At 37.8% G+C, this 259,909-nt stretch overlaps 9 protein-coding genes, 1 long non-coding RNA gene and 5 other non-coding genes across 21 annotated transcripts; 5 read left to right on the top strand and 10 right to left on the bottom strand.

Moving 5' to 3' along the window:
- Positions 1-11,705: 11,705 nt before the first annotated feature.
- Positions 11,706-23,931, bottom strand: LOC119782940 (alpha-N-acetylneuraminide alpha-2,8-sialyltransferase-like). Its single transcript, XM_038284157.1, has 9 exons — positions 22,998-23,931; positions 19,225-19,302; positions 19,065-19,130; positions 18,510-18,566; positions 18,305-18,379; positions 16,528-16,672; positions 13,061-13,173; positions 12,885-12,977; positions 11,706-12,795 (listed from the first exon to the last, which is right to left on the bottom strand). The coding sequence occupies exons 1-9, from the start codon at positions 23,081-23,083 to the stop codon at positions 12,324-12,326; spliced, it is 1,185 nt and encodes a 394-aa protein (XP_038140085.1). The 5' UTR covers positions 23,084-23,931; the 3' UTR covers positions 11,706-12,323.
- A 143-nt stretch (positions 23,932-24,074) lies between these two features.
- LOC119782929 (alpha-2,8-sialyltransferase 8F-like) lies at positions 24,075-42,065 on the bottom strand. The gene is made up of 7 exons (XM_038284146.1): positions 41,450-42,065; positions 34,086-34,160; positions 33,874-33,948; positions 33,324-33,468; positions 25,409-25,521; positions 25,233-25,325; positions 24,075-25,159 (listed from the first exon to the last, which is right to left on the bottom strand). The coding sequence occupies exons 1-7, from the start codon at positions 41,548-41,550 to the stop codon at positions 24,682-24,684; spliced, it is 1,080 nt and encodes a 359-aa protein (XP_038140074.1). The 5' UTR covers positions 41,551-42,065; the 3' UTR covers positions 24,075-24,681.
- Positions 42,066-61,995: 19,930 nt separating this feature from the next.
- Positions 61,996-78,881, bottom strand: LOC119782921 (alpha-2,8-sialyltransferase 8F-like). Its single transcript, XM_038284134.1, has 7 exons — positions 78,702-78,881; positions 74,144-74,218; positions 73,964-74,038; positions 73,590-73,734; positions 63,574-63,686; positions 63,402-63,494; positions 61,996-63,322 (listed from the first exon to the last, which is right to left on the bottom strand). Exons 1-7 carry the CDS (start codon positions 78,791-78,793, stop codon positions 62,842-62,844), a joined length of 1,074 nt encoding a protein of 357 aa, XP_038140062.1. The 5' UTR covers positions 78,794-78,881; the 3' UTR covers positions 61,996-62,841.
- Positions 78,882-86,466: 7,585 nt separating this feature from the next.
- Positions 86,467-91,713, bottom strand: LOC119782906 (alpha-2,8-sialyltransferase 8F-like). Its single transcript, XM_038284113.1, has 7 exons — positions 91,574-91,713; positions 90,064-90,138; positions 89,900-89,974; positions 88,677-88,821; positions 87,479-87,591; positions 87,306-87,398; positions 86,467-87,219 (listed from the first exon to the last, which is right to left on the bottom strand). The coding sequence occupies exons 1-7, from the start codon at positions 91,660-91,662 to the stop codon at positions 86,742-86,744; spliced, it is 1,068 nt and encodes a 355-aa protein (XP_038140041.1). The 5' UTR covers positions 91,663-91,713; the 3' UTR covers positions 86,467-86,741.
- Positions 91,714-96,562: 4,849 nt separating this feature from the next.
- rpl19 (ribosomal protein L19) lies at positions 96,563-99,258 on the bottom strand. The gene is made up of 6 exons (XM_038284122.1): positions 99,107-99,258; positions 98,652-98,758; positions 97,340-97,462; positions 97,137-97,257; positions 96,909-97,019; positions 96,563-96,757 (listed from the first exon to the last, which is right to left on the bottom strand). The coding sequence occupies exons 1-6, from the start codon at positions 99,181-99,183 to the stop codon at positions 96,634-96,636; spliced, it is 663 nt and encodes a 220-aa protein (XP_038140050.1). The 5' UTR covers positions 99,184-99,258; the 3' UTR covers positions 96,563-96,633.
- A 6,143-nt stretch (positions 99,259-105,401) lies between these two features.
- Positions 105,402-152,257, top strand: cacnb1 (calcium channel, voltage-dependent, beta 1 subunit). 6 transcript variants are annotated; one of them, XM_038284080.1, is made up of 15 exons: positions 105,403-105,655; positions 115,779-115,865; positions 134,474-134,593; positions 134,709-134,831; positions 137,507-137,643; positions 137,912-137,979; positions 140,362-140,390; positions 143,688-143,768; positions 143,848-143,906; positions 144,004-144,113; positions 145,421-145,429; positions 146,607-146,758; positions 148,334-148,429; positions 148,575-148,760; positions 150,247-152,257. In XM_038284080.1, exons 1-15 carry the CDS (start codon positions 105,563-105,565, stop codon positions 150,787-150,789), a joined length of 1,893 nt encoding a protein of 630 aa, XP_038140008.1. In that variant the 5' UTR covers positions 105,403-105,562; the 3' UTR covers positions 150,790-152,257. The 6 variants fall into 6 exon arrangements, with proteins under 6 accessions (XP_038140016.1, XP_038140008.1, XP_038140002.1 ...); XM_038284064.1 differs by lacking the exon at positions 140,362-140,390 and adding an exon at positions 139,831-139,991 and having other exon boundaries at positions 105,404-105,655; XM_038284088.1 differs by lacking the exon at positions 145,421-145,429 and having other exon boundaries at positions 105,402-105,655.
- Positions 152,258-156,251: 3,994 nt separating this feature from the next.
- Positions 156,252-158,087, top strand: arl5c (ADP-ribosylation factor-like 5C). Its single transcript, XM_038284057.1, has 6 exons — positions 156,252-156,442; positions 156,663-156,723; positions 156,816-156,963; positions 157,149-157,232; positions 157,675-157,826; positions 157,914-158,087. The coding sequence occupies exons 1-6, from the start codon at positions 156,397-156,399 to the stop codon at positions 157,960-157,962; spliced, it is 540 nt and encodes a 179-aa protein (XP_038139985.1). The 5' UTR covers positions 156,252-156,396; the 3' UTR covers positions 157,963-158,087.
- Positions 158,088-162,208: 4,121 nt separating this feature from the next.
- LOC119782859 (plexin domain-containing protein 1-like) lies at positions 162,209-181,911 on the top strand. 2 transcript variants are annotated; one of them, XM_038284046.1, is made up of 14 exons: positions 162,209-162,433; positions 171,254-171,402; positions 171,637-171,777; positions 178,225-178,294; positions 178,409-178,531; positions 178,614-178,732; positions 178,831-178,930; positions 180,503-180,598; positions 180,673-180,754; positions 180,831-180,891; positions 180,973-181,090; positions 181,171-181,197; positions 181,275-181,432; positions 181,518-181,911. In XM_038284046.1, exons 1-14 carry the CDS (start codon positions 162,355-162,357, stop codon positions 181,629-181,631), a joined length of 1,437 nt encoding a protein of 478 aa, XP_038139974.1. In that variant the 5' UTR covers positions 162,209-162,354; the 3' UTR covers positions 181,632-181,911. The 2 variants fall into 2 exon arrangements, with proteins under 2 accessions (XP_038139974.1, XP_038139964.1); XM_038284036.1 differs by having other exon boundaries at positions 162,212-162,433; positions 171,634-171,777.
- Positions 173,159-173,230, bottom strand: trnac-gca. The gene has a single exon. It is a non-coding gene; the product is annotated as a tRNA-Cys (tRNA).
- trnac-gca lies at positions 173,954-174,025 on the bottom strand. Its single transcript has one exon. It is a non-coding gene; the product is annotated as a tRNA-Cys (tRNA).
- Positions 174,777-174,848, bottom strand: trnac-gca. Its single transcript has one exon. It is a non-coding gene; the product is annotated as a tRNA-Cys (tRNA).
- On the bottom strand, positions 177,198-177,269 carry trnac-gca. Its single transcript has one exon. It is a non-coding gene; the product is annotated as a tRNA-Cys (tRNA).
- On the bottom strand, positions 177,627-177,698 carry trnac-gca. The gene has a single exon. It is a non-coding gene; the product is annotated as a tRNA-Cys (tRNA).
- Positions 181,912-184,646: 2,735 nt separating the features above from the next.
- On the top strand, positions 184,647-222,642 carry lasp1 (LIM and SH3 protein 1). Its single transcript, XM_038284028.1, has 7 exons — positions 184,647-184,948; positions 199,862-199,956; positions 206,602-206,686; positions 213,041-213,148; positions 215,009-215,084; positions 217,657-217,757; positions 220,136-222,642. The coding sequence occupies exons 1-7, from the start codon at positions 184,880-184,882 to the stop codon at positions 220,307-220,309; spliced, it is 708 nt and encodes a 235-aa protein (XP_038139956.1). The 5' UTR covers positions 184,647-184,879; the 3' UTR covers positions 220,310-222,642.
- Positions 222,643-224,156: 1,514 nt separating this feature from the next.
- Positions 224,157-226,056, top strand: LOC119782786. The gene is made up of 2 exons (XR_005280706.1): positions 224,157-224,403; positions 225,638-226,056. It is a non-coding gene; the product is annotated as an uncharacterized LOC119782786 (long non-coding RNA).
- The last annotated feature ends 33,853 nt before the right edge of the window (positions 226,057-259,909 follow it).

Below are 259,909 nucleotides of genomic sequence, written 5' to 3'. Positions count from 1 at the left end.
CTTAGTCAAACCAAGATGTCCCTTTGAACAGAAAAAGACTGTTGAATACAAATAACTTCGTAAATAAAGAAAATCTTTGTTTCTTGCCTTTTAAATGTCTGGCTTAATTCATTTGGCTCTATGGTGCATGTAACTATAACTTTAAAGTTTGTCAGTTTCGGTTTATTGGTTCCAGTCTGTTTAACATAACATGTAACCATACATAGTTACGGTTATCAGTCTGCAGCAAATACCCTTTTCAGTTTTTCCAGCTCATCTTGCTGAGTCATCAAAGCCTTTGTTCACTATCGGGTTATGGGAAAAGACAAACAAAAAAAACAAACATAAAAGAGGTGGTTTTAAAGCAAAGCGAAGCAAGAAAAACAGTTGAACAAGTAGATTTAAGGAGAATACAAAGCACTCTGTTCCACATAATCATGTTTTAACTGTTTGCTCGCACTATTTGTGTAACACTGCTCAGGATTCTAGAGCAGTACATGCAGAACGAAGCCAGGCAGATGTTGTATTTACATCCTTTGTCCACCATGTCACAGCTACTTAGAGCAATATTCGTAATTTACGCACTTTTGTTTATTTAATGAAGCACCAATTCAACTTTTGCGTGACATGTGCAAAAGAGAGCTGTGTTTATTTAATGAGGAACAAAATGAGAAAACTATGATTTTATTTTCTTTAACCAGTTGTTGTGTTTGTTTTTCTTCTTTTAGCATGTGCGTTTTTTATGAATAACTTTTTGTATGTGTACTGTACTTTATTTATGAATATCTGTCGATGTACACACTCACATTTAAGATATACCGGTAATTTATCCAACCTTAATCAGTCTGAACCAGTTGCCACTGATTTTACAAATATAAGTATTTCAATAAATACTAATACATTTACAAGTAAGATAACCTATAAAAAGCTATTTTCCTCACAAAAACCTTGGTTGAGGACAAAATAAGTAAAACCTTTTCATTTTAAATTGTGGTAATTTCTTTATATGCGGACTGCATATTCTGCAGTCCCTGTCCCTACTCTGGGATTCTGTCTTATTGCTTTTCCTGTTTTGCTTGAAACAGTTAACTAGCTGAAGCATCTTTATCGCCTGACAAGCTGCAGTTTCATTCGTTATCAGGAGATCTGTTACGTAATCTTACATTTTATTGTCAGAAGCAGCATTACAAGTTGAAACTGAGCAGTCACATCCTGTCAAAACCATCTTAAAGGAGTATCGGGAACACAGTAAAATAAATATACTCAGATTTGGATGTATTGGTAATGCAAAAGCTCAAAAACCAGATTTGCATAAAATAGATTTATGTCCAACTGTAGCTTATATATTGATATTACATACTGGTTACTTATTAAGCCATGCATATATTTAAATTTGCATAAGGTAATCAAGACTAAATAAAAAGGAGTTCCACAATACGTTATTGTACAAGAATATATATTCAGACGTTTTTTCATCTCATTTGCTGATGGATCCAAAGATCCAGAATCACTACTGGGGCAGCAGTGTATAATCATCATCTAGACAAAGGAAACAAAATATTAATAGGTTTAAACTGGATTGAAAAACAATACGGTCAAAATGTTGTAGTCATGTCTGATAGTTTGGCAGCTCCATTAAGTACTGAATCAAATAATTAAAAAAGAAAAGATATTATCAATGGTATTTATTATAGTGTATATATAAACTCCATTTAAATTATATATTAGAATTTGTTTGGATTCCAGCACGTGTTGAATTGGAGGGTAATGTAATGAAAGCGCTGACATTTTCGCTAAACAGGTATTAAAATATAAAGATGCTGACATTCATATACCATCAAGCAAGGAGGATTGTAAAATGCTAATATATATTAATGTTAACAGGAAACAGGAAGAAACTTCAAAAACAATGTGGCTGATACAAGAAAAACAGGAAGAAACAGGAGAAATGAATCAACCGTTTCACATTGCAGAATAGGTCATACAGGTTCAAATAATTGACTTAAAGTCATTCGAAACATGTGACAGGTGCGTGTGAACGTTGTAACTTCCCTGGAACTGTAAAACGTGTTTGTGAAATTCCCTTCATATGAAAATTAAAGGACAAAGTATACTTTTGAATATATTTTTAGACTGAGTAAATTTTGTTTTTGAAAACTACAAATTTATTAAAGAGAATTTTGTTTTTTGTTGCTTTTTTTACTGTAAATCTCTTGTAGAAACTCCAGTCCAATTGGTGGCGGTGATGACCTTCGAAGTTGTTCTGCTAACCATCATAAAACACAAGAAGAACAACAAGAGACAACCAATATGTGTACTTGTGCGTGTCACTACCCGATCTGTCCCGGAGCATAATCCGTCCTGCGCATGCTAGAACATATGTTCATCGGGGTGTTCATAAACACTGTAATTATGGTACTAAAACTACTTATTACTATCCTTAACTCACAAAAGAATGCTAATACACATCTTTAAAAAATGTTTTATAAAATATGTGAGTCAATTTTTAATGCTTTTTAAAAAAAAATCGTTAAACTGCTTGACGTCTGACGTCATCATCAGACATGTTCAGAGCAGTCAGGCAAAATATGATTAAACCATGTTTATCTGCATTTTATTTGTTTCTTTCTTTAGATTACGCACTATATAGCATAAGGCTAAAACAAAACGAAAACATAAAACTAAAAAAGACTTAAAAGGTTTATGTTTAAACCCAAAGCTGAAAAAGTTAGCCACCGAAAGTAGCTTTGGATCCCATTTCCGGTGCAGATTGGGCAGAGACGACTGATAAAACAGAAAGGATTTTAAGACATTTATTTTCTTAGGATATACATTGTTAACCTTTAACACATTATATTTTAGTACGTTTACTATTTTTGGTGAGGAAAAACGTAATTTAGGTATTTTTAACAAAATAAAATCCAGGAAGACCCGGATGTGCAGAACGGATGGTGCTTTCGGGACGGACCGCGAATGGGAAAAGTCTGCAGATGTTGTTCTCACCCTCCCTATTTACAGAGTATGCATCAGACAAGACTTGTCCATTCCTGAGATTGACAGCTGTCCCAGCATGCACTGCGGCAGCATCAGCTTCCAGGTTAGCTCTTACAGAGCTCAGAGTATTAAGTTAAATGTTTTCTTTTCTGTTGCTGTTGTTCAATAAAAGTGCATTTTAAGATAATTTGAGGCGAGAACAGTATACTTTTGAGTGTCACTATATGGCCCATTTAGCGATTTAACCCTGTAATACCAAATGTGTCATATTTGATACATACGGTTTCTGAAATGTTTTGCGTCTGACACCTTTTGCATAATTTAATGGTAAAAACTTTGCTCAAAATCCTATTGTACACAATCAGATATACCTGATAACAGAGGGCAGAAGACTACACAAAAAATAATCTTGACTTATCGCATAGTAATAAATTATTAATATCAAAAATGTATTTCTGTTTTTTTCTTTTTACATATTTTGTTAAAAGGCCAAAATAAGGACTTCAAACCAAAAAAAAAGTAATTTTCTGTTTTGTTTTATTCTTGGATCGGGCTTTAAAGGGTTAATACAAAAAATTGTCGAAGTTGAGAGGACCGTGGCAACCAGCGGACTTCCGAGGGTAACAGCAGCCAGGTCTCATCATAGCCCTTCTGCAGCAGCCCTCTCTCAGCCTAGCCGTGTGTGAAGTACCGCTGGCTCTGATGGCGATTCTTTTATTTTATTTGGCAAAATGTTCATTTGATTTGAGTTTATCTGACTGTATTAACTATTATTCCCCCAATAAATATAAAAAGTAGCAATTTAATATTATCTAGAGACTATTAATAATAGGGGGTGAAATGCAGCTCCAGACGAGCCGAGCATGTGGTGACGTTACGAGTACGCTTCTGTTCCAATTGACCCATATTTATGCTGCGTGCTCCCGTTCTCCCCAAGTCCATATTTTTCTGTGTTCTTCTCAAAAACATACTTGATGAGGACACAAGAAAATCCATTCTAGCTACTAAATCACTATATAGAGTGGGGAATATATAGTGGACTTTGCAGTGAACTCCGTTAACTGGCGGTTTGGACAGATGATCACTGCTTTTAGCTCCCTGTTGGTCATGCACAGTGATGTTTTTGACAGCCATCTTTGATTAATTCTTAGTTTCCACTTCAGGAAAAAAAGTATTATTAGTTTTAGTCACATTTTAGTCATTACAATATGTGATAGTTTTAGTGGGTTTTGGGACTCAAACTAAAACACAAAAAGGTTTTAGCCTAGTTTTGTTCAGTTTTATGTTGCACTTCAAAAACAGCTAACCTTTACAATTTCAAATAACAACCAGATTCTTTACCAGACTGACGGCTCTTGCCCAGATACTACAATTGCTGGGTAGAGAATGCTGCCGTGAATTTCATCATTGCTATTGGGAAGAACACTTTGATTAACAGAATTCAAACTTTTTTATGAATTAATACCCTACTTTATACAAAAATGTCTCGCAAAAGTTGTGAATATAGCAGATCTAACTCAACACAACTTCCAAGAGCACATCTCACGACTTCTTATTTCAGGCATGGATGAAGAGATGCTGAGTTTGGAAGTGGAGAACAAACCAATTTTGTATGATCCTAATTATCCCGAACGCAAAAAAAAATATTTGGGCATAAACGTGTGATTCATTCTGAGTGTTTGTTTTAATTATGTCATATTAAATTAAGCATTAATTTCTAAATGTTTTGCTCCTATGAATTTAATAATATTATCACTCATGCTCTCTTCTTAGTGGCGCAGTGGGTAGCAGTGCTGCCTTGCAGCAAGAACATTCTGGGTTTGATTCCCCACCTGGGGTCTTTCTGCATGGAGTTTGCATGTTCTCCCTGCGTGGGTTCTGTCCTCTTCTCTTCCTCCCATAGTCCAAAAACATGACTGTTAGGTTTATTGGCTTCTACTCTTGGCCTCTCCCGGATGACTGCATGGCCATCCTGCAGAGAAAGCTCAATTCAGCTGCTTTCATCTGGCATCTTGCTCTTTTCTCTGTGATCCATATTCCACAACCAAAGGTAAGGGATGGAATGTAAAGGTTCAGCTCTCTCATCATTTACAGGAACATTAAACAATGCAAACACTGTCATCTATCCATCTGCCCCTCCATTCTCCTCTCATTCATGAACAGGACCCAAGATAATTGTACTCTTCCATTTATCCACACAAGCCACCTAGTTCTGGTTTAGAACCATGGCCTTGGACTTGGAGGAGCTGATTCCCCTCCTGGATGCTTCACACTTGGCTGCGAATCAACCTCGCTGAAAAAATGTTTGAACCTGCCAAACTGGCAGAAGATAAGATGATGCTTTGGTGTGATAACAGGGGAGATAATTATCTGCTTTACTACTAAGGTTTTATTTTTTGTAGGTGTAGGACTGAAACTAGCAGGTAAGATCAACCTGTAAAATAAGGGGTAATAAACTTATAACAATAAACAAACAGAATTGATCAGATACCTGTTGACTTTTATGAATGAATCGATTCTTTTAAGTGTCTCTTACATTCCTTTGAGATCCATTCTTCTGCGAGCTGCCAGTGGAAGTATAAAAATATATATTGTAGAAGTCAGATATTTAACATCCAATACATTTACCTGAATGCACAGAATAATAGCTGCAGGGAGGAGCTAAGGGTAAAAAAAGGACAACACAGTAAAACAACACAGCTGCAGGCTAGAGGAGTGTCGTGGTGTCGACTTGGCAAACATTTTTCAATCCACAGCTAAACATTAACATTTTTTTGATGTCGATTATTGAAAGGAGTCAATAATCCAAAAAAATGTTTTGTTTGATTTGAGGTTTTCTACGTTTATTCTTTTGTCTTGCTGTATTGTTATGCTTGTTTGTGTTTAGATATTTAACAGTAATAGCCAAGATACCATTCTTAACACATGGAAATTAAGGAGTTATATCATTTTTATTTTGTTAAGAATTCACTTGCAGTCAGTACGATGGGAAAGTTTACTATACACTCTACTCCTGTTAGGCCTCTAACTGTGATTGTATGCTTCTTTTGGTTCCTTTATTTCACAAAAAAAAATTGCTCAAGCAGAAGAGCTGATAGATGAGTCTTTTCTTAGTTAGACTCCTTTATTTCAAGGTTTCTTTAATAACCCTTCTGTTACAAAAACAAGGTAGTTCTGAGAAAAAAAAGAGCCTCTGAGTCAGTGTTTTTGACTGTTTTTGAAAGGAATGGCTCCTCAAGAACTGGCTACCTGCAAAGAGCACTATGACTTAAAACTGTTAAGGTAAAAAGGAAATGACAGATTTAAAATGTTGTGTATCTAGCCATTTCTTGATAAACTGACATGTTTGAGACAAACTTTCTTGCTTCAAAACATCTTAACACTTATTTTGTGACACTCTTAGGGTATAAAGATAACAGATTCACCTTTATCGGTTACTGCCGCCTCTATTTGAACAACGTTCTGCAGCTGTACACAACCAAACTTAAAAGAAAAACAAATAAACACTGGTTTGTATGATTTTAATCTTTATTAGAAAATCAAACTTGCATTGTTGAGACTGAATCCCCTCTATTGATCTTTGGAATAAAGAAACACCATCTATTGTTGACTTATGCATTATGCATTTATTAGTAGTTTTCAAGTTTACATTTTCCTACATTCCATATTATGTTCAAGCCACAAAAATTTTAATGCTTTCTTTAAGAAAGAATGAACACTGGCAGCTGTACATGTAATCAATAATGTTTTGAATTATCCAGTTCACAATACAGAAAAAGGAAAAAAGGGAATTACCCAGATTTTAAACTTTAGAAAAATACACAATGCACACAATAAACTAAAGCCAGAGCATATTTGCCAACACCTTTAAGGCTTTGAAAAAAAAGACAGAAAAATGTAAATTGTACATAATCTTGCACCTTGATGCACATAACTTATATAATCTAAGTACAGGACTTTAAATAGAGAGTTGTAATGATGTAATAAAGAAAAAAATAGATAGATAGATAGATAGATAGATAGATAGATAGATAGATAGATAGATAGATAGATAGATAGATAGATAGATAGATAGATAGATAGATAGATAGATAGATAGATAGATAGATAGATAGATAGATAGATAGATAGATAGATGATAGATAGATACACTATATTGCCAAAAGTATTTGCTCACCCATCCAAATTATTGGAATCAGGTGTTCCAATCACTTCCATGGCCACAGGTGTATAAATTCAAGCACCTAGGCATGCAGACTGTTTTTACAAACATTTGTGAAAGAATGGGTCGCTCTCAGGAGCTCAGTGAATTCCAGCGTGGAACTGTGATAGGATGCCACCTGTGCAACAAATCCAGTCGTGAAATTTCCTCGCTCCTAAATATTCCACAGTCAACTGTCAGCTGTATTATAAGAAAATGGAAGTGTTTGGGAACGACAGCAACTCAGCCACGAAGTGGTAGGCCACGTAAACTGACGGAGCGGGGTCAGCGGATGCTGACGCGCATAGTGCGAAGAGGTCGCCAACTTTCTGCAGAGTCAATCACTACAGACCTCCAAACTTCATGTGGCCTTCAGATTAGCTCAAGAACAGTGCGCAGAGAGCTTCATGGAATGGGTTTCCATGGTCGAGCAGCTGCATCCAAGCCATACATCACCAAGTGCAATGCAAAGCGTCGGATGCGGTGGTGTAAAGCACGCCGCCACTGGACTCTAGAGCAGTGGAGACGCGTTCTCTGGAGTGACGAATCGCGCTTCTCCATCTGGCAATCTGATGGACGGGTCTGGGTTTGGCGGTTGCCAGGAGAACGGTACTTGTCTGACTGCATTGTGCCAAGTGTAAAGTTTGGTGGAGGGGGGATTATGGTGTGGGGTTGTTTTTCAGGAGCTGGGCTTGGCCCCTTAGTTCCAGTGAAAGGAACTCTGAATGCTTCAGCATACCAAGACATTTTGGACAATTCCATGCTCCCAACTTTGTGGGAACAGTTTGGAGCTGGCCCCTTCCTCTTCCAACATGACTGTGCACCAGTGCACAAAGCAAGGTCCATAAAGACATGGATGACAGAGTCTGGTGTGGATGAACTTGACTGGCCTGCACAGAGTCCTGACCTCAACCCGATAGAACACCTTTGGGATGAATTAGAGCGGAGACTGAGAGCCAGGCCTTCTCGTCCAACATCAGTGTGCGACCTCACAAATGCGCTTCTGGAAGAATGGTCAAAAATTCCCATAAACACACTCCTAAACCTTGTGGACAGCCTTCCCAGAAGAGTTGAAGCTGTTCTAGCTGCAAAGGGTGGACCGACGTCATATTGAACCCTATGGATTAGGAACGGGATGTCACTTAAGCTCATATGTGAGTCAAGGCAGGTGAGCAAATACTTTTGGCAATATAGTGTAGATAGATAGATAGATAGATCGATAGATCGATAGATCGATAGATCGATAGATAGATAGATAGATAGATAGATAGATAGATAGATCGATAGATCGATAGATAGAATAACATACAATAGATAATTAATTAATTAAAATGGTAATTTTAAAAGTTTAGTAAATCAGATATGTTTGGTTTATTGAAGATTTTAACTGTCCCTCTGCAAAAGTGTATGGTTCACATTTAAGCACAGATTCCAAGATCTGTGCAGTGTGAGAACTACAAATCTAATATATCTGATGGTGGTATTGCTGTTGAAACTCCTGAAAAATGAAATTAGCATCCATTTTTTGCCTGCTATGTGTATAAAGAGAGGTCATTAACAAAATGAAAAAGAAGCTGTGGTTAGAGAGCCATCTGTCTGTCTCTACTGTATGTATGTCTTTCTGATCCATTCTTCTGCCAGTGGAGGTAAAATAATAAAATATTGTACATTAGAAGTCGGATGTTTGACATCCATTTACCTGAATGCACAGAAGATCAGCTCTGGGGAGGAGCTACTGTATGGGTAAAAGAGGGACAACACAGTAAAACAACACAGCTGCAGGCTATAGGAGTGTTGTGGTGTTGACTTAGCAAACATTGTTCCATCCACATCTAAACATTTACATTGTTTTGATGTGGATTATTGAAAGGAGTCAGGCTCTAATCAGGTTCTCGAACGGATTTTTGTGAGGTTTCCGATGATTTTTCTGTTGTCTTGCTGTATGGTTATGCTTGTTTGTGTTTAGATATTTAACAGTAATAGCCAAAATACCATTGTTAACACATGGAAATTAAGGAGTTATATAATTTTTTGGGGGGGAATTCACTTGCAGTCAGTGAGATGAGAAAATATATTTCCACTCCTGTTAGGAGTGGAGTGTAAAAACTGGGATTGTGAGCTTGTTTTGTTTCCTTTATTTCACAATAAAAATTGCTCAAGCAGAAGAGCTGATAGACAGAGCTTGATGTGAGTCTTATCTTAGTTAGACTCCTTTGTTACAAGGTTTCTTCAATAACCCTTTTGTTACAAAAATAAGTGACATTCTGAGAAAAATGTGACTCAGCCACTGAGTCAGTGTTTTCAACAGTTGTTTGAAAGGAATGGCTCCTCAAGAACTGGCTCCCTGCAAAGAGCACTATTACATAACACTATGGACGGAAAAACAAAATGAGAGATTTAAAAGTTAGTGTATCTAGCCATTTCTTGATAAACTGACAGGTTTGCGGCAAACTTTCTTGCTTCAAAACATCTTAAAAACTTATTTTGTGACACTCTTAGGGTATGAAGATAACACATTCACCTTTATCTGTTACTGCCGCCTCTATTGCAGCAAAGCTCTGCAGCTGTACACAACCAAAATTAATAGAAAAACAATGAAAAGGGAACAATGAAATAAGGAAGATTTTGTTAACAGTGATTTGTCAGAATGAGTGAGTTTTGAATTCACGTTTTCTTTGATAAAGCCGTAAAGCTCATCATGATAATTAAAAACTTGAGGATTCATTAGTTTCAATAAATGTTGATCCAAACACCATCAGAATATCTAAGTTTATGATTCTATATTCTTTGTTTTCCCAATACATTCCATTTTTCCACAATACTGTTTCGACTGTGACCACGATGTCAAGAGGGAGTTATATGTTGTTTTTTTTCTAAAACAATTAATAAATAACTTTAAAATTAATAGTTGAAGCTAGAGATAGTTAGCTTAAAGTTGATCATTTCACATTACATTTACTACTTTATTTCAGTCCCTCTGTGTATAATTTAGCCTTTTTCTTTCGCTACACATCATTTACATATTCATTAAAAAAAAAACTAATATGACCGGACCAAAGAAGACCTACAGCAGTTTAAAACAAAACATAAGAACGTTTTGGAGACTGAAAGTATCTTTATAAAATGTTGACTATAATGTACAGTACGTATCTAGTATAACTTACTGGGTGCCTTAACACATATTTGATCCTCTTTCTAATTTTAGGGGTTAAAAAGGGATGAAATATCTGGTGCAGGAAGCGGCCCACCTTTCCCAGAATTCATGCTTTTTAGAAATCTGGCTCTTCATCAAAACAAAAGGAGGCCTCATTTAGAAGAGTCAAAGAGAGACAGACTCTGGACTCATGGACTGAGCCAGACCACTTTGGCCATGTGTTCCTGAAGATGCATCACAGATCATCTAAAGCAATAAAATGTGTTAAGATTTTTACTTTGAATGTTGGAATTTTCTGCTAACATAATTATCTTCATATGCTCCAGAAGGGCATTATATCTTATTGTGTGTGCAGTCCAGAGCACCAACAGCATAAGGAAATCCTGAATCATGAAAATAAAACAAGTAGTTCAACTATTACAAAGTTTCCTAATGATGTTTCGCCTACTGTAGAATCGCTCCTTGTTTTAGTTATTCTTCTAAAGCACCAGGATTATCTAAACTTGGCTGTTAGTCTGATCTGGAGCAGGTAACTTATTGGTCTCTACTTTTGTTGAATCAAGCTAAATGAAGCCAAAATATCCAGAAAATCCCAACCTAATCCTTCTATTTGTTTCTGTGAAATAGCCGTCTGCTGATATCCAACTATTAACTAAAATAAGAAAAGTTTTGACTATTTCTGTGTTTTTTTTGTGTGGAATTTTTTTCACTGTTTTAATTGTGACACATTTTTAGGAAGTTAGTCATTTGAACATACCAGCAAAATAAATGTTAGTCTGAACATAACCAATAGTAAACTTGTTGACTTAAAAGTATGGTCTGCAATTATAACCCGACACAATTTTATTTTTTTTTCTATTTCAGCAAATATTTCTTTCCACATTCTGTGATGGCTGTTCTGTTTGGGAACTTAAAAATATAGAGGTGTTCTTTATCAGTAGTTAAAGGTAAAGGCAAGTAAATAGAGGGAGGACTTTTCATTTTCCCACTACAGAAAAATTCACTTCACCAACAAAACATCACCACATGTTTCAGTAGTGACTATTTTCAGTAGTGACTATTTTAGATCATTTTTAACCAATCAGAGATGCTGACTCGACAATGCAACACTACAACATCATAACTTGTGCAATGTATAATGTTTAATTACTATTTAATACCCTGTGCAATAACCTGTTTCTCTATATTTGACACCCAGTTCAATAACTATATATATAATATAAATATCCATCTATATAAATACCTAATCAAATTTCCTAATTGTGGGACAAAAAAGGTATTTACATTTACTTAAACCCAATTTTGTCTTTAATTGGACTATTGTAGGATTTTAGTATATTTTCACAATATGCATGCCTAAAGTATTTCTTTTTGGGGTTTTTTCAGAGGGAAGCAGGCCTTCAGTATAATATCCCATACATAACTGTACATGTATACAACAATCAACTAAATATGTTAAGAGGCACAGATGGTTTTGACCAGAGATCTTGATGACCATTTTGAAGAGTTTACCTGCTGTTCTGCAGACTGCTCTGTTTTTTCTCCTTCTTTTCTACTTGAAGACATCTGGGGGTTTTTTTGTATATAGACCAGAAACTGATATAAATACAGGAAAAACAGACTTAGAGTGGCCACAAAATGCAAAAATGATGTGCATAAAATAATAACTTTTGGTTATAAATGCACATGGGTAAAATTGTGTTGTAGACATTTTACTTTTATTACATTCATGTGCTTTTAAACTTTTATCTTATGGTATTTATTCAACTAAAACTTTACTTTATCATGAGGATAGTTCAAGTTTTTGCTGTTCGGCTCCCGGTGATATCGTAAAGAATTTCCCAAGGGATTATAAAGTAATTCTGATTCTGGTGAAATAGTAATTGTGGTTAAGAAACATGGACATGGTGTAATGAGAAGCATAGACCTGAAACCCTAATAATATAATGTATTCTTGAATTAAAGTCTTTTCCAGACCGGAGTTGCCTAAATAATTTATTTGTTTGGCTTGCACTCCCCAAGGTGAAGTTTTAGTACACCTTGGCTGTGCAACTGCAATAAAAGCTTAAACTCTTCTGGAATAAGGTGCTTATTTGTAGGTTTCAAATCGTCATAATAGTGCGCAGTCAGATCTTGGAAGCTGTGGGGATGAACACTATAGGGCCAGAATCCATACAGATGAACATTGTCACATAGCTCCAGTGCCAGGCTTGTCATAATGAGACCAGTGGTGATACGTTGTTCCTTCAATTTAAAAGATTTCCAAAACACATTTAGACTATCAATGTAGTTTGGATTAAAGAAAACAGGCTGGATGGGCAATTCAAAGTCCTCAATGGTATAGAAGGCCCGCATACACAATTCTGTGTGACCAACATAGGAGAATGCAGGAAGGAACAACTTGGAGTTGCCATACTGGCACAGTCTCTCAACAAAGACACGCCGACTTCTTAAAAGAGAGTCATGCCTGCAATAACAAACCAACTGTGAACTGGGAGTTTGGAGAAATTCAACTAAAAAAAAAATAAAAATAAAAAATTATATCTGTTTGCTCACCAATGGGAAATGATACTGGGGTTTGCCGTCACAATATCCGTTTTAACACCGACATGTTTCTCGTATCCATTTAACAAAGGTGCTAAGTTACACCTGAAAAGACAACATGAAACATTTTTTGAATTTGCTTATGTTTTAGCATCCAAGATGCACAATACTGTTGAGAATGTTTTTACCTGATCACAAACTGAGCTGAATCAATCATTTTTCCACAGCTGCTGTTTGCCAAGATGCCTCCATTCCCAATGACAGCACATGTATGCCGTCTTTTATTTAAGGCCGGGTATGTCTGCAATCATTTTCCACAGGAAATTCAAAAATATATTAGAAAATGAAATTAATTACTCAGACTTTATCCCAAAACATCCACCTTTACTTGATGCAGGGATTTATGGTTGTTTATTAAAATTCCGCTATTACATTAAATCACTGCTTCAAACTTAAATTATCCATATGTGAGAAGTCAGCACATTATTCATTTTGATAGATATCAAGACAACACAATATTAAAGAAAGTAACTCTGAGCAAGTTCTTAGAAGTGTTTTTTTTCCCCTCTTTTGGTTGATACTTTGCTATATGTGTGTGTGTTGATCCTACTATCACATTGTCCTGTAACTGTTATGTTGTTGCACTTACAGTGCCTGGCAATGGATTCAGGGCCCCTTTAACTCTTTGACCACTTGCCACATTTCAGGCTTCAAACATAAGAATCAACAACAGGTGGGACGAGAAGAATCAACAACAGGTGGGACATGATCATGAAATGGAAAGACATTTAATGGATATTTGAAAGTTTTTTAACAAATAAATAACTGAAGGATGGGTGTGCAAAATGATCCTGGCCCCTTTACTTTCAGTGAAGTGAACTCTATCCAAAAGTTCAGTGATGATCTCTGAATGATCAATGTTGACGTAAATAATTGCTGATGATAAAAAATACACCTGTGTGTAATCAAGTCTCTGTATAACTGCACCTGCTCTGTGATAGTCTCAGAGATCTGTTTAAAGGGCAGAGAGCATTATGAAGAACAAGGAACACACCAGGCAGGTCAGAGATACTGTTATGGAGAAGTTAAAGCTGGATTTGGATACGAAAAGATTTCCCAAGCTTTAAACATCCCAAGGAGTATTGAACAAGCAATGATATTGAAATGGAATGAGTATTAGACCACAGCGATCTACAAAGACCCAGCCCCATTTAGCTCTCAGCTCAAACTAGGAGAAGACTGATCAAAGATGTAGCCATGATGCCCATGAACACTTTGGATGAACTGAAGAGATCTACAGCTGTGGTGGGAGACTGTCTATAGGACAACAATCAGTTGTAAACTGCACAAATCTGGCCTTTATGGGAGAAAGCCAGCAAACGTGGAAGAACCGGGTCTGGTCAGATGAAACCAAAATCAAACTTTCTGGCAACAATGCACAATGTTATGTTTGACGTAAAAGCAACACTGTTCATCACAATGAACACACCATCTCCACTGTCAAGCATGGTGGTGGCAGCATCATAGTTTGGGCCTGTTTTTCTTTAGCAGGGACAGGGAAGATGGTTAGAATTGATAGCAAGATGGATGCAGCCAAATACAGGATTTCTGGAAGACAACGTGTCGGAGGCTGAAAAAACCTGAGAGTGGGACGTAGATTTATCTTCCAACAAGACAATGATCCAAAACATTAAGTAAAATCTGCAATTGAATGGTTTGCAAATACACATATCCAGGTGTTATTATGGCCAAGTCAATGTCCAGACCTGAATCCAATCGAGAATTTGTGGAAAGAACTTAAGACTGCTGTTCACAAATGCTCTCCATCCAACCTCACTAAGCTGGAGCTGTTTTGTAAGGAAGAACTGGCAAAAATCTTAGTTTCTCGATGGGCAAAATTGATAGACATACCTCAAGTGACTTGCAGCTGTTATTGCAGTAAAAGGTGCCGCTAAAAAGTATTCACTCAAGGGGGCTGAATGGTTTTGCACAACCAATTTATTTTGTTTTTTATTTGCTAAAAAAGGTTTAAAATAGCCAAAGAAAAGATTTTCCACTTTATGATTGTGTCCTACTTTTTGTTGATTCTTCACAAAGAATTATAATTTTACATCTTTATGTTTGAGGCCACCAAAAGGTCAAAAAGTTCAAGTGGACTGAATACTTTCACAAGGCACTGTATGTATTCAGCTGGGTTGTCTATCTCTGTGTTTGAATCCGGCAGCTGCCTCCTCTGAAGCCCAGATTAGTCAGCCAATTATGTCAGAGCACAGCGCTGGGGCCTGTTTGAATCTGAAGACTCCTTCATATGCGACTGACAAATGCAGCCTTTTTTTGCCCCTCTTTAAGGACAGGTACGTATTATTCGTGATTATTTGAGCAAGCCAGCTACTCTGTGCTTAGAGGAAAAGGGGAAATGGTGACGAGTAGTAGTGAAAATTGTATGTATAGGTTAATATAATACAAGTATGTGAATAACTTTGCATTTATTTAGTGAAAACAGTTCATTTATATGGTTAGTAAGTCAGATATGTTGCGGGTAATGTTTGGTTTATTGAAAAGTTATCTGTCCCTGTGCAACTATGTTTGGCTGGCACTGAAGCATGGATTCCAAAATGTGGGCATTGTGTGAACTACAAATCTGATATCTGTGACGGTGGTACAGCTGCAGCTCCTCAAAAAGTAAATTAGCATCTATTCTTTGTTTGCTTTGTGTAACAACTGTTTTGGTTGCTGGGCGACAGAGCTTAGTGAGGGGCAGTGACAATTAGACGACCTTTTCAAATCTATAGCCAAACTCTTCCAGCCTCCTCATTTTCACAGCTTACAAGACACTCAGTCCAGATGGGCCAGGTACCATCTGAGGATGCAGCCGCCGGACTTGAACACACCCTATAAAAAACGCTTTGGTGTAACACAGTTTGGTCTGTAAGTATTCTTTGTACCAGACAGGCTAAAGGTTAAAGGCCTACATGATTCACACCCTTGAATAAAATTAGGTTTAAATTTAAATGTTCCGTTTTACAACTAAGTAGGAGTGGGCAATATAGCCTAAAAGCCAATCCTCAACATAGGTTGCATGTATTGTCTATATTACTGCCATGGACAAAAATAAATTTGTATTTATTTATTCATTTTTTAGTTTGTTGTTGATAAAAAAAGAATATAATTAAGGCAGTTTCACAGTTGTTAGGAGTGTGGCTAACCTTTCCTTAGCACTAACTCAAAATTGAATCAGATAAATATATAGACTATATAGACTGAAGATTCAACTAACAAGTAAAGAACGTTGTAACCTATTTCATTCAAAAAACACACAAATATAAAGTCTCTGGGCCAACTGTGTTTGTCATAGAAAATTGGAATCATTGATGTGAGTTAATGTCAGTTGCTACCAGATGAAATTCTGAAGTGGAGTCGAGAAGAATAAATTACAGAGATGTAGCATATTTTTGTGTCTTTTTCTTGTAAACTGTACAAGACATTGCATAAAACAAATATCATATGAAATTAAGCATATGTTTCATAATCGAAGTGCAAACTATAACCTTTCTGGTAAAAATAATCTACTGTGGTATAAAAATACCAAAAAGAAAAAGTCATTGTAGAAATATTGTCAGCAAGAGTAATCAGTGAGCAATTCTAAATAACTTACTTTGGCAAATCTATTAAAATGCTCTGAGTTCACTGTAACTGATTTCGTCTTCTGGGAATCATAGACAACTGTTGCTCCCAGTGGAGTGTTTTTCTGGGTCATGATGGCATTCTCAAAGCCATTGCACTTGAGGCTAAGCTGAGTCCTGGGAAACCAAAAAAATACAGAGAAATAAAACAGTTTGCTTGGATGTAAGGAGTGCAGAGACAGAGGAAACTCTATATAATGCGTATTACTAAGGCTATGCTGGGCTGACGTGATATGCTGAGCTGACAACACCGGACTGGAGCAGAGCAAATGGTCATCCTAAAAGTATTACTTTCTTGTGATTGGCTTATACAAGGGAGATATGTGATTGGTTGCAAATCATTCCCTGTATAAAAAAAAAATGCATTTGTGTATCGAGGCACGTCAAGAGAGTCTTAAAAATCCAGACACAAATGCAGTGAAGCTTAAAGACCAATAGTACTTTGTAATTTAATTTATAATGTTTATGGACCAGAAATACTTTGGTGAATGCACGTGTGAGAATCTTGTATGCTTGCGTGAATCATGCTGTGTGGAGCTGGTCTTGTGCATGTATGAATCACATATGTGTATTTGTGAAAACTGAGACCGATTTAGCTACATATATAAGCCTCTTCATAATAGACAATCTGCATTATAAAAGAACTATAAGAAGATGGCCACAAGAAGCTGAAGAAGCTTTGCAAGGTTGTTTGGAGGCTACAGCACTGTTAGCCACATGGAGAGGATATCAAAGCAATGACTGAGTTTGCAACTGACCACATGGACTTCTGTGTAAGGAGGCACACAGAAGGAGGCAGAAAAGCAACCTCCAGCAGAACAATATCAGAGATGTGTGATCAGGGAAAAAAGACCACAATCAAAATGATGATCAGCAGATGGTAGTCTGGACGGGGTCAATGAATTGAATACCTTCTTCAACAGGTCCAGTTCAGGAACAAGCTCAGCATCCTTCTCTCTTGCCCTCAGTCACATGGAAATATTGCCCTCCTCTGCCATTGACTCTCCTGCTTCTAGAAATTTGTTCTCAACCAAATCTGAAAAAATGCTGCTGGGTCGTCGGGCCCTCGATTGTTCTCGTCTGCTCTTCTCTGGTGGGTGTGGCCATCCCTTTGTCAGCCCTCCTTAAATCTCAGGGATTTGGGGTTCCCTTGGATAACCAGGGCTCGGAGTGTGTCTTTTTTGGTCGTGGACGAGTCTGTGGCTGTTCACACCTTCTATTGAGTGCATTTTACTTTTGAAGAAGCTTTCTTTTTTTCTCTCTGTCTGTTTGTCTGTGCATCCATCCATGTGACTCAATGTAGTCAGCTAAGTTTTGTTAGGTAGAAAACTTTTAACCTTAATCTGACTCTATGATATGATTGAATTGGCTTCGTAAAGAGTCTTGAGATGACAAGTGTTTTGAAATGGCGCTATATAAGTAAACAGAAGAATAATTTATGCATCTACATGGCATCCAATTATCTGAATAAAAACAAGACTGAATTAATCATTTTTGGCACAAATGAAGATTGAATAAATGTCAGCACATAGATTCAGTTATAAAATAAAGTTTTAAGTTTGGCCTTTTACTACAAGAAGGAACTTAAATTTCACTTGAAATGATACAAGTGATGATGTGCTTATCATTTCACAGAACTTGTTCCATTATTAGGGGTTATTTTATACATCAATATTTCATGAAACAGCTTACCAAATGCATCTCTGTTCATAACAAATAAATGATGACTGTTAAAGACCTTGACTTTACCTGATTGCCTCGTGCCTGCTTTCATTTTTAACCCAGGGTTTAGAGTAATTCTTCAGAATTTCATCTATTGTCTTCCTGTTGTACATCAACAAATGCATTTACCCAGTTAGGTCTTGGAACATTTCTTATATTACTTATATTGAGTGAAGAAAATGCAGAAATAGAATTAAAGGCAAGGGATAAAAATTGTGTAGCTTGATCTCACCTGCAGTCTTTGCAAGAATTAGAGGACTTAGGAGGCCGTGGCTCAGGTTTCTTATTGCTGTAATTCAGAAAAAGAAAGGATTCTGTATGTGTCAATGACTTCTTAAATATAATTACAAGATTTTATCATTGATCATACTGTATGAGATGTTTAAACATTGAGATGTTGCTTCATTTTAAATGTTTAAACAACTTTTTCACTAACATGCTGCTGTGTACCCTGATCCTTATGATGGAATTTATTCTCCATTCCGCCTAAAGCTGTCACAGAAGAGTTGGATTTATAATAAAATTAAATAACACAAATGTAGACTTTTTTAACTGATTAGGTTACTTCTAAAAGGAGCTGGACCCCCCTAAATAACATGGGTTGGGAGAAAATGGAGATCAATAGAAATATATATAGCACTCCTCAAGTGGTAATTGTGAAAAGTTTTGATCTATTTTCTCTGACAAAATATTATGCTCTGCTTTGACTTTCCACTCAAACTCCCAATCTATTTCTCAAAATCAGTCTCACAAATTCTTGGTATTTTAAAAAAAAAGATATACTTACTAGATATTTTGAATTCTTTCTTTCCACGCTGGAGAGCAAACCTTCAATACTTTGTTACTTTTAAACCTGAAACACACAGTGCACCACAGTACAAAGTAATAAAAAAGCTAAATTGACATTTAATTACATGAAATTGAAAGCAGTAAGAGTCTGTTCTCACCTGTCCCACTTATACAAATTTGTGGTTTTGCTCTGTACAAGGAATGACGGAAGCTGTCCGTTAAGAAGATTCCAGTCACTAACAAAAAGAAAAAAGTGATCTTATTATTTTATAGTTTTTCCTTAGATTTAAGTGTGGTTACTAGTTTAAGTTGTGCTTTAACAAAAAAATACCCTATAATATACTGCTGTTTTAATAGTGGAATGGAGTAATAACACAAGAATAATCACCTTTACTCCTGATTGCAAAACAATCTATCCCTTTAGAAACATTAAGCAGCAATTGAGGAATATTGTCAAGTTAAGGGTCTTTCTCAGGGACCCTGAGTTATATTCCAGGGTTTGAATCACCAATCTTGTAGCTTCTCCAAGACACACATGCCCTCCTCTCTGACCACTGGACAACCATGAAGGCTCCCTTTCAGTAAAGCAGTCTCTTATTTTAGTGGATTTATAGGTAAAATTCTTTAAAACTCTTTTTGCTATCATTATGAGAATTCATTGTAAAATAAATAGAAATATAATATCCCTTTATTGTCCCACTATGGGGACATTTTTGTCTTACAGCAAAAGCATAACAGCAAACATCTTCACACAAATGTGGACCTTCAAAAATGCATAAAAATAACAGTAAGTGACAGTAAAAAAAAAAACAAATACTGTATCGTGTTTTTTCAATATAGATGCTGTGCAATCATCTGAAGAATAAACAATTAATATACAGCTGTGGACATTTTTTAAAGCAATGGATATGTGAAAATAACAGCAACACCGGATATGTGCAATTATTATTGCGATGTTGATAATACTCTAGATTAAAAATACAAATTTGAACAAAACAACAATTTTAATGGTTGGTTATTATCAACAAATGAATTTTGGGTTGTCACAAGTTGGACCTAACCTAATTTGATTCACTGCTTAGTGACTAGTTGTAGGATACAGTCTTTGGTCAAAATGCTAACATTATGGTTTTGAGAATAATTACATATTGGAGGTTGTACCTTTCTCCTTCCTCCTTCACTGCATTTGAGGCTTTTTCACATAGATAATTTACAAATATATGTCGAGAGGCTTGGAATTTCTAAAATAAAACTGCATAATTACTGAGACATATGAAATGGCTTATCAGAAATTATTCAAACCCCTATGCTTAGTTCTCAATGACAGTTTGAAAGATGGCGTAGTTTAATTTGTTCCTGTACATCTGCCTTCTACACTGCTTTATCCACCTCCCAACTGCATGTCGTTGCCACACTTTAAGAGCCACACTTAAGCTGGTTGAAAATCACCCAATATGTAAAGGCATTCTTTGAAGTTTTCTCTATACCAGATGAGAGTGGTCATCAGGTTTAGATTCAGGGCACACCCCTTGTAGAGGCTAAGCCAAAGCTTTAAGCCCCTGAGGTGGTACACCAGGGTAAAGTTGACACGCCGATTACTTAGCCGCTTAATTAAAATGAGAGCCGTCCTTGATGTTAGTGCAGGTAATCCATTTATTTCCATGACTCGGCAATGTTGACAATAACACCGCATACATAGTTTCTGAGATCCACATAGCTTTCACTTCAATATCGGTAGCATAGCATCACGTTAGTATTGCGTTGCGTTGCAGTCAAAAACTGTTTCCCCCTTTCGGGTGGAACACACCTGTCCTCATCAACACCGGATCATACCTATATAGACAGCTGACAGATCATGTGACCCAAACCATTTGGAATACAGAAATTCATAATCTGCTCCTTAACCCCTTATGAGTTTTCCTTTTCCTGCTGTTTTCAACTGCTTTTTAATTCCATTTTATGTCATGTGACTCAAACTGTTTGCTGTCTACTTTTTGTTTTGCTCTCTGTCATCTAAGATATTCCCCTGTCTCTTGTACCTTGACCCTATTTGAATTTTCAGTAATATTTTGTTAGATAACTCATATTTCTTAAATTATTTTTTCTAAATTTTTGTCATAGGAGATGATTTCTTATAACAAAGTTTTGTAACTTGTACAGAACGCAACAATACAGACAGTCAAAGGTTATGGTTTATTCACTCATTTTTTAAATACAGGAACTAGAATAAAATAAAAAAAATAATAATTTCATCTCAGTTCATGTTCAGTTTAAAAGCTATATTAATAATCTCGTAAGAAAATCTACTTTCGGTTTCGGGTAATGTTCAAATGTACTAACTAAGCAGTCCGTAGAAAAAGCTGTCAGGGCAATTTAAGACAAAGACCCAAAAGTATTTTCATGGTAAGTGACAAACACAACATTTGTCCAGTCCTAAGAAAACGCTGTTATCACACCTGTCATACAGGAACAGTGTTGCATGTGGGCCCCTTAACAGGGAGCTAACCAAGCAGGACAAAAAGAAAATGTCTATCACCTGTAAAATCATTTCACCAATAGTTTCCCGTGGATTGTTTATTGATAATAAAACCTGCTCAAAAACTTGAATATCAAGACATTTTCTGTAAATAATTAGCCAAACATTAATGTAAAAGGTTGAGCCAGTAAGGTTAGTTGACCAAGTCTTTACATATAAAATGCCATTGAAAACAAACCGCTCAATGGGATCTTATAAACACAGTGACCTTTGAATATGCTAACAAAGGTAAACCTTAAACACATTTTTCATCTCCTGTAATAACATATAATGTTAAAGGAACCCTCTGTGTTTACACCTTGAAGCTTTCTCTCTCCGGTTCTTTTTCCCGAAAAGAGTTAACTCAGAACAAACTCTTTAACTAACACTTCATTATGTATATGTGTTAAATAACCATTAGACATGTAAACAGACTTTATAGAAATTATAATCTTACTCAGATCAGAGAAGTTGCTTATTGTTACAGAAGGCAGCACTTACCAACCAGGCAAACATCTCATGAATTGGGCCCTGATTCACCGTTACACAAGCTTTTTATGCATCTCCAGTCTGCCATATCATCACATCATTTCATCATTCATGTTTGCAGATGAGGAGACATCCGTGGCTCCAGCATTATCAAAATATTACACTTTGTTCTTTGCTGAGGGACACCGCTCTCATTCCATTCCCAAATATTTGCCATGTACTGAATGAAGTTTATAACTGGTTATCCGGACAGAGGAACTCTCCTAATTAGATAAACTACTGGGGAAAACATCATTTCTGACATGCAACAGGCATGTAATATTAGGGTGTGACAAACTCAAACATAATCAATGATAATTATCCTAACACACACCTTCTGCATACAATAATTGCCTGGATTCTCCCTTGACATAAAAACAGCACAAGCAAAAAAAAACAAACAAACAAAAAAACATGCATTATCTTCCTGCTCCCAGAGGGAAAACAATGATACAGAAAAAATGAGACCAAAATAGTTAATTGCTAAAATAATCAGCAAGTACCAATCTAGAACTAAATCACCAGCTTTTCTTTCTATTCAAATTGAAAGCTGAATCTGTTTGGGGATTGCTGTTAATCAAAATTATGATGAAAAATGGAAATGGAAACTTCCACATTAAAACCTCAAAATAATTCTCTAGTTGTATTTCACACAAAACAAATTGCTTCTCCAAGACAGTAAATGTTTGCATTTTTTATTGATGCTGGGAAATACCTTCTTTTTTTTTCATTAGTTGATTAAAGGAGTTTATGAATAAAAAAAAATGTATCACTTTAGGAAAAAACACTGCAGCTCCTCATATTCCAGCAACAGTATTTTCTGTCATCAGAAAAACTGACACTTGCACACAAAAAAGACTAAAGTATGCTACTATTGAAGAAACTTACTTGCTGTCGAATGTTGTGCAGATTAAATAAGTCAGCAGGATGCCCAAAACAAGCGAAGGCAAATGTCGTACGAGTTGTCCCCTCATATCTTCTTGTTCTGTTAATCACACTGCATGCTCCTCCACTCGACCGCTGACTGATTGTCATTCCTGCTGTAATGTCAGAGTTTCTTTCTACGTTGTATTCCTGTAAAACCAGCTTAGTTTAGTAACACCTACAGCAATTCTCCGACAGTAGGGAACTTTGTCCTCTGGCCCCATAGGAGCTCACTGAGCTGACCTGGGGCAAAGCGGTATTAGTCTGAGGTTTGGAGGACTGAACTGTGAGTTCTCTCACCTTTAAATTCGGAAGGATATCAAAACTAAAAATGGGACTTTTGCTTCTCATCTTCTGTCCACTGCAAATATAACAAATAATTTAATGCTGAGGGCCGAAAAGAATTTAGTGAATGTGAGATGTATATACCATACATAAGAGATAGTTGCTTTAGTATCATAAATACTACAAGATTTTTGCACGCTTTTTCCTTGTTTTCACATTCCCTGTAAAACCCTTGAAGTTTATTATACATGAAAAGGAGAATAAATAGTTACTTCCTGACTGGATCCATACATTTTCATTAAAGAAAATAAGTTTTATTTTAGATTATTATCACTTTATTTGAGCTGTTTTTTTGGAGCCTTTATATTGATTTAGCTTTCTATTTTTTTTTTCTTCAAGGCATTTCTATTTTGACTACATAGGAATATGTTTTTCCTAACCTAAAACAGCATTGTTGGAGAACAGAACATGTGAATTACTCTTTTCTCACAGTCAAAAGCAAAGAAAAGACACTCATTCTACAGGAAAACTTACCCTACCACTAAGTGGCAGTGTAGTTGTTTTTTCTAGGCAGTATTTTCAGGGAAAACGAAACATAAGAGACTTCAAAGACTTAAAATAAGAGCCATTGAACTGCAGACATACAAACGGATTTGGTTCCACCCATTTAAATACATTTGCCCATTTTTAAGAATTCGAAACTTTCATTTAAAACATTTATTTGTTTTAGGTCTATAAAGATTAGTCTGACAAGTATTTTTTTTTTAAAATCAATTGGGATGACTTTATTTAAGGCAAAAAAAGGCACCATACTTCGTCCTCAGTCTGTCAGGGTGAAGAAAGAGGTCAGTGTCTGAAAAGTTCTCTGTTTAAAATATGTGTTTTGTTTTTACTACAAACTAGGCACACATTTCAGAGTGGTAAAAATTCTCAAAAACGGGTACATTCAGTTTGCTGGTCTTATTGTTTAGTCACAAAGTTCTTAAAAAGGAGGTAGTTTGCTACTGTACTATTAAAACACATTAAAACACACTCTACCAAAAAAACAGGGTAATATAAGTCCCTAATTGCAGATGGCCTCACAAAGGCTCATGTTACAGAATAATAACTTCTTCTGAACTCCATCCAGAACAAAACAATAAATAAAGTTGCAGAAAAAGATACTATCTTGTTTACAGGCTGTGTGTTTAGATTTCAATCTCAGTGCATATTTTGTAACTGCTGATAGACGTGCTGAACTGTATGGCTATGATCAGTGTATTCTAAACAGTCCATTTATTTACTAGAAGATTATATGCATGTTGATGACTGGTTTCATCCTGAAGCAATGGAGAAAGGCACTTTGCTCTATGTGCTGAGGAGTCTAGTTTCCCTGTGCTTTGCAGTCTCCAAGGTGTAATTTAAGCACACCCTGGCTGTGCAACCTCAACAAGTGGTTAAACTCCTCTGGCATGGCATGAAACTTTGTTTTGGTTTTTCTATCATCATAATAGTGGTTAGTTAAGATTTGAAAGTTGTGTGGGTGAACGTCGAAGGGCCAGAATCCATACAACTGCACATTGTCGCAGAGCTCCAAAGCAAGGCTTGTCATTATAATACCGGTGCTGAGTCGTACTGTTTTTAGGCCCTGAGAGCGCCAGAAAAGAGCCAGACTCTGGAGGTATCCAGGGTTGAAGAAGATAGATCTGATGGGGCTTTCAAAGTCCTCAAGCGTATACAAAGCCCGGAGAGACACAGGAGTGTTGCGGCCAAAGGAGAAAGCAGGAAGCAGCAAAAGAGAGTGGCCATAGCTGCGCAGACTCTCCACAAATTTCCGTCGCCGTCCCATCAGAGCCCCAAACCTACAAATAAAAAACTGATCAATTAAGAAAAAAAAGGCTAAAATTATATTATTTAAGGTGGAAAGCTACTCACTTTTCTATGAGGATGCTTGGGTTTGCAGTCACAAGGTCCGTCTTACTGCCAACATGTGTCTCATACCCATTTGACAAGGGAGGTAAATTGCATCTAACAACGGAACATGAGCACAAATACTGTTGGATAGAGCTTCCAAATGTCAAGTTTCATAGAAACTTGGAAAATGTTCTTACCTGATTACAAAGTCAGCTGAATCAATCTCTTTGCCACAGCTGCTGTTTCCCAGGATCCCACCATTACCAACAACAGCACACGTATGCCATGTTTTATTTGGAAAGGGATGCTCCTAGAATCATCACAACAGAAATATCTAAGATTTCATTTCCAGGCATAAGGAAACTTTCCTCAGATCTTTACCTTTAAAACCTTAGAATGTTAACACACTATTACATAAAGATTCATATTTTGACAAGTGCTTTGACAGAGAGTGGACAGATTTTTAGAAAAAATCTGCATCTCATCTATTGTCATTTTAGATGCAGCAAAAGTCCTTTATGGCTTTACAAAAATGTACATTCATATTGGAGGGGAAAAAAAAAGATTTCACATACAAACAAAAAGAATGTTGTTGGATCTTAAGAATAAATTTGGAACTTATTATCATTGTAATAAGTCTAGCACACATCTTGTTCATCAATTTAGAAAGTATAAAAAAAACAGTTTCAACGATACATAAAAGTAACAGTACACCAAAAGACAATCTTTCTTATATTGATAAAATGATATTGATTGCTCCAACTTTGGTGTTAGTTATTTTCTTACATAATTGTCCTAAATTAAAGAAGGAACAGAAAACAGTTGTTTGGTGTTTTAAAGGAGGCCTTGTGGCAAAGCTCCAGATGCTGGCTTTCTTGCAGAGTTAGATGGGATTCACAGCACAATATACCTTTTAAATGTTAATCTTTAAATGACCAGGAAGAAATTGACCAAAAAGCTTAAAAAAATGTAATCCCATATATTCAAGTTCAAGCCCCACACCCACAGACTGCCACTCTGGGTCCCTGAGCAAAGACCCTTAACCCCCAAACTGCTTCCCGGGTGCCTCACAATGGCAGCCCACTGCTCCCCAAGGGGATGGGTTAAAATGCAGAGAGTTCATTTCTTGGCTCTGTAATTGTGACAGTGTAAGGACAATAAAACCCTGGAAAAACCCTCCAGAAAAAAATATATAATAAAAGAAAACTTCTCAGGCTAATAGACTTTTGCAACATACAAAAATAAAGATTATATAATTGTGTCATTGGAATTTCTATTTGGTTCTTTAAATAGATTTGGACGTTTTTTGTTTTGCTAAGATTGCTAAAACGTTAACCTATACAAACCAGTGGACTTCTCAGCCCTTCTCCAGACTGTATTCATTGAACCAATAGTCTCTCTAATAGAGATAATATCCGCAACTAATAGGATCTCAACTATTTCAAAAATTGGAAAAAATCTAGATCCCTTCTGCTCTAATACTAATCGTCTGCAAACAATCCTTTACAGACTGGAAAATATTGAGTAACTGGTTGTCAACATTTCTAACAGGCTAAATAATTCAATTCAATTTAAAATACTTTATTTTTCCTGAAGGGAAATTAAATCTTGTAGTAACTCAAAGTTTTTTTTTGTTTTTTGTTTTTTATCCAATGGTAGTAGGGGTTGATAGATGTAAACAGGAGGGATCTTCTGTAGCTTTCTGTCTTGCACTGAATCTGGAGAAGCCTCTTACTAAGCACTTTGTTGTTGTTTAAAAATCTTGAGATCACCCTCACTGCAACAGATTTATAGAAGATATGTAGAATCTTGCTTCAAATGCTGAGGGTCCTAAGCTTCCTTAGAAAGTACAATCTACTCTGTCCTTTCTTGTAGATGGCTTTACAGTTGTGTCTCCAGTCTAGTTGTCTAAGTGAACACCAAGGTATTTATACTTCTTAACCATCTCTACTTCTTCTCTCATGATGTGAACAGGATTCAACTTGTACCCGTTTCTTCAGAAATCTACAATCATCTCCCTTGTTTCTTGACATTCAGGATCAGATGATTGTTTCAGTTCTTTTTAATGCAGAACAGGATTGTGATCTAGTTTCCCAGAGATGCATGAGTCATTGACAGTTGCAGTGTAGCAGAGAGTAAGGTGTGGTTAAAATCAACACAAATTGCCACAAATGCATTTGGCTGTTGTTTCTGTAGCTTAGAAACAATGGAACTTATTACCTGGCATGCAGTGTTGGCAACTGCAGAAGGTGTGATTTAAATGGTTACTAATATATCACTGGTAAACTCTCTAGGCAAAAAATATAGTCAGAAGCCAACTGCCAACGGTTCAATATCTTGGCTGCAGTGACTCATCTTCACAGTAACATGTCCTGGATGAAATGACACCATCTGTTATTCACAACGGGTTGTTCTCATCAACAATCTTCCGATGTCTCAATCATCAGGCACATTTATCTCACATTTAGTCTGGTTTATCAGGCTACCCTGGACATGTCAAACAACCAAACCTTTAGAGCCATTATCAATCACATAGATTACAGTACGTCTTAGAATTGATTTAAAAAAATCCTTCAAATAGCCTTTGGATAGACCTGAATACTATGAGAAGAAGTAGGTTTTTCTGATATTCAGTTTAACAGACCTTGAATTTTGCAGCATAGCTGTTGTTAAAGCTCTAATAGGGCTTGGGATCCGCATTGCATTGTGGGACGTGGCGGCCATGTTGATTGCTACGCGAACGTAAACATAGCTCTGATACAACGTTGTTGTTGAACGAAGAGACGTAGAAGTAGAGGGAAAAGATGTTAAAATCTCGAAAAGGATCTGGAATTTGACGGGACACATTAAATAGAGAAGCCAGGGACCGGTATGTTGACAAAATCAGCATTATTAATGATTTGGATCCATATGATGAGTGAGCGTCTATACTTCAAAACAGTTCCGAAGCTACAAGTCCTTGGAGTCTCATGTGCAGTTCATGAATGGATGGGTTCAGGAGCTGCAGATCATAAAGCCAGCAAACAGTGCGAACACAGTAATCCGTACGAAGGTAAACTGTGCTTAGACGGGCTCTGGAACCTGCTAGTTTAGTAATTGCTAACGGTTAGTGCTAACAACCACTCACGCATGTAATGTACTTTTAACTATCTGCTATGTGTTTCAAAGGTGTAATTAGTAACGTTAACTGCCAACCCTCCCTAAACCCTCTGGGTTTCTCACGTATTTGAGCCTTTTCCCGCTACTGTTTTTATTATTTTCCCGTAAAAGATCCCAACCTTGAAGGAAAGAAACAATGTAGGCTATAAAATAAAACCGTGCATCTTTAACTTACCAGAATGAAAATGCAGGGAACACACTCTTGTTTACATCGGGATACTGTGGAAAGTTATGTTCGGTCGTCTTACAGCCGCTATCCAAGCTAGCCAACGACTCTTAAAGGAATAGTACACCCAAAACATGATAAGCCTTCATTTTCTACTCACCCCCATGCTGAACAACACTCTGGAGTACTTTTTTGATATCTCAAATGCATCTGGAGATCTGAGAGGCTTCTTGCTGTCTGCTGACATTCAAATAATGGAGGTCTATGGTGCCCGAGGCAGAAAGGTCCATAAAAGTCCACAAAAAACGTGTCAATATTCCTCCATACTGCTCGTCCAATGCATTCCAAGTGTCCTGAGTGGGTAGCGTCCATAATTTACTCGAAACGAAGTCATTTAGAATGTTTTTAGAGCATAAACAGTAGTGTATAGGATTTCCTAAAAGCGCGTTCACGAGTCTACGGAAACCGCGGCAGACCAAACCAGACGAAAGTGCGCATTCAGCTCGGCAAAGAACTCATGCTCTTCCTCAACACTGAAGTCCTCAGACATTTTTCTTTCGTTGTTTCTTTCTTTGCACAGGTAAACAGCACATTTCTTCTTCTACGCTTGCATTATCGGCAGAGCAGACGCTGAATGCGCACTTTCGTCTGGTTTGGTCTGCCGCGGTTTCCGTAGACTCGTGAACGCGCTTTTAGGAAATCCTATACACTACTGTTTATGCTCTAAAAACATTCTAAATGACTTTGTTTCGAGTAAATTATGGACGCTACCCACTCAGGACACTTGGAATACATTGGACGAGCAGTATGGAGGAATATTGACACGTTTTTTGTGGACTTTTATGGACCTTTCTGCCTCGGGCGCTGGGCATCTCCATTATTTGAATGTCAGCAGACAGCAAGAAGCCTCCCAGATCTCCAGATGCATTTGAGATATCAAAAAAGTACTCCAGAGTGTTGTTCAGCATGGGGGTGAGTAGAAAATGAAGGCTAATCATGTTTTGGGTGTACTATTCCTTTAATCTCTGACACTTGGTCTCCATGGTTGCGCCTCCAGGCAGGAAAGCGGTGGAAAGTTAACCCATTTTCTATGCTTTTCCCATGGCGATCATGTGTTGAGCTGTTACAGCCCACAATACAGCAACGGTTTACCATGGTTGAAATCAAGTTAAGGTGAAATTAATCAAATTAAAACACGGCTGAGAGGGAGTACGGTACGCTGTAGTCGTAGGCAGTAGTCTGAGCAGCGATAAAGCCATCAACATGGCGGCCACGCAAAGTAATTACGCCATGACGCCCAAGCCCTATACCAGTCCATCCCTTACAGGCTAGAGGGAGTATATAGTAATGAGTTGATCTTCAGTTCCCCCATGGAGATGAACACCTACAGGTGCTGGTCATAAAATTAGAATATCATGAAAAAGTAGATTGATTTCAGTAATTCCATTTAAAAAGTGAAACTTGTATATTATATTCATACATTACATACAAACTCATATATTTCAGATGTTTATTTTGTTTAATTTTGATGATTACAAATGACAACAAATGAAAATCTCAAATTCATCATATCAGAAAATTAGAATATTACTGAAGACCAATAAAAACAAAGGATTTATAGAAATGTTGGCCAACTGAAAAGTATGAACATGAAAAGTATGAGCATGTACAGCACTCAGTATTTAGTTGGGCCTCCTTTGGCCTGTATTACTGCAGCAATGCGGCGTGGCATGGAGTCGATCAGTCTGTGGCACTGCTCAGGTGTTATGATAGCCCAGGTTGCTCTAATAGTGGCTTTTAGCTCTTCTGAATTGTTGGGTCTGGTGTATTGCATCTTCTTCTTCACAATACCCCATAGATTTTCTATGGGGTTAAGGTCAGGAGAGTTTGCTGGCCAATTAAGAACAGGGATACCATGGTCCTTCAACCAGGTACTGGTAGCTTTGGCACTGTGTGCAGGTGCCAAGTCCTGTTGGAAAATGAAATCTGCATCTCCAAAAAGTTGGTCAGCTGCAGGAAGCATGAAGTGCTCTAAAACTTCCTGGTATGGGGCTGCGTTGACCCTGGACCTCAGAAAACACAATGGACCAACACCAGCAGATGACATGGCACCCCAAACCATCACTGACTGTGGAAACTTTACACTGGACTTCAAGCAACGTGGATGAAGTGCCTCTCTTCTTTTCCTCCAGACTCTGGGACCTTGATTTCCAAAGGAAATGCAAAATTTACTTTCATCAGAGAACATGACTTTGGACCACTCACCAGCAGTCCAGTCCTGTTTCTCTTTAGCCCAGGCAAGACGCTTCTGACGCTGTCTGTGGTTCAAGAGTGGCTTGACACAAGGAATGCGACAGCAGAAACCCATGTCTTTCATACGTCTGTGTGTGGTGGTTCTTGAAGCACTCACTCCAGCTGCAGTCCACTCTTTGTGAATCTCCCCCACATTTTTGAATGGGTTTTGTTTCACAATCCTCTCCAGGGTGCGGTTATCTCTCTTGCTTGTACACTTTTTTCGACCACATCTTTTCCTTCCCTTCGCCTCTCTATTAATGTGCTTGGACACTGAGCTCTGTGAACAGCCAGCCTCTTTAGCGATGACCTTTTGTGTCTTGCCCTCCTTGTGCAAGGTGTCGATGGTCGTCTTTTGGACAACTGTCAAGTCAGCAGTCTTCCCCATGATTGTGTAGCCTATAGAACTAGACTGAAAGACCATTTAAAGGCTTTTGCAGGTGGTTTGAGTTAATTAGCTGATTAGAGTGTGGCACCAGGGGCCATCAATTTTGAACCTTTTCACAATATTCTAATTTTCTGATATGATGAATTTGAGATTTTCATTTGTTGTCATTTGTAATCATCAAAATTAAACAAAATAAACATCTGAAATATATGAGTTTGTATGTAATGTATGAATATAATATACAAGTTTCACTTTTTAAATGGAATTACTGAAATCAATCTACTTTTTCATGATATTCTAATTTTATGACCAGCACCTGTATATGTAACATCCCAGATATTCTCCATGTAAAAAAGGGCTAAACTTTTCAACATAAGATGTAGATGAATTGGAAGAGTCATACTCAATTTTCTTTTTTTTTTATTTTACCTACTAAAACTATTTAATTTAGAATTAAACAAATAATGTCAGAACCTCCTCAGGCATATCTAGCTTTCTTAAAACTTTATCTGCCTGTACTTGTAAAAATTGCCTGTAAAAATTACGCAAACAATCTTACCTCCTACTGGCAAGTAGGAAATTTACTTACCAGGAGAGATATTAAACATTCAAACTAAAATCTTTATATCAAACTGAAATTGGAAAAAAAATAAAAAAGATGCTCACATTTAGCACAAATAATGATAAAAAAAAAAAACTTACAGCTCATAAAAGAGTTTTGGAGGAAGTCTAGGCAAACTTATCAGGTCTAAAAACCTTTAGTCAAACACAACTTAAATTTACTATCAACTGCAGGGTTTTGAGCATGAAAAGCTGTTTAACATCAGGCCTTAGCATCACAGCTGGCTTTAGTTCCAGACTTTAGCCAGGCCACTAAAAAAACAAAAAAACAATGTTCATTTAATCTCTTTGAGCCCTTGGGCAGTGGCCATGCTTTCAATTTTTTTTTTTTTTTTTTTTTTTTTTATAACTGAGGTGTTATTCTGTTTTAGGTTATAATTAGATGTCTGCACATTCTCCTTCAGAATTTTTGTGGTAAAGAGCAGTATTTGTTATTCCCTCAAATAAATTACGTCATCAGGGCTGTGGAACAGCAAAGCATTCAAGACCATCACATTACAATTACCAAGTTTAATAATAATAATTGAACTTTTTTGATCTCACATTGGAGGAATTTACCTCTTTATTTAACCCATCCCATTGGGGGAGAAATGGGCTGTCATTGTGCAGCGCCCAGAAAGCAGTGTTGGGTTAAGGGCCTTGCTCAGAGACCCAGAGTGGCAATCTGTGGGAGTCGGGTTTGAACTCAGAACCTCAGGATTCCAAGATCTTTGTCCTAACCACTAGGCTGCTACTCCCCTCAACTCCCCTTTAGATGTTAAAATTTTACTTTTCTTAGATTTGTTCATTTTCTCAAAGATGTAATTGGACAAACACCTTTCGCAATGTTGCATCTTAGTATTTTACAACTAACTATTATAAAGTCTTAGGACCACCAAGAAGTTGTCTTGTCAAAGTTGAAATGGGTCTTTTTGTTCAGAAGTGCTTTTGGATCTTGGAACTTTTCCATTAATGGCTTTTTGCCAACTATTTTTTTTTTTACAACTGAGTAACAAACAGTGAGCTTTTGAGAGGCGAGTGACGCCTACAGTGCTTTGGAAGTTTTTCTTGTTTCATTTTTTTCTTGTTTTTATAAACTATTAAATAACGACTCATTAAAAGACATCAAACTACTGATCTGTTCTTATATTTCTTTACATCAGTGCTTGAGGCAATGTTTTTAAAGAGCTTTTGACCAATTTATATTGTCAGATTCTATAGAACTGGGTAATACTTAAACATTGGTGTAGCTATTGAAATTGCACTTAAAATATTTTTTTCACAGAAGGCCAGGTGGATTTGGATAATTCTTTATTTTTACATTTCATTTGATGAAAAAAAGCTATTTGTATTTATTCTGATTATGTTATGATATCAAAAACTTCCAGAGCACTGTGTCATTCAGATAGAGTATAAAGGGTTTTATATCATTGGTACAACATTCAGGTGCAGAGCAAAAGTAAAAAAAACATGATTTGCTGTTGAATAAAGACAGAAAATGACCTACTTTGAAAAAGGTGCTGAAAATCTCCTGGTTCACCTGAAGGGTTCGCTTCTTCTCTCCATCATAAACAAGTTTTGTTCCCACTGGAGTGTTCTGCTGGGTAATGGTGGCCTTCTCAAAACCATGGCACTTGGAGCGCAGCTGTGATCTGGGGAGCCATAAGGACACTGCTGACTCTCACAGTGCAACGAACAATTGAGGATATCCGATTTAACATAAAATATGCTTGAACTTATCTATTATTTGCGTTTTAAATTTATTTGATTCTCCTTTAATTAAGTATTTTTATTCCTAATAGCTAAAGCTTTTAGTAATATTTTGTGTAACAGTTTCTTTAGTTTAAAGATCATGCATTCTATTTCCAATTTCAAATTACCTATTTAAATTATATGTTCCTTCATGGTTAAACCTCCTATCTTTAAAAATTTAGGATAATATTTTATAGATTTAAGACTGAATAAAGAAAAACAACACATAACAAAATGTTTTTAGTATTATCACATAAGGTAAAAGATGCAGATCCGGTGGTTTCAGGGTGTTTTTTTCTTCTTACCTGAACTTCAGGTAACTCTCCTCTTGTTTCTTCCAGGCTTTCGCATATACTTCTAAGACTTTTTTTATATTCTCCCTTTGATAGATAAACACGTCAGAATTCACTATAACATTTGTGAAATCAGCATTTCTGACAAGACTTAGTTTGTTTGTAGTACAAATAAGGCCCTAGTCATTCAGTAGATGTAGAACGCTGCACCAATTTGTTCTCACCTGCAGTCTTTGCAAGAAGCTGGGGGTTGAGGAGCTCTCTTCTGCTGAGGCTGTGATTGCAGAGGTTGCACATTACTGTGGGAAAAGGACAATATTGCATTAGACAAGATATTTATCATTGCAGACCTGTTTTTTTGCATTTAATAAAACAATTGCAGATCATCATGAATAAAACACATTAACATTTATTGCCTAACAGTATAGCTGAATGATTTAGTTAAATATACTGGGATTAAAACTAATATTGCACCGATACCAATACCAGTATCGGGCAGGGCCAAACCCAGCAATAAAATGGTGGTATCAGTATCAGCGAGTACCAACAAATAGGGCACCGATACCATTTTGAGAGCCAAAAGTTTATTCAACTATTGTCACCCATTCCAGGTAGGCAATAAAAAGTTCTACTGGATTCACTTTGTATTAGTCTTTTTCCTGCTTCACAAAGGTAGGCAGCAGCTTGACAGACCTGTGATGGCAATTATTTTGCATCCAAGTAGTATGCAGTTCTTAATATATACAGTATACACACACACATCCATTTCAAACATGGTATCCGTATGGTATCGGTGTCAGCCAATACTGCACATCCAGGTATCGATATCGGGGCCAAAAAATTGCATTGTCACAACACTAATTAAAACTAGAAGCCTTTGTGATTTGAAAGTTGCATTTTTTTAAATTGCGATTATATTACAAAAGCAATTAATTGCCCAGCCCTGAAGTCTTAATTATACTTAACTTTTCCATTTTTATTACAACCACAAACTTCAAGGTCTCTCATTTGAGACACACAAAAGGCTTTTCTGTGATGATCAAACGATCGTGAGGAAAGCATAAGTAACAGCAGAAATCGTGATTGTCCTAGGAACAATGCATCAGGTTAATAAAAAGTTGTTGAGAAATATAAAGCACTGTAAGGTTAAGGGACAACATGCCTACATCACCTGCTAAAGTGATCGGCCTGGTAAAAGCAGCCAAGAGGCTCACTAAAACTCTTACACAGCGGCAAGGAACCTCACTGCTCACATAAATGAAGTGAAATTACTCTTATTAGTTACACATCCCACAAACTTAGCCTTTCTCCAAAAATGTTCAGACAAAAGGTGTATAAAGATCTAGATAGACCTAAAAGCTTTTTAATTTTGTTGCTAATTCATTTAATTCATTGCAAATTCAATTCAAAATACTTTATTATTTCCAAAAGGAAATTAATGGTTTTAGCTCCTATCAAAGTGACTCATCAAAGAGTTGTAGAGGTTGATTGCTGTTGGCAGGAGAAATCTCTCGCAGCTACCTGTGTGAAAAGACACCCTGTATTACCGTACATGAGTTTGCTCAGAGTTGTCCACCATGCTCTTTTCTGTATGAAGTATTCATCTTTGCAAACGTATTCAATTCATTTTATTCATATAGCACCAAGTCAAAACGAGTCATGTCAAGGCACTTTACAGTTCAACAGATCATACAGTCAAATTGATTCAAAGTTTTCTGTCTAAGGAAAACCAGTTGATTGCATCGACTCATTGACTTGAAGGCAATCCCTCACACTAAGCATGCTTGTAGCGACAGTGGAGAGGAAAAATTCCCATTTAACAGGAAGGAACCTCCAGCAGAACTAGTCTCAGTGTGAGCCGCCATCTGCAAAGGCCGACTGGGGTTGAAGGAGACAGAAGCAGACATACTGGAAGAAGAGATAAAAGAGGCAACTGTAAAAGGTGGCCCCGTCCAGGAAAAACACAGCCAGGGAGATGAGCTCCAAGCCATCTCCCATGTGAAAGGATGAATGAGGAAGTTTTATCATTAATGTGAATGGACTGAAATCAATCAGATAAGATTTAAACCAGTCTATTGCTGTTCCTTTAATTCCTACAAAATATTAAAGTCTTTCTAAAAGAATATTATGATCAACTGTGTCAAATGCAGCACTGAAATCTACCAACAAGAACAGATCTCTAGAGGTTGTAAACTTCTATAATATATGAAGCTTCTTTCTGCAGACACTAAAGAACCTAAGCTTGCTGAAGCAGTACAGAATGCTCTGTTCCTGCTTGTATGACTTTACTGCTGTTCATGTGATCACAGAGGTATTTATGTTCCTCCACCACCTCCACCTCTTCTCCAATTGCAGTCAGTGTTTACCTTGTTCCTGTTTTTTTTTTCTTGTTTTGTTTTTTTTCTGAAATCTTTAGTCATCTCCCTTGTTTTATTCACAGTCAGAATCAGTTGACTGTTTCTACTTCATGCCACAAGCTGTTTACCAGCTCATGGGGCTCAGCTTCTAGTCCCTCTTTGATGCACCTATAATGCCTGCTGAGTTATCCAAGTATTTCTGCAGAAGTCTCCCTTGTACTAGAAGTTGGAGGTGTACAGAGTAAAAAAATTGTCAGAGTACCTTTGACTGTGGTGCGCCTTTGTTGTTGACTACCTGGATATAGACCTAACCCTTCAGTCTGCTAAACTGAGGTTTATTTGTCAGGTAATATTTACAGGAAATCGCTGAGGTCTCCACCTGAGTCCTCTGTAGTTTATGACAAAGTAAATCAGGCTGAACCTTTTTAAATACAAAATCAGAGAACATGATCCTCACTTTGATGTCTGCCTTGTCCAATTGACATTTTGACTGATAATACTGTGGGAGCCCTTATTTTTTAAGACATTGACATGGATGCGGGTTACCTGGGTTCAAATCTCCTCAATTAGGGAGAAGCTGAAAGGACTCTAGTAATCAAAACAATGTCAAAAAAGGTAACAAAATACCTCACTGACTTCCCACACTTATGTGTATACTAAAATGGATTGTTCCTCATATCGTATAAAACATTTGGAAATGCTGTGTAACACTTGAGCAGTGAGAGATATCAGATAGAAAAAAGAGGAAGGTGCACAATGAAGGTGGGTTTAAAAGAAAAAAAAATAATATTTGAACAACATAAAAATTGGCTGAAGCTCTGACTGTTTTCTAAATTGTCCCAGATCTTCTAAAGGAAGACGTTTAAATTGTAGTTAAGAAGATGCATAAAGCCCATAAATCACAAGACTGATGTTTAATTTAGTTTTTTTAATTCAACCAATTAGTTTTTGCTGTTTTCCATATAAATTCCTTTCTTTATCTGAAAATAGTTATTTTAGAAGTTTTTATTGTTTAACAGGTGACTATTAATGTTGTTACAGTAAGATATGATTGAAATATGCTGTGTCTTGTGATCTTATAGTAACTTGCAGTGTCACTTGTAAAAATAAATCAGTATCAATCAAAATAGGAGCTGGCATATCAGGCTTTGTAAAGATCAGGAATCGGTGATCGACGAAAAAAACAGTAGGCAGTGCATCCATATGATAGAAGCTTGCTTTACCACAATCTGACAATAAGGAGAAATAGAAGACAGAAAAAAAATGTTTTATTTTAACAAAGACAAGACTGGTGCACAAGCAGGACACGCCGCCAGTATGTCAGTCCCTGAATGTCTAGAACAGCTGTTCAGTCTGGGGTCACTGTCCTGCCTCGATCATGAGGCGGAAGTTTACACTGAAAGCCTCAAAATGGCTCAGGAAGGGGGGCAAGGCTCATTCCAGAGCAGCCACAGAGCCAATCGCAGAACTGGAGCCTGGTGCTTCCATGCACACACACAGTTGGAAGTGGATTCAGCTAGGCTGGGTGCTGACTCAGAATAAGGTCATTTTAAGTTACAGCAAAGTACCAATTTATTCAGAAAGACCAGAGGTAGAGGTTAACTCTAATAGGCATTATCATACATATTTATGTTATTATATATAATCAGGAAATGAGAACAGAGAGACTTTAACGTGAGATACAGTTAGACTTAAAATCCCTGGTTGTGACAGACAACCAGTATTCCTCCTTTCTTTACAGTAAGCTTCTACTGTAGATGGATCTCCATCATAATATAAAAAAAGGTTCTTAGGTTAGTGAAAATCAAAACATTACAAACTAATCAAATAAAAAAAAATCCATTCCAAAATATTTACTTTATATATAGACTTTTAAAGCAAACTTAAAAACAGATTCCTGACCAAAATGCTATCCATATCAAAATTGCTAAAAGTATTAATAAAGTGCTCATGGCACAAAAACAAATAACAGAACTGTGTTAAAAGAAACACATTAAATGTTGCAGTGTTAAAGTAACACTTTTTTAGTACATTTAGTCCCACACTAATTCAGAGTGGGACCAAATGTACTCTTGAGTGTTAAAACAAAAAAGGTCAGTCTTTAAAAATTTTTTAAAAGAAGACAGTGAAGGTTCATCTCTCACATGCAGCGGAAACCCATTAATAAAAGCTTCAACCTTAAAAAGTTCTGTCTCGACTTTGGAACGGCCAGGAGCAGCTAATCAGCTAATCTGAAAGACTGATGATGGCCCTTTTAGCATTTAAATACAATTGCAAGAAATGTATTTACATGATAAAGATGAGAACAATGATAAATGTTACATAAATCTCAACTTAAACAAAAGCCAAACATTTAGAAAGAAAGAAAAAAAAAATAATTAACCTTAATAATAAACTGGTACTAAAGTTTTAGTACCCTGTCAATCTCTGACCCTGCTTCAACTTTATCAGTTGAGCAAAGAAAATAAACAGCAGTAAATTAAATGCTAAAATAAGATAAACTACAATATTTACTATACTTTAAACCGATAAAACCACCAGATGTAAAGCTCACTTATTTTGAGTTTAGCTGTTTCTTTTACTATGTAAACGATTTCACTGTTGCTATCAATGAATAACTTTATTTTAAAATAGCTCTCCAACTGGGTCATTTAGATAATTCTATTCTGCCACAAATCAATCCTGTAGTTTTAGTTGAAGCAGCTAATCTGCTTCGTGTTCTGGTTGTGCAGGTTGTGAGGTTTGAACTGACAAGGCGCAGAAAACTTATATAGACTAACTCACGTGGGGCATAGGTCAATCTGGTGAGGCTCAATACTGTTCAGTCTAAAACAGACCCGACCATTTACAGCAGTGGAGGCCGGGCCCATAAAGCAACAGCATTTTTCTGTGACCAAAATGGTAGCTGCAATGGAGAGATATTTTATTAGTGTCCTTTGTAATGTCCCAAAAGAGCAATAAATATTGTTACAATTTAAAAAAAAATGGCTGCTGTAAGAGCTTTTCTTTTTAAAAAAAATATGTTTTTTCAATCACGTCCATTGTTATATGATTGGTGCTGAATTGTTTCTCCTGACTGTTAATCCCACCTCTGAAATCTGGCTCTACTCTTTCCTCTCCAGCCTGATATGCATAGTACACTTAAATTAGTCTGGCTGGCTGGCTAAGATTGTAATGTTATTCTGAGATTAGTTCCTTCTTCATCTAATTGCTTCCTATTATTCAATCAATTCGTTCTCTTACCTCTCCTCAAGCTGGCACTTACAAGCTTTTTAACCTTATCTAATAAAGCTATGGACCCCTGAATTACTTCAGAGATACGTTTTTAAAAAGCATATTTCAAATGTTTTTTTTATGATTTCAGGGACTGGGTTTTAGTGGTCCAGATGCAATAAAATATGCCTTTGATGAACTTTCACAAAACAAGCTAAACTTCCAGGAATATCAAAATGGGTTTAATTATTCTTCCACTGGTTTAGAATAATATAATCTAGGTTTTAGGTGTCCAAGTATTGGATTTTCTTAGCCAGACTGGTTTGGTAATTTGGTTAAGATGCTAAAAGACAACTGAAACCATCCTTAAAATCTGACATTAAATATTAAATAAAGATTTTAGAAACCATAAACTGTGTTTTAAAGAATGTGGTATTACTGTAGAATATCATAAGCCAGTTTTAAGGTTTAAGGGTGTAGGAGATTTCACGCTACTTTAATGTAAAGACACGTAAGGTAGTGAGATAAGAGACGGAATAACAGTTTGGCTTTTTCCCGAATCAGAAGTCTCTGAATTGTCTGTCCTTTAGTGTTGTTTGTCATCTGTGTGAAGTTTTTATGCTTTATACATATATTTTTAAGATATTTTAAGTTTTTCTTTTGGGGGGGGGGGGGGGGGGGGGGGTAGACTAGCCACCAGACACACTGCTTTGCGTAAAATGGCGGCTGGTTGCTAGCTACTGTACACACCAAGACTCAGCCACACAATGACAATGCAAGGAAATTGGCTAGCAGACTGTTAAAGAAGGTATTCAAGCATGACAATTGTGGCAGCCCAACAGAATTTTTCACTCTCGGGGCTTGAAACTCATGGGGTTGACCCTTTACAAACGTTTGCCTGGAGCAATACTGAAAGGCTGAATTGGTTTTTGTTTTGGTTTAAGAACAGGGTAGAAGGTCTTTCCTAATAATGGAATAGTCTCCTGGGTCAGGCTAAGGTTAAGAGGTACTGTATAATCCCACTGGGATTTTAAAGATAGAATTTGCCCTCAAGGCCACCTGTCTGCCCCCACCAGCAGTGATAGGCTCTGGTCAGATAAGACCAAAAGTCAACTATTTGGCCAACGTACAAAATTTTGAGTGTTGAAAAAAATTCTCAAACCCAAAAAGGATCACTATGTCTAGAGAGAAAAATGTTGGCAGAAGCTTTATGCTGTTGGAATGATTTGACTAAGCAAGTAATTAAAGGTGGTGTTTGCATTCCAGCAAAACACCACTAAGCATGCCAAGTTAAGTCCAATTAAAATTTGACCAACATTGTTAAAGAAACACAATCGAAATCCATTTAGACAAAGTTCTTCTTTAATGCATGCACTTTGCTTAGTATCACACTACTGCTGTTTGAGGATGAGTATAAAAGGGTTAAAGGGTAAAATATTGCTTTGCAAATACACTATCAGTAAGCAGCCGGCATGCAAACTCTAATGCATGCACCATTGCCATTTCAACATATCTTGGTTGCAGGCTTCCTTTAGTCTGTGGTTGTCTGTGACTGTCTCGTGCTCTCATGGGTTCCTCTTCCTGTTTATAAATGTGATTCGCCTTAAGAGATTTGATTTCAGATCAGCTTGTATTACATATTTGCAAATTTAGTTGTTGATTTCTTTGCTCAATTGTTGAAGAAAAACAATGGAAAATATTTTTCAATTTTTTATGACTATCAATCTGTCAGAATCTCTATTAAAATCTTGAAAACAGTATCTTTTGGAGTGAGATTTTGAAGGATGTCTGCATCTGAACTACAATGAATACATTCACTGTGTTTGTAGACACCAACATGAATTTAGGAATGACAATAACAGTGAGAAGCATTTATGTTGTGCAGAATATAGCCTCTGCTAATATTTCTATTGAAACAAACCACTTTTTTTAACAGAAAGTTAGTAAAGGGCAGCAGAATGACTTCACCTCTATTGCATCATGTGTGCGTTTCTGTACTGTGTGTAAAAAGGACTTACTTGTTGTCTAACTTGTACCAGATGAAAGTGGTCACCAGGCTCACCAACAAGAGGACAGTGATCATCAAAGAGAAGAGAAGCTTCAAGAGCTGTCCCCTCATACCTTTCTAACCGTTAGCCCCTCTTTCACAACCTCGACTCTGTATCTGTCACAGACACTTTGATTCCATTTTATGCTCTTTTATGTTGTTCCCTTCCTCTGAAATAACAGTCTGTTCTTTCCCTCCAGCTGTTTTGTAGCACTTTGTTACAGATCCACTCTTCGTCTTCCTGTCTGCCTTGTGTGACTGAGTTTGCCTCTCAACCGGTAGTAGAGCCAAGTTGCTCAGTCATTTTCTTCCCCCTTCCTCTTGTACAGACAAGTCTCCAGTCTTTTTTGTAGCTCTACTTTAGGTTCCCTTCCTTCTCTTTGGGTCAGATCAGTTAGGTTGAAACTGCATCTTAGTCCATCCTCTTCATCTGCAAATCCTTTTCATGTTTTGTTGTTCATCCACCGTTTCTTGTCTTCTGTCTCTTATTCTTTCCACATTTACCCACCCAGACAAACTCTCCTACACAGCTCTGCTTTCCACCATAGTCTCACAGGCAGAGCTCTTTCTGTTCTCCGCCCCCATCCCAGAGCCTCAGCCTTCACCCTTTGCTTGCCCCTCCCGCCCCCATCTGTCCTCCTCCCACTCTCCTCAAACCCCCCTATCCCTTCTCCTGTTTTCACAAAGGGGAAGCAGAACATTAACATGAGTTCCCAGTACTGAATCAGTTCACAGTTTGCCTCATTGGACTCCTTATGCCCCCAAATCTCCCTTACACTTACACAAGCTACCTTCATCCTAATAGGAACCTTTCTCAGCTGTATCAACTCTGCAAGAAAAGTATCTTAGTTTCACCTAGAAGAACAATAAATTTGTTAAGAAAATCGCTTTACCTGCAACCGCCAATGCAAGAGAGAAGTAAGAGAACCATTAAACCAAAGACCTACCTTTGTATTTTACTCTCTTACACAACACTGGAAAAAATAAATTAAGTCTTAAAGGAAAAGCTGGGGGAGTATCTTGGGAAAACTCTCCCCTATGTGGACCTTATTTCACAATAACCTCCCACTTAATGACGGACATTCTGTATCGGTACTTGGTAATTTTGGCAAGTCAAACCAAAACAAAAAAAGTCTGTGGAAAGAAATTGACTCTGTTTGTTCTGCATTTAGTCACTTCTAATCAAATCTATTTGCAAGGTATCCTGTTTAGCATGTGCTCTGTTTTTGGAGTTTATAAATGTCTGACATGCAAAATAAATTAGCCTTTCACCTTGATCCACTACAAGGTATTATATGTAAATTAATTGAGAGTATATTTAATTCCTCTGAGATCTAAAATAATTTCTTACTTAATAAAATAAAGACTATTATTTGTGGGTAAAAGAAGGAAAATGCACAAATGAGAGAAAGGCACAACTCAATGATCTGAAAGTATTGTGAGACACTACCAGAAATATAAAGCAAAGTATAAGAAAATTCTATCATGCAAATGATGATATGGTAGAAATGTTCTGGGCAAAAGAAGCCAGCACTACTGAAAATCTGTATTTTATCTAAAAAAGGTCCTAAAATTGTTATATCAAGATTTAATATCTGATTTCAACTGATTACAATGTTGCTTTTCCTTCTCATGCTAACACAGACATTCAAGAAGACACACACAAGTCAGTGATTAGCGCATTACAGACAATGCCATTTCCATCTTGAGACCCCATTAGCTTTTTAACCATATTAAAGCCAAAGAAGCAATTTTTCATGATGACATTCATTATCTCATAATGCAAGAGACATCTCAACATTGTCTGACTCTCCTCTATGTAGAAAACCCTGTTAAGCCTGAATTATAAGGAATGATGGAGAGTTGTGTCATAAAGATAAAGTTTGATGTTTCATCCTTCACAGAGAGACAGAAAAGGTTGGAGTAAAATTTTGTACCCTCTCAAGGTTGGCTAGGAGGTCCTAAATTTTGTAATACACTTGTAAAACCTGAGCAAAATCTTGAGACTCATTGAAAAAATAGCAAGAAATTCTATTTATACAACAAAACCTTAATAATGTTCTAAGTATAGCTTTTCAATGCTAAAATAGATTATAAAAGCAAGAGAAAGAAACTTTTAAACTGGCATTTAAAAAACAACCCAAACAATTGAACTGGAAAAGACTATTCCGTCAGGACGTCTTGGGGCCAAGGCAAATAAGCTCATTGACTTTGAACACTGAGCTGCATCAGCAAAGTCTCCTGCAACGTGTCCTCACAAAAGAAATATGTACATAGGAAAATTAGGTTTAAAAGTTTTTTTTAAATCAAATATATGAAGACACTTTGTGCTTATCAGGTATTTATTCCATTGATTTAATCATCTCCACTTAATCTTAATGTAGGACAATTATACATTTTTTTCAGCAGAGTGATTAAACTCTGTGGTGGCTTTGTTACAGGTCACGCTTCAGTTGCATAAGCTAGACCAATTATCTGTTTTAGGGTTAGACAGAAGCAATCGGCAAACAAGAAAACCGCACGGGGACCTCCCTATCACCATTTGGGAGTTTGTTCTGAAGCAATGCAAATAGTAGATTAAACTGAGCCTTAAGTTGTTGTTTTTTTTGTGTAATTTCAGTGGAAGAGGCAGAGGTTCATTAAAAAAATAAACTGTTGCAACTGCTCCAGGGATGGGTTCAGTTGCAATACCTCCCTGGATCAGTGGCAGAATGTCATAAAGAGTTTCAATTTCGCTACTTAACCATACCATTTTTGTTGTTTTCAAAACTTAACAGTTTAACTACAACATTGGACTATCTGAAAAATGTTCATACACATAAATTACAAAATGAAACAACGAAAAGTCAGTTTTGCAAATACTGCTCTTAGTAAACACCCAGAATTAACACTGCAAACTCAGCTCATTTAAAGTGTCTGTCTGTTGTGAGGCAATACAAATAGTAGATTAAGCTGAGTCTGGTTGGCCTGTTTGCTGATTAAACAAGCTTAAAGAAACTTGTGGAAAAGTAATGACTAAACACCATGTTTAGGCTAGACCTAGAATTTTCAGTCTAAGTAGGCTGGTTTAAGATTGAGAGAGAATAAGATAAACATGGTGAAGTCACAGTAGAAAGAGCTTACTCTGTTCCTGCTGTGCGTTTTCCACCCTTCATTCTATGGGAATTTGCAGTTAAATAGAAATAGTCTCAAAAGATTTTCCTAACAGGTGTAAATATTCAATTATCATTTTGAAACTCTTTGAGTTTCCCATTTTTCTGAGAATTGGCAGCTATTTTGTGTTGGGCTGGATAAGTTAAAAGAATTAGTGATCTGGAATTCACAAAAATAACATAGATGTTTATCCCTCATTGGTTGGCTCCTCGGTTGTAAATACCATGCACAGTACCATATTCTAACAGTTATCAAACAGCAAATGGCTCTACAGGAGGTGTGTGTTAAAAACATGGACCTAGGGATGGCAGTAAGAGATCATGTGGCTGAGAGCAGCTGATCCCTGGGAATTCCACAGCTGCTTAGCATGAGGTCTGTAAGCTCCTGCATGTTTAACCAATTGATGCCCTTCAACTCTAAGAGACATTGTGAAATGAATATTCAAAGTTGGCAAATCCCATAAGAAGGCAAACTCACTCTTGTTTCACAATGAGCTGCAATACATATTGAATAAGTCATGTAACTGGCCACTTAGTGCTGCGGATTTAATACATCATGTAATGTTTGTATTGGCCATGAGAACCTTCTCTCTGAAAACAAAGTAATCTGTGATGTTTAGTATGGAGCAAATTAAAGTGTGCTTGATAGATGTCGACTTAAATGCCTTAAGAGGATTTGAGATACAGATATAGATCTGTATATTTCTTTACGATATTTTGTTGGGTTTTTTTAAGGATAAACTGTTATTTTGAAACGAAATGCAGAATTCATATGAGCTTTTATTGTTTCTTGTTGTGTTCTTAGAAATTTTTTTTTTAAATATTTCCTTTTTTTACTAATGTTTTTTGCATTTTCAAAAACCTTCTGACCTTACAGACCTTAATATATGAGATAAAGGTATAGTATAGAAAAAATAAACATATGTTGTGGTAAGGAGTGCTGGGTGACAAGAAATCCAAGCACTGTACTAGAAGGAAATGTATGTGTTTGTAAGGTAAATTTGATTGTTTCAGAAAAGTAGTCTTTACAACAGTGTTTTTATAATCACACCAGCTCTGCCTAGCTGAAATTCAACCTTTTTTCAATATAAAATTATGTTTCTACATGCTTTAATATGAGAATATGGCTAAGTTTGTTGCTTTCTTGTCACTTTTTAACAGTTTCAATGCCTCTTGCACAAAAAAGTTCTTAACTCATCTTCTAGATGTGAAATGTAAAACATCTTCTCAGTCTAACCAGGGGTTAAAATTGCTAAGTTAACATTACTTATATCAGGTATTATGTGCTCTACTCCACTTTTTGCCTCCCTCCATGTTATTCCAAATGAGAAACAATTTAACAAGTGATCTCGTCTAATGATATATATATATATATATATATATATGTATATATATATATTAGTGCTGTCAATATATTAAATTTTTTAAATCGCGATTAATCGCATCAATGCCTAAGTTAACTCGCGATTAATCGCATTTTAATCCTACATTTTTTTCCTGATTGAAAATCATTTAAATACTCTCGATGACATACAAAAAAATACATACAGGCTAGGTTTGTGCCAATGTTCTTTTTTTTAAATGAGAACAGGTCACAGATATTGATTTATACCATAGAAACATATGGCAAGAAGATGGGGAGGCATGTAGCAAAAAATAACAAATATGTAGGCAAAAAAAAGGCCCTGAAAACAGGCTGATGTAAAAGACAGTCTTTACAGTTAATACAGTCTTTTGAACAAAGACAAGCATTTTACCCTACTGCTATAAAATGCAGTACAGTTAACATTAGATGTTAATTAACCAAGATAATAATGAACAATTTTCAATCAACACATCAAAATCAATAGACCGACATCACTAGATGGAGGTAGTCTATGCTCTAGAAAGTTACTTTTCAGACTCTTAACAAAAATGAGAACACACACACAAGCACCCACCCACCCACACACACACACACGCGATACTGACCTGTGGCGTACACAGACGGCAAGAGTGCCGTAGCAGATTCCATTTCATCTCAGTAATCTGTTTTCTCAGCGTATTTCAGGTTGCTACTAGTTACCAGACACTCAACTTGTTTGTTGGTGGTGGGGCTTAAAGAAAAGGCACTAGCGTCACCCAGTGTATGAGCGTCTTTTTCCCTTGAGGAGCTCCGCTCTCGAAGCCTTTGAGAAATGCATACACTGGGGGAAAATAGCCCCGCCTTCTCGCAGGCTGCAGCGGGATGTACTTGGAAAATTGTACCATAAAACCACATAGCGTTAATCTCACGTTAAAAAAATTATCGCCGTTAAAATGGCCTCGCGTTAACGCGTTAATAACGCGATAATTTTGACAGTACTAATATATATATATATATATATATATATATATATATATATATATATATATATATATATATATATATATATATATATATATATATATATATCTGACTTCACTCAAGGTCCTTTAAAATGTCTATGGTGGATCTCTAATCAATTATGAAAACCTTTACTCCAGATGCTGTTTTCTCTCTATTCATATAAAAATGAAATGTAAATAATCCATGTTTAGTTGATAATTGCATTCATCAAATTATTAGAATTGTCTATTCATTAGAATAATAGGTACAATGTTTTAACCTTTCAACAGCCACCAATTCTCTGGAATTGTGTTTCCTGTAAGTACAGCTTAACTGTTGTACCCTTAGGGCTGTAGGGAGGTTTGTGTAAATCTTACTTACTTATATAGGGTGTACCTGCCTTGTGCTTTCCCAAATGCCGTGACTCATTGTATAGCATTGCTTTCTATGTATCATGCCACGGTTACCTATCCAGTAATATCACAGAAAGTAAACATATTTTCCCTCATCTCCATCAAAGGTATAATTTCCTACTTTCTTTAATCTTTCCTCCTCAGTGCTGTGCTGAACTTCAAGAACCATTCATATATTTACTTGTCACTAAAGTATTTAAACTTTTCAATTGTTGTCTGCATCATGGTACATTCAGTAACAGGTTCAGCTGGAACAACCAGGCTGAGAAAGCCTTTTTTCACTCAAATGAAATGCAATTATGACTTGGGTGGGAGCTCCTGGCAGTTAAGCTGCAGAGTGGAACCATTGCTTGGAGGCGGCTAATGAACAATTCTACGTAAGGACTGATCACAAGAATTTAGAGTATTTTACAAAACATTACAAAGATTAAACCCCAAAAAGGCCAGGTGGGCTCTGTGTTTCAGAAGATACAATTCTTCATTGTCTTACAGACCCGGGACAAAAAAATGTGAAGCCTGATGCACTGTACAGGATGTAAGAGACATCGGATAAATAGGAGTTTATCCTTCCATTCTGTTTGCTTTTCCATCACCATGCTTGAACTATAGAGGGAGATCAGAGAGGAGAGGGAGGTCAGAGAGGATCTTCGTGATCAACATACTCCATACTCTTTGTTCCTGATCATCTGGTCAATACAGTACTCAACCTCTGTCACAACTCAAACCTGTTCTGTCATCCTGGGTTCACCAAAATCACTCAAGTTGTTAAAACACAGTTTTAGTGGCCCGGCCTAATCTCTGACATCAATGGGTTTGTTGAAGCCTGTACCCAGTCTAAACAAGACCTCTTGATGACCTCTCTCTGGCTTACTATGACTCCTTCCTGTGCCCTCAGCCCTAGTCCCACATTTTCATGGACTTCATCACTGGCTTGCCTGTCTCTCAGAGTGACTCCATCATTCTCACAATAGTCACCAGATTTTCCAAGATAGTTCACCTGGTTCTCTACAGAAGTTTCCAACTGCCAAAGAGATTGACAATATTCTTTTCAAATAGGTTTTTTGATTATATGGCATTCTCGCAGACATTGTTATTGATAGAGTTCCCCAATTCGTTGCTAAATACTGGAAGGAGTTCTGTTCTCTGCTGGGGATCTCTGTCAGTCTGTCATCTGGTTTCCATCGTCAAAAGGATGGACAGACCAAACCAGGAGGTCAAAACCAAACTCAGGTGGGCACAAAACTTACTCGTACTCATAGCGTACTGCTTCATAGTGCCACTAGTCTCTCTCCTTTCTATATTGTTGTTGGATTTTAGCTACCAGTGTTCACTTTACAAGAAATGTTCCTTGAGCCTGTTTTGTAGCCCTGAGATGCCAATATATCAGCAGAAAAGCAAGAAGAACCACCACCACAGGATGTCAGAAGTTCATTCTCATGTCCCTACCAGCCCCCCAATAACAAGTAGGTCAGAAGGCATGGCTCTCCACCCAGACTCTAAGAACTAAAAAATATGTTTTTTTTTTATTTATTTAATTCATATTTGTTAATATTATGGGTGTTATTAACAATGTTTCATTTTATGTAATTCATTTCAAACCATTTTAATGCTTAATGATAGCAAGATCGAGAATTTATTGAATGCTCTTAATTAAATTTCTTCCACACCATTTCTGAGCATGTGCAGAAAATGACGCAAATCTTCAGCATGCGCAGTGTTCAGATTGCCTGATCCTGACCCGTTTCTGTATTCAGACCTTTGAGCCTGACTGCCCCTGTTCTTATCTGTTTGCCTGACCTTTTGTTGGATTCTGCTGTATTCTATTGTGGATTGTACCTGGACCTGCCTCTTGACTTCGACCCTCTGGATTATCCTGCCGTGCTTCATCTGTTTGGAAATTATCTCCTGTCAGTTCTGTGTCCTTCAAGGCTTCGGTGTCTGGAACTCTCCGAGGAGCCACCACTGCGTCTTGTCAGCTGACCTGTTGGTATCACCTCGTTCTCTGAGCATGAACTTTACTCTAAACGAAGTTAGTGACCCACGTATTCAGATCATTCTCCATCAAGTTTTCATGGTCACTAACCTGTGTTTCCTCTCTTTAGAGTTACCTGCCTCAGACGTCCTATCCGCTGCAAATCTGATCTGTTGTTGCTTTAATATGTGCTAGTTATTAAATTTATCCCACTGTCTGTCTTGCCTGAATACTGGGTCCCTCTGTTCTGAGTCATTAGAAATTGAACTAGCAGTTTGTGTTAACTTATGGGGTATATTTTTCGTTAAAAAAAAACAATGTGTACAGTACATGCATGTGTTGTTTCTAAACGTGTTTTGCTAGAATTGAAAACATTATCAGATTCAACGTTACTGTAAACTTGAATATAGCCTCAACTATGTTTAAAATCTAATCTGACCACTGACAAGCATTCTTTTGCTTTTTCGCAGTGTTACCCGAGGTATTAGTTAGAAAATTATCTGCTGCTTGTTTAGTTTCACCCATGATGTTTTACAAGTTTTCTAGCGAACCAGAAATGGTATCAAAATTGTACACAGAGAGGAAACTGATGTGAACTGCAAATCATTTAGTTTTCACATATTTCTTCACACAGTGAGTGTTGAAGAGAGTGTGAGGGGGAGAAAAAAAAAAGCACCGTTTGTAAAACAACAGATAGGATGCATTCATTTTGTTTCTTTTTTTCTCTCTCTCTACAAGGATGCTAGCTGTGAAGTTTTGAGCTGTGGAGTTTTGAGCTGAGCTCTAAAAGTGTATGTCAAAGGTTCAAAATATTTTTCATATGATTTGCTTTTTGCTGGTAACATAATTTTACTTTTTTATCTTATCTGGTCACTCAGGATATGAATGTGGAGTTGTAAGCTTTGCTCTAAAAGTATGTCTAAAAGGTATCAAATCCTAAGACACTTAAGACTTAAACACTTGATTCTTGGTCTAACACACACATCCATGCATTTACAGTCATTGTACATTCAAAACATGGGGGGGTCTCATTTAAGTAATGAGTCTAGCACTGTAGAGCATGCAATTTTGACTTGTCCCTCTTGTCCTGAAATCCATATATCAATGAGCAGAGAATACTTCCTCCATATTAAAAACATCTGAAGAGGTTGGAGACGGTCGATATTTTTAATCAAAATTGTTCTTTCAAAACTAATTTATACGGTACTTTCCAAAGTACAAAACATTCTAACTGCGCATTAAAGGTAAAATAGAAAGGACTGCTTCTACAGCAGTTTTATCATCTGTGATGGTAGATTATACTTTCTTTTCTCAATGTGGCTAGTCTAAATCGCGCTACAAATGCTCCAAGTAATAAAAAATTGAGAGAATTTTACAGTTGCTGGGCACCTCTAGCGATCTGCGAGTCCTGTGAGAGCAATCCATGACAAAACCCAGCTGTGATGTCAGTGTTAGAAGAAACACTACTTCACGCATTGTTAAGTGCTAGAAATATGTAAATGTTGTCATTTTATCTTAAGTTACAGGCGTTTGGCCGGTTAGGAATCTTCTGTTGTTTTTTCTTTTGTTTTAACTTTAATCAGGGAGAACAAATGGTTCTCCCAGAATAGGAAAAGTCAAATGCTATCCACCATGTGTGATTGCAGCTGACTGGTCATCACCTGCAATAAAACTGCACAAGGAACTGTCATGCTTTATCATGTGAAAAAGAAAGATGGCAACAAGGCTCTTTGCAATCATTGCAAAGTGGCAATTATATCCGCGGGAGGAAATACATCCAATATGCAGAAACATCTGTGCACACACAACAAGGCATACATTTTAATAAATGCCACGTTTTTGATGCTGCCGGACAGAAGCTAAAGTTACGACCAGCATGGAAGGCAACTCCGGTGGTAAGTAGCTAGTTTTATATCACTGGCTTTGTTTAATGTGGTTCCTAGTAAATAATATGCCATTTCTGGAAATAGACCAATTTCCTACCTCTCTTTGGGGTTATTAAACATGCTACAACGTTACTCCGCAGTTCAGGGAGCGAGAGAAAGGTGACAAAAGGTGAGATGAGTTTATTTCCCGAAATTTTACAGTAATGCTTCTTCATTAAATGGATGCCTTCTCCATTAGATTTAGATGACTGTGACAAGATGGATACCTTGGCTGGCTCAGAGGCTGGCGGCTCCCGTTCACTGCCTTCTGTTTTCGCTGAGGCAGGCAGAAATAGAATATCCCAGGTGGAGGTAGACAAATGTCACTGTGCAAGTTAATAGTTTCACAGAATCGATAAGGGAATCGAAATCTTGAAAATCTTATCAATTCCCAACCCCACAGATGTGGGATGCTTGCATTGGGGCTCACCCGAACATTAGTTTAGGGAGTGTCCCAATTAGATACAACCACCTTATCCCCAGGGCAGGAGAAGAGGCCGCAGGGGCAGTTCTTCATCTGAGGCATAACTAGATGATTAGGAATCTAGTTATCCCCACACAGGGGGGTATGAAGGCTTTATATATAGAACATGTTATGGCGTTGCAACAAAATCCTCCTGTGTTTTCTGCACTACCGTCTCTACTCCAAATAAAAGAGAAAAGCGAACTCATGCAAAATTCTAGAAGCACATTGTCAGAAGCAGAACAGCAGTTCACAGAGCTAAAAGCAGAACTTATCTCAGCAACTGTGTGAGCTCTACCAAATTATCAAAAAACGTTTATCCAAACAGTTGTCTATAAAGCTGGTTTTATGACCTCTGTTGTTACAGCCTCATGGTGATAAGCTCAAACCTGTAGCATACTACTCTAAAAGGTTAGACCACGTGGGAGCAGCCCTATTCCCAGGTGTTCAAGCTGTATGTGCAGCTGCCATGGCAATCGAAAATTCAGCTGACGTCATTCTGTTTGTTACAACTACTTACTTAGTTCCTCATGTAGTTGATGTATAATTAATGCAAGAAAAAATGTATCTCCTTTCAACTGCACAGCAGTTGTCATATACAGCTATACTTTTGTCACAACCTCATCTGAAAAAACAAAAATGTACAGTGTTAAACCCAGGTACATTAATCCCAACTGCTGATGAGGGAGAACCACATGATTGTAAGACAGAGACAGACCAGCAACAGCTACCGCGACCAGACCTAACAGATGTTCCGTTGCCATCAGGAGAAGTGGCATTGTCGATGGTTCCTGTTTTAAAGATGATATAGGCAAAACGAAAACAGCTTAAGCCGTCATGTCAATGTAAGTGAAGCGAAGCAAATTCAGTCATATCATTCAGCACAGGCAGCTGAATTAATTGCATTAATAGGGGGCTGTGAATTGACAAATAATGTGGTGTGACAACTTATACTGATAGTCAGTATGCATTTTCTACCATCTTTTTCTTTGCAAAACAATGGGAACGCAGGGGCATAGTAACCGCAAAAAGCAAAATTGTGGTACATGCAGGCTTACCCACAAAACTAGTGAAAGCAATTCAATTGCCAAACAAAATAGCTTTACTAAAATGTACAGCTCACACAAACAGCACTGATGCAGTGTCAAAAGGGAACAGATTTGCAGATGAAACTGCAAAACAGGCAGCAGCATGACAATTTGGTTCATCTAATATTTATTTTGGGCAAGAAACAGACCAAATCATTGTTCTAGAAGTATTGTTAAATCAACAGCAAACTGCGCCAAATGCAAAAAAAACAAATCTGGGTAAAAATGGGTAAGAGTGAATCCAGAAGGACTCTATAGAGTTTGTAACAAACCAGCTCTCCCAAAACTTTATTCAAAACAGCAGCTATGTATTTTGAGACATGGGCCTTGCCATGTTTCAACAGGAGGGATAGTAACTTAAATACAGCAACAAATTACAACATATTGACTTAATTCTTAGACCAAAAAATTTGTAAAGCCTGTACAATCTGTGTTAGAATTATGTATAGAGGACTAGAGATGAATATGTTTGTGTGTATGTGTAAAGGTATATACATACACTTGGATGTTATTGTTTAAAAGTGTGAATCACTGTGCTTTAGAAAAGTGTATGTGTATGTAGAGAAGGTAATGGCAATGACGAAAGTAAAATGAACAGGTTAGATCAAATGGTTGTATGACTGTGAAGGAGTACACAGTCTTCTTCACTTGCTGTGTTTTGTAGTTTGTTTTGATTAGTTTGGATTGTTTCTTTGTATGTATATGGGTATGTATGTATATGTATATATGTATGAGTATGTATGTGTGTATGTATTTATGTATATGTATAGATTATGGGAGATGTTGTTTTAATGTCCATATAATTTTATTTCATTTGTAATTTTTTTTATTTCATATTTTTTGTTGGACCCCAGGAAGAATAACTGTAGCTTGCTACAGCTAATGGAGATCTTAAATAAACTAAACTACTGTACTTCAGTACACTTTTTAGGTATCTATACTTTCCTCCGTTACGCATTTTTCTTCCTACTTCTGACTTCTACTCATTACGTTTTCACACAAGTATCTGTATTTTATATTCCTTACATTTTTAAAACAAACGTTACTCTTTACTCTTGGCTTCGGTTAAATGTTTAGAAATATTTATGTCACGTCATGTGCGCCATCCAATGCAGATCATTGGCGCCATCCACACCTAGTGAAAACTAGTTTAATTGATGAGTCATATAACGCAAGCACTCATTGGTTAGCTATTCATCAAATTTGTGCTGACGCCAAAGGATATCATCAGAAGCAAGCAGGTGTTCTTCAAACTGCAAATGTGAATCATCTATGCCATGCTACAATGTCTGATTCAGAAAAAGATGTTAAAAATGTCTGAAAGGTCGGACACAGGCGAGAGCGTATCAGGAGATGGAGACCAACAAGACCTCCCTCATCCTTGGCCCTATCTCAAAGAATTTTTCTAAATAATCGAAAAATTGAGCTTTCAATTCATATAGTGGCATCTGGCTGTTTTTTTTTTTTAAAGGGTACTTTATACTTTTATACTTTAAGTAATTTTTGGAACACACACTTTTTCACTTTTACATGAGTAAAGAGGTCAAGTTGATACTCTAACTGTTTTTAAACTGCAGCATCTATACTTCTACTTAAGTAACAAATGTGTGTACTTTTGACAACACAGTTTCCTTGCCAGGATCCTTCACAGAGGACAAAAAAAGAAAAAAAAACTGGAACAATACTTGATGTAACAGAAATGTTTCGGGTGAGTGCATGAGATAAAACAATGAGAAACCTGAGGTGTTTCCTTTGGAGATATGGAAAAATGCTGAGCAACATCCTGAGATCTCGCTCTCTCCTTGTGTAAACAAGTAGGATGAAGCAGTCTACACTCACCACAAATATGCCGTGTTTTGCAATAATTCAATAAATGGCCTTTTATCTTAAGCATCCAAAGCAAAGATGGTTTTGCTATATAAAAGATATTTTGTCTTCCATTGATTTAACTGCAAATTTTGGATATTTTGCATCACCGTGTGACATGTCTGTTCAGACCAAGCAAGTTAGTTTAGATTTCCGAACATGAACAGTTTGTTTCCTAAACTCAATGCTGGTATTAAAAGCCTTTGCTGGTATTAAAAGCCTTTGCTAAAGTTCTAGACTTTAACAAAACTGGAGAAGCAATAGGATTGCATACTATATGTGCTTCCTTTTGTATAAATCTAGAAAAACATTCAAAAGATGGATATTCTCCACACGCATCAAGTACCTGAACAACAACTCTACTCCATTTACGTACAACCCAGTCAGGTATTTCTTCAACATCTTATGATTTTCTTCACAATCATTTAAGATCGACAGTCCCTTTACTTGAGGCTCTTCACATCTTTTCAAAAAATCAGCAAAATCTCTGGGAGACAATGGATCATTTGGTGTAATCTTTGACCATGTCATAAGTTTATCCCTAAATGTTTTCTAAATTACAAATGAGTTTCCATATCTTTCCTGTAGAACTTACCAAGCACCTTCAGAGCTTCTGTTAAAGAAACCTTCTGCAGCCTTTCGGGCTTCTCCAGAAAGATAACTTTTCAGATGCAAGATTTTTCCCCCCAAGATTTTGAATTATTTAAAGGTCTAAATTATATCTTAAAGTCCACAAATTTCAAAGGGTTTCATGGGAATATTTCAGGTACAGGAAGGCAACTTCAACTCAATGAGCTTGTTAGGGCTTCAACCAAGTTTACTGCAGGAATCTCAGAGCAAACATGAGGTGGCAGAAATGATGCAGCCTTTGCAGCTGACTTTCTTAGGCGTTTTAAAGTTTGCACTGAATTTACATCAGGCTTAACATCCAGATTTTCCCCTTCAACACCAGCTTCAAGTTCTGCCTTAAACATCAAGCCGATCTGCAGCCATTTTTACTTCCATATCTGTTTGCATTACCTTTAACTTACTCTTCTCCTCATCAAGCTGCTGTAGCACTTCAGCTTCATATCTGCCATAATCTGGGACTCCTTACATTTCCATTCACATTCAAGCTTACTGACTTTCGCATGTTGAACTTAATCTGAAGAACATTCATTAGAGTTTTCTCCAAAAACAGACTGATATTCATCTCTATTTAAGACTTCTCGCACTCTTTCCTTTTCAACTTCATGATTAAATTTATCTTCAACAATACCCGCTTCTAAGCGTTTACACACAAGATCATAAATCTAATTTGTTAGTATAGTTTCTGTACCATATCTGGAGTATATAAAGAATTATGTTGAAGAAACTCATAATTCTGTTTCAACTTCTCAAGACTGTTTTGGACTTGCTGATTTATTTCATCCAGATTCTCCTGAGAGCAGAAACCCTTTAATTTCTTCCTGGCTTCTCTGGCAATTTGTTTCCAAGAGGCAGAAGATTTAATAAATGCCTTTATCCATTTTGCAGACTGTGCTTCTCTATACTGCTCTCCCTTTTCAGTTAACTTTCTTGTGCGAGCACCTGGAACCATCTCTTGTCCTTTTAGCTTTTCTTCAGTGCACACATCTTCAGCAGAAAGTCCTTTTTCACATGGAAGTGACATCTTAACTTTAAAACCTTACAATGAAATTAAACCCACATTCAAACTAAACATTTAGTTAAAAAAACATTCTATTTGTCTTTTGTTTTTAATGACATACCTTATAAGTCATTCAGCATACAATTTGACCAAACATAGGCCTTAAACTCATTTAATGAATATCAACAGAGTGACATCATTTCCAGGTTATTTCCGCTTTGTTTGAACAGTAAATTTCTCAGTTGTCATCTTTTCAAATTCAGTTTCTGATTCAAACTTGAATCCACCAGAGACAGCTCCTCATTGCGGCGTTGACTCCGACGCAGCATCAAACTTCAGCCGATGTGCAATCCAAACAGAAGCCTCGAGTTTTCACTGTTGCAGCTCCCCAGCACTTGAATTATTCAACCAGTCTCGACAGGTGAATTAAGCCTTTTATTTTCTTTGATGAAGATCCTCATCACAGTCACCAGTTACTTTAGTCACCGTGAAAACTAAAACATATACAACATATACAAATATTAGAATACAAAACATAAATTTACTATACAAATAACAAAACAAAACATACCTTGTTGCTTTAACTGGTGAACACTAAGTGTTTATTGCTTGCTTGATGACAAATAGCTTGATAGTTCAAGTCAATTATTAGTGCAAACATCCCACCAGCATTTTTAGGGCCCGCCCTCATTTTCCAGGGCAGCCAGTGAGGTCCAAAAAAAACAAAAAAAACCTTTAACATTAAAAAGTACAAATACCATTAAACAATGCTAATTAAAACAGACAAACATCCATAAACAATCTGCAACATTTACAAAATTCACTTCCAATGATTTATATGAAAAATAAATTACACAATACATTTTCAATAACTTCCTGTCCATTACAAAGTCTGATAAGGTTAGTGTCTCAGACAAAGAAAATTAATTATTTTTAAAACCTTTTAAAAATGATATGTAACATCCTTCCATCTTCTCCCGCTTATTCTGTCAGAGTTGCAGTGGGGACGGTGCCTGTCTCCATCAATCTATGGGAAAGAGGTGGGGAATACTCTGGATAGGTCACCAGTCTGTCACAGGACAACACAGAGACACACAAGACATACAACATGTACAGACACACACTCACACCTAAGTAGAGATGCCAACTGTATTTACATTTCAATTGTTCAAAAGACAACAAAGTTCCTTTTTCAAAGCAGACCTTCAAGATGTGAATTCCATTTTGATACTAGGCTTCCAGAATCTTGTTGTTTACAGTCAATGGAATGAGCTGGTTGTGTCTCAGCTGTGACTTTGGCAACAGTCAAAATTTTTTCCAATATAATTTTGTATGTCATACCATAGTTTTTATAAGATGGGATAGAACTGGATTATCTGTTGCTTTACGTGGTATTTTTAAGTCATACTTAAACACAATCACAAAAGTCAGCATCTCTCAAAGAATGAAATGCAATGTTTATCCAAGATGGAACAGTGTCACCTTCAAACATAGAGATGGACAAAATAAATTGCATTTAAGCTGCAAAGATGTTTTTCTTTTAATTGAGTAATTGAAGCCCTCCTGATTTTTAATCCCATGATAATATTTCTATAGACCTCCTGGCTACTTTACCATTCCATACAAAGTGTCCTACAGCTGTGTTAAAGGAATAGTACACCCAAAACATGATTAGCCTTCATTTTCTACTCACCTCCATGCTGAACAACACTCTGGAGTACTTTTTTGATATCTCAAATGCATCTGGAGATCTGGGAGGCTTCTTGCTGTCTGCTGACATTCAAATAATGGAGGTCCATGGCGCCCGAGACAGAAAGGTCCATAAAAGTCCACAAAAACGTGTCAATATTCCTCCATACTGCTCGTCCAATGTAATCCAAGTGTCCTGAGTGGGTAGCATCCAGAATTTACTCGAAACGAAGTCATTTAGAATGTTTTTAGAGCATAAACAGTAGTGTATAGGATTTCCTAATAGCGCCCCCATGCGCGCTCACGATTCTACGGAAGCCGGCAGACCAAACCGGAAGGAAGTGCGCATTCAGCGTCTGGTCTGCCGATAATGCAAGCGTAGAAGAAGAAATGTGCTGTTTACCTGTGCAAAGAAAGAAACAACGAAAGAAAAATGTCTGAGGACTTCAGTGTTGAGGAAGAGCATGAGTTCTTTGCCGAGCTGAATGCGCTGGTTTGGTCTGCCGGCTTCCGTAGAATCGTGAGCGCGCATGGGGGCGCTATTAGGAAATCCTATACACTACTGTTTAGGCTCTAAAACGTTCTAAATGACTTCGTTTCGAGTAAATTCTGGATGCTACCCACTCAGGACACTTGGATTACATTGGACGAGCAGTATGGAGGAATATTGACAAGTTTTTGTGGACTTTTGTGGACCTTTCTGTCTCGGGCGCCATAGACCTCCATTATTTGAATGTCAGCAGACAGCAAGAAGTCTCCCAGATCTCCAGATGCATTTGAGATATCAAAAAAGTACTCCAGAGTGTTGTTCAGCATGGGGGTGAGTAGAAAATGAAGGCTAATCATGTTTTGGGTGTACTATTCCTTTAAGACATTTAAAGAAAGTTTGTAGACAAGGTATGGGAAGGGATTGGAAGAAATACTGCAACCTCGGCAAAATGTTCATTTTAATGCAGTTCATTGTTCCAAATAAAGTAATAGGTAGACCAGGGGTGCCCAAGTCCAGTCCTCAAGAGCTACCATCCTGTAACTTTTAGATGCATCTCTTCTCTAGCACACCTGAATCTAACCTCATTTAGCCCAACAGAGGCATGGTAACGAGCCACTCATTTGATTCAGGTGTGTTAAAAATGGTTGCATCAAAAAGTTGCAGGATAGTAGCTCTTGAGGAATGGACTTGAGCACCCCTGAGGTAGATGATTTCTGTAGATCCTCTGCAATCGTTTTAAGAAGTGGGTCATAATTCAGTTTATAGAGATTTTTAGATTAATATCATTTTCAGATATTTTACACTTGTCAAAGTCCATTTAAATGTAGTGATACCTTGACACCCAGAGTGATTTAATTTTGCAAGTGGTAAAACTGTCCTTTTATCATAATTTACTTTGCATCCTGAGAAACTACCATACAAAACAACTAATTGTTCCAGCTTACTGCTCTTATTTGCACGTCCACATAAAAAGCTGTTACTCAGGTGCTTTGCCCATCCCTGCACACAAAATGCCACCACCAGAGCAGTGAGGTATATGAGCCAAGTGGCAGAAAGCTTCTCCAACAGATCGAAATGTTCATTTGACGACGATCAGTTCCTTCTTCACTAGACATGTTCTTACCAAAGGTGATGCTGTGTTCCTGTTTATTTATCGCTTATTTATCGGCTCTTCTGGTCCCTTTCGTTTATTTATTTATTTTTTTATTGCAGATGTATCTGAGGGACTACAAAGGAACTGTTTGCTATCGCCTTTGCGATAGCAAACATATCACCTTTGCGATAGTAATGTTTAGAGATAACCATGTCAACTAAATTTGAAATATTGCACATAATATTTATTAACTATTAACTGTCCTGTTTGTAAAAAAAAAAAGAAAAACTAAAAAACACTGGGATCACAGTAAGTCTAGATTTAGTGGGGATCTTTTCTGTCTTTTCATTGTTCTGTTTGTTTTTTCGACCTAAACTTTTAAATTATGACTTAGGAGAACAAAGCTAACCATATTTCATATAAGACAAACATTTCTATTGATATGGTTTTGTGAAGCTACCAATGAGAACTAGAAAAGCATTCAGAGAGCAGACTTTGGCCAAGAAGCAAATTTTGCCCCATACTGTGACTTACACCTACTGTATAGCTAAAACTAAAACATGATCTGGATCATTTAGAGGGGAACTGCTTGTTCCGCTATATAATGTTAAACAGTCCTTTGGAATATTCCTGCATCCAAATTATGATGTGGATCGTCACCAACATTTAATGGATTGTTCCTTGGACTGAGGTGCACATTTGGTAATAATTTCATTAACATCCATTCATAATCTTTCAAGTAATCCAATACACCAACAGACAGATGGACAGTCGGATGATGGAAGGAATGGACAGACAGAGACACACAAACTTATAAAAAGCATAACCTCCTTGGGGGCGGTAAAATATGACAGTTGATATCTTCTTTCAATTTAAAATGACAACACAAGAGTCATAATAATCCTGAAACATTTGGTTTGTCCTCCAGATAAATATTTTATTGTTGAAAAAAAAACTTTTTTCCCCCAGATCATCCCTTAACAATCACATGCTCATATATCAGACTGCAAATACAGCATTTACTTTACTTACTGCATACACACATACATCTACAGCACAAGCAAAGCCTCTCATACTTTGAAACCTCAATATTTTACCCACTTAAATATTTTGTTAGATTTTTTTTTTATTAATATAATTCTCAATTTGTCCCTTGTATATTTTAACCTTTACAGATGTTCAAGTAAAAATTGGTAAAGAACCTTTTTTGTAAGTATTTGTGTGATTGCATTGCAAATCCTACCCAAGTATTTCAAAGGATAAGGTGAAGTACATAAAAAAAGAGATTCAAAAGCTGTACCTAGTGACTAAATGACATGACTAAAAGAGTCCTTCCAGTGCTAATAAATGAAAATGCCTCCCCCAGTATGGAACTACAAGAGGCTCCATGAAGATAAATCACACTATGTGTGTACATCAGAAATAAATTACTAGATCATGTCCTTTGTATTCATGATTTTTTATGTGTACTTGTACTTTTATGAATCTAGCTTGTGCTTGAATCTTTATTGAGACTCTTAGCTCCACATTCCACAGATAAAAAATCAATACAAGAAACCTATAACCCTCCCGATCAAGTTTCAAGTTTCTTTGTGTAACCATAATGCTTGGAACTGTTGACAAAATCTTAAAGACAAAACTTTTTGTTTATCCTCCTTGTCAAGAAGTGGTGGTGCATACAGATTATGAATTACTTTCTTCAATTCAATAGAGAGCACATAAGTAAACCTTATGTGCATAGTGCTTTAAAGGACACAGAATCACAAAGTGCTTCACTGAGAAAAAAAAAAAACATGTAAAAACACTAGCTGCAGTAACCTTTAGGGGACGTTTTCTTTTTGACCTATAATGTCTCACAGGATACAAGGGATTTTAATGCACTGCATTATTACCAAGTCGTTTAAAATAATTCAGGTTTATAATACCATCTCTTTTGTTGCAGCTACTGTACTTAACCAAGTTTAAATCTGTACTTTGGCCTGTCGGTTGCAGCAGCCTGATTCCTTTTTTTTTTTTTTTTTTACCCATTCCTCTGTTAATCTGCTGTTTTCTTTCAAATTATTTTTCCATTGTTTACATAATTTAGGCCAAGTATTAGCCTTTGGAAAGAACGCAACCCAGAGAAGCCCAAGTCCACACCTTTCTAACTTCATGCTGAACAGTTGATATGAAATAGATATATATATATATTTATATATATATATATATATATATATATATATATATATATATATATATATATATATATATATATATATATATATATATATATATATATATATATATATATATATATTTTATTTTATTTATTTTTTTTTTTTTACTGTAAACATTGTAGTTGTGGTTTATTCAGATGCAAGGAAGAGAAAAGTCTTAAACATATTAAATGCTCTTTTACTGTCAAAAAAATAAATACATTTAAATGTTCCTGTTTGTTTTTTTATTTGCTGCAGCTTGACCTTGGTGTCAGTTTGTTAGAATGTTCTGCAATATCATTTCATCTCAGTTAATCCTTGGTGGCTGCCTGTTTTGCTTCAAGCTACAGGTCTACTAACTTCTGAATACTTTCAGAATATGTTTCTTCATCAATTCAACATTAATTATTCATTTTAACTTATCATATAATATATCTTCCTGCTTGAAATTACTCATATAATCTTTTTGATCTTATAGTATGGACATAAAAACTGGTTTTACATGTTTACTGACATCATTCACAACTCAAAATGTTTCACATGTAGCTAATATGCTAAACCTGTGTTTCAATGGGATTTCAAAATCTGCAAGTTCATATGTAGTTAATCAGAACCAATTGAAAATCTGCTCAATAAATTCATGTAGTTTGTCTGAACAAGCAACTTATTTTATTTAACTGTACTCTACCGAAATCTCCCTTGTCAAATCTGAGACTGTGTTAAGGAATTATCCTTCTTATATTATTAGCTAATTTTGTTTTATCCAATACGGAGATGCGATTGGTTATTAATTTAGTGAAATATCAGAGACTGCCCTTTGTTTTGCAGTCCTTATTTATCAATCCTAATGACTTGCAGAACTATAGTGGGAATTTTGTTTTAGCACATTTTTATTAACAATTATTATAAATAGAGCCCACCTCATTTTAGCATTAAGAATGTGTTTTGATAGCTTAACGTCTAAAGAACAAAGTTTGCGGTTCCACTTGGCATAATCACAATAATTTCCCTGTCTTGTCGCTACAGAGAAAAGTCTTGCCCTGTTACTGATAGTGATCTGGTTCACATTCTCCCAGGTGCAGGCGAAGGACACCTTGTTTGTGAAGTTGCAACAACATGTTGAATTCAGATGGCATGGAGTGAAAATTGGAATTTGGTTTCATGTCATCATAATAATGTTGAGTCAGGTTTCTGAAGTTGTATGGATGAACACTGAAGGGCCAAAATCCATAAAGATGCACATTGTCACAAAGCTCCAAAGCTAGGCTTGCCATTATAACTCCAGTGCTGAGGCGCGCTTCTTTCAGCCCATGTGAACGCCAAAAGAGAAAGAGTTTATAGATGTACTCAGGATTGATGATGACAGGTTGGATGGCATCTTGAAAGTCTTGAATGGCGTAAAAAGTTCTCATACATACAGCTGTGTTCATGCCAAAGGAGAAGGCAGGAAGGACCAACATTGAGTTGCCATAGTTACTAAGCTTTTCCATTAGTGGCCGTCGACGTCCTACCAGCGACTCAAATCTACAAATATATATTAAAAATGCATTTAAAAAACACAACTATGTATAATTTTTTTAGGGTAAGTAAGTTATCAGCTTACTTGTTTATGAGGATGGTTGGGTTTGCAGTCACAAGGTCTGTTTTAGTACCAACATGTTTCTCATAACCGTCTGACAAAGGAGGCAGGTTGCACCTGAAGAAAAAACATAAATTTAGATATGAAAAACTGATTTAATTTCTCAGGATGAGTTTCACTCTCAAAACCTGCTCACCTGATAACAAACTCAGCTGAATCTATCATTTTTCCACAGCTGCTGTTCCCCAGGATCCCACCATTCCCGACTACAGAACATGTGTCCCATCTTTTATTTGAAAAAGGATGCCCCTGGAATCATAAGCAGCAGAAATATTTTGTTCAAGCTCATTTGAGCAAAATAAAGTTGGATTAAAACCACTATTTCCTTTCATTGAAACTCACATTTTAATCAGTTAACTTTAAACAAATAATTAATGTAGATTAAAATTGAAGAAAAAGATTTTGGGCAATTAATGTTATGATTTTGAAATATTTTTTTTCTCTTTAAATGGTACCTTATTTGTTTTTAAAAAAAATTTACTTGTGGTTTAAGCAACTACTGGGCCGACAGGTGCAAACGTGCAGTGAAAGACGAAACTAGATTGCAAATCACATGCAAACAAAAAATGCAGCAACCACAAACAAAAAGCTGCAAGCAAAACAATGCTCAAATCAAATAAAGAAAAACATGAAACTATAAAAACCAGCTGCACACTCACTCTGAAAAATGGATCAGTAAAAGGAGATTAACGAAGAAAGTATAATGCAGGTTTTTGCTTTATGTTTAGTGATTGCAGTATTTTTTTTTTTTTTTTTTTTTTTTTTGCAGCATTTTTCTGTTGCATTTGATTTTGTTGTTTTTTACCACTGTAAAAAACAAAAAATTGATATGCAGTACTGTATATATGCTATGATGTCAAAAACCTCTTTGCCAAAGCCAAATGTCTTTCTCTGAGATGCTGTGAAGCAGTATTAGCCTTATAGATTTGTGTTAAAGTGCATACTCAATTTTGTATGGAAGGTTTGAGTGGTAATATGTTTTTAAGGTATATCAGTATTACTAATGGTTACAGTGCTTTCTTACTCAAATAAATATGAACTGCTGAAAATCTTGTTCCACTTGGACTTACATCAAGCTCAAAAGAATTACATTTCTTTGTATCTAAAGAGTGTGCTTCCTCTTCACTCTTCTGTTGCTGATATTTTTACCATTTTGCTATACCATTGTACTTCAAATGTGTAAAAAAAATAATGCAAAAAACCCCTCTGTTGTGTCTACCACTAGGTGGTGTACGAGTAGAGAATAAAAAAAGAGGAGTAGAAGAAGTGATATAGAAGAAGAGAAGATCTGATGTTACTGTTTGCTGAACGAGTTCTTAAATAAAGCTGTTAAGAGTTCTTTGCCTACCTCGTCCTGGATACTACACATAACAATTGGCGACGATGACGTCTGTACCCATGCCTGCGCCGTTCCTACCCTGCAGTGGAGAACCTACGGTCCCGTTTTCCATGTGGCGGAAAATGTTTGAGAACTACTTAACGGCTATTCATGCTACTGGCAATTCCTGGTCCGATGCTAGACGTCGTGCTCTACTAATTCATGCACTTGGCTTTGAAGGACAACGTTTATTTTACACCTTGCCTAATGCCGGCACTTCATATAATGACGCTATGACGGCGTTGGAACTACAGTTTACACCGAAGGTGAACGTTGTCGTGGCGAGACACCAATTCCGACAGAGAATGCAGAGGGCGGATGAGACTGTGCCTCAATACGTGGCTGCTTTACGTGAGTTGGCTATCCCATGTGCTTATGGAACCATGGAGGACGAGATGCTGCGGGATCAGCTGATTGAGAAGGCGTATGCACCGGAGGTGAGAAAGAGGCTTTTACTGGAAGGCTCTTTAACGCTGGACAGCGCTGTCACGCTGGCATGTCAAGTGGAACACACTCTTCAGTCGTCCAAACTCCTCAGTGGAGCTACAGCTGTTCACACCGTTGCCCAGCGCGGACCTACTCAACGCAAGGAAAAAAACCGCCAAGCTGCTTCTAAAAATAACCACACGCGCCCCGCGCGGCAAACAGCGTGCACCTGTTATCGCTGTGGATCTACAAATCACCTGGCGAATGCAAGAAACTGTCCTGCAGCCGCGGCAAAATGCAACAGCTGTGGTAAGACTGGACACTTTTCTAAAGTTTGCCGCTCAGCTAAACAAGTTGGGGACGTAATTCCTGAAGTGGTTGTGCTCATGTTAACTGCAAATGAAGTTAACACTACTGATAGACTGTTTTGCAATGTGAACATTAAAGCTGCGTCGGGCGAGTCAGCTGATTGTGAATTACTGATTGATACGGGATCCTCAGTTTCTATCATACCAGAGACTCTGTACAACAGACATTTTTTTGAGTGTACTCTCACTGCACCTCAGGTGAAATTAGTTACTTACTTGAAAGAGGATATTCCTGTAATAGGATGTTTGGAAGCAACAGTTACCCTTCATGACAACGCTGCTCCTGCTTCTTTGTATGTAGTTAAAGGCGGATCTGCATTACTCGGAATGGATCTGATAAAAGCACTAAAATGGACATTTAGCTCCGATTCAATCCATGCTCCAACCCCTGAACATGCTTCTTCTGCTGCACCTGTGTTACTGACAAAAACGAACTCTGCTTCTATTGGCTGTGTTGCCGGGTCTGTGCACAAAGTTAAAGTACGTGAGGATGCAGTTCCAGTTCGGCAAAAACTTCGCCGCCTTCCATTTGCAGTACGAGACGCAGTGTCGGAGGAACTAGATTTGCTGTTAAAGGAGGGAATTATCGAACGCATTGATGCTTCCCCCTGGATTTCACCTATTGTGGTCACAACGAGGAAAGAGGGCAGACCAAGATTGTGCGTTGACTTAAGGGAACCTAATAAAGCTATAGTTGCTGACAGTCACCCTTTGCCCCACATGGATGAGCTTTTAAGTGAGCTCAGGGGTGCCAGTTTTTTCTCCACCATAGACCTGGCATCTGCATACCATCAGCTCCTGCTACATGAGAACAGTAGGGATCTCACAGCTTTTATTACGCACAAGGGGCTTTTCCGTTACTGTCGTGTTCCCTACGGTTTGGCCTCTGCTCCATCTGCATTCCAAAAAATGATGGAAACTGTGCTTAAAGGACTGCCTGGTGTGCACAATTACTTGGATGATGTAATTGTTTCAGGATCTTCCTTACAAGAACATGACAAACGACTGCATGCTGTGCTCCAGCGTCTTATGGAGGCAGGCCTAACACTTAACATGCAAAAATGTGCATTTAGACAGTCCAGCCTCAAGTTTCTTGGTCACATCATTTCCAAAGATGGCATCCTTCCTGATCCAGCTCATAGTGCAGCTGTACGTGATGCACCACCACCACATGACCTACAGTCTCTGCGCTCCTTCCTTGGTTTGATCTCCTGGTACAGCAAGTTTCTCCCTAATTTTGCCACATTAGTGGAACCAATGCGGGCTGTGCTAAGAGAAACTGCTGACTCTGGTTTCGTATGGACTGAAAGGGCTGATCAAAGCTTTAGGGACTTAAAGGATCTTTTACTGAACAGTCCGGTTCTGGCTCTTTTTGACCCATCCCTCCCAACCATTGTCACCACAGACGCTTCAGATTATGGCCTGGGTGGTGTGTTGACCCAAATACACCCAGATGATGTTGAACGAACTGTAGCATTTGCATCTCGTATGCTGACCTCTGCAGAACGGAAATACTCCACAGTTGAAAAGGAGGCTCCTGCTTGTGTGTGGGCCGTGGAAAAGTGGAGGTCTTATCTCTGGGGCCGACGTTTCACGCTAAGGACTGATCATCAAGCACTGACGACACTACTTGCTACTAAAGGCATTGGGCGTGCTGGGATGAGGGTCGCACGCTGGTCTGCGCGTTTGCTGTGCTTCACCTATGATATGGAGTACAGGCCTGGATCACAAAATCAGGCTGCAGACTGTTTGTCACGGCTACCACTTCCTATGGACTCCATCCTTATTGATGAACCTGACATGGTTGCAGCCGTGGTGTCAGCTCTGTCTGTTGCTGAGTTCACTTCTGCTTCCTCTCAATGCCCTGAACTCACACTTCTCCGTGGACAGATAGAGAAAGGCTGGCCAAAATGTAAGAAGGATGTGGACCCTGTCTTAATGCCATACTTCCACATCAGGAATGAGCTTTCTGCATCTCAGGATCTGGTCATGAGAGGTGAACATCGATACATTGTTCCTGTTTCTTTACGTGCTACTGTCATTCACCTGGCACATGAAACACATCAAGGCGTTGTACGCACAAAACAAAGACTTCGTGATCTCTACTGGTGGCCCCAGATGGACAAGATGGTTCAGTCAGTTATTTCTACATGTACGACGTGCCAAATGAACGACAAATCTGCTCAGACTGCTCCTGCTCCTCTACAACCTATTGAACTGCCGAACAGACCATGGGAGAAAGTTGCTCTGGACATTGTGGGTCCCTTCGAAACTGCTGCTTCTTCATGTAGATTCGCTATAACATTAGTGGACTATTACAGTAAATGGCCAGAAGTAGCATTTGCTCATGCTGTAACGACTGATGTTGTTATCACATTCCTGCGCTCTATTTTCAGCAGAGAGGGGAACCCTGATTACATAGTCACTGATAATGGGCCACAGTTTCTTTCCAGCTCTTTTGCAGATTTTCTCAAAGAGAGGGGAATATCTCATCTTCGTACAAGTGTGTACCATCCACAGTGCAATGGTGCTGTTGAAAGATGGAACAGAGTTCTTAAGGAGACAATACTAACCGCGGAACACATGCAGAAAGACTGGAAAACCACAGTGACTGATTTCTTACAGAACTACAGAGCAACACCACATAACACAACTGGAGTATCTCCATCAGAACTACTGCACAACAGGAGGATGAAAACAAAAGTGACTGTCTTTCCAGATTCAGAAAAAAAGCAGGATTGGCACTACAGTACGAGAAACAGTTAAACAGAAACAAGAAAAGTCTAAACAATACACTGACAAGCGCCGTGGAGCCAAGACACCAACATTCAAACCTGGAGATATGGTGAGGGTAAAAAGACCCCATCATGTTCGCAAAGGCTCATCTAGATTTACTCCACCGCTGTGTGTTGAAAAGCAGATTGGAGAAAGTACGTATGTACTCAGTGACAATAAAAGGTGGAATGCTGCCAGACTTTCACGATACTCTGCAGGTATTCCATGTAAAACAACAGAACCAGAGGAAAGTGACCTATTGGTTCAAAGGAAAAGTGTTAGAACTGCTGCTCAACCAGTGTGGCTCAAGGACTTTCAAACAGGCTAAAAAAAAAGTAAATGGATACATAAATGAGTGTGTTACATGTTTTGGGTACAGGTGGACTAATTCTCATGGTACAAAATGTTCAAATACTTGGATTTTATTTCTCAATGGTTACATTGGTAATTCTGTTTCTTAGTAACTCCAAATGTTAAAGTACAGGGTTGCTGAATATATTTGATTCGTTTTGTTGCTTAGTTAAGTAACCACCTACTTTGATTTCAGCTAAAGTTATACCAATTACATAAAAACTGTTAAATGAGGTTAATATTTAGTGTTATCCTACACGGGTACATGCAAGCTTTTCAAGTAAGGGGGGAATGTTGTGTCTACCACTAGGTGGTGTACGAGTAGAGAATAAAAAAAGAGGAGTAGAAGAAGTGATATAGAAGAAGAGAAGATCTGATGTTACTGTTTGCTGAACGAGTTCTTAAATAAAGCTGTTAAGAGTTCTTTGCCTACCTCGTCCTGGATACTACACATAACACCCTCAAATGTATTTTTAAAGGACTTTACATATATTAAAAAAGCATAATAAAACTATATGTCTATGGAAATGTATACTGTAAAAGTTATTACCAGAGCAGTCAAAGACCAAAAAAAGGGAACTGATGAATGTCAGCTAAAACATGAAAGATGGTAAATCGGAGGTGTCTCCTGAAAATAAAAACACTAATGATAAGTGCAATTTGACAAAAAAGAATGGAATCAATCATTACTGGGTTTTTGTGAGAGGCTGGGATCTACTGGGATCACAATCAAAAACATATTATCCATGTAAATCTCCCTTCCATAGGCCTCCTCACAGTGGGATGTGCTGGGAACAGCGTTCAAAGGAGGCCTCCAGGGGGCATCTTGAACAGATGTCCGAACCACCTCAGCTGACTCCTCCCGACGTGGAGAAGAACTAACTCTACTGACTGAACTCCTCACCCTATCTCTAAAGGAGTGCCATGTCACCCTGCAGAGAATGCTGATTTAAGCTGTGTGTATCCAAGATCTTGTTATTTTAATCATAATACAGGTTTTATGGCATTAGGTGAGGGTAGGAATGAAGACAGACCAGTTAAGTGAAAGCTTTGCTTTGTGATTCAGCTCCCTGTTCACCATCACAGTCCACCTCATGAACAGGACCCCCTCAATCTGAACTTTGAGAGGCTAACCCCACTTTTTCACACTCGGCTGCAAACCACCCCAGTCGGTGCACTGTAGGTCTTGACAAGAGGGAGCCAGCAGAACCACCTCATCTGCAAAAAGCTGCAACGAAATCTGCTGTTCCCCAAGTGAGATACCCCCTGCCCTTGGCTGTGCCGAGAAATCCTGTGACCCGCAACAGGTCTAACTTAACACAGGCAATTCGGACCAGACTCCTGCTCCACTTGTACAGCGACTAAATGGGCCCTAGTAAAAGGACCACCGAGTCGATACCCCTGGATGGCCCCCCACAGAGAAAATGGTCAAATGCCTTCTCCAAGTCAACAAAACACAAATTTACATAATAACCTCAGGCACTATGTGGTGTAGAATTGGTCCAGCGGTCAGGTTGAGAGCTGCATTGCTCCTCCCGAAGCTGGGGTCTCATAATCAGATGAACTTACCTCTTTAGGTTTTCCTGGGGAGGGCGAATAGTGTGATGCTTTTGTACAGTAGTTGGAGTTGAAGCCTTGCTACTATGGGATTTTTTGACTACCCTTGTGACTTTAGCCAGATTTGGGGTAGTCTGGGAACATAAAGTCTAAGTGTACTATGTTCTCAGAATGTATTTCCTGTAATAGACTGTAATAGAAAAAAAGGCTTTATAAAAATGACCGGTTGAATAGAATTGTACCAATTATCTGAACTTGCTTTGTCAGATGTCTGTTTTGTTTTGTTTTGTTTTTTCTGTGCTTAGGGATTACAGTATAAAACCTGATCAAAGTCTGCATATATTGAAATGTTTCCCAACTATCACATCCATCTTCTCTGTAATCAGCGGGATGAGTCATACCACAGATTAATAAAAAAAAATCTTACAAAGTGTGACAAATTTGTAAGCAACAACTCACATGAATTGTTTACAATTCATGTAAATTGTTTACAATTGTTGCTTAATGGGAAATGGGAGAATTGGGAGGGAATGCATATCCAGGAATTATCATTGCTTCCTGACCCAGGATGGTGACCAGTTATCAGGTGATCAGACTCCATAAAGCATTGCACTCTGTCTTGGCAGATCAAACTTGCTGTTCCTTTTTATCATAGGTATTTAACAGGACGAGTTTTGTGCAGACAGCTTATGAAAAATTCTCATGAAATGCAAAGCAAATATCATGATCTTTTGATTCTGCCACTACTGCAGAAAAACTAATTCTGGTTAGAAAAGTCTACATACTGTAGTTTTGTTAAACTGGAGCAGGAATACGTAGGTAAAATCATAGATGAAATTTTGATTGCAGAAGTCCAAAAAGTATTTGTAATGTAACTCATAAATAAGTTCAGCATTCTAGACACTGCAAAAATATAAAACTAAGTAAGTAATTTTTTCTCAAAATAAGTGCATTTATTCTTGAATTCAGACGGTTAAGTCAGACTCTTTGCCAATAGTATAAGACAATTTACATTTAAATTAAGAATAAAACAACTGCAGTCTCTCATTTCAAGTGCATAATATCTTATTATCTTATTTTAGGGTAATGTAGTCTTTCCATTGGCAGATCATCTTATTTTCCTGCTCAAATTAAGGGTACATACACTTATTGTTAGAAATGTTTCAGAATGTTTTTGCAGTGTAGATCTTCTGTGTTTGTTTCCTCCACTTTTATGTATGTTTTCTCCAGTTTGTCTTGCATGTCTACTATCCCTCTCCTGACAAAATATATGGATCCATGACATGAAAAATTGGACAATTTCCATGTTGGATGATAATAATAATATATAACCATAATAAAATTGATTTATCAGCACCTGTTATAAAACAAATATACTTTACAAGGTTATTTAGAGCTTTATAATAGGGAGGAGGATCTTGATGTGGATATGCTGTCTTCAGGAGCCAGTGAGGGTGTTTTAGGAGGAGTGTTACACAGTTCTTTTAATGTAACTTTTACTTTGAAAAAAGGAAGAGGGTGATCCCAATGGGCCGGCTGCTGCTTATAGAACCTATGGTGGCACTTTATGCATTTGACCTCTTACTTTTTATTTCCAAACCATAAACTTCAATTCCTCTTGTCCTGGATCTGTTTGTCACTTTGCTCAGATTTCTGGGTATGAACTGAACCTTACGAAAATTAAGTTCTTATATTTAAGTACCAAAAAAAATATTTTAGAACTTACTAATTTGGGTATCACAATGACAGAAAGAAACCAAAACTTGTTCAAAGGGAATTTAATACGCTGCTGAATTCTTTTCCACACTTTCATTTTCTTTGTCTAATATTATCCTGATCCCATGGTGAAACAAATTCATGATTTTTCCTTGCACTTAATCATTTCTTTAAACCATCTGTTCAGGATCAGGCATTGCTAGAGTGGCACAGGAGTGAGCTTGCTTACTTTAAAGAAATTTTCATAGAGAAAAAAAAAATGGCATTATTTGAACAATTTAGCAATAAATATGATTTATGCAGTGCTTGAAACTGGAAAAAGTGAAATGTTCTCTTCAGCATTAAACTGGGAAAATTGTAAATGCATGGGGTCCTTTTCTTGACATGTTTCAAGATATACCATTATATTTGAAATTATTTAACTTTTACTAGAATGTGCTTTGTACTTGCAGGGATGTAACGTGTGGAGATGACCAAACAGTGACCTGGGTGGGAGTTAATGGGATTGATGTGCAGGGATTGTTTTTCTGTATTTTATTTTCCTGTTTAGTGTTTTGTCTGTTATGGTAAAGTTGTACGTATCCATAACAGGAAATCTTTTATAAAAAGGCATTGATTGAAAAAATACCTCTTCATAAGTGTTAAAAGTACATGAATATTAATGATAGCACAACTATATCCATTAAATGTGGCAAAAAAAATAAAAACAAAAATAAACATAGCAACAAGGAATATAATACAGCCTTTTAGAGAAAGTTACGGTTCCATTTCTAGTACTAAAAACGGAACTATAAGACTAGACCTGTCCACCAATCATTACCTTTCAGAGCTCAACATTTGCTATTGCACATGCAACATTTAGTGCAATAACAACATATACTACTGAAACTACTTTTTCTTCTTAAGCCACCTACTAAGACAAATGATCCATATTGAAATCCATTTTTAACTGCGAGGTAAGATGTTCAGATGTGAACTAACTTATTGTGAGCTCTAAAGCTCGTCATCTGGTGTGATGTCGGCTGGCATAAAAGTTTGTGCCGCAGCTGTGGATGCTGACGTTAGCACCGTGAGCATCTGTTCTGCAACAACATTAGTTGTGCTGAGATATTTTTAAACTTGAATACCTTGAATAAAGTGGACCAACTCCTGTGATGCTGCTTGTGCATCACATATACAGGTGCATAAGTAAAAAAACACATACAAATGTTCCTGCTTGGGATTTCAGTATAAATTTAAATAAATACATACATTTTTTGATGTGTTTGATGTGTCATTATAATTAATGATTTTTAAATTAACCTGTTAAATGGCCCGTAATCAATTTTATTAGAAGAACGGCTTAACTAGAATGGATATTTGTCATCTAAGTAAATGGCACAAACGCAATTATAACAAGAAGTCTGGAAGATTTTAAGACTTTTACTATGCACCAAGCCAAAATGTCTTCCAGGAACCAAAAACACTAAAGCTGCCTCTTTTGTCTCTAATAGAAGAATATTATAAACAAATAATTAAACATAATTATTTTGTTAGAAAATTAGCTGTTATAACTGCCTTAATAATTAAAAAATAACTTACTTTTGTAAATAAGTTGAAAACCTTAGGATCCACAACAAAGGTCCTCTTTCGTTCTCCGTCATAAACAATCTGCGATCCCACTGGAGTGTTCATCTGGCTAATGATGGCCGTATCAAAACCATTGACATTGGCTTTTAGGTCCAGCCTGTGAAATCGCAATAAAACCTGTTGGCATTTGTTTTTTTGACATAGCAGAGTTACTATAACAAAATAATTTTTTCTTATTCAAAGAAAAAGAAAGACATTTGGAAATCGTTGAACAGCAGATTACACATTCAAAAACCTTCCATTATCCTGAAATATATAATTCTAAGACATGTATAATTTTTCAAAACTTATTTTCCATGTGAAGAAATTATTAATGACATCTTTACCTTAATTTTTCATAATTGTAGTCTTGCCTGGTCCAGGGTTCAGAGTAAACTTCTAAAGCTTTCTTAATATTCTCCCTGTCATGATTAAACATATTAAGCAAGAAGGTTAGTGTTTTACTTTCCTTAGTGCAAATAAATGTTTATTTGACTAGGTATAGGTATTTGTTTGTTTTTTCTTACCCACAGTTTTTACAGGAAGCAAAGGAGTGAGGTTGACTTTTTATTTTAAGCTGTTGATGGTTACTCTCTTGAAAACTGTGATACCAACAAGAGAAATACATCCACAATATTAGCGAAAGGATCTAACGACAGTATCCTAATTGTGTGATTGACTTTATTCAGTCCAGATTCAATCCAACATGAAAGTAGTCAGAACACATTGATCTGATAACCGGCTGTGTTTGTATAATCTCAATGCATTCTGGGATGCAAAGTGGTGCAGTACTTAGCACTGCTGCTTTGCAATATGAAGGTTCCAGGTTCGATTGTATGTCTTTGCATGGAGTTTGCATGATCTCCCTATGCATGCTCTCAGGGTACTCCGGCTTCCTCCCACAGTCCAAAAACAAGACTGTGCTGGTGAAGATTCGCAATCAACCATATATGCCATTATAATAATTCCAAAAAAGTTAACGAACAATCCACTGGACTTGAGGTCGTTGTTGGCCTGCAATACCTGATACTGATCTATGCCTAGGCAAGATGTTTTGGATGATATCGGGAAGGAATCAACTCTATTGCTGCATTATAGGTTTTTGAGAGGGGTGGTCTCAGGTTCCAGCTCTCTAAAACCTAGAGCGCAGCGGGGTCAGCAAGGCCAACAAGGCCAACAATGACCCTCACGACTACCTTTTCAGAGAAATAGGTCAGTATCCGGTATTGCAGGCAAAGACCTGAACGACTCCCCGTTACTAAGGGGAGAACCTGTTCTGTCGGTTCAGTTTGAATGTTTTCTAAGCCATAACAGGGCTTTGTTGGGCTACTCTATAAAGCCTGGAACTCAACCCTAATCCAGACATTTTTTTTTATTGAAAAAGCTTCCTGGATGGAAAGTAAAACGTCTTCAAACTTGGAAAACAAAGTCCAGTGGATTGTTTTCTAATTTTTTCAACTTTACAAAAACACTACATAACACTTGAATATAGCCAAACAGTTAAATTACTATACCATCAGTTACCATTTTTATTGATTGTTTCATTAATCAGTTGAAGTGGTTGATCTGAAACTAATGGCTTGGTCAGTTTCTGAACATTTTCTTTTTTTTTTATCAAACCAAAACTGGTTTAACCAACTAGATTTGTTGTTTGTTGAACCAATTTCTTCTTAGAGTGCATTATTATTACATCTTTTTTTTTTTTTTGCTGTTTAATATTATATTAAAAAAAAATTATTTTTGTAAACTGAAGGAAACGTGATACCGTAACTGCATTTTGTTTGCAGTTATGGTTTGTTAATATAGTACGTTTGAGCAATTTCAAATCTGCCTAAGGCAAGATTAGAGGGATATCTGGCTGGCAAAACTATAGTGCGAGTGAAATTAAGGTCCATGGACCCTGTACATGGAAAATAAAGCCATTGGCTGGAGGTGAGGGCAGTGAATGGCTATAGACAGGAAAAGGTTTCTTTCTTGGAAAAAAAAAACTGAATTCAAATCAATCATGCTCAAAGGGGCTTAGTGGCAGGTGCAGGTTTTCCTAGAAGGTGTTACAAAAAAGCAGAAACCAGTTATATCGGGAGATTCTACAGTGCGTCTGCCCTGCTGAACAAAGGAGGGTTTATCTAAAAATCCCTCAACAGAAATTAACCAAAGCCCAAGATGTTTTTGAACATTCTTTTTTTTTTTTTTTGAACATTCTGCTAAACTTTTTAAAATGAAAAAAACACAAAAGAGAAAAAATTTGACAATAACTTAAAATCCAATCAAAGCTTGCTTGAATTAATCTAACTAATTTTACTAAGTAAGTAATTTAACACTTGTCACGGAAAACTAGGCTAGTAAACTAGCCCAGCAGTAAAAATATTTTTTTCCTGCGAGTGGTCTAGCCTCGATCAATGCCCAAGGCCCTAGAACTGGCGGGCCAATCACAACGCAGAGATGTGTTTTGAATTTTTGGATGTAAAGTGGGCGGGGTTTTGAGGGCGGGACGACAAAGCTGCGCGACGCTGGAGAAAGAGCAACAAGGAAGATGGTAACAACTATTGAACTGTGGCAGCAGCAGCTTCCAATGGAGCGCTCCATTGAAAGTTTAAATTTCTCTTTCTGTTTTTGTTGTTCAATAAAAGTACGTTTTAAGATCTTTTGAGGCGCGATTATTATACTTTAAAGCATCTATATGGTCCATTTACCGATTTAATGCATAATTAAAAAAACAATTTCCGAGGTTGAGTGGACAGCAACCAAGGGCTAACGGCAGCCAGGGCTAACCGCACCCCATCTGCAGCGGCCCTCTCTCGGCATAGTTGTGTTTGAAGGAGCGCTGGCTCTGATGGCAATTTTTGATTCAGCTTTGGAATCAGTTTTGGAAGGATTAGACTTGGGGTTTTCGTTGAAACGTCAGCAGTAATAGGCTCTACGCTCATTCATTTTTAATAAGGACATATTTGCCGTTTTCCAGACAGGCTGTTTGTTTACACTCCCCTACCAGCTTTCTGTTGCACTTACGTCACAGTCAGTTTCACTCATTGGTCAGAGCGTTGGCTAATAGGCACAGACATGGTTTGAAAGACAACGGGTTGTTCTCATCAACAATCTTCCGATGTCTCATTCATCAGGTCCAGACTAAATTATACATTTAATGTCACATTTAATCTGGTTTATCAGGCTAACAGTACACATCATCAAATAGGTCAACTCCATCCACTCTACAAACACTCCCCATTTTTACTGTAGCTTTATGTCAAAGAAGATTGTTGGAAAAATTACCTTTGATCACATAAAATCTACTCTAACACACTGACTGTGCGTGCTATATTTGCACATTAAATATCACTGGATTCAGACAAACCCCATCTTTACAACAAGCTATGATGTGAGTTGTTTTGATGATACTACAAAACAAATTAGCACTTTTTACACAGATATACATTTTTTCATAGTTCTCTAAATCCCCTTTCCCACTGAAATTAGCGAATTTGATGTAAATTCCTTATGTAACTTGCATGCTATCATGGATCACACACCTTTGTATTTATGAAGGGAGAATATTTTATGTAAGCAGGGTTGAGGGGGTTTCTCTCAGACACAAAAATAAAAATGTGCCTTTGTTGAATAATTAAGTTGTTCTTGAAATAAAAATACCACCAACAAAAAGCACAAATAGATATTTATGTTTATATCATATTCTTTAATTTGATTATTTAATGTAGCATTTTCAAAGTATACCTTTATGAATGCCTCAATTGGCGGGACTATATAGGTGTTGTCAACAGAAAAAGTATATTTTTCATTTTCAGGATGAAACTGTGTTTTTTTTTTTACCCTAGTTAAATAGCATTTGTTATTATATGTTTAAATGTGACTTTTTTGTGATCTAGTAGATGGAATAACTAAAGAAGTAAGATGGACTCGATTTCCAGAGAACCAGCTCTTAGCAGTAAAAATTATCCCACAGGTATTTATCACATGACCGTTGCCATATTGCGATGTCATTTAAGCAATTAATCTTTTTCTTCTATGCACATAGTAGCTTTTTATGTTTCTTGAATTGTATCGCCATAAGATATGTAAATAGATTGTTAAATCTTCTTTGATAGACATTACAAATGTCTGTTTGAACCGGTTGAAAGAAGACCTGCAGCTCTCGTCTGGTTTCTGTCTGGTTTGCATGTAGGTCAAAAGAGTTAAACTAATTCAGGAGAATGCGCGGATTAATGCACTGTGAGATCCCTGTTAGGTAATATATTATGCCCATAATATTATATAATAATTGTAATAAATGTTGGTGTTTTTCATGCGAGTGTTTATTATTTTACACCAGAGTTGCCCAACAGGTTTTATGTTTTGTTTTTTTTCCAGAAATCAACTATTGCGCCCCAGAGACCGCCTCCTCAGTACTTTCTTACTTAACCAAACGGGTCCAAATTCAGGTCGACTTAAAGCTGCAAGTGTAAAAAAAAAAAAAAAACCTAAGTAAAAGTTTCTTTACCCTTTGCTGTATTCTTTTTTAAAGACAGTCTGTAAATTGATTTTTACATTTCCTTTTAAACACATACCGTAATAAATTATCATAAATGCATTGTTTGAAAAGGGTAAAAATTATTTTAATTGTTTTTTGCATTGGTGTGGTTTCAGTGCATTCAATCAGACACGAACAGAGTGTTAAAGAAATTAGAAATCTGTTTTTTTTTCCATGACTTTTGAAATGTAATTTTACATGCTTTACAGTGTTTTAATTATCCAAAATTGGCTGGGTGGTCAAAAACACAAATTTATTTATTTATTGCTACTTTATATGGAGTAAAATTAAAAATCATAAAGGGGATTCCTTACAGTGACGTTATTATCAATGAAAATAGTTGTTAAAATTGTGATTCTCTCTAAAGCTTTTACTAGTTTTTCCATGGTAAAGTTTGTTGTCTTCTATTAAAAGAGCATTTGTTTCTTAAATCACATAAATGAAAAAAAAGACACAATGTGCTGTTAATTAAACATTTAAAGCTCTCTTAAGAAACAAGAAATAAATAAACAAGATAGAGAAATATATATTTTTTAATTTCTAAAATCCATAAAGCTGCTTACTTGTTATCCATTATATGCCACACGAGAGTAGTCAGCAGGCCCACCATACAGAAGAGGGACAAAACAAAAGTAAATATCGGGCTCCTCATCATTTTTTTATTCCTCTTTTTCCAATCCCTTCAGGTTATCTCCCTCACGTCGTGTCACCTTTTCCTTGTCTGATAACATTCAGGCTCTTCCACTATGGTGTCACACCTCTGATAATATTTAGACCTTCCCCTTCAACCAGAATTATTTGCTATGAAAAAGCAAATACATCACAACTGTATATAGATACAATCTAAAATCTATTAAGTTTCTGAAGTGCACATACAACTGTAATTGTTTATATATGTCAGTGATCTTTGGTGTATAGTTTTGAACAGTTAAACAAACCTATGACTTTAACAAGTTTTTGAATCAAGCCATATAATTTCAACACACTTCAAGTTATTGGTGTCATTGAGGGCACTAAAAAGCTAGATTTTTACCTTTTAAAGAATTAAAAGTGCAATAAAACTATAAGGAAAAGTAAGAACATATGCAACAAGCTGCATGCATAAGTTTTCACACCCTTCAACTAATAATTTTGAATAACTTTATAGCATTCAGTCTTAGCATTTAGAGCATGCTCTCAATTTTAAGCAGCACATCCAGTAAGCAAGGAGCACCACCTACTGGTGTGAAGTAAGGAGCAAACAAAAACGACTGTTGGTTGTCGTGCCTGTTGTGCAATATAAGACTTAAATTCTGGCATTCAAATCAAAAGATTGTAATTTTTTGTGGTTTGTACAAATAGTAAATACTGATATCAGTTTATTTAAGGTTCTTTTTTAGTCAAATAATTCAGTCTTACTATTAGGTTTGTCGACCAAACTATTTAGTAAAAACTTCATTTTCTTGTGGCTTGCAGCTACCAATTAATTTTGACTTATAATTGCAGTTGTACATACTGAGTTTTGCCAAACCAGCAATTAAGTTTTTATGTCAACAAGATTAGTTTTAGTTGTAGTTATGGAGCTGTTAAAGTTTATAGAGATTTGACAGGTTTGAAATCTGCTCAATGTTATAATTTTCAAATGATGCACTGAAAAAATTAAATCAATGCTATTTTTACCTTTTAGAGTTTCGGGATATTGCGAATAGCAAAGTATTTCTTACAATTGACAGAACCCGCCGAGCAAAAATTACAAAAATTGAAAAGACAACATGATTTATGTCAAAACGACATCTAACTTTTGTTGAAAACTGAAAGGTGAAAAGATGTTGAAAATTGGGTTTTCGACCTCTTTTCAACATCTTGTATTGGATGAAAGTGAGACAAAATCAGACTGACCAAACACAGCCCAATTTTCAACAACTATTTCTGGACTTAATCAAGACTGACAGACCGACCACATTTAACCTAAAAAAAATAAAATAAATCTTATAGAACTTATTGATGAATAAATAAACTGAATTGTCTTTGGAAAAAATGTGCCGCACATTCTGGACCAAATAGCTAAACTGACTGGAATACTTTCAATGCCGATCCACCCTTTTACCTGGAAATCCTTTGGTACAGCTGCAAACTTCACGTTCAGTGTGAAAATACTTTTGTGGGGTTCAAAGCAAAACAAGTTGCGAAACAGCTTAAATTTGAAAGATATTTACAGCTCATTCTGGGTATTATAAAGGGCATAATCAAAACAATGCTCCTTTGCAGCTGCATTCTTGACTGTTAGTAATTCAGTAATTCTGGGGCAACAATAAACTCCCACCTCTTATACTGAGATTGATGAATCTGAGTTTACCAGATTGGTATGTGTTGTGTAAATTGGTCTGTTTGGCAAGCTACCTCTAAGCCATCACTCCCACATATAAAATGCCCATAATGAAAATATATAGAAAAAGCCTACATTCTACAAAACAAAATGCAAACCTACAAAAAGGTTTGTACAGAACTTTAGTGGTTCTATTTATTATTGCATCTTCTTTAAATGGATGCAGAAAGCGTTTAAAACCAATATGGCAAATTATGATTATATTCTCCTAGTCAAAAGTCAAAAAGTCAAAAGTCAAAAAGCCTTTATTGTCATTATATTCTGTGACAGATACAATGAGATTTGGGACTTCCATAACAGCTACCGTGAAATAAAAATAAAAATAAAAAATATATAAAAAAAAATATATATAGATATATTAAAAGGAAAAGGAAATGTAAACAGTTACAAAAAATATATATAAATATATTAAAAGGAAATGTAAACAGTGAAAAGGAAATGTAAACAGTGAAAAGGAAATGTAAACAGTACTGGCACAGATTGTGGGGGGGGGGATAGTGCAAAACAGGTGTAAAGTGACCGACAGTGCAGATCTTATATAAGCATTTTCTACCATGTTTATCAAACTTAAACAGTATTTCTAACAGAAAGAGGGACTTATTTATTTTCCAGTGTGGAGCACATGAGAGTGGACAGCAGGCTCCCAAAGAAAGAGGAGTCATCATCAAAGAGAGTAACTTCTCCCTCATGTCTGATCTCTTCTGCTGACCTCACCCTTGAGCCCTCATCGCGATCTGCTTCCTTCTCTGAGTGTTTCACAACCATCACTTGCTCTTTGTTTCTATCAGATATGCTGTTATTTCCAGAGTATGCTACCCCCTCCCCCCTAGGATGCTTACTCCTTGTATGTTCAGATATACTTATAACAAATGCATTGCTGCTTTTAGTATTTATTTACTCAGTGCTTTAAGCGTAACAAGATAAATCCTGGGACTCCCCTTAATGCTATCCAAATATGCAACAAAGACTCGGGTGATACTTTTATACAGATCTATGTTTTGCAATTCAAATGGCCCTTCCGACAACAACAAATTTCAGTTCTGTCACTCTATTGATCTAATTAAAAAGAACAAAAGCAGTTCTAAATCCAGTGAAATCAAACAATTAACAAGGAGAACAGTTTCCAGGATGAGTTATGTTATCAACACCAGGCTATAGATGAAACCCTGTATGCTTATACACTCACACCCACTGAGAACCGAGGAGAACCAGGAGAGTGGTACTGTAAGTCTACTGTAGCCTACAACAAGTGGCTAACTTTCATAACTCCCATGGGATCGAACTGAACAATGAGCACATTGAAGCTTAGCAGCCCCCCGAAGAGAAACTCCAAGGATAAACAGGCCATCCTCATGAGGTTTGTTAAAAGAAAGCACAAATCAGGTCTGTTTAAACGAGTAGCAGGTTGAGGGGGATATGTGTTTACATAAATGAACGTGCAGCAAGACACAAATTAAGCAGCAAAAACATGTTCTGTAAATCCAAACAAATGAAAAAAAAAATGCAACAGAAAAATTCTGCAAACAAAAAACAAACAAGCTGCAAGCAGGTGCAAAGGCACGGCAAGTTCTGAAATCAGCTGGAAACACTGATAATGCAACCTCCAAAACACACAAACAAACAAAAAAAAATGAGAAAAGAAAAATGCAGAATAACAAAAAATGCTGCCATCACAAACAAAATGCAACAAGTGAAAACAACAAGGAACTTGCTCTACAAAATGGAAGTGCTCCAAACAAATGTACCATAAAAGATAAATATTCTAATACAGCATAGATATATAACAAAAGGAATGCAGAATGCTTGTAAATGAAGGAACACAATATGTAGTAAATTTACATATTATTTAAGGAATAGGATGGTGGAGACAGAAATTACATATAAAAGAGATAAAAATAAATTAACCAAAATTTTAAAGACAGCTAAACAGGAATATTATAGCATACTGTTAGATGAATATAAAATACATATAAAAAAAAACTATGGGATTTATTAAATAATATTATTAGAGAAAGATACAAAAGATTAAATATTCACATTATTTAAGTAGTAACAATATAATTATTGAATATCCCTGAAGTAAAGTAAATGTTGGCCAGTTTTGGGAAAAACTCAATGAAATAATTCCAGCATAATTAACATTGTTAGTATTTCATTAAAGAAATAATCTAACTAATTAATTTTCATATATTGGTATTGTTACATTACCTGCCATCTAATGCAGTGTATCAATCAAAGTGACTTTACATAAGCACACTATGCTGAGGTAAGGATTAGTGTAATGCCTGGACAAAAACTGGAATCACCGTGAAGAGAACAGGATTAGTGACCGAAAAGAATGCAGTGGTGTTAAAGGTGTACTAAATGAAAGGTCACTTCAGAAATCAGGGACAAGTATGAAAAGCAGGACATGATAAAACATCTTATTTGTATATTTAAAACTCAGGCGCCATTCTCCACAACCCTCTTCTCCCCCTTAGTCTTGCTTTCCATAAAATCTGGTTTAAACCTTAAACTCCATGATAAAAAGAAGTGAGTTATAATCATAATATTATTTTACTGTTTTAGGTACTTTAACTCTCCACCATTCAGAAACATGCTTTTTACTCAATTTTCTCTGTAATGCCTCTAAGATCTTAGATTGCCTGAATGATTTTTATCTGTCTTTTAGTTATCCAGGGTCTACTAAAGAGGATTCAGAAAATGTAACCCTACTTAACAACATTTGGGTATACAATAAAAGTTAATTATTACCTATTATGTTCAGTTTTATTCATTTATTTTCCAAGCTGTTTCTTTTGACTGTATGTACTATTATGTAACGCCTTTGGAGTGCCCAAATTCAATTGAATACAGAATGTTTGGAAAGAGCTACAGACATGAGGATGGCGGGAATGCAATGAGAAAGGGACAGAGTATCTAATAAAAATATATAGAAACAAGTTAAGTTCAGACTCAAGCTGCAAATACAACTCTGTTCTTGTCATTTTAATGCTCACATGTCTGGCACCAAGGAGAGTAAATACATTCACAAATAGACATTTACATTTTTACATAATGAAATAAAAAAAAGGTGGCAGATCAGCAGAACAATTCCAAACAAATCTGATGGGATAATTCATAAGTTCGACAAGGTTTTGGCAGTTACACATGTCCATAAATTGTAGAAAGGTGTCAGTAATTGTGGAAGGATGGCAACCTTGGCTCTGATGGAGGACATCGGCAGTAGAAGAATGAGGAGGGAGAGTGTGCTGAGAGACTGCTGGGACATAATGATGCATCACTTATTAGCTGGTTTAGATTGACCAGCCTCACAGAGGTGCACAGGGAGGAGCTGTGCATCGCTAGTGCTGGTTTAACTTCTCACTGCATTCTTTGCAACTGGAGTGTTTTAGGGAACAGGTGTGGTATTAAACACTCATACTCAGTGTTGGGAGAAATTATACTACACAGCAATGGCATTAGTAACTGTGTTAGTTTTTCATTGAAAACAGTAATCTAATTACTTCTCACATATTGGTAACGCCATTACATTACTTGCAATATAACTGTATTACTACAACTAGATCAATTAAGGCAACTTTTCCTGAACACAATGATTTTTTTATGCAAGGATGTACAGGAGCAAGGAGCTCTGACTGTGACTGGCTGGATGTGTCTCTTCATCCTCTGACATGGGAGTTGGCTCAGAGCTCGTCTGCCTGGCTGTGTGTTTCCTGGACGGGGCCACCTTTTACAGTTGTTTTTTTGTATCTCTGCTTCTGTCTCCTTAAACCCCAATCTGCCTCGGCAGATGGCCGCTCACACTGAGCTTGGTTCTACTGGAGGTTTCTTCCTGTTAAAAGGGAGTTTTTCCTCTCCACTGTCGCTATAAGCATGCTTAGTGTGTGGGATTGCATTCGAGTCAATGAGTCGATGCAATCAACTGGTTTTCCTTAGATAGAAAACTTTAAATCAATTTGACTGTATGATCTGGTGAACTGTAAAGTGCCTTGAGATGACTTGTGTTGTGAATTGGCACTATATAAATAAACTGAATTGAAATGAATTATAGCTTCTATCCCTTCACCTTTCACCGGGTCATCTGTGAGAACACTCTCTTTTCTGAGTCCAATCCACCTTCAGCTTTATGGACATCATTACACAATGTAGACACATGAAATGACGCTGGTCAAGTTGGGACTACATCCTTTAAAAAGATCTACAAAAAACAAAAGCTAGACAAATTTAGCCAACAGCTGAAACCCTCCCTCATGAGATCCAAAAAATATAGAGGTGTCTACATTTGTGTTACACAATATTTCAGATAAACTTCATGACGCAGTGCAGTGTCTATTTATTGTCATGCAAAGGATTGTGGGCAACCATGGAGCTTCTAGGAACCTCAGGAGGTTTCTATGCTAAATGCATTAGTTTTAGGAAGCATCCCGATGCTTGCCTAGCTCCTTCCTTACTGCCAGCACTACTCAGATTACACATATGATGGTGACTGTGGACCTATACCCGCCATAGCTCAAGTATCCTTAACAATTTGCCATATGCGCACAAGCCAAGGTTTGGAGCTGACTAATTTCAAACTATGTGCTTTCTTTGTTGAATCCGTTACCAAGGGACCCAATAAAAGACAGAAAATAGTTTTAGGCTCTCAAATGGAGCCATCAAAAATGGTAACAGTTTATAAGCTACATATTTAAAAAATGAATTCCCTGCAATACATTTTTTTTTTTTTTTATGTTTTACTTAAACAAATATATACAACCAACACATTTATAGAATTTGTTGCTGGTGTTGCACAACACCCCCAGAATTACCCTTTCATCTTCCCTGACACTTACAGCTAACCTGGCACAAGCCAGATTGATCCTTTGTGGAATTCAAATTGAACTACATATATCAATCAAGTTGAAAGGGTTTTCAAAAGGGGGGGCATTTAGTACAATTCTTCGAGATGATTTGGTACCTGTCTCGTATGTCTGTGACATCACATTATTATTTATTTCACAACTGACCGAGTTAAGTGATAAATCAAACTCGGTCGGGAGGCACTTGCAAACATCTTCCCATCCAAAAAGGCAAATATCTCATCCGGAGCGGCCATATTTGTTTTGCCTCAGCCTTACGCCTCTGGTTGAAACGTTGATGTCATACATGTCACTGCACTTTATTGGTCTGAAACATTTCTGTATTGACACTAACGTATCTGTTGGCTTCTGACAAGATGTTTTTTAGGAGTTTGTGAATTCAGAAATCTTGCAACAGTTCATCTTGCTTGCAAGGTAAACTTACAGAGTATCTGAAAATAAACAATATGATGAAAAGATGACAATTTATGAATTTAATCTGCCATACATAATAGAACATGTTAGGCAGTCCATCACTGTATTTGGCTCAGCTCTAGCTTATTGTCTAATTACCTTCAGTATTTAGAATTCCGAACATTTAGATAACTGAAAGCATGAGAAATAATTTCTGGTATACATCGTCAACTGTAATACAAAGAAGATACAAAAAAGAAAATGGGAAAAATAATAAGGGAAATTGCAACAAACCCTCACATGAATACTACTTTGTTTTTTTGTAATGTTCCATGTTAGTACATTTAGCTGTAGTTGCAGTTATGCAATTCATATAATTTGATAATTTCAAGAGAATGGACTGTTTTCCAAGCAGTTCAGAATTTTGAAGTGTAGAAAATTATGCAGAACGGAAAAATTAAGTTAGGGCTATGATTAATTTTAGAAGATTTATGATATTCTAAATATCCGGAGGATTACTAAAAGCAACAGAAACAGTAAACAAACTGTTTACTGTGTCCAGCAAAGACATTGCTTCACAAACAGGTGTGCTTCAGACTCTTTGCACAAATTACACAAAAGGTAACATCTAATTTTGGTAATATAATGTGTTTTTTTATGAGTTTGGTATACAGTGCCGGAAATGTACAGATTTGTTATCTAAATTTATTGAATGGCTTTTTCAACGGATCAAGCAAATATTATTAGAACATTTTATGTGTAAACTGGTTAAGCTACTAAACCGACTGGATGCTTTACCAATTTGGCAGTTTCTTGGTCACTTTTATAAAATGTAAAAATGATCCAAAGATTTCCCATCTTCAAGAGACTAAGCTGTGCATGGCTGGGTCATTACAAACACATCTGAGACAGCTCACCTCTATGCTGGATTTCCTTTATAAGAAGATCATTACTTTTGGTAGATGGATCTATTTTCTGTGTGACTAATAATAATCAGGCTCACAGTCTCCCAAGTGTAGCTGGAGCACACCCTGGCTGTGCAGTTGCAGCAACAGGTTGAACTCAGTAGGCATTGCATGGAAATTTGATTTCGCTGGTTTGTTATCATTATAGTGGTGAGTTAAGTCCTGGAAGGTGTGTGGGTGAACACTGAAGGGCCAGAATCCAAAAAGATGCACATTGTCACAAAGTTCCAGTGCCAAGCTGGTCATCATAATTCCTGTGCTGAGCCGGGATGCCTTCCAACCTTGAGAACGCCAGAAAAGGTCAAGACTCTCGAGGTACTGTGGGTTAAGGAAGACTGGCCGGATGGGGCTTTCAAAATCCTGGACAGTATAGAGAGCCCTTATACATACAGGGGTGTTTATACTGTAGGAAAAGGCAGGAAGAAGAAGCATAGAGTCGCCATAGCTGCTTAGCTTCTCTATTAATGGACGCCGCCGTTCCATTAGAGACCTGTACCTGTAAATATGAAGCAAATATAAAGGGATATGGCTATATCCCTAACAAGGTTACACATTACCTCTAAGATTGAATTGCATGCTTACTTATCCAACAGGATGCTCGGATTTGATGTCACAAGGTTTGTCTTACTACCCACGTGTTTTTCATGTCTGTTTGTAACAGGAGGTAAGTTGCACCTTAGACACAAAACAAACATAGATATTGTTAGAAATTTTAACAGCTGAGTTTTATCATCTTTACTGGGTGGCTCACTCACCTTATGACAAACTCAGCTGAATCAATCATTTTTCCACATCTACTGTTTGCCAGGATTCCGCCATTCCCTACAACAGCACAAGTGAGCTTTGTTTTATTTGAGAAAGGATGCCCCTGGAATGAAAATGAAACAGATAATTGATAATATGGAATATCACCCCAATGTTTAATGTGCAACTTGTTGAGCAGAATTTGTGTTCTTCTACTTAAAGGTTGAACAGCGTAAAAAAAATTGTACATGTGAATTTTTTTTTTTTTTATCATGTGCTGTGCATGTGTGAATCTTGTATGTTTGCGTGAATCGTGCTTTGTGTGTGTGTGTGGATTATTTTGTGCTTGCGTGAATCGGGCTGTGTGTGTGTGGAGCTTGTCCTGTGCATGTATGAATCACATATGTGTATTTGTGAAAACTGAGACTGATTTAGCTACATACATATACCACTCCGCTCATATTAGGTCTGGGAGTTTTGTCTTTAGTATGCACTAGTCTCTGTTTGAGGGTCTTGTTTGGTTTGAAATGTACTGGGATTTTGTGTTTGGAGACGCTTTCGAGGAGTTGGCCCAAGTGGCTGGGGAGAGGGATGTCTGAGCCTCCCTACTGAAGCTGCTACCCCCACCCCGACCCCACCCCGGATAAGCGGAAGAACATAAATGGATGGATGGATCCCAAAATCCTCTCTTTCTTGTTATGCTGACATTGAACAAATAAAATATACATACAAATACCTGTATGTACAGATAACTTGTAATCTTTAAGTTATGATTTCATAATGTCTTTTTTTCCTGTAGGGTTTTCATGATGTGATTTAGGAAGGGAGTGTTTATTTCCCAAATGATGCTGTCGTTGTAAGCACTGTTTCCTCATTGAAGGTGGAACAATGATTTGAATACTAACTGGGACCTTTTTTTCTGGAGTTTGCATATTGTTCCTTATGTGCATCTGTGATACCTGTCTCTACTTTAGCTTCCCACCTCAGAACAAAGACACATATGTTTGGGAAATTTCTCTGAGGTGTGACAATGCACACGCATGTTCTTCCTGCATTTAAATAGTACCCCATGTAGAGGAACAACTGGATGGATAAATGATAAAGACTGAGTCGGCATGGAAATACATTTTGATTGTGGTGTTAAAAATCTAGACTTATATTTAGTTTGTATTTAGATGACATTATAGAAACAGATGTAAAGTAACTTACTTTTGGGAAGGTGCTGAAGATCTCTGGCTTCACCTGGAGGCTGGTCTTTTTTTGCCCATCATAAACAAGCTTTGATCCCAGAGGAGTGTTTGTCTGGGTAATTATAGCCTTATCAAAGCCATTGCACTTGCTGCTAAGCTGAAACCTGCAGAACCAAAAGACCTTTGTTGACATTCAAATACAGTTAACAAGATCAGGCACAACACATAACTGTAAGCAGACCAGTGATAGCCTAAACATTTGCATTTACTGTCATGAAGAGAACATTTACTGTCGTTATGAGCATATATCATGTCTGCTAATTTTTGCATTTCATATATCAGTAAAATTTCAAGAATACAGTCTGTACTTACTAAAAATGCTACAATTTCACATTTCGTTTAGATTAGACTATTTTACAACTTACCTAAAAACTACTATAAGTGGACTTTTGTAAGTAGAAGATATTTTATAAAAGGATACGACTATTCCGTAAAGGCACACCACATATTTTGTGACATAAAGAGTTGATGCTACATATGTCTATATGTATATTTATATTATTTTGTATTATTTTATATATTTAAATCTAAATGTTTGTATATCTGGAGGATGTAACAAAAGTAATTTCCCTCTGGGATTATTTAAGTATTTCTGATTCTGATTCAACCCAGGTATGAATAGTTGCATGGGAAAGGGGCAAAATGATTAAGAGCTACTTTTACACTAATATAAAACCTCCAACTGATCGACTTGACATTGTTAATAATCTGAATGTTAGAGGGAATTTGTTATTCTTATCATTTTTGTCAAGGTTATCAGATTGAAGTGCGTTACATTTGAAACACAAGCAGTACCTTTTAGTTTGCAATTTCTAAAACTATTAATATATGTTCTTTTGCAGCCACTTCCCAATTATGCATTACTTTGTGTTCTTTCATATTAGAACCATTTAAATGGCAATAAAGAAGTATGTGGTTGTAATGAAATTAAATTCTATTAAATTGGGCTTTTCTATATTCTAGAAGTATGGCGCCATCTTGTGGCCCCATCATTACAATTATTGTAAACTAATGATGTATTACTAATTGATAATTGTATTTATTGCTACCCAAAACCCCTAGCTGAAACTGAGACCCCCACTTCAAACATACTTGCAAACTCTTTATAAGAATTACATGAACTCAAGGTGAAGGAAATGTACATACCCAACAAAAAAATTAAAGAAGAAAAAAAGCTTTCACCTAAACTTTTTAAAGTTGTCCTCCTGTTTTCTCCAGGGTTTGAAGGAGATCTCTAAAGCTTTCTTTATACTCTCTCTGCAAAATTTTCACAAAACAAATGTAAGTATAAAGAGGCCACTAAACGGACAGAGAACAAAATACGCCTCAAAAAAATGTGTTCTCACCCACAGTTTTTACAGGAATCAGTAGACCGAGGAGCAATTTTCATTTTGGGCAGGTGTCTGCGATATTTCATGTTTCTGAAATACGATCAAGAGAAAAAAGAAAGCCACTTAATGCTCAACAAAAACTTCAGCAAATGATCTCTCCCACCTTAAGCTGTTTTATCAGTGTTGGTCCGTTGTTTTATGAACATAAGAGACCTTAAAACGCAATTTGTGGACTTTTGAAAGTCACTTAAGTAAGGACTTTTATGTTATAAAACGTTCTCATTCACCGAAATTATGTTGAAAGAACAGAACATAAATATCACCTGAGCTCCTATTAAAATTTGCTGAATGAAAAACAAGTTTTCAAAGACATCTGAGTTTTTAATCCATGAGCTACAAGATCATGTTTAATTTTGTTTTATTATTGTTTTTCTTTTCTAATAATGTGATCTGCTGATCTCTTTATTCAGGAAATAACCCTATCCATTCTCTCTCTTTAATCAAAAGCCTGTGAAAATACATTAATTGACAGCAAACACTAAAATTAAATTAGCTAAAACACAAAGGAGAATAATTCTCAAACACAAAAAAAAATCACATGCAAAATATAAATGCTACAACCACAAAAAATAAAGAGATGCCAAGTGCAAAGAAACTGCAAATACAAAACCTGCAGCAAACACATAAATGATGCTACACACAAAAACACGTATAATTTTTATGCCTGCCAGTGTTTTTGAATTCACTTTTAATTCCAGTATTTGCATGGAGTTTGCACCCTATGGCCCATTTACCTCTGCTCCTTCTTACTCTTGTCTTTCCTTTTCATGTTTTACACGCAATTTTAAGCAAAATGCATTATGTAAGAGTACAATAACATTTAAAAATCATTACAATCACTTGTACAGGAGAGTTTTGAAACTATTTCAAGTTTAAAAACATTTTTTTAAGATTTTCAGCCAAACCAAACCTTCTTTTCTGCCTAACTTAATGCAATCATGATGGATTTGAGATTAATGTAGTTAATATTTCCATCAAATGAACACATTTCTATCAATGTTTGGATATTTTTAAAGCAAAATAGACACTGGTATACAGTGAAGTAATGATTTAAAGTTTTTTTTAAATATAATATTTTCTGTGTGTCTACATTATTAGAATTTTATTAAAAATGTTTAGTTAGTTACTCCCCTATGTTTTTAAAGTGATTAACATTGCAGTATATACTGTTATGCTTCTAATACTAGTGGTTTTATTGGTTTTATGTCTGTCTAACCCTAACCGTATGTCTTTGAACAATTAAAAACCTTTGCAGCAACTTTAGGATTTAACAGTTTCTCAAATAAATTTCTTAGTCCTACTTTAGATTAAAATAAGAATTTGTTGGTAAAAATGGATACAGACAGTGTTAAAAAATTAATATCAAATAGAATAAATTTCTCTGAATTATAAAGATATCCTTGTGTCTCCCACAGAAGCACATTCTACCAGTTATGCTAAAACGTAAAAGCAAAAACCAACTTACTTATTGTCCAGCTTGTACCACATTAGAGTGGTCAGCAAGCCCCCCGCAAACAGGACAGAGATCATCAGTGAGGATAGGTGTCCCTTCATGCCTCCTTTCTAAGACCTCTTAACGATCAGACTCCTTCTCTGACTGTTTCACAAGCATCACTCTCTCTCTTTCTCCTGACAGGCCGGGTGTAATTTCCAGAGTATACTCCACCCTCTCCCCAGGGATGATCGCTCCTTTTCTGTACAAATATATAACTAGAATGTTTCCTCTTTCAGTGTTATATACAGAAAAACGATCCCACCCAAGGTTCAGGTATAGGTTTTCGATCAGGTCCCACTCCTGATCGAAACTTTTCCTTCAGGTTTGCCGCTGATTCCAAAGTCAATTTATTTCATTTTGTTGCTGAGATGGTTCACATCGTTACCAAATGCAGGGAGATACCAAAGGAGTTTTTGCTCCAACACTTAATTCCACTGTTTACTTTTTATTCTGTAGCAGTGTTTGTATATAAGATTTCTATTAGAACATTTATTTTTTTGTGTAAGCATCTACTTAGAATCAATCTGACTTCTTGATACCATGTCATGTGCTGTCAGAAGGCGTCGCAAGAGTTTAGAAACCATGAAGAAACTGGCAGAAGACTAGTTATGGCCATGTTTTTCACTCTGGCACCAATCCCCTAACCTCATTCTTAAACTGAGCAAGAACCACACCCTGTCACCATTCACCATCACAGAGAGTTTTACAATAATTGATAAAATTGTCTCTAATGGAGACTTTTTCATTTAAAATCATCCTAACAAGTCTGTGAATGGAAAAGAAAAAACAGGGAGGGTCAGCCAGGGTAGCCATTGAAACAAAGCTTTGAAAAAAATGTCTCATTTCGTCACATTGCAACACCAAACCTCAATGGATTTTAGTGGGAGTCTCTGAAGGGCCAACATTAAGCGGGGAATAGTTGTGGATTCGAAGTGGAATGATATACAGTTTTTAATCCTTTAACAAATACAATTCTGGAACATATGGGGCTTATTGCTGTTGAGCCTCTCTGAGACATATTTTGTAGAATCACCTTTTCACAGTGATGTTATATTGTGAATTTTCTAAAACAGCCCTTTGAAATCTCATTGTAGTTTTAAAATTGGTGTTGCATTCAAATCAAAGATGTACACTTTAAATTAGAGAGAAAAATAAAGGATTCACATGGATCCTCTGTACAAATGCCTTTTGTGTCCATTTGTTTTGGCTTCTTCTTTGTCAATGTAAGTGGAACCCTTAGATGAGGCTTTTTCTCAACCAGATATGCATTAAATAAGGAAGAATGGGACCTCCCTGCAGCTCTATTTGCTTTTGCTTAAAAGTTTCTAATCAAATAAATTTATTTTGGACATATAGAACCTGAGTAAATATTATTGTCAATTGGGGGGAAACAACCTGTCCAAATGAACATGGCCCTAAGTAATTAATAAGTTGAACACATCAAGGCTCAGAACTGAGGACGCAGAATTTGAAGCAGACAGATTAGTGTTATTCACAGGAGCATTTATTATCATACGTAGAATCTGCAATTCAGCAACAAGGGCATCAAAGGCCTGGAATCTCTGTGGGGGGAAAACTCAGGTTAGAGACCATATATCTCTGACCGAGGCCGATTAAGAGCTTGCGAGTCACTAACCTGATTTTAGAGTTCAGTCTGTGCCCAGAAGAAAGAGTAGAATCCTACCGGATGGCTAACAACAGCACACAGCGAAGGCCGCCCATAGAGTTCCATGAGTGTTGAGTATTAATTGGTTGTCAAGTATTAGCTCTTCTCTGAACATACATTGCATTACAAGCCATTTATATGGTGAATGGATCCCTATGGTAACACTATCGAGAATAAACAGAATCAAGGATCTTGTTATCCACCACATCTTTTAGATACAACCATACAGCAGTACAAACAAAATGGTGAATCCCATTTAAACAAAGAGGGATTCATGGACATCTTTAGAAAAGTATTTGTGTATGAACTATTTGTCATATTGCAAAAAGGCTGTAGGATCAGGAAATACTTCTCTAGTCATTTAAACTGGTGTGACAGCTTTAAACAAAGGCAGCAGTGTAGATATTAAAAGATTTTATGAGTTCATCATCCACACCTCAACTACCTGACTACATTTACATTTTGGTCTGCTGTAACCAAAACTATCAACCAAAAAATTTTGTTTTGATTTAAATACATCTAAACTGGTAGATTTTCATGGTACATAGTGTAAACATCTTGCTTACATGCCCAAAGACACAAGTAATGATTCATGAAATTATTTTTTCAGCGACTATCTGAAATGTTACAAGTCCTCAATTGGGGAGTTAAGGTCTTTGGAGCACCTTTACTTAGTCACCAATTTAATATTTCATGTTAAAACTAATTGTAGGAGTCAATTATTTTTTATTAATAATTAAAAATGTTTTTGTTTTTGCGCATAATCTAGCTTTGTCTATTTTACTTTGTTGTTTGATATCTGTTATGAGATTATGTTTTTTTTGGTTATTTAGTCATGTTCCTTTGTTTTTTGTTAGTTATGATTAATTTAGAATGAATGAATTTATGATCAATTACTTTTTATAAATAGGCAGTCAATAGTAGAACCAGCATGCATCTGGGTGGGCAAATGTTTTTTTTTTTGTTTTTTTTACCAGCGCAAGGATGGAGGAAATGTTTTTCTTTTTTTTTTTTTGCTTGCCTGGAGAGAAAATAAACTAGGAAAACTAAAGAAGTTTACCTGGAACATTTTTTCTTTTGCCTGTGTAAAATTAGTCCATGGTGCATCTGTGGCCTTTGTGGATTTCCACTTTTTTGTGTCATCAAAGCTGGGCTACAAAACTAATGATGTGGAAAAAAAGGGCCTTTTTTAGGGATTAAAGATTTTTAAAATTGGAGGTTCTACAGATGAAAAAAAAACTATAAGCTATGGAATTAAAATTATATTTCCAGAATACGGTAATTTAAACTCAGAACTTTGATAAAGTTTCATTCTCTGCGTGTCTTATTGTGATGCAGGAACAGTATTTGTCAGCATCTTTTCTGATGTTGAATTCTTAAGCACAAAATTATGATAGAATTTTCCCTTCAATAAGGCTCATTCACAAAAGGCGAACTGCAGCTTTACAGAAACTGATAACAGCACTTAAGTTTTCAGTAACCTTCAGTAAACTGGTTGTGAATTCATCTGTTCAGTTTTTGCTTTTCCAGAACCAAGTTGTATTACAAACTGATCATATCAATGGATCTCCATTTTTTCAGGACTAAACAGGATACAGGAATGTTTATCTTAAACTCCAGTTCATCTTGAAAGCTTTGATAGTTAAGCTTAAAAATTAACTGAAGTACAGTTTAAATATTTAAGAATGACCACCAGACATGATCGAACACAAATCTTGTGTTTTACCTTTTTTTTCTCCCAAGAAGGCCAAATATCAGAAAATTTACTACAGAAAAGTTCTGTATTTTTCCCCGATTTTCATTCATTTCTGATTCCACTCTAAAGTTATGCTTTTAAAGGTTTTAAATAAACAAATGTATAAAATGAGGAATAGACAGCTTTGCGGGTTTGATCCAAACCTGTTAAAAGTATACTGCAGCAGACAAACTGGGGGGAAAAATGGCCTGGGCATTTTCACCAGAGACAGGCCTGCTAGGTATTGATGCAAAGATGATAAAGCCAATGGATGGAAACAAAATTCTTTCTGATGGAGCTTGCAAACTGTCTTTTTCGCACATATTTTTCTAATAACCGTAAACCTACAGCATCCTCTCAGTCCTGTTAGTCTAGAAAAGGACATAAACCAAAAGGCTGCTTGTTCTAGTTAACCTCCTTAACAATGTGCAGCATAGAACAGGATCCTGACGTTTGGACAGAGAGAAGTGATCATTTTAATTTACAGATTGTGACTAAATATTATTACAACCTGTGCTTATCACATCAGGATGAAATGAGTCAGGTGAGTAAAGCAGTCTCTCTCTCCAAGATACCATGGGGACAAAAAGCTACCGGTACATTACCTTAGGTAATAAAATGCCCAAATTATTTAGTTAACAAAAATATACTGCGTGAGCAAGGGAAAGAAATAATGTAACATGCCATCTATTGATCGTTAACTCTTTTCACGTAAAAGTAGGACAGCCCAGTTTAAGCACTTTCCATTCACCTTATCGAAGCAAACTAGCTGAACCAAACAGAAACTGGGTGAAATGACAAATTTTTGCTTTCTATGCTGCCACTTTTTTATTACTACCGATTCAGTATCTTTGGTATATTGCATTATCGTCCTCAGAGACAAATATTATACCAATGCTATATTATAGTTACAGCTATAGGCTGAGAAATACCAAAGGACCTTTACATTTGACCATAAAGTATTTTAAAATGAATGGTAACATGTTCAGTATAAATATAACTGAACCAGAGTTTGCAAGCACAAAAATAAACTACATCTAAACTTGTTTTATATCTGACCCAGATAGACTGTAGTTACTTTATAGGTGCCATTTCATATTTGCCTTCAGCTGCATCGACGGCTGCAGTCGTTCTCCGGCAGAAGCCTCTTCAGATAATGCTGTTGAAATGGACACTACCAGAACCACCAGCACACATCTTAACTTTACACATTTGGCGACATGTATGAAGGGCCTTTCTTTCTAGAATATTCTTCTCCATGTGTTGACAGATTGGTCCGAGAGGAAGGAGGGATCTGCCCTGATTACCCCTGAATCAGTCGTCACAGGGAAGAGCAAGGTTAAAAAGACCGTCCCAATATCAAACCCCATACTTATGACTTTTTAGGACTATACAAATCTTGATTGTCAATTTTAGAACATAAAGAGAAGTTATTTTCCTGACAATTTAACCATTTACACTCAAAATTTTAAATTTAAATAAAAGGTTCAAGTTTCATTTATTTTAGAAACTTTAGGTTTTCTCTGAGCTTAAGAAACAAGGACAGGCAGACAGGGACTGTCTTTATGTACATCTTTTATTATCAGCACTCGACAGGTGGTACAGTCAGGTGGTACAAAAGGAACCAGATTACTTCTTGGTCTCTTCCTCCTTTGAGAGGTTCTTAATGATTTCCTCTTTCTTGGCCTGGAGGCGCTCCTCTCTGCGCTTGCGAGCCTCCTTGGTCTTGGTACGACGGGCCTCAGCCTGATCACTGCAGAAAAGGAGAACGGAACAATGTTACTCTAACAGTTCAAACGTTTGATTCCTAAAACAGCTCGACTGGAACAAAATCTCAAGTATTATATAAAAAAAGGTAATTTTATGCATGAAAAGAATCAGTTTTTCAAATGATGAAAACTTACGCAAGGAGCTTCTTGCGGGCCTTGTCTGCCTTCAGCTTGTGGATATGCTCCATTAGGATGCGCTTATTCTTGAAGACATTACCCTTGACCTTCAGGTAGAGGCTGTGGTACCTGGAGGAATTCAGATATGTAAAATAAAACATAAAGCATCAGTAATAAACCTATGTGGATGCTTGTATATCACTAGAGCAACTACTTTGAGACTAATGAAAAATCCAGAAAACTTACATGTGCCTGTCAATTTTTTTGGCCTCCCTGTAGCGACGCAGCAGACGACGCAGGATTCTCATGCGACGCATCCAGCAGAGTTTCTCTGGCATACGTGCGTTGGCTGTACCCTTTCTCTTACCTGGATACAAAAGTTCAGCACAATAGTAAAAAGCAAAGTGAAAGTTGCCAATTCCACCTTAGAAAAACAACGTTCAACATACCGTATCCCATGTGTCTCCCCTTGCGGCGTGCCAGTGTGTTCTTGCGGCACCGGGCCCTGGAGTGGACCGTAACGGGTTTGCGGATGATCAGACCATCTTTAACCAGCTTACGAATCTGCTGGCCTGAAAAAAAAAAAAAAAGATTAGACAAACCATACTTGGAAATAAGTGTTACAGGGGGCTGCACAAATGTATAGATCATCCAGGATATTTTCTCTTCCTCAGCTGAGGAAGAGACGAGTAAAGAAAGATCTACAACACAAAACTCATGTGGACACTGAGAATCTGCGGCTGCAGTTTGCCACCAGTAACTGAATTCACCATAAGATCAAGGCTTAATCATCCCTTCAGACACAGCTTTTTGAGAGATCTTGTTGATCCTAGTTTGATCAGTCTACAATGCAAAGTATACAACTAGAATTGCACTAATTCAATCTGTGTATTCCTGATAAGGAGACATCCATGGCTTATTGAAGAGGTGTTGCAGCCAGAGCTGAAGCAAATTATGTAGTTGTTCACTGATTATTGCACTAACAGCCAAATGAAATAAAATGATCACTGATTTAAGAAAACAAGACTGTAAAACATGCCATTTGCTTAAGGATAAACTCACTTCAAATATATATTAATTTTGATGGGGAAAAAAAAGGAGTGTAAAATACTCCATCCAAAATTTCACAAGCGTCATCTTGTTTCAACGGTTTCAAATTCTGCATTTAACCTATTAAAAATTTTTTATCCAATTATTGATCAGAAGGAGTAAGCGAATTTATAAATAGATTTCCTAGATTTAGATTTCCTTTCAAACACAATTTGTGTGACCCTCCCATTTGCCTGTGGAGCTGAACTGTAAGCATGCTATAAGTTTTGTCATTTTAATTTGCCCATTAAGTGCACCTGAAAAAAGTGAATTTATAACTTATCTAATACTTTGTTTAAAAGGCACCATTGGGAAAATTATAGAAGTCATTTTAGGTATTATTTATACTGTATAAATGGTGAATTAAAAACAAAATTACAAATTGGATACAAGAAATGTATTCTTACCTGTCAAAAACTTACATTAAACATCGAAAAAAATTAAGATTTCATTACCAGGTTTTATCAAGTTCTTAGTTATCACGTTTTCATAATTACAGCTTTGATTATAGCTTCGTTTGAAAGATGATGCTCCAAAGTCCATGTGGAATTGAAGTTAAAGTGATCTTTGATTTGTTTGGGGCCTGGTGTTGGGAAACTTCAGCACTTTCAGGTTAACTATCGGACAGAAATGCCTCAAAAAACAAACCAACAATTTAGCTATGATGCTTACGGGAGTTGGCGTTAGCGATCTCATTTGTCTCGTTGGGGTCCAGCCAGACTTTCTTCTTCCCGCAGCGCAGGACGCTGGAGGCCAGCCTCTTCTGGAGCCTGAGCATGCTGAAACATCAACGGTACACTCATTAGGGTCCTCCAAATTCAAATAATCCTGTCCCATTACTAAAATTATAAGACAATTATAGTTAAACTAAAACGTAACAACAGATGCTAGCCACTGAGCTAAATGTTAGCCACCCGGTTGCTAACACGTTATCAACATGGCCTCCGTCGCTACATCGTGTTACCTAAAAACACACCATTGTCATATTTAAGCTCAGAAAAAGGCCATAAACACGGGAAATACTATCATAAAGAACCATGTGTTCTTATTTCACTAAATACGTTGACAATGTGTGCATGAAAACAATTAAATTGTGACTTTTAGTTTGCAATCCACAGCGCTCCCACCTCATGGCTGCTACTTCAGTAGAAAAAGGAAGAGAGAGAGTCAGCCTGGAACATACCACTTTAAGAGGATAGACCATCTTTCGGCACAAAACAATTTGGGGTTTGACAAAGTAACACTTAGCTATTATTTCTATTTCTATTAAAACCCATATGTGAACAAACATTATTTATATCGTAAAACTGAGTAACCGTATACAGAGCAACAAGAAAACAACGATAATAAATGTGTTTGACTAGCGTCCCCGGTCCCCCTCTCATCCAAATATTGGTACTAACCAATGTTTTTGCAATGCATTATGGGTCAAACACTACAGTATTGTGTTCTTTTCTATGAACACCAGATGGCGGTGTTGAGGCAACATAAAAAATTCCCCTTAAGCACATTTTCAATGTGGCTTCCTAAGCAGAACCATCACAAAGTAATGTTTAAAGAAATATTATATTTCAATTTTCAATAAAAAAAGAAAAATAACTTATTTGTTACACATCAAAACAGGAAAAAGCTGCAATAACTGAAATCCACATGTGTGTACTAAACTAGAGTAATAAATTAGACATTTATTAGAAAAGATTAAAAAGAAAAAGGCTTTTTCTTTACTATATTCTTTTATCATTTTTTTGAAAGGGCTAAATGGAAGGGTGTCAGTGAGGCTGTCAGAGGCTAACAGAAACACTAAAGACGCTGCTGCAGGGACTAGCGCTACAACCTGGCATATTTGCTTTGTAGGTGTGTATTTATATGCAATGTCCCTATTAAATGAATAAATGAAATTATATTAATTGTGATAGTAATCATTCATTCACCACAACAATAGATTTCTATGTTTGTCCCGTTCTGCAGTGTCAGCCCTGTTTCTCTCATTCAGGTAAATAAACAGAAGCCCTGCTGTTTTGTTTCAGTCTGTCAGGAAGAAATTAGTTGAAGAGACAGTTAAAGCTTAGGATTTCAGAAATTAGTCATAGATAAGAGTTCAGCAGATTAACAAATTAATAAAGAATATCCTAATATAATTTATATCAAAGCAAAATACATAATTTTCAGAAAGCTTAAATACATATATATACATTCTGTTGTAGAACTGTGTAGTTTTCCAAAATAAAAAGGTTTATGTCCTATGAGTTAAATCCTTTAATATAATGCCGTCATAACCATCATTATTTGAAATATCCAAGAAAGTGAATAACAAAGCATCGAATAATCAAAATCCTAATGAGAAGAAGGAGCAAAAACACATCTCATGGTAATATTAAAGAATAAACTATGCAATTTGAGCGTTAATTGAATAGCTTTTATATTTGATTAAGTTAGTAAATTACTTTAAAAGGTTTTCTTTTGGCTCAATAAACTCAAAACTATAAAAACATGTAATTTCGCTAAAACAGAAGTTCCAGCTTTAAAACTAGTAATTCTTTATCTGTGAACACAATTCCAAATTAAGAAAGTGAAAAATACAACAATAATGCAAATCATTTCTTGTAATCACAATCTGGACTAATATCATTAAATCCACCCTTTAACGATCGTGAAGAGCATAAATAAGTGAATTGCAGCAAATAGTAGAAGTGTATATCTACAGTATGCAGCTGAGCGACAACAAGAATATAGCTCTAAAAAAAAAAAGCTTTACATACTCATCAAAGCATCTGAAGAGAACAAAAAATAAAAGCTTTGGTTTTATTTTATTTTTTAAGTGGTATCCATTAAGAGGATAAGATGGAAACTGTGTTGGTGTAGCGGGTGGGTTCTTGTAAAACTAACTCTTACAGCACAAGTTGACCAGTTATCGTTGAATCCTCGACCTTCTGGAGCACCATACGTCACCAAATGGAGGCTGCAGGCATACAGTGTGGGTGCACAAGGGCCTCTCTTGTGACGTCTTCACCTCATATAACTCACAGAGGCAAAAGCCTCACTAATGGGGCAAATTAGTGAGCGATACCTCATGCTGCAGAAAAACAGAACCTTGAAGCTTTTAAGATGTTTCAGCTTGCAACGATGACCTGCAATCTGTTTAGAGGAAAGGTCTATAATGAGGTAGAAAACGCCTTAATCGCCCAGATTAGTTATAAAGCATACACTTTTTAAATGAGCTGTAGAAAACTCTGCACTAATGGGGGGGAAAAAATTAGAAATTACACTCCAACGAAATGTTTCACTTTCATCAATGTGGTCAAATGCAGCTAACCGACTCATGCTTCAGTAAAATAATGCAATCAAAAGAATACATTTGACTTAGCTAAATAATTTCTAATAATATAAATAAGAACCACAGAGCTTAAACCAACAGTTTCATTTTAGTTTCTTTTTATTGTGTTGGTGGAGAGGAACCCCTTCCTGTATTATTGAAAGCTATACCAACCAGGCTCAGCATGAGCAGCCATCTGCCAGGGATAGCTAAAGACTAAGAGGGCAGGAAGATACTGATAGATAACAGAATCTCTGAAAGCAGAGCTTAAAATGATAGAAAGTGTTGAAAATTTCTATAAAAAGAAGAAAAAATGCACAAAGTTGATGGCAGCAAAAGCACTTTTTTTCCCATAAAGGAAAAAAAGCTAAACAAAAACAAAATCACTGAATTAGGATTAATTTATATAAACACATGGGCTGTAGTGTTGTGTATAATGTAGCAAACAATCGGTCTATCAGCTTTAATACCTTGTAGATTGATCAGACATCTCTGTTAACATCTTATTGCCTTAGTTCTACGTATGTTTAATCTTTAATGTCAGATGAATATGCAAATGTTTATCCAGTTGACTAATATGATACAGCTAATTTTTTTACTATCAAACACATTTGAGGGTCTTTCATTAAGTTTTTAAATGTTTTCTCAATTTCAAAGGATGTTTTCATGATAAAGTGTTTAAGAAAAAGTGAGCTGGCCTGAAAAATTCATATCCGTCATGAAGATTTGTAATTTATTTGTGAAAATATGTTTGAGCATGAAAACAATTTCAAGCTGGATTCTACCAGCAGCAGCAAAAATTATTCATCATATCACAGGAGGTCAACGCTTATGAGTACAGTCATGGCCAAAAGTTTTGAGAATGATTCAAAAGTTAATATTTACAAAGTCTACTGCTTCAGTTTTTATAAGGGCAATTTGTCCATACTCCAGAATGTTATGAGTGATCAGTGTAACTGCAATTAATTGCAAAGTCAATATTTGCCTAAAAAATGAACTTTATCCCCCAAAACACATTTTAACATCATTGCAGCCCTGCCTTAAAAGGACCAGCTAACATCGTTTCAGTGATTGCTCCATTAACACAGGTGTGGGTGGTGATGAGGACAGGGCTGAAGATCAAACTGTCATGATTAAGTAAGAATGACACCACTGGACACTTTAAAAAGAGGCTGGTGCTTGGCATCATTGTTTCTCTTCTGTGAACCATGGTTATCTCTAAACACGTGCAGTCATCAAAAATGGCCTAACAGGAGAGAGAATCGCAGCTAGAAAGTTTGCACCTCAGTCAACAATCTGTCGCATCATGAAGAACTTAAAGGAGAGAGGTCCAATTGTTGCCAAAAAGGCTCCCAGGGCGCCCAAGAAAGACCAACAAGCACAGGACCGTCTCTTAAAAGTGTTTCAGCTGCGGGATCAGGCTACCAGCAGTGCAGAGCTTGCTCAGGAATGGCAGCAGGCAGGTGTGAGTGCATCTGCACGCACTGTGAGGCAGAGACTCTTGGAGCAAGGCCTGGTCTCAAGGAGGGCAGCAAAGAAGCCACTTCTCTCCAGGAAAAACATCAGGGACAGACTGATATTCTGCAAAAGGTACAGGGAGTGGACTGCTGAGGACTGGGGGAAAGTCATTTTCTCTGATGAATCCCCTTTCCGATTGTTTGGGACATCTTGAAAACAGAAGACCAGGTGAGCGCTACCACCAGTCTTGTCTCATACCAACTGTAAAGCATCCTGAAAACATTCATGTGTGGGGTTGCTTCTCAGCCAAGGGAGTCGGCTCTCTCACAGTCTTACCTAAAAACACAGCCATAAATAAAGAATGGTACCAGAATGTCCTCCGAGAGCAACTTCTGCCAACCGTCCAAGAGCAGTTTGGTGATGAACAATGCCTTTTCCAGCATGATGGAGCACCTTGCCATGAAGCAAAGGTGATATCTAACTGGCTCAGGGAACAAAACATAGAGATTTTGGGTCCATGGTCTGGAAACTCCCCTGAACTTAATCCCATTGAAAACTTGTGGTCAATCATCAAGAGACGGGTGGACAAACGAAAACCTAGGAATTCTGACAAAATGCAAGCATTGATTGTGCAAGAATAGACTGCTATCAGTCAGGATTTGGTCCAGAAGTTGATTGAGAGCATGCCAAGGAGAATTGCAGAGGTCCTGAAGAAGAAGGGTCAACACTTCACATATTGACTTGCTGCATTAACTCATTCTGTCATGACTGTAGATGCAGCTCAGCTCACAGAGCTTTGATCATCTCTTTTATATTTTTACATTCATCCGCCTTCGTCTTTTCCAGAGTGAGGGCAACCTTAGGTCATTTGTTTCCCTAAAGAAAGAACCATTGTTCTTTCTCTTCAGACACCGTGCCTTCCTGCTCTATATCTTAAATAGAAGAAGCTGAGTTGTTTTGTGCACCAATGAAGCCCTGTAGGACCTCTGTTCTGTGGATGTGTGTGGACTGCTGGCCTTCCCGCTGCTCTCTCATCATTCACTGTTTGAAGGTGGAGTCTCTCCTCATCTGGGCGTAGACATCAGCTTCCAGCTGGAGGCTGTTGATCACACACAGCAACACAAACCTTGTAAAGCTAGACATAAACACGCTGGTAGCCGGAGGATGCTGCCTTAAAAATAAAAGCATTATAGTTAGGCGAATAATGGGGCATCTGGAGGAAGGGATCTAAACATAAACATTACATCATCAGCAGCAGCAATAGAGTATATTCTTTTATTATCTAGCTTTAATCCTGCAGCACAGATAGTTTATTATATATAGAGCTGGAAAAGTTTAAAACTCATACTAATCAATAACTGTGAAGTTTGGATATACATTTTTACCTGCGTGTCCTCCACTTTGGCAATGTAAATATGCTATAATTTTTTATTTAATTTAATTAATTAATTTTTAATTTTTAGCGCTTCTACAGCTACGGGTTTTTTTTCTGTGACGATTATTAAACATAAATAATTTTCCAGTAGTCCTCATTCTTGTACGAGATTGTAAAGACAACGCTGCCATCGATTTAGCTACAGACTTTATATTATTAGAATATCTTTTTTACAGGACATAACTGTCAATGTAGATACACCTTATTTTGAAAGATTACATACCTAAGTACCAAAGTGTTCATGTTATTATTAAAATATCAGTTGAACAGAAATTTCATATGTCGTTTCATATGTAAAGTATTCTGAAATACCTTATTTTGCATCAAACTGTTAATTTGTTTAGTTTTTTATGGCTGCTCTCTTTCCCAATTTGTAATGTTGACAGAGTAGACTGTGAACAGAACACACAGGGAAAAAAACACATTATAGAGGAAGCCTTCTGGACCTATTTTATTTGTATTTCTCACCGGGTCTACCTTTGTCATACCTCATCAAAAAGGTTAGATTATCCTGAACTATTTCAACATTTATGCTGCTATAGGCTTAGGCTGCTGGAGGACATGGTGACCACTTTTCAGCATTCTACTTCATCCCATCTCTATTCTCACATACTGCAGTCTTTGTTCGTTAAACCCATAACTTTATGTTCTCTCTGCTTTTTCCTGACATTGCTTCAACTGGTCAGTTCCTGTTTGACTGTGACACCATGCTGGAGAGTAACATCAGCTGGGCTGCAGCAATCAACACCTTAGATTAGAGATAATTGAATGGGGCCTGTTTTTCATTGTAGTCCTGTTCCTCTTATGACAAACTGTACATGCTCTTTTTCATCCTTTGATGTGGGAACTGGCTTGGAGCTCAGATGCTTGGCTGTGTTTTTCCTGGACGGGGCCACCTGTGGAGCTAGTGAACAGTTACCTTTTGTATATCTACTTCTTTTTGTATGCATGCTTCTATCTCCTTGAAAAAACAGTAGTTTTATTGATCCTGGTTCTTCTGGAGGTTTCTTCCAGTTAAAAGGGAAAATAAAATAAATTGAATTTATATTTGATAGGTTTTGTCATTTTGTATCATTATTATTATTATTATTAATAGTAGTAATATTAGTAGTATTGATCCTCTGTTTTTTAGGTCCTTTTATTTGTCTGACCGGATGCGCATCTGCGTCATTCCGCACACTTGACAGCGGCATCTGCGCTCTGTGAGCCAGTGTGTAACGCTATAGGCTGGAGGGAGGCAGCTGTTGCCATTATTTTAACCAGCCACCACAGATCGACCTCCGAGTTCTCCCCTCCCCTGGACAGAAAAGAAAGATGAGTCGCTCCTTTCCATCATAAACATACAACTGGAAGAGATTCTTTAAAAAGTAAAATCAAATGGTACAGAAAAGTAGTAGTATGTCCAGGACGCCTTCGACCCCAAACCAGGAGATCCCCATGGGTATGATCGACCACCATCCGCACACGCAGGTAAGACCACCGATTCAACATTTTGAATTTTGTCTAATTGCTATCGTAATTTTATAGTGATTTCTGATTCTAAGTCGGTTTTTTTTCAAATGCAAAGCTGTTTCACTTCTGGAGATTAACAGGTTGTTCGGCTCTCCTGTCGCTCCAATGATCCATGCGCTCATAGAAAACCTCATTTTAATCATCAAAACTAAACATGTTTAAGGAGAATTAGGAATAACATCCTGTTTATTTAGAATAGCAGTTCCGATTTATGTTTTATTTCCAATTGCTGTTTTTTTCTCATCAGAGCGCCGAGATATAAACCCAGGATGTCCGTTTGCTTCTTTTCTGTTGATTTTTCTGAGGAAAACCACACCTCTGTAATTAATCTGTTATAATAGAAACTTAAATTATCCACACGATCAAATGAAACCCACTTGTTGACATTAGTAATAAAAAAAATAAATAAATCTTACTTATAAGACTGTTAAATTTTTATTTGGGGATGTTAAATTTATGTTATTATTGGGATGAGAGAAAAAAAAATCATCCAGTTTAAACTTTTAATGTTCCTTTGAGTTTTTAAAGCCACAAATAGGCAGTGATTTGTGTGTAATGTGGGCATGTTTAGTCATAACTATTTAAATTGATAAAAAAAAAAAAAAAAAAAGAGGAGAATATCTAGAACAAACACGCCTACGCTGAGCTCAGTCATTGTCTCTCTGGAGAAGAGAGAGAGGAGAAAAAAACACCTCACCAGAGAGAACCAGCGCTTCAAACCATGCCAAGTCCTGCTCTCTCCACTTTACTCCCACTCTTCCCAGCTCCCTCTTATCTCTCCCATCCCCCTCACCTCCTTCTAGTTCCTCTGTCAGTGTCCCACTATCACCACCATCACCATCATCATCATCATCTTGTTTGTTTTTCAAAATCAGAGCTTTACTTGCAGAGAAGCTGCAGCCAGAAACAGGTTGAGGCAGCAGGGTGTTCATCTTATCTTGTCCTTTTAGTGTTGGACGTGTGCTTCTCCTCATGTTAACGTGTGTGTTTCTAAAGAAACAAACTGTGGGCTGAGAACTCAAAGCTGGAAGGCTTCTTATATTAAAGATGGTGTCTACAGACTCCATTAAGATTACAGATCAGATATCTAAGCACAAAAGATGGGAGATTCTGCTCAAAAGAGTGAAGAAGTCCCCCACTATGCTTCTGAACCACCTGCCTCCTTCTCACACACCCTCCTTAATTACACTCCTAATCTGGGAGGATGTTTACCAACAGGAAGCCTCTCCTCCCCACTTCCTCTGGCATTTCTCTGCCCTTTCCTGACATGAACGACAGCCGCATTCAGCTGCAGTGGGTTTTCACAGATCATCTGTGCTCCATATCGAACATCTAATAAGGCATTAGTTGGCCCTCGCTTTTTTCCCCCTCAGATCATAGAGTCCTTCAAGCTGTGACATTGCTTCATCTAACATCTTAATTGCTAATATATTTGGTGGCAATGCATCATCTCCTGCTCGAAAGGCGTTCAGACTCTAATTGGCTGCAACCAAATTTATTTGATGCCATCTAAATCTCATCTGGAGATGCTCATAGCATCCTTTTCAATTTGACTTATTTGGTGAAATGTTTAAAAGTGAGTTCTGCGTATCGCTTTATCTAAACAAGCTGCAGCTGATTAGCTACAATGGAAATAGTTTACATGTTTGGTTATATATTTAGTTTGGGTTTGAGCCAGCTGTTTTAAAGTGATGTGAAAAGACTGTTGACACGACTTTAACTTTGGATCACAGTGTAAGGTTTTTTTCCTCTTATTTGTTAACTTTTTTGTTTTACTGTCTTATTATTTCTCTAATAATAAATGTAATTGTAATTTTGTAATTTTACTTCTAAGCAATCACATACTTGAATTGATTTAATTCACACTTATGATAGACAAACTAAAGGGAAATGTGCATCTAGGAAGTGGGAAAAAAAGTGATTTGTGACGTTCGAGATGTTATACAAATAATAATGAAATATTAGCTCAATTGTATTCAACCGCTTTTAATATGATACTTCTTAATAAAATCAAGTGCAGTCAGAATGCCTGTAGGATTTCACATGCTGCACATATACATATAAATGTATATGTAGATTAATGGTATGTATAATGTTTAATGCAGGGTTGATTTTTGTTTATCTGACTGTTATTATTATTCCCCCACTAAATGAAAAAAGTCAGAATTAATTATTATCTAGAGACTATTAATAACAGGAGGTGAAAAGCAGCTCCAGACGAGCCGAGCGTATGGTGATGTCACAAGTACGCTTCTGTTCGAATTGATCCATATTTATTCTGTGCCGCCATTCTCCCCAAAGTCCACACTTTCCTGTGTTCTTCTCAAGAACATACTTGGCGAGGACACTAGTACTCGGGTTCTTGTGAACTGATAAAAACGGCCAACAATTCGCTCTCCAGCTATACACCTGTAATGGTCACCACTACTCTGCGAAGATTCTTATTTCAACCGTTGCGTATATTAGCTGTGACATGTGAATCAAGATGCCGAAAAAATTTGATTGACAGATTACTGTTGATACATGATTGGTCGAATATAGGTGTACAAGCTGACGTATAAATAACTGGCCTGCATAAGATAATGAAAAAAAAAAACAAAACACAGATTTTAAGACAAAATATAAATTTTCTAAATTTCGCAAAAATATCGTCTGATAGAGTACATTTATATGCATGTTTAAGCCAGAATAATTTGACATTTAAATATGATTTCCCTCCGACGTTTTAATGGACCTGATATAGAAGTTATTAAGATGTGTTCGCAAGACTTGAAAATGGGTTTATACAGAGCCCCCTATATGGCTAAATTCAGACATCTTTGAGAAGAAAAATAGCAGAAATTTCTTGAGATCTACAAAACTTGTAGTGACACACCTTAAAAGATCTTCAGCTGTAGTTGCTGCAAAAGGTCCTTCAGCAAAGTAATGAAGACTCTTGGTGGGTTAAAATTATATCCCAACAAAACAGATTTAAATTTTGTACAAAAAAAAAAAAGTAAAACCATGTATTGATTTCCTTCACAAGTGTACAACGCTGTGTTGCACAGTTACAAGATATTCTTGGGAAAGGAAAGTTAGATCCAAAGAAATATCTTTTTTTTAATAGCCATATACCTTAAAGTAAATGGTGGGAAGTCATTTCTTACGATTCCAAAAAAAAAAAAAAAAAAAAATGGCATGGGAAGGTAGATACAACACAACAATAACAACACATCTGTTGAACAGAAATTGTTTCTTAAAGAGGCATGGTGTGCAAATGATACTGCCCCCCTGTGGCCAAAACACAGAACTACAGAACTTCTTGCAGCTCTTGCTCCCACTTGAAATGTTTTTTTTTTTTTTTTTTTTTTATAGTTTTCACCATTGGTTTCTGAGTAGATGCTTCAGAGCATTCACTAAATCCATACTAAATATAACGCTTCCATCATTTGCTAGGTCAGACCTAGTGCTTGATGTCACATCTGCAGGAACAGCGTGGGAACTTCTGACCCGAAGTATATTCAGGAAAATAGGCCAATGGCTTATAGATGAATTACTGAGGTGCCAGTCTGCTCATCAAATGATCTTTTAGTCATAAAGTGTCAAATAAAAGGGCTAATTTAAATGTATTTTCAATAAAACATGCATGATATCTCTTTAAAAAGGAATTAAAAAAGAAAAGATAATTTTCTTGTTTTAGGAAGAGTAACCAGAAACCTCACACATAACCCCTTTACCCATTACAGCATACCATATATAGACCGGCTGTTAGCTGACAGGTTTTTAAAAACAAAAAACAGCGAACATAATTTTATGGTTTTAGAGTGTAAAAAAAGATAAATTAAAAATTATTGTTTTTCCCCACGCCATGGGTTTATTTGACACCTATACCTTACACTTGAAGTGCAAAAAAAAGGGTCTCGGTGGAGAAATAACTTTTTAGCCCCTTAAAAGAGGAGGAATTCAAGACACACATAAAAGTAATACTAAAAAAATTAAAAGAAAGAAGAATAAACTGACAACTGAAATGAAACAACACTTGGACTTGTTTTAGAAATACATGGAAGTTATTCCAAGACTGATGTACAGGAAACATTTGGATTTAAGTGAAAGGGTAACTTCTGATGTTGTCTTTTTGTGAAAAGATTCAAGCTTCTTTCTTGCTCAACATTCAATCACTCTGCTTATTTAAACTGCTCCACTAATTGGTACCATTGGAAATGTGTCACCCTCGCTGCCGCCCCTTTTCTTTTTGTGTTAACAAGCTGAACAACAGCTAAAATGGTGGCAACATAAGCTTCCGCTCTTCTTCCTCTTCTTATGTTCTTAAGTCCATTCAAGCTGTTCTTCTATTCTTGCTCATTTTTGTTTTTAGAGACAATTTAAAAATGTTTACTTTTATGTGTTCAGTAGTGGGGAGTTGGCCCAGTGAGTTAGAGCAGTGAGCTTGTGCTCTGAGAAGTTTGCAAGTGGGTTTGATCCCCACAGCCTGCACTCTGGGTTCCTAAGCAAAATCCTCAACCCCACACTGCTCCCTCGGCGCCGCACAATGGCAGCCCACTGCTCTCCAAGGGGATGGGTTTAATACAGAGGTAAATTTCTCCAATAAAGCTCAATTATTAATATATATTTTCTAAAAAGAGCTGAAAACATTAATTTGGCAAGGAAAAAAAAGTAAAATGTAGGTAATAATTTACAGTCCAATGAAACCAAAAGGCCCAAAACAAAACAAACAGCTTGAATTTTATTTTATTTTACTTTATGTATCTTTAAATTAAAGACACGTATCAAAGCTTCAAATCCTAATATGACCTGCTCCTTTAGCAATTATATGATTTTATCTGGGAAAAAAATCAATAAAATATCTTTCACAGGGGTTGTCAAAATTATTATTATTTTTTTCAATATTATCAATACCAGACATTTGTTCTAGATATTGAATAATTTTCATAAAAATTGACACAAACCCATCTGTTTTGATTCCCTGAATGTGAATGAAGCATCTTAAAAACGGTTATTTATAGAACACCCAGTAAAGCTCTTTTAATTGCATCATTAAAAGAGTAAACATGTCTGCAAGCATAAGCACATATTACATCCTTAAAAATTAACATTTCAATCAATGTTAAAAAATGGTGGGTCCAGATTGAAGCTGGCATTGCAGAATCTAGCCTGGACCTGATGCAACTTATGCTCCTAAGTTAAAAGTAAACTTTTTGTACAGAGCAGGATGCTTGTTTATACTGAAACTAAACTGTATGGACTAGATGTTCCCTGTTTACGCTCTAAAATATCTGTTTCCATAAAAATTCAACAACGGAAGGTACCTTCCTAAAAAACAAACAAACAAAAAAAACGATATTAGGCCTTTTAAATGTGGATCAAAAAAAACGTTTCTAATTTATTTTTTTTCGTCCTAGTGGAGACAACAAAAAAATGGTATTTTGAAATTCTTTTCAGCTTATTTTATTCACCATGCCAGATAACATGCTTATGGCTTTAAAAAGTGGAATGCAATGTATTTAAGTATTTGTACAGGATTTCAAACTTGAGCTTTTTCTTCTTAAAATAAAAAATAAGACATTTAAATATTATAAGGCATAGCTCTATTCAATAATGATTATTTAAAAGCAACTTCGCATACATATACATATAGTAGTATAGTATGACATCAGAAATAGCCTAATATAAGTCATAGTATAATATGACGTCAGAAATAGGCTAAAAAGAGTCATAGTATAGTATGACATCAGAAATTCACTAAAAAAGTCATAGTATAGTATGACAACAGCAATAGAATAAAAAGAGTCATAGTATAATATGATGTCAGAAATTGGCTAAAATTAGCCATAGTAAAGGATGATGTCAGAAATTGGCTAAAATTAGTCATAGTATAGTATGACATCAGAAATAGAATAAAAAGAGTCATAGTATAATATGATGTCAGAAATTTGCTAAAAATAAACATAGTAAAGTATGATGTAAGAAATTGGATAAAATGAGTCATAGTATAGTATGAAATCAGAAACAGCCTAAAATAAGTCATAGTATAATATGATGTCAGAAATTGGCTAAAAATAATCATAGTAAAGTATGATGTCAGAAATTGGATAAAATGAGTCATCAGTATGAAATCAGAAATAGCCTAAAATAAGTCATAGTATAATATGATGTCAGAAATTGGCTAAAAATAATCATAGTATAGTATGATGTCAGAATTAGGCTAAAATGAGTCATAGTATAGTATGACATCAGCAATAGAATAAAAAGACTCATAGTTAAATCTGATGTCAAAAAATGGCTAAAATTAGTCATAGTATAGTATGACATCAGAAATATGCTAAAATGAGACATAGTGTAGTATGACGTCAGAAATAGAATAAAAACAATCATAGTAAAGGATGACATCAGAAATAGAATAAAAAGAGTCATAGTATAGTATGACATCAGAAACAGGCTAAAATGAGTCATAGTATAGTATGATGTCAGAAATAGAATAAAAAGAGTCATAGTATGATATGATGTCAGAAATTGGCTAAAATGAGTCATAGTATAGTATGACAGCAATAGAATAAAAAGAGTCATAGTATAATATTTTTATACTTTTATAATATTTTTATACTTTTATATTCTAACAGAGGGCAAAGTCTGGTGAGACAATTTAAATAAAAAAAACAGAAGAGGAAAGCCTACAGGTACAAAATCAAATAACATCAAAGGTAATTATTTTAAAGTTAAGATGTATTGGAGCTGAAGTTGGCAGCAATACATAATTTTAAGTTATTAAAAAATGTCTGAAATATCTGAAATGATGTTTGTGGAATTGAAGAAACAGTTAGGTTATTAGAATTATTTATTTTTATGAATTTATGTCTACAAATAATGTTTTGGGTTTTTTTTTTACAAATTATTTTTTTGTGTTGTTGTTGGTAGCATCATTTTGATATGTTCCTCTTTTACCCTATAATATTTAACATTTTCTATGCAGGATGTATTTAGAGAAAGCCCTTTGGATATGTGCAAAATTCAAAGTACATTGACATGCAGCTGTATTCATTATGTTGGGTAGATGTGTGATGTAAGCAGCTAATCTTTCAAAAAAAAAAAAACTTATGTACTAGTACGGAACCAGAGTGAGCCACTGGTGTAAACACTTTAAAAAAACATGACTATGTTCCTTTAAAAACACAGCTTAGAGGAAATGTATCTGGGACCTTTTGTATTAAAAACAAAAATATTAACCCAAGTGATTTACCACATAAAAAAGAAAAATGTTTCTCTTAAAACATAGCTTTATATGACAATTTTAAAAATATGCAAAAATAAGATTCATGTTTGAGATGGTCTAAAATGCAGAAAACCATAGAAAGGATAAACATTTTCTACTTCCTCATTCATTGCAAATTTTTTTGAAGAGCATTTTCAAGATGTCCTGACATCCTTTTTACTGTCTGTGTAGGTGGGCAGTGATATCATGCTCTATTTTTGCTCTGGAGCAGAACTAAGTACAGTCACTCATCTGCGTTTTCACCGCAAACCATCACATCATGATTCCTGTTCTTTTAGTTACGCCCGCACCAGACCGTTTTTACACCCCTTTACTTTGTAATCCAGATTTAATCACATCACAGAAGTCTTATAAATATTTGAGTAACATTTTTGGAAACTCTTCTTTGCTGTTTTTTTTTTTTTTTATTCAGCCACAAAGATCACAGTACTCCCACCTGGTTTGAATATATGTATGATCTTTTCTGAGGGATTTTTTCATGTTGCCAAATGTGACAAGAACCTCGCCTTCCAAAAAAAAAAACATTAATCAACAAAATATTTTTCCAAAAAAATGGGGATCACAAAGATTTTTTGTGTTTTGGTAGATGTGACATGGGTCTTAGCTTTCATATTTGTTTTTCTTGGTTCTCACCTTACAAGTCCTATTTAGGCCCTTTTTGCTCTTTTCTCTTTTTTCTTGTTGTTGAATCACATATTAGAGCTGCTTGTTATAGGATTTTTTGAACTCTTGCTGGTCACCCCTCAGAAATGTAAAGGTTAGCCACACTAGCATGTTTTTGTTCCCCCATTTGTGGATAATGGTTGCTACTGTGATTTGTTGGGATCCCAAGCTCCTAGGAACAGCTTTGAAACATTTTGCAGATCAATAAATATCAAAGAATTTGGTTCCAATCAGATTTTGAATTCCTTTAAATCAAAGCATGGAGTGTTTCTTTTTGAGATATTGTTTCCTCCTTCATCTTTCACTCGTCTTTTATCAAAGAAACCCTATAATGAAAAATGTCCAAAAACCTTCTAGGATCATGTATTTCAATCTGAGGTCAACAATCTTTTACTTTTGGGCCAGAATTTAATATGTTAATTATACAAAACACCAAGCATCACCAAAAGAAAACGTATCCACTCTGAAACACAGTGTTGGCAGAATCATGTTCCTTTTCATCAGATGGAATTAGTTACAGTAATTAGCCAAGATGGATGAAACTGTGTAAAGTTAACATATTTATTTTTCTTTACTGAAATATTGTTGAATTATTTAAAAACAATTCTTATAAGATAAAAAAAAATGTTTTAGAGTGTCTCTACGTTTTAAACAGTGACATAAGCATAAAAAGTGGGATTGCAAGTAGGATTTTTTTCCTTCAGTGAACTAAAATTAGCACAAAAATTGTTTGTTGTAGTTTTCTTCCTGACTGTCTAGCATGTTAAAATTTTCACATTTATCAAATAAATTTAAAAAACAGTCCTAATATATTTTCAATTTGTCATCCTAGGAATGTTTAAAAAATATCATATTCGAATGGATTTTGGAGGAAGACCACAACCTAAAATGTGAAGAAAAGTTGGTCCAAACATCTATGTTGGATTTAATGTTTCCATAAAATAGTGTCATCTCTAGTGCAGCCTGAGATCATTCAGCTAATGTGTGTCTCTAATATCTGTTTCCTCTGGAAACCTCTTGACCGAGTGTGGTATTTTTACATTAGCACAAGTCATGTTTGCTTTACAGCGACACGACAGCCTCCTTTATACATATTGGACAGCGTGTGCCTGTGATGACAAAATACGGGCGGAGGTTACTCATTATGGGTTCCTTGTTTATCTCTCTCTGTTTAATCTGCAAGTCAAGCATAGGGGACTTTTTATTCTGCATGTAGGAGATGGAAGGGATAACTGGGTTACTGTAAGAAAGTGTGTGCGTTCAGCTGTGCTTGAATTTAATTGCCTCTCAGGGTGTGAGTAATAAACCAAATGAGGCTCATGTTAAAATGTCCACGTGAAAAGAATATGTAAGGCACCTGTTAAGAATAGTTGCTGTTGCTCACGGTCTAAATGCACTGTAGGCTGGTTATCTGAATTCATTACATTTGTGCATGACTCATTTTAGTTGCAGGAGATTTTCGTAAACAAGATAAAATGTACACCTCGCATTCTGTTCAATGTGTAATACACCTTATGCTCCAGAGATATAAAAGCTGGAGACATCATGAATTGAACTGGAGACCACCTGATCAGCAGTCAAATGCTCTGCCACTGAGCGATACCTCCTGACACTTGATCCTACAGAGGAGATGATGTGTACATGCTGAGGGTGTATTGATTTTTTGCGTTTGTTCTTTACTGCTGTCTTCTTTTCATGCTGAAATAGCTAGCCTTCTAATTGTCATCAAATATGATTACTCTGTATTGTGTAACCATGACAATGTTAGCTGGGTTGGCTCGTAATGCAATGTGTGGCCTCAGGCTAACCCAAATAGGCCATCTGCCAGAGGTCTTCCAATCAGATTACAGGGTCTCATTTTGAATCACAACACGAAAAACAAGGATGGCAACTAAGGCTCTGGGCACATTTTCTTTGGTCGACTTCCTCTGTGGTCTGGGACTCTTGCCGCTCTATCTCTGGCTCCATCTGACTGCCTGATCATTTTCAAAGGCTTTTAACAAATGCTCTTCCAAATGTTAATGGCTGTCAAGCTTTCCTGGAAACGAGGGTTTCTAAGAAATATGTCAAGTTAGTTATTAGAATGAAAGATGACTCAACATTTTCCTCGCTCTCTAACCCTCCTTCTCCTTTTCCTCTCTATCCTTTCAGGGAAAGTATGCTAAGAGGAAGAGCCGATTTAAGCGCTCAGATGGGAGCACCTCTTCTGACACCACCTCGAACAGCTTTGTCCGACAGGTAACATTCACACTTCTCCTCAGGTAATCGGGTCTGCAGGGTAAACTGTTATCTCGTCCCATTTGATTAAGAACAGTTTCATTAAACATAATTAAAATAGAATCATCTAATGCTAAGAAGTCAATAATTTCCGTTTAATCCTTGTTTCCCTGTTTTAAGATGATTGTGTTACTTTATGAGATAAAACATCCAAAATACCAACAGTTAACATACATTTTACACAAACAAAACTTTAAATATCACTTCTTATATTTTGGCAAAATGTTATTTGATGATCTCAAAACCAAAACCAGGCTTATAAAGACAATTGAACAAAGAGCTTAGGTGTTCACAATGAGCATCAGTTTTCATAGAAGATGAGCAGTGTGATGCAGTTGTGGAGTCCAGCTTGCACGAAATAACTGGTTGATTATAATTATTCTGGTGCAGAACTCTGCTTGGTACTGAGGCTTACCAAGAACTTACAATATCTGCATCTTTTACTCACATCAACAACTGAAAATTAAACTTTCTGTTGTTAGAATTTTGAGTTACTGGACTGAAAATATTTGCTCATTTGGGGAGAGAAGAGATAAAAAGAACATAAAAACAGGAAATCACTTGAGGCATGTGATTATCCAAACTGGGGATTTGTTAAGTCGGCAAAACAAACTAGTAGAAGAACAACACTGCATCAAACACAGAGGAGAAAACAGACAGACACAAAAACCTTGTAAATCCATATGAGTCAGGATTTTTTTTGAGAGACTCAATGAGTTTGTCTAAAAATAACAGCTATGTTCAAACCCAACAAGACTCAGACAAAACTGGTTCAGCCAAAAGACAAGACATCCAAACCAATGCTGAGTGGTGCTATTTACGCACTGCATTGCAGCAAGGACTGTTTGTACTCCTATACTGGAGAAACAAAACAAAAACGCATGGCAAAATATAGGAGAGTGAATAGCTTGGAGCAAGATTCAGCTGTAGACTTGCAACTTAAGAGCAAAGGATGCACCTATGATGACAAAGAATTTTGAACAGAGAGGACAGATTGTTTGAAAGAGGGGTTTAACAAAGCCATCTTTGTTAAAAGGGAAAATTCCTAATAGGGACGCGAGCTGATTGTGTTTTCATCCTCCAAAAATCATAATTTGGTCCCAGAATTCATTCCAAAGAAATTACACCCATGATTCAAAAGGTGTAACACATAGCCCATACACAAAGACTCCAACAACTTAAGCGGATGATGGGTTGATCATTGATTTGCATCATACTTGAATGTGCTTAGGAGGAAAGCCCTCCATGCTTAATAACATCTGCACTACAACTACAGATTTCTCTAGTGCGAGCTGACTGAATTTGATAGTCTCCTGCTTAGGTGTCGAAAACAGCTTCAGAAAAACTGAGCAAAAGTCCGGTTGCCTCAGATTTAAGAATTTTTGTGGTGGAGTTTCAGTTTCGTCAGAAAAAACAGTAACAACAGTTCAAAGCTTATGTTTTGACATTAAAATGGTATGGTGTGGCTTTAAAAGCTTAAAAATTAAATAAAGAAAAACATGTTCAAAAATAACTGTTCGTCTGTTATTTAGATAACTTAGTCCTTCGGATAGAAAGTTACCAACCTTCTTAGGATTCTTGTGGAGACGTGAAAGTTTTGCTATTATTTGTTTGTGGGAGCAAAAGACAGGGAGATGACATCACCAAAGGTGAATAGTTGGCGAGACAGACTTGGTCTTTTCATATAGACAGCTTCTGACAGAGCTTAGTAACATCTTGAATCTTTGGTCAGAACCATGGAGGTGGATTTAGGCAAAAAAATCCGGGGGGAGGAGGCTTGCGGCGGGTATTCAGTAGTTAGAAACAGGGTTGTGGTCACGAATGTTGGAAAGCAGGTGAGAGAATCCAGTATGGGTAAAATGAGATGGGCAAAATCAGGAGACAGAACAAGACATGATAAGGGCAGGGCAGGGCTAGGTAAGGCAAAGCAGGTCTCACAGTGGCTTTCAAAAAATCTGGCAATGGTTATATCACCGCTAGAGGCTTATAAAACCAGGAGACAAGGTGAGCTGAATTGTACTGATTGGGAATGGGCGGGTTGGCATAGGTGGAAATAATGAGCCCTCAGCTTGGCAGTTTGGAGCACAGCAGAATATAAACAATGTTGATCAGTCAGGCCCGGAATGACAACACCTTTATATTCTTATCAGTAAATGAGACATGTCTTTATTTCTTCACCTGCTTGGAAATCAGATGAAAGGAACTGAGAAGGCTTTGTAAGCATGCAGCTAAGTTTTCATACAGCCAAAGCAGAGATTTTCTTGATGATCGATGGTGGACTTGACCCAGAATGATCACTTAAAAGCTTTATTCCCACCTACTATGTGGAATCTTTGGCTGTCTCATCAAAGCATTTCTACCACAGGAAGGCTGGACTAAGGCATCTTCAATCAATCGTCATGAACAGCACAGCTTTCTGTGTCTGGACATGACATTTCTGAAAGCTTATGGTGTTATAGCTGAAAGAGCCACCCGTTTCTGTCTGACCTCTTCATTTGAGAGAGAAACTGATGTGCTTGGTGCTGTATGACATTTAACTGTTTGGTTTGCTGCTTTTAAAAAAAAAATCCTATCCCTGTCGGTGAACACAGGGAGCTGAAGTCTCCTGTGGTTTCTAAAGGTTAGCAGCATTCTCGCCTGCACACATTGCCCTTCCTACTGCCTTGTCCTTCATTAACTCGGAGGAGAGAGAAGACCCACGTGGACTGCAGCCTGTCAGCAGATAGTATTTATGATATCTTTCAGTGTGTAAGCAACACATTATCAGTTGGAATGAAATGTTCTCCCAGTTTTCTTGTTGCATTAAAGCGTACATTTGCAAACTATATGGAAATTCTTAACATACATGTAGTTTTGATTTAAGCTGAAAATTGCTAAGGCAACATATAGGATTTGATAAATATAGCTGTGCATACAAACGGAAAGCATAGCCCTTTATAGGCTTTACAGTCTCACACACACCCACGCAAGCGCACAACAAGCTCACCACGCACACACAAACGCACAAGAGGCACAATCAACCGACGGCAGAGCCGGCTGGTACACTCGGCCTGGTTTCTATGGCAACCGGATTGCTGAATCTCCCCCTGCGTGCGTGCGGCGGTGGGATGGAGAGATGAAGCAGAGGATGTTTCGATGGGTTTGTGTTACCGTGTTTGTGCGCCCAATGTGTGTCTGTTTCTTCTTTCTCTCTACCGAGGATGGGTCTGAGGGCGCGGCACACAGGCTTATGTCTCACAAGTTTGTGTGTCAAGTTCAACAAAGGCACACTCTTGCCTGTAGGTGAGCAAAAAAAAAAAAAGGTAAAGTCTATGTGTTGCAGCAGTTCGACCCTGTCGATGTGCTTCCTGTTGCTCAGACTGAGACCAGCCAGGCTGTCAATAAAAAGAACACAACTTTGTTTTACAAATTATAGCAAATAATTAAGAGCCAGAAAACATTCACAGACCCAAGATATGATTATGATACAGCATAAAATGAAAGGGTTTCTACTGCAATTTGTTATTAGTTAAAAGAGAACACGGCTAATGGACTGTTCAATGAGATGTTCACTGATGGAGCAGGATGAAGCTAATCTCCAGACAAACGTGCTTTTTCAAATTTCTGTCATCCGTTCACTAAAAGCTGTAAATGCAAATTAGATAAAGATGTGTTGAGGAGCAATTTAGGTGATGGGAAAGGGTTTTTTTCATCTTGAGGTTAAAACATAACGCCTAACAAATAAGGTAAAGAAAAAGATTATGCATGAAGGAAATCTCTACTTCTTTTTAAGCATTTTAAAGCTTGATTGCTCTTTATGTTTGATGAGGTCTTTCTCAGAGCCGTTGGATCTCTTTGCATCCTTTTATTTATTTTTATTTCCCTCCTTTGATTTCCTACAAATAAAGGAGGGAAATAAAGTGAAGAGATGATGAAACGCCCTTTCCTGTGTCAAAGGTCGCCCTCTTGTGGGCAGAGTCAACCCTTTTGGTATTGAGAACCAATTGTTCTACTATCTGCTGAAGACAGTTAGGTAAAATAAATCTACAATTACTTTAAATATATACTTACCTCATATATTCATCCAAAAGTGTTTCAAATGATCCCTACAACATGTCAGAGGACACATTTAAAAGACTATGATCATTATATATGATCATCATTATATTTTATATGCAGATTCTTTTAGTTAAAATCTATAATAAAATAATATAAATTTACAAAATCATAAATCAGATGTTTTTTTTTTCTTGGAGCCAGGTGGTTTTATGAATAGCAACTGAGGAGGAGACATGTATGCAATGTATTTGTATGACCATTTTTAGTATAATACGATATGAAAAGACGTAACATGCTTCAATTCTAAAATTCCAGTTAATGTAAACTATTAAAAAGAGCTTTATGTCTTTAGTTTATTACTGCATCTCCGTATCCTTCAGTCTTACATCTCTTCCTGTCTCTATCCCAAATAATTCTTCTTTTTCCTGGAGACACACAAAAGGACAAAAAGAGATGCTGGGGAGAATGACATTGGAGCAGAGGATCAGAGTAATGGAACAAAACAAATGGAAGTCAGGGGGTTGGGGAGGGATGCGGGTTCCTTGTCACTGTCCAGTTTTCTCTCTCTCCTCAGCTCGGCCACTGAATGGCTGACGACTGCATACCAAACCTCCTTCTGGGTCTCAGTGTGTTCACGGCCCTGTTTCTGTCCTGCCAGGGCTAAATATATTTACCCAGATTGCAAATGTAGCACAGTCCTGAAACCCGACCCCCTCCTTCTACCCCTATAGCCAGCTTCGGTTCTGTACATGCTCCTCGCAGGGTTGTTGAGGTGGGAGGTGGGCATGTGCGTATGCGCGGCCTCGTGTGACAGGGACTGGAGGTTAAGAGTGCGCTCCCTTACTTTCAAACACTTTTCTGTCTGTCTACTTGTCATACACACCGCGCACATACACACAAACACACTCATGCAGTAGTTAAACTAATATAGAGACATCTCCAACGCACACTTGAACAGAGTGGACTCTGGCGTTGTCTCCTTGGTTTGCCGGGGTGCGGCGAGCGTGGCAAACGAGGTATGGAGAGGACTGAGAGGATTCCAAGGCCCGTAATGGTAAGAAGTGACTGGATACTTTTACAAGCTGTGCATGTTTGGCCATTTCTGACTGAAACTAAAGCATGTTATGCAAACCAGTAGCTGAGGGACAATAATAGTTTAAAAGGACAGAGGTTAAAAAGTTCACCTGGTATATTTGCTTTTAAATTTGACAGCTTGATTAAATCTGTCAGTCACATGCCGGTTTGTGTCTGTCTTTATTCCCTCTCTTCCCACTGTATCCAGCTATTCCATTTTGGGCCGGTCCACAGCTGCTCAGAAAGCGCTGTGTTTTTAATTAGACCTCCAGTGCCAGTGGCTGCGTCGGTGCACCAGCCTTCCCAGCACTGTCGCCATTTCAGGGGGTTTCTTTCAGTGCAGTTCCCCTTGTTCACTGACAGGCCCGGTTACAGTCTACTTGTGGTAACTTGAGAATTACCTCCAGCTGTACACTTGTTGCTGATTGGGTTTACATAATGCTTGATGTTAGAAATTATGTATATACCAATTGATATGAAATGATATTTGCTATCACATAGTGTGTTTTATGTTTTAAGCATTGTATTTAAACATATTCATAACTTAAAGTGGCAAGCTGAGACTTATAGCTTCTCTATCTGTCATTAACCCTAAAATAGTCACATCTGAGAAGCTGGTTCCCAGAAAGAGTTCCCATATTTGCTGTTCGCTTTGCAAACTTGCATAAAGATTGTTAATGTAGTTTTGATTTAATAGATTTGAACAGAAACTGACTTATTAATGATTGATAAAATCTGCTGCTTTGACGAACAGAAGATTTAAATTTTTAATGTGATTAACCATAAGATTATGACCAGCTGCCTGATACTGACTCGTTTGCACAGCTCAGACATATTAATGAACTACTGTAGATCCAAAGGATCTACAGGGAAGTTGACTTTAGTGTCAGGCACGAAGCGATCTGTGGAATTTTAGCTTGTTTTTAAAAGTGGAGGTTTCCAGTGGGGCCGACATGGATTGTAACTATTGCTAGCTTTACCCTCTTGATGCTTCATTTAAGGATTATCCTGATGAAAATAAATGAAATACGCTTTTTAGATGTTCACTTCATCAGATGATTTTAAAATTAATATTTTTTGCCCTAATTGATCTCAGAACTAAAAGTTGTTTTTTTTTTGGTCTTTAAAAGCACCACCAAACAAAATTTGTGCTTCGATGCACTTTGTTTTGTTGAACTCAACTAAAGTTTATGGTGATTTATATAATTTATATGTTTTCCTGTATCTTTTCAGAGAGACTATTACAAGTGAGGGAATGAAAACACTTTTTTAGTTTAATTTGTTATTGTGCTGAATAGGCACAGGTGGGTGGGAGATTTTTAAAAGTTTATTCTATATTTGTATTAGGGCATTTACAGAAAAAAATGAAATCAAAAGTTTATATAATTATGTAATTGGTTTATTCAATAGGGAAAAACACACTCCTTCCCTGTCAAGGGATTCCTAATGCAATGCTTCCCTATATGTGTTGCTTTATTACTGGTTTTCTTCCTTCTGGATATCCCTGGCCTCTGAAGTGATGATTGTAAATCCTGAGTTTTTCTGTTTCATCGGGGTTTGTGGAGTTGCACTAGTTAACTAATACATTTTGCCACCTGCCATGTGTCTTGATAATATATAAAATGTTGGCAAAGCGACAAGATCCTCAGCAAATTTTCATAAGTGGGGAACACAGATGTCAGCTTTTGACTAACCTCTGAGTTGAAAGTGAAAGGTATCCTTTTACATCACTGTAGAAGTGTTATGGCCCACTTTTCTTTGCTGTTTTGTTTAAATTCCGATCTGATTGTAATAAGGCTATGACACCACATCTCAATCAAATTTAATTTCAGATTTTGAGCTACCCAAAACCTTTGTGCACTTTTTGTATTTTCTTTCAGAGTTGACCTAGTGCTTAAAATCACAAACCAATTGTCAATTCCTCTATAGGACTTTCTACTGTAGAACAGAATGTGAGGTTTCGTCAAATGCAGCAACCATTTTAGTTCCTGAGAAACTACTGTAAACAGCCCCAGATAATAGAAAGTGATTGTTATGAGGTTTTTTTGTTGTTTTCTTTCCTGAAAAGTGCGATCTGCGATCAAATCCATGCCTTCCAAAAGGTTACACTTTTGTTTTATCAGTTAAGAAAATAATCTTTTCATCATATGTTTTAAGGACCTTTCTGTTCTTTTTTGACCCTTAGTGATTTTCACTTTGCACTTACCCCAAATCAGGCCTTGATTGCCCAGTCTGTTTCTTATTGTTGAATCCTGAATGAGAATTGCATCATTAAAGGTTTTGTTATGAGATTTATGTGACCTCCTGGATGAGTTGTTGATGCTGTCTTGGAGTAATTTGTTGCTCATTTGTGGATAATAGTTCCCACAGTAATTTGCTGGAATCCCAAATGCGCGTTCTTACTCTGGATATGACTATCAATCACTCCTGTAGCAAATCGAAGTGTTGCTATGGATAAGGGCTATATGTAAAGTTTACTGTTCTTTGATCCTAAACACTTAATTGTGAAAAAAAAACATAAAAGTGATATTAGCCTATGGAGCCTGACTTATATCAATTCTTGTTATCAAACCTATTTCTGTTTTCTCTACTTTGGAAAACAAATCTATAGGATAAAAAGTAATGTTTAGACATATTTTTGGACTAAATAAAGAAAAGCGCTTGTCAAGCCATGAAAAGATGTCTAATGTTTTAAAATGAAAGGCTTTCAATTAACTCTGTTTATGCTTTAAAAACTAAAATCAAACGTAATCCAACAATGACTGAATTAGTGTAGAATATAATTGAATCCCTTACAGTCGTCAAAGGACGGAGGGAGTCTGATGTTTTCTTCAGTGACGGGGGGAATTTTGGTTCAGTTGAGTCCATCTGTGACTCATCTTTCTGGTCATTTCCACACAGTTGAGTCGGTTGCTATGATGCGACAAAGATGAGAGGAAAGGCCAGTTGCAGCCACCAGCTTAGAGATCCAGAATGATTCTTCCCTTTGCACGCGTGGCTGTCACCATGGACTCCCTTCCCTTTCTTCTCCTTTTAATCTGCATTGTTCAACTCATTCTGTTCTAACAAGCTTTTTTAATCTTCTATTTATAAAGGTATTGCACATGGGGATGAGGAGTGTTGTTGCACTTTCCTTTTATTGGAAGGAGCCATTGTCTCCCTCTTATTTTTTGGACCATGTGATAGAGTTAAAGAGATAAAGAAATAAAGGATATTTAATGTTCTCACTTTTCCTCTATTTTATTCATTATCACATCATCCAGTGTGATAAGTGTGAAGATATTTTTATCTGTTTAATTATCAGGGTACGGGTTTCGCAGTACGTGTCAGCTCTCTGATGGTAATCACCTCTTTGTACATCCAAACTGTGGATTTTTGCGACACCTGCTGTGATGTTCCTGTTGCCTGAGGCAGTAGCAGATTAAAGTCTTTAAACTCTGCCCTGTGTTGTGGCACTATTACAGAACAGAACAGTAAAGCATAGTTGTAGGGTTTATTTTTTTCAAATGGCTAATAAAACAAAGGAAGTAATAATTATTATGTTACCGCACCATTAATGCCAAGTCAATATTTGTAATCTTGTAGAAAATAAATAATATTTTTTCTCTTAGTCGCTGCTTCAGAAAATTATGCCTCCTCTGACTTCCTCAACAGAGGGGGATTCTCTCAAGTCTCTTATAATTTTTCTTAGCTGTTCATTTTTTCCTCATCCTGGCCTATCTACTAATTTCTTCACCCTTCTCCATAATGTTACTCTCTCTTCCCATCTCCATTAGTTTTTCCTCTAAGGAACCATTTTTGGCAGCTTAATGATCCTCCTGATGATCCCCTCTGCAGACCTAATTGTTTGTTGCAATCTGGATCTATTCTGTGTGGAAAAGCCAAACCACACAGGATGTGGACAAAACAGACCCAATAGAAGAGTGTAGAATATAACCAGCAGCTTGTTTAGCAGATTGTATTTGAGTTGGAAGAGGATGTGCCGTTGCGTCTGGGCCTTGTTTCGAACAGCGTCTATATGTAACGATTATCCAAAGAAAGGTGGTTTTAGCCAATCATTCATAATTTAATTGCAAAAGATGGTTGACATGTGTTAGATAAACATAGCTGGTCATTTTGAAGTGATGGCATCTTCTTTGTTGAGTGGACTTTCAGTCCAAGTCAGTATAAAACTTGCTTCACTTTAGATTATGTCTCTTCGACTTTGACCATCAGTACCCACTATCATGCAAATTTGTTGTGATGTTGAAGTGATTATGTTGTTTTTTTTTCCTCAGCAACAATAAATACCTGAAAAAGGCCTGTTAACCACTGATTTTGTTAAAACAGGTGTGTGGAAGTTGGATAAAAACCTAAAAAGGGCAGGAGAGTGGGTCAGCTTTAGATAATGGGCCTTTTCAGACCAATTCAATCTGCATTGTCACAAGATGTTTTCCTTATGTTCTGGATTCAATATGTAGATTTCCTACTGAAATAAAACATGTTGGAAATGTTGATTAAAAAGAATAACCCTCATCAACCTTTCTGACATTCATTAAAATGTCATTCATTAAAATCATTACGGTAATATTAACTGACCTATAGTGGGAATACATTTAGTCTGATTTATTCTCAGAAACAGAGAAATACATTATGTCTTTCTAAAATGGCCTGCTTTCCCATTTACCATGACAGTACAATTTCTACTGTACTGCAGTTAAATCCATAAAAAGTGCTGCTGATGTTTAGCATTGCAGTTCATTCCTGCATTGACTTCATAATGAGGTATTTGCATTGTCATTGTTTGATTTTTCTTATGAACAGGTTTACTGTAAGGGGAAATCGTAGTGATAGTACAGTACATTTATGCTGCTATCTTGTTGGTCCAAAGCTGAGACATCTGGAACTCCTCTGCCTCTCATTTCATTCAACCGCCTCTTCCATTTATTTACAATCAATTCCTACATGTAGGACCTCACTTTTTTCTTGCTCTTTTAGCCTTGCTCACTGTCTGCCTACAACAAGCTGTACTGATGGTTACTATGACACTGCTGAGGTCCCTGTCGGGGCTCCGCCAATAGGAAGGCAGCTCTGCCATCAGGTGGCCTTTAGCTATTTTGAACAGGAGCTGTCTGTGAAGTGAAGCAAGCAGCTAAATTAGAGACATAACCCTAATGACATCGGGGGAAGGAGCCGTGGTGAGGGGGCTTCCGAAATGAACAGTGTTTTCTTTCTGTGTGTGTCTCTCTTTTCTGATATTGTGGGATGTTAATAAAATAAAGAGATGACTCAGACACTTATCCACGTTTTAAAAAGTCGTAGCTTATTGCTATCTCTCCCTACTGAGTTTTCTGCATCACTGACCTGTTGAAGTGGGTGGCTTAGATGATGCACTGTCCTTTTTTTCATCAAAAGATGTTCCACTGGGACCCCCTGTCAGGTATATTAGTCACTGTGGCATGTTGGGATGCACCTGAACAGCTCATCAGATGACTCAGACCCAGTAAGTGGGGGTACTGCTGTTATTGTACCTATTAGATGCTGCTTGGAACTTACAGTGCCACCAGCGCACCGCTCTGACCGTTCCTCTAAATGAAACAGGAAGCACAGAGACATTGTCCAGCGCCTTGGTAACAGGGAGTGCCAGCAGTCATTGTGCTGTTGCCAAGTCACAAAGCACATCAGTGAAACAGGTGGCACAGTGAGAATCAACATTAGCTTTCATCGTTTCATTTCCAATCCTGTAGATACACATGGACAGCCGTAAGAAGCTAAGACAAGGAATAATCAAGCATAAAGTCCATGTACAAACAGTGAATCATAGCAAAGATTCTTCAGCCATAACTGTGCTCTTTCCAGACATTTGGATCCAGCAAAACATCTTTACAGTTTTATATGTTTTTATATATCCCTAAAGGTTATTATAGTTTTCTCTGATTAAAACAACTTTAAAAACAGAGACACTTGCTACAATCACTAAATTCTTCTATTTATGAACAGAGGTATAGTGATGATGAAACTCTGTCAGCTGAATCAACAGCTGTTATATCTACCAGACTTTTTCATTTCCATTTCCCTTTGAACTGTTGTGATTGTATTTTTTTTAAATCCTTTTCTTCAGTCAAATCCTTATTTTGCCTGCCTGCCTCCTTCCTGCATTTTGATGCTGTTCTGCATCATTTCCTGACATAGAGTGCCAGTATCACATCAGAATTTAAAACAAAGTCTGATCATCATAAAGAAGTTTGTGGCTGTTGTATTTGCAATGTTGAAGGAAGATGGAATGATTTAGTTCAGATGCCAGGGATTACAGCAAGACTGGACACCAAGTGGGGACCAGCTAGAGTCCACAAGTTTGTATGAAAACTGCTGGTTGTATACCAGTTATATAGATTGCATACCGTCTATATAACAGACTTAGATGTGGTTTCAACTTAAATTTGTTAGGATGAGACTAAGATTGAGCTTTTCACAACAACGACCCAAAGTCTTCATTGTACATAGATTCTAATGCAACTGTTTGATATGGTGAAGGATCATACCCCTTTCCCACTGGCCGAAAAACATGATTAAACCCGGGAACAATCGGTCAAACGACTCGGCAAGCGTACCGAGTTAAAATCGCCTCGGCTCTGATTGGCATGTTGTGGGAACACTAGGGCTGGGTTGACCTGTTTAATTACATGACACTATTGTACGCAACGCATGGACGTCAACACACTGGTAGCACTAGTCGCGTCTGAGCTAACACGCCAAAATAACTCTGTTTACATTTGATAAACATGGAGCAGCACTGGTGAGAGGGTTTCAGACAAGATATAGAGCGGAACAATAAAGCACACTTGCTAAGCTCTGGCTTCCATCCATGTTTCTCTCCGTTGTTTACTTTCTTGATGTATGTTGCACTGGTGACCCAGCATGATGGTGTCACCAGACATGCAGTGGTGGGGAACAGAGTATGTGCAGCTTGTCAGCGAGGGGTTAGAAACTGGTTTTTTTTGCCAGCTGTAAGGAAACCAAATGCTGATTGTTAGCAGATCAACCCATGTTTGAAAAACCTGGATTAATGGAAGTTTGTTTCTAATGCAAAGGCCCTGAGAACCTTGCTCAAGTTGACTTCAACCTGAGTTTCTTAAAATATGAGCTCATGATTTAAATGAGCATCTAAAGGCCTGTGTCAGATATCAGATATGGCTCATCATGTGGTCCAGAACACATGATCATACTAATGGATATCAAGCCCTTTTTATGGCTGTATAAAGCTTAAACCCTATGAGTTTAGTCTGTAAGTTTAGTCCCAGAGAGACAGGTTGTACGTTTGTTTCTTCTGTAGTTAAAGGTAAAGCTAGGTTTTTTTTTTTTTAGAATGTTACAAGGAACCAAACACATCTATTGAATATATCACTGTGAAAATGGGAAATTTTCATTTTCAACCATCCATTTAATCAAATGTGACCTTCAACATTAGTCGATTTTTATAGCAACTATAAGGTGACTTTTGAGCAACACCAATAAGTTTGAAACAGCTAAATTGAAGTTTGTTGTAAAACCCATTTTTTTATCTTTGCATTGGATTGAACTTACTGTGTGAAGTGGTTGTAGAGTAGATGAGCACCCTGTTATGGGAATACTTCATAAAGTATGTAAAAGCTGCACTTTTAAAAGGCCCTTGAGGAAATACAGTAGAGTACTGTGGATTAATGCAGAGCACTGTGATGCTGCAAAAGGCTTTAGATGTCTTCTTGTCTGTAACGGCTTCGCTGGTTCTCCAACTTTATATAACATGAATCATTTCAGTAAATACTAAGTTTTCATAGCACAGCTAACTTCAAAGATTATTAAAGCAGTATTACAACAACATGACATTTGTCTTTATTTCTTACACCTGTCCAACGGTGCAGTTTAATTATGTGTTTTATCTATTTGGAAGATAAAACTTCCAAAAATATATAAGCAATAAGCATAAAGAATTCAGAGGAGAGAATTCACAGATGTTTCTCTCCAACCCTGACCACAAAACCAATATGGCTGCTTTCAGGTTTGGACTGGGAACGATTTTCGACCCTGGCATTTTTCCATCTACACTGGCCCACTTATGGACCCCCCTCCTGAAAATAGAAGCACAGTTAAACGCGTCCGTCTCAAATGCGAAACACAGTACGAATACACACTGTGGATTAACCGATCTATCTTCAAGCATCACACGACAACCATCATTAAGACTTCTATAATGCGATTTTACTGGCTTTGGTTATTAACACGGACGTGACAGTGACTGCTGCTCCACCATCACTACATCAGCAGGGTTGCCAGATGCCACTGACACGTTTTACAGCCCAAAAAAATCGCCTGAATATACGAAATCTCGCTCAATTTGGACCAAAGTCTATTGATCTATATCTATTTATGATATAAATTCTTTCTTTCCCTGAAAATTGTACTCCTAATACTCTAGAAGCTAAATAATTTTAAGAATAAATAAAAATATTCGCATGTACAATACAACTTACAGCCTTTGATTAATTGAGGGGGTAAGTGAGACACTTTGCCAATGGAACAAGACAATTTGCAATTAAAATAAGAAAAAAATATTTCAATAGCATATTAACTAACTCTATTATTATAAGGTTGTGCTTTGCCATTCCATTGTAAATCATCTTATTTACCTACTCAAATTAAGGCTAAATAAACTAAATTTAAGAAATGTCAACTTATTTCTAGATGTTTTTTTCAGTGTAGTCTCCAGCCCCTAATTGTTGATCCCAGTAGCTCCCTAAAGGCTCATAATATAAAAACAAAAAAATCCTCCCTTGCTAAAGAGCAGGTAAAAGAACTGAGGACACAATTATCTTTGTATATAGAAGGCCAGCACATTTAAAGGGACATTCTGACTATTAACAAAAAGCCATTCACCGATGGCATTAAACAGGCTATGAGCGCTGCAGTGAACTCGCTTGTCTAGGATCTTTATGCTAAAACAGAGATTCTGTCTCCAATTGCTGATATCTAACTAGGCCTAAACTCTGTGGCTCAGATGTTGTGGGAATTATCAGAAGACAGGTGGTCCTTTCAGGGGAATGACTCTGTGGATTACAGTACAGCTGGCTCCTTTTGTGTCAATAGACTTTAATGACTTTTCCAAAAAAAGTTGAGTTTTTCACTCTACTTCCACTGAGAACAAACACTAAAGCTCCTTTTGGGCGGGATAAGCATTACCTTGGGACCACACAAGTAATAAATAACTTCAACTTCTTTTTATGTGTCAGAGCTGCAGTCGTTCCTTAAGAGCCGCTCTGACTGTCAATCAAAATTCCAAGTGCATTCTGTGTCATGAATCAATCACATGATGCTTTTGAACTAAAACAGAACAGGTAATAAATTTTAATGAAGATAAACGAATAAAATATAACGGAACTCATTTAATTATAGAAAATGTTAGCCACGACAATGAAGATAAAATACCCCCTATAACAGCATGAAGGCAGTAAGATGTCATAGTCAAAAAGCTTTTTGTAAAGTTTACCAAAGTTATTTTTCAATTTTTTACGAATGTTTAGTACAATGTAAAGCAGCCATACAAGAAACACACACCTAGAAAAGCTGCAACCTCAAACTGTCCCTCAAAACCACCCCTGTTTTTTTTTTTGTTTTTTTTTATCTACTCACCCTATATCCCCTATGTATCTGAGCTATATTTCTCCATATCCTCAGCCTTTTTATTTTAATGCTGTATGTAATGGGCCGATAGAGCTTTGCTGACCTGGGACCCGAAAGATTTCGTAAACCCTCCAATCCAGCCTTCATTTGGGGATTTGGTGTTTATAATGCTGCAAAGGGGTATTTTGTAGAAAAGAATTTTTTCTTTGAAAACCTTGTTTCAAACTATGACAGGATGTCACTCAGGATTTAGTTCTCATTGCAAAATGGTTTCAGGCTATACTGAATTTCTAAAATATCATTGCATCATTCACCATATGGTATATCATACTAGCTACCAAGAAAAGAAGGAAGTAGAGCAGGCAGAGAGTTGTTGATAGTACAGAAGCAAATAATCCAGAAACAACAGGCAAAGAACCAAGGAATCAAAAACGAGGAGACGCTCAGGGATACTAACTTATGGAGTAAAGTAATGAAGAGGATCCAGCAATGAGTAACTGCCCAGGAGGCGTAATAGAGGAGACAGAACAAAGGATGGGCTAATCAGCTGATAGGGAGCAGGTGTGGATAGAAGTAACTAGAAGGGAGGTAGGGGAAAGGAGACTGGCACAAGGAAACAACAGAGAATAACTCAAAAAATACAACACTGGTTGAAAAATAACACAAAATAGATAAGAAACCAATGACCAAGAAAACACAGAATGACATTAATCAAAGTGTAAGTTAAACTTAGACATAACTTTAAATAGAAGTCCAGAAAAGACGGAATCGTTACACCAGCTTTATTTATGGAGAACTTTAAAAATCCACCTGTTGAAAGTTCTGAGCATAATTAGGCAGTACAAATTTAAAAATAGTGAAATCATTCTTAAAGTTTGTATACAGTGTATAGATAAATACAAATCTTTGTTTTATCTTCACCTTTGCGTAGAGATAATGAATTGTTGCCTTTTTTCTACAGCATTATCCTGCCAACACTGTGCTTCATGATAGGGATGCTATTAGCCAGTATAGCTACTGAGGCCTACGAAATTTTAAAAGTGACTCATATTAACAATAAGTCCTTTTCACAATTCAGAACTATGTGTGTCAGACAAAAAAAAATAGATTGGATTTGTTTTAAAACAAACTTCAGAAGAATATCTGGTGGCAGACGTTTGAGAGAAATGTCTGACGAGGAATTTTCTTAATAAGCATCGCATATGGCTTATGTCATCTTTGTTAGAACTATTTTAAAAAGCCTACACCTAGTGAGTCACTTCTTCTGCCTGGCACATTCAGCTGTCCCGCATTCTTGTCACTACCTCCTACAAAGCGGCAGCAGCAGCCTGTCAGCTAAAAAACACACAACAAAAAAACTAGAGCACAAGTGGGACGGTTACATAAATTGAACACTTAAACTCTTCATATTCGAAGAGTGTATTGGGACCAGGCTCACAGGACGTGCAGCTTTTTATCCCGGCATACTTGTCTGTATCAGGGTCAGCAGGAGAGGGTCAAGTTACCGTACCTGAGTGGTGAATGTGCTGGAAACTTTAGCCACTTCATGAGAATTTTATATCCTAGCTGATATTATAAAGAGTTCCCGCTCCGTGGTATTGTTTCTACTTCAGGCACCCACACACTGAATCTTTGGTGCAATCGGATGGTTTCAGACCTTGGATACACTGCAAGTCAATTGTTATGCATCACTGTCAGTGCAGAATATTTAGAGTCACCTTACAAGCAATATGGGGGGCCTTTTGTGTTTCTTTATGTTCACCTGAGCCAGCCTTTAAAACTCAGATGGTTTGCTGTGCTGGCACCTGGTATAGACATGTTAAAAGGCCTGAATTGAGTATATGTCTTTTAAATGCAGGATAATCTGAAATTAAACCAGTTAAAAAAGGTTATTTATTCATTGGAGGAAAAAAGGATTATAAGAAGCTTGAAAAAATACTTTTTCAATAAATCAACTGTTTTCAAATTAGTGGTACCTAAAATAATCAAAATAAAAAATAATGAAATAATTTTTTTTACTACACCTGTGAAATTTAAACACAGGTTCTAGACTATTCTGTCTTAACCTGAATACATTCAATTGTAGCTCCAACTCCTTCCTCTTTTCATAGGGTCAATAGTAATACTGGACTGCTCGGCTGAATATGGGCAGACTTCAGCCTTCCTGACGTCATTACAGGAAGGAAATGCACAACTGACATTTGTCAAATCCTGAACTATAGACTTCTGAAAAAAACTACAAAAAAATGTATTACAAAAATGTATTGAATGGTTCAAGCTCTCAATTATAAAACCTAAAACATTTGAATGTGTGTCCAGTTTGTATTTCTCCCACATGGTTTACATTTGTTCACTGCTGTACTGTAAGAAATGGAAACTGTCATGAGAGATGTGCAAAATGAAATTTTGTTTTGTATACACTCTGTGTATACAACATGACAATAAAAGTTGTCTAAGTCTAAGTCAGAGTGCACATGAAAAAATAGTGTTTTTTTTTTATTATTAGTAAAGTTTTCTGTCCCTACAAAGGCACATAGGAAGCATCCGGTAGAAAGCCTCCTGCTTCCTCTTTCTATCTCCTTCCTTACTGCCAGCACTATTTGGAAAGCACTAATCACCTTACTGATTCGCTGCATTCAGATGGATCCAATGACTTTTTATTCCCTGCAGCATAAACATAATGGGTTTTTGCAACATGGAACCAGGTCTGGAGAGCAACACTGGATGAGAACATTAGTTCCGAATGCAAAAAAGATTTTTTGCGATAAAATAAATAAATATCAGGCAATTTGTCACAACCCATCGTCATTGCTCTGCATTTTCCCTAGAGGGAACTGTGTGTGACACAAATGATGTAAATGCAAATGCAAAACCCTGCAGCATAACCTGAAGATAGGGTGGCATAAAGAAGAAGGCAATGAGGATTATTTAAGATTGAAAAATGGTCAAAGGTGTATCTGTCCATATAGCAGCAGGAGGAGCCTGATTTCAAATGCAGGACCAGGGCAGAACCAACATAGTTAGCGGAAACAGGTTAGAACCAATCAGATCAGAACTCTGGATGTGACCCATAATGCATTTTTCAAATGAACGGTAGTTTTAAGTTTTAAAGATGTATCTAACTCATTTGACGTCAATAAAAATCGCTCCACTGCAGTTGCACTCTTGATATAAAGCCTAGTTGCATTATGGGTAATTCAAAGGCAAGCCTTTACTCCTACCTCCCGTGCTGGAATCGGTCCAGTCTGTTATAGACCAGAGAGTCTGAGCCATACCAGACTGATTTATGTGCTGTGGAAGTCTGTGAAGCCGGCCAGGCTACAAAAAAAATCCCTCTCTCTGTATTCTTTAAGCGTGAAATATTCAGTGGTGGGTAGAGTATCTAAAAATTGTCTTCAAGTTATACCAGTGCTGCTTCATCATATTTACTTATTCAAGTAAAAGTAAAAAGTAGCCTTCCAAGACATGACTCGAATAAGAGTGAATAGGTCATTGGTGAAAAAGTACCTAGTAACTGATCTAGTTGCTCAACATCATAAGAAAAGGAAAAAAAGATGCAGTAATATGTAACTTCTGACATTTGTTTAAAGAATAAAATAAAACACAAACACATAAAAACCGGTAATCACTAAGTAACAATTTCATGTGAAAGAAACTTCTAAAAATATATATTATTAAAACACTTAAAGTATGGTATGAGTGAAGAAGCATAAACCTAGTAGATGAAATACATGTTTGTTATGGTAGCAAGGTGTGATTTACAGACAGTTACTCCCACTTGCTAAAAGTTTCACTTTTATAAGGTATGCTGTGAATTTCAGGGCTCTGCAGACTCCTACACCAGCCGGCCGTCGGACTCTGACGTGTCCCTGGAGGAGGACCCCGAGGCTCTGAGGAAGGAGGCCGACAGACAGGCTCTTGCCACACTAGAGAAAGCAAAGGTCAGTTATCAGTAGGATAATGTTATGGCCCTTGTTGACCTGTGTGCCTTGAAATCTGTATGCAGTTAAGCCGCTCCCAGCATATTTATATCTGCTCCTGGTGATGTGATTCCAGACCAAACCAGTGGCGTTTGCTGTGCGCACCAATGTCGGTTATAACCCAGGTCCCAATGATGATGTTCCTGTGCAGGGCATGGCCATTTCCTTCGAAGCCAAAGACTTCTTGCACATCAAAGAGGTTTGAACATGACTTTCAATACAGTCTTTTAAAATTCTGTCAATTCTTTAGAGAACATAAGGTTGTAACTTTTTTCCAAAATGTCATCAGGCCGTGATCTCTGCAGCTGAGTCCACAAATGTAATGTTAGTGTGGAGTCAGAGCAGCCTGGATGATGCAGTGAAAAGGATGTCAGGATCAGGGCTTTGGCCTTCTGTGCCATAAAACAACTTATAGTGATAGTGGGTGGAAAGCCAATGAGTTTTTTTTTGCATTGCAGTATCATGCTGCACTGCCACGCTCCATCAAAACCATGGAAGGCCACGAGTGGGTGTTGGTAGCAACAGAAGCTGCAGTGCAGTAAGGAATAGCTGCTCCAGTTTACAGCAGAAAGAAAAAAATTGAAAAAATTACACAAAAGGCTCAAGTTTCATGTTTATATGTTGTATAAGTCTCAAATTACCAATGAATCATTGTGTCTTTGTATTTTCCTCTCAAGGTGCCAAACTTTCATTTAAAGTGGTCCTATAGAAAAGCTCTCAGCGCTTCCTGAAGCCTTTCTAAGTTTGTTTGTTTTTGCGCAGGTTACTTTTTCACTCATTTCTACTTGTTATGACACCTAAAATTGATGCTTCATTAGAAAAACAAAATGTCTTTATATTTATTAAATTAAATCCAGAAATAACACAATTTTACAAACATAAAGTATTCAAGCACCAACAGTTTAATTCCAAACCAGGCTATAATTGGTTATATCAGGTGTTAGCCGGATTTTATTCCTTATCATTTATTTTGAATCACATGCTGCCCAAACTGCTTTACAAACAAAGAGTGGCCTTAAGAGGCTAAAAGGGAAAATAAAGCCTAGATAAAAACTTTGAAACACAGTTAGAAACACTGAAGGCTTTTTTTAAAGAAGTAAATTTGATCCTGCAGAATGAAACGGTGAAGAAATATTAAAGCTTTGCATATTTTTGATCATGAAAGGAGGGAGGACAATAAGGTCTCCTGTTAAGATGCAATGAGTAAAGGTAATATTTAATCAGTTACAAGTTATAATTTGGAGGTTGTAGTTTTTGTTTTGTTCTCTTTTTGACAATCTGGACATTTTGGAGTGCATTTTATTTGCCCCATTTAAACCCTTCCATTAGATCTGGATGTGATTTCCACGGAATGTTAATTAGCAAGTCTAGTCCAGTGTTCATTTTTAATATTAGATGATCTTAAAAGGCATCAAAGGTTTGCTTACAGAGCACTGGGGAACAAACAGCAACATCACAGTAAGGGAACAGACCAGAGACTGCTGGGATGAAGCTGTGAAGAATGGATGAAGGTTAGGATATAAAATAGTTTCCTAATCTACTTAAAATGGCACATTGAAAAAGGAGAGCTTAATAAAAGATAAAACCAAGAGACTCATGGTAGCTCTAAAGTAAGAGTCAAGCTGAAGCTGAGAATTATTTTGACCCAAACCTGGTCTATATGGATCATGGGAAAGATTCATTAATCGTTAAATATGGATGCTGCAGTTTGTCTCTAGCCAGGCAGCAGACATGATTCAGGTCAGATGGGACTACATTTTAACATTGAAGGTACTGTGACCACTGGTGGCAGGATCATGCTGTGGGATGCTTTTGCTCTGCAGGAGAAAAGATTTGCAGAGATGAACGCACCTAAATATATCTCCAGTCCTTTCAGTTAGACTGACTTCCACCAATTCATTGCAGGTTGTTAGGCATTGCAGGCATTGCAGTGTTAGGCATTGCAGCTGGGCAGTCTAGGCCTGCCTAGGCCTGTCCAGCAGCAGAGCTTTTATGTAACCATAACATTCAAGATGGAAGCTGCAATGGAGTAATGTTTGAATGATTTATTTAGTTATGTTCTGAATGAGCTGAATTGATCTCTAATTAGCTGATCCAAGACTTTTTCTTTTTAGAAAAGACATCCAGGAGTTATCTGATTGGTTCTAACCTGTTTATTCAGTGTGTGAGTGTGTGCGTGAATGGGTGAATGAATGTAGTGTAAAGCGCTTTGGTCAAGTCTCCTAACTTGAATAAAGGCGCTATTTTAGTACATGCCATTTACCATTTACCATTTACTGATGGTGTTAGTCTCACCCTGGTCCCACCTTTGAACTCAGACTTTGTCTGCAGCTTTCTGGACTAATATTCCGTGTTTACGACAAAGGTTAGTCTGGCTATGTGGGCTAATTAGGATGACCCTGTCAAAGTTATCATTCAATTGAATCAATTAATTATGACAGTTCTTAGAAACTTAAGTTCACAGACTTTCTGCTTGTATTCCAAACTTAGCTTAAGCTAATTTGTAAAAAAAAAAAAAAAAAACTGCTGAAGATTTTAGTCTTTTTATGTTCAAAGCTAGTAAAGATGTGCAGCTGCACTGCCGAAAAAAAAAAAAAGTTAAAACAAAGTCAGAATCCATATTCTCATGTCTTGTTTTTTTTTTTTTTTTTTATCTTTTTGTCAGATTTGGAAAATAAATCTGTGCATTTCACATTTGTCCACTCCATTGGTTTGATTTGTCTCAGGAAATAAAAGTTTTAAAGGTTTTTGGTTCTTTATTTACAAAATCTAATGAAAATGAATTAAAACCTTTGTTACTTCAATTGTACCTCTGCTCCATCACGTTTTATCTGTTGCTACCTACTGATGTCCGGTTGTTTTGAATTTGTGCAGAAGTATAACAACGACTGGTGGATCGGACGCCTGGTAAAGGAGGGATGTGAGGTGGGTTTCATTCCCAGCCCGGTCAAACTGGAGAACACCCGCCTGCTGCAGGAGCAGCGAATGAGACAAAATCGGCTCAGCTCCAGGTAACCATGAAAGGTCCTTTGTGTCTACACAACCAGCAGCGCAAATAGCAGCCCCGCTTTTCAAAAAGGGGTCAAACATGAATCACTCCTGATCCACCAGGTTCTGTAAAACATGCTAAAATAGACAGAAGCACAGCTGTGAGTCACTTTATTTCTCTGTGCTTCTTCAGTGCATACCCACTGGCCTTTATCAGATATTTACTCTGAGTAACCGTGGTTATTTAGAATATGGATTAAAAACATGCATTTTAACCTTTTACGTTTACAGTAAATCTGGAGGAAGTTCGAGTCTGGATGTCGCCGCAGGAACTCGCAGGCCCACCCCGCCAGGAACAGGTAAGGTCAAAAAACATCCTGCTGTGTTTGCTAAGAAATGAGACGGTCGCTTGATTACTTAAATGAAGATGTTAATAAGTCGGTAGTTATCCAAGCATGATGATGAATCACGGCACGTCTCAGTGGGTTCCTGTGAGAAGTGAAAGAGGTCTTCAGAGGTCTGTCATTAGCACTCAGTACGCGACTGAAATAGATATGAGAGCAGGCAATGCTCATTAGAGTTGTTAAGTATGTCTGGCTTGTGTGAGTCTGCATCGCTGTGTCTCTGCAAAGCTGCTAAAACAAAAATAAATCAAAACATAAAAAAAGTATTGTGGATTTTTTACAGTTTTTTTTTTTAACAGATGGAGCCTCGAAGATTGTGTTCAGACATCTAAAACTAAAGTTTTGAGTGGAAATTTGGATTTACTGACATAGTCAGGGTTCTCAACCCTTTAAAGCCTGATTTTCACAAAATTAGATTTTTCATTGAACTTTCTGTCGAATAAATAGATATATATTTTCTATAATTATTTGCATCATTTGTGATACATTAGGCATTTCTGTATAATCTATAATAGATTTTCTATTCACTACATGTGTCAGATTTTTAGGGTTAGGGCTTTCAAGAACATAAACATCACACTGCTGATGTAGAGGTCTCAAAAACACATATTCACATTTGAATGATCCCACAACGAATAAATGCATGCAATATTGATATATTATTTGCACTGTTACAAATATTTAGATAGAATCCCTTTACAGAGCTAATAAAGTTGATTTAGACTGACTGGGTTCCAGATTGGACCCATGTTAGATTTTCTATATGTCTGATTTCAGGGCTGCATATAAAGAGCATTTTAGAAATCCTAACAATCCTCCAACTTCCTCGTTTTGCTGTAGTAAAAGTGTGTCAGCCCCACAGCTGCCACTACCAAGCTTTAGCATTATCACCTTCCCTCCTCCAAATGGATTTATTACCCTGTTTTTGGTGACTGTAAAATATTTCTTTATAAGGCATTTCTCTGCTCCATGTGGGCAGCTGCAATTTTCAGTCTAGATCTCAGGTGTTCATACATCTTCACTGAAGTCTTTGGACCTTCTCATACCTCTTAATGTTTGTAAGTTCTGTCAAACAAACCATTTGGTGCAGTTCTCAGTTCTAAAGATCATGTAGTTATATGTTGATCAGTAATTGTAACAAAAAAAAATTATTCTCATGAATCAGTAAAAGCTCAGAGTGGAAGATTGTAGACAAAACAGCGAAATCCTCTTGAAATTAGGAATGAAGTTTGTATTTTTGAGAAGTTATTTATCCGGGTCCTTAGCAGAGAGTTGTTCCTTCCAAAATCAGGTGGATTTTTGCATGTTTTTGGTTCGTGCAGCTGTCAGCAGTTTCCTTTGTTTCCAGTTTGTTACATAAATATTCTTTAACAATCATCTGAAGTCCTTTTCCTCCCAGAATCTAGAGTGGACCCTTTAAAACTAGACCCCCACTCCTCTCACGCCGCCACTTAGCTTGATTTCTTCTCTCCTGCCGTATGCTTTTTCTCGCAGCCTCTCCTGTTTCCCACTTCCTGCACATTGACACTTCAAGTTTAGCTGTGTTCACACTGAATTCACCTCGGTTCTTCTCGCTGTAACACCTGACATCTGCACCGCGCCTCATGATGTTCTGTTGTGTTCTTTTTTTTAAATAACTTTTACATTACAGCTTATGCCATCTTTTGCTTCCCTCTGGGGGCCTCTCACATGCCTTTTCCTCCTTTCAGTGTCCCTTTGTTATGTTTTCTTTTTTCTTTCACATTTTTTCATCCTGCTTTCTCTTCCTTCCCCTCTTTCTGTCGGAACGGTCCGCCCCACCGTTAGCTCCCGTGGACACGTCAATGGCAGCCTTTGACATTGACCCTCTCGACCTGGATGCCGAGGAGCCCCCTGAGTCCCAGGGTGACCCTCGCTCCCCCAAGGGCGTGTCAGGCAGCGTAACTTCCCCCCAGGCAAACGCCCACCGTCTGCCCTTCTTTAAGAAGGTAACATTAAGCAAGACTCCCTGGAACATCTTGCTGTGGCCTCCATCCTCCAACCTTCCTAAACTTGACCTTTAAAAGGCGGGTTAGGGGTTACCTCTCTGCCTCTCCTCCCCGTTTTTCACTAATTGCTCGCATTTTAACCCTCCCAGCTGCTCTGCCTTCCAAATCTAACCCTGTTTGGCCCTGGGAGACTCCTTCTCAATTGTTCTGCTGAGATAAGTTTGAATGTGTGTTTCTGTGCTAGAAATGCTACCCCTAATAATAACATCCCCTCTCCTGTATATTCCTCTGATCTAACCTGTCAATAACTAAACAAGCTGTATTTTTTGTGCTTTGTTTTTTGTCTCTTTTTGCTTGAATGATGCCATAGGTGGCCCAGCTAAACAGAAACAGAAGTCGGTGAGTCTCTGTTCTCAACACTAACCTCTAACATTTAATCATCTCCTACTTTATTGTCTCTTGATGTCCTGCTTGCAGAAGCTTTTAGCGATTGTTCGACTGCTGACGCTTCCAAATAATCATTGTTGCAAAAAAAGGTCAATAGAATGGCTTTTAAATCCTGTTGACGGCTCTGTCATTTCCCCTGAGCCCGTTTCACATTATCAGTGTGCAGATGCAGGTGCAGGGCTGGTTAGTCAGAGTGTGGCTGTAATGCATCCTGACGGGCTTTCATTCCCATTTATAATACCTGATATGAGTGATAGAAGAACACTGTCAGTCAGTGTTTCATGGTTCTCTGTGTTTTTAATGCTCGTCACAAGCTTTTATAAGGTTATTTAGGCAGCGAGACTAATAGGCATCATTCATGTTTACTGTGGTATTGACAGCATCAATTCTCCCACCACGGCACTAGTAAACATGAAGGAAGGGTCAAAATCTCACACTGAAAAATCCACGCAAATCCAACTTTGAGAAGGAACAGTTTGCACATTAAGAAAGATTTTATTTTTTACATTTTCTAGCCTGATATAACAAGTAGAAGCCCTGATTAGTCTTCTCTTTCACAAAATAAAATACATCTGTGTGAAGATCCATTTGAGTTCACTAAAAAGCCCACAGAATGACAGATCCTCCACTATACTAAACAGCAGTTATGTGTTGATTATACTCTCTTTGTTTTTACCCCCTACCCTACTGGAGTGTTTGCTAAAAAGAAACAAAAATATTTGTTTCATCTCACTAGAGCACTTGGGTCCTGTTAAAATCTACATGACAATGTCTGCAGGCTTAATAATATGTTAGAAGTAGTGTGAGTTTAAAATGCATCCTGCAGAAGGAGACTGAAGCAGGAGATTGGATATGAAATTATTCCACCTTGTCATCTTAAGCATCGTCTTCCGCTAATTCGAGATCGGAGCTCAATCGGGGCGTCCCAGAATTCTGACTGCCCTGACACTTCCCTCGTGTCCTCTGCGGGGAAGCCAGTGGCGTTCCTTTTCCAGCCGAGAGACATGGTCCCTCAGCCACCTCAACTGACTCCCCTCGATGTGCAGAAGCAGCAGCTCTACTCTGAGTCTCTCTCCTCACTCTGCAGAGGGAGCTCATTTATGTATCACCTTTTCGGTCATGACCCAGATTTCATGACCACAGGTGAGCATAGGAACGTATGCCAACAGATAAATACAGAGCTTTGCCTTACAGCTCAGCTCTCTCTTCACCATGATAAACAAGTGCAGCTGCAGGTGCACATCTGTCGGTTAAGATTAGAATTGTTTTGGTTAAGAAATTATTCAAAATTTAATAATTTAATAATTCTATTAGTATTAATATTTTCCGTATATCCTGGAAATTTTCTGTTTTTCTATTTAACATATCTTGGTCAGTATGCTGTATACTATCAGTCAAGTTGCTCAGAGCTCTAAATTGTGCTCTATTCCTGCTTTAGTCGTACTGAAGCAGTAGAGCTGATGTTTTCAGCTCAACAGCTTTGCCCCCTTTATTGACACAACCATTAGGACATTTTTACACAGCGTATTTTTGGCTCTGGTAAATAGAAATGAGGTGAACCGAGCTTCCGTTGTTCAGCTTTATGTAATGTAATGTTTGAACAGGTCGCTCCAGTGCTTTCTGATGCCTGAAGTGTTATACCAGCACACACAGAGAAGTGGGCACACCAGGAATACAAATCCAAAAAGAGAATCGTTTCCAGTTTCATCATTCTCAAAGAATAAAAGGCAGCTCAATGTTTTTACAGAAAATAAATTGTCTTCTGTAGAGAAGTGATGATTGCATTTATATATACTATTAATACAAGCTCTTAACTGATGACTGTTTATAAAAACCTTAAGCAGAAGCTGATTCAAGACAAGTAAAAACCTAAAACTAGGTACTGAAGAAAAGGAGATGGATTTAAACAACAAAAAATATATTAATTTCAAAATAACTCTAGATTAGAAGAGAAATTGTAAAAAAAAAACAACAACAACAAAAAAAACAATCATCCAATTGAAAATCATCATTAATAAATATGGATAGATTCCCTACTTGGAATGTGGATTTTCTGTGTGCGATCATACATGTTTGTCTTTCAGTTTTATTCCTAAAAGAAGTTTTAAGAATTTTCCTTTATTTTAGCTTTTAGTTTATTTCAGTTGCTTGAACTATATTGCTATGTTTTGCGCTCACTATTTTAGGCATAAGTGGTTGATTCTATCCGCGGTGTTAAATATTAGCACAGTGAATGATTGCTTGTAATTAAAAGCATTTAGAGAGCAGTACAAAGTTCTCCAGTTGTTTGATAAAAACGTTAATGGCATTAGCCTGGCCATAAGCAAATAAGCTTCCTAAACTCTTTTAGTGTTTCTTCGTATGAGCTGAGTCCATCTAATCATGGATTGTGGATTTTTAGATCACATTTGGGCAAATTAATATAATGCGCTCCATTAAGGTCTAGGCAGCATAAAAGGATTAGGAGACCATAACTTAGTTATGAAGCATTGAGGCATTAAAAGCTCCCTAGACTACAGGGTTTACTGCAAGTTGTATCTACATGTGGGATTTTATATTTTAGCACCAATAAGATGATCACTTTGCAAAAACTGAAACAAATTAGACTGCATTTTATATTTCCTCAATGAGGTTATTTCAGCTAAAAGATCAAACCCTTGTTTTTGTTTTAGAAAAAGAACAACTGTAACCATTTCATCAGCTAGAAAAACACATGTTTGGTGATATATCCTGATCAATGAGAACAGCAAAGCTTATTTCTGTTTTGTTTTTCCATAGATAGATAAAACATCCACATGTGTGCATTTGTTAATTGAGAAAGGAATTCTTAATAGGATGCCCCCATATATGTATTTTTACATGACCGTAGTAGCAATTAGTAATGTAATATGTCTGCAGCAACTGTTCCCATCTATAACAGAAAGAGGGAAGTGTGAAGCAGCTCTCAGACGGCTGTTTGAAGCTGCGGCGCGGTCACCAGGGCTCTCCTGACACACACGCTGGCGTCTGGTTTAATTATGGACACATTAATTATGGAGCCAGGGAAATAAAGGGCAGCGCTTTGAGTTCAAAAATCAATCCCTCCCTCTGAACACTCAGACAGTTAATAAAACAAATGGACTCCATCGTCTTAGACCAGCCATCCATCACTCTGACCTCTCACATAAGGAGGAGAAGGATTTATGTGTGAGTGTAACGTTGCATGAGCTTTCATTCTGACCATTTGGATGTTCTCCTTCCTTGGCTCAGATGGAGCATGTTCCTCCCTACGACGTGGTTCCTTCCATGAGGCCCATCATCCTCGTTGGACCCTCACTAAAAGGCTATGAGGTAACGGGGAGAAAAGAAGCACATTTCAGCCTTAATTTAATGTTTTTTTGTAATCGTCATGTCTGATTTTGCTACCTAGGTCACAGATATGATGCAAAAAGCTCTCTTTGACTTTCTGAAGCACAAGTTTGAGGGCAGGTAGGAGGTGCAAAAATAGATTATGACCTGTAACTCCAAAAAAATCACAATTTCTTTTAAGCTGTGTGTTTTTTTGTTTTGTTTTTTTCATTGTCAGGATATCCATTACACGTGTGACAGCAGACATCTCTCTGGCCAAACGTTCAGTCCTCAATAACCCCAGCAAACACACCATCATCGAGCGCTCCAGTACCCGCTCCAGCCTGGGTGAGACAGCCTGCTCTAAGAGTTAGACACAATCAGACAATATAACAAAAATACAGGGTTTTTCTCCGAAGGTGACATGATGTGGTGTAGAGAATATATCACAACAGAAAAAATATCTATCCATCGCGTTTCATTGCTGAGCATCTTTCATCATCCATGATTCACATCTCGGTTTTTATTTCCATAAGAAAAAAGACTCAACTCTAAGGTAGATTGTTTGCTGGTTTAAATATTGTAGGAATAGAGACTGATTTTATACTATTTTACAATAAACAAAACAAACTATTTGCTTTGAAAATAATTTCTGCTATCTAAGATAAAAAATAAATACAAATCTCATAATTACACCTTTTCTGAGTTAAGCTCAACTTCTTTCACTCCTGTTGCAGTTTGATTTAATCTTATTTTGATTCAAGAAAAAAGTAGGCAAAGGTGACCATAAAATGTAAAATGAATATCAATTTTAAATAAATAATGTGTTTTTATTTATTCTTTGTTAAGAATAAATAAAAACAGCAGTGATTAGAAGGCTGGTGAAGATTCACAGTCATCCAGGTCATGGTCATTCCACTAAAGAAAAAACAAACAACTGGACTTTGTTTTCCAAGTCTGGAGACGTTCCCATCCAGGAAGCTTTTTCAATACAAAATATCTAGATTAGCCTTGAGTTTCAAGCTTTATAGAGTAGCCCAACAAAGCCTTGTTATGGCTTAGAAAACATGCAAATTGATCCGGGAGAACAGGCCCGCCCCTTATGCCCCTAACGACTCCCCATTTTCAGAGGCTTAAACCAGTATCGGGTAATACAGGCTAACAAAGACCTCAAAGACTCCCCATTATTAAGGGGTGGACCTCTTCTGGTTCAATTTGCATGTTTTATATGTATATATATATATATATATATATATATATATATATATATATATATATATATATATATATATATATATATATATATATATATATATATATATATATATATATATATATATATATATATGATGCTTCTGTAAAGATGCTCATCAATGTCAACCACTGGTTTTGACTTAAGCAAGGTGGGCAGAAACATTTTAGGGAATATTTTCTTTCATTTGACACATATCAGGACTTCCTGGCTGCAGATGTAGTTAGACGGTAAAAAAGCGTAAACTTTAGACGTCATTGTATTTCATCAATAGACCTACAAGCTTTTATTCCAGCTCTGATCTTGCATCCTCTCTCTTTTCATGCTGTCTTTTCTGCCCTGCGCCCATCCTCCTCTCCCACCACCCATCCTACTCCTCCTCCTCTTCTGTCTTTTGATTCAGACGTACTGGGTACGTATTGCTCCCCTCGCAGCAAAACAATGAAGCCCCTCTCCCCCTAACTTTTTTTTTTCTAACTATTTTCATAATATGCTTATTTTCATCTTCGCCTGTCTGCTTGCCTGTCAGTTTCTCTGTTCCTCATAATTCTTTGTGACAGCCTGTTGTCAGGAACAAAAAGAACAGAATTATAAAAACCTCAAACAGGAAGTGATCAACTGAGAGACAAAAAAGCTTCCACTGCTTTAGGATGAGGAGAGAGAAGCATTAAAATAATGCAGCTTCTGCCACTATTTAAAAGGCTGCAGTCTTTTATTAGCTCATGGTGAGGGAGTTAGTTAATAAGAAGTATGAAATAACAGTCTTTGCTGAAATTAAGCAAAGCTCTGCCTGCTCTCCATTCATATGACCTAAGGTCCAAACTTCCTATCAGCATGCAGAGACCGCGTCTGGCCTCCAGCTTCAGCCCCGTCGGGAGGGGCTGTAATGTTTGCTCGCAGCATCTCTTAGCCTCTGTTATCTCCCTCTGCCGCTTGAGTTTTGACCATGTAGGCCAAGGGTTAATTCAATTTGTTCTTTTCTTTAATCTTTTTAATTCAAAACTAGAACTCTGGTCGAAAAGTTAAGTTCTGAGTTCTTACTGAGGAACAATGAAAACATAAAACACAAGCCATCCACAGTGTTGAATGATCCAACATAGAATAGCTACCGCCTTGCCTGTACTTTGAAACAAAATTTGACGTTTCATGGTTTTCTTTTTCTTTTCATGTTTCTGTCTTAGTGAAGTAGTGATAAATATCGCCTTATTGCAAGCTACTCAAAGTACCACAGGCATCTCATTTCTAAGTGCCTCCTTCCATCACAGACCTGAATAGGTAATGAGCCAAAAAAAAAGGTATAAAAAGGTCAAATATCTGAAGGGGGCAAATTAATGAGGATGCTGCAGTGCTCCATTTAGCTTAGCATAAATGGAACTGAAACTGTGGTCCAAACTGATTTATGTGGCTGGAATTTTCTTTTATATCCGCAAATAATTCAACATGCATGGTAGCCACTAACATCTTAGTAGTGTAGTTTTGCACAAGTTAGAGAAACGTCTCCTTTAGCCAAGATGCTTGTCTTCAAAGAAAATCAAATATTTATATGTTGTTTTATTTATGTCGTTTTTGTTTCTGCTTCCTGGACTCAGCTGAGGTGCAGAGCGAGATTGAACGTATATTTGAGCTGGCCCGCACCCTCCAGCTTGTTGCTTTGGATGCAGACACCATCAATCATCCCTCTCAGCTGGCCAAGACCTCCCTGGCTCCCATAATTGTTTATATCAAAATAGCCTCACCAAAGGTAAGATTTGCTGTTTTTCTCTACTGTATTTAATGTCAAGCTATTATTTGAGTGACCTCTGTTTATAGTGACTACAGTGTGGCAGGACAGTCTGAAATTTTAAGTGATTCAGGCTTACAGCTGGTCAGAGATGGTTTTAGCTTTAGAGGATAAATTTGTACAGCTGAAAGCAGATATGTACAAATGTAAGAGAGTTTAATTATTCACAATAAAACAAAACCTGCATTGAAAAGTATTAAAAAAGCTCCTTAAGGAGGAAGCATTACTCCAAAAGTAACTTAAAGTCAGATGAGTTTACAAATGTTATCAAGAACAAAGACATGTGCAGGTCTGATGGTTCCAAAATTGAAGGGTGTGGCTATAAAAACAATTTTAACTAAGTTAGGGAAAACTTAAATCCTGTTTTATACTCGAGGGGGCATGAGCCAGCAGTGACGAAATTGCATCATCCATGTGTTCTTCCAGATTTTTGTAACTCATTAACAATTTTCCCTCTAAGCTGGGCGCTTGCACAATTGTTCACTGCTGGCACATTCTGAGCACATAAGAACACCTATACAGCGCATAAAACATTCAACATAAACTATAAATTGATTAGATCAATAGAAAATGTTCTGTATCACTTTGAATCAGAGCTTCATTAGTTTTTCAACTTAAAACCAACACTGAAAATATGAGAAATACATTTTTCCCCGCATTTTGTTACAAAATATAGAGAAATGGAGAACAGCTATTTTTCATTGCTATACTAAATTAAATATATATATAAAATAGATAAGTAAGGAATGCATGCATTTTATTTTTATGTTGTTTAAGGCTCTTATCCCATCTCGTCTTTATGACCTTTTTCCAGTGGCGGCTGGTGTAGTTTTCTCCAGGGGGGGCTGCAGATTCAAAATAGATGTATACCAAAAACCAATAACCAATTAATCAACGTATACTAAGTTATCAACCCAGTATCACTATGGGAAACATTGCTCAGTACTAACCACCGTGTACCATAAGAGTTTAGAATAAACTAGATGCAGACTTTTGAATCACAAATTAATCATTACCTAAAAAATAGAAGAAAGTGTAACATAATAGAGACACAATGAACAGAGAAAGGTAAGATAAATATAAATTTGAGGTATAATAAGATTGTGCAAAAAGGGCCTAAGGGGGTCTTTCCTCCTTGTTTTTTTAACTCTGAGTCTAAAACTTCATAAGGAGAAAAACATAATGTGGAAAATACTGAAATAGTATTTTAGTACAAAATGTATGTACATTTCTGCTTTCAGCTAAAAGTGGTCACATTACTGACAGTGTAAACTTTCCCATGTAAAGGGGTATATCTGCTACTTAATAGTATTTGTTAATTTTGATGTTTGCCTGTATTTGTTGAATTTTTTTTTTTTTTAAGTTTTCCATGCATTTTTAGATGATTCTTGAAATTTACTGTTGAACATCACAGCACTTTCGTTAGCCGATCACCTCCACTTAACTCAGCTCCTTCTTCAGAAATTTTAGGAGTTTGGTTAGGGATTTAATTGGTGTGTTTTTGTTTTTGTTTGTTTTTTTACCATATTATTGCAGGTTCTCCAGAGGCTCATTAAATCCAGAGGGAAATCCCAGGCCAAACATCTAAATGTGCAGATGGTTGCAGCTGACAAGCTGGCCCAGTGTCCTCCTGTGAGTTCAGCCTTGATTTCTTTTTTTAATCCACACAAAATCCAATTATATCAGGATTCTTAAAGTTTTCATGTTTGTTCAGGGATCATTGTACTTAATAATTGTGGCTAAATAGCTCCAATGTTATCCTTCATGACCTGTGCAGGAACTGTTTGACATCATCCTGGATGAGAACCAGCTGGAAGACGCATGTGAACACCTTGCAGACTACCTGGAGGCCTACTGGAAGGCGACACACCCGCCCAGCAGCAACCCTCCAAACCCTCTTCTGAACCGCACCATGGCCACAGCCGCCCTGGCTGCCTCTCCTGAGCCTGTCTCCAACCTGCAGGTACAAGTGCTAACCTCTCTGCGCAGGAATATGGATCTGTGGCCTGACATGGACGGTGCTGTGGCCAGCGAGGGGAAAGAGGAAGAGCATGCTGTCTGAAGTCCAAGAGCAAGAACGTGATTTGGGAGGGGGAGGGGGGGACTAAACCTGAGCTCTGTAAACATGAAGGAGGAGTGCAGAGAAACCCTGTTTATTCTGTATATAAAAACACAGGACAGCTGCGTTATACAAGTGTTGGAGTAAGGAGTGAATTTCTCACATATGAACTGTTAGATTAAATGACGTAGCCTTTGAAACTGTGAAGCTGTCTGGTCCAGGTCCCGCTGCCCTCGATGGCCTTTTCATTAGTAAGATGATATCTGCTGCCCTAACCCCGCCCTCCGTTAGCTCCGTGGCTTCGTTCCTCCAGCTCCTCTTCCTCTCCAAGAGGAGAAACTACTTTGCTGTCCTCCTCCGTGTTGCCATGGTACCGGCCCTGAAAACAGCAAGTCATATCCGCCTCTTCAAAGAGAAAGGGCTCGGTTTGGTGGAGGCCGTCTCTAACACTCTGACCAGTCCTGTAGATCTGTTATTTGGAGTAACAGCAAAGGACTAATCAGTTTTCAATCACTGCTGGCTACTCATTAACTATAATGACCTGCGGCTTGAGAGCTTAGCTACTGCATGATCATGTAATGCCTCATAAAGGCAATAACATTAACCAAAGACAACAAGACGAAACCTTAATATGGATTTTTTTTTTATTAATCCAATCATATGATGCAAAATAGGCCTTGATCAGAACTAGGAGGTGTCAGTGCTAATGTTGCTATGATATTAATCAGCCAGCAGATAGCAGTGTTGTATTGGTAAATATTCTGATCTACTTGTTGAATAGGGTAAGTAACCAGCAAACTTAATCTATGCAACTAATTGTATGTGTTAAAATATTAGTGCATGTACATAAGTACTACAAACTGACAGTACCTTGCAAAAGTATTTACACACAAAGGTAAATGTTTTTCATTTGGATAGTATGTGATAATAAGTTATAAATAATACAGGATTTTAGATTTCTGTTGCAAAGTGTGGGTGTGTATTCCTCAGCCCTATGTCACTATTCTAGCAAAATAACTTCTTGCTGTAGTTTCAGCTTCTAGTTTTTTTCAGGTTCTAGATTGAACAGATTTATCATTTTTAATCAGAACTGGAAATCATGTCATGTTTTCTTTACTTTGCAATGATGAGCACCTTTGTGTTGCTTTGTCACATTAAATCCAAATGGAATAAATTGAATTTTGTTGTTGCAATCTGATCAAATAAGAAAAAATCTATATGAAATACTTTTGCAAGGCTTTGAAAATGTGTGAGAGCAGGAAACTAATGTTTTAATGTCACAGGTGATGCTTATGTTGCTAACCCTGCTGGCCCATGATTCACAGTTTGGTTTGCTGTCTGTGCCTCTGCATGTCTTTTTTTTGTGTGGCATGGGTGTGACTGACTGCAGAGTCCGTACATGGTTCACGGTGAGCAGAAGCGCGAGGGGGGTCTGACAGAATGCGGTGGAAGCAGCACTCTTCACGATTATGAGACCGACCTGGGTGGAAAGCCTCAGCAGCAGCAGCACCAGCAGCAGGCTTACCTGCGCTCGTCTCGTAGCCAGCTACGAGCGGGCAGCGGGAGAGCCCTGTCCCGGCAAGACACCTTCGACTCTGAGACCCAGGGCAGCCGAGACTCGGCCTACACCGAGGCCGGGGACTCCTGCATGGACATTGAGACTGACCCTTACGAAGAACCCGACCCGTACCGAGGTAGTGGAGGCAGCCGTCTCCACCTGGCGCAGCATCACGGCCGACAGGCCTCTTGGGAAGATGAAGGTGCTGAACCAGACCAGGAAAACCTCAACCACCCTTCGATGCCGAGACATTCGCAGCCGCACGGAAGGGCCAAGCTGAGGGAGCGCTACTGCCAGGACCCTGTGGAGACAGGGTCCAACATGAGCCGTAACAAGAACCAGGAGGACTGGGGGAAGGATGTTTACATCCGCTGAATGCTCACCACAGAGACTAGGAGGATGCAGACTGAGGACAGCAGGAGGGGAAGGATTCTGCTTGTAAAGGAGCTGAAGTGTGGGTTTGGGGCCACACCTGTCAGACTTACAAAAAATTTGTTTACATCCCAGTAAAATGTAAAGATATACGTCAACTGCCAGATACCACTCTCATCAAGTTCTTGCAGATCCAATGATTTATGTTTAGAAGAAAAAATATAGATCTGTTTTTTTTTCTTTTTGTCAATGATGCATGAATATCATGAGTTTCTATATTGACAGCTAAAAAAGGTCTGTCTGACCCGATCTCTCCTTCAGTAGTAGAGTGTGAAGGCTGGTAGGGCTGTGGTCTGTCATGTCTGTCCTCTGCAGTCTTAAACAGGGTCTAATGTCACTTTTCCCACATATGTATATTGTCGGGGGTTTCTCTTTACATTTTTCTCACTCACAGCTTTTCACTTCCAGGATTCCCTCCTATACTGGGATCCAGAAGTTGTGAGTCGCTCACCGCCTCTCTCTTATCACCCAGACCTTAAAAAGCTGGTAGAGGAGTCAAAGTCAAAGATACATTTTTTTTAATAAAAAAAATATATCTTTTGTCAATACAATCATGACAGCTAGATCACAACAAAGATGTTTACTTCTTCCCTGAGCTGGTTCAGCTTTCAGTATTCACACTGCGGTGCAGCTTCACAGCAGCACTCAGAGCTACAACAACTACAGTCGTGAGAATGAGACGTCCTGCCTTAGTCGCTCTCACCCCAAAACACCTTTATTTCAAGAAACCTACAATCACAAGTGCCGGAATGTCTTGCCAAGCCATGTCCACCAGCGGGTGGGATGTCTTAACTCTTGTTCCACTTGTTTTCATACCTTGTCCTTGTCTCTGTGTGTGTCTCTCCTGGCTGCTCTGCAGCACGTCTCTCATTTCGTTTAGTTTGCACCATCTTACCAGACTGCATTCAGGGCTAACGCTCATATAAAAAGTGTTTTTTTTTTTTTTTTTTGTGAAGTTAACCTCTCTCAGCTTCCACTTGAATTGCAAGCTTTTCTGACATTAAAAACAACTCTCTTCTTTCTTCCTGATTTCTGTCTGATATGGGGTTCTTTTGTTTTTATTTTTCCTGTGAACATTTGCAATTTTTTTTTCCAGTTTCTGTGAGGTAATAGGAGGAGTATCGTATGGGGAGGTTGGGGTAGGATCACCTTTGGTCTTTATTAAGTTATCTATAATGGAGAATCCATGAATGTCTTCAGCGGGCTGCTTTAGCCCGCCTCTGTCTTCGGTTAAATAAATAAATATTAATGATCAGTAAATAATGTTATTGTTGCATTATCGCAATTGTTAAAATGATAAGAAAACATGTATCATTGGTGCCTGATTGTAGCTACATTTTGCTTTTTCTGCCTTTCATTTTTAATCTGTGGATAAATTCGTATTTTAATTAAAAATTTCATTTAAAAATGTTACATTGTCTCTTTCTTATTATGAAATGTAACTGTGGAGTTGTCCTTAAAATATTTAAGCATAATACTGGTGGTGTATCTCACACTTGTAGAGGACTTTTGCTGGATACAGACATACAAAACAAAGTCCAGACTGCCTGAAGAGAAATGTGCGTGACATTTTTGCTCACAAAAGGTATTCACCCAAGAAAATAAAGTTTCCCCTGGTTCACCATTACGCAAGGCGATACTTTCAAGCAGATAAGAACATTCTAACTATATGCAGGATGTGGTTTTTGCTTCTTTGCATTGCCTTTTTCAATTTGAATAACATTGCAGAGCTGAATAACGCAACATTGTGGTTTAAGAGTGAAACGTGAGCCTCACATAATTGAGTCAAAGCAGCCAAACAGCAGATACCCAAAAGGGAAACAGAATATTTCTTGTGTTTGTTTCTGAACAAGTCCTACCATCTAACTATATTTTATAAATCTATATTAAAAAAATATATATTATATATTCCTGCCTCTTGAATTCGGGGGATTCCTTTTTTAAATCACATTAGAACAACAAACTATATATTTTATTTGGTTATAAGGTGATAGACCAACACAAATTCAATTCAGTTTATTTATATAGCGCCAATTTACAACACATCTCATCTCAAGGCACTTTACAGTGCACAGTTCATAAAGTCAAATTGATTAAAAGTTTTCTATCTAAGGAAAACCAGTTGATTGCATCAACTCATTGACTCAAAGGCAATCCCTCACACTAAACATGCTTGTAGCGACAGTGGAGAGGAAAAACTCCCTTTTAACAAAAAGAAACCTCCAACAGAACAAGGCTCAGTGTGAGCAGCCATCTGCCGAGGCCGACTGGGGTTCAAGGAGACAAAAGCAGATCAAGGAGACAGAAGCAGACAAACTGGCATGTAAATCTAAACGGTTCTGTTGAAAATAACCTGGGTGAACAAATACTGTCAAGGGCAACAACACACAGCAGAAACATCAGTGATGAAGTCATAACATGCCGTGTGAAGCTTTGAAGATCTCAAATTTTTGATCCCCACAGCCTCCACTCTGGGTCCCTGAGCAAGACCCTTAACCCCACACTGCTCTCCTGGCTCTGCACAGTGGCAGCCCACTGCTCCCAAGGGGGGTGGGTTAAATGCAGAGGTAAATATTTCAGGTGTGAGATCAATAAAGTTCAATTATTATTAGAACGGCTGAATCAAATATAAACCTGCCATGAAATGGCTGTCCATCTAAACAGAGAAGCAGGCTAAGAAGCCCATTGTTACTCTTGAGGAGCTGCAAAGATCACCGGCTCAGGTGGGAGAACCTCTCAAGACTATATATATATATATATATATATATATATATATATATATATATATATATATATATATATATATATATATATATATATATAAATATATAATGGTGTTGAATTGGTGGATGGAAAAAACATTAGAAAGTTCTGGGTGAAGATAGGTAAAAGTCATATAGGGACACAGGAAACATCAAGGTTCCCTACTCCAGTTCCAGCATTCTAGCCTATATAGAAAACCACCCAGATCATGTGAAGACTTTTCTGAAAAATGTCACTGAAAGCAAGATTCACTAGATTCTTTTCTACAGCAGTAACCGAGAAGTTAGAGCTGTAGCTGAAAACCTGCTGAAGCCCTTGGGGGATTTGGACAGCAATGCTAAGCATAGAGTCAGAGCTACAAAGGGAGAGTTTAGATCAGGTAAGTATTCACGTGGTAAAATGGCCTATTCAAACTCTGAGGTAAGGATTGAAAAAGTATATTCATGGAGATTCATCCTTTGATCAAAGGGAGTTAAAGCATGTTTGCCAACAAGTGAGGGTAAAAAAGTTTGGATTAAGCTTGTAAAGAGAAATTACTCAAAAGATTTTGCTATAACTTTCCAAAGATTGTATAATGGTCTTGGATTGACTCAAAAGGGGTGGATTCAAATGCGCACCACAAAAAGGGAAATTAACTAAACAATGTTCTATTTCCTTTTAATTCCCAATATTAAAGAAAAAAAGCTGTGATAAAAATCCCAGGTGGGATGGAGGTTGTGATTCTATAATACCAAAAATGTAAATATTTATATTATGATAATCATTTGTAGTTTTAAAAATATTATGCAAATATAAAAAACATAATTTATTTTATGCCAGTTGCTGTCAATCATCTCTAATTCTAACCCTTAGATAAAACTAATCATTATTACATTAAAATAACATTTTACCATGAACTTTTTGGAAATTTTATTATTTTATGTATTGCTTTAAACTAACCATAAAACGTTATAACCTTGGGTTGGTATCAGTTACACGTTGATAATAACACATATGGGAATTGCTTTGGTAATTTCTTGGAAATACCAGGAGTGTGAAGAAGTGTCCGGGGATTTCTTTTTGATGTTTTTGCTTTCTGTTTAGCCCTTGGCGACGCTTATTAAATTCACAGGCAGGGAGGGGGGAACGGTTTTACTTCCTCTTCCATTTATGGGCTGGAATTCTCCCTACGTCATCTCATCGTCAGCTTTCGTCTGTTGTCGGCAGAGATGCCTTCAGGGACCCACCTATAGTCCGATATTTTGAATAGCGGTGGAAAATCTTCAGGTGCGTTACATTAGGTGGAAAATATGAAACTTTTTCTCATTATTATTTACATTAGTTGGTATTAAACATGAGCTCTTCTTTAAAGAAACATTTCAGAGAGTGAAAGAAATCTATACAATTATAAGACAGTAGTAACAATGGTAATAGTATGAGAAGTGTTACATTTATATTTTTTTCATTTCACCAGCATTAATGATGCCGCTGTAAATAAAAAAATAATAATATGGTAAATTGTGTATAAATCTATAATTTTAAAGAAAATGTATTCATATACACTACACCAAGATTGAAGATAATTTGTCGTAATTCTTTTTCCATGGTGATAAAAAGAAATAGCACATTTTCATAATTGAGAAGTTAATAAGCCATTTGTAAAGTTTTTACGCCCTCACTCTTTAAGTAACGGTTCTAGATTTAATAAAAAGTTTTTGTCATATTTTGGATCTTTTTAGCTCCTAATCTATTTTATATATTATTTAGCAAGTAAATCAATCTGTTTATGTGCAAACGTGTTGTTGAGCAGGGGCAGGGCTAGATGGGGGGCCATGGCCACCCTTAGCCTATCATTGGCGACCCCTGTGGCCACTGCTACCATTTTTTTTACCTCTAATATAGATAGAGGCAGCGGTAATGCTCGCAAGTGGAATATTCAAAACATTTTGATTTTTTTTGGTTAATTATAGGCTACTTATCAATATACTAACATCAAAGATGATAAGTGCAGAATTCATGCTCTTTTCAGAGCTAGATTTTGTGTTTTATGGGGTAAGGAGAAAATGTGTTTCCACAAGTCATATCGGAGTGTTCATTGAAATCATAGATAAATAAAAATTTTAATAAAAATGTATCAAATAATCAATTTATTTAGATATTAGTACTTGTAAATACCAATTTTATGCAGAATGTGTATTGATACAAATAGGTAAGTAATGACAATGGAAAAGATTTACGCCCCAGAACTCAAAAATGAAATAATTGTATCCACTATACCTTTTATTTAGAAAGAACGGATGTTTAAATATCTATTTGTCAGCAAGGGACGTAGGAAAGTATAGTTAGTTTTTATTTAGAAAATATGGATGTTTTGCTCGTTCATTTTCCTGTTGGAACAGTGTAGATTGACACTGAAATTTTGGTGCCCATCTACTTTCGGCCACCCCTCAGTGTACATTGGTTATTGCCTGGCCATCCTTTTAAAACTTTCCTGGCTATGCCTCTGTTGTTGACACTGTTTATCTAGATAAGTTTTAAATCAGGGCTGTCATACCCGGTGACGATCCCACAGTGTCAATATTTTCCCCACCTGTTTGTGTTCTGATATTTCCCAATGTAATTGAATGCACCACTACAGTGAAACACCGAGGACTCTTGAGAGGCGCCTCCCACTTACGCAGAAAGAGAAGCAGAAACTGGTATAATATGTCAAAACGCAGGTCTGTCTGTCAGTAAAGTGTTGATAGAAACTGAAGTTAATCGTCTTCAAGATTTGTTTTGTATTCAGTGTTTACTCACCTATTGAACATGGGGTTCCTGTTGACCAAGATGATGTCTGTGTTCGGAGACAAAGGTAAAAATAAACATTTTTAATTTAATTCTGTCTTATCTTTATATCATATATGATTACCTGTATTTTTCCTTTGAGTTTAAAAGTACTTGTCAGTTTTTTTGTGGATATGAGTTTCCTGAACTTCACTTGAAGTTTTTATTGTTATTATTATTACTGTTGTTCTTGTTATTATTATTGGGCAAATTGAACAAATGTTTGGGTTTGTTTGTTTTCTTTGCAGAACACAAAGTTATCATAGTGGGTTTGGATAATGCTGGGAAAACAACAATCCTCTACCAGTAGTAAGTGAGCTTACTTCTTTATACTAATTCTCTTTATAAAGTTTTTTATTGGACTTAGTTAAAAAGTGTTTTTCCTTCACCAATACTTCTAGTCTGACAAAAGAGGCCGTCCACACGTCACCCACCATTGGCAGCAACGTTGAGGAGATCATTGTCCGCAACACTCACTTCATGGTTTGGGACATCGGGGGACAGGAGAGTCTGAGGGCCAGCTGGTACTCCTACTACTGCAACACAGAGGTACCTTTCATGCGTTTCACAACACTGAGAGATCTCCTCAGTCTGATTTAGGACTGGAGACAGGAACCGAAAGCGTTAAAGGTGCCTGAGGTCCTCCAGACTACTTAGTTACAGCTTCATTTAATAATTTACAGGTTACTGCATCTACATGTGATGTTAAATACTGTAAACTGTTGCCTTTTCAGATTGTCATTCTGGTTGTGGACAGCACCGACCGTGAAAGGCTGACTGTAACAAAAGAGGAGCTGCATAGAATGCTTGCTCATGAGGTATTGTTTACTTTAAACCCTAATTCAGCTTATTATTAGAAATTACACTCTACTTTAATGCATAACTTAACTCTAATGCCTTAACAGGTAGGTGCAAATGTGTTTAAAAATAACTTCTTTTGAAATCGCTATTATCTTTGTATTTCAACGCCTTGACGTAAAACTCTTTTGTTGATGGGGCGAGTTTGTACTCTGCCGTTTTCACGTTTAAAACACACCCCCCATTTTCCATGTATGACTAATAGCGTTGTGTAAGCAGAACAAGTTCTATCAACCCATGACACAACGTGATGAGGAAGTGTTTTTTAGGCTGTTTTTAGTCAGCATCTTCAAAAGTTCCGCTGAGGCAGCTCTTTGCTTGATGTTTTGGAGGTTTTTGCAGACGTTCATGACCTCATCAAATCCCCTATCAGTAAACAACATTCCTCTTTTTTGGATGCAGGACCTGCAAAATGCTGCCATTCTAGTTCTGGCAAATAAGCAAGACATAAAGGGCTCGATGACAGCGGCGGAGATCTCTCAGTGCCTCACGCTCGACTCCATCACAACACACTCCTGGCATGTCCAAGCCTGCTGCGCTCTAACTGGAGAAGGGTGAGTACATAGCTCAGTTTGAGCCAGTAATACCAGATTATTTTTACGATGCATATTAAAACCCTCTTCCCTTTTCTGCTTTTGCAGTCTTCCTGCCAGCTTGGACTGGATGAAAGCGCACGTTGTTGCAAAATGATGCTCCCTAGAGTGGATCGAACTTCTTAAAGAAAACTGAGCCTCCCCCTATCTGTGCTAAGGAGGCTGCCTTGTCAGTATGATTTACAGCAATTCGGGCCAGTGTAATAGAATCTGAAGCAAAGCCGGCTTTGTTTTTGCAAAGGAGAGCTGATTTGATTCAGCCTCAGCACGAACATAAACCTTAGAGGTTTTAGAGCTATTTTTTTAAATATAATTCTTACTGATCTATGCCTTTGTATGTTGATAATGCGTCAGTTGATGTTTACTTTCTCCTTTTTTTAATCTTAAACTATGTTGCACTGCTCCATCTTTTTAGGAGAGATGCATAAAAGTCCGGTAAAACAACCCCTATCCCATTAGGATGCATTCATAAAATAACCACTTTTATCGATCTTAAGCCCATCGATTGTGCAAAACCTTCCACAGAAATACAAATAAGGGAGAAGAGTTCTATGTAAAGGCATGTCTGTCTGGTTTACAAAATTATAAATATCACAACAAAACAGTTCCTTTAAGTGGAATGTATTTAAATAATTATATATGCACGCTTCAGAGGGGTCAATTTCTCTTCTTAGTGATAAAAAAATTTGAAGAATCTATTTGTTGATCATTATAATCAAGCAAATGGCTTCTATTTTAGATTTGTGAAAATCTACTGACAGAGCTGAAGGTCAGTTAGAAAAGCTAAGATAGAATTGTTCCCCGAAGGCCAAAAATGATCTCCCCCCAGCCACAACAAATAACACTTTATTTCCAGGTTTTTGTGCCAGTAGTAGCAGACAACCCTGGATGTATCATTAGAGCTTGACTTGTTGCCAATATTATTTAAAACAAAAATAGAACAGCAAACTTATAAATGACATGGGATATTTATCAGCATTTAAAGGGCGTAACTAGACTAATGTTGTCCTTTCACAAAAAGCATGTAACTTGAACAGAGACAGGCTCATTTTAAAAGGTGCCTTTTTATTGTTAACACAGCTTCTTATGCACAGTTTAGCAGCTAATTATATGTTTACACTATGAGAATAAATTCCTGTGGCCTTGTTTATCTCAGTAACTATGCAATGTTAGAAAGAAAAGCTTAAATCTGATGGATAAAATTAATTATGTTGTTTTTTTGTCACTGAATGCCAGCAGTTTTTTATCTGAAGGTGTTTTTTTTATATGTATCAAAGCTCACTAGTTTTATTCTGTATATTATAGAATAAACTATTTCCTGGTTGGAAAAATGAGCTAGCTGCTAAAGAAAATGACTTATATTTAAAATGTATATACTGTATTTTGTAAATTGCTTTTGTAATATATATGTATACTTTTTGAAATAAATGTAAATATTACAACTTTCACTGTAGTGTGTGTGTGTTTCGCTGACTGCTCCTGGAATTGATGGGGGAGTGAAGCCCGCTCCCTTTGTTTGAGGCTACTTCTAACTACACCTTTTTCCTTGCATGTTAGGAAACCATACCCAGTAGATTGATTGTCTGAACTATAAAGAAAAGAAAAATTATATAAACATGAAAGAATGAGCCGAATTTTACCAGGATAAACCTGCCCCACTAATAAGATCAGTGGGGCAGATTAACATAACTTTTATGTTAATGCTTTTTAAGCAAATACTTTATGATTATAATGAACTTAATAATAAAAAAGTGCGAAAGAAAAAAAAATCGATATAAAGAATAAAGGGGGCATCCGGATTTGAACCGGAGACCTCTTGATCTGCAGTCAAATGCTCTATCACTGAGCTATACCCCCGCCTACATTCGATCCCTGCCAGCTAGTACATTAAAAACCTACTGATGTACGTTGTTTGTTAGAGTGGTTTTATATATTATTAAGTACCTTTTTTGTATCACCGACAAGAACAGCTTATCTGGCGTGTAAATATATATGTTATTGTATGAGATATACGGAATTCTATTCTGAGAGAAAGTCAAACAGCTAAGCTAGTTGTTAGCTAGCTAGCATATTTCTAAACGGTGTAAAGCTAGCCAAGTAAAGGGCTGTTTCACATTTTTTTAGAAACCAACGCCGTTCCATTTCACTTTAAAATCCAAACTACGAAGAATTATCAAACATATTATCAAAATGTTTTTATAAAATAAAATTTTTAATATCTGGAATATGTATTCGATTGGTAAAAATCAGGGGGGAAACAGCTTTATTGATATTAAGAACGAGCTGGAGGTATTTTGTCCTTTAAAACTGTAAAACTTAATTTTAGCAGTTTAGTTTCAGTTTGTGGAAATTCTCTTTTTGTCACCTTAGCATTGCACATTTTTTAAGCCTATTTGACTGTTAACAGGCAGACACAACAGCAGCTGAAAAAATCTTTTCTCTCTGTTTTTATGCCTTTACGATAATTGAATGTATCTTGTAAAGACTGCAAAGTCAAGAGATTTAAATAAACTTTTTATAAATATGAAAAACAAAAGCAACTGCAAATCCAACATGTCAAATTTGTCGGATTTCATATGAAGCCTGTTTAATGTGAAAAGGGGACCAGGTGGCATCAGGAAGGAGCTTACAGATACAAAGGATTTGTTTTTATTCACTTTTATTCACTTCCTTAAAATGTACCTGCTTTGAACTGTGCATCAACTGAGAATATTGAGCGACATCTTGTGGCTAAATCTGTAACTGCAATGTGTGTAAAAGGCTCTTGATTTTTGCTAATTCACAGTCATCTGATTTAGTATTACTTCAATTTTATTTTTTCATGGACTTTGCTTTGTTATATAATAAAGATCACTGCTATGTAACTGTCTAACCATTTTAATGTTGCCGTCCTTACAGTGCAGTCCAGCAGAAAAGCATTTCCTTGGCAGACAGTAGGAGGAAATTACCATCTCCAATGATTGCTCATAATTGCTAGTGACTTTTTTTAACCAACTAATGAATAACACATTGCCTCTGGGGGTTCGACATGAAATAATTTCAATTTGCCTCTCTTTTATGGCCGATTAGAGAGATAAGCTATCATAAGATAGGACTTTACTGATCTCAAAATCACTTGTTAAATCAGCTTTAGTAAACAACAGGAGGTGCAAATAAAGTTGTATCAGGGAAATTAAAATTTACAAAGACAGGCTATGATCTGTTGCAGTGCAAATACAGTATATTGGTACTAATTGTTATTTTATGCTATTATAGTGCAAACACAGTGTTGTGACTTAAAGAGACTGTGCCATGACCTTAAATAGGCCATTTATGCTAAAAAGAAATCCCCCTATATTCACCTATATTCAATTTCTCAGTTTCGTCGAGGATGTGAGCAGCAGCGTTTTAGATCAACTGCAGCTGTCTGATTCTTTTTTTTTTTTTTAACAGACCTTTAAAGACACTGTTGCAGTAATCAGTGCAACCTGCTGAGTAAGAACCTGCTGAGACATTAGTCCTAGGATCCTGGAGATGTTCTTTAGGTCAGTGGCCCCACTGCTTTAGGTGATAAAAGACTGACTTTGTTATTGTCTTTATGTGCTTTTGAAGGTCCAGATCTGAATCCATCACTACACCAAGATTCCAAGCCTGAATGGTGGTGTCTGATTGTATTAACGGAAGCTGTGAGCTAACTTTACTTCAATTATGTTTTGATTCAGCTGCAGAACATTTTGTTACATCCATGAATTTACTTCTTCCATGCATTTACCCAGAATTAGTTCAAAGACACCTGGTGACATTGTAATGTACAGCTTGTAGGTTGTCTGCATGGTATGGTAGCTTATTATAATCTGAGTTAGGGGTAGTATGAAGACATTAAAGGCGGGGGTTAAAATGGAACCTTGGGGGACGCAACATAAGTTTTTGCTGGTCTCCGATATAAAGTTACAATATTAGACAAGGTGAAACAAGATATTTTTAGTTGAGATTAAAAAAACAGCAGAAATACTTTTGACATGATATGAAATATGAAATTTCATAAGAGGCATTCGTAGGCCAGGCTTGGTTAGATTCTTAATCTCCATCTCTAATCCTAGATGTCTTAAATATCAGTGGATTCACAGCTGGTTTGGAAAATGTGAGCAATCCTTGCTGTTTGTCATAGTTATAATATTTTTACTCTGAAAGTTCCAACAGACAAAAGCAGGAACAACAAATCCATGTTTGCAGGATAAAATCAAACAAGAAAATTACCTTTTATGAAAGTGATAAACTTTAGCTGAATGTATTTGTTTCGTTCATCTCTGCTGCATCCCTAAAACATCCCCGAGGAGGAGAGAAAGGGGTGTAGTTAGAGAGTGGAAACCGGCTGGTGTCGGAAACCAGTGAGATTCAGAGGGACAGAGGAGACAACAGTGGGTGGAAGCAGACGGAAATTTGTTTTTTGTAAAGAAAATAAATCGGGAGAGGAAAGAAGGAGAGGAGACGGTATTTTTTGCTGCCTAACATGTGGTTCCATTTGATGATGCTGTTTCTCTGTCTCTCCCAAACAGAGCCGATCAAAGTTTGGGATCAACAGCAGACAGGTGAGCAGTAAATATTTTTATTTTCTACTTCCTCCTGAGCTTTAGAACATGGATGTGTCTTTCTTAACATTAACATGCAGTCATAGGGGATTTATTTATTTCTAGACAGAAATAAAAACAATAGAAACAACAAACAGGTGCAATTCTATTTATTTATCTTTCATCATAGAAATTCTAAATGTTTTTAATCTGTAAGATACCGTAGTTATAGCTTCTTGCTCAAGTTAACGCCCCTGGTGTTAGTATTTTCTACTTAAATGGGCTATAAACCACAGAAACTCAGTAGGAATCTTAATAAAGGGCCATGGGTGCATGCCATGCCTTTTTCTGTTTTACACACAAAAGTGAATGAAGGAGTTTACAATAAAGGGCACAATAAAAAAGTCTTCACCACAAGCATGCAACTGGGACGAAGAAACATACCGCAAACAGTCTGTTGCAAGTTTAAAATTAGATTTGGACCTGCTTTTTTCCCTGCCACTGTGCTGCAGTCTAGCACAAGAGGAAAATTACTTATTTGCTCCTTTTCTTGACTAAAAATTGTATTTGTTTTTCATAAAAGTTGGGGATCAGAAAGAAGATTATGCTTGTTATTGTTAAGAAAAAGCTGTCCAGGATGTTATATGCAGGGGTAAGCTATAGTGCAGTGAAGGTTCTTCTGCAGCCGGAAATGTGGTGCAAACAAAAACAAAAAGTGAGTTTGTAGGAGATGTTTGCAACAGAAGGGGTTAGCTGTCACCACTGACCCAACATAACCCTTCTTTTTATTCTCATTTCTTCCCTATCTCTTGTGGTATTCAACCCAAAACAGTTCTCAGCACTCTTGTTCCCAAGAGGGACGTTGAGACTATCTTGACCAGACTGTAAAAACAAGGAAACCCAAGATGAAGATAAATTGTCCATCCTGTTATATTTTGGTATCTTCTACTCAGAAGTAAAAAAAAAAAAAAAAATCAAAGTGATAAAAAAACATTTTTTAAATCAAGCAGTCATCAAAAATTAAGTTGTTTTTGTTAAACCAAACCAGTGATATTATGTTTATGTCTGACTTATAACATCTGTACTTGTGTAATATGTTTTGTCCAAACTGAACTGGTATGGGAACTATACATGTGACTTTTAGTGGAAGTGAAGAGGAAAAAAACAGTGAGGCATATCTTGTAAAACTGTGAAGTAATTTGGAAGAGTGTTTGTTTGAGAAATACTTCTGGGATGAACACTCTCAGCTCTCCCCGTTTCTCTAATTAGACAATGAAAAGCAGAACGTGCAGTCTTCTCCGCGCTGAGGGCTGCAGATAAACGACAAAGGCAATTCTTTCTCCAAGAGAGGATTTATCTTAAAAACAAGTGTGCAAAGTACGTTATCTGGCTCTTTTTAAGATTCATTGGTGTCTTTTTTTCATCTATCTCCCTTAAATACATTAAAATGTGATCATTTTTGCTGTGGTGTGTAAGCAGATTGGTAGCTATCCAAAAAAAACAGAAGGAAGCAGGACTGTCTAAAAAGGATGTGATGTGAGAAGTTCTACTCCAACTGAAGCAAAACGAGTAAAAAAGTGACATAATGTAGAGAAAAACTGTTTTGGTAAAGACAAAAAGAAGGATTTTGCAAATGCACTTAAGACATTGAGGAGAGCTTTAGACTTTTATGGTGGCTGATGTTTGGGACACCATGCCAACTGCTTCGGCCTCTGCCCAGGAAGGGTGCGTCCACTCTGACCACGCACAGAAAAAGGCAGCTGAACCTTGAGGTTTGGTGGCTCCTAAAAGAGTAGGCAAGGGTCAGATTCAAGTCCAAATCATCCGTTCCTTTATTGCTTTAAATGAGTTTGTTTTTTTAGTGGACTTTTCCACAAGCTTGTGAAATATAACTTTTATATGCATTTTTAAAGTAATTTTGTGATCAAAGCAGCACCGTTATTCTTGTTAGAAGCTGTATTTACGAAAACATTTTTTTAATTGTTTAGTTTTTCCCAAGCTTTTTACATTAACAGTCAAGATAAATAAATATATTAGCATTTATCAAAAAGATGCAGTCAATGCAAGACAGTTTCATTTGTTTTGTGCAAATTTCAGATTACAGATTTTCACTTCTCTATACAGGTTCAAAATTATACAATAATAAAGCTCAGAGAAACTAGTTTTAAAATACGTGCATAATAGACCCACCCTTCAGGGAGAATGGTTGAAATAAATTATTAAATACCAAGAAATTATGAAATTCCTGCCTGTGAGGAGTTAAGCTCCCGGCAGGTACTGTGTCATACAGCCATAGATTTTTTATATCATTAACCAAGTGACTTACAGTTCTGCCATCAGTGCTGGGTAAAACATGCACTAACCTCATTAATAAGATATTAAGTCATTGATTCATTTTAAGAAAAACAAGAAAACAAAAACTCAACCTTGTGTCCCCAACTAAACCATTAAGGATTGTAACATTTGTTCAGATAACAGAAGAAAAAAAAATAGGAAAACATTTTGAGACCAGAAGAGTTAGCAGAATATTAAATCTAGGGCTGCACCTAACGATTATTTTGCAAATTGATTAATCTGTTGATTATTTTTGCAATTAATCAATTAATTATCGGACAGCCAAAGATTCCTGAAAGAAGATATTTTTTTTACAAAAGTAAAGCAGGTGAAAGTAAACCTTTTCTACTTGAGCTCTGGTTAGAGCATTGACAGACAAAAATTTTTTTTTTATCTTAAAAGAAAAATTTTTATAGAATTTTTTTGCAGTTTTGCTCTACGTTGGTCTCTCCAGTTAATTAAATCAATTACTAAAATAGTTGACGATTATCTCAATAATCTAGTAGTCCAATTCAATGTTTCAGCCCTAATTAAATCAAATATTTGGCAAATCTTTCTTTTAATATGAGTCTATAGTTTACATTAAGAGGATTTAATGCTATATGTTTTTCACACACACACACACACACACACACACACACATATATATATATATATATATATATATATATATATATATATATATATATATATATATATATATATATATGTATATCACTGAAGGGTTTTCATGTTGGTTCAAGGCGCAGAGGAGTTGGCAATCATCGTCTGTATATAAACGGGTGTACATAAAATCTTTGATTTTAAGTCATTAACATAAAAAAGTCTAAATTAGACATTATTTCTACATTTTTCCCAAAAAGAACAGATAATCCTATCAAATCTTCACACCGATTCACCACATTGGTATTCTTTTGCCATTTGCCATGAAGATTACACTTTTTCTTAATCTTTTCAACATGTAAGTTCGAATTCTGTTCTAAATCCAACCAGCAGCAGGAGCAGAAGCATGTGCAATAAAAAAAATATTATGAAAAGAAAGTAAGCGTTCAAATGTTTGCACAGAATTAAGAGTATCTGCTTTTAAAGCTGCACTGTAACTCCGGAAGAAAACCCATAGCTTTAAATTCTTTGTATAAAAGTTTAGCCCCCCATTAAGATGAAACTCCCCTCACCGAATAGATGCTGCATCAGGGTGGATCCGCTGCTCAGAAATCACATGCCTAGATTTACGGTTTTATAAAGAGGAGCCACAAATGATCTGACACACCACAGAGGGTGGAGAACTTATTCCAACGGCCATTTAGGTCTATAAATTTGGACAAAGACTTATTTAAAAAGAATGAGAGTAGAAGATGTTTGCAAGAAGAGTGATGCGTTGTCAAACAAACCACAACAACGTGCCAGATATGCTCTTCTAGAGCCAAAAACAGTTCAACTTTACAAGCTAAAGAGCTACATCTACAGTTTACACAGTTCATTTATGAGATTTAAATTACTCTCTGTCTGAAGTCGTCTAGAGCACAAATGTAGAATTCATTTCTCCAGTATTTTTTTTTAAATTACATGGTGTGATAAAGAAAAATAGGGCATGGGAGTTATATCTGTAGACTAGAAAACCCTGAAGTGGACTGTGGTGGTGAAAAGCTTAGTTTTGATCAAGAGAATATTTTCACACCAAATTTTGAATTACAGACCCACATTTACTCCACCCGCTCCAGTGGATTATGTCCAAAATTGGTCAACTAACTATATATCTTTGTAACTTTCCCAGCCCCCCCAACTACTATTGACTGTGGAAAATTTTAGATGGACATTTCAGGGCTGAGCTTGTTGCTCAAATGAGACCTGTTGCACAAGCAGCAGGTCTGACTAGCTTTTGGATTCAACTTAGTTGTGGTCACAGAAGTAATTGGTGCACCTGAACTCAATTATTTGAAAGGCAAATTTCACACTTATGCAATAAAGTCTATATTTTGTCCTCATCTGTGATGCTGTTTTTGAGCCAGGTTAAATTAAAACCTTAGTCTGGTTCATTTGAACAAGCATTTGTAGAAAGCTTAGACAAAACCCAAAATGAGACATTCTGAACCCAAGTTTTATTTCTATCCACCTTCAACTCAACTCAAACTTTTTAACAAGTATTATAAGTGGAAAATCTGAAACCTGTCAAGATCTTTTAGATGAAATTAATTATTTGTTATATGATATAAAGCAACAAAAATAAGTATTCAATTCACATGGATTCCAGCACATAAAGGAATCGTAGGTAATGAAAAAGTAGATAAGTTGGCTAAAGAAGCAGTTAAAGCAAGATAAATTTAATATGATGTCCCATTAAGTAGAGCAGAAATAAAAGTAATTAAAGATAAAATAAATAATATATGACAGGAGAGATGGAATTTAGAAGAGGAAGGCATTTACATATAATACAGGAGGTAATCATAGGAAAATCATAGTATAATGAATAGGAGAGAGGAAGTATGGATAAACAGGTCGAGGATTGGGCATACGAGATTAAATAGTGGTTTAAAAATTATTGGGAAACATCCCTCAGGTGATTGTTCTTATTGTGGGGAAACAGGAGTAGAACATGTGTTAACTTATTGTAAAAAAAATATATAAAATAGAGGAAAGAACTGGAAAGGGTAATGGAGACTTCAGTAAATATTAATTTATTAAAGAAGCATCAATCACATGATATAGTTAAAGCACTTAAGTAGTTAAAAGACAAAAAATAAATAAGAGGATTTAGTATTTCTGTGTGTCTGAGTGTATTATGTATTTAAGTTTTTTTTTATATATATATCTATATATATAGATATATATATAGGATTTTTTTTTCTGAATTACATCTCCGTCCAGTTGATGGCTGTAATACACAGTCTGTAAACACCATAGAAGAAGAACTCAAACTTTATTTATAAACAAATTTTAAACAACCGGGGTTGACCAAAGTGCTGTACATGAATCACGGTTGCAGAGCATAGGATAAAAACTGAAGACCAAAATACATAAACAGTACAAAAAAAAAAACTGAATGGAGATAAAATACAAGATGTTTTTAAATTAAAATACATTTTAAAATAAAATTTTGCCAAATGCCCACTTAGACTTGCTTAAAAGCCAGGGACCTTCTATTAACCATCTTTATTCAACATTGTGGCGAAGTATTGTACATTTTCTTCAGCGTTTCCAAAAAAAAAAAAAAAAAAAGTAGTGACATCTTTCTACAGAATGCCAAATAAAGTTTTCATCAATTGCAGCTGTTAGCTAGCTAGCCAGCTAGCCGTGTCCACTAGCTGCGGCTGTTCTGCATCAAACAGTAACGGCCGACTTTGTTCAGGTGTTTGAGCACAGGTTTCCCAACCGGACCACAGCAGGTTCGGAAGGGTCACCTAACTCAGTTAATCTGCTCAGACACACACTCCCCCCACTGAGGAAAAATCCCACGGAGCAGCAGAGACCAACTCTTCGCGGCAGCCAGGCTGACCACGGTACATCTCCGGGGTCTTCAGTGAGACAGCTGAGCGCCTCGGGGGTGATTTCCTGGCTTTTTTTTTCTGTCGTTACCGCGCCTGCTAACATCCTCCTGTGGTCTACTGAAAGCCAGGAACAGAAAACAGCAAACGTGGAGTACAGGAGGCTTTCCTGATCTAGGGTTAGATGAAACACCCCGCGGAAAATTCAGCGATTCCTGGGTTTATATAGGCCAATATAGACGTCACTACGGTGTCCCGTTAGGGAAAAACCTGATGAGATGAACCGTGTAAATTTTAAATACAAAGGAAACTCATCATGTGTATTTGTTTTTTAGCTATTTACTATTCGAGCTCAATAAATTTTAGCATATTTTGTTTCACTTCTTAGGTAATATTTGTAATATTTCTCACAAGATGCCCATTTTTAGAATAGAGCAAAGTTATTGGTACTGCCATGATATGGAGGGTTTATTATGTGAATAATTTCAGAATGGTTATATATTATGGCAGTTAGTATATAAGCCCATAATGACAGAGTTAATCAGAAGCATTTAGTTGTACCTCTCAATAAGGTAATACAATTTAAGGTATTCTGCAAAAGTAAAAAAAAAAAAAAAAAAAAAAACACTTCACTGGACTTATTTTTATTTATTTATTTATTTGAATAGGGACAATGCACATTAATGAACATCAGTATAAAAACAAATGTAAATACGCCGGATTATAGCTACAAAGCTAGTTTCCATCCTTAGTCCCTAGGCAGGCAAATGCATAAGAAAGAACATATAACATACAAAACAAGCATCACAAGGAAATGTTAAGAGTTTAGTGGTTACATGACTGGTTTGTTTTAATCTGTAGTTTGAGTTGAGCTCTAAAGCTGATCAGTGTAGGGCTCTCCCGTATGTGCAGAGGAAGACTGTTCCAGATGTTAATGGCTCTCACAGAGAGTGTTCTGACCAAAAGTTGTTCTTCTGTGAGGGACCTCACAGTCTCCTCTGGAGGAGGCCCTGGTTCTTAAATATCTGGGTACTTTGGGTACTTTAGGTACTCTGGGTACTTTATTCCCAGGTTTAAAGAAGTTTCGCTTCCCATTCATTTCAAAGACCAGAATTAGCGTTGAGTTTGAAGCTTTATACAGTGGCCCAAAAACAAAGTCTAAAAATGTTCTGGCTACACCTCTGCTCGCTTTGTCTTGATGACATTGTGGATTGGTTGTCTAGCTGTTGTATAGCAGCTATTAAATCTCTATAGCTGTGATTGCTAATAGATTATTATTGGGTCGTCCTGGTTAGACGTTAAATTGTCTTTTATCTTTTTACTTCATTAACTGTTGAAATGGCGGGGGAGTGGTGGCCAAGTGGTTAGGGCATCGAGCTTGGAATCCTGAGGGTTTGAGCCCCACTCCCACAGACTGCCACTCTGGGTCTCTCAGGAAGACCCTTAATCCCATGTTGCTCCCCGGGCGCCCCACAATGGCGGCCAACTGCTCCCCGAGGGGATGGGTTAAATCCATAGGTACATTTCTCCAATGTGAGATGAATAAAGTAAAAAAAAAATAAAAAAAAATGATAAATATCCTCTAAGTATACAGTATATCTATCAGTTGACAGTCATAGGTCAACAATTTATAGAATACTTGCCTATCAGAGTGGAGGTCAATGCCAAATTACCAAGGGTTCCTTCTCAAACTCTAAATGCCTTGGTTAGTATGTTTAAACAAATGAAAGAACAGCAAATAATGAGTAATATATATAAATATTTTTTAAGTACTGTTGTGGTTTAAAAGTTACAGAGGAATACAACAAAGGACTTCTGAAAACAAATCATTTAGACCAGTGAAACAAAAGCAAATATTGTGTCAAAAAAAAAAAAATAATAACATCAAACCAGCAAAAACACCATATGCAAACTGTCTAGCACGGCAATGGATAAGTGATGATTTGGGCTTTGCAGCCAAATAACATGGGAAACTCACAGTCATTGATCAAATGACTCCTATGGGTACAAAAGTATTTAGACATGGACCATGTGTTTAACAGCTGAAGCTTGGCCCACACAGGGACATCAAAGGGACAATAACCCCAAACACAACAGCCAACCGTCTACAGAATGGCATAAAGAGAAAGGAATCTAGCTGTTGCAATGCCCCCAGTGAAAGTCCTCACCCAAACCTGAAAAGAATGTTGTTGTGGGACCTGAAATAGTAAATGGTCTGTACTTGTAAGGCAATTAATCAAGTCTGAGAACTCCACAGAACTTTATAGAGGTTAGATGTTCACCCATTTACACGCTGATGGTGGTAAGCTACACTGTAGCCACTGTAGGATTGGGGTGAATTGACAGAAGCCAGGCTTCCTGACCACAAACAGCTGGTGTGTGAAATATCTTGCTCAAAGACTTAACAACTAATATGAATGGATCCCCGAAGATCCCCACAGAGCTTCACTGTGAAGAAAAGATGACTCGGATGCTCTCCAGGGTTCTCCTTTAAATATTCAATGTCAAAACTACCACTTTGTACCTCTGTATCATAAAGTTGAGATAATGCAAGGACAAGGTTGTCTACAGAATTAAATCAAATGAGTATAAATATACCAGCAAAACATGAATTTTCCCCACACCATAAAAGCAGGGTATGCTGCAAAAATAAACTTTTTTAGCATAAACCAGGAAGATGTGGTTTGAAAGACGCTGGAGTGGTCAATTAAAACACCCAAAAGTTCAATCTAAAGCCTACCTACCCCAGTTTGCTTACCAGCTATGGTAAGCTTTGATAGAATGGTTTGACATGTCAACTCAAAGCAGAAAAAAAAACATTGTTGTGTTGTCTCGGGCCGCAATTCAACAACGGCTTTTACTAACAAATCCAAGGCAGGCAAACTCAAAAGAAAGTTTTTATTTCTGAGCACACAAACCACAGCTGTAAACATCACATCTTAGAGTCTCAATAAAACTGACATGGGATTTTGTTGAAAGGCTGCATTATACACACACAAAAAGTATTCACACTTATTCCTAACAGATGGCTCGTACAGTGTGATCCCACAGCAGCGTGAAGACTTAACTGCTGGCTTCAGAGCCCGGAGATCTTTTTCAGGCAGGACCAGCAGGGCAGTTCTGGGTGGAGGACTCACAATCAACACCTTGCCAAACAACATCACACATGTAGTGGTGAGTCCAGCCTCACAATGTTTCTTAGCGCAGTAAATATTTAAGACACATAATAGCACCTTGGTTGGTAACCTGATGTATTTGTTTTAGTTGAGGTTAAACAGGGCCCTCTTTTGGAAAGAAATATTTACTCCCTTACACAAGCTTGGAAATGTATAAAACAGTGATACTTTTAAACATGTTCATGAGGTCTTTTATAACCTCTCATCCGCCTTATTTCATGTCTTAAAGAAGGATTCTGGGAAGTACTACACTTGGCGAAGCTTTGGCCCTGAGGATCAACGAAGCCAGGACCTGTGGTTTGACATGACTGACGTCAGGCATGGCCAAGTTAGAGTCCACAGCATTCTGTCAAATTCATACAAGCAGGCTGTGGTGAGTGCTGATAACTATAACTGATATCTGATATAACTGATATATGAATAAACTAGATGCCTAACAGAAAGATCTACCAGTGTTAATTATTTGGTATATTTATTACTGTATATGTGTACTTATACATACTGTGTATGTATAAGTTCCTCCTGTGTTTACAGTGTTGATAAAAAGATAAAAAAAAACAACTTTCCTTTAACAGGACATGCTTTAATATATTTTAACTTATTCGCTGTATTTACTTGAAAAGATATATTAACATTATTGCTCGTTTGTGTTTGCAAAATTATCATACTGTTTGAGGTTTTTTTTATAATTTCTCAAATTGTAATCACAAATCTCAATGTTTTTTTAGGGTGAGGATTTTTAAGCAAAATAACAAAAACTAGATTTGCCACAATGGACCATGCCCTGCAGGGGACACATGGAACATGTGACATTGGGGGCTTTTGTCAGATGAGACTAAGCTTCAGTTTGTTTTTGGTATCAGAAACATTTGTTGGGGGGAAAAAAGGAACATTTTTTTTTTTTTTTTAATCAAACAAGAAAGAAAAACAAGATTTGTTCTGGAAGGGGAAAACAATCATTCACAGTTTTTTTGAGTATTTCCTTAAGTTTTCCTCCCAAAAAAGAGAAGTACTAACCTCAATATGTGATTCCCTTCGTTAAATTAAGTGATCTTTCCCAAGTTTGACCTTTAGAGTTAGATTTTTTTATTTTTTTTTTAAAGAGACTAATTGATTTTACACAGACTTTGTGTTTAAACTGTTGTTTTTCCTTGCACTGAGGAAAAATCCTCAGACTGATGTATATTTTTAACTTAAGCTAGCACCTTCCAGTGTTACTCAAAGTTAGCTACATTTGGACAGTGCAGAAAAGTAGTGAATCAGCTTAGAAAAATGTTCTGATTAAAATCTGCTTTAATATGCATGCCTTCAAAGATGATGGGACTTGTGTTAATTTAGACTACATGTTAAGTTGCGCAGAGGCCCATCTAAAATGTTTTCCCTGAGTCAGCTTATAAAGATGGTCTTTTGACAATGTAATTCATATGAGGGGGCACCCAGATTTGAACTGGGGACCTCTTGATCTGCAGTCAAATGCTCTACCACTGAACTATACCCCCACACATTCAGCAGGAGGCTATAGGATTAGTTAGTCTGTAGGAGGACATGTTTCCATATCAGTTCTGAGTTTTAGCCCCACTGCCATTCTGGGTCTCTGAGCAAGACCCTTAACCCCTGATTGCTTCCTGCATGATGGCAGTCCACTGCTCCCCTTGTGTGTTAAATGCAGAGCTAAATTTATCCAATGTGAGATCAATAAAGTTACATTGTTTTTAATAATTTTTTATTAATTTACTAAATCAAAAGATTTATGTAGGGGGCACCCAGATTTGAACTGGGGACCTCTTGATCTGCAGTCAAATGCTCTACCACTGAGCTATACCCCCACTAAAGATAATTTAACATTATTGCAGCTTTGACGTTGCATTATTATCATACTCTGAGGTTTTTTATAATTTCTCAAATTGTAATCACAAATCTCGATGTTTTTTTAGGGTGAGGATTTTTAAGCAAAATAACAAAAACTAGTACAATGGACCATGCCCTGCAGGGGACACATGGGACATGTGACATTGGCGGCTTTTGTCAGATGAGACTAGGCTTCAGTTCGTTTTTGGTATCAGAAACATTTGTTGGGTGAAAAAAAGGAACTTTTTTTTTTTTTTTATCAAACAAGAAAGAAAAACAAGATTTGTTCTGGAAGGAGAAAACAATCATTCCAGTTTTTTTTTTTTTTGAGTATTTCCTTAAGTTTTCCTCCCAAAAAAGACAAGTACTAACCTCAATATGTGATTCCCTTCATTAAATGCACTGATGGAATTAAGTTATATTTCCCTTTTTTCCTTGCACTGAGGCAACATCCTCAGACTGATTTTATATTTTTAACTGAAGCTAGCACCTTGGAGTGTTACTCAAAGTTAGCTACATTTTTGGACACTGCAGAAAAGTAGTGAACCAAGTTAGAAAAATTTTCTGATTTAAAAATCTGCTTTAAAATGTATGCCTTCAAAAAAAGTTGGAATTATATGTTTAGTTGCACAGAAGCCCATCTAAACCATCTTCCCTGAGTCAGCTTACAAAGATGGTCTTTTGACAAAGTGGATCATTTGAGGGGGCACCCAGATTTGAACTGGGGACCTCTTGATCTGCAGTCAAATGCTCTTCCACTGAGCTATACCCCCACATTTCTAATAATGGCCATAGGATTATCTCGATACTGCATCACATATGCAAAAATTGTCTTTTTGGTCGTGTTTCTGTGTGTGTTTGGTTATCTGTCTGTGTAATGGATAACTTGATACGTTATGAACAGATTCTACAATACTATTTGAATGATCATTTAATGTTCTGACAACCCATTTATATTTTTTAAATGTATACAGTAACAGACATTTCACTGTAATTTTAAATGTTTTCCTGACTAATTCTTCTTTTATTATGGCTGCAAAACTGCTTAGAAATACAGTAAGTGACCAAAAGACATATCTAAGAAGTCATTTTAAAAATCCAGTTGCATCCCACCATCAGCCCAGGTTCTATAAACCTTACTTATATAGTTAACCAGAGGAACAGCCTCCTAGTTCAATTTTGGGTCCCTTGGATCTGTCGTGGTAATATGATATATTATATTATAAGTTTTGTTTTGAAATGAGGCACACAAAAAAATGGCATTACACTTCAACAGTGAATTAGAAAAATATATATTTTTGTTTTTTTTCTTCAAATTTTCTAAAACCTGAGTGGTGCTCTGTATAGGCACACAATAGAGCCATGACGACCAGTTTTACAGCAACTGGGCTTGACAACCTTATTTGGGAAAAAAATATGTCAACTTTAAATGTCTCTTCAAGGCAGAGACCTAAACAATAGGCAATCCAGTACTTCTGTTCCTGAAATTTTTGTTCAGAATGTGCTAAACCAAATGATTTAAGCAGGGGGCACCCAGATTTGAACTGGGGACCTCTTGATCTGCAGTCAAATGCTCTACCACTAAGCTATACCCCCATGCATATACTTTTTAATAGATCTTACCTGAGACAATATACTGCATCTGCCGTGACGTATGCCAAAAAGATTGTCATTTTGGTCGTGTTTGTGTGTGTTTGTTTATGTGTCTGTCTAATGGATAACTTGATAAGTTTAGAAAATATTTTAATAGAATTTTTACCAAATGTAAAATTAAGTCCAATGAACAATTCATTAAATTTTCGTGACGGTTCCCATTATAATCTGAGTGGCGGCCTAGTGGTTAGGGGAAACCTGAGTGGTGCTTTGTAAAGGCACCCAATAGAGCCATGACCCCCAGTTTTAGAGCAACTGGGCTTGACAACCTTATTTGGAAAAAAAATATTTCCACTTTATATGGCTCTTCAAGGAAAAGACCTAAACAATGTGTAATCCAGCACTTTTGTTCCTAAAATTTTTGTTCAGACTGTACTAAACAAAATGATTAAAACAGGGGGCACCCAGATTTGAACTGTGGACCTCTTGATCTGCAGTCAAATGCTCTACCACTGAGCTATACCCCCACACAGGTGACAACACTGCTTGCATATGTACGATTCTTGGTGTTTGTGTGTTTTTCCATCTGCAGAGGGATTCACTTCAAAAGGTATTAACACATTTCAATAGAACGTTTACCAGCATTGAAATTGAGTCCAACAAACAATGCATTACAGTTTGGTGATGATTCACATGATAATCCAGATGCAGATTTTTTTTAAGATTCTTGATTATTGGACAGAATAAGCAGTTCCTCCCTAAACCAGACAGCGGAAGCTGTGAAATTGACAGCTTCAGCATCGGACTCAAAAAAGTCCAGATTTGAAGTCCAGATTTGAACTGGGGACCTCTTGATCTACAGTCAAATGCTCTACCACTGAGCTATACCCCCTCACATATACATTTTTATAGATCGCACCTGAACCAATATACTGCATCTGCCGTGACGTATGCCAAAAAGATTGTCATTTTGGTCGTGTTTGTGTGTGTTTGTTTATCTGTCTGTCTAATGGATAACTTGATAAGTTTAGAAAATATTTTAATAGAATTTTTACCAAATGTAAAATTAAGTCCAATGAACAATCCATTAAATTTTCGTGACGGTTCACATCATAATCTGAGTGGCGGCCTAGTGGTTAGGGGAAAGGCCTTGGAATCCTGAGTATGAGCCTGATTCCCACTCTGGCTCTCTAAGTAATAACCTTAACCCCAGGTTGCTTCCTGCATCATGGCAGCTCACTGCTCCCCTCCCTGAGGGGATTGGTTAAATGCAGAGCAAAATTTCTCCAATGTGAGATCAATAAAGTAAAAATGTTTTATCTTATTATAATCCAGATGCAGTACTTTTTTAAGATTCCCTACTTGGCAGAACAAGCATCCCCCCCCCTAAATCAGAGAAGTTCAGCAATTAAATTGACAGCTTCAACATTGTACTCAAAAAAGTCCATAAGTATTATAGTGAAGACAAAAACACAGGAAAGACAAGCCATGCCTGACTTAAAGTCTCGATCTGCTGATCAAACAAGAAAGCATAGTGAATGAAGATGGGGAGAGCAGAACAAACACCAGAGGCTGCAGACACAGACTGTGCCTTATTTATAAACTTATTAAGGGACTAAATTGTTTTTCCTTTTGGTCCAGTTTTAACCCATAAATGCCAGGCAAAGACCTAAACAATGGGAAATCCAACACTCTTGTTCCTAAAAATGTTGTTGTTCAGAATGTACTAAACCAAATGATCAAAGTAGGGGGCACCCAGATTTGAACTGGGGACCTCTTGATCTGCAGTCAAATGCTCTACCACTGAGCTATACCCCGACATATGTCATAACAGTGCTTGCATATGTTCGATTCTTGGTGTTTGTGTGTTTTTCCGTCTGCAAAGGGATTAACTTGAAAAGTTATGAACACATTTCAATAGAATTTTTACCAGAGGTGAAATTGAGTCCAGTGAACAATGCATTACAGTTTGGTGATGATTCACATGATAATCCAGATGCAGTATTGTTTTAAGATTCTTGATTATTGGACAGAATAAGCAGTTCCTCCCTAAACCAGACAGCGGAAGCTGTGAAATTGACAGCTTCAGCATCGGACTCAAAAAAGTCCATAAGTATTATACTGAAGACAAAAACACAGGAATGTCCAGGTGAATCCCTAATCAGCCCAGGTTGTATATACCTTACTTATAAAGTTAGCCAGAGGAAGAACCTCTTAGTTCAATTTTGAGTCCCTTGGATGTATTGTGTTATATTGTTATAAGCAGGAGAGCTGCAAAGAACCTAGGGCCACATGAAGTTACTTTTTCTCTTAATAATTTTTTATTTATTTACCAAACCAAACAAACAAAGCAGGGGGCACCCAGATTTGAACTGGGGACCTCTTGATCTGCAGTCAAATGCTCTACCACTGAGCTATACCCCCTCGCATATACATTTTTATAGATCTTACCTGAACCAATAAACTGCATCATGTGATAACAGTGCTTGCATATCTTATCTTGTTGGTGTTTGTGTGTTTTTCCATCTGAGGTCCAAGAACATGCATTACTAGTTACTATTAGTTTTGTTTTTCTGAAGCCTGCTTGGTGCTCTGTGGAGGCCCCCATAGGGCAATGACCCCCAGTTTTAGAGCCGCTGGGCATGACAACCTTATTCAGAAAAAAAAAATATGTCCACTTTAAATGTCTCTTCAAGGCAGAGACCTAAACAATAGGCAATTCAGTACTTCTGTTCCTAAAAATGTTTTTGTTCAGAATGTACTAAACCAAATGGTTAAAGTAGGGGGCACCCAGATTTGAACTGGGGACCTCTTGATCTGCAGTCAAATGCTCTACCACTGAGCTATACCCCCACGTTTATGCACGAGCTACCTATCTCTACAAATTTCAATAATGAGGCCGTTGTCTTCTGGCGTTTACATCAAATCTGGAGACTTAACAGACTTACTTTTATTTTTTTTGTCAGCTGCATTTATCTGCAAAAAATGATTCAGAAAAAAGTTATATTTAGACATGAATTAATATCTAGATTGCAAACACAGAAGTAGTTCATTATGTTTTTATTTGTATATTTTATAAGTTTACACGTCTGAGTTACACTAGTTAAAAAAGTATCTGTAAGCGTAGACACATCTCTCTTTTAAAAAAGGGGCATCATGTTTCCTAAATTTATTGGATTGGTTGTTTTCAGTTTTCTTTGTTAAGAAATATTTTCTTGTGTGAACAACCCTGATCACAACCCTTTAAAACCTAAGACTTACATGGAATTAGGAATGTTTTTTTTCTTTGTCAGATGGATATGTCAGATTTTTTTCAATAAGAGGTCTACATCTATATATTTTTTTTCCTTCTCATGTCCGTTTGTGTCTCTGTTTGCAGAGAGTCGCTCTGTCTTTCGACTTTCCTTTTTACGGACATTACCTGAGGCAGATTATCATCGCTACAGGAGGTACAGCTTCAGTAACCTAACAGATGCTTAAGTAACCTTTCCTCCATATGTTCACAGCAGGCTGAACACGTTACACTTAAGATTTACATATTTTTCCATCTGGTTATTTTTTAGGATTCATCTACACTGGTGATGTTGTTCACCGTATGTTGACCACCACGCAGTACATCGCCCCTCTGATGGCTAACTTTGACCCCAGCTACTCTAAAGACTCCACCGTTCAGTACCTGGATAACGGTATAACATCACCTCATATGTTAATAACTTCATATTACTCAAATCTTTAATATATATTTTAATATTTTGTCTTTTTTTTTAGGAGAAGTGTTTGTGGTCCAGTGGGAGCGGGTCAGACTTCCAGGCAAAGAGGCGAATGGAGCCTTTACGTTTCAGGCTGCTCTTTATAAGACAGGAAGAATCTCCTTCAGCTACCGAGACGTGAGGCTCAGCTGTGATCCCTGCTGTTAGATACCTGATCCCATCATTTCTACCGTACCTTTATATGCTGCCTTTGTGTTCTGTTATCCTTTCATTAGATCCCTCTATTGCTAGATGTGATCGGATCAGTGGAACATCCAGTTAAGGCCGGATTGTCAGATGCATTTATGGTCGTGTCACCCACCTCTCAATCACCAGGTCAGGGAGGGTTCTTTAATAAACATGTAGCACCTTCCACATTCCTGGTTAAGATGTGTAAAAAGAAACAACTAATAATGTTTTATTTTTTTACTTGAGCTCTAATTGAAATATTAGGCAAGATTTGTTTTGGTACATTTATTTAAATGGAAGCCTTTTCATTTCTTTAAATTAGGGCAACAGAACTCCAAGAGCATTTATGTAATTTAAGTAAGGTGTATGCAAATCTTCAGAACTCTGTCTCTGTATCTCTTTATTCAAATATAAATAGGGGGTGTAATATTATGCAGTATAAGACTGAGCTTTACGTAACAAGCAGAATTCAAATAAAAACAATGAAACATCTCAGAAACTATTTACCAGACACAAAATCAGCCTTCATTCATAGTTATCTGAGGTCTTAGACAAAGGACTTTGTGGGGAGCTTAAAAGAGGAGTACACAAGAGAGAAACCCTGAAGGGATTATTGAAGGGGAATGGTGGAAGGCCTTTTGCCTCTTTATGATCCAACCAGTGGTGATTCTAGATTTATTTACCAGGGAGAGAATGGTGGGGCCAGTATTTTCTTTTATTTTTTATGGGCACACAACAAAAGAATAGCAAACTCACAGAAAAAATTAAAAACAGGGCAATACTGTATTGTTTAATACATTAATTAAGCAGCCAGGGTTACAGACTCCTGATCCAACAGATAAATTCACTGTATATACCCCATGCTACACTGTATATACCCCATGCACGTTTTCCTCCGTTCTGCACTTTTTTTTGACTATTGAGCAGATGTGACAAGTGAATTTCTCCACTGTGAGATCAATAAAGTCTATCATATCTTATGTCATCTCATCTCATTTCATCTTATCTTATCTTGTGAAACTGTTATCCTATCTTAAATGCCTGAAGCTTAAAGCTGACTGTAATTTCAGATCACTTGTTAGAGAAAATTGCAAAGGCGAAATATTATATTAGTCTACATTATGAATTGTTACTACCTCTTCTGTCAGCACATATTGTCATAATAATTTGATTTAGTATTACACAAAAAAAACTGTTCTAAAAATGTAAAGAGAATAGCTAAGACTTGTGTATTTACCCTTAAGTTAAACAGGCAAATATGCTCTGCCACAGGAGTTCATATTTTTGATATTAAGATAAGATAATTAGATATTTTGCACTTTGAAATGAGATTTTTAAACTTAAATCATTTTATTTCATCTGCAAATTGTCTTACCTACCTGTGAAAATCAAGGCAAAATACAATTATTTCAAGAAATATGTACTCACTTATTTTAGTTTTTGCACTGTGTGTTTTCAGTGCAGTGGCCTAACAGGAGCCATTACATGAAGACATGGCGTTAGTTGTGATGAAGACATATCGATTTATTACTCAAATATTGATCATAATGTTATTGCTCTTAATTGCATTTCTTGATACTGATTTATTTTTTCCTACACTAAACTGTATCTAAGGCAAAGAAAATTAAGTTTTCCTCCATTTTTTCTTCGGATTTAGAGGATTTAAAATGTTTTTAAAGTTTTATCAGCTACGAAAACGTTACTATTTCTCTCCTTTAGATGGAGCTCAACAAACAATCTACGAGTACCATCGCGTTGAGATCGACATGACAAAGATTACCAACAGGTCTGCTGTGGAGCTCACACCTCTTCCCAGTGAGTGAAATCTCTGTAATATCAGCTTTAAAACCATGAAATGCCTCCTCCATGTGTTTGCCCTCCCTTTCCAGCCTGCCTCCTACATGACAGCTGTGAGCTCTGCCTCTCCTCCAACCAAACTTCTGGTTGCAGTTGGTGTAATGTTCTCCAGAGGTGAGCAGCTCCTTCTTCAGACCTGCTACAGAAAATATAATATCACCCACTGTTCTTCACAAACATTGCTTTTCAGATGCTCGGATGGCATGGATCGACACAGGCAAGAATGGTTGGACTACTCCTGTTCGGAGGAGGTAGGACTCCATCGCAGATATTTGTTTTGATTTGACCGTGTTTTTAAGTAAAACAGAGTTCATTGTGCTGCGTGTAAACAGAGCCAAGGCGCAACATGTGATGATTACTTCAGGGATGACAGTTTCACTGGTTCCTCTGCTGCACCAGATACAGATGACATTACACCTTCAACCCCAAAACAAAGAGGGTGTAAAACAGGTGATTTTTTTTCCACCCAGTAATATATCTTGTTTATTATGAATGTTTTAATCTTAAGAGCTAAACTTCATTTTTTCTAGATGATCAGATTTACAAGTTGGGCAGCGGTGAGTGACAAATAAAACTTAAAATATACAAACTACAGTTTCAGATTTAAAAACATGTGTCTTACTGTTGTATGCAGAAGTAAAAACCGAGTCTTCAACCAAGAGTAAAGGATTGTCTCACACTGGCATCATAGCTGGTATAGCAGCTGCTCTGGTCCTACTCTTGGCATTAATTCTTGTTGCTGTTTGCATCCATTGCTTTCCCATCGGCTCCTCGTCTCTTTACCTCATCCAGGTACGCTGCCCACACCAAGTAGATCATATCAATAAATTGTTGCATGTTCTATTTGTAACATGTTCTATAAATAAATGTTCTGCAGAGACGCAAAAGCTACTGGCCCTCCATGAAGTTCCAAAAGCAGCAAGCAGGATACACAGAGGTGGAGGGAGAAGGTCATGAAAAATACAGCATCGTTGAAGCTGGGCCGTGCTGAAACCTGAATAATATGTGCAATTAAACAAAAGAAATCGATCACCTTGTAAATCAAAGTTGTACTCTGAAACATTTTTTTTAAAGAATAAGAATTTTTTTGAACATTTTCTAACAGTGTAGCTGCGTTTAGTTTTGATATTTTGTGAGAAGTAGCCGGCAACTGCTGCAAATCAGGTTCAATAAAAAGCTCTTGTCAAAAGATGTGTGTATCTATATGAGAAGTTCTATAAATTTAAGTGTGCACATCTTTGTCCATCTAATAAAGAAATGGTCAAAGGTGAGTTTTACTTGCTTGTTTTGATTGAATGATCATTTTGGAGCATGAAAAATAATCCCTCAATACAGCGCAGAGTGCCTTGTGAGACGTCACCACATCTATCTACAATTGCAAACTATTCTGTTTTGATATTTTGTCATAGATGACGCAAAGTAGCCCTTAGTTGTGAAGCATAAGGAAATTGATGCAGGGTTAATTCTGGGTTTTACAAATAAACTTCTGAGTATTTGTTTTTTGTTTTTTTTTTCAAAAGTAGATCACCACTATACGTCAAGCTGTGTTTTTTCTTTTTAACATTATCCTGTTCTGTTATTTAGCAAGACCTTTTTATATTCAATTAGCTTTTTTTATTTTCTATAAACTTTAAATTATGAAACGGTGACTTATTGCATATATGAGGCCTCGTCTTTTAGAACTTTTCAAAATGGGTAAAAACAGAAAGTTGAACGGCAATTAAGATGCTTAAAACAGCCCAAAGTGTTGCAAATCTCTACGCCTCTATTTCTCAACCCAGAGGTCTGAGTTGTCATCATTTAATTTTATGTGTTGACTGTCCATGTTATTATGACTGCTTAGAGCCATTTTGTCTAAGTCCGAGCTGAGTAAAAGTTGTTTAGACTCTCAATTATTATATCAGCTTTTAATAAAAGACAACTTATTATTTTTGTTAAATATCCATTATGGGAAATATGTTACTGTTTGAAACAACCATCTATTTATTTGCATTTAAGCTTTAAAGAGAGTAAGATCATATAACGTTTCAGAAGGATGAAGCATAGATTTATTTTCTATGGGATGTTATTGGATGTAAAAATCAATCCAAGCTGATTACAAGTAGACCTTGAACCATATTGTAGATCGTTTTAATGTCTTTCTGTTGTGAAGATGCAATCAAATATTCTCTAAAAGTCCTCTAAAGCTTCTAAGACTGGTAATTGATTTATACTACATTACTTGGCCACTATTCAGCGGTGTCAAAAGTACAAACATTTGTTACTTAAGTAGCAGTATAGATACTGCAGTTTAAAAGCACTCTAGTATCAACTCGGCCTCTTTACTCAAGTAAAAGTGAAAAAGTATGTGCTCCAAAAACTACTTAAAGTATAAAGTGACCTTTTAAAAAAACAGCCAGATGCCACTATATGAATTGAAAGCTCGTTTTTTCGATTATTTTGAATAATTATTTGATATAGGGCCAATGATGAGGGAGGTCTTGTTGGTCTCCGTCTCCATCTCTCGATACGCTCTCGCCTGTGTCCGACCTTTCAGACATTTGAACAGCTTTTTCTAAATAAACATTCTAGCATGGTAATTCGCGTTTGCAGTTTGAAGAACACCTGCTTGCTTCTGATTATTTAACTTGGCATCAGCACAAATTTGATGAATAGCTAACCAATGAGTGTTTGTGTCAGTGGCAGTTTTAAAACAACTGTACCAGGGGGCCAGGAGGGGGCCAGCGTGTTTTCATGGGGGCCAGAAAAGCATGAAATAAAAAACAAGGCAAGGGATTCAAATATATTAAGAGAGCTGCATAAAGTGAAATCTCTTTTCAATTAGGTTGAATTAAAATTCTATGCCATATTAGGTCAATATACATCCATACTTTAGGAATTTTACATATTTTTGACATAATTTAAGTTAAAATTTCCGTTTTCTATAAAATCTGAATTAGAACTAAAGAAAAACTAATAAATTCAGCTGTAAAAATTAGAGCAATTTATTTTGAAAAACAAAAAAACATGTAGCAGATGAAAACTGGGACCCTATCTCAATAGCACTGAAGCTATCACCTTATTGCTTTTAAGTAAATAGAAAAAAACTGAATTAGTAAAGAAAAAAAATGAAATAGATCCTAAGCACCTATCAGTAACCATGTCTGTTCCAGTGCATATCATCTTTAGAATTTCTTTGAGTATTATGTCTTCAGTACAGAGGCCAAAACAGGGGCCAGGGCATGTTCTACAGGGGCACTGGCCCCTGTTGGCCCCTGTCTAGAACCGTTCATGGTGTGCGTTATATGCAATTACTCTAGTTTTCACTAGATGTGGATGGTGCACATGATCTGAAATAAATATTTATAAACATTAAACCGCAGCCAAGAGTAACAATTAAAAAAAAAAATGTAAGGCATAGAAAGTACAGATACTTGTGTGAACGTGTAATGAGTAGAAGTCAGAAGTAGGAAGAAAAATAAGTAATGAAGTAAAGTATAGATACCTAAAAAAAAAAAAGTGTACTTAAGTACAGTAACGTTACTTGACACCTCTGCCACTATGTAGAGGTCCCAAAAGAGCCACTTGCTGCCCGGGAGCCCCAGGTTGCAAACCCCTGGTATAGAAAATGGATGAATCATAAAATGTCAACCTAACAATCTTGGCCAGCAGGTGTCGCCCTAAGCAACAGTTTCACCTGGATGTGAAGCAGGACATACAGGTAACGTGGCAGCTGTGTAAAATATGATTTAAAAGCACAGAATTTGTGAAACCTCCAATATCTACCAGGTGGCTGCATTAGTTTCTATACGAGAACAGATGGAGAAAAAACTGGAGGTGCATGAAGGTGGATGAGATATCCATTAATGCTTTCAAATATCTGTTTAATTGATTCGATTCAGATAATACACCAAAATTGGATAATATTTTTAAAATTTTAATTTAGGCAAAAATAAATAACCCAAACTTAACCCCCCCCCCTCCTTGTTGTGCGGACACGCGCATTTTGAGGAAGGGGAGGAGGGCCTCGGGGGCGCGCTTTCCGTGTCTGGTTAGTGGACTGACTGACAGCCAGCTGTGCGGCTTCAACAACAACCTCCTGAGCTACACACGACTAGATTCTGGTTTTGGTTTGCCGCTGGTTCTACCTGTCTACAGTAGCTGGTGTTTTAAAGCGAACAATCGACAGCACGCCGCCACTTTTGGCCCGTTTCATCGCCGGGTTGTCTGCTAACTAGCTAGAAGAGCGTTTCCTCCAACATGAATCCGTTGTGTGGCAGATGTAATCAAGTCGTTTACCCCACGGAAAAAGTCAATTGTCTGGACAAGGTAAGAGCTCAAAATGTCGTTTTTATGTTCTTTTTAACTTTTAAAAAAATAACCCAAATAGGCTTTTGTTGTTTTGGACCAAAAGTGAGCTTGTTTCTGCCTCACTGGAAGCGAAAGCGTTCACGTATTTTGGTGAAATGAAGTGAAGTGAGGAGGAACAGGTATGTCGACACTAGCAAGCTAACGGCTAGCTAACAGCTAACGTCTGGGAATGCGGTGGGACCACAGCGTGGTCGAAAAGGGAAATACTGTCCATTCAGGTTTATATTATGGTAATTTGATCCTGGTTTGTTGTAATAACTTGGATTAACATCTTGTTTGCCCCTAAGCGAGGCCGACGTGCCCTAGACAACCGAGTCTGGTTTGGGCCCGAAACGATATTAAAACCAACCGCTTTCAATCAATGCGTGTTAATCCATTGTTTGGTCAGTTTTTAGCTCCTTATATATCTCCCTTCCTAGCTGCTGGTATTTCCATCTAGTTTGTGAAGGAAACTAATTAAATATCGAGCCAACATGTCTGTTTCCGTGTCCAGAACTCCTCCCAGGTAGCGCGGATTGTCTCGATTTCACCGGCTAATCTCAGATCAGGGATGATTAGGTGAGAAAGCCCGTTTAGATTCCCCAAAACGCTCAGCTGATCTCAGATCAGGAGGTAATCTCATCAGTTTTATCCAGCGTCACACTTTGGAGATTGGCAGCAGTGGTTCCTCGTTTTAAGTAAATGTTACTGTTTCAAATCTTGTTCCTGTTTCTTCTCCAGTAACAGAGGAACATGGTTTCACACACAAATTACAATATTTAGTTTCTTAAAGAGCAGTGTAACTATTTAACTCCACAAGAGATTAAAATCTGTGAAGCACGGTGCTGGCTGTACTCGCCTGGGTGGGGCTCTTTAGCAGGAATTGATGAGAAGAACCTAAACTTTTCTTCTTTTATGTACTTATGTTATGTAGCTGCAATACATTTATTTATGCATGTAACCCATAGCTTAACACACAATACACTTAATCATGTTCAAAATTTTAAGGAGGATCATATTTCAAGATTTGGGACATATGATGAAACAGATTTTTATTAGTGAAAACTAACTTCCTGAGAGGTGAGGCCAGAGGGGAGCAGCTGCCTTCTGTAAACTCTAAGCAACTTTTCTGATCTGAGTAAGATTACAATTTCTATCAGAATCTGTTGCCATGTCTCCTGGTTATTTAAATATATATAATGAAAATATCAAAATAACCGGAAAGATGGAGCATCATGGTGCCTACACAGAGCTTATCTTTAACAGATAACCTGAATAAATACCAAAAATAAGTTTTCAAAAGGTGAAAATCTATCAAAACCTTTCTTCCCGTTTATAATTTCCAATCCTGATTAGATTGGTAGTAAGTAAAAGGTAATTTCTGCCTGAAACTGATAATTAGTTTTGCCACCCAGCAGCTGCAGTCAGGTATTTATAATACCTGACAGTAATGGGCTGTGTATGCTCCTGCAGCAGTGTGTCGCAGGTATGTTGCAGATATTTTTAGTTTATGCCCAATTTTGGAGCGTGTTATTCCACGCCACAACGCAGGAGGGGTAATCACGAACTAGCTAGGATTGTGGGTGTCTGCGTGACGGTTTGAGGAGCTTGTTTCGCCTCTACAACCCGTCATCCAATGCCGGATGGCACACAGTACGCCTGTGTGTGTCCCCCAAACACTGGCCGTGGCGCTGCATGATTTGGCTTCCGGTGCCAACCAACAGAGCGTCGCACAGAGCTACAAACTGTCCTGCCCAGTAGCTGAGGTGTGCCAGCCGTTGTGGACGTCATTTCAGCCAGAGTTTCTGCCGTTAGGTACCAAACAGGAAATACGCATAAAGTAGAGCGGATGTAGAATAGACCAATCAGAGGCCTCCTTTCTCTCCTCCATGTGACACCATCTGTGGTCTGTCTGCGGTAGAGACTGACATTTTTTCGGGAATCCCACAGGTCACGGGATTCCCGTGGGATGGGAGTCAGTATTAGTAACGATCACGGGATTGGGACGGTACAGGATTAAACATTAACGGGAGCAGACGGGAGCGGGAGCAAACCAATAGTAACTTCCGCTCTGAGTTTTTAACCCGCGCTCAAAAACAACAAGAATGGGAGTGGAGCAGGAGCGGGAGTCATTCTGAATGGGAGCGGGATGGGAGTGGGAGTAATTTCACCAGGAGTGGGACGGGACAGGATTTAGATTTCTACTCCGTCCCGGGATCGGGACGGGACACCATTTTTTTCTGTGGGAGTGGGACGGGACAGGAGTGAAAATCCACTCCCGTGTCAGTCTCTAGTCTGCGGTCACTTACAATTTTGAGGAGGTGGGGGGCATTTTTGCGTTAACTGCGACAAACACGCATACGACCTGGTTTCTGAGCATAAACCAGACTTAAGTCGATCGTCACGTGTGTGGCTTCATTTACAAGCCATAGTTTAATTGCAAAAAGTATTTTGTGAAAAAAAGCCCCACCAAAGGTGGAAAAAAAAAAATTTTTCTTTGATTCTAAACTTCTTTGAGTCTAAACATGTTGATGAATGGACACTCCTGATGTGGATTCAGGTTAAATTATTATTAATTAAATTATTCATTTTCACAAACCAGTCGACTTTGATCTCCAGGATTTTTCTGATCGAGCGCAGTATTAATTCCATGATTTATGACAAGTTGTCCAGGTTCTGAAGAAAGATCATCATACTACCACCACCATGTTGGATTGTTGGTGTAAGTTTCTTTATGGAAAGACTAAGATTTTAATGGGAACGTAAGGCGGGGCTTGATCCATTAGGGAACTTTTTTCCCAGTCTATCTTTTATAATGAAATAATAAACAATTGGTGCTGCAACTAGTTTTTTTTTTAATAATTGCTATGAGTCGTCAGTGCAACCCTCTAATATGTTGGTCGTTCCTAAGCAAGTTTATTATGCAAGATAGAAATCTCACATAATAAAATAGCAAAGGAGGGGGATAACTTTTTTCCAGGAAGGGAGGGGTTGGTTTTTTATGGCTTGCCTCATGAAAAATCAACATAATTTTTAGTATTTCCATATTTTCAGAGAATAAATAGTTTTATTTACTTATTTATCCATTGAATATTTTAATAGATAAAGTAGATAATTTGTGCAATGGCTAGTGACTTAAAACCGTAGATAAATCGATGGCTGTTGAGATCTGCTTATCTGTCAGGCTTGATGGACGAGAAAGGTGGGGAAAGGGCTCCCACAGTACTTTATCTGTAGTAACATCATCCCTGGACTGGATGCATTACTCTTCTTCAGAATGGACACGAATTGTAGTTTCCTATTGTTTACTCTACCTCAAAAGCCCTCCATACCCACAAGAGGCTCCATATCATAAGGCAGATTGGACATCTTCAGAGAAGTGATGTTGGTTTGTCACAAAGCGGGGATTGATAGAAATCAACTTGCCAGAAGAGCCTGAATGTGCTCAGGAATCTGCCCTAAGGCAGAATGCATTCCAGCAGACAGACACTCCCATGTAACATGCTCCGTTCCAGGCGTGCAGTGCCATCTCTCTACTCTCCACCCAGCCAGCTAGCTCGCCACATGTTGACTCCTTCTGCCTCTCTGTATCAGCATCACCCTTGTAGATCTACAAATACAGCCTCCAGTTTTTTGTAAGAGCTAAAGTAATTTCCATCTTTATTTTAAAGCAGTAATAGCTGAGAAATTGGAGTGATTTCCATCTGCTGAGCTCAGGTGTACATAAGGAGGAGCTTAATTCTCCACCACTACTGCTTTAATTCAGACTCCACTGACAACCATTTTCACCTGACTATGTGTTTTTGTAGCAGTTAAACGAGCAGGCTTTTTTCCCCTGTGATCCCAAACATGCAGCAGTGCTGGACCCAGTAAAAAAAAGCGGGAAGCTGAGAGGACACAGGAAGTGAACTTTGGTCTAGGCTCTTCTTTACAACCGTTTAGCCTTCATTTAGGCCTTTATAACAGCTTGTTGCATAAAGTAATTAAAAACATATTTAGATACTATTATCTGGAGCATGGCTGCCAGTTCTGCGGCTTCATTTTAAGCGCACTTAGTGAGATGTGTAACATGGTCAGGAAATCTCAGCTGAAGGGCTGTGTGAGAGCATTATTATGTGTAAATGTAATTTTTCTACATTTAGATCAAAAGGTTTTATAAATACCTAATGAACAAAAATGGTTTAGTTTGGTTTAAAGCCTGTCTTACACTCCGTGGGTCTGTTTACCTAATATTACTACTTATTGACTGCATTTGGTTCAAGTGGCATGCAGGTTGCTAAAACTCTGTAAAACATCTTTTGCATGCGTTATTACTGTTCTAATTTTATAAATGGGCCGTTGTGTGACAGATTACTGCCTTCCTGGTTGGTTAACCTGCTTCGTTTTTAGAGGTCTAAAAATACTTTGTGTAGCTGCTGTACTTTCATTGTTCGTGTAGATTTAGAAAAAGAGATGTTGCTCTTCAGTTGGCTCTCTTAGTATATTTAAATTAAAGTTGCAACAACTGCTTGATCTTATTTAACACTTCTGGCTTTTGTGCAACAATTTGTATAACAAGTTTAGCTGGTGAATCAAAGCCTGAAGTTATTTTATTTATTTTATTTCTGCTGTTAAAGAATTTGCACCTTCCCCTAAACATGCTCTACTTGGAGAGCAGGAAACAAAGTCTGCTGCTTCTTGCATGGTTTGTGCCATCGAGGTTGAGGTTTTGTTGGTTTTAGACACAAAGTTCACTGAACTTTCAGAAGTAATATGACAAATTTGTTTTATTGATTATTTAGTAATTTTTTTTATCTCTTCAAAACAAATACTTTTGCCATTTAAGTTAAACTTTTTTAGAGATTTACATAAAAATTAAAGCTATATCCCTGCAGACTGTTTTCTTTTTTTCTTGCATTCTTCCCCTGCATATTCTCAGTTCCTTATTTTACACCTCTATTTTTTTCCCAGGACGTTCTACAAATATGCATTTATTTCTCTTTTTTTAATCCGTTATCCGATCTGACCTTAAAACCATTCAGTCATAAACCAGGCATATCAACTAAAAAGTTAAAACATTCTTGTCTCCACACCTAACATAGTTAAAATGTTTTTTCTAGACTCTAATTTTTTACTGGCAGGTTGTTTTGAAACATTGAATCTCTTCCCATTGGCTCTCTAATTTACTACCCCTGTGCTTCCATTTAGCCTTTCATTTTCTACCTATAAACAATTTCCTACCCATATACTTAACCATTATACCTTCTTTTAGTATTTTATTTTCATGAATGATGGGGCTAAATTATGAAATACTTTTCTCAGCTTTTATACCCTATGGCCATTGATCATGATCATTTGAATCAGTTAGTTCTTCAAGAATATAAGAGATTAGGATTCCTGGCTTATTTTAAATCAGAGCAAGTTTGGTACGAAACTAAAACTGTAAGAAAAGGCCAAATAAGGAGCATCTGTTCCTGTTTTTGGTTGCATTACTCAAAAGCTTCAATTGCTTTAAAAGCAGAAAATGCAGAAGAATATGAACATCACACTTCAGTTTATGCTCGTTTTTCTAGCAAACAGGAGGCTTGTTTACTAAATATTGTTCCCAATTCTGTCTTAATATGTCGGTCAGCGCTATTATCCATCCATCTCACAGGTGTGACATATCACAATGCTTATTTAGTCGACATGGTTATTGAAAAGGTGTGTCATAATGAAAGCTCCCCCTAAAATGTCTGGTTTTATCACAGGGCACAGCGAGAAGTTTAAACACTGACTGGTCAAAGCTGTTCCCTATAAATTGAATGTTTATTTCTTTACCATAAGCTGGTAGAAGGCGGTTTTGAAGAAATTTGGCAGCATGTTTATCTGGCTTCACCCCTGAACACCACATGTAAACACAGGACGTCATAATCCGGTATCTTCACCTCCATGATCGTCTTGGACTAGTCCAAGTTTATCAAAAAAGTCATTCTTACCTTTGACAGTTTTGTAAATGTAGCTTCATTGTCTGTGTAACAGGCTGACATGAGCAAAGACTAATGGGGAAAAAATTAACATATTTTTGATTAAGAAACAATCAAAAGTATAAACAAGTGGTTCTCCTTTTTGTGCCTTGAAGTTCTTTAATATCTTATATCTCCTCAAGAAAGCCCTGAAAAAAATGGTAAATGGTAAATGGTAAATGGCATGTACTTATATAGCGCCTTTATTCAAGTTAGGAAACCTGACCAAAGCGCTTTACACTACATTCATTCACCCATTCACACACACACTCACACACTGATGGTGGCAAGCTACATTGTAGCCACAGCTGCCCTGGGGCTCACTGACAGAAGCGAGGCTGCCGTACACTGGCGCCACCGGGCCCTCTGACCACCAAAAAAAGATAAAAAGGTACAAGAAAGTCTCTCCATGGAACATATAAAGTCATACAAAGTGGTCTAGGGGTCAACGTGGCACTCTATCCTTTGTTCCACCTTTGTGGCTAACGTGGGCCCATTCTTAGCCAGGGTGTTTGCTCTGTTTTGTTGCTGCTGTAGGTTTCCCTGTTAGATATCAGCTTCTATTGTGCTGCTTCTGCTCAATCGCAGGAAACTAGCTAGGAAGGGTTAAATGTCAGGCCGTATTCAGCTTTTGCAGCATATTCTTCACCATATAATACCCTCCATTTGTGCGTGCACTAATGCAGAATAAGGAGATCTTAAAAACCAGTCCACTGTGGTATTGATCAGAAAGCTGTTATAGAGGAGTCATCTAATTTATCTTTGACCTGCCAGCCAATGTAACTGTTCTGCACGACCTAAACCAGGAGCTGTTTTTAGAAACACGTTTTTCCTTGTAAACCTTTACTATTTTGAGTCAGGTTATTTAAAGGGCTGAGTCACGTCCTCCAAAAGCCAGTAAGGTGAGGCGTCTGCAGCAACCAGCAGGCATGTTCCTCTGGTGACTCGCATCACATTCAGAGTCCCTGAGGCGTTGACTCTACAGTTACTGGTCAGGTGGGTAGATTCATAAAGGGGAACCACTTTACATGTTTTTGTTTGTTTGTCTTTTTTTTTTAATGCAAATATGGGATAAAAGTGCTAAGACAGTTATAGTTGAGAGAAAACATTTCGTTGAGCTTGATTCACTTAATGATAAAGGAGAACTGTTGTGGTATTTTACTTTAATTAGGTTCCTCTCATGTTTTTTTTGTTTGGATACATTTTTGAACACTTTACACTAATGCACACAATCTAAGAGGGTGGAATAATCAATTTCCAGCTTATCTCTACCAAGGCATGTCTGTAAATCACAGTTTGCCTGCAGCTGAATAACAAGCAATATCTTTTTTATTACCCATTTTAGAGCTATCCAGATGTAGAAGTCTTTAGACAAACTTACTTGCACGCTAGTGTCAGCCACTAAAATGACCTTATACACATGATGACATAGGAAGTGGTCAACACTCCTCATACATTAGTCAGGGATATTTTTAGTCTTCAATCTGACCAGGTGCAGTCTAACAAAATTAGCTTTTTGACTATAGCTGACTTGGATACTACTTTAAAGACCTTGTGTAAGATATTGTAAATGTGCTTTAAACTTGATTCAGTAGCTCATAACCACTTTTTAAAAAGGCAAGATGTATTTTGATCATCTTAAGACATGCCATCCCTTTTGATTACATTAAACTTGTAGAGAGAAGCTATGATTATGTTTAAAGACCTTCAGTTTACAAGTACTTTTATTTACTCTTGAAAGAATATAGGTTATAATAGTCTTTAAGGGGGCCTATTCAGGTACTTCGCACATTTCTACACTAGTAACTCGCTTTGCTTGCATACAAAAGTCTTATAATTAAATAATTGCAACAAATTGGCTTTTTATATTTTATCTCTCTTTTCCAAAGTTTATTTTCTGTTTATTAGTAAACTAATGTGATCAAAGGTACGATATTGCACATGCACTCAATGAGTAAATAATAAAGAGCCATAGAGGAACATAATATCTATGGGAGAAGTAATGAGGTCTGTAATGCAGAGTAAAGGTGTCAAAAGAAATAGTATGAAATGCAAAAGAAAATGTGGATATCTGGAGGGTTAAAAACATGAGTAACATTCTGGATATGATTGTTGATGTTTATTGAAGTAGTAGCTAAATCTGCAGAAACATTCACATTTCTATACTAAGCTGACTGATGCGTGTAAACATGGCCCATTCCTGATACCGGTGATAACTAAGCTATTCTTAGATATGTGAATTCTATACTATTTGCCCTTTTGAATATTACAATCTGTTAGTCAGTTGTGGGCTGATGACATAAAACAATATTATGGTTTAAAAAGACCAGAGTAAATGTTATCAGAACAGGTTGTGGGCTTATATTGTTTTAGTTTAAGATGATTATATGTTTTTAAAATCCTATACTGTTAATTTGATGTTGGAAACCAGGTTTAAGTTGAGTACTCACTAACTAGCTTTTATTGTTTGACAAAGACTGAACTTTTTTGGCGATCTGTAGGACTGGGGCTCCTCCTCCTGAACTACTTACGATTATCCTCGTGAGAAATGGACCCGATGCTGATTGAGCATTTTCTCTTGTGTAAAGGCCTGGACCCTCATGGACACTCATGCATCTATGAGACATTTAGCCTACATACAGTCCTGCTCATGTATATTTTCATGTTTTATTCTCGCCTAACCAAAAGCGTGCTTACACATTTGCCCTTGAGCTGCAGGCATACAGTGATGTGTTTTTTTTATGAGTATTTCATTTCTAGGGCTCCATCTCTGCAGTGTCCTCATTTTTCCAGCTGACTGTCAGATCCTTGCTTGGCAGTAAAGAGCAATGTTTTCCGGGAACTAGACAAGGCTAACAGCTGTATGGCCCCATTGACACACTTTTAGGATGTATCAGATTTCCACCTCTTTGTTTGTCGCCTGTACTGTAACTCTAACACTGAACACACCTTTACAGACAAAATAAACATTTTGTATATACTGTATATGTTTAACATAAATCCTTCTAATGTTTGCACACGTGAGCTTTAAAAAGTCCACCTGGCCAAGTGGAACCAAATGAGGGTTAACTTTGTTTATATAAGGTGTTCGGTGTTTTCCATAGGCTGAGAGGTTACTTGTGGTTTTTGGCAATGTAGATGGCCTTACAGCGTGGCATGGTACTCGATGAGCAGGATATGAATGAACTATTGTTATAGAAATCATCAATATTAATATAACTTCGAAAAAGATTATCAATTTTAAACAAATTATAAGCATGAAGGCCTTTTTTTCTTTTATATATAATGTTTACATGTGCACTGGAGGAGAGATCAAATATCTTAAGTTTTTTTTTTTTTCTTTTTACCATGAATTATTTGTAAGGAGTAGTTGGTTCCCAACTATTGCCTAAAATAGGACTTTATACAGTCTGGAAATAAAAAGTATTTTATGTAATTGAAGAATTTCCCTGCATTTGCTAATTAAGGAGAAACAAACGTAGTAAGAAGAAGTCGCTTTACGTCTGGATTTCCTCCCAGGGGTGAGAGATATACTGATTATACTGGATGTATCTTGAGTTTTCCCACGCATGGTAGTTAAAAACAATCTATCGCAAGCATCGAGTACAAATTTGTTCGACATTAAGCCGCTTGCATCTATTTCACTGAGAGTTTTATTTTTCCCACACACTTTGAATGCATCGTAAACCCCTCCTCCAAACAGGATTCTTTTCTGCGCGGAACGAAAACTACAGCAACCGGCAAATAAAATATGGCAACAGCAGGTGCTTCAGCTAAGCAATATATGGCAGTGGTTTGGATTTTACGCCGAGGAAGGTAGTTTGTAAGACGTGCTGTAAAAGGTAGCAGTACAAATTTATTCTACGACTTCTGATCCTCTGGAAAATTAAGAATGTTGTAAGCCCTGCTTCTTTGTTTGAAAAAGCGATCCCATATGAGAGAAACCGAAAGAGATGGAGGGGAATCACAAGTGCTATTTATTATGTTATTTAAATGTTTTTAGATGCTCTAATACCTGTGATGGGATGAGGTTTTGTTCAGAGGTTTTATAGGTGTTCTCTAAACTTGGCAATGTTCTCAATTTTAGCATGTAAAGGTCAATGCAAAGAGGCAGGAGATGCTCTGATTATACTCTAATATTTAGACAGTATTTCCACTTTTGTTTTTGTAATTTGAGGTGATTTCCTTTCATTCTGCTCAAAAAAAACTTTTTTTGTTTTGCACTTTATGTAGCATTGCGTGTTTGCTGGGATCTTGTTAAAGGTCTAATAGCTGCACCGAAGGACATAATGTGGCAGTAATATCGGTGAAAAGCTTTGAACTGGTTAAAGTAAAATGTTTTAAATTTGAAACCAAAGGTTTAAATAAGTATATCGGTGCAATTTTATGCATTGTATTGTTTTTGAAGGTAATTTGAACATATTGTGACATATATCGTGTATCGCAATATAGCCCAAATACACTCACCGGTGACTTTATTAGGTACACCTGTCCAACTGCTCGTTAACACTTAATTTCTAAGCAGCCAATCACATGGCGGCAACTCAGTGCATTTAGGCATGTAGACATGGTCAAGACAATCTCCTGCAGTTCAGACCGAGCATCAGTATGGGGAAGAAAGGTGATTTGAGTGACTTTGAACGTGGCATGATTGTTGGTGCCAGAAGGGCTGGTCTGAGTATTTCAGAAACTGCTGATCTACTGGGATTTTCACGTACAACCATCTCTAGGGTTTACAGAGAATGGTCCGAAAAAGAAAAAACATCCAGTGAGCGGCAGTTCTGTGGGCGGAAATGCCTTGTTGATGCCAGAGGTCAGAGGAAAATGGCCAGACTGGTTCGAGCTGATAGAAGGGCAACAGTGACTCAAATAACCACCCGTTACAACCAAGGTGGGCAGAAGAGCATCTCTGAACGCACAGTACGTCGAACTTTGAGGCAGATGGGCTACAGCAGCAGAAGACCACACCGGGTGCCACTCCTTTCAGCCAAGAACAGGAAACTGAGGCTACAATTTGCACAAGCTCATCGAAATTGGACAATAGAAGATTGGAAAAACGTTGCCTGGTCTGATGAGTCTCGATTTCTGCTGCGACATTCGGATGGTAGGATCAGAATTTGGCGTCTACAACATGAAAGCATGGATCCATCCTGCCTTGTATCAACAGTTCAGGCTGGTGGTGGTGGTGTCATGGTGTGGGGAATATTTTCTTGGCACTCTTTGGGCCCCTTGGTACCAATTGAGCATCGTTGCAACGCCACAGCCTACCTGAGTATTGTTGCTGACCATGTCCATCCCTTTATGACCACAATGTACCCAACTTCTGATGGCTACATTCAGCAGGATAATGCACCATGTCATAAAGCTGGAATCATCTCAGACTGGTTTCTTGAACATGACAATGAGTTCAATGTACTCAAATGGCCTCCACAGTCACCAAATCTCAATCCAATAGAGCATCTTTGGGATGTGGTGGAATGGGAGATTTGCATCATGGATGTGCAGCCGACAAATCTGCAGCAACTGTGTGATGCCATCATGTCAATATGGACCAAACTCCCTGAGGAATTCTTCCAGCACCTTGTTGAATCTATGCCACGAAGAATTGAGGCAGTTCGTTACTAGCATGGGGTACCTAATAAAGTGGCCGGTGAGTGTATATCATATTAGATTTTCTTTATATCGCCCAGCCCTAATTCATCCCCATACCAGTGTCTAAAAACTGGATATATTCATCCTTTTTACCTCATTTGAAAGCGTGACCTCTAACTAAATACCTGCCATAGATGTATACCGAAGGTTACTATAGAAAGGACCAGAACTCTTCAAATTTGGGTTTGGAAAACAGTTTTGACATTGAAAAATTTGCTGGAATCCACTGGTAAGAGCTTTAAATGGCTGTAATTGGCTATGGAGACTGGAATCCTCCACTGTACAATGAGGCAGGAGTTTATCTAAAGCCAGGCATACAACGTTTTCAAATATCACACAGTCCTGACACTGTCCGACTCAACGCTCTGATGCGATCTACCTGCTAACACTGTACGTCTAAAAATCACGCAGTGAGATGTAGCTACTCTGACTTGTTTATCTGGAAGCCAAACAAATAAAAGAGGAATATGAAGATCCCTAGAGAGAAACGTGCTGCCTTGGCAATTTGTTTAATTTTGTGTGCTGAATGCCCTAAAAAGAAAAGGTGACGACGTATTTGCAGAAAGAAATGGCTGAGTAAACATGGCTACTACTGTCTGTCAATTTTACAGAAAGAACTCGATTTCACCTGCACCCCGACCGTGCTTTTGTGTTCTCTTCTGGGATGAAGAAGAAGAATAAGAAGAATTCTTGTTTTTGCATGCACACTGAGCGTTTTGCCAAAGACGGCTGTCTGAATTTCCAACATGTTTGATTTTCTCCCTACTCTACGATTCCTGATTGTGAGGTGGTCGTGAGTGGCTGATCGCCCTTCGTCAGGCTGAAAGTGAGCCCTATCAAAAAATTCTTGTACGACTGGAGATTTGGCCTGAAAAGGGCAAAAAAAAATAGTAGTGTATGCCCGGCTTAAAGATTTTATACCATCCTACTCACTGGCTGACATGTTGAACAGTACAAGATTTGAAATTGCACTGCTGTTAAAGATAAAGCAGTGTATCTTTCCAACTGCGTTGAATTGCAACCAAACTTGGAAAAAATGCTGTTATCATGCTCTACATTGCAGCTCCTAGATTTCCTCTCAGAGCTACAAAAGCATACACAGAAAAAAATTAAGTAAAACAGAATTTTCTTTAGAAAAGGACTAAATCCAAAGGTAATCAATAGGTTCTGCTATTAGGAGTTTCAGATTTTCTTACTGCATCCTAATGGCTCAAAGCGAGAGAGGCCAATCCCTGCATGCTTCAATAAAGAATTTGCATCTTCCTGTCCCTTTCTTAAATTAATGAGCCCTCTGTCTGTAACAGAAAGAGGGGACTGCGCCATACGGCCTCTTCCAACCTTAAAATGTTTCAACTGCTAGGAAATCATAACAGCTTTTTAAAAGGGCAACAATTCATTATTTTATATTAAATTAACTAAAGGGATCTTTTCAGCTGGAATATATCTCTGTGGTTTTTGTTAAGCTTCAGGCTGGAGACACTTGCATGTGAATAGCTGCTGCTAAGGGCTTAGGCTCATAAAATGCTAAAGCTGCATAGCGCTGGAGCAAAATGAAAAAAGAGAGAATGTCCAGTGGACTGAAAAGTTCACTTGAAGACCATTGTTTGTCAAAATAAATTATCTTGCTAACAGCATTAATGTTCAAAAAAACCTTTTTGGCTGTCACAATGATCTTTGCAGTGGTTTGAAGCCAAAATTGAAACTGATATTTACAAAAAGTCCCCCAATTATGCAGACAAATGGTAGAATTTTACTTCCTCCATCTGCAGGCAAATTTTCCATGCGTGAATTTTGGTCGTCTTGTGCCCACTAATGATTTATTCATTGGAGAAGTTGTGGTTTGGTAGAAACAACATTTACCTGTCATCTGAGAACGACGGTCTATCCATGTCAGGCTTGGCTGGATTCAGGAATGTGGATTAGCTGGTTGGGTAAGCCAAAGGAATACTCTGCTATATAGTTGACTTCTGTAGCTTTGCACTCTAATTTCCTCTTGAGTTAATATTTAACCTGGCTCATATAAATGTCAAAGTCTCTACTGACGATGCTAAATGCCAATCTATTTCATTTAGATGAGTTGGTCCTTATTTGTATAGATTTGTTTGTTGATTTATTCTTTGAAGAAGACGAAATGTTTTCTGTGGTTTCCAAAGCACTTGGTTTCAAACAGCAATGCAGACATGAAGAGAAAGAGCTGCAGAGTAACATGAATCTACCTGCAGCTCCCTCAGGCCCAGCCTGGTTGTAGTAGAATGAGGAGTTTTAACCTCAAGGCTCAGCTCAGTGTGTCGGCTTTGGATCACAGCTCTATTTACCCGAGCCATGGCCCTGTTTCAACTTCTGGCATTTTCTCTTTGCCCCAGTACAGTAGTGCTGGGCTGCAGATCCAGACATATGCACACCCTAGCTAACTGTCCGTGCATACCACCTGGGTGGTCCTTCCATCCAGACCCAACAGAAAGACTTGTCTTCACAAAGAGTTTGAAGTCATCAGATGCTCTCCCTGAAGTTTCATGCACTCCTCCACCAAGATTTCACATGCTGTTCTATAAATGTATTTCAGGACATGCCAGGTTTTGTGTCTGACTTTTATTGTCCTTTGAAACCTTCAAAATGTGGATCCCAGCTTCTACTTTCTACTCACTGTTCTGTTTAATCTTCGTGTTCCTGTTGATTAAAAAAAGTTAAAAAAGAATGGAGTGGCAGAGTGCCTTTAGGCCATGTTCATAAATACTCCCTTTCTTTCTTGTTGTCTTTGTGCTCCCCCCTCCCTCTCCTCGATGACAGCAGGATCACATCATTGCTTCATGCTCAATGGTTTGGTTCTTTCCTTCAATCTCCATTTGAGACCACAGGCCACACAGACAGAGCCAATGCCAGTAAAGGACATGGTGTGTGTGGGTTGGAAGAAGATGCAACAGTGTGTATATTAGTCTAAAATCAGATCTGTATTGAACTTGAAAAAAGTTGCATGGTGTCAGAAAAAGTGTTGTGAAAATGCAGAAGCTCATGATGTGTTATCAAATACAGATTAACCGGTTTCATTCAGCTTCATGTTGCTGCCAGTGAGGAACTTGGTTTCTTTGTGTTTTTTTAAATGCCATTCTGCACAGGATCCCATTGCATCACTTCAGTATGACCCAGTGCAAAATTGCTTAATTTTCTTTCTGTATCCAAATGCTGTTTGTGTAAAACGTTAGGAACTTGCAGAGACCTCCTCCCTTCTTTAACCTGTTGTCCTCTCTATCTCTGACAGTACTGGCATAAAGGATGCTTCAGCTGCGAGGTCTGCAAAATGACTCTAAACATGAAGAATTACAAAGGCTTCGAGAAGAGACCATACTGCAATGCGTAAGTTCTATCTAAATCCTCTTTCTGCGGATGTCAGAGTGGGTCGCATCAGACTGAAGTTTAGTCCACAGCCCTGAAATCGGGGACTCCAAATGTTTGTGTGGGTGCACATGTTGCAACCCAACGACGGCCCCTCTCTTCATCCTCTCCTATTTATCTGTGTCTATCTAGCTCCCCCCTCAAAGCAAAGGGCTGTGGGTGGTGTGGGAAAGTTCCTCCCTTCCTCCCTCTTCTCAGTGGGGAGGGGGGGCATCAACAAAGGAAATTCCTTAAGTTCCTCTGCAGTGACAGAGGTGGACTCTAGAAACGAACATGTTCCCTCATGCTCCAGTGCTGCTGAAGGCCCATCAGGAATCCATGGAATCCCCCTCCCCTCTCATATTACGTATAATGACTTCCTCCTCCGCCTGTCTGTGAGCGTGTGCATATTCCGAGAGGGAACACAGGAAGGAGGCGTTGCTTCATGTCCTGACAAGCTCATTTGCTGAGCAGCCATTTTATTGAGTGAAAAATGAGAAGAGACGTCGTCTTAGTAATGTCAGTTTGATCCCGGCAAAAAAAAAAAAACGTCCAAGTTTGGCAGCCAGCTTGTGTTCGGCTGTTGGACGTAGAATATCTCTCCTGTAATGAAGCGTTTCAGAGACGAACATGAGGAATGATGCTCCCCCCCCCCCCCACTTATATATGACTAAAGATTAGTCGCTCTTTTAACAAGTGTTGAACTCTTTCCTTTTTTGTAATGTCGCAACAGAAATGTATTTTATTCAGATTTTCTTTGATAGACCAACACACAGTGGTGAATAACTAAAGTAAAAGAGAAGGTTATGCTTGTTTTGTTTTCTGTAAAATACTCTGAATATCACTAAAAATGGTCTGATTATAAAACCACCATCATGGAGCACCGTTCAATCATCAGGTTAACTGCAAACCTCTTTGCTCAGACAAAATGGAGTCCTATTCAGTAAGGTAGTACCTTGGGAGGAGCTGCAGACATCCACGGCACAGGTAGAGGATCTGCTGACGAGGCACTACTTGCTCATGGATTCTACGAATCTTTATTTATATGGAACAGTTTCAAGAAGAGAGCCGCTGTTGAATGAAAGCCTAAAAATACTCCTTTCAAAATATAAATACAGTAGAATCATAACAGAAAAGCAGAATTTGGTTGCAGAGGAATTGGAACAAGGGTTAATGGTTAACCGTCCGAAAGGTTAATGACCGTAAACATTCACTCAGAGCTACAAGCCAGTGGTTTAGATATGGGGAGAGTACATTGATGATCACTGATAATCTCAGTACAATATGGAAACTTTGCAGATAAAGATCTGTTTTCCCTTCAGCGTTACAATTATGATTCTGCTTTTTGTTGATCAGTGGCATAAAATCTTAGCAATTTTGAATGTTTGTAGTCGTAACGAATATAAAAAGGTTTAAGTCTCTGAATAGTGTTGTTAGATACTGTTTTAGGCTCCACTTTTTTATTTAATTTTTGTGGCCTTGCATCAGAACTGGATGACTGAATTAGTTATTAAAAGATTTAATCTCTGGAAGATTCTTAAAGCTGTTTTAGCTTTTGTAACTAATTAATTTATACCTTAAAACCCAGAAGCTTTATCAGGTTTTTTCACTTGCTTGTTTTTTTGGCGTAATATCCTTTTTTTTAGGTCGAGCTCATAAGAAAACCACGCATTCTTCATTGTGTTATTTTTAACTTTATGAAGAACTTCCATTTAACCATGGTGGGGAAAGTAAAAATGGGTGAGTGCCTTATCTGATTATTTAGAGTGCTTCATAAATGCAGAACACTTGCAGCGTTCTGCAAATTCATTTATCTTTCCGGTTTAAACTCTTACAAACTATCATGTAGCATCTAGATATATAAGCTTGAAGTGTGGAGTTATAGACCATCCGACCTGTGATTTGAGTTTGCAGTGACTGGGGAGTCCAAACAATGGTTATTCTCAGCTTCGTGAATTTCATTGCTAAAAGTGCATTTTCATAACAGAAAGCACTGTTTTCACTGTCAAAGACAAACAGCATTATTATGAACAAAACTGAGAAAAATTCAGATTTTTAAAGAGTATAAATCACAAATGTTGGTTGAAAAAGTACAGCTTCTTGGTACAGATGTCAGACATAATAATCCTCTCATTTTATTTTTTGAAAGTACATTCGTGTATATTTGCATCTCACCCTGTCAGAAATGAATAAAAAAAATAATCCAGGTAGGTGATCACTGGGGAATGGTGAAGTAGGAAACATTTCAGTGTCATTAAGGTTGCTTCAACTCTCAGACTTAAACAGGATTCAGTCATAACATTTCTGCTTCCAAACCTTTTTTATGCTTAGTATGCATTTTGTTTTCATTTCCATTATTACAGGCCTGGTGTTTGCAGACACGCCATATTTAGTAGGTATATTTCTAACTCTTACGTATTTAAATACAATGCTACAAACCTTTATTCGTATAAAAGTGTTAAATTCCAGCAGACATCACCTGATCTAAGCTTAGTTCTCCAAAGGTAAAAGAAATCTATTCCCATTTGGCCCGTCTCCTGGCGAGGCAGCAGGGCCCTTTAGATTGTGCTTATTATACCTCCCTCTGTTTGTTTAATATAAGCCTTTTGAGAATAAACATAATCAGCTAAAGAGGCTGCAGCTACAGGAAAGGAATGCAGGCTACGCTCTCTTCTCGTCCCTCTGTGGGATAACTACTTTATCATTACTCCGTTATGTTTGACCTTGGTAATTGATATAGGCGCTGTTTGTTTTTACTGTATTCCCACCCTCTTCCTTGAGAGTCCCATCCCAGGGTAGATAATACCGTCACCGTGGGTTGTGGGAGAAGTTCAGACTTAGAAAAATCTCACAGTAGTCTCCACTGGAGGCTGTCTGAAGTTATGAACTACCTTAATGACTTGGAGTCTGTATCAAGCTGGACGATTGAATCGAATCGATTGGATCGATTTGGTTTAATGAAAACGTGTCACAGACGTGTTGATTTATTGTTGTCGATTACAGTGTCCTCGGATACTCTGACGCACTACAGCATCCTCAGTTGTTTGTGGGCAGTTGTTAATAAACAGCTCCTCCATGATGTGGTGCAGCTCTGAGCGCTTTGTTGGTGGCTGCCTCCCACTTTTAAAGGAAACCAACCAGCAGAAGGATCCAGTGTATGAATTTCTAAAGAGGACTTGAAGATTAAGTGAAGATCCCACTCTCTGTCATTTCAAAGCAGATACTGTTAATTTATTCCATATTCCCTAGCATGTTGTTCCCCAGTCAGCCCTGCTCAGTATTGTGGACCTGTGTAGATGAGATGTGGCTAAATGATCTAAAAAAACCCTTTCCAGGTCTGAGTCCAGCTGACCACACCATCTCCTGTTTCCTTCCTGCAAACAGGCCTCTCCTCCTGCACAGTAGGCCTCTCATTTGTGTGTGTGTGTGATTACACATGCATGACCCCCTCCCCTCTGTCATTCTTGCATCCCCTCTGTTTTATCACTCTCTTTAGTGAATGCACCACTGTTTCCCGTGTGCTTCTACTTAGCCCAGTGCTCTGACTCACAGGTATGGGAGTCTCCTAGTGACTTGGTTTTACTGTTAAATAAACGTGCAAATGAGTAACGGAACACAAAACGGAGTGCTCACGCATTGTATGACTATTTGCAACAAGGGTGTTGTAGGCTTACATAGCAATTTACTGTCTCCTGAGTGTAACAGCAGGCTCCAAAGATGCATCAGAACTGGAAGGAGCCCAGATGCTGATTATGAGGTCGACGACACACCCGCCATGTCTGGATTTTTAGTCCCTGTGATTCACAGAAAATCCTCCCCATGTCGACCAGGAGTTTGGGTTATTGATATAATTTGGTCTAGAAATATTATTTTTTGTAGCTCTTAAACACTGCCACCTTACAGGCATGAAGGCAAACTCATATACATTTACTCCCAAGGGTGTCTTTGTTCCTCCATTATTTATACTTACCAGAGGAGTCTATCATTTCCACCCAGTACTGTTAAAAAAAAAAAAAAAAGTACCAAGGCTCTCCGAAGTTTTCATATTATTTAACTAAAACATAACTGAAGTGAAATGAAAGATGTTTCTTTATCTCTTTAACCAGAAAGGTCAGGGATAAAATGTGAAGATAAGGTAGGATTAGGATATAAAACCCATGTTCCAGAACACTGTACAATCAATCATCTGAAAATGTGAGGGTATAACACCACTGTAAACCATGAGGCTATCCCCGCCAAGCAGGCATCAGAGACCTTTTATAGTCCAGAGTATTTTTTCCCTTTGCTGTCTTCATGCAACCTTTTAATAACCATAAAACCTGCTTGAGAAAGAAACATGGAATGAAAACATTAACCTCTTACAATCCCAGATCATAAAGGTGTGATCAATGGAGTCCTCCCCATTGTGCCATTCTGTTGTAGATATATTGGGGGGAGGTAACCTCTTTCCTGCTACTCTGGGGGTAGTTAAACAACCAAATGTTCCTCTAGAGCTAAAACTGACCATCTGAACAGAAACCAAGAAGCCCCTAGTAACTCTGCAAGAACAGCAGAGATCCACAGCTGAGGTGAAAAAAATCTGTCAACTATTGGTTTTTCACGAGACGATTCTATCTGTCAAAGAAGGGGGCAAGAAGTTCAATTAAGTGAGGTGTAGAAAGTCCTGTTAAAAACTTGCAGCTAGTCATGATAGGGACACGGTAAACATGTGGGAGAAGGTGCCAAGTCCAAAGTACATCTTTTGGCCTATTTGCAAATCCATTATGAAATAAGGTGGAAGCAGCATCATGCAATAGGAATGCTGCTATTTTGTTCCACTAGGCGTAACCAAACTGGGTTTAATTGTTTAACTTGTGTTTCCCTGATTCTGTACACTTCAATCAAAGAAAGCTGCATCATAGTCTTAGCAGAGCATCATACATTAATCACACTGGCTGTGGATGAATGGACTAGACAGGGTCAGGTTTAGATAATAGTATAATTCATGTGCCCGAAAGGTCAAAATCTAAATCCTAATTCAGAATTTGTAGCAAGACTTTAACTGTGATCTTTATCAACACCCTTTATGGAAAGAAAATGAAATCTATATGCATACAAGGCTGCTCTCACAGCTGTAAGTGCAGCAGAAAGCAGCCTCTCAAAAGTATTTACTAAAGGAGGCATAACGGTCTCTTCACATCTTTTAGTTATTGGCCAGATAAAAGAACAAAAAATGTATTCCAGCTCATATTTTTGTGGCCCGTTTGTTTTGGTTTATTACATAAAATCTCCAGTATCCAGATGTTGGCAGTTTAAAACATGGCAATTATACTTTAGCAGGACACCATCATAAACTGCGTCCCTGTAGGAAAATGTCACAGTGCTTCTATGATTAGATAGCTTAATGAGAGAGCTGCACTGTACTCTGGACAGTTTGATTTTACCTCCTCTAATAGCCTCACACACCACATCTGAATGTTACAGATGGCGGAGTCTTTAGCTAAACTAGCGCTGGACAGTGAGCAAAGACACAAGGTCATAAACTGCTATGAAGAAAAATCACATTTCTAGTTCTACTCTCATTATTATTAAAAAAATATAGATTTTAAACAATTTTGTCCAATTCTGACCAACGTTCGTTGATTTTTAAGAATGTTAATAAGGAGATTGCAAACATATGGATGAAGTGGGCCACCCAGAGGCATTGGTAGCATGTAAAGAATATAAGGGGCACCCAGTATCCTGAGGCAGGCTGGGAAATGTAGTCCAAGTAAGCTGTTGGACATACTGATAGGGTTTTTCATCTCCCACTGGACCGGCACCATGTGGTTTTCCTGCCTTTAGCACAGAATGAACTGGCAGACGGCATTATTTGTTGACCCTGGGTTGCATTAACTTGAAAGCTTCCAGTATAGAATCAGACTGTCTAATGCCTCACGTATACTCCCTACTAATGGCAGTTCAGCCAATCCATGGCCAGTGTGAAGAATAAAAGCTGGATGATGACTCAACCAAAAAAATATGGAAGGATCCTTTTTCACACTTAATGGAATTAGGTTTCTGTCTTTAAGAAAGACTAGATGTGCTTTAGTGTGAATAAAACACACGAATGAGCAGCTTCTTCACTAAGAGAGGAAGATGGCTCTAAAATATTAAGAAAAACAAACCTAAATCCACTATCAGCTGAAGGGAGACGTCCATGACGTTACTCACATAGTCCCTTTGACCTGGTTGCTATGTCTGCTTCATGCTGTTTGTTTCCCTGTTATCCCCACAGCACTGAGCTCATGAGTGTGTGAGTTTATTTCTCTGCTTCTGAATCCTGAAAAGCTTTTTCTACACGTGCTATTGCTCGTATCCAAACTCTGGAACATTGAGGCTTTCCATCCCAAATAACAATCCTCCGTTTTCTGTGTTTCTGCTTTTTTCTTTGCCTCTCACTGACAAACCATAGTTAATGCAGACATGCTTTTTGTATACAGGCCCTGCTAAGTCGACGCCAGGACCACCTTGATTAACAAACACCTTCACACTGGGGCCACAGTCTGCACGCTGCATGGTTTAAAATGTTTAAAGCTTGCAGTGTGTCAGAGGTGAAGCCGGCGTCTGCAGTGCTATTCACCTCTGTTCTCATTGTTTATGTTACAGACACTACCCCAAGACAAACTTCACCTGCGTGGCTGATACTCCAGAGAACCTTCGCCTCAAACAGCAGACCAAGATGCAGAGTCAGGTAAATCAGCTCTTTAAGCCCCGGAAAGTTTTCTTTACTAATCATCTTTTAATCATCTTTTAATAACACCAACCAGATTTTTATCTGTTGTGAAAAATGCATCTATGCGTGCATCCCAACAGACCATCTCTAGTCTTAGCAGGGTGTCTTCTTAATTTCTGGTGCACTTTAAAGCAGATCATTAAAAAAATATATATATATATCTCAACTTAGTGTTTTGATGATGTTGACCCTTTTTTTGTATCGGCCCTTTTTTTTCCCCATGTATTTTTTTCACATCATCATAAAACAACTTTTAACTACTGGGTAAGGATTAGAGGAAATGCAAATTCCATTTTGTATCCCAACAAACCAGTTTGCATGTGAAAAGGTCATTTTTACAGTAAGAGCCTGTAATGAGAGGGTATCAGGACAAACCCACATTTTCTACCTTAGTCCCATATTAACATTAGTTGGGTTTGCAGTATTTAGGGGAGACAAAAAAAAAACAATCCTATAAGGGGACCAATGCTTTTTCACAGAACTGGAAAAGTGTCTTCTCATGTTAAAAGTTAACTTTGATTAAAAGTTAAAGGCTTAGACCAAAAGGAGATATTCTGGCCTCCGTTTTAACAGAATCTGAACAAATCTGTAGCTTTTAGATACTGAGGTAAACTATAGAAGCTTAAATTGACTAATTAAAGTAAATGTTTTATGTTTAGAAAATAAAATGACTTTCTGAAAGTGAAACTAGAATGGGGGCTACTCTTTAGCTCTTTCAGGTTCATTCATTCATCCTGTTTCACCATTTATTCCTATTTAATTTAGTCTGCATTATTGAGGTGCATCACTTGTTCCCCACTGAGCCAGAGCAACGCTAATCCGTCCAGATTGATATAAGCCTATTTACCTGAACTTAAAGAACGCGGCAGGAAGCTCCTCCTTTTTAGCTGCTTATTTCAATCAGGCTCATCCATACCTTAGCTGCCAGGGAATATGTGTATGTTTTTCATGGGAATTGAAGTCGATGACTGTGGCTTACTTCCCGCTGCTTTTACTGTCATTGGGATTCTAATCCCTTGGCTTTATTCTTTTTATTTGTCTTTTTTCAATGTGGATTCCAGATGAATGTTTATGGTTTTCTGATTCGATTTTCTCATTGTTTTTCCAGTCCAGTGGCTTATTACTTTTTTAGGTTTTCCTAAAGGCTTTGTAGGATGTTTAAAACTTTTTATTCAGTGTTTACTTTTGTTCACCACATTCCCACTCAGTTTGTTTTGCTCATCTGTATTTCCTGATCTGCTCTGATCAGCCATAATGGGCTGACGTGACAAAAACCACACCTGTTGTCCAAGGTCTGTCTGCTGTGAAAGCATTTATTACCACATGATTCCCCTATTAGTCATACTGTTTTGATGCTTGCTACTTGAGTTATATTAAAATTTAACAGACTTGTCACCCGACCACACACACACACACACACACACACACACACACACACTCTGACAGGAGAACCCATCTACAGTAGCAACTCCCAGCCCCCTTTCAGGAGATCTAGACGACTGTGGGGAATCTGTTTGAATCCTGTAAATGTTTGTCTATAAATTGTTCAGTTAGTTGCATTAGGGAGCTGACATGGTTTTCCAAGAGTGTCTCAGTAATTTAGAAAATCATTAAAAAGTCAATTTTATTACCTAAGTTCAGTTAAAAAAAGTAAAGGTTTTAAAGTTTTGTTTTTTTTAAACTGTGTGATAGCCCAATTAGTTATTTCTGGGATTTTGGTGCATTAGAGGTACTAGACTAAAACCTAGCCTTCAGGCAAAGGTCATGTTTGTATTTAGTTTGAAAATCCAAGATGGTGGGGGAAGACTGGAGAGGTTCAGTGTGAAATGTTTACAGTTAATGATAATTTCTTTAGTCAGCTTCTGGGCTAAGGCTATTGTTATTTTTTCTGTCAAGTCTTTGCAAATTTCCATAACGGTGGAATATTTTCAAGACGAAAATTAGAGTAAACCCTCAGTTGCTGCCAATGTTAACTTTGTTTCCTTAACACCCTGGCAGAGCCACAGACAGAACGGCTGTAAGCCACCCGGTTTTGGCTCGGTAATTAATACAATGTTCATACTATACAGTACATGAGCGTAGCTTTAGATTGACAACAATCATGCCAGTTTTCAATACCTGTAAATCCAGTTTTTATGCTCTGTGTCAATCTTTACGTTTTGGTTTTTGAATTGGCATTTAGAAGCACCTGTCTTTGTCATGAGAACATGGTTGAAGTCGAGCTTGCCTCCTTTCAGCCGGGCATACACTGTGCGATATTTTCAATCGTTGCACGCAGCTACAGCTCAAATTGTACGACGAAACCGCAGGGTTTAAAAGTTCACATATCACGATGCGTGTCCTCACACTATGCGGCCCGACGCTGGGATGCGACCTTACCACTTCCGACTGAATTTCAAACATGTTTGATCTTCTCCCGACCTTACGATTCCTGATCGGGAGGTCAGGAGGAATCTGAAACTGTTATTTATACAGCAAGATCAAAGGGATCTGGAACAGACAAACCGGAATATTTTTCTGAATTGAACATTTTATGTCCTCCGCCTTGGTGGCTCTAATTAAGCCTTGACGATTTGGTGCCAAACTATTTTGGCATTGAAAAACTTTTAAGGCTTCCTTCTGTTTCACTTTCCTTAATGGTTCTCTAAATAATGAATGGTATGAAAGGAAGAAAAAAAACTACCTCTGACTATAGGAAGGCTTTATCAATGTAGTCAGAGAAGCAGGGAAAGGTGAACTGAAAGAAGCTGCGAGGGACGATTGTTTTCTCAGCACGCAGCAGCCAAGAGAGAGTGTTTGTGCTAATAGGAGGGCGGGGATATCAAAGCGTAGGTTTAATCCAAATGTCACTATCAGACACTACAGATGAGACAGGGGGGTGTTTGAGTCTGAGAGGAGGGGGTTTTATCATATAGGGAGGGGGATGACTGAGGGACAGATGGTGTTTTCCTATCCATGCCCAATCCATCATAAACAAAGCAAATATGAAGGTTATGCTACTCGGTTATGCGTATTGTGTAGATGTTTGGTGTTCCACAAATCAGTACTTAGAAATGCTTCCAGCATAAACATAAAAAAAAAAAATATTTTCTGTTGACTTGTCAATAATACATTTGTCCTAAAAAAATAAGAGATTTTTTTTTCTCTTAAAAACATCAGAAATATCAGAATAACAACATTATAGCACCTCTTCTAAGTTATTCAAAAGGCCCATGCCATAATTTGACTTGTAGGAAAGTTGAAAGACCTCACAGAAAACAGTGACTGTATTCAGACTCTCATGCCCTCCGTTCACGGTGCTGTGTTGCTACAGGAACCCTATTGCTATGGCAGCAGGGTAGAGGTTTGTCACACCTCATTATGAGACTTTGCAGGGGAAAACTCAAAGAAGAAGGGCACAGAAGAAGAGAAATAAAGAAGCTGGACTGAATGAATTGAGGAGGAGAGACGAAGCAATGAACGAGGCAAAATGAAAAAGAGACAGGAAGGCACCAACGCAGTAAAAGGAGGTGTGCAGGTTGAAAGAGGGGATGGAAACAAAACCCAAGGAGGAGGGAGCTACAGGAGGCAGAGACGATGAGATGAAAAGCTTTAGGTCCGAGGGAGGAGTTTGATGCCGATAAAGGTTTAAAATATGAATGAATGAAAAAGGGTTATTAAAGCGGGAGGCCAGTGGGTGGGGATAGAATGCAGAAATGTGATTGGTGCAGAGAGAGCAGGGGTGTAGGCCCCCGAAAGACAAAGGAGATGAGCTCGAGAAATTTAAATCGGATGAGGAAGACTGAAGGGCAAAGAGGAATCAGCGCCGCGCTGTTTCTAGAGAAATGGGTGTGTCGTTTTTTTTATAGGGTTTGATAATCTGCTGTTTCTGTTCATCAACACATTTCATTTCATCACATCAGAAGATTAAAGGCTTGGTCAACAGTCTTTGTTTCTAACACCATTACGACATCTGAGGAGGGGCGTTTTGCTTTCTGGTTACAAACAGCAGCAGTCTCTCATTCATGGGCTGGTGCAGAAAACTGGAGGCAGGAAGAAGGTTAACGTTGCAGGGAGGTTAGACCGAGACTGGCTGTTTCAAAAATAACACCTGGCCATGCCTTCCTGTTTCAGCTTTAAATGGTTCTCTCGCTTTTTGGGGGTTTGAATTCTCCAGACCAGCCCCTGGGCTGTTAGGGAGGTTTCATTGGTTGTAGGTTGTATTATTGTTGGTGTTGCAAGGCATGGACGTTTCCTCCTCTGCCCTGAGGGTCAGAAATGGGTGGGTGGTGTGGAAACACCCGCACACACACACAGAAATGCAGTTTGTCACTCACTACCGCTCTTTTTGACCTTATATGGTTGCCAACATGTCCTGTATGGAAGGCCTACACTCCTGTGCAAGCAGGAAGTTAACGTCATCACAGAAACTCTAAAGCGATATAATGCAGGGCCTACCTTATTTTGCACAGCTGACTTATCTACATTTATGCCAAACAGAAATTGCTACTTTAACACGCAAGACTTCCTATTTTAACAGAAATGTCACAACCAAATGTGTGCTGTAATGTCAGACTAAGCCAACAGTAACAATGTCTAGATCATCAAATATGTCAGATCTTAAAGAAAAGCATTAAATATTAAAGTCTTCTCAAAAGTGACTCTTACTGCTTTACTTCCAACTTTCAATATATAGTAAATGAGATTAAATAAATTGCACTAATATTAGCTTTTTTTTTATCTAAACACAAACATTAGGCCTTCTTTATAAGATTTGTTAAAGGAGAAGTTCGGTTTTTTACACTTTAAGCCCATTTTCTGTAGTGTCCAGGATGAAATCGAATGATCGACACCAAAAGTTTGACAATTGGTCCTGTCTCTGCTTTTTGGCTCATTTAGAATCCACCCCTGGCTGCTTTAGAATGGCTTGCATAGAGCATGTCCGATAATGTCCTTAAAACAACCTTAAACGTTCTTTTTTTAAAATATGCTACTCACCGTGTCGTCAGCGCTGTTCAATGATGTTCCAAAAAAAGTTTCGTAAAGTAAAAACGTTCCTGTAGTGTTTTTTTTAGCATTTTGTAAATCCCATTGAGTTCTGTAGGAATAGTCAATATTCCGCTGCCACCGGAAACGGAAATGGGGCCTGTTTACACAGTTGTAGTCTTTTCACTTCACTCTGTGTACTCCGACGTCGAGAATCAAGAATCCGCCTTTCGTATTCCATTTTCAGAGTTTTTTAAAGTGTTTAACAGAGACGTTAGCACCTCGACGTCGGAGTACACAGAGTGAAGCGAAAAGACTACAACTGTGTAGACAGGCCCCATTTCCGTTTCCGGTGGCAGGGGAATATTGACTATTCCTACAGAACTCAATGGGATTTACAAAATGCTAAATAAAACACTACAGGAAAGTTTTTTCTTCACGAAACTTTTTTTGGAACGTCATTGAACAGCGCTGACGACACGGTGAGTAGCATATTTTAAAAAAACAACGTTTAAGGTTGTTTTAAGGACATTATCGGACATGCTCTATGGAAGCCATTCTAAAGCAGCCAGGGGGTGATTCTAAATGAGCCAAAAAGCAGAGACAGGAGCAATTGTCAAACTTTTGGTATCGATCATTCGATTTCATCCTGGACACTACAGAAAATGGGCTTAAAGTGTAAAAAACCGAACTTCTCCTTTAAAGGAGAAGACATTTGCAATTAAGGTGTGGTCATGGTCATTGCTAGAGGACCCAGTCGAGCGCTTTGTTCGCTGTATTCCAGCTGCTTTAATGTCTCAAAGACTTTTGATAAGAAATGTGGCTAAATCAGGAGGCTTTAAGCATAGATAACATTTAAAAGTTTAATGAATGATAGCAGATTACCTGAGAGTAGCAGAAAGAATCCAGCTGTAATAATAGTTGTATCGAACAATTTAAGTAGTTTGTTTGTTTCTGGTAAACAGCTGATGGTTTGTATATTGAGCTGTTAGGTTTGAGGTGCAGGATTGTTTTTGTTTTGTTTTTTCTTGTTGGCTCCTCTAATGGGTGTAAATCCAACAGTAGCACCTTTTTTTCTTGCATCTATAAAAGTGTTTTATGGGCTCCATAAACCCCAGAACTAACCCATTAAAATATGCTCTGGATCAGTAAGGTGGAGGCTAATCCCAAGTATTGCCTTTTTATGATGAATTTCTTATGCTGAAAGAATCTAGGTCAAAGCATCCATAAATTATAATCTGCTCTGCATTGAATGACTCGCATGCATCAGAGCCGTTTCCTCAAAACTATGTCCCACACTTGCTTGTTTTAATCATCCCTCTTCCTCTCTTGCATCTTGTTGTGCAGGTTCACTACAAGGAGGACTTTGAGAAGAATAAAGGCAAAGGTTTCAGCGTGGTTGCAGACACGCCAGAGATGCAGAGAATTAAGAAAACGCAGGACCAAATCAGCAATGTGAGTGTTTACTACAGGTCAAATAAAACAAGTCATTACAATGGGTTGTTTTTTTTTCTCTTATGCAACAAAGAGGATTTTTTTATTTGGTAAGGTGGTGTATGTGAAAGGATGCTTTTAATTGCTATTATTAAATTCCTTATGTTGATGCTGATTTTTTGTTAGATTGTTTTTTTAGGTTTTAAGTTCTCAGCTCTTCAGAAGAAGCTGTTGAATCTTTATTTTACACTACATCTTTTATTGGCTTCTTTTAGAACTTCATTCAGAGATGCAAATTTAGACTCATTCCTGAATATTTCGCACATTAAAACAATAAATTTAATGTTCTTTCACCTCTGATTTATAATTTTTCCATGCATCAGATGTCAATTTAGGTTTTTCACTTTCCACAAAGACCTTTTATGTTTTTTTATGGGAAACATGTCGCACACGAAACTCCTCATTACCCACAACCGGCTCTGTACTGGCCTCTCTAATGACATAATTAGTGTTGAGGGTGATGGATAATTGCTACTTTCATGCAGTGAGATCGTGCACGTCTGAGATCAAGGACGTGTTTATGGCTTGGAGCCATACACATATATGACGTGCATATAAAGATGTGCACACATCGGTTTAACAAAAGCGACTCAAGTTCTGTGTGAAGAACTGATCAGACATCTGCTTACAATCAGCCTGTTTGCAGCCAAGCAGGAGTTTCATTCTGCTTTACTTTTTTCTTCCATCGCTCTGAGACACCGCTTTAGTTGGTGTCAAAAACAGAGAGCTATCTGAGTGCTTTCTTTACATCCATACAGAGGATATCTGTTCAACCTCTTTCCTCATAATGAGTTAAAATAATCTCCCTTACACACGCTCTCTTAGCGTATTGCTCCTGAGAATAGAGACTGTGTTTTCTCAGTCACTAGCTTCACTGTTCTTAGACAAACACTGTCATCCCATCCAGTCTGCGAATACACTCCCCGCTAATGCTGGCAGCACAGTGGGCTCTTTGAGATCCCACTTTTTGAATCTTGAGTCAGTCTGTTACCAGCCGGGTAATAAGAGGCCCGGGTTGTTCAGTCCCAGTGTCATCAGTGTAGTCTGCTTTATGAATAAAAAACACATCCTGTGAATGATTTTATTTACTCCTTGCAGAAATATTCACCCCCATTTAAGTGTTTCAACCACAAACCTCATTGATCAACAAAAACACCCTGTAGAAGTTTCACAAAAACTTCAAAAGACTAATATGCATTTGTACTCTGCTGCCTCTCCCTCTAATATATGTAAAGTAAACAATGTAGATCAAATCCTTACTTTGCAAACAATTATTGTCTGTTTAATTTTAGCCTGGACAGAACAGCAATATTTAGAGGAAGCATCATGAACCGGAAAAGCTGCAGAATCCTATAATTCAGGTGGAATAATATGTCATTGGGACAATTAGTGGTTCTCCACTGGCCTTTTTGGAGGTGTGGCTTAAACATTTCTGAATGAAGGTTTCCACTAAACCTCAGATAGGACTAAACCATGGGCAACAATCTCACTCTATAGTCAGATTTCTCCCTTTTTTCCCTTCTTTTCTTGACCTGTTTCTGCTTTATGATGTGTCAGTGTGGGTTGTCATGCAGCTCTGACCTCACTATACTTCCGGCTGGGGAGATGTCATTTCCTCTAAGCATCAAGCTGCTTCCCCAGCCGTGGCAGCACGTAGCTCACCCCACCTATTAGATGTGCAATGCTAGACAGGAAGTGAGAGCCCTCTGGTGGTTGGAAAATGAAATGGCAGTTTGTGGAGGGAAAACTACTTTATGCAAGATGGAATAAGATGCATTGTCCTTATTTGATGCAAGCTGACTCACTTTGTGTGCCATTCAGATCAAATACCATGAGGACTTTGAGAAGATGAAGTCTGGAGGAGACGCTCCACATCAGCCTAGCCACCCCAACCAAGGTATTTATCCTCTAAACATGCAAGTAAACTGAGGTGTTGATAATCAGGCAGGAAACGGGTAGCTTTAAGGTAATTTATCCGCTCTGTTTTTGCTGGACTGACTCGCTCCTGTGAGCTGTGAGATTCTGAGACCTTCCTTTTTTGGGGGTTTTGTTGTAACATGTTAACTGCTCTGCTCCTTCAACTATAAATAACTGCATTCCTGCAGTTTAACAACCTGGATTATATTCATAATCCAGTGTATAATATAGATAATCCCTCATCAAATTCTTTACTTTATTCCTATTGCTTAAGGTAGAGCAGCTCTTTGCTCATAGTTTAAAACTTCTGGATTATAAGCATTAAAAAGTGACTCCACAGCCACGCATTAAATAGCAGCCGCTAAATAAAAATGATCAGGCGTGATGAGTCAACGCGATGGCTGTATTTGACATGCTCGATTTTCAAAATCACACAGAGACTTATTGTTTGGAGGTTGTGTAACAGTGCAGTTAACAGCTTGTCTTGAGTTGCTTTGGGGGTTTTGGTTTTTTTTTTTTAGCTCATCTTTATCAGAAATCACCTGCCAGTGCTTGCAAACACACCTGCTTATACATTTGGAAGTAGAATTGCTTGTTTGGTTGTTTCCCTGATTGTGTGAAGACACATTTATAGCTACCGTATTTTCACGACCATAAGGCGCACCGTACTAAAAGGCGCAGTCTCAGTTATGTGTCCCATTTCTGTATTTAACACACACATAAGGCGCACCGGACTATAGGGCGCGTTTTTTATATACAGGTACATGTCCTCTACTACCTTTAAATAGCTCTACTGCGTATTTAAAAATACAGCGGGGGCAAAACTGAGTATGATTGTGCTTTATTCATGTATTTATTAAAAAGTATTAATCAAACCTGGCAGCTGGCCGTGAGACAGACACATCGCAGATGACACAGCGCTGTGATCACTCCTAAATTAACTTAAAATCCTGAAACCTGCCGACGGAATATGTTCGCTTTTATGGGTGCCTGCAGTTTAAATTATTTAGATGAAAAACACCTGACATCCACCGCGGTGAACCCGGAGGCTGCCCAGCCTAGAGGCTGCTGATGAAAGGATTTCTCCTGTCGGCGCACCGCTGGTATGTGGGGGTCTGAGCGCCTCCGACAGAAATAGATAATCTGGATGAACTGACTGCAATTATTAAGTTTTCAGGTGGACTTTCTCACTTAAAAACATATTAAAACTACTTTATTCCCACTGATCACAGCAAATATAGCTGCAAGATTTAGATTATTTAGATGAAAAAACACCTGCCAGCCACCGCGGTGAAGAGGAGGAGACCCGCCCAGAGGCTGCTGTTGAATTAAGTTTTCAGGTAGAAAAATAGAGCGGGAGCAAAACTGAGTATGATTGTGCTTTATTCAAGTATTTATTACAAAGTATTAATCAAACCCATCAAAGTCATCATCCTCTGTTTCTGAATAAAACAGCTGCGCTAAATCAGACATGCCAGTTTCCCATTCTTCCCTGTCAGTCACTTTCCGTGCAGCGCGGCTCCTCAGAAATAATGCCGGCTTTTGCGAAAGCTTGAACAACAGAGCCAGCAGACACGTTAGTCCATCTACAATCCATCCGCAAACGGTGGCGTAACTTGCCCGGCGCTGCCTTCCACTTATCCTGAAACTGTGGTCTCTGTCGGCCATCCATCGCTCCCATGCCGCTCACAGCCTTACTTTGAACGGCCGCTTCACACTGATGTCGAGCGGTTGAAGTTCCTTTGTCAGACCCCCGGGATAACGGCGAGCACAGCGTCCATTTGATTCACCTTTTTTTTTTACATCGCCTGTGAGATGGGCACGCAGCGATGGTGATGCGTGGAAAAAACCACCTGGTCTCCTCACATAGGCTACACCTCCCTCAGCTACGCTTTCATCATCTCCTCATCCATCCAGCCTTTTCCATTTGCGTTAATATCATGTCATCAGAGCGCTGTGTCTGTCTCGCTGTCAGCTCCCAGATCAGCTTCTCTGATTGGTTGATGCGGCGCGTCCAGCAGCAAAACTTCAATTTTTCCATCTCGAGCAGCAGCAGCGCGTTGGCAGATGCTTAAACGCTCCTGCTGCTCAAAACGCGCTGCAGGACCTTTTGCTGCACCTATACGCGCGTCAACCATTGACTTTACATGTAAACTCGCTGCTTCTGCTGCAACTGCTGGGTCCGGTTCACACCAATGTCGAGCGGTTGAACAGCGAGCACAGCGTTAATTTGTTTCCCCAAGTTTTTCACATCAGCTGTGAGATGGGCACGCATGGAGTTACATATTAACAGCGATGGTGATGAGTGGGAAAAAAAACACCTGGTCTCCTTACATTCAGCCACTCTTTCATCATCTCCTCAATGAGGTGGTCTCAAAAGTCGCAGTTACAACACACATAGGGCGCACCGCACCATAGGGCGCACTGCACATTTTGAGGAAAAAAAAAGACGTTTAAGTGCGCCTTATAGTCGTGAAAATACGGTACATTCTCCAGCAGGTTCACTGTGTCTGCATCTCATTAACACGCCCTCTCTGCCTTCCTTATATCAGGATCTTACCAGCAGCCTGCAGCCTCCCAGAACTACCACCACTATGAGCCTACTCCTGAACCAGTGCGTCCAGCAGCTGCTGCCCCTCCTCCCAGCTCCGGGGTGAGTACATTCATCTGATTCCCCGGAAGCTTTTATCGCTTATTCTGCAAAGGGGTTTAATTGAGGTTTTATTTCTTTTTTTTTAAATCAATTTTTTCGAATGTGAAAACCAACATTTACATTTACATTAACCTGACCTGTTTTATCAGTCTGGGGATAATAAACGTCAGTGCTCTTTTATTTGAGGTTATTTCAGTTATTTTACTTTAAACCAAAGTCTGATGCTGGCATGTTACTTTAAAAAGTAATGTTAATTATTCACCCTGCTAGATTATTCATGTTTTCAGGCAAAAAAAGCAACAGTGATTGTGTGCAAATAGTAAAAATATTGATTTAGACACAATAGAGAGAATAGTTGAGTAGCCTGATAGGGTTCAGCTGCAGCATGATCAGTCTTTATTCAGTTAGAGAATCTGCTCATATCGTCTTGGACAGCCTGTTGAATATGACAGCAGTGGGATTGTTTTTAAAAAGAAGTCAAGGTCTCGATGTATCCAAAGTCATTGTTAGTAAGACAGAAAGCAAACTAGGATTTGTCACAAATTACCCATAAAATCCAGCTTGTAATTGGCAGTATAATATCCTGCCAGGGAAATAAATGTGTATAATTGACTTTTTCGCCCGTCTGCAGATTTATTTTCTAGAACATTGTATTTGTCCAAGAAAGCAGAAAAGGCAGGAGGTTGGAGGCCTAACAGAGCAGCATGCTTCTCTATTTAAAAGCTCTCTGTGGCTAACCCAGATAACCTCGTAGGAAAAATGTTAAATTAGGAAAAATAGATTTTTTTATTAGCAACATCCTTGTAGATGTTGTTTCTTCTGTGGTCCTTAGTTTTGTTTCTTTGTCGTGTAAAACAGAGCCGCTGAAACTCCAGCTCTCCCATATTTTGGTCAGAAATGGAAAAAAACAAAACAATTACCGCTCAGCAGATTTTAGTTGATTAATTAATTTTTTAAAACTTCTTATCCCAAGGGTTCTGTTGGTGCAGTGACATGAACTGTTTTCTAATCTCGGGGTAAAACTTGTTTGTTTGAAGATGGATCTTCCTCCTTTAGCTAAGTTCTCATATTACCTGTACAATAGCAGCCGTTCAAAATGGCCCTTCCAAGCCAAACGCCAGCCGAATGGCAGCCAACTTCCAGCCACTGGAGCGACTCCCTCCTTCTCCTGGGCCTGCATATTTTTTTATTTTGACTCCACCCTTTCACTGAATTACAGGGTCTGATCAGGGTCAGGAGATAACACTTCTCTTTATATCTTAATGTTCACAAATCATGACATAAAGAATATTTTATTGCAAGGATTGATGTTTAAAAAAGGAATCTTAGGGGACCAGCAAAGGACCCATCAAGCAAAGTGGGAAAATTTTGAATGGCTACTACTGTATAGACTCTAAACAACATTTTAGAAGGGCTCAGTCTCTCCAGATGTATAAAGGTCATTATGTTTCTTTCTGACATTCTTTTCAGAAGGTTTTTATCATTAAAGTATTTTCTTCTGGTTTCCTGATAAACAGTGAGATTTTTTGGCCTTTCTGGCACCTGTAGTTGGCTGTTGTGTTTTTATGCTGATACAATCATTCCTCTACATCTAGTAAAAGCTCGAAAAAAAAGTCATAGGGAAGTCATATTTAAAAGTCAAATCATTCTGGCTTAAACATGTATATAAATGTACTCTTTATCAGAAGATATCGTTCTCAAAAGTAAAAAAAATCCTATCTTAAAATCTATTTGTTTTTTTCGTTATTTTATGCAGGCCAGTTAGTTATACGTCAGCTTGTACACCTTAATTCGGACAATCATATATTAAGGGTGATCTGTCAATCAAATGTTTTCGGTCATAGCATCTTGATTCATATGTTGCAGCTAATACAACGATTGAAATATCCTTGTGTATATTAGCTGCAACATATGGGCAGGCATAGAGCTAACAGAACTGGCGGCGTTGCGAGGTAAGGGCTCAAACATGTACGGCTGTAAGCCTTCTACACCAAACCAAGCTTCTGCTAACTGATCAGCAAGATGCTTCCGACAAACTAGCCACAAACAAACTTGCTTGTGAACCTTCTACCACAACAATCCCGCCCCCTTGATAAACGACCAATCTCATTTTATTCACTCATGTAAAGTCGGGCACCACGCGAGAGAATTCAGAAATCCAACGGTCGGAACAGCCGCTTCCCTACGACTTTAAGAAGTAAATTGTCATTAAAATGAAAATAATGGAAATTCTGTTCACCATTGGGAATATGAAGTGAGCAGTTTAAAAATGACTGGTCTTTAATTTATTACAAAGACGGTTTTCTGTACATTGGCGTCTCACCGGCTGGAACTGCAGCTTCTGTTTGTGAAACTAACTTCATCTTCTCTGTCTGCAGAAGCGATACAGAGCAGTGTACGACTACGCCGCTGCTGATGACGACGAAGTGTCCTTTATGGACGGAGACGTGATCGTAGACGTGCAGCAGATCGATGAAGGCTGGATGTACGGCCGCGTGGAGCGCACCGGCCAGCAGGGCATGCTGCCCGCCAACTATGTGGAGGCCATCTGAATGATCGGGGGAACGTCCAGTAAAGGAGAGGAGATAACGAAAGGGAGGGAAGGAAGGAAGGGAAAAGCCCAGTGCCATCTCATCTTAACACCGCTTTCTCTTAATTTTACTCTGGTTCCTTAACAATCTGTCCTGTGATCCTAACCCTCCTCCGCTCTGCACCCCCGCTCTGCTCTCACTGTCCGCCGCCTGTCCTCCTCTCCATCAGCCTGCTTCATGTACGTCCGTCTGTGCCGATGTCTCTGCTTCCTCTTTGTCCATGATCCATTCAGACTTGGCTCTCATAGAGAGAATCTCACTAACAGGAAAGTCAGGGGTCATGTCTGGTCGCACGGCTTCATCAGAGCTACGTAGCAATGGCACACAAGATATGAAATGCATTTACCAGCTGTTAGACCAGCTGCTAATATTCTGTAGCGGAGATAAAGAAAAAAACAGCAGAAAGCGAAAGTTTGTCTTAAATCTGCAGCTCGATCTTTGCCAGACTGGAAACGGTGTTTTATCTCAGTTCATCAGACATAGGCTTGAATATTTCTTTTCTCTTATCATTTTTGACTTGTGTTCTTTCCTTTAGCTCGGAGCTCTGGTGCACCGACCGGCTGCTCAGAAACAAAGAGGTTTATTACCTTTGTAGATGGACCTAAATCTTAAAACTATGGGGTATGGTTTGACACTGCTGGGTGTTTGCTGTGAAACTGGAACTTTAGCCTAACTGAAGAGCTCCTCCTACGGGAGGGATCAGGGACAAGTTGGCGATCAATAAGAGTCCATCTCTGACATCCATTAGTATGATCAAACTGTGCAGAAGTCCTCATTCCTGTTTTTTTTGCAGCTCAAATTATTTATCTATTTAGAAGAGGAAACTTTCCCAATGCTAGGAAATCTCTAAAGAAATGGTTTTATAAAAAGAGGGCGCCAAGCACAACTTTGTATTGTGATTCTCTAGGTTTTAACTTTGTTCCACTGTATGTGTAAAACATTCCAGTCATTTGTTTCTATTTAATGTGAGAAAAATCCTTTTGCTGTGTTAAATGTTCTTTCTCATGCTGTTCTTCATTTGCCTGTCTTGTTTTTAAAAACAAATAAACTATCAGTGTGTTTAAATAAAGATTTGGTTTTGGGACCCAAGAAAACAGACTTTATGTCAAACTGCAGTCATGATATCGGATCAGATGTGGGATTTATCTGCTTTTAATTAGATTTCCAGATTTATGCAGCAAACCTTGCTCTTACCGTTGATCCTGACAAGGTGTTGATAGGTGTTCGGTTACGTCATGCCCCTGGCTCTACACACTTCTCCCCCTTTTCTCTCCCATGATGCACTGTGAGTGGGGCATGTAGGGGAGGGGCTCTAACATGTAGCTTGATGACGTCCTGTAAATGTAAATGCATCAATAAGGCCTCTGGAAGGCAGATATATTTTTTTGCAGATCTGGGGTAGGAATTTGATTTGAAACGTTGGAAAACGTCTTTGAGATCTTTCAAATCTAACGTAAACATGTTGATAAAAAAAATGAGCACTGGATCAGATAAACGATCATCCTCACCTTGTTTTATAGGTCGTGCGATTGAACGCTCTGAGCATCAAGCTGCTATCGTCCTCAGCTGGATTTTAGGAGTGAAGAAAGGGGGAATGATTTCAGGCCTTATGTAATTGCTCAGTTATTTTTTCCAGTCGCCTCCCTATCTCCCCTGATTATATCTAGTCCAGCTTGCTTTATCCACAGGGTGTGAATGTCAGTTTAGATGACTCTGAGGGTTGTTTAAATGGGGCTCAGGCTGGATTTGCAAAGTGTGTGATGATGTGTTTGGGGCTTGACAGCGAACAGATGCTTCTCATCTCCCAGCCTGTGGCGCAGGCCAAGTGGTTTGTCTGACCTGGATATTAGTCAGGAGTCGACCTCATCCCAGACCCTGACTTCACTACTGATCCGTATACCATCCCTTCTCCTCCCAGCTTCCCTCTCGTATCCTTTCCTCCTTACCTGCTGCAGAGCTTCTCTCCTGTGCTTCTCATCAATCATTCCCCGCTTCCATCATACTGGTTATATACTGTAGAGTTTGCAGAGTGAAATCATTTTATCCACAATTCCAGGTTTAGCACTGACCAGTTTTGTGCATTCCATATTAAAATGTTTTGGTTTTGATATAGTTTTGTTATTTTTTAAATGAAAAAAAAAGGATCATATGCATATTGTCACACACGTGTATTGAAAAGTCAGAATAAATACTCAGATTAAGGACCTGATATCATCTCCTGTTGCCCTGTTACAGCACTTCAAATTGTACTTATGATTCTGCAGATTCAATAAAATGCCATTTTTTTTCTCAGACTCCCGTTTCTTTGTTTTCACCGTTCAGCTGTCATTGAAACAGACTGCCTTTAAAGATGGGAAAGTAATTTCAATGCTTAGAGGATCAAGTCAGAAAACTCTAAACCCAGCTGGAACATGAAGTTTATTTTTGTTCAGTCTTTGTCTCAAAATTTCAAATGAACAAAAGAACAAAAACAAGCAAAGGTTCTTTAAACACAGTTGTGTGATCATTTTTTAAATCATACTCTAAACCAGGTTGTGTAAATCCTGGTGCTTTGCTGAAAACATTTTATTTGAGTGGTGAAAAACGAGTCCAGCAAAAACTGCTTTATAATGAGTAACTCTCATCTAGAAGAAATATTTGAGGCAATACAGAGATCACATGGAACACCAGGAGAAGTGAACTAAAACACAACCTTGAATAGAAATAAGCAGAATACAAACACGCCTACACATATAAATATGTTTCTGACTAATATAACCCCGTAAAACTGTTCACGGTACAGAATAAAAATGTTTTTTAGGGAGATAACTGTGTTTCTGTAAAATCTCCCATTGCAATAATAGGATATTCCAATTAAGAGTATCAGTGCTGCCACCTCCTGGTTTAAAGGGGAACTGCTAGGGTCTCGTTTTCTTAAACAATGTAAATAATAGTAAAGGCTGAAGTTATAAATCTGAGCTCCATAAATGGGGTTAATCAAAGATTTTAAGGGGAGGGATTTATTTTTTCAGATTGCATATTTGCTAGAAAATATTTTTTCCTTAACAACTGAAACATTTTTAGATATCTGCAATTTTGTCTTTGAATTTGGTCTCATAGAAATGTTGCTAAATGGCCCTGAGGGATTTAGTGTGACAACAAAGGAAGATCAAATCTAACTGATATTATTTCAGCTTGTTCTAGTTTAAAAAAAAAAAGAAAAAATTAGCCAAGAGGAATTTTGTATGCTGTCAAAAAAGACAAATAAAACCCCAAAAAGTTGATAAATTTGAATCTTTCGCATATGCTGTTAGACTTAATGCACAATTTTATTTAAAAACATTTGATCTGAATAAGAAACCAAAGTATTTGTATAATTCTTCCTTCTGTTATTATAGAACAATATTTTTTATTCAGTAATAAGGGATGGAGATAGGATTTTAGATACAGAAATCGCTATAGAGATATGAAAGAAATGAAGGTGTACATCTACTCAGGTTCTGTGTTATCAAACGTTCAAACTTTTGTTTAGATGTATATATATCAAATATATCCATATATATTGGCTCTTCAATGTGAGAATTTTTTTAATTTATAAAACTGACCTCATGAAATAGCCAATGCCCAGATTTTCAGGGTGTGGTGTTTCTCTACAATATTTAGATATATTTTTATATAGATATTATTATTACAGAATCCCCTATAAATGAGGCGCTTTGAGCTTTTAATAAGTTATATTTGACTAAAAATAGCGAAAAGTCTCCCTACTGTCGCTTCTCTTTGTATGGAAGTGGGCGGGGTCTTTTTCTCGGTTCCATCCCGGAATGTTCCGATCTTTTCCGATCTCTGGTGTTTCCGCTGCGCCGCCTCCTCGCAGCTTCCCTCTCCTGAGCGCCTCCACCATGGTGGACATTCTGGTGTTGATGTTCTTCGCCGTCATGGGCCTCGTCTTTCTCTCTTACATCATCTACATGCTGTGATGAGTCAGTCCTCTGCCTGCGCAGCCGGACGTCCTGCATCCGTTCTGCATCCGTCCTGCATCCATCCTGCATCCCTGCTCTCCATCATAGATTTAGGTAAGTCGCTGCTTTAAGGATGCCAGACGCTTTGCATTCGCGATGTGGCAGAAGGCCTTAAATGTTAAGAGAAAAATGTCCCATTAATGTAATAATCCCATAAAAACAATGTCTGCAAACGCTGACCTGGCTGCCTAAAATGTATCTTGATTTATTTCTATAATTTTTTTATTTTCTATCATTTTTAAAAAATCTAAACATAAATAGTTTAATCATTAATTTAATAACTAATTTCACTTTCTTGGCACCCATGATTGATCTGGGAGAATCGCAGAGCTGAACTATGGGGAGATGAACTTAAACACACATAGATAGAAAGATTTATTATTTTTGTTGTTGTTGTTTTTTTTTTGTTGTTGTTTTTTTTGTCAGGTTTGGGTTTAAAGATTTAGGGTTAATCTTTTCTAAGCCAACATTTGAGTTTTATATGGCATCAATATACTACTACTGCTGGAACTAGAATTTCCTGGGCTAGGGTAATCCCAAAGGATAAAAAAAAAAAGTCTTTATTCTTTAGCCTATATTTATGTGTAACTAAGATATCCAAGCATTTTTTTTTTTAATGTGTGGTTAATTATAAAAATATTATTCCATTTGTGCAGTTCTTTTCAACAGCCGGACGGTAGTTTTCTTTCACTGAATGAGTTCTGGGAAGCCACTCCGTTCCAAAGTCAGCCCCGACATCTGAAGGGATCATTTTAAGGGTTGGAGGGCATTTCCCCCTAGCTCTTATAACTATTGGGACAAACTAACTTTACACATCAACGCGCAAAACCGAGTGCTATAGGGACCAAACCGAATGCAAGTGAGAGAAATGGGACTGGGCCAAAATCTAAGAAGCTGGTCACCTATAAGGGGTTTGATTGCTTTAAGAAGCTGTTGTCCTGGTAAAGCTTCTCTCCTCTCCTGTTTTTCAAACTAAATGCATAGCTGAGTGCTTTTTCCCACAATAAATGTGGCTATTATTAGAAAATGTGACCAAGAAGTGTTGATATCAGATGTAAATGATTTTAAAGCTAAGTTTTTTTTTTAATAATTTAATTTCTTTTGATCACACAAAGAAACCAAAACAACAACTCAATTCAATGTCATTTTAATAAAAATATTTTTTCCTTTTTTTAAAATCTCTGGATTCTGATCAGAAAACCCGATTTAAAATACCTGATTAGTGAGGACCCTCTTTATCTCCATCCAGCTAACCTTGATGTTTTTTTTTTTTTTTTATCTTTTCCAGATCCTGATGCAGGTCATGATGTTTCTCCTCTCAGCTTACAGACGGAACATGGGAAACCCAGAGGAAGACCAATGGAGACCTTTCTTATTTTCTTGTATTTTCCTCCATCTTTGGCCTCAGTTCATCCTCTCCAACAGCCCTGCAGCCCTTAATGCTTTCCTTCAATCAGTGTTATCCATAAAACAGGATGTTTCCACTGTGTTTTCCTTCATGCTTCCTTATTGATAGCAACAGATCACTCATACTGCTACGTTTAAATGTTTGTTTTCCTAATTTTGTCCCATCTGGCTAAACAAATTATTTGTATGAAGACAGATTCTTTATTTGTATCCATATCATAATGTTATGCTTACAGATGCACTGATAATCAGCTAAAACATGTTTTACAGGATTTTAATTAAAGATAATGTCACAAACAACGTTTCCTCCTCATCATTACAGCTGTAAAGTAAAGCGGAACTTTGCCTTGTATAATATGTAATGGGCCTAATGGTTAGAGCAGTGCGTTTGTGCTCTGAGAAGGTTGTAATACCCGGTTCGATCCCCACAGCCTGCACTATGGGAATCTGAGCCAGACCCTGCAGCGGGCTGCACAATGGCAGCCCACTGCTCCCCCAATTAATGTGTTAAATGCAGAGGTAAATTTCTCCAATGTAAGATCAATAAAGTTCAATTATTATTCTTAAGTCACTGAAGCTAATGCTAATCCTTTAATATCAGGAAAGACCCCTGCCTTTCATTGAAAGATAGCTGCAGTTTATCCTGGCTGATGGTGACTACCTTTAATAAGGTTTGCTTCCCTTTGTTAAAGCAGTTTTAAAATATTAATCAAAGGTTCGTTATATGATTTTTTTTTTTCAGACTTGTTATTAGGAGCCATAAATGAAATGAAGGTGATTTATTAGATCCTCCTTTATTTGGAAGAATATCTCCTAATTACCCACCTGTTGGGAAATCTATCCGATTAATTGGGGGGTGGTGTATTAGTGGTTAGCGCAGTGCGCTTGTACTCTGAAAAGGATGCAGGTACCCAGTTCCATCCCTACAACTTGCACTCTGGGTCCCTGAGCATGACCTTTAACCCCACACTGCTTTTCGGGCGCCACACAGTGCCATCCCAAGGGGATGGGTCAAATGCAGAGGTAAATTTCTCCAGTGTGAGATTAATACAATTCAATTATTTTTATTTTTAAGGTTTTTGTGATTTGGATTTTTTAAAGTCACATATTTGGACATTTATTTTTATCTTTTTTACTTAATAAGGTAATAAATGTTTTTGTTTTATGATGACAAGCACAGCCTGGAATGACTTGTGAAACCAACTTACGGGTTTGTATTGTTGGGGATTCATAAAATGTCAAATTTTGTTTGGAGTCTGAGTTTTGAAAGGCGCTTGAAATAAAATGTATTATTATTATTATTATTATTTAGAGCCACTTAGAGACGGCGCCGGGAGAGCATAGGTTATAACTTCAGTGTTTGAGTTCTGTTTTTCAGAGATTAGATGAGTTAAAAGCTTTCTGGGCTCAGGACGGACTTGACTGTTGCCCTTTGGGGCAAAGTCTAATATTCAGGTAAAAGGAAGTTTAGCATTTTCTTTGGAATGGTGAAATGAATGAGTGCGTACTGTACAATGCTTTAGCATACTTTTCAGTCGCCTGATATTCGTATTTTAGAAATAGTTTTTATCCCCTTTTGTATTATTTTATATCTATAAATGCATGTTGCCTGACCTGCAGCCATTTCACCTAGTTTGATTTATTTTATTTTATTTAGCCACATTATGACCTATACCTGAAATATCCACCAAGGGGCGACCTTGAGCTTCAGACATGCCCCCCTTTTAATTACAAACAATCTTCTGCTGTGATGCTTGATTGGAGTCAGATGCGTCGTAAGTTTTTCTTTGTTTATTTTTCCATTCTAATTATGTTTAAGATTATTTTCAACAGACGAAAATTAAACATTGCATTCACATGATATAAATTTGTGACATCTTGGGATATAGACCAAATAATAAACGATTAGAAAAGGAATAATAACGCTCAGTGGTCACTACATACCACCAAGCTGCCTCTTAAAATATACTTTTTATGATGTTAATAGTTTGATCATAGTTTATTTCTAGTTTATTTCTTTTTGCAATAACATATTTAAAACATAATAAATTGAGTCAAATATGAAGCACTTATTAAAATGATCTCAAACAAAACCATGACTTTATGCTTTTAAAAAAAATCTATTTGGTAGGAAAATGGTCCATGATTGGCTCACTTGCTTTGCTTCAAATTCTCACCGAAATTAATCCAATAGTTTAATATACTCTAAAAAAAAAAATGAATTACAGCTAGAAATTATTTAAATTTTATGTTTGCAGCCAACATTTCTTGACAAAATGGGATAAAACTCTGAGGAAGCCCTTGAGTCTTAATAAACTTTTATTTTTGCATGTTTGGATTTAAAAATAAGATTTTTGTTAGTGAGCTGTACAGTTATTTATGGAAACTGCTTTATTTCTGAGTGGACCTGTGAGATTTTCCTTTCTTTTATACACTCTTTCTCAAAGCTACATCATGCTGATGCTTATGGTAATGTGGTAAGAATTGTAGCCATGGGTTTTACATACTGAGAGCAATATAAGTCTTTCTCCTGTAAACATTAGCGGGAAATTTTAAAGGCATATTTCCAAAAATGTTAAATTTTACACATGCAGGGACACAGGAACAGGACGGTAAATAATCTAATTTATTTTGCAGATAGCATAATCTATATATCTGACAATGTCTACTCTTCAAGCAAGGGGCGAATGCTCATCTTAGACCCGTTTGGATCAAACAAGGATGCAGAAAGATGTCTGTTGAGGGGGTGTTGATTGAGAGAAAATGACAGACGGATGGATGCATTGGTTGCATCAGATTGCAACCAAAATGTTTCTCCACTAAATCACAGAAAACTAGCAGGTGATGTTTTGCTTTTCTGTCACAGATGCCTTTATTTTTCCATTGCAGCCATACTTTGGCCTGTGATAAATGGCCTTTTTGTTGTGTTTTATTGTTACTTAAAAAGGGAAAAAATTCCCTAAGAGAGCCATCTGGCTGCCTTAGAGCCGCTGGCAACATTCCTTGCCTCTGATATTTGGATTCATTTTTTAGATTGTTGGAAAATGTGCAAAATAATCAACATTAATCAACCGAATGACCAAGTTCTGAGGTCCAATGATGTGTCCACAGAAGAAAAACAACAAACAAACTCTGAGACAAATGATGTGGTCTGCTTTAGAATACAACAACACCGTTTTAAGCATTTTTCACTTGTACAGCTGAAAATAAATAACGTGGGAAACATATTTTTTTCAGTAAATTTTGTAAATCTAAAGGAAATCAAAGAAACATGCTTTCTTTGCAATCTAAAAAAGATGCAGCAACATTTTATATTATAATAATATAATATCTGCTCAATAAATTAATCTCTATTTAAGAGGATTACAATAATCAAGATGATTAAAGTACCATCTAAAACTGTGTCCTACAGAGAATTTGACTTATTTAGGCTTTATTCATTACAAGCAGGACATAGATCTTACTACAAATAGCCTAAAGGTGGAATCATCCAACATTCTTCTTCACTATAAAGTCAAGTGGGAGCAAGAAAAAAGAAAAAGGAGGCCTAAAAGGGATCCCTGTGGAACACAGAGAGGAGAGGAAGATCCTCTAGACTAACCCTGGAGGTTTGCTTAGTCAAATATAATTTGAATCAACTGCCGTGCCTGAGATCAAATGCAGCAGTTTAGAACAAAACCACAAACAGATGCATCTGCCTAAATCTGTTGACACAGTATCTTATTAAACACATAAAAATCTGCTGATCTTGTGTTATCTTAACCCATTAAACTAGAATTATTAAAACAATTATCTAATTTAGCTTATTTACATAGTGCCAATTCACAACATGTCATCTCAAGGCCCTTTACAGAGAAAATTCAACCAGATCATACAGTCAAATTGATTCAAAGTTTTCTATCTGAGGAAAACTAGCTGATTGCATCGATTCATTGACTCGAAGGCAATCCCTCACACCGAGCATGCTTGTAGTGACAGTGGAGAGGAAAAACTCCGGGACGAAAGCTCCAACAGAATCAGGCTCGGTGTGAGTGGCCATCTGCCGAGGTCGACTGGGGTTCAAGGAGATAGAAGCAGACAAACAGAAAGTAGAGATACAAAAGGCTAATGTCAACCAGCTTCACATGCCGCCCCATCCAGGAACCACACAGCCAGGCAGACGAGCTCTCAGCCTGCTCCCATGTCAGAGGATGAAAGAGAGCACATACAGTTAGTGACAGTCAGAAAAACAGGACTACACTGAAAATCTGAATATCTATATAAAAACATATTTTCCAGGAATGTTAGACACTATGCATTCTAGTATAGTACTTTTGATTAGATTTTTTGCTGAACTTGTCTGCATCATTGCTTTTATTTACCATCCATATCTTGTCAGCCTGGAGCAAAGGGGTGCAATACTGGGTTTAAACAGATGAGCTCCAGGGTTGCCTTTACTATCACAGCCTGGTAGAAGGTGGAGATTAATGTTTTTTGTCCTTAAAAGCAAAACATAAAATCATTGGGTGTGGTTTCACACTTTTTTCATTTCATGGCAACATGTAAATTCCAGCAACCCCTCTGTCCAATGCAGGGGTTTTTGGAGGGAATTTAAAGGTGGAATTAAGCATAATGATAGAATACCTCCAACAGGGGCAAAGAGAGGGGGAGGGAGGACAGAGAAAGTGCCAATTAAGGAAAAGTCGACAATGAAAGACTAAAATTTGTGGGAGGGGGTGCCTGTGAGAGAAGCCATGGCCTTCGGCTGTGTAGTGGGAATCTCCCATGTGTAGCACGAGAGGGAAACAGCAGAGGATGTCTTTTTCCTGCCCAACCAAGAATGCCCGGACCTCAAGGTCTCCCTTTTTTCTAAACTTATTGTAGTAATAATATATTTTGTGGGGATTTGATCTGTTTTGGTTTGTCCCATTCAGACTCATGAAGTGAAAGAAAATATTCCTTCCTGGAAAACATATCTGACTGAACTACAGGTCCCAACATGCGCCCCACACAATAGTAGGCGGGCACCAGGATTGCTGCCAGCCAATGGCTTCGAGCAGGGATCTGTGGTTGGTGAGCTGCAAGGCAGCTGTTGTCAATGGCAACAGAGGTTTGCTGAGAAGCATGAGCTGGACAGCTGGTAGAGGGTCCCTCGGTCCCCTGCCAAGGGGTCACGTGGTCCCCTGGCAGCCAATCTCAACCCTCCGCCCTCCTCTCTGCCTGGCTCCTTCTCTCCCATTTGCTCGTTCTGGCTCCCTTTCAGCTGCAGCAGGAGGGGGAGGGGAGATGGAAAGAGAGGAGGGAAGTGGCGACAGAGCTGGAGGGAGGGGGGCAAGCTTGCAAAGGGAAGGAGTGAAAGAGCTTGAGAGGGAAAAGCGGGAGTCTGTTCAGCTTGCATGGTTATCCACGATAGAGGTTTCCCTCTTGCCCCTGCAGCTGCCATCCCCAGTGCAGAAAGGGAAAAGCATAGGGCAGGAGATGGATGCTTAGTCTGAGGTGTCACACTGTCACCCTGAGAAAACACAAGGAGACACAGAAACATGCCTCTGTGGAGATGTGCAACGGTGGCTGCTGGCTGCCCGGCTGCCGCGCCTCTTTGAGGACAAGACAGCGCAGGGTTTCTTCTGGGATTACTGAACAAGGACACTGAAACGAAAAAGAGGACGCATCCGGACATCTGGGACCATGACTGGGAACAGGAGGAGGGAGGAGGCTCACTGAAATCATGGACCAGGTGAGGATGGAGGGAATGAAGGGCGGGAGGGGAGTGAAGGGGACAACCACCCTTTTCTGCGTAGCCACACCTTGTAGCAACTGCAGCTCCATCACATCCATCACCCCTCTGTTTTCTCTTTCTCCCCAAAGTGAAAACAAAACAAACAGCGGAGCATGCAGCCCATCCTACAAGGCTGTTTTATTATATGTCAGGGCATCAGAGGTGATGCCACCAGGCCTCTAGAGGGATGACACAGCTCCTAACATCATCAATATGTAACCGTCACACCTCAGGAGTGGGATGAGGTAAAAGTGGGGTGTGGCTGTCATGAGGCAACTGTCACCCTCAGCCAGGGGTCATGCAACAATTAGATGCTTTTCCATTCATTCACAGAAAGTGTGTAAGAGCGCTCCCCTCACGCCTTTAGCACCAAGACCCACCTGCAGCTGCACTTGTTTACTTTTAGAGACAGCAGGGATGCATCACCTAAACTTTCCCCTTTCAGTTATTTTAGGGATGTTTTCTTTTTTAAGATGCAGTTTGGGTGTGGTGAAGAGCACCTGCTGGGGTTTGAATTTTTAAATGTTTGCAGGATGATTACCTCATCTACCCCATTTCCACCCCTCTTTGTCTCCTCTGATGCTTCATTTCCTCTCCCCCCCTGAGGTGGAAGTGGTCTGAGCATCAGGTTTGGATGAGTGGGAGAAGTAACCAGTGCTAAACATTTGATTAAGATGAATTATGCATGTTCTCCATCTGATTATATCAGAGGAACCTCTCTGGTTAGAGATGATGTAACCCTTCTGAGTGTGTTTAAATGAGGAGGCTCTTTACTGTGCCTTGACAAAAAAGGATCGTTGCTCCTTGAATTTCTGTTTCTAGAAACTTTCATGTGTCTAATTAAAGTGTAAGGAAAACAATTGTTTTACTCTGACACCAATTAATAAAATCAACAACTGATCAAGTCAACTAAATAGTAAACAGAGTCACTTTTTTTAGGTTTGTGGATGACATGCAAAACACCATGTGAAGAGGAAAGCTAACATCTACAGTGAGACATGGTAAAGGCAGCATTATGATGTGGGATCAGGCAGCTCGTCAGAGATGATGGAGATATTGATGGAGCAAAGTGCAGTTTATCTCCCAAGAGGGCAGAAATCTACAGCTGACTTCAGCATATTCACTTGTTACAAAGGTCTAGTCAAAGTCCAAACCTCAATCTAGAGCCAACCAAAAGTGGAAGATCATAGCTGAGTTATGGCTAAGCTTACAAAAAAGAAAAGTAGAAAAAAAAGATTAAAATGTTTAGATTTGATATATTAAATTCTTCGCCTTAATTGCCTTGAAGAGAATCTTGGCTCTGTGTATTTGGCAGCGTTTTAGTTGATGGAGTAATTAATATCCCTTTGGAAGCCACAGGAAAAAGGAACCATTTTTAAGACTGCAAAATGCTGACATGGTGCTGCCTTGTTGCAGCACTAAGGCCGGGTTGGTGTCTTTGTAGCGGATGGCATTTTTTGTCGTGATATGATACGGTTATAGCACTTCCTGTTCATCATGTGGCATTGTATTATTGTCATCTGTGTGCAATGGCTCTAAGGGTTTATCTCTTTCTGAGCATTTCCTGCATCAGGGCCCCATTACAGGACAGTGTCTTAGAAACATTCAAGAACCGACTGTCAGATCTGAAGCCCAAACATGCACTAACATTGCTGCGCGAGTGTAAACACAGGCATGGGGTGTTTACTACAGGCATGGGAAGTTTAAAGCTAACTGTCATGCAGCATCTGAGCTCCTTTCCTCTCATCTTACAGATATGCACTCCCAGCGAGAAACTGTTGTCCATAAAGTTGGGTTAGCATCCTACTGCTGGCACATGTTTTATATAAATAGTTTGCAAATATAAAAAACTGTGTTCATGCATTGCCTTGCAGAAGTATTCTTAACGCTCAAACTTAGTTTGTTCTTTTCATGTTGTGACTACAAAACATAATAGAACCAATAGTGAGATACATGTATAAAGAAAAGGATTAATAATTTAGGCAATTATCACAATAAAAAACCAAAGTTTTCATATATTAATCCTCTGTTTTTACTTCAGTCTTTTGGGATGGGTGAAACTTACACACACTCCTTTTGTAAGCTAGGTTTTGCTTAGCCATCATGCACTAATACTGGAACCTTGACTGTTAGGCCTTTTCACATATACTCTATGGTTCCTGCAATGTACATAGGTGAACATCCACCCGGTTAAAGTCTTTGACACTTTATAACTGATTTTCTTCCCAGACCTACCTTCATTTTGCTCCACGTACTTTCCTATTAACACTCAGCGATTTTGTTTGATATTGCAGAAGAAACGGCACCATGGTGCTCTTTAGGCTGCAGTTTTAGGCGTAACGTAGGCCTCTATTTAGGAGCAGGCACTTTATCTGTGTCCCCATGGTGTCACGGGTTTGGTTCTGTTTAGTTTCCTTTTTGAGTTTCCATTGGTTTTATTTCCAGTTCCATTCTAGTTGTTTTTGGTTGTATTTGAGTTCTTATGTATCTCTTGTTTACCCTCTGTTTCCCTCTTGTGTCAGTCTCCTTCTCCAACCTCCCTTCTAGAATCTTCTTTTCACACCTGCTCCCAATGTGCTAATTAGTCTAGTCTGTTCAGTCTCCTATTTATATTCCTATAGATTCTTGGCTCCTCATGTCTGTTTTCCCTGATGTCTCCTGGATTTAGTTTTTTTTTCTGTATTTTTTTTTGTGGACTTTTGCTTCAGTTGACACCATTCGGATCATTATATCTGCAAGAAACCACTTTTGCCTCTGTCTCTGCATTTGGGTCCTCAAAAAATCTCCACACAACCTGACACATGGGTGTCTTGTTGATAACTGGGGTTCATTTCCATGTGTAATAATGTTCCACATTTGTAGATTCCCATTTTGAGAGATTATCTCACCTAAGCTGAGGATTTCTGCAGCTCCTCTGAACTCACCAAGATCCTCTTGGTTCACTCTGATTTTTGCTTTTCTCGTCGGATTCTTTCTGTTTGGTTGAATGGTTTGTGTCCTTTAGTTTTCACATGTTGACATAACCACGGCCTTTTTAAAATGATAGATTGAATGTATATGAAGGTTCCAGGTCATGGCCAAGCTTTAAAAGATCACTTTGGGCATCAGGATGTGAGGTTTTCTAGAAGCTGTTTCACATTTCATCCAAGAGGGTCCTCATCCTCCTGGATGAGAGACAAAAAAGTCTAATAGAAAACTTCACATCCTGTTGCCTAAACTGAACTTTTAGAGCTCGATAGATTGAATACTGCTGTGAAAGGCTCTAAGCTTAGGATATTTTTCTACAACCGACTTGTGCCTTAAACTTCTCCAAAATGTTAATGTTCTGTAAAGGAGGTCTGAAGCAGCTGGATTAATGCACTGGATGCTGCATGATATCAGCGTTGAATTCCTCTTCTTGTTATGCTTTTGGCCGATTTTACTGGTTTGTTACAGTTTTCACAGAATAGGCTTTTTTCTGAGAAAGACTGAAACGTTAATCCAGTGTCATAAGTGCTCAGTGATCAATAGTCATTAAGGGAAATCAGGATGTGGCGAATCGGAGCGTTTGGACATGGGGCTGCGTGACCACATCCATCATACACAAGCAAACAACATTTTCTGCTTTAAAAGCCTCCACTTAGAGAAACACTTTATTGTTTCTTGAAAACCTGTTTCTCCTGAAAGTGTGTCACAGCAGAACCAGAGAATCTTTCATATGAGCCACTTTAAAGGCAACATGAGTGACTTTTTTTGTGTTTGTGCCGCCATCTGGACAAAACTCCCTGGAGGCTCGTTTTGACTTGTATGTTTGTGTATCTTTGAGTTTGTCCGTGGAGGTCTGTTCGACTTTCGCTCAGATTTTTCTTGCCATGGGCTTTGTGTTTTTTTCCCATAGATGTGACTGAAATGGAATGCATTCAGAATTAGCTCAAAGCGAAATAACCATGCAGGGAGATATTTTATGGGAGCAAAACTTTGTGTGTGTTGGTGAAAAAAATGGTCTTACAGGGTTACAAATGAGATAGTGAGAGGGAATGTGAAAGACAGCGTGTGTGTGAAGAGAGCAGACAAAAGGAGGGAACAAGTCTGCAACAGGTGGTCTCTAATCTGACGCCCGACCCGTTGCACCCCCAGGCTTACAGTCCCCTAAATATTAGACTCTTAGGAATTTCTTCCCTCATTGTCCAGAGCAGGAGACAAAAAAGGCGACTGTTTTCTGCTATTAAGAATAAAACTAAAAGCAGCTTTGCTGCCTGAAAAAGAAAAGAGCAAGAAAAGCATTAGAAACCGCAGCAGAGATGCAAAGTTGGATCATTGCAAATCGTTTTTATGTGGTGAGAAAAACACTCAGAGGTCTCAGTGGGCATGTGGGACTTTGTGTCTGACCCTTGGCACCATTAAAATGTCTCTGTTAGAAATAAAACATGCAGGCTGCTCCGCCATGCAGGAAAATCATCATTCAGCTCTAGATTACTCTGGGATGAAGGGTTCAGACTCCGACTGAGCTGCGACATGTGTGGTACTTTTAAAGCATGATGGGAAAATCCATCATATGCTTTCTATTTCAACAATGCATTGAGGCAGTTGGGCAAAAAGTCAGATATTTGCAAGTTTGCTGTTTATGCATATGAGAAGAGACATAAGACAGAGGATTTATATTAGAGCATCTACTGGGTCACAGCATAAATTAATATGCAGATGGCTGCAAGTAAACATTGAGCATGCTGTCCCATAAGATAAACTAGGACACCCAGCCTCTGGAGGTCAACATCTTCCACCCTAAGCAGGACAACTGCTTAGAAGCCTCGACCTCGGCACAGACGAGCAGAAAGCGCAGATGGCCGAGTATAAGGAGGGAGTGAGGGGGTCATGTTCTTCTTTAAGGTCAAAGGTCAGTCCATTTGGTTAAAGCGCCACCTCTGAGGAGCAGTTATAACCATGTCAGGGAAATGAAGGAGGAGGGCAACAGAAGGATGAGCTTTATGGGAATAATCTCATTACGAGCTCGTTTTACTCAAACGGGCCTTTTTTAGGTGAAGCTCAAAACACAAAACAGTTTATCTCTATTTAGTAATACAAACCTATTTGAGTCTGAGAGCAGAAGAAATCAGCATCCAGGCTCTTTGTGCAACAGATGGAGAGCTGATGCCTCTGGATTCATTACTTTAATCATTAGGGCAGCTTTAGACATGCCTTTCTGCATGCCGGTACTGACCTCTGCTTCATGTGCCTCAATGGAAAGCCTTGTTATAGCATCACATTGACTCAGCTCGTGCATTTGATGCTCTCTTCTGCTGTTAGCAAACACGATTTAGTTGGATTTGAAAACTTCTCTCTGAATAAAATGAAAGTAAAATGTCACATAAAAATGTGGCTGCATCAAGGATGGGTAATTCAGGGCTTTACTGTAACACAATAAGGTTTTTCTAAAACATTATTCCACATTTTGCTGCACCATAATCCACTTGTAAAGTATATTAAATACCCTCCATTAGAGATTTATATATTCATAAATAAATATATATATGTCTATATGAAAACACATCAAAATGTCTTTATACCATCCTCTGTGTCTAACTCATCACAGACATCCTCTGCCCTCCATGTACTGAGCCCTCTTGTGGCGTCCAAGTGTAACTGTGTCTCTATGGTTTATTTGTTTACTTAAATCTGTGCTGCAGAGAAGCAGATGGCCGTACTTTCAACACAATTTGTGCTTTATAAATAAAGATGTTTTTGATATAACTAATTACCTTTACATATTTAATTATATATATATATATATATATATATATATATATATATATATATATATATATATATATATATATATATATATATATATATATATATATATATATATATATATATATATATATATACATACATTCACCATAAATAAATGTAATAGTAATCTCTGAATTCTTAACAATAGGGGCTTCAAAAAGGCACAAAGCAGAATACAATGTAATAATCCTTTATTCTGTTTCATTTCAATTTAATTCACAGATTTATCACCTGAAAATGTTCTATTCAGATATTACTTTGAGAAAGTGTTAATAACGGGCTAAAGAATTGTTTTGATGTTTTATAACTTAAGACTGATGGTTTTATGTAGGATTTATTTTATTCCACTGTAAGAAACTCTGCATATTTCTGAATGAAGAAAGGCAGCAGCTCCTGTCCTTCAGAAAGAAAACGCCCTGCTCTAAGGCCATGTCTAGACGAATTTATCTCTCAGCTTAAAGAGCATAGAAATGCTCAGATTAGGGTATGATCTCCTCACGGGAGCAAGATTATTGAGTTAACTTCATACAGTGTATTCAAAGTGGTGTGGCTATATATCTGTTTTTAGATCAGGGGCTCCCTTTGAGCCCTAAAAGGTTTGACTTAAACTGAAAGGGTATGTGATTGGTTTATAAACTCAGCTGTAGCACATTTTTTAAATCAATTAATTGAAAAAAAAATCAGCGGTCAATATATCCGATCAAATGGTTCCAGGAGCTCATTAATGGCTGCAAAAGATTTATGGCATGGAGCAACCTGCAAAAGAACAGACAACAAACATTAGTGAGGTTTATTTATCTCAATCAGTAAGAAGATAATCCTGTGGTTACAAAACAAAACGCAAGAGGAAGAAGTTTTCGCCCAAATCTATTTTCAAATAATCGTTACAGTTATGACCATCAATGAGACATTTTTTATTTATTTATGACATTAAGATTCTCTTTAACAGAGAACCGAATCAAGTTTAGCAAAGCATGTTTACATGAAGTTGAACAAATGTCTTGAAAATATGTCTAAAAATAGAAATAAAACAAATAAAAATATTTCCTGTTTAATGAAGATTTTGCTCCAATTGTAAGTGGGTAATTTTGGGATGATGCTGACTCACCATTGACCAGCAGAGATGCCTAATAGGAATATTTTCACTCTCGCCAAACAAACAATTTCCCATAAGTGCGTTGAGGGTACATATCATCCAAAAAAAAATTTATTTCCATTGCTCCCGGTAAGGAAGCAGAGCTGTGAAAGGAAAAGAGGCTGCCTTATAAAGTGGCGGCCAGCAGGAAGGAAACCCACTGAGCTGCTACTGGAAGCTGCAGACTCTGTTTATTTTACCACACTCTGTCTCTTCATGAAGATTTAGGGGAAGAGATAAGGTAGAGCAGCCCACAGGAGTGTCCTTTAAGGAATGTGTGCCAGGCATTTATAGTAATGACGGACATTTATAGCAGCGGTGGAACTCCCTGGATGTGATTCAGTTGGCGCTGCTCCTTCTTTGGGGTTTTCTTTTGATGAGTGCATTGGGGACAGTTTGGAGACTTGGAGGTGACTCAGTGGTCGTTGGGGAATTATTGACACCTCGATGTCCATTACTGTCCAGTTAGTCTCCAGGTATTTCCTTCTCTTTGTTCCTTTATCTTAATCTCTCCCATGTGGATGTTCTAATCAACTCTCTCCATGTTGAGGCCTGTTTCTGTGCCAGAAGACAAAAAACAACACAGACTAAAGGTTCAAGAGTTCATGTTTTGAGATGAGATACGGGGACTGTAAAGTAGAGTTTTCACCCATTCTTCTGTTTTAACTTTTTTTTTAATTCTAAAACTGAGCATCATCAAAGGTTAGCAGAGTAAAAAACAGGATCCAACTTTTAGAGAGTTATCCAAACTAGCTCGGTTCATCACACCCTTCCCAAGTCCTAACTTTACAGGATGCTTAGAGAAGACTTTGATGCAGTACAATGTTGCCACTGATAGAGAAATTATTTTTTATCAAGCCGACCGAGATCTCTGAGTTCTGTTAGTGTTGCTATTGCATGTAATTACCTGACTGTAAATCCAATACAACAACATTCATTTAAACTGTGTCACCATACTCCAACTATTGGGAGGAAGCAACCAGATTTCTTTGATTTCATGTCAAAGGTATAACTCATTGGTCCACTGGGGATCATCTGTGTGTCGAAGCAGTGAGGGGAATGATGTTAGAACTTGATGTCTGAACTTATGGTGGTAAAACAGCTCAAGGTCAGACAGATTGGATGGAGAGGGTCCATAAAGATGTAGTGTCAAGTTTTCCCAAAGATTCTGATTTGGATGAAATCTGGACTTTGGCTAGGCCATTCTGACACATGCACATGCTTTGATTTATCCAGTCCATTGTAGCTTAGGCTGGATGCTAAGGTTTGATGCTGATGATCAGTTTCAGCATCAGTCATGGTCTTCTTTTAAACAGACAACCTCTTTCCTCCTCTTTGTTTTCTCTCCTCCCTGACATCGGGATTTATATCTGCTTCTCAGATTAATGTTGTCCTTCCAAAGCTTTCAGCTTTATTTGATCGTTCTTTCAGATCCATTAGTGAAAAACTGTTTCATTAACAGAGGATTGATCTAAAGGGATGTGTGAAGTGTTAAAAGCTTGGGCTGTTTTTGTGCTCCTTGGTTTGGAGGATGTTTGTTTGCTGATGCTTTTTAACAAACCTGTGAGACCTTCACAAAATAACTAGATTTATAATGAGATTAAATATCATACAGGTTGACTTTCACTTGGTCCTTTTTGGGGCTTTCAGAGCAATAGAGGCTATATATGTTTTTAAAACTTTGTATTAAAATTTAAGGTTCTGCTTCCAAGTTATGCACCACCATGTGTTGCTCCAACACTTAAAATCCCAGGAAAAATGTAGGAATTTGCGTGATTTTAGTAGTAAAATATTTCAAAAGGTTAAAATGGTATAAAGTTATTTCCAAAGCTCTTTATGCATGACAATGAAACGTTAGTTTTACTGTATGTGATCCTGAGAGTCCAGCTAGAAGGCTTTTCTTCCTTTCTGGGCTGGACTGGTCAGCTGTTTCCCTCCTCTCGTGCCAGTTGTCCAACAACACAAAGAAGGCTCCTCTTTTACACAGGGACGCAGAGGGAGGGGGGCTTACATCTCTGCCTAATCCACACAAGGACTTTAGGTCACTGCTCCCACCACCATAACCTTCCCACAACCCCCAGGAGCCTCCAAGTCATCAGTCAGCCACAGAATTTCTTATATATCTTTTTCTCATTCTTGTCTAAACTTCTCATCTATGAAAATGTTTTCCCTACTTTTAATGCTCTACCTTTAGACACATTTCAGCTGATGGAGCCTTGAAGTTTCTGACCTCTTTCTTGTTTCATCTCGTGCAGAAACAAGGCTGCTTCCTGTGTCAGATCAGAGAGAGAGAGGAGAAAATGATACCGTTAGTTGTGTCCTTTTTCCTCCTTTCGCTGAGGGAAAATCTTCAGTAAATGCCACTGTATCCAGTTAAGGGATAGCATGGCTTTCCTAACAGTGAGCTAGTTGTTGGGGGACTCCACAGAGGCTTAAAGATGGGGCAGTTATACCCCAAAGACATTAACAGAGAGGACAAGCTTAATAAGATGAAGGAAGTGGAGTGAAACAGAGGAGATATGAGCGACTGAGGATCCAGAAGCCCTTTAGTGGAGAGAGGAGGGGGGATAAGTTGGAGTAAATGGAGTGTTCACAATTAATAGCTACATACTAGATCAGAAGATTTGTGAAGTGGCCTAGAATAAAACGAGGAGTTGCTGAACAACCGGTAGCCCTTGTCTTGTCTTATCCAGGCCAGGAGGGGGGGGGGGGGTCTTGGTGGGATGAGAAAATAAGATGATGATTGTTTATGGGCTTGTCCTACAAAGCGGCAGGCTTCAAATGTGTGTGATTACGTAATGAGCGTAGGGAGGCAGCTAGCAGTCTCTGCGAGCATCATCCCCAGCCGGCTAGGCCTGGAGGGGGGAAAGGATCGGGAAGCGTCGTCTCACATCACCACCATCAGACCATAGGGGGGGCTGACTGTGTAAACCCCCCCGAGGCTGTGTGTCAGAAATGAAGCCTGACCCAAAGACAGGGGCAAAGTGAGCAGTCTGGTGCGGTTTGTGACAAAAACACAGTGCGGTTCAAAGCACAATGAAGGTATTCAGAAAGGATAAAAGAAATAAGATAATGAAGGTATGAAGGCAGAATTTTATAACTTAGAACTTTCCATCCCTGCTTTGTGAAGCGCATAAATCCCCCTCCTTCCTCCTCCACCTTTCACTCTCAGCTGACAAGCACTCATCAATAATAGAAGACCCGTTCTGCTCCCCTTTACGAGCTATTGCTGTTTAGAAAGAGTCTGTGTCTGCATCTAATTTAGGAGATGATGCGGACAATCCCCAAAACCGAAGGTCCCAGTAAGATCACAGAGAGAAGATAAAGCCTGATTTATCTCCAGGAATATGAAACCCTCTGGTTGTAAAGAGAGCCTGAAGAGTCTGACTCAGATCAGAGAGGATATAAAATGTCCGTCTGTGACGTCCATCTCAGTGTTTGCCCCCTCAAAGAAAAGCCTGCATTGTGATCTCTCTCTCTCTGGCGAAATTCAATCCTTCTTAAACCCAGGATTCAAGATGATTCTGTGGCTTTGGATCCAGACCTCACAAGGTGTCCGGCTGAACTGTGCAGTGTCTCGAAAATAACTATTCATACCTTTAGAAACTTTTCCACACTGTTTTAAGGTATAGACACAAACTCCAACCTATTTTATACCTAATAAGAAGTAGAAGCTGTTTGATGCATGTTTTCCTTAAGTTTAATTGGAAATGTGTGACAAACATTTGCTTTCAGTTCACCTGAGTCAACAATTTTTTAACCCTTTTTTCCTGCAGTTATGCCTTTATTAGTGTTTTTGAGTTGTCTCGACTGTGACTGAATGTTTGAGGTCACGGTCCCGCTGGAGGGACCCCTGCACACAGACTTTTGCAGCCTCCAATAATTTCTCTTACTGTGTTGCTCTTTAGTTTAGCTCATATTTAATAGAAAAATGCATCACCACAGCATTATGCTGCCAACCTTCTGCTTTACAGTACACTGCAAAAAAAACGATCTAGAAATAAGTAAAACAATTCTTAAAATCAGTGCAATGGAATTTTTTTTTAATATATAAAATTATTAGATAATATGCACTTGAAATGAGATGATGCAATTGTTTTTTTTTTTTCTTATTTCAAATGTAAATTGTCTTGTTCCATTGGCAAAGTGTCTAAGTTACCTCCTTAAATAAAGAAAAAATGCACTTATTTTGAGAAAAAATGACTTATTTAGATTTCATCTTTTGCAGTGTAGGGACTGTGTATCTGCGGTTAGAGGACAGATGCTGGGTTTTTCCTTTTGGATGTTGGTTCACTTTTTGTCTCAGCCACCTTCTCTCACATGGTTGATGTGTTTGTTGTGTTCATGGCCAGTGGCAAACTTCAAAATTTACTTCTTGTTTCTTTTATTCTTTTTTTTACTAATTTCTATTATCTTGACACGTTTACGACGAAGGTTGCACCTTAGCTGCTTATCTCTAAAGATTCCCTAGAGCTGCTATGTGTTTGTTTTGTTTTTTTGCTGCTTCTATCATTTAAACTCTTTTTGATCAATCAGTCTGCGGGAAATAGTTTTAAAACCTAACTCTGCTTAAAATCTCTCCAAAACGTTTCATCTGCTGTGTTCCTTGGTCTTCATGGGCCTCTGGATTTATACTGAGATTCATTTGCACACAGGAGTTAACCGACTGTCACTTTAACTGGATTTTATTTAGGGCGGCACAGTAAAGGTTGCTGGATTTAAATGCACACCACGCTTCATACTTTAGGACAGTGAACTTGCAGCCTCCGAATGCAACAGAAGCTGACTTTGGGGTCTGTGAGAAGAAGGTGAACAGACACAGGAGATATATTGAGATAAAAGCTAAGTTGGCAGCTGCTCCTCATGGCGTGGGAAGACCTGGGTCCCCCTCTATGACTCCTCTGTTCCCCCTCGGCTGGTGTTTGAAGTGTCTCTGGTACCTCTCAGAGTAATGGCAGCCACATGGGCCTCCAGCTTTGAGCCACAGCAGCAGATAAAGCAGCTCCATTCTTTTTCTTTATCTTTTTTTCTCTTTCTTTCAGCTCTTGTTTACACTCACTTTACATGATATCCAGGCAGCCGTGAAGATTATATATAGTATGTAATGTTGTGTAAATTTTTGGCAGCAGACTGAATTTCCTGTTCTGGTGGAGACTTAACTTCCCCTGACTGACTCTATGTTGATTCATGGGCACAATTTATTCTCAGCAGGTCTATCATCACTTTTCCCGGAACATGAATTAATTTTTTTCTTTGGCTTCTTTTTAAAGCTCTTCTGGCCTCTCTCATTGTTCAGCCATTGTTTGGCCCATTCTCTGTTCATCCATCTGTTTGTGATGAATTGGAGTTTATGGTTGTTTGTGGGAGTCTATGTGAACCTTAAGTTATGTTTGATACGCCCAGATTCATAATAGTGAGTTACTTTCGGCATTTTCCCAGAACTATGAGGTATATTAAGGACTAAATATGAAAATGCTACTAAATCAAATTATCTTTATTCTTTTTTTGTTTTTTTGTTGTTTGCTTGTTTTTTTTGTTTTGTTTTTTTATTTAGCCACAAAAACATCTTTATCTTGATTAAAAATCTTAAGGAAATCTTCAAGGTGTTTTTCTAATTCTTGAAATCATGTCATTAAAGTTTAAACAAACAAACTAACAACCTGTTAAATATAAAATAATAGACGACCAATTCTTAAGCTCTTTTATGTAACACTTTTCTAAATGAACAGGTCTACCTCAGCATATTTAAAAAGAGCTGGCCCAAACCATAAGCAAACTAAGCAGCTGCTTAGAACCATAAAACCACCAGGGGGCCCCCAAGAACACTACAAATATGACACAAATCAGTTCTCACAATTCCAGCTCCAGGCTCCCCACTGCAGTGTGTGTCTGAGTGAGATGGTTTTATTTTGCCTTCCTTTCATAATCAGAAACCTAGATACTACTTAGAACAGTGTTTTTGTCATTGTCGTGGGTCTAACATAGGCTGAAAGAATAAGAGCATCCACAGAGAGGAAACTGGAATACCATCAGCTCTGAGATTAGGTCAATCCGACTTCCCTGTTCCAATTTTTAGGATAAATCAAATGCTCCAGTATAGCCGACTGCCTTGCTGTGACTGTACCAAGATGTAGTGTAACAAATCGTAACAGTGCGGTTCAAAGCAACAAATCGTAACAAATCGGAAAATGGAACTGCAGTAGCCACATTTTGTGCCACAGGGGGCAGCACTAAGGCATTTTTAGGCCAAATATTACAGAATAAAACAAGTTAACACAAATATGTCAACCTTTGTACAGCATAAAATTTAGCACCTTAATGACATTTTTTTTAATCTGCAATAAAATATTGATTTTGGATTTAGCTACTTTTTAATATATGATACGCACTCATGAAGCTAGATATTTGCATACTTTATTAAAAGAAATATAAGATTGTTTTGTTAAATATCAAAATTAGATTTTATCTACAACATTTTTAAAGTACTTTTTTCATGGTCGGAATTTCATATACTGCAAGTTTACTGTCCTTTCAAATGGTTTAGGCAAGCCTTCAGATTCCTAGTACTAAGTTATTGTTACATAAGAGGCACAGCTGTGGATGTATTTAAAGGCTACACAGCAGTTTACAAACACACATGAGAGCAATTTAATGTTCAGTAGCATATTTTCTGAAGACACTAGAATTAAAATACGTTTAGAAGGAAAACGGAGAAGAGTAAAATATTTAGAACACAATTCCAGCTGCCAAGCATGGAGAAGGATGTATTATGTTGTGGGTTTGGTTTCTTTGCCAGAAAATATGTGGTCAAATCCTACAAATTAGCATGTAATTCTAAAACATGCTACTAAAATACAAACCTCTGAATTAGAAGAAAGCTAAAACTACTCACAAAAAATGTCTAAACTATTTATCCTTAAATTTTTGTTGACTTATACAACTATTTTTGTTTAATACATTTCATGATAAATAACGTTTTATGACTAAATGGATACATGATCTTAATTAGTCATCAGGATGACAAGCAGAGATAAATAAGTCTGTCATATAAAAAAAAAAAACATGTTAACTGTTTGTACTTAACTATGATTTTGGTCATTATTGTTGTGAACATATTTCTATTTAATATTATAATAATACATTTTTTTGAAAAAAAAAAATGAAAAAAAAATTATAATACCTAATCTATTTCATTTCCCCCCTTTGACAAAATTGTCTTTGGCTGAGTTTTATTTTGACCTGAGGAAACAAATATCAGATTCAACCAAAGGGACATTTTGGACATTATGAACAGTGGCGTTTCTAGACCAACTGTACCAGGGGCCAGGAGGGGACCAGCATGTTTCCATGGGGGCCCAGAAAAGCATGAAATAAAAAACAGGGCAAGGGATTCAAATATATTTATATAACTGCATGAAGTAAAACTGCTATTCAATTAGGTTTAATTAAAATTATTTATCTTATTAGGTCAATATACATTCATAATTTAGGAATTGTACATATTTTTGACTTAATTTAAGTGAAAATTACAGTTTTCTATCAAATCTGAATTAGAACAAAAAAAGATGAATTCAGCTGTAAAAATTAGGAGTAGTTTTTTTTTATTTGTTTTGAAAAAAACGTTTAGCAGATGAAAACTGGGATCCTATCTATAAAATAGAATTTCTAAAGAAAAAAAATGAAATAGATTCAAAGGACCTATCAGTAACCATGTCTGTTCCAGCGCATATCATCATTAGATATTCTTTGAGTATTATGTCTTCAGTACAGGGGCCATAACAGGGCCCAGGACATGATCTACAGGGGCACTGGCCCCCGTTGGCCCCTGTCTAGAACCGCCCATGATTTTGAATAGTGCTCAAAGTTGATAAAATTGTATTATGTGCGATGTTTTTATTTTACTTTTTACATAAATAATGCATTGGAAGCAGATCCTTTGGTCTGCCATTGGGCTCCCTGCAGCAGACAGGCAGCCAGAGGGAGCCCGCACCCTGCAGCCTGGCAGGGCGGAGCGCACAGATTCATCCACCGCACCCTGATTCCATTGGATTTCTGTCCTCAGGCATCAAGGTAAACACCTCAAAAAAAAAAAAAAAAAATAATAATAATAATAATAATAATAAAAAAGAATAGGTATGAGTACATTTTAACCACCTTAAAATTTTAAAACCAGTGAATATTTTGGGGGAAATGTTTTTTTCATGATCTATACCTGAAGAAAAACAGTCAATTAACTGGTATTTACTCAAGTTTATAAATAGACTAATAAAATAAGGTTTCCAGGAATTACTCAATAATTGTCCTCCACTTTTAGAATAAACATTTGTTTCCGCTCTTTTTCTGGATATTTATTTAAGACTCAATCCTCCCCTTTACTTTGAAGGCCCCTGAGCTCTTCCTGCGCCCAGGGGCCGCTGCTGCTGCAGTTTTCCAGGCAGGGATTTAGAAATGAACCACTGATGCGGTCTGGCGGAAGAAGGCGAGAAAGAGGAGGCGGAGGAGGAGGAGGGAGGCAGGGCAGAGCGCACTGGACGTCCCGAAAACAACGGGAACAGAGTTAGGATTTCCCCCCCCCCCTCTTTTAGGAGGAAGGAAGCTGGAAAAGTGTTGAACCTATAAGTTTGTGTCTGAGCGGACCTTTGTTCATTTTCTGCGCTCCCTCCGGTGCGTCCTGCGCTGCAACAAAAACTGCGTCTCCTGGTTGCAGCAGCCAGCCACACTTTCTGCCGTCCAATGAATGGAGTTGCTTTTTGCCTTGTTGGAATACCACCCTTCTCAGAGAACAACGTGAGTAGTCGCTGCTGGTTTGGGCTGTTCTCGCAGGATTCTCAGTGTTTGACCGCGGCGGAGCGCAGCGCCGTGGTTTGGTCAGAGAGCGTGATTTCCTAAGAGGCTTAACTAACTCCAGTTTACTCAGCCGCTGTGTACACAGGCTAACAAACCATGTGTTTAAACAACGTTTTTACCCCTCAGAAGTTTGTGATCTACTATGACTGAAAAACTGGGGCAGGGTGAGGGGTTCCCACCCTGCTTGGATCAGCCTTTTGTCTTTGTGCATTTGGAGGCAGGCGGGACGTCCCGCAAAGGGATGCTGCGGGGGTCTATCCCCGCTACTCTGTTTGCAACATTACATAACATTCACATTTATCACCAAGAATTACATTTCTACAAGCTGTTAGATAACTAATGAAATACATCTGAGGTGAAGCTGCAGCTGGAGAAGGCATGACATGAACATTATAAAACCTCAGTTCCCTATCATCTATTTTAAATAGTACTGGATGTAGTTGCATCAGATGCACAGATTTCTGTTCTACTGACTGTTTTTTACTGACATTTTTTGTAGCTATGTTTTTTCAAAAACATATTAATTGAATAAAGCAAAGTAAGTCATTAATTGCTCTTTCTCTCTTAGAAATATTCCCATAATCACTTTAGATATTACCTATTTATACACTGAATTCTAGATAGATTCTTTTTATTTTTTGTTATAATACAGAAGTTTTTGCCTAAGTTCAACTTTTAGACTTCTAACCTAATTAGAAATAATCAGAGTTGGAGTCAGAAGGCCTGTGGGATTAGCTGATTGTTGTGATGCACTTCTACTAGCAAATTAAATTAATGATAATCTATTTATCTCCATTTCTACAATCCAGTATTAAATTAGCATGTCAACTAATAGAGATGTTGCACTTCTGTGTATGTCACCTAACCTTTGCGCTACACATACCTGAATTGTTGATTAATACCTCATATTTGGAGCCTTCCTCTTGTTCCACACAGCTTTATTAAATATTAAAAGCTGCTTAAGAACCTCAAAAGTGAGTGAACATGAATCCAATATGGCAGCCAATAATGAGCTGATTTTAGAACCTAAAGTACTTTCCAAAAACTACTTGTCGAAATATGAACTGATTTTCAGTCACGTCTCAAACTGTAAATATTGTTTTCCAGAACAGATTATAGGAGCAAGACTTGCTGCCTAATCTTGATGTGTTTACTGACTGGAGGAACAGCCACATCTGGAGTGTCTATCTAAGCCAAAATCACAGCCGTAGAAATAATTCATAGATGCATCTTTATAGAAGATTTAACTGAACTATATCCTCTTAAAGAATATTCATATATAAGCTTCCTAGAAAGAGTAACAGCACTGCTTTTCATGAATGTTCATGCGATCAGTTTATGTGTCATAGGAAAACTATGTGCTAATATGTCCGTCTGAGCTTTGATATTGATGAAGGAGCCACATGGTTTTGCTATCCTGGTCTGCTGGTAGTTATATGTGAGCTCCAGAATAAAGTGAATGCATGAGGCAGATGTAGATATGATTTCCTTCATCTCCTCTGCTGTCTGAGTCTGTTCAGCCATCTGTTTATGTGTGTTTGACCAGGTAAAAGGGGTCATGTTTACCAATCTCAGCCTGTGTGCTTGCAGTGCACAGTTTGCCCTAATTAGGATTCTGTCTGTGTTTTTCACCAAACACCTTCTTTTTTTATCTATTGTTGCAAAGTTAGTCCCCTGGAGCAAAGACCAACATTTTCCTCCTCTGTGGTTACACTTTAATTGAAGCCACCCTGGTTGCTTTGATTGAGCTTATCGTTCAAACGCTCCGGATTCACTTTTATCTGCTAAACTTTGCCTGTTGTGTGAAGATGAAATACTTTATAGGAAACAGAAGCCATGTGTTTACACTCCCTTTCAAAGCAACTGATTTTCTACATTTTAGTCCTTAAGTCTTCTGCCGCTCTATCTTTCCTATTCCTTAACTGAAATGCTATTTTTATTTATCTGTTAAAATGGTGTTTCCTGCTTCAAGTTATTCCAACAATATTAGTTAAACCTTTTACAATGCCTCCTTCCAGAATGTTTTTTATTTGCTAGTCACACTTCTATTTTTTTAGATAATCAAACATTTTCCAACCTAAGACAAAAACAGGATAGAAATACTTTAATTCATGTTTTTTTATTTTGTTAATGGAAAAAGGAAAAGCTCAGGTAAAAATACTATCCTCTTGCAAACCCCCACCTCAAATAACTTATTAACTGTGAGTAAACACCTTTACTTTCCTATTAATTTCTCTAGCTGCACTCAAAAGTGATTACTTCCAAGCTTGTGCAAGGAAAAACCTGCTAAAGTAGAAACAGTCTGACAGCACGAAGTAGGCAACGCTTGCTTTGATCTTTGAAAAATTCAAGAACAGTTGAGAAAAAGAGATATTTGTGTCTGTTTGTGTTTTTATTTCAAGGATATTCTCTTTAGATGCACCATCTCAGTTACATGGGTTTTTATAGAACATGAATATAAAGCATTTAAACACAGACACAGTGCCTACCATATAGTACGTACACATGGTATACTCAACATCTGGGCACATACTACAAAATAGTGAACAGGTTTAAACATAAGATACATGAGTAAACCATTTGAAGAATAATAATGAATGAATCCAAGAGAGTTTGTGTTAAAATTGGTGGTGAAATTAAAAGCTGGTTGTTTAACGTTGAATAAATAGAGATGATTTAAAGGATGTTGGTTATTCCAATCTAATTGAGCTATAAGCTAAATTACACAGCAACCAATTTCTGTCATCATTTTTGGGCTGGAATAATTAAGCTGAATTAATGTTCCTTAGGGATACCGACAGCTTAAAAGAATTAGAAATAGTTTTAAGTATGGAGGAAATTTAAATGAGATACATGTACAAATAAATAATGACCAAATGAAGCCAAGCAGTTCATGAGGCAATAGTGAGTCCTGTATGGGCACCTCAGCATAAATCTACACACGCTTTTCTATGATATTTAAATGCATCTTAGAGGCTATTACAGTGTTTTCCCATTGACGGACATTTCAGGTTTTGTTTTTTAAAGTAATTATATTTAATTATCTCTTATGTTGGAGAAGTTTCTTTAAATTTGCAAAATAATTGTTATACGTTTATAGCGGATTTATGTGTGGCCATTCTTGTCAGTTTTTCTGAGGCTTTTATTTAATTTAAATTGATACTCAAATCATATCATATCTTAATTAACATCAAAACCTTTTGATGCTTCCTAAGGTCTTTAGAAAAAAATCCCTGAGTGTAACGATAGAACCAAGGCTGAACTTTTTAGAAGGCGTGTTGCTGTTATAGCTGCACTAAAGCTAACATAGCATTTTAGGAATACGGCTCCAGACTTACTCTCATGCATGATGGTAGCAGGGTGATGGTTTAGGGTTCTATGTGCTGCTTTTGGAGCATAAATAAAATTCTATCTATCAAGGGCAACATACTTTTTGATTACACCCTGGAAAAAGTGAAAAGCAGGGGACATGCAGGACTGAGGAGCAAAGTGAGTCAGGCTTCTGGGTGTTGGCTCTGCCTCTAAACCTGTGGAGGAAGGGAGGGAAGTATGTGATGAAAGCAATATTGATGCTGTCCAGCGGGACCTGTATAACGTTGTTACTGGTGCTGTGCTAATGTAGCACTGCTGTGCTTTATGAGTGAAATCAATAGAGGCAGAGGGCAGGGTGAGCAGGGCATCTGATGTCCAGTGCTGCATTGCGTCATGTGACGCCTCAGTGCGTCGATGATGAAAAACGCGATACTGTTTTATAGGAATGTTTTCCTTCCAGCTGGTCGCCAACATTTCCAAGGTTTTTATGTCTTTAAATCATTTTTTGATACTATTTTACTCCTTTCCTGTTAAGGCCTGGACAGTTTCAGTTTACATGGAGTAATAAGACTCTAAACCTTGCTATGTGCTGAAAGGGCAGCCCGTTCAGATGAGTAATTAGGCAAAATCTTACAAAGACAAAGTCTACAAAGACTTTTGATATTTAATGATGAAAAAGCAACTTTATCTGTTGATATACTTTATCCAAAACTTCGTTGGTGGCAGCTTAAGCCTCAGCTAATTTGAATTCCGAAAAACTTTGCACCTTTCTGCTATTTGATTATTAATCAGTCAATCAGGTAGTAGTCAACAGATTAAACTATTAGAAATCCACTGATCCACATTTTTCACTTCCAATTAGATTCAGATACTGGAAATTGGGCTTTCATAAACTCCTTTCTACTTGCAGGTACAAGCTTTCATCACAGTTTCTTAATTTTATATATTTCTATCTATCTATCTGTCTGTCTGTCTGTCTGTCTGTCTGTCCGTCCGTCCGTCCGTCCGTCCGTCTGTGTGTATATATATATATATATATATATATATATATATATATATATATATATATATATATATATATATATATATATATATATATATATATATATATATATGTGTGTGTGTGTGTGTGTGTGTGTGTATCTAAAAGTTTAGCTATAAATAAAAATTGCGGTTCTTTTTATTTAATATTGGGATTTTAAGTTGTGCTCATTTACACTAACCTTCAGCATGTAGAAGTTTCACTCCAAGGTTTCTTTGCTTTCATAACTGTCGACGCTTGCTTTTCCAGAGACCACATTGTTGCAGGAATTTATTGACAGTTGTGTGGAAAGGCTGCTTGCTTTTTCTTCCATTGTGTATGACGGCTAACCCACTTTAAGCAAGTCACCGCCTCCTAAAGTCAGTGTCTTGCTCCTGGTAAATTCAAATGTGTGATGTCCGAGATTTCAATATTGTGTTTTGTTAAACTGCAAGTACCTTGCAAGTGCAATCAGTTGACCAGCCCTTAACATAAACCTGTAAATGTTTCTGCTGTTTAGAAGATTTTACTATGTATTTGAAATGTATAGAAATAGACTGATTCAACTTGCCCTTGTGGATCTGTCCCATTTGTACTGGTTTCTGATCTAGAATTTTATTCCATATTGGAAATAATACATGCTTTAATATTAGACTAGTGCATTTCTTCTAATTATACAGATAATAAAGAAAAGTTAAAGCTGATATAAGCTTAATAGGTAGTGCTTATAGACATTACTTATTGGCGCTGCATAACCTCATTTCCTTCCACTAGAGTTCGAGTTGATTGTAGAAAATGACCTTAAATCCCTGATCACTGAAGCAGAACGAAGCATCCACCAGGCAGGCACAAAATGGGAAGCTTACTTGGTATAAAACACTTTCATAGACGTTTATATTCCCAATGTAGTGATGGAAAAAGTATCTCACACCTGGAACATGAGTGGTCTGTGGATTGTAATGCAGAGGGTTGTGGGTAGAAGTGACGTGCGTTACAGAGTGCTGTACGTTGGTCTATATACGCCATTAGAAAATAACCTCACTCTCAGCTGCATTCTTCCACTGGGGGGACAACAGCTGCAGCGTCAGTCAGATGCAGCCCCACATATTAACTTGCAGTGTGTGTGAGTGGTCTGTGTGCGTGGCTGACGTCGCATTCGAAGGGTAGGAGATGCACACAGTACACGTAGCCTTGGTGCAGATGTAGGGAAACCTGCACACACATTCACACGTGTTGATGGCTTTGGAGTGAAAATCCGCTCTGTGGAGAGTTTTACTGTTTGGCCTTCTCTCCGCGTGTTTACATGAGGAAGTCCTTGATGCTGTACAAACACGGGGCTGCCAGTATATAGGTGGGCGAAGGACATCAGTCATCACTGACCTTGTTTACTGTGGGAAGAGGAGAGCAGCTGTTGGAGTGCAGCTCAGTAGGCAGGCGCTGTTTCTCTAGTTAATGGCTCTTTATTGATCTCCCTCAAGTCGGTAAGTTTACTCTAGGAGAATCCTGATATAAAGCAGAAATTAGGGAGGATAATTATTAAGTGGTATTTGCTAGATATATCTGGGTTTTTAGAACAGTCTTTAAAAAGTTCAGAGTTAGATTTTATTCCTTAGTCTGTTGTCTAAATGTTTAAATGTTTGGTTTTATTTAAACCATCCATCCATACATTCATCCATCCATATAGGAAGTCTGAAAATATCCGCCTTTAATTCATGGTGAACTTTTGTGTTTTTATTCATTTTTAACATTTTTGAAAACCGCGTCCCTTTTTGATCGGAGAATTTGAAGAATTTCTGACCATCTTTGGTCGTAGCCTTGTCTTCCCCCTGATATCCGGGTGATTTTCATGTGGCGTCTAACTGGCAGGCGCTGGGAAGGTTACGGCGTGAAACAAAAGCCTCTCTCAGAAACACATTAGAGCTAATCAGATTCAGCCTGTTGATGTTTCTACCATGCATTAGAGCCTCTTTGTTCCCGCATAACGCTGGAAGGTTCCTGCTGTGTTTATTCTGCTGAGGAAAATATGAGGATTATGAACGACAGGTGATTCCCTGCATATAGAAGGCTTGCACCGCAGGTTTAGTCTTGTTAAAAAATGCAGACTTGACTCTGTATCTGTTCGCTGAAAGGCGACTGGAACCAGAGTAAAGGTTAAAAGGTTAGGACCCCCCCACATCCCCCACTTGTCGCACACTTGGCCTCCAATGAAGCAGCTAAGGAGGCAGGAGGGGACACTTGTCACTGTGGGCGGAAGGGTCCACAGAGGTCAAACAGGGATTTTTATTTCCCTAATTTGCATTCAGAAAATCTGATTCTGCTTGTTGTTTTGCCTCCTTTACGTTTTGACATTGGTTTATTTTTCAATTGACGTGAAAAGTGAACATTTTTAAAAATGATTTTGCAGCAGCGCAAATTAATGCACATTAGTGTGATCAAATGGCATTGTGTGTCCTACTTTTATTACCTGTAAAGATAGTTATTTATCTTGCAAATGACAAGTAGTGATTGGATGAAGGATGAGAAAAAAGAAAATGAAAACTTTAATGATGCATTTAATCACTTAAAGATCTCAGAATGAGGGACAAAAGTAACAAGGTTTGCATCTTCCTGGTAAAAAAGAAAGACTTTCTTAGATGTCATATGAGGACATAAAAAGGAAGTGATCAGATTCAAAGCTTTAAATTTGACGCTGCACTGACACAGTGACAAAGACTAAACCGGCTGCTTCACTGTGAAACTCTCAGTGATTTATGATCCGTACGCAGGAACATAAGTCTGGGATGACTGGGATGTTTAGGCTCAGCAGCCTGTATTAAAACATTAGAAATTATGCATAATCCTGGCATCTACGACTCTCCATTTACTCTGTTTTATAAAAGTAATCACAGCTCTTTGAATATTTATAGAGGATGAGCAAAAACTTTGACTGCAGCAATTTTTTTTTATACTCAACACGACAAGCTATACATAACATTTTCATAAAATGAATTTTAGAAATATTAGCATTAAACTGTGTTTCGGGTAGTTCAAGTAGTGAGATAAGTTAAAACAGTAGGTCATTAAAAAAGTTGTTATTGCAAACAGTGTCATTTGTCATTGAAAGTCAAACACTTATAGAATAAACACTGACATTTCAAATATTGAAAAGTAAATCATGGAAAATTCAAACACTGGAAATTCAGAATTAGTAAGTAAAAAGAAAATTATTTTTCATTGAGATGAAATTTAGTGCCCCTACAGAGTTCCTTTGGCGACGATATCACTACAACCTGGCACTAGTTTTGTGTCGGGGGACGGGGCTAAACTAAAGGCTTCTTCAGTGCCCTTCACTAATTTAGCTCCATAACTAACCTAAGCTTCTCGGCTTCATCTTGAAATGTGTCCAAACATCCGCCCTAGCTCCTACATACAGCAATCACTATATAGAGCGGGGACTATATAGTGGACTTTATAGTGAAATCAGTTAACTGACTATTCGGACACTACTTTTCTTTCCCGCACGGTGCCTGCGCCATCTTTGTTATTGGTCGCCACCACAACAAATCCCATGATGCTTTTTGAGGAGAGTTCTCGCAAAGCAATCCGGGATATATCTTCTCAGCTAGTGACCATTGATGATCACTATTTTCCTAGGTGCAATGCGGGAAATTTCGAGTCTACTGGTTTTTCATCAAATAGACTTTCGGACACTCATCTAAAATAGTGTAACTACTACGTAACTGCTACGTAAGTTACTACGTAACTTAACTTAATCTGAAACTAAACTAACTGTATTGCTTGTCTTTTCATACTGCCAAAATATAATAACAAAATCCATACCCTTACTTGTAGTTGAGTAGCAACACATGAACCGGGGTCCTGGATTAGTTTGTCACTGGTAGATAATGAAGAGTACTGGAAAAACAGAGGGATCCTGGAGGAGCCTTCAGTTTAGCCCCGCCCCCTGATGCAAAAATAGTGCCAGCTAGTTGGACATCGTAGCTGCAGGAACTCTGCAGTGACACTGAAATCATCTCTCTTTGAAAAAGTGCTGCAGCTAAAAATTGCAGTATCTTCATAAGTTTATACTTTTTTAGAGGACATTTTTAAATTTCAGGGTTTGATTTTTCAATGCCAAATCTCACATTCGACGTCCATTGATTGATTGACTTTATTGATTTGACAGTGGAGAAATTGACTCGTTACATCAGCTCAAATAGATAGAGAAGAAGAAGGTGCCAAAGGAAGAAAAAAGTGCATGGGATATATACAGTGTATATAGTGCATCCACATATGACAGCTGTTTTTTTTTTCTTATAGCAGGATTCTTATACAGGGTTATTGCTATGGGTATTTATATAGATGGATATTTATATATATTTAACTTCTGCACTGGGTTTCAAATATAAAGAAACCAGTTATTGCACAGGGTATTTAATAGTAATTGGACATTATACAATGCAAAAAGTTATGGCCATTGTAGTGTCGCATTGTAGAGTCTGGTTGCAGCAGGGATGAATGACCTGCGGTAGCGCTCCTCTTTACAAACAGGGTGTAAAAGTCTTTTCACAAAAGGAGCTGCTCAGCCCCTCTACTGCCTGGTTTCAGAGGGTGGAAGGTGTTGTCCATGATGGATGTCAGCTTTGACAGCACCCTCCTCTCACACTATCACTGATTTAGCTCCATAGTCATTGTTTTTTCCTGGCAATCATTTGAAAAGTTATGGTAGTAAAATGCCTTTATTTGAGAAAATATTAGTTTTCATTCCCCAATTTACACTGCATCCTGCTCTGCTGTCTGCTGTGCTTGTTGTTGTAGCAATAAAATCTAAAGTCTAACACATGCTCCACAATAAAGGAAAAAACAAAATGACATCTTTTGTCCTGAATTTCTGGGCAGAGCGTTGTTAGGGGGGCCACATGCCGAAGGCATGGCCCACCTACTACTATTGCACATATTTATTCCGCGTATTATTTTTATTAGGGGGGCCACATGCCGAAGGCATGGCCCACCTACTACTATCTCACATATTTATTCCGCGTATTATTTTTATTATTAGGGGGGCCACATGCCGAAGGCATGGCCCACCTACTACTATTGCACATATTTATTAGGGGGGCCACATGCCGAAGGCATGGCCCACCTACTACTATCTCACATATTTATTCCGCGTATTATTTTTATTATAGCTTATAGTTCTCCTCGCCACCAAAAACTTCGGCGCGTAACTAGTCACGCACCATTCGTCGGATCGGGCCCAAAGTTGGCACACGCGTAGAGACCAATGGGGCGATGCGTGCTTGTATAAAACTTTCTCATTAGTCCGAAGGTTTGCGAATTATTAGCGAAAACGTCGCAAAAAATTCCCATAGGAAATGAATGGGGAGAGGAAAAAAACAGCATAAAAAACAGCGCTTCACTGTGTTGGCATACATTCACGTAGAAAAACAGTTTAAAGCTCAGTTTGTAGATAAATCCTTCGTCTGCATAAAACTGAAGACGGCATGTTGATAACTGCTACGGTTTTTGTATAATCAGACCTCAAGCGCCACAAAGTTTTGGCAAAATCCAGCCTTCTAGAGTGGAGAGACTGAAAAGCTAGAGTGTGAGGCAGCCGTTTTTTTAAGACCCAAAAACATTTTAAACTCGCCCTCACGGCCACATATTTATAGCTAGAGTCACCATTTTTGGTAAGTTTGTAGACTGAAATCTCTGGACCCACACAATGTCTTCGGAATTACGGTAGGATTAATACTTTTCCTTAAAAACCCTCCAGACCGACCTCAAGTCGATGAAAATCAGAGCCGTTTTTCATTGGTTTTGGAACAGCAGAGGGGAGAAAAACGAATGACATTATGTGTTTTAAACTCGTCATAAATATTGTTCTGAAAGACACACATACACCAAAGTTGGCATAGTTGGAGTCGAAGGATGGCTGACGCTCACGGTGAAAGAATTTTTTGAATAACTCATACGGTTTTTGCTCAGCAGTCGTTTGTTCGGAGGACATTTTAAGCACCAGAAAGCTGGGTGACAGTGTCCTGCTGCAGCTAGCTCAATTAGAAGCTCAGGTGTGAGGAAACGTTTTTTTTTTCTTTCTCTTCCCATTCAGGTTATAGATGACCTACAGCCATGAAAGTTACTCTAATTGAAGTAAAGATATAGCTGTAGCTTAGATAAAAATAATTTTTCAGATATCATTTATGGTTTTTACTCAGCAGTCATTTGTTCGGAGGGGGGCTTTAGCAGCTTAAAGGTGAGTGAAAGTGTGTTGCTGCAGCTAGCTCAGTTAGAAGCTAAGGACTGAGGACCCGTTTTTCTTATTCTTTCTCTTCCCATTCAGGTTGTAGATGACCTACAGCCATGAAAGTTACTCCAATTGAAGACAAGATATAGCTTTAGTTTAGATAAAAATAATTTTTCAGATACCTTTTACGGTTTTTACTCAGCAGTCGTTTGTTCGGAGGGGTGCTATAGCAGCTTAAAGATGACAGAGTGTGGTGCTGCAGTTTAAACAAAGGGAGGAGCAGGTGGGATCAGCCATTTTGTTTGTGCTTCGTTTTGGGTTGTGAAAGACCTACAGACATGAAGGTTACCCCAGTCTGAGACAAAGGATAGATGTTTCTTTCACTGAAAGAATGACATTATGTGTTTTAAACTCGTCATAAATATTTTTCTGAAAGACACACATACACCAAAGTTGGCATAGTTGGAGTCGAAGGATGGCTGACGCTCACGGTGAAAGAATTTTTTGAATAACTCATACGGTTTTTGCTCAGCAGTCGTTTGTTCGGAGGACATTTTAAGCACCAGAAAGCTGGGTGACAGTGTCCTGCTGCAGCTAGCTCAATTAGAAGCTCAGGTGTGAGGAAACGTTTTTTTTTTCTTTCTCTTCCCATTCAGGTTGTAGATGACCTACAGCCATGAAAGTTACTCTAATTGAAGTAAAGATATAGCTGTAGCTTAGATAAAAATAATTTTTCAGATATCATTTATGGTTTTTACTCAGCAGTCATTTGTTCGGAGGGGGGCTTTAGCAGCTTAAAGGTGAGTGAAAGTGTGTTGCTGCAGCTAGCTCAGTTAGAAGTAATGACTGACAACCACACCCCCCCCCCTCCCCCCCCCCATCACCCCCTCCCCCCCTACCCCCCGTACGACCAGAGCCAACCCCCCCGCCTACCTTCACTACTCACCCATAATAAAACACCAAATACTCAACTCCTCCCCCACCTATCCCCCACCACCTCCCCACACAATCATCCCCCCCCCCCCCAACCCCCCCAACCCACTCTCCCCAACACACACAACCTACCCCAACCAACCCCCCCCCCCCACCCACACAACCTCATAACAAATAAACCACCACATCAACACCATCCCCCATACCCCCCATATATTCCCCCCACACCATCACCCCCCTCCCCCCCCACTATCCACACATACTTTCCACCCCCCCCTATCAAACACTATCCCCCATAAAACCCCCCAACCCCAAATACCCCCACTACCCACCACACCCCCCCCCATCCCCCTCTCCCTCCCCCACCCCCTAAAGAATCAATACCCACCCCCCCCCCAGAAACGTTTTTCTTATTCTTTCTCTTCCCATTCAGGTTGTAGATGACCTACAGCCATGAAAGTTACTCCAATTGAAGACAAGATATAGCTTTAGTTTAGATAAAAATAATTTTTCAGATACCTTTTACGGTTTTTACTCAGCAGTCGTTTGTTCGGAGGGGTGCTATAGCAGCTTAAAGATGACAGAGTGTGGTGCTGCAGTTTAAACAAAGGGAGGAGCAGGTGGGATCAGCCATTTTGTTTGTGCTTCGTTTTGGGTTGTGAAAGACCTACAGACATGAAGGTTACCCCAGTCTGAGACAAAGGATAGATGTTTCTTTCACTGAAAGAATTTTTCTAATACCTTTTACGGTTTTTGCTCAGCAGTCGTTTGTTCGGAGGGGTGCTATAGCAGCTTAAAGGTGACAGAGTGTGGTGCTGCAGTTTAAACAAAGGGAGGAGCAGGTGGGATCAGCCATTTTGTTTGTGCTTCGTTTTGGGTTGTGAAAGACCTACAGACATGAAGGTTACTCTAATTGAAGTAAAGATATAGCTGTAGCTTAGATAAAAATAATTTTTCAGATATCATTTATGGTTTTTACTCAGCAGTCCTTTGTTCGGAGGGGGGCTTTAGCAGCTTAAAGGTGAGTGAGAGTGTGTTGCTGCAGCTAGCTCAGTTAGAAGCTAAGGACTGAGGACCCGTTTTTTCTTATTCTTTCTCTTCCCATTCAGGTTGTAGATGACCTACAGCCATGAAAGTTACTCCAATTGAAGACAA

Source organism: Cyprinodon tularosa, unplaced genomic scaffold (assembly GCF_016077235.1).
Source record: "Cyprinodon tularosa strain WSP-4 unplaced genomic scaffold, ASM1607723v1 ctg105, whole genome shotgun sequence".
NCBI classification, from domain to species: domain Eukaryota; kingdom Metazoa; phylum Chordata; class Actinopteri; order Cyprinodontiformes; family Cyprinodontidae; genus Cyprinodon; species Cyprinodon tularosa.
The sequence above is the reverse complement of the archived record's forward strand: the minus strand, read 5'-3'. Positions and strand labels throughout refer to the sequence as shown.

Excerpts from the sequence above, each read along its gene's own strand:
- LOC119782940 (XM_038284157.1), bottom strand. The coding sequence starts at position 23,083 with ATGAGGGGACAACTCGTACGACATTTGCCTTCGCTTGTTTTGGGCATC. Across the intron at positions 16,673-18,304 it reads AGCAGGCACGAGGCAATCAG|GACTCAGCTTAGCCTCAAGT; the intron begins GTAAAGTCAAGG and ends TTGGTTTCCCAG. Across the intron at positions 12,796-12,884 it reads CCCAGTATCATTTCCCATTG|GCATGACTCTCTTTTAAGAA; the intron begins GTGAGCAAACAG and ends TTGTTATTGCAG.
- LOC119782929 (XM_038284146.1), bottom strand. The coding sequence starts at position 41,550 with ATGAGGGGACAGCTCTTGAAGCTTCTCTTCTCTTTGATGATCACTGTC. Across the intron at positions 33,469-33,873 it reads GAGAGTTACCTGAAGTTCAG|ATCACAGCTGCGCTCCAAGT; the intron begins GTAAGAAGAAAA and ends ATGGCTCCCCAG. Across the intron at positions 25,160-25,232 it reads CCAAGCATCCTCATAGAAAA|GTTTGGGGCTCTGATGGGAC; the intron begins GTGAGTAGCTTT and ends TTTTATTTGTAG.
- LOC119782921 (XM_038284134.1), bottom strand. The coding sequence starts at position 78,793 with ATGATGAGGAGCCCGATATTTACTTTTGTTTTGTCCCTCTTCTGTATG. Across the intron at positions 74,219-78,701 it reads TGGCATATAATGGATAACAA|TTTTCAAGAGAGTAACCATC; the intron begins GTAAGCAGCTTT and ends TTGGTATCACAG. Across the intron at positions 63,687-73,589 it reads TTTTCAACTTATTTACAAAA|GGGCATCCTTTTTCAAATAA; the intron begins GTAAGTTATTTT and ends TTATGATTCCAG.
- LOC119782906 (XM_038284113.1), bottom strand. The coding sequence starts at position 91,662 with ATGAAGGGACACCTATCCTCACTGATGATCTCTGTCCTGTTTGCGGGG. Across the intron at positions 87,399-87,478 it reads TCAGCTGAGTTTGTCATAAG|GTGCAACTTACCTCCTGTTA; the intron begins GTGAGTGAGCCA and ends TTTGTGTCTAAG. Across the intron at positions 87,220-87,305 it reads CCGAGCATCCTGTTGGATAA|GTACAGGTCTCTAATGGAAC; the intron begins GTAAGCATGCAA and ends TCATATTTACAG.
- rpl19 (XM_038284122.1), bottom strand. The coding sequence starts at position 99,183 with ATGGTCTATCCTCTTAAAGTGGTATGTTCCAGGCTGACTCTCTCTCTT. Across the intron at positions 98,759-99,106 it reads ACTGAAGTAGCAGCCATGAG|CATGCTCAGGCTCCAGAAGA; the intron begins GTGGGAGCGCTG and ends TTGATGTTTCAG. Across the intron at positions 97,020-97,136 it reads AAAAAAATTGACAGGCACAT|GTACCACAGCCTCTACCTGA; the intron begins GTAAGTTTTCTG and ends GAATTCCTCCAG.
- cacnb1 (XM_038284064.1), top strand. The coding sequence starts at position 105,563 with ATGGTACAGAAAAGTAGTAGTATGTCCAGGACGCCTTCGACCCCAAAC. Across the intron at positions 134,594-134,708 it reads CCACACTAGAGAAAGCAAAG|ACCAAACCAGTGGCGTTTGC; the intron begins GTCAGTTATCAG and ends ATGTGATTCCAG. Across the intron at positions 143,769-143,847 it reads CCTCACTAAAAGGCTATGAG|GTCACAGATATGATGCAAAA; the intron begins GTAACGGGGAGA and ends TTTGCTACCTAG.
- arl5c (XM_038284057.1), top strand. The coding sequence starts at position 156,397 with ATGGGGTTCCTGTTGACCAAGATGATGTCTGTGTTCGGAGACAAAG. Across the intron at positions 156,964-157,148 it reads CCTACTACTGCAACACAGAG|ATTGTCATTCTGGTTGTGGA; the intron begins GTACCTTTCATG and ends TTGCCTTTTCAG. Across the intron at positions 157,827-157,913 it reads TGCGCTCTAACTGGAGAAGG|TCTTCCTGCCAGCTTGGACT; the intron begins GTGAGTACATAG and ends CTGCTTTTGCAG.
- LOC119782859 (XM_038284036.1), top strand. The coding sequence starts at position 162,355 with ATGTGGTTCCATTTGATGATGCTGTTTCTCTGTCTCTCCCAAACAGAG. Across the intron at positions 171,778-178,224 it reads ATTCATACAAGCAGGCTGTG|AGAGTCGCTCTGTCTTTCGA; the intron begins GTGAGTGCTGAT and ends CTCTGTTTGCAG. Across the intron at positions 180,599-180,672 it reads GGAGCTCACACCTCTTCCCA|CCTGCCTCCTACATGACAGC; the intron begins GTGAGTGAAATC and ends CTCCCTTTCCAG.
- lasp1 (XM_038284028.1), top strand. The coding sequence starts at position 184,880 with ATGAATCCGTTGTGTGGCAGATGTAATCAAGTCGTTTACCCCACGGAA. Across the intron at positions 199,957-206,601 it reads AAGAGACCATACTGCAATGC|ACACTACCCCAAGACAAACT; the intron begins GTAAGTTCTATC and ends TTTATGTTACAG. Across the intron at positions 213,149-215,008 it reads CGCAGGACCAAATCAGCAAT|ATCAAATACCATGAGGACTT; the intron begins GTGAGTGTTTAC and ends TGTGCCATTCAG.